Consider the following 245,815-nt stretch of genomic DNA (forward strand, 5'->3'; position numbering starts at 1 on the left):
TTGATAAATTTATCTGTGCTCTTTTCAGTTAACTTTTAAAAGCTGCCTTCTTTGTGATGCAAAGCTGAACCAAAAGAAGTATCAGTTAATGAGAGGCTTTTTCAAGCCTACAAAATCATGTAGCAGCTTTCTACTGCAACCAATAAAAGTAAAATGAGCAGCAATGGAAGTTTGGACTAGGGAAGTGGACTGGGGAGATGATTTGGAGGAAATAACAGATTCACAGATAGCGCATCTGACAGTTGAGTTTAGAGGATGTGATAGGGTGATGAGTAACTGGTTTGAGTGACTGACTTGTTGCATGAAAACTCAGTTAACCAAAATCAAGATTAAGGGGAGATGTGTAGCCTTCGTACATTTTATGAAGCTTTCAAGAGAAATTCTGGCTCTTACCAGGATTATTCTTTTACTTATCCACTAAAAGGCAACTATCAGAAAACAATTAAGTTTTCAGTAATTTTTTTTAGTAGTGCATTTTAGCAGAATTGCAAGAGCTAAGCAAATGACATTTGGGTGTCTCTCAAGGAAACTGTATCTTTTAAGTAATGTAAAGACTCTTCATGATTATTTTCCATATGAGGTATCAGAGTACAAACATCAGGAATCTTAACTGCTATTATCACCCTTAGTTATAAGTTACAAGGTGAGGAAGAAAAGTAAACTCAACTGAGTATTAATTTTCAGTAAGATGCGGAGAAGTTAAGGACAAAACAAAAACATTGTTGAAGTAGCATAGATAACAAATACATTCAATGTTATTTATTTTTAAGCCTATCTTGTAACACTTAATATATCATTAAGGTACTTAATTATAGGCAGGAGAAACCAACTGCTTACTTAGGGCAGAGAATAAAATTATTGAAATGATATCAGAGTATAGGGCTATATTAGTTCATTTTCACACTGCTATAAAGAACTACCCAAAACTGGGTAATTTATAAAGGAAAGAGGTTTAATTGACTACAGTTCAGCATTGCTGGGGAAGTCTCAGGAAACTTACAATCATGGCAGAAGGTGAAGGAGAAGAAAGGCACCCTCCTCACAAGGCAGCAGGGAGAAGAATGAATGCAGAAGGAACTACCAAACACTTATAAAACCATCAGCTCTCATGAGAATTCACTATCGCAAGAATGGGATAGGAGAAACCCACCCCTATGACTCAATTACCTCCACCTGGTCTCTCCCTTGACACGTGGGAATTATGGGGATTATGGGGATTACAATTCAAGATGAGATTTTGGGTGGGGACACAGCCAAACCATATCAAGGGCATAGAACAGAGAGCTCTGCAAGAGCCTCCAGATTGTAACAACAGCAACCACTCCTGAGGGAATGGGGAGTGAAAACAGGTGAGTCTGAGTGTTGCAGCTTGTCATGAGAAGCAGCCCCTAAGGCAGAAGACAGCAGAACCATTCCATTGTTCCTGCTCTTCCTTGTTCTCCGTGACAGCAATGGTCTCTGTTAGCAGAGATCTACAACACAGGCTGTAAAACAAAATATGTAGACACTTGAAAGAGAATGCCATTTATATCCTAACAACAAAAAGAAGTGAGATTACATATAAGATCATAGATCTTTAATGGCCATAAGTGCGCTGCCGATGAAAAGAAGCCAAATGAGTTACGGTCTAGAAAGCATTGACTCCCCTTTAGTGGCTTGAGTCTTTGGAGGAGAGGTGGGACTAGGATAAAGTCACTTTAGACATAGGTAAGAAGAAAATAGCTAAAATTTTAACTAAGTTTTAAACACCAATTTGCGGATGGCATGAGACTTTAGAATCCCCAGCGGGACTTAACAAAAGGTGAGTCTGCACATCTGTTACCTGTTCCACAGGCCTTTATCAAGTGTTAGGGAGGAATATAAAGGAAGAGCAGAAGAGGTGAGAGAGATCCACCTCACTCTGAAGCACAGGTGTGCTGGGCCTGCAGAAGGTTGGGGGCAGGGCAGGGAAAATAACTAGAGAAATGCTCTAGGCCCTCTGGGCCCTACATTCATTAACATTGGAATTGAAGCAGAGATATAGATCGTAGTGACAGTAAAAGGATAATAATGAGATATGAACAATTTTATGCAAATAAATGTGATAACTTACATAAAATGAATAAATTCTTTGAAAGAAAACTTACATGACACAAGAAATAGAAAATCTGAATAGCATTATATCTATTTTAAAAAATGAATTCATCATTCAAAAGTGTTCTATAAGATTTCCATTTCAAACCATCGTAGAATAACAAGGACTATTCCCCACCCTATCCCCAGAAGAGTAGGTGGAATAATTCTCACAGATTGCACAAGGCTGTGAATTGTTCATGTTCCAACCAGCCAAAGTGGAAAGACCTCATAATTCATAGCGTATTGAGTAGCTGCTCAGAATCCTCCTAGAAATAGAACTAAATCAGCCCTCGACTGAAAGGTACTCTGGATCCTCAATAACTATACATAAAAGCAACCCTCGAAAAGATTTAACTGATCCCAAAGAACATGGCTGCATTCCAGAAATTAAAAAAAAAAAAAAAAAAAAAAAAAGCTATTTAAAGGAATGTAACAAAATTCCACAACCTACAACATAAAAGTCATAATGTCTGGCATTCACAACTGTATTCCAGAAATTTTTGAAAAATGCTATTTAAAGGAATATAACTAAATTTCATACCCTACAACATTAAATTCATAATGCCTGGCATTCAGTCAAAAATTATTAGTTATATATAAAGAAGATGGAAAATATAACCCAGAACCAAGAGAAACAGATCAATAGAAACAGATCACAGAATACCAGAGATAATAGAATTGGCAAATAAAGACCTTAAAATGGCTATTGTAAATATCCTCAACCTGTTAAAAAAATATAGAGAAAAATCTGAGCATGATGAAGAGGGACACAAAAGATACTATCTAACCAAAAAGAAAACAAAACAAACAAAAAGCAAATGGAACTCCTAGAGATTAAAACTAGAATGTCTGAAATTTTAGAAAATATACAAGATGGGGCTAATAACAGATTGTACACTTCAGAATAAAAAAAAATAAGTTAACTTGAAAACACAGCAATAGAAACTATCACATATACAGCACACTATAAAAGCAAACTAAATATGGCCTGGAAATGGCTTCATACTTCTATATTTGAGTCCTTGTGGGTGAACTGCAACCTAACTTAATAGGCAAGGATGAAAACTTAACTTAGCAGTGTGCACCTATAATAGCTGAGTCTTGGCCTTTCCAGCAGCCATACTTCAACCAGCATTACAATGCCGAATGTTTGAACCATGGTCAAATAAGGCAAAGGCCAAGCTATAACCAATCCAGTTGTTTTTGTACCTCACTTCTGATTTATGTAGGTCATTTCCCTTTTTTTTTGTCTATAAATCTTCTTCCACCACGTGGTTGTGAGGGACTCTCTCTTAATCTGTTGTGATTCTGGGGGTTGCCTGATTTGTGAATCGTTCATTGCTCAATTAAACTCCTTTAAATTTAATTCAGCTGGAGTTTTTCTTCAACAAATGGTGTCAGAAGTGGGACCCAAACTAGCGCTCCTAACGAGCCCCAGGAGCACTGAGTGAACAATCAAGGAACCTGAGGGAACCACTTGGGTCCTTTGATTTCTCAGAGTAACTGGGGATTGTGGATAAGTTTTCTATTGGATTTCAGAGCTCCACGGATTTGTGTTGTGCGCTCTCTGAGTTTCTTCGAGCAAATTTCTGATCCAAACTGGGTTTGGAAGTCATGACAAAAACTGGATTGGATCCGGGATCAGATTTGATCTGGTAATTAACTGGCTTGGATCCAGTTAGAGGCCTCTTATATCTGACTGGGTCGGAAAGAAACTAGTAGTAAATGGTAATATTGCAGGGTTGTAAAATTTGGCTTTTAAAAATTCACAGGGATTTTTTGTGTTCTGTGCCTTTGTTTCATTTTTCTTGCATGCTTAGGTAGGAAAAATCACTGGCTAAGTTCAAGGGAACCTAAGAGCAAAGCCAATATTTCAGGTAAAAATGGGAACCTTAATTTCTGGAAAACTGAGTTCCTTCAGCTTATACATTAGGCCCGGGAAGTAGTAAAGTCTTAAGGAAATGACAAAATATTACTGAAGATAAATTACAGTGGAACATTCTGAATGAACAATGCACTGAAGTGCATTTAGACTCATCTAGGGATGCCTATTAATATGCAGACGCTTCTAAAAAGATTTCAATATTTTTACTTAAAGACTTTATGAAAGGCAAATAAAAACCTTAAGTGACTGATTAAAAAAAATAAATCTTCTATTTTTAGCTTAGTTACTATCCCAATCCAAAGGAAATAGACTGCAGCACCAATTGGCTGACTTTGGATAAGTAATGGGGTACATTTTACCTGAGTAAAGGATGGGATTGGGTTAGAGGCCCTTTCCTCAGTAAAGTCCCTTTTGGTTAGAAATGGATTAAAGATGACAGGGCCCCAAGTTTAAGCCTTGCTGGTTTGATATTGGGTGCTAAGCAGAGTGGCTCATGTCTTTTTTGTCACACATATTTTGTTCTGGCCAGAATGGAAATGTTAATTTGGTTACCACATGCAAACCCTTATTCAGCATCTTGCAAAATTGAGAGGATTTTGCCTGTGGTTCCATGATTTTCCTTAGTAATGTAGCTTGGGCTCTGGAGCTATGGTGTGGTGAGCAGGGTCACCAGTGCCACTCAGGAAAAGGGAACACAGAAATCTAACATGCCAGCAAAAGGATAAAAAATTCTTACCAGTCAGATTTCTAGCCTGTGTGTGTGTGTGTGTGTGTGTGTGTGTGTGTGTGTGTGTGTAAACCGGTTGAATGAATGGTAAAAATCACTGTTTATCTCCTCTGTAAAGTTGTAACTAATGGGGAAAAAGGATTTGTGAGGCTAATCTTAAGCTATAGTGACTCTGATGGGTTTTGTGTTGTCATAAAGAGGGGTACCTTAGGATATAATGTAGGCCTAGTACCCCTGTAAGCCCATTGTTCAAGATGGCCCAGCAAACTGGTCAGTAACAAAGTTTGCTGCAGGTCTCTGAAACAACAACAAAAACTGCATAATGTTTCCTTCTCATCTTGTTTCATGTCCTTGGGAGCTTGACCTTGTGGCAGTACTTTCTCTTGGTCTCTCTCAACACAATGGCAGCCCTTGTTCGGGTTCAATTCCTGGCTTAGGGAATGAGTCCTTCCTGGTTTGACATCTGTGTGACCTTTACCTTTTGTTGATTATCTTCCCCTCCATGAACCATCTTACATTTTCCTTTCTCTGAGCACAGAAATATGGGCTGTTTGGCCTGGCTTAAGTCAGATAATAAAAGATTTAAAAGAACTATTTTTTTCTTTAAAGAGTGCTGTGGTTAGGCCGGGCACGGTGGCTCAAGCCTGTAATCCCAGCACTTTGGGAGACCAAGACAGGCGGATCACAAGGTCAGGAGATCGAGAGCATCCTGGCTAACACGGTGAAACCCCACCTCTACTAAAAAATACAAAAACAAAAACCAGCCGGGTGAGGTGGCAGGCGCCTGTAGTCCCAGCTACTAGGGAGGCTGAGGCAGGAGAATGGCGTAAACCTGGGAGGCAGAGCTTTCAGTGAGCTGAGATCTGGCCACTGCACTCTAGCCTGGGCCACAGAGCGAGACTCCGTCTCAAAAAAAAAAAAAAAAGAGTGCTGTGGTTAAAAGTCAGCTTAATTAAAAGTGGGTATTCAAGCTCTAAAAGATTGGGACTCCTTGGGAAAAACAGGAGGTGCCACAAATCCTGTTTTGGGAAAAACCTTTGTTTCGTTCATGAAACCCCAGGAATTGCAAGTGAATACATCCCTCTCAAAATCTAAGGCTCTGTTCTGTTTTCCATTGTATTATCTGATGTTTTTTACTTTGAGGTATCAGAGACTACTTCACATTATAAGAGAGCTTTAGTGTGTAATAACTAGGGAGAAAATATACTTTTAGGGATGGGTTAATTGCAAAATGGGCTCATTGGCTTTGGGTTGCCATGCAATAAAATGTACAGTAAAAGCATTGCACTATCTTCTCTTGTAGCACTTCTCTTTTTTTGGAGATCTAAGATCTGATATAAAAATGGGATCCTTTCTTTTACTTTTTTTTTTTTTTTCCAGATGGGGTCTCGCTCTGTCACCCAGACTGGAATGCAGTGGCATGATCTTGGCTCACTGCAACCTGCACCTCCTGGGCTCAAGCAATTCTTGTGCCTCAGCCTCCCAAGTAGCTAGGATAACAGGTGTGTACTACCACACCCAGGTATTTTTTGTATTTTTAGTAGAGACAGGGTTTTGCCATGTTAACCAGGAAAAATGAGACCCTTAATTTTGGGGATCTGTTTTTGTCTTCCAACTGTGCTTGCTTATTAGGCCCTAGAAACAGGGTGCTAGCCCTGTTCCTTGAAGGGGTCCACAATGAGGCCAGTAATCCAATTAAGAAACTAGCAAATAAAAAATCTTACAACTACTGGATCTTCTTCTCTCCGTCTGTGTAGTCATATATGTGTTGTGTATGTGTGATGTTTATATAAAAGAGCTCTAATTAATGGGTTTAAAGAAAAACAAGTACTAATAAAATATTTTGAAAGAAAAATTAAAACTTTAACACCTTTTAGCTCATGTAATTTTAGTAATCTTTGGGAAATAAAAAGTTTTAAAGATTATTGGTAAAATAAAGACATTTGGTCTAAATTGGAAGATCAGATATAAGGCTTACTAAATACGGTCATAAACTGCTTTGACTTTTGAAAAGTGTTCAATTTATCTACCTTGGGGATATTAGACTCTCAAAAAGGCCTGCGGACATGTCGAATAAGCCATTCCCCTAGCTATGCAAGGTTATAGAGAAAAGAGATTTTATACAAGAAAGGATCGTATATGTTGAATTCTTGTCCTGAAGTAAAATAACTGGCTGTTTAAAAAGAAGGATGTTTAGAAGTCAGAAAGACCAAGCATGTCATAGATGGTCTGTGTAAGTCATGAAAGGATTTGTGAAAGGAAATGTATGCACCAAAAGTAGAAGCTGCTCAGAGGTAGTATTATAACATGTAATTGAGACTACTGAAAAAAATAGTTTTATATGCAAGGTGTGTAAGGAGAGTGGAATGTGTTTTTGGTAAGAGGTTATAAGAAGGCATGGCAATGTAAATTTTTGCCTTGTTTAGAGGGTTAAAGGATTGTTTTAAATTAGATAAGATAAAGCTAAAGGCTTGAATAAGTTGTGGAAGGGTTGTAAAAATTAATCTTGTAAAAGAAATTATGTGTGTGAATATTTTGATTAAATTTAAATGGGCATTATTTGGTTTTTCCACAAGTTGAACATCAAAATGAAAGCACAACAAGGTTTTGTTAAAGCACTGACCTGCTCTTTAACAAAAATATGTAAAGGGTTATAAAAGGTTTATGAGAATCTCACCATATGATCAAGCTGATTAAAATAGGATAAATTTGTCTATATGGTTTTATTAAAATTTTGGGTTGACATTAACAGTATTTTAATGCAAGGGTGAAATTTGGCTTTCTCTATTGAACAAGATTTTCAGGTAATATTAAAAGATAATGAAAGATTTTTGTTTGCCTTTTGAATAAACTACCCCAAAAAAGAAGGGAAAGACAAGAGACAGTTTGGAAAGCTAACTTTCTGCTATCAGTGGGTAGAGGTTTCTGCCTTTTTAAAAAATGTTTGAGACATTATTTTGGCTAAATGAATGACTTATTGTAACCTGGAATTCTATTTCATAATATCAAGTTAAATATCAATATGTTAAACCTTTAACATATTGTTAAAACGTAACAATATGTTTTAACAATATGTTAAACCTCTAACTTTGAGATGCTACAGAGGGCCCCTGAAGCATACAAAAAAGAGGTAAACAGGCTTATTTGACATGTTAAGTTACATGGAAAACATTGTCAAAATAAAATAATGTTTAATTTTCTTCAGGTTTTATTTTAGTGAATGATAATATATGTTCCAAAATTGTATGGGATTTCTAAAATTCTAATATGTCTGAGTATATGCTATCAATTATAATTATGGTTACTATGTTAAGTTATTGTAGATCACAGAAATAACTGATTTCCTTTTCAGTTGTTTCTTTAACTGTGGCTATTTAAAGTCATTTCCACAGTTAATTGCTTAATGCTGATGCAGTTTCTGAAAACTTCACATGCATGCAAAATCCTAGAATATAGTTTCTTTTAGGAGATTCATGAAAGGATGGAAAGGACCCTGAAAAGCACTCTTGAATACAGGTTTCTAATAACTTTAAAATCATATTATGGAAAAGAATTCCCCATGGACTCCCCAATTCCCCAAAAATTGGACTGGTTAAGAATTCCTGAAGCTTTAATGAAAAGACTGACTGATTTATAAAACTTCTAAACCACGTAGAACAAAATTTAATTGAATACCAAGGAAATACTTTGCCAGATTTTCCTGCTAAATCAGCCAATACTGTAACTGTTTAGATATACAATTTGAATGAACTCCATGGTCTATGTCAAATTACCTATGATAACCCATCAGTTATCAGTGCTATCACCTAATTTGGAGAAACAACTTGTATTTAAGAGGATATAAGTCTAATGTTAATAAAGCATGGACTCATGGAGAACCAGGAAAGCCACCTTGTCCTTTCTGAGTTCTTAAAAATTTTATTATTAAAAATTCTGCATTCTGTGACTCATCATGGAAAATATAAAATGATCCAAATTAAACATATTGGTATGGTTACTTATAAATTGCTAAAATAGTTTATAACAAATGTTTGGTTTGTCAAATCCATATCTCTGGGAAGAGAGTCAAAGCTTCAAGTATATTTGGCTACCTGATGGACCATTTAAACTTTTATAAAGGGATTTCGTTCAATTGTCATTTTTTCAATGCATGTTATCTGGTTGTATAAAAGCTCTCCCATGCAAGATGGCTGATGTTATAACAATAGATTATTATGCCCCAGTATATTTTCACCAGGTAAATAAAGCTTTTTATAATTCATGGAGGACAATCAACCCCTTCACAATCTAGAACCCAAAGACTGGATCTTCTGAGAAAATCAGAGAAAGACTACCCTTGCCATTCACACTGCAACAAAACTTTGAAACCTTGAACTTTGAGTTCTTTATCTCACAGCTGAAAAGAGTCCCTCAAATCTCTTGGAACTGTACATCCATTGAAACCCCTAAGGTAAAGTTAACCAGGAAAGTTTCTCCCCAAAGAAGATGGCATCCTTGATATGAACAGCTTTCCCAAGATCAAGGATGAAGACTTCTCTACTATCATGAGACTTTTATCTTTGAATATTTGTTCCTTGTTTATGCCTTTATGAAAAATAGAAATGAAAATGTTATGTGCACTTATGGGGTGTATTTTATTTGTGAAGGGTTTTGCAGCCAGCCTTATACATGAATAACCTTATACCTTGATATATAAAAATGAAGGCCCAATGTAAGGGAGAAACTTTAATGGTGCATATGTTGCCTCATAATCAGTCAGAAACAGAACATTGGTTCACTCCTGTTAACCCACATCATGAGTTAAAGGGAACATTGCCAGGAGGCATTCATTCTTCTAAAAGAGCATCATTTGCTAGGTTCTTTTTCCATGGTTTGGAGTAAAAGAGGTAATAATTAGAAATGTATCCCACATGAAAAGCTCTATAGCAGATTCTACTGTAAAGACTATAGTTATACAACAGACTTTAAATTCCTTTGTCAAAGTTATGCTAAATAGTAGAATTGGCTAAACAGTATCTGTGCATCTGCTGGCACCTGTGGCCTATGGAGAAATACATCAAATGTAGATTATAGAGATTTAGTTGCAGAGGATTAATGAAGAAACTTCTTAATCAAGTGAGTAGACTTTTTATCTAGCTCATTCTTTAATCTATTTAATTTTAGGTGGCTTGGTTTATGCAGACCCTAGGTAAGGGGCATACTCCAAACTCTTGGTATTATCCTCCCAATAGTCATAGTAGTAGTCTCCCTGGTGCACCATGAGGACACCATAACCTACGAATGACATTCTGAGACTGGATACCCAAAGTTATGGTAACTGAGAGTGGCACTAATGCCTTAAGTTTTGGTCATACTCTCACCTAGGTGAGAACCTGACCAAAATGGGGGAGACTTTTTTAAACAAAATTATGAGATGCTATTGTTTTGGACTGAGCTCATGCACTAGGCCCCAACAGACCAAACCAAACAAAAATGGAGTCACTCATGCTAAATATGACATGCTAATTAAGACTTTAAGGAAACACATAGGTCCTAGAACAGACCAGGATTTGTTTTTCTACTGTAAACAGGACTACTTAGTTCTTGTTTCTACCTTTGTGAAACTCACTGTTCTACTTCTTCCCAGTGGGTTTCAAAACCAAATAAGTACATTTATGATGGCGAAAGTGACATCAATGACTAACATTTTGGTCAGTCTCTCAAAATTGAAAAAAATGACCAAAAGGGGCAAATTACTAAAGCAATCTATATATGGCCTGAGAATGACTTTGTACTTTTATATTTGAGTCCTTGTGGACAAACTGCAACCTAATTTAATAGGTAGAAAAGGTTGAAAATCTAACTTAGGAGCCTGTACCTGTAACAATAGCTGAGTCTTGGTGAATCCCAGCAGCCACACTTCAACAACTCAGACTGCCAAGTGTTAAACTGTGTTCAAATAAGGCAAACACTGAGCTATAACCAATCTAGTTGTTTCGGTACCTAACTTCTGATTTCTGTATATTATTTCCCTTTTTTGTCTATAAAAGGGAAATTTACCTTTTTTGTCTATCATGTGGCTGGGATGGAGTTTCTCTGAATCTGCTGACTCTGAGGGCTGCCCAATTCATGAACTGTTCATTTCTCAATTAAACTCCTTTAAATTTAATTCAGCTGAAGTTTTTCTTTTAACAACACAAAGGAAAAAGAGCAAAGAAATAACAATAGATCAGTGAGTTATGCAACAATATCAAATGGCCAGATATACTTGTAACTGAAGTCTCACAAAGAAAAGGCAGAAAAGAGAGAAATATATTTAAAGAATGGCTACACCTTTTCCAAATTTGAGGAAAATTATTAGATAACAGGTCCAAAAACATCAATCAACCCTAAAATAATAAACATAAAGAAATACATAATTAGGCATGTCATAATTGAATCGGTAAAAACCATTGATAAAGAGATGATCTTAAAAGCACTCAGAAAAGGGAAATATTATGTTCAGAATAACTAAAATAATCAAGATATACTTCTCAATAGTAACTATTCAAGCCATAAGAAAATATTATAACAGGCTCGGTGTGGTAGCTCATGCCTGCAATCCCAGTGCTTTGGAAAGCCGAGGTAGGAGGATCACTGGAGGCCAGGAATTCAAGACTGGCCTGGGCAACATAGAGAGACCCCATATCTATTAAAAAAAAAAATCAGCTGGGTGTGGTGTGTGCACCTGCAGTCCTAGCTACTGTGGAGGCTGAGGTGGGAGGATCACTTCAGACCGGGAGTTCAAGGCTGCAGTAAACTATGATCACACTATGACGCTCCAGCCTTGATGACATAGTGAGACCCTGCCTCTAAAAAAATTAAATAAATTTTAAAAAATGTTTAAAGAAAAGAATGTAACATCTTTAAAATACTGAAAGAAAAATGTCAGGCTAGAATTCTATGCGTGGTAACACTATCTTTCAAAAAAGGAAGGTAAAATAAAGATTTTTTTGAACAAACAAAAGTTGAGACAATTCATTGCCATTAGACTTGCTCTACAAGAATTCTTAAAGGAAGTTCTTCAGGCACAAGAAAAATAACATGAAAATTTCAAAACACTAAAAAATGAAGAGCACTATAATAGGAAATACATAGGCAAATATAAAAGCCATTTTTCTAGTTTAATCTTGTTTATTTCTTGTCTTTAAAACTTATTCCTTATAGAAGAAAAGAATAACAACATACGGTAAGGTTTGTAAATTATGTTACCATAAAATATATGACCAATATTACATAAAAGAAGAAATGAAAGCATACTTCTATAAAGTTCTTGTACTATATATGAAAAGGTATAATATTATTTGAAGATATACTGTCATACATTAAAGATTTATATTATAAACTGTAGAGCAGCCATTAAAGCAAAACAGAGTTGTATAGGTTATAATTCAATAGCTACATAAAAATAATAAATACTTAATCCAAAAGAAGTTAGAAAACAATGGAATGAAGAAAAAATAAAATAAATAATAAACAAATGGCCTTTTATATCCTTCACAAAAAAACACTCAAAATGGATCATAAACTTAAATATGAATCATAAAACTACTGGAGGACAACAGGTAAAAATCAAGATGACCTTGGCTATAGTGATGACTTTTTAGATACAACACTGAAGGCATGATTTATGAAAGGAATAATAAGTTAGAATTCATTAAAAGTAAAAACTTCCACTCTGCAAAAGACACTATCAAGAGAAAGAGTTGACAATCCACATACTAGGAGGAAATATCTTTAAAAGACATTTCTGACAAAGCACCGTTATGCAAAGTATTCAAAGAACTCTTAAAATGAAACAATAGGAAAATTAGTAAACTTGCCAGGCACAATGGCTCACACTTGTAATCGCAGCACTGTGGGAGGCCAAGACAGGCAGATCACCTAAGGGCAGGAATTCAAGACCAGCCCGGACAACATGGTGAAACTCTGTCTCTCCTAAAAATACAAAAATGCCCAGCGCATGGTGGTGCACATCTGTAGTCCCAGCTACTCATCTCGTGAGGCTGAGGCAGGAGAATCTCTTGAACCCAGGAAGCGGAGGTTTCAGTGAGCAAGGCCACGTCACTGCACTGCACTCCAGCCTGGGCAACAGAGCTAGACCATCTCAAGAAAAAAAAAAAAAAAAAAAAAGAAAATTAGTAACATGACTAAAAACTGGGCAAAATACCTGAACAGACACCTCACCAAAGAAGATACACAGATGACAAACACGTGAAAAGGTACGTCACATCATATGTTATCAGAGAAATTTAAGTTAAAAGAATAATAGCCAGGTGCAGTGCCTCACTCCTGTAATCCCAGCACTTTGGGAGGTTGAGGTGGGAGGACCTCTTGAGCCCAGGAGTTCAAGACCATTCTAGGCAACATGGCAAAACCCTGTCTCTACAAAAAATTAGCTGGGCACAGTGGCACGTGTTTATAGTCCTAGCAACTCAGGAGACTGAGGTAGGAGGATAATCTAAGCCTGGGAGGCAGAGGTTACAGTAAGCCTAGATAGCACCAGTGCACTCCAACGTGAGTGACAGAGTGAGACCCTATGTCAAAAAAAAAAAAAAGAAAAAAAAAAAAAAAAGAAAAAGAAAGAAAGAAGGAAAAAGAAAAAAAAAAAAGAAAAAGAAAGAAAGAAAGAAAAAGAAAGAAAGAAAGAAAAAGAAAAAAAAAAAAGGGTAGCACAACATACCCATTAGAATGACCAAAATTCAGAATACTGACAACACCAAATGCTGACAAGGTTTGAAGCCATTAGAACTCGTTCATAGAGGATTTTTAGGACAGTGAAAGTATTCTATATGGTACTATATTGGTGGATACATGTCAGTGAACATAGAATGTACACGTCAAAGCCTATAGAACATAGAGCACCAGGAATGAGCCCTGGTGTAAACCATAGCTTTGGATGATAATGATGTGTCAACAGAAGTTTATCAGTTGTAACAGATGTACCATTTGAGTACAGGATGTTGATGGTTGGGGAGGATGAGGTGGGGAATGGATGGGTGAGAAAGGGGTGATCAGGAGATATGTGAGAACTCTCTGTACTTTCTCCTCAATCGTGTGGTGAATCTAAAACTGCTCTAAAAATAAAGTGTATTTAATGAAATAGAAAGATAGTAAACTTAAACCTGGTTATATAGGTAATTCTATTAAATGCAAATTGTCTAAAATCCTAAATTAAAAGTCAGAGTTGTCAGATTAAAAAGCAAGACCCTACTATATACTCTATACAGGATACCCACTTTAAATATAATGGTACAGATAGGATAAAGGAATGAAAACAAATCATAAGAAAACTAGAGTGGCTACATTCATGTTAGACAAAGCAGTTTCCAGAACAAGAGATATTGCCAGGTATAAAGAAGAATATTTTGTAATGAAAAAAATTCCAGCACTTTGTAAACCCAGCACTTTGGAAGGTTGAGGCAGGTGGATCACTTGAGCCCAGGAGTTCAAGACAAGTCTGGACAACATGACAAAGCCTGTCATTACAAAAAAAAAAAAAAAGAAGAAGAAGAAAATTAGCCAGGTATGGTGGCACACACCTGTAGTCCAAGCTACTTAGGAGGCTGAGGTGGGAGGATCATCTGAGCCTGGGGATGTTGAGGCTGTAGTGAGCTATGATTACACCACTGTATTCCAGCCTGGGCTACAGAATGAGACCCTATCTGAAAACAAAAAAAAAGGACATGAGATGAGGAAACTAAATGCATATGGAACTAATTACACAGCTTCAAAATAGATGAAGCAAAAATTTATAGAATTGAAAAGAGAAATAGAAAACTCTCAATTATAGTTGGAAATTTCAACACTTCTCTCTCAGTAACCGATAAAACAAACACAACGATCAAAAAGGATATAACCTACTTGACCTAATTTACACTTACTCAAACATTCCACCTCAAGACAGAAGAAAACTTTATTTCCTAGTGCACATGTAGCACCCAGTAAGATTGACTACATTCCTGGCTGTAAAACAATTCTCAGACATTTAAAAAGATTGAATCATACAAAGTATGTATGTTCTCTGAGTGTGTATGTGGAATGATAAACACCCAAATATGCCCATGCTCTAATCGCTGGAACCTGTGCATTAGGTTACATGGGAAATAGGAATTAATGTTGCAGACAAAATCAAGGTTGCTAATCATTTTACCTTAAAATACAGAGATCATCCTGGATTGTCTGGGTAGACCCAATGTAATCCACAAGGTCCTTAAAAGTGGAAGAACTTAAAAGGTCTTCAGGGACCAAGGTTAGGTAGTTACCAGGTGTATAAAATGGTCAAAAATGAACAAATTAAACACATAAGGTGTGTGTAATTTAATGTATATAAAGTATATGTGAATTTTAGATACACACAGAACATTTGCAAGGGCTAAACTCTACAGTTAAAACAAATGTTCACCACTGCTACTTCCACTGAGTACAAGATGCCACAAGTTAGGCAATACAGCTATCAGTGGGCTGTGGATGCTGCCACTGGATCCACACGTAGCTTTCTTCTGTAAACTAGATACGATCACACAGAGGTAATCATCATCTCTTGAGTGGATTCTACAAGGTCCATCCTTCCTCCTTTCACCGGATTTTTGCCAAGGACCCTGGTGAGGCAATTTGATTGGCAGCACCTAGGTCATGTGTCCATAGACGGGATGCTCAGGACGTGAATATCTGACATTTTCAGGGAGCAAGCTCTACTTCTTACTAGGCATTTTTCACACGTAAGTCAAAACTTTAGACATTGAGAAGTCAAGAAGTCTAACAAATATCCCCAAACTCACTTGTAACTTAGTCATAGTGAAAACACTGACCACTTAAAATTTTAAATTGAATTTCCAAATAAGAACTTTTTTAGAAATACAATGGTACATGTAAACACTGTTACTGAGAATTTTTGTATCAGACTTGCCCATTACCCTGACTCCTGCCTGTGGTGCACTTTGAGCTATTCAGGAGCTGAGGATATGGTTAAACTATTTTTTCTTTGTTTACTTTCATTTTACCCCATTCAAATCTACCTCAGGCTACAAAACCACTTCAGTCAGAGAGAGCAAATTGCTCAGTCTGTCTTTTCATCCTCATTGTTTACAGGTTTTACCTTATTTCTAGCCTCTTGAATATACTGTGCTGCCCAGTCCCTATAACCAATCCTCACCTAAGATGGTGTAGAATTTTACCACACCCACTCTCTGGTGCACAGCAATGGATCACACTCTCTGCTAGATACTGTTTCGACTTCATATCCCATATCCAACAGCTGTGCTAAAGACTTTAAAGGGAACTAAGGACACTCTACCTTGTACATGGTTCTGGTAACTCCATTCATTCTATATCCCTAGGCTAACTTTTCTAGGAACTGGAGTTTTGCTTCGGGTTTGGAACTATCTGCAAAAACTCTTCTGCTTTTAACTACAACCATGAAACACCCATAGCTGCCGATACTACGTTGAGGACACCATGTAGCTTTTTATAAAGGTAGTCGGGCCTTTCAAATATGAAGCCATTTCCACCTTTTGGTTCCCTTTATGCCACTTCTACTAAGGAGGCCTCAGTCAAACCTAGTTAGGTTCACAATCATGATGATTATATGAACTAATCCTGCAATGGCTTTCTCTTAAACTTTTCATTCTTTGAGCATGTTATGGTTCAAATGTGTCTCCCAAAAGGCATGTGTTCAAAACTTAATCCCCAAGCACAGGAGTTAGAAGGTGGAGCATAATGTGAGGTGTTTAGATAATGAAGGCTCCAATCAAATGAAGAGAATAATGCTGATTATAAAAGGGCTTGAGGCTCTGAGTTCAACCTCTTGTTCGCTTTTGCTCTCTCTTGCCCTTCCACCTTCTGCCATGGGATGATACAGCAAGAAGGCTCTGGCCAGATATGGACTTCTTAACATTGGATTTCCCAGGCTCCAGAACTGTAAGAAATAAGCCTGTATAAATTACCCAGTCTCTGGTATTCTTTATAGAAGCACAAAGTGGACTAAGACAGACCACTTAATGATTTTCATTGTTTCACCACAGCAATAATTTTCCAACAGGGTTGTTGTGGGACCACCTCCCCCAAAGGATGTTTGAAAATGTGTGGAGGTATTTACTGATAACACATTGATGGAAGGTGTTCCTATCACTCAGAGAGTAGAACCAGAGATCCTAACTGTCCTGCAGTGCTCAATAAAGAGTTACACAATAAAGAATTGTCCTACCACAGATGCCAAGAATCACAATTTTTAGTCAGAAAAATCCCAAGTCAAGTCTAGCTTCCATCAACTTGAGTCTTGGGAAAGATACTAAATCTCTCTCTGAGTCTTAGTTGTTTTTATAAAACTCTGCTTAAGAATAAAATAATAGTATTTATCTCAGATTTTTTAAGGAAAAGTGAACAATTATATGTGCCTTGTTTAGCAGAATGTCCACAATATAGTAAACAGTAAGTATTGGTATATTAATCGTAATACTAGGAATATCAGTAGAAGGGAGATAATTAATTTTAGAGAGTAGACATGAAAAGTATCAAAAGAGTGTTGCATCTAAAATTCAGTTTGGAAAGACAGAGGGATTCTGGATGACAAGCATCATATGTATGCTATTCCCATTTGAGAAAAATACAATATAGAGTTTTTTCTTAATCCAGAGTAAACAATAATGTAATCTGAATATTTTCCTTTAGGCTTCAAAAATATTCTTTTTTATATTACTTGTAATAATTATAAAAGAGTTTTTTTTTTTTTTGTCTTTCACAAAACGTCCAATATTCATTAGAGCATCTCTGGAAAAAAAGAGCTGTAGCTTCTATCATACTCACCACCTTGTCTATCCAGATTAAGAAAGCAACCAAAATGGTTCAAAACTAGATGAACATCAAATCACTGTCATATGCACATACAGAGCTAAGAAAATGCTATACATACTGATTTTTTTAAGTTGACAGTGTATAGGAAATAGCAATAATGAGAGAGGCTGTGCATGTGGAAAACAGGAATCTCTATTGTTTCCTGTCAATTTCTCTGTGAATCTAAAACTGTTCTAAATAATAAAATATTTTTAAATAAATCTGTTGTGTAAAAAATAAAGCTCAATAAAGTTGCTATATTTAAACATTGAATGGTGCCTTGATGGCATGGGAAACAACTGGAATAAAAAGTGTCTTTTACTAATATAGACACTAACTAATGGAGTATGCTCTTTTTATGTTCTTTTTTTTTTTTTTTTTTTTTTTTTTTTTGAGACAGAGTCTCACTGTGTCGCCCAGGCTGGAGTGCAGTGGCATGATCTCCGCTCACTGCAAGCTCCGCCGCCTCCTGAGTTCATGCCATTCTCCTGCCTCAGCCTACCGAGAAGCTGGGACTACAGGCGTCTGCCACCACGCCTGGCTAATTTTTTTTGTATTTTTAGTAGAGACGGGGTTTCACCGTGTTAGTCAGGATGGTCTCAATCTCTTGACCTCGTGATCCGCCCGCCTCGGCCTCCCAAAGTGCTGGGATTACAGGCGGGAGCCACCGCGCCCGGCCCTTATGTTCTTAAAATAAAGAAGCACATTACTTGATCTTTCTGTAAAACTTGCATATACTACATTAAAAAGAACTTGAACCGGGCACGACTAACTCATTATGAATGGCACACTGAGCCCGATTTAGAGTAATAAGCATAATGTCATAGGCATAACTCATTGCCAGACATACATAAAATTTCCTTTCCTGTAATTATTAAAATATATGCTCCAATTTCCAAGCAAACATGGTTTCAAGCATCAAGAATCTTTCCAAATTTCACCATCAAATATTTCACAATTAAAACATTAAATACATTTACTAAAAGAGGTCAAGTAATAGTATAATCCATCCTTTTTTTTTTTTTTTTTTTTTTTTTTTGAGACAGAGTCTCGCTCTTTCACCCAGGCTGGAGTGCTGTAGCATGGCCTCAGTTCATTGCAACCTCTGCCTCCCATGGTCAAGCAATTCTCCTGCCTCAGCCTCCCCAGTAGCTAGGATGATAGGCATGCACCACCTCACCCAGCTAATTTTGTATTTTTAGTGGAGACAGGGTTTCACCATGTTTGCCAGGCTGATCTTGAATTCCTGACCTCAAGTGATCCTCCCACCTCAGCCTCTGAAAGTGCTGGGATTATAGGCATGAGCCACCTGGCCTGGCCCATTCTAATTTATTTTTTATTTTATTTTTATTTTTATTTTTGAGACAGAGTTTCACTCTTGTTGCCTAGGCTGGAGTGCAGTGGTGCCATCTCTGCTCACTGCAACCTCTGCCTCCCAGGCTCAAGCCATTCTCCTGCCTCAGTGTCCCAAGTAGCTGGGACCACAGGCACCCACCCCCATGTCTGCTTGAACTCCTGGGCTCAAGCAATCAGGTGCTTTGTCCTCCCAAAACACTGAGATTATAGGCCTGAGACACTTGCACCCGACCGTCTTTCTATTTTTAGAAGGCAGTGTGAAACAGATTCACCGTACACCAGTATCAGTCCCAGGGGAGGACTCTGCACACCTTACCAATACCATGCACTACTATTAGTCCCCTTGTGTGAGACTGGTGCGATAGAACTCACACAACGAATTAAGCAAAGCAACTTTATTACTTACAGGTAGGCTTCAAGGGACAATAAAAGCCTAGGATTCATGGCAAGCTGGTCCTTTAAGGCTCAGGAAAGTTGCCCAGGACTGATGGAGTCTCAACTGCACATGCCACATGTCATACTGCAGCTGAAGTGCCCCCTAAAGGCACTTCGTTCTGGGTTTTATACTGAGGATCAACTTAACACACTGGGTAAAAAGTGTTGCCCGATGTTCTACTCTAGGAAGGACAAGAACAGAGCCCCGCCTTCTCTGGCCAGTTCCTCTTTATCTCCCGATGTTACATGCCTTGCACATTCTACAGTTATTCTTCAGAATTAAAAGAAAGAAAGGTGAGGAAGAACTGGGTGACCAAGGCCAACTGGGGTTTTGTCCTGCAGGCATATAATTTCAGAAAGTACTACTATTAATATAAGCACCGACGTTAAAATGTAACCTCGGCATAATGCTGTACCTGCCAATCCTAAATGAACAGTCACAGAGGCAGCAGGGACAGAGGGCATAGCATAATTTAAGGCAAAAAAATACATATATATCAAACTTAAACCTGTGAAATATCTATCTGCATTTATAGAATAAAAAATAGATTAATATTTTTCATGTCAAACATGATGTCTATTTAAAATGAAATAAACTTAGCATCCAGAATATTTAAACATTATTATGATATGAAACACATTTAAATTATCTGCTTTTTTTCTTATTTTCAGTAAGATTTTCATTATAAAAGACAAGAGTCTCATGATATACATTGATCTTCATAAATCAGTAGTTTTCTAGGATCTTCTCCCTTTACTGTGTACTTTCCACCTGACACAAATCTTTTAACACCATTGGCTTGTTCTTAATAAGTTTGTAAAATAATATTATTAATAGGGAGTAAGTTGATTTTTCATTATATAGTATAAAAACACATATATAAAATATGCACATCCTTGTGTATTTTTATCATGTGCTTCATAGAAATATGCAGCTTTAAAATTTCTTTTACCAGAATTTCATTCCCTTTTAGATATTCTTATTCTGGCAATTTGACACTAATCTTGTACCTTAGAAAGTACAACATAAGCCTGAAAAGATTTAATATGATCTAAAGGAATCAAAGCTAAACTCCACACTCCAAAAACTAGTGGTAAAAAGAGAAAGGTAATAACATATCATGTACTAGAATTTTAAGATAGCTGACAGACCCCATGCAAAAACACAAGCAATACAATTTTTTCCTACAGAACATCTGAATAGCAGGCTCAAAAAAAAAATAAGTTTTGTTTCTTCTCTACTTCTTTTTATATTCCATTAAATTAAGTTACTATTTTTTAACAATTATTATACATTGCCCTGCACACACCACTATGGTTGCCACAGAGGCTGTTCAAGAGAGAAACTGATTATCACAACATATACAACAACATGAAAAAACTGATGCTCAGAAATGATGCCAAGCTAGTAGATAAACCTGAGAACTGAGCACACTGAGTAACTACAAAATGAACCATTTATTTTAATATTGCTAAAAGATATATAGACTAATGTGAAAAATTATTGCTAGTTTCATTATTATCTTTGTTATTTGTATGGAAATATAACAATGCATTATAGCCGAATTTAACACATAGTATATGGAAGAAAAGAGGAAAAGAAATCAAAGGGCAAGGAAGGAAAGGGGATGAAAGAAGGCAAAGAAGAGAAGAAAGGCTGGAAGAAGCTGAGCATTCTGCAGACATAACCTCCATCCATTCTTATAGGATAAGAATCCTACAATTGAGAGATATTATTGTCCATATTTTATATATAAGAAAACTAGTTAGGACATACTATCTTTCCCAAAGTAAATATATTACAAAACTGGCATTTAAATCTAGTTTTTTGCTGAATCCAAAGTCCATGCTCTTTTCTCATCCCCCGGATACTTCCTCCGGCCACCTACTTTTTGACTTAGGAGTAATGTCAATGCATGCGAAAAACCAAGGTCTATCCAGTGGGGAAAGTTGAGCTCCTTCCGATAAATTCTGCATTAGACAGTCAGTTGACTGTTGGATGAGTGTCTAACCATTCCACAAAGATTTCTTCTTTCTCTGACCACAGCAAGTGACAGAGAGATTTCTCACCTTCCAGTTAGTATCCATTAGCAAGCAACACTCTGGAAGTCTAGTCCTCATAAAACCACAATGCAACAAATGTGTTGAAGATAATGCACAGCCAAGCTTAGAATGCTTCACCGCCTGTCATTTTCTCCCTCTGGGTTCGTCACCCATTGTTATCTATTATTTATATTACATCACAAAGTGTAACTTTATTGACGAGGTAAAGCCTGTGTCAGAAAGGTCACAGACTTAGTTCACTTCCTGTGCCTTCAGCAATTCTTCAATTCATTCGCTTTTTTAAAAATTAATAAGTTTTTGAGTGCCTGAATGGAAAACCCATCAACTTTTAATGAAATTTTTGAACCATTTTTATACACATAAGAAATATATAAACCTAATTAATATTTGGCTAGAGTAATAAACTTTAACTTCTAAAGAACTTTGTCCATTGTAGAGGTAGTCTCCACATTGAAAGATGAGCCAAAGTGTCACCAAGGTGTCACAGACCTCAATAGCAGAAGCAAAAGTCAATGATCTGTTCAACATTTTGAGTTCAGTTCAGGTGAAACAACACACATTACTAAAAAATAATGCCATTCCCTAATCCTAATATTGAGCCCATAACTCAGGGTGGAACTGTCTCCCTAGAAGGCATCCTAAAACGTAGAGGGAATGTGCTATACACAACTAGTGACCAGGGCATCAGTGAGGGCTGGGAGTGAGGAACAATGAAAATTATTTGGCAATGTGCAGGGACAGTCCTTTACAAGGAAGAATTGCCCACCCAATGTCAATAGCACCCAGTGAAAAATACCACATTGGCCCATTAAAAAAAAATAACATCATTAGCCCAATCTACATTATATTTGGCTTTCATGATGCCTTAAAATAAAGTTAAATGGAGTGTGTGCATTTCAGGATGACAGGTACTTGTCACTCTATTTTCTTAAACCTATGTTTGTAGCTCAATTAAGTTATCTATCAGTCCCGTAAAGGCATTTAAAGATGACAACTCCTAAATCCTGATTATTATACCACTATGTAAATGGATGACTCCATCCGGATTGGGCAAATAATACATTCTTTAAAACTCTCTTAGTTCTGTACATGTAGATCAATCACAGGTCCCAAAATCTTGAGCAGTTCATTTTGCCTCATTAGAACTCAGGAAAGAGAATAAAAAATCAATAAAATTATTGAATTATATGCAGATTTAAGAAAGTTTTAAAAATTGAGTTTTTCCAAAGTCTTCAAAAAGGGTTCTACAACTGTTCTACAGCCCCTGAAAGCTCTCTTATAGAGAGAACGAAAATGTATTAATTTTCCTCTTTGTCAAGTCAGACAAAATTAAATTTAAATTTTGTTTAAATTTAAATATTAAATTCGCTTTTTTAAAAATTAATAAGTTTTTGAGTGCCTGAATGGAAAAAAATTTAAAATAAATTTTAAATATCTACAAATTAAAAAGTATTTATTTTTTATGTGAACTTCAAATACGAGAATTGTTTTGTTAGTGTGAAGTTTTATTGCAAGTTCTCAATTATGTGTTGTAATTTATTGATCTGGATTATAAAATGATTTCTCAAATATGTGATAATTGCTAAATTCTTTGGTTTAACCTTATTTTATTTTTTTAATTTTAAATTTCAATTGTAACAGAGGTTCTTTGAGCAAATGAAATGATAAAATACAAACATTTAAAATGTTTGTATTATAAAATCCCTTGACAAAGCTAAACCATACCTTTTTTCTGTGACTTTATAATCACAGTTCCTTACCAACAGTAATCTCTGACTTTTGACAGAATGCAGATCAACTCTGTTCATTTTCATAACTTAGAAAGGCATTATACACTATATACTATTTGGGGTCTGGATTCTTTTGGTCAATATTATGATAATAAGATTTATCCAAATTGCCAGGAAATTAACTTTTAATACATACTAGAGCTATCCTGTGACCACCTGCATCGTAATTATCTGGGAATGCTTCACTTTTAAAAAGGCAGGGACCAGGTCCCAGCCTAGGCCTAGAAAATCTAAAACTCTGGGAGGAGGAAGGAGATTAAGTCCAAATTTCTACCTTGTATAAGCTCCTCTACTAATAAATTTAGCCTATCAAAGCTTTAGATTCTACACTAAAAACTTAACGTTTCTATTTACTTTCTTAATTCAACGATAATTTTTTACCAGGCATTTTTCAGAGAGGCTGTACTTTTTATGACATCATGCCAATTACAGAGATACTTCAGACCCAAAACTGATTAGTTGTACTTTTAATAGTTTTAATAACCTGCAAAATCCATTAACAATTTTTTCCAAATTCAGTATCTTAGCACACGTATTTCTTAAGAGAATCATTCTGTAGTCTTAAACATTTTAGTATCACAAAAAATTAGATAGATTTAGTCATTCCACAACATATATATACTTCAAAACTTCAGGTATATGATAAATGCCTACAATTTTATGTGTCAATTAAAAAAAACAAAATTTTATAGTATCTGTGATGTGTTTTTAATTTTTTCTAAAATTTCTTCTGCCTTTCATTATGCAGTCACTAAGTGCTTGAAATCAAATAGAACCAAGTTAATTGTGATGGTTGTCTTAAACCTACAAGTAATATAATGACAGTTTTACTATTGAAGCACCATGCTTTCTAGTAATATTAGGATGAAAAACCAGCAGAGAAACATGCAATGAACTTAACAGTGATGAAACTTATCTAGGGCTCATTGCTATAGGATGTATTGTCTTTCTCCTAAAAAGAGAGTGGAAAGAGAAATTGTATTTCAAATAACCCTTGACAATTCAAAAGATGTAAGAACTTGCTGAAATGTCATGGTCATTCGCTTGCGGCTAACATTAGAAGTGTTAAATCACAATTAGATTTAACACATATAATCAGGCTGGAGGTGTCTCTAGTAGCCTCCAGTAAACACTCTCTCTCTCTCTCTCAGCAAGATCTTGTACAGATATCTCTCTGATGACACCATCATCGTTATAAGTATGAATGAATTTCAGAAGCTCATTGATGCCTCTTCAAACAAACTAGTACTTGCTGAATGGTATGAGCTTTTCAAAGATGGCCTTAATCTGCTTCTTTTTCAAGACATGTCAATTTTGTTCTTAAGGGAGACTCTTCAATATGACAGAACCTAAATATGGTTCTTTTTATTCCCAGATACTTCATTTATTTATTTGTCTATTTATCTATTTACTTATTTATATTTCAATAGCTTTAGGGGTACAACTGACTTCATTCCAGTTACTGTGAAAGATATTCTTCATTTTTTATGACTGAGTAGTATTTCATAGTATTTATATACCACATCTTATTTATCCACTCATCAACTGATGGGTACCGAGGTTGATTCCATATATTTGCAATTATGAATTGTGCTGTGATAAACATATGAGTGCAGGTATATTTTTGATATAATTACTTCTTTTTCTTTGGGTAGGTACCCAGTAGTTTATTTGCTGGAAGGCCCCAAAAGCAATTGCAACAAAAATGAAAATAAATAAATGAGACTTAATTAAACTAAAAAAAGCTTCTGCACAACAAAAGAAATAATCAATAAAGTACATAGACAACCCTATGGAGTGGGAGAAAATATTCACAAACTCTATATACAATAAAAGACTAATATTCAGCATCTACAAGTAATTCAAACAAATCAGCAAGAAAAAAATGAATAACCCCATCAAAAAGTGGGCAAATGACATGAAGAGACATTTTTCAAAAGAAACTATACAAATGGCCATCAAAGATATGAAAAAGATGCTCAATATCACTAATCATCAGGAAAATGCATATTAAAGTCACAATGAGATACCACCTTACCCCAGCGGGATGGCCATTTTTTTTTTTTTTACTTTTATTTTACTTCAGGGGTACACGTGCAGGTTTGTTATATAGGTGAACTTGTGTCTGCAGGGTTGCTGTGCAGACTACCTCATCTCCCAGGTATTAAGCCTAGTACCCATTAGATATTTTTTCTGATCCTCTTCCTCCTCCCAACCTCGACCATCTGGTAGCCCCCAGTGTGTGTTGTTCCCCTCTATGTGTCCATGTGTTCTCATCATTTAGTTCCCACTTATAAGTGAAAACATGCAGTATTTGGTCTTCTGTTCCTGTGTTAGTTTGCTAAGGATAACGGCCTCCAGCTCCATCCATTTTCCAGCAAAGAACACGTTCTCACTCTTTTTTAAGGCTACATAGTATTCCATGGTGTATACGTGCCACATTTTCTTTATTCAGTTTATCACTGATGGGCATTTAGGTCAATTCCTGTCTTCGCTATTGTGAATAGTGCTGCAAAACACATACTCGTGCAAGTGTCTTCATAATAGAAGGATTTATATCCCTTGAGGTATATGCCCAGTAACGGATTGGTGGGTGGTCAAATGGTATTTCTGTTTTTAGGTCTCTGAGGAATTGCCACACTGTCTTCCATAATGGTTGAACATTATAAATTGAACAATTTACACTTCCACCAACAGTGGATAAGCATTCCTTTCTCACTGCAACTTCGCCAGCATCTATTATTTTCTGACTTTTTAATAATAGCCATTCTGACTGGAGTGAGATGGTAGCTCACCATGGTTTTTATTTGCATTTTTCTAGTGATCAGTGATACTAAGCTTTTTTTAAAATGATTGTTTGGCCACATGTATGTCTTCTTTTGAATAGTGTTGATATCCTTTGCCCATTTTTAATGGAGTTGGAAAAGTCATTATTAAAATGTCAAAAAACAATAGATGGCACAGATGCAGTGAAAAGGGAACACTTATACGCTGTTGGTAGGAATGTAAATTAGTACAACTTCTATGGAAAACAGTATGATTCTTTAAGACTGTAAATCTCAGTGTTAGTATTATGTAAAATGGATCCTAGTTTACACTCTAAGGCCAATGATATCTTTTTTTATTTATTTATTTTTTGAGATGGAGTCTCACTCTGCCACCCAGGCTGGAGTGCAATGGCACGATCTCAGCTCACTGCAACCTCCACCTCCCGGGTTGAACTGATTCTCATGCCTCAGCCTCCTGAGTAGCTGGAATTACAGGCATGTGCCACCACACTCGGGTAATTTTTGTATTTTTGGTAGAGACGGGGTTTCTCTATGTTGGCCAGGCTGGTCTCAAACTCCTGGCTTCAAGTGATCCACCTGCCTCAGCCTCCCAAAGTGCTGGGATTACAGGTATGAGCCACCATGTCCAGCCAGGCCAATGATTCTTGATAGCATAAGTTCATGAGATTTAGTTTTAAATACTGAAATAGGGTTGCTAAAGTTCAAAGAAAATTTTTAAATATTTTAGAAATGCCAGATTATTCAGACAGTACAAAAATTTTTTTACATGGAAAGCCACTTAAAATAGCTTAAGATAATAAGCTTAAGTAAGCAAATAGAGTGTTTACATTTGGGAATCTCAAAAAAATATTGTGCAGTCTTAGCATCACTGGGCAGAAACAATTTTCAAGGGATTCCCTAACTCATTTTCTTGCTTTCATGCAGCAGGATGATTTTCCTAGTTTTCAAGGTATTCATAAAGAAAGAACCCACATAATAATTTTTTTAAAGAGATATTTCTTTCCCTCTAATGTTTATATCTAAAGACATACCATTCACGAACCTGGGAGGTGGAGGTTATAGTGAGCTGAGATCGCACCTCTGCAGTCCAGCTGGGCGACAGAGCAAGACTCTGTCTTAAAAAAAATTAATTAATTGTTTTAAAAATAAAGACATACCATTCATTACTCCATTTTTTAAGACTTAAATTCTATAACTTAGAGTTATTGTTATATAGACAAAATTCTTCTCTCCCTCATGTCTTCATCTTGGACCACAGAGAAGATAATGCCATTCTCTTGGAGGAGGAAGCTTCTCTACTTCTCTCCAGTCCTTACTCTAGTTATCAATGGAAAAGTAGCTATGAGGGCTAGACTCCCTGTGAGGCATGTCCCATGAATTGGGGGTGAAGTTACTTTGTTTCAAAAGCAGGTTAACAAGTCTCATCATTGTGTCCTTGTTTTATTCAGTAATTTTACTCAGGCTTCATGACAAGCAGGCTCTTCAGGATCAAACAATTCTTTGTCCCTGTTCTTGCAGTGTCTTTATCTGTCACTAAAAGGATAAGTCACTTTAACCTTTTGCAGATGAGCTCATTATCTTCAAGAGAGTGGGAAGCCTCAAAAATGTGGACCTCAAGTCTTAGTCTTCTCAATTATAAATATGGAGATAACAGTTCCTCATATGATGAACTGTAGAAAATAAATGAAACAACATAAAGTGTGGTGCAAACAATAAAGCACTATACAAATGCATGTTCCTTAAGAATAACTTCTATCATCTAGAAAATAATGGAGTTAGATTAAATTATTTTTAAGGAGCCATTACTTTCTAACATTATCTCTAGTCCAGACCTATCTATTGAGTCTCAGACCCTTAATCCAATTGCCTAATTATATTTTTACCTAATGAATACACATTAGGTAACCACATAAATACTTTAAAAAGCCACTTGGCTAATTCACAGGTCCAAATTCAACATGTCCAAAAATAAACTCGCATCTTTCTTTTTGGTTTTCGGTCAGTGTTCCCTATTTTCATAAAATGTCATGTCATCTACTTGATGACCCAAGTCAGAAACCAGAAAATTATTCTTGACTCCTTTCTTACACTCAAATCCAATTAATCACCAACTGTTCTTAATTCTTCCTCCTAAACATCTTTCAAATTGGTCCTCAGGTCTCCATGTACACTGCCATCACCCTAGTTCAAGTCACCATTTTCTCTCACCTGGACTATCGCCATCAATTCTGAAAGAGACTCCACAAGTAATTATTTTCCCTTCTCTCTAAATTTCATCTCACTCGAGACAGAGTGAGGCGAAGTTTAGAATACAAATCTGGCCATGCCATTCTTCTTAAAACACACACAGTATCCTGTTGTTGTTAAGATAAAGTCCAAGTCCTTAACGTATCTAAAAATGTCCTGGCCTGATCCAATACCTGTTTCTTTCTGCAGCCTCTCCTTATACCTTGCCAATGCATGATTTCCATTCTCCAATCATTCTGTCTTTCTAATCCTTTGAGAGTCCTCTGTCCATCTCCCTCACTTATGTGCCTTGACAGCTCACACCCATTCTTTAGTTGTTCACTTCAGTGTTACTCTCTCATAGGAGACTTCCCTAATTCCCTCTCACCGCATTTTCAAGTGAAATTTTTATTATATGCTCACTGAATATGATGTAGTTCTCCTGTGCAGCATATGTCAGATGTAGTGAGTTATGGGGTTTAATGATAAATGGATTATTATTAATAATAATATGAATATATATTATTATGAGGTTTACTGATAAACTCAGACTTTGTAGGGAGAAAATATGTTTATCTCAAAATGACTGTATCTCAGCCATCCTGTGCTTGCCTGGCACACTTATAGATAGAAAGAATTAAAGGATGGAGCGGGGGATGGAGGGATAGAGGAAGGGAAATCTCATACATCACATTGAATATAAATTAAACATAAATAATCCAAACATAGTATCATCATGTTTCTCGTGGTTTTTGCTTTTTTTTTAGAAATAAGTGTGTACAATACAAATAAAGATCTATGACTTCTGTTTCTACCAAATTTTAAAGTCCCCTTATCTGTAAACTCAAGGATTTCCTGATTTTTATTGTTACCTACTAATAATAGATCTTTACTAACAATAATTGTGTGTCAGTAAAATAAAGCCCTTCAAGAATAAATTTTAAAGCCATGATGGTATTTTTAAGGCCATGTACAGTTTTGATGGATTAGGAATAGCATACTAAAATTAAGAAGGTCTTATCAAGAAATTGTTTGTATTAGTTAGGGTAATACTAGCTGCAGTAACAAACCCAAAAATATATGATGCCTCAAACACAATAGAAATTTATTTCTTGTTTGTCTAAAGTCCAGCTTTTTTTTCCTGAATACCAAAGGACCCTCATCTAAGCAGCAATTCAGGGAGTAAGGGTCTTTTTTTCTGTGACTCCATATTTCCAATATGTGCTTTCCAAGGCCACTGGGCCCAGCTGAGCCAAGCTGGTGAAAGAAGAAAAAGGTTTGAAGGTTGCCTCAGAGTTCCGTAAGCCAAACCTGGAAATGGAGCCTGTCACTTTTGCTCACATTGCAATGGATAGATCTCCAGTACATAGCTGCAACTGAGTGCAAGGGAGGCTGGAAAGTACAGGTTAACTCTATGACTAAGAAGAGGAATTATGGTTTGAACAGCTGGCCAGTCTCCACCATACCATTGCTTCTCCACTAAGATTTCCCATTGGTCTTCTCTCAACACATTCACCTCAATTTATTTTTCCTCAAAGTTTATTCTTCAAAGTTGACAATTCTGACCAATAACAGAATATTTAAAGTATAATAACATAATTATTATGTACAGCATACAATCTCAACATTACAATACTTGTATAATAATTTTCTCTTGAACAATAATTTCATGCAAATGAATCAGATACTTCCCATTGTTAACTTTCTACTTATAATTCTCCTTTTCTAAAAAATAGGAAAAGGAAATAATCTTCATAGGTATATTTATAAAGAAGTATAAAAACAAAGTTAGTAAGAGAATGACTTTAGCTTAGAAACTATTCATTTTATAACAATTGTATAAAGAAACTTGAATGACACAACTTAATTTATGCACATGCTAATATGAATAATAAAATTAGCACTTAGTGAATGTCAGCTACACTTATCTGTATAGTAATATTCATTTGCATGAATTGAGAATTCTCCATTATTGATACAAGAAAAAAGTGAAACAAAAAGAGGAAGCTACAGTGACTAATAAGTCTGTCAGAGTAACTACAATGGAGGAAACACAGATATTCAACAAAGGCTCGATGTAGCCATCTCACTCTTAAGCCAAACTTGATTGCACCATAACATTGAAACCTGCTTCAATGAAACTGCCAAACAAATGTTTCTGACACTTCTCAATCTCCTTGAATTTTCTTATATGTCCTACTCAAATTCCAAAAACCTTTTAAGAACCTGAAGTATCTAGAGGCACTCTGTAATGTGATGTCTTATGATAGTACATGAAAGCAATAATGAAATGTCTACCCATCTAAAACTTAGGTCATGATCTAAAAAATAAACAATTAAAATATTAAATATTTAAATAAATTCAAAGCTTTAAATCTACACAGTCACACACACAGAGCAGAAGGTTTTATCTAAGTGCAGCGGTTAATCAAAGTAATGTCTGTGATATGACTGCAAAGTTTAGATACATAAAAACACCAATTAAGAGAGGCATACAATGACAACTGAGTCAATTCGAAACATAAACAATTACTCAGTAGCCTAAGAAAGACTGAGAAAACAGATTGTTTATAGGTGGTCAACTTTGGAGCACAGATAACACCAGAGGTTAGTTTTTGAGCAAGTATGACATGGAGAGAAGGTGTCCTGAACCATTGACTTATGCATTCTGTTTTCTTGTTTATCACACAATTACTTGTGATAATTCTATCCCCACCAAATTGTCTTCTGATTATAATTTAGTTTCCCACATAGCTCTGCCTAAAATGAGATAATGCGTTAGTCATGCTAACATGAATAGGTCAGTCCATTTAACAGTCATATTTCTCATTGTTCATAGATGATTTGGTTCTATGCACTTGATTAACATAACTCTGCTCCTGAGAAATGGATCTACTCTCAGTTTCCGAGAAAAGCAAGTTTCTGATCCTAAAAATCAAGTCAAAAGACCCTAGACTGTTATTATTGCAACATAATACATTCCATTTTGAAATCCCCTGGACAGCCTGCCAGGCACATAATCAATATCACTTCATTCCAATTACAATAGTGTGGTGGTACTTGCCAGCCAACAAACAAGTACATGAAAATTAGCAGCACTACCAAACACAACAAATTAAAAATAAATAATTGCTAATGTATACCTCTAATTTGACAAGGTGGCTCCAAATAAAACTTCCAATAAGATGTCTTTTATATGCTCCCCTTAACTCCTTTTAAAAAATTTTTTATTTCCATAGGTTTTGGGGAACAGGAGGTATTTGGTTGCATAAGTAAGTTCTTTCATGGTGATCTGTGAGATTTTGGTGCACCCATCACCCGAGCAGTATACACTGAACCCAATTTGCAGTTTTTATCCCTCACCCCCCTCCCACCCTTTCCCCTGAGTCCACAAAATCCATTGTATCATTCTTATGCCTTTGCATCCTCATAGCTTAACTCCCACTTAGGAGTGAGAACATACAATTTTTGGTTTTTCATTCCTGAGTTACTTCACTTAGAATGATAGTCTCCAGTTTCAACCAGGTTGCTGTGAATGCCATTAATTTATTCCTTTGTATTGTTGAATAGTATACCATTGTATGTATGTACCAAAATTTCTTTATCCAGTCATTGACTGATGAGCATTTGGCTGGTTCCATATTTTTGCAATTGCAAGTTGTGCTGCTGCAAACATGTGTGTGCAAGTATCCCTTCTGTATATTAACTTCTTTTCCTCTAGGTAGATACCCAGTAGTGGGATCGCTGGAACAAATGGTAGTTTCACTTTTAGTTCTTTAAGGAATCTCCACACAGTTTTTCATGAAGATTGTACTAGTTTACATTCCCACCAGCATGTAGAAGTGTTCCCTTTTCACCCCATCCACACTAACATCTAATTTGTTTTTTATATTTTGATTATGGTCATGCTTGCAGGGGTAAGGTGGTATCACATGGTGGTTTTGATTTGCATTTTCCTGGTAATGAGTGATGTTGAGCATTTTTTCATATATTTATTGGCCATTTGTACATCTTCATTTAAGAATTGTCTATTCATGTCATTAGTGCACTTTTAGATGCAATCATTTGTTTGTTTGTTTTCTGGTTAATTTGTTTGAGTTCCTTGTAGATTCTGGATATTAGTCCTATGTCAGAAGTATAGATTATGAATATTTTCTCCCACTTTGTGGATTTTCTGTTTACTCTGCTGACTGTTCCTTTTTACCGTGCAGAAGCTCTTTAGTTTAATTAAGTTTCACTTACTTATCTTTGTTTTTGTCGCATTTGCTTTTGGGTTCTTGGTCATGAAGTCTTTGCCTAAGCCAATGTCTATAAGGGTTTTTTCAATGTTATCTTCCAGATTTTTTATAGTTTCAGGTCTTAAATTTAAGTCCTTCATCCATCTTGAGTTGATTTTTGTATAAGGTGCGAGATGAGGATACAGTTAATTCTCCTACATGTGGCTTGCCAATTATCCCAGCACCATTTGTTGAATAGGGTGTCCTTTCCCCACCTTATGTTTTTGTTTGCTTTGTCGAAGATCAGTTGGCTGTAAGCATTTGGGTTTTATTTCTGGGTTCTCCATTCTGGTCCATTGGTCTAGGTGCCTATTTTTCATGCCAGTGGCATGCTGTTTTGGTGACTATGGCCTTATAGTATAGTTTGAAATCAGGTAATGTGGTGCCTCCAGATTTGTTCTTTTTGCTTAGTCTTGCTTTGGCTATGCAGGCTCTTTTTGGGGTCCATATGAATTTTAGGATTGTTTTCTCTAGTTCTATGAAGAATGATGATGATATTTTGATGGGATGGAAATTGCACTGAATTTGTAGATTGCTTTTGGCAGTATGGTTATTTTCACAATATTGATTCTACCCATCCATGAGCATGCGATGTGTTTCCATTTTTTTGTGTCATCTATGATTTCTTTCAGCAATGTTTTGTAGTTTTCCTTGTAGAGTCACCCCCTGGTCAGATATATTCCTAAATATTTTTTTGCAGCTATTGTAAAAGGGGTTGAGTAGTTGATTTTATTCTCAGCTTAGTCACTGTTGGCGTAAAGAAGAGCTACCAATTTTCACACATTAATCTTGTATCCAGAAACTTTGCTGAGTTCTTTTATTAGTTCTAGGAGCTTTCTGGAGTAGTCTTTAGAGTTTTTGAGGTAAACTATCATATCATCAGCAAACAGTGACAATTTGACTTCCTCTTTACTGATTTGGATGCCCTTTATTTATCTCTTGTCTGATTGCTCTGGCTAGGACTTCCAGTACTATATTGAAGAGGAATGGCAAGAGTGGGCATCCTTGTCCTGTTCCAGTTCTCAGAGGGAATGCTTTCAACTTTTCCCCATTCAGTATTATGTTGGCTGTGGGTTTGTCATAGATGGCTTTTATTACCTTGAGGTATGTCCCTTGTATGCTGATTTTGCTGAGGGTTTTAATATAAAGGAATGCTGGATTTTGTCAAATGCTTTTTCTGCATCTATTCAGATGATTACGTGAATTTTTTTAAATTCTGTTCATGTGGTGCATCACATTTCTTGACTTGCATATGTTAAACCATCCCTGCATCCCTGGTATGAAACCCACTTGATCATGGTGTATTATCTTTTTCATATGCTATTAGATTTGTTTAGCTAGTATTTTATTAAGGATATTTGCATCTATGTTGTTCAGAGATACTGGTCTGTAGGTTTTTTTCTTTTGTTATGTCCTTTCCTGGTTTTGGTATTAGGGTGATACTGGCTTCACAGAATGATTTACTGAGAATTCCTTCTTTCTCTATCTTGTAGAATAATGTCAGTAGGATTGGTATCAATTCTTCTTTGAATGTCTGATAGAATTCAGCTGTAAATCCATCTGGTCCTAGAGGGTTTTTTGTTGGTAACTTTTTTATTACCATTTCAATCTTGCAGGTTGTTATTGGTCTATTCAGGGTTTCTAATTCTTCCTGATTTAAGCTAGGAGGGTTGTATATTTCCAGAAAGTTATCCATCTCCTCTAGATTTTCTGGTTTATGTGCATAAAGGTGTTCATAGTAGCCTGGAATAATCTTTTGTACTTCTGCAGTGTAGGTTGTAATATCTCCCATTTCATTTCTAACTGAGCTCATTCGAATCTTCTCTTTTCTTTTATTGGTTAATCTTGCTAATGGTTTATCAATTTTATTTATCTTTTCAAAGAACCAGCTTTTTTCAATTTCTCTTTTGTGCTTTTCTGTTTCAATTTCATTTAGTTCTGCTCTAATCTTGGTTATTACTTTTCTTCTGCTGGGTTTGGGTTTGGTTTGTTCTAGTTCCTCTAGTTCCACACCTCTAGTTCCTTGAGGTGTGAACTTAGATTGTCTATTTGTGCTCTTTCAGACTTTTTGAGGTAGGCATTTATGACTATAAACTTTCCTCTTAGCACTGCCTTTGCAGTATTCCAGAGGTTTTTATAGATTATGTCCCTATTATTATTCAGTTCAAATAATTTTTAAATTTCCATCTTGATTTCATTGTTGACCCAATGATTATTCAGGAGCAGATTATTTAATTTACATGTATTTACATGGTTTTGAATGTTCCTTTTGGAGTTGATTTCCAATTTTATTCTACTGTGGTCTGAGAGAATACTTGATAGGATTTGAAATTTCTTAAATTTATTGAGATTTGTCTTGTGGTGTATCATACGGTCTGTCTTACAGAAAGTTCCATGCACTGATGAATAGAATGTATATTCTGTGGTTGTTGGGTAGAATGTTCTTTAAATATCCATTAAGTGCATTCGTTCTAGGGTATACTTTAAATCCATTGTTTCTTTGCTGACTTTCTGTCTTAATCACCTGTCGACTGCTGTAAGTGGAGTATTGAAGTCCTCCACTATATTATGTTGCTGTCTACTTCTTTTCTTAGATCTAGTAGTAATTGTTTTATAAATTTGGGAGTTCTAGTGTTAGGTGCATATATATTTAAAATCACAATATTTTCCTATGGACAAGGCCTTTTATCATTATACAATGTCCCTTTTGTCTTTTTTAACTGCTGTTGCTTTAAAGTTTATATTGGCTGATATAAGAATAACTACTGCTGCTTGCTTTTGGTGTCCATTTGCATGGAACATCATTTTTCACCCTTTACCTTCAGTTCATGTGAGTCCTTATGTATAAGATGAGTCTCTTGAAGGCAGCAGATATTTGACTGATGAATTCTTATCCATTCTTCAATTCTGTATGCTTTACATGGAGCATTTAGGTCACTTACATTCAACATTACTACTGAGATGTGTACTATTCAATGCATTGTGCTATTTGTTGCCTGAATACCTTGTTTTTTAAAATTTATTGTATTTTTGTTTTATAGGTTGATATGGTTTGCTGTGTCCCCACCCAAATCACACCTTGAATTGTAATAATCTCCACATGCCAAGGGCAGGGCCAGGTGGAGATAACTGAATCATGGGGATGGTTTCCCCCATACTGTTCTCATGGTAGTGAATAACTCTCATGAGTTCTGATGGTTTTATAAAGAGGAATTCCCTGGCACAAGCTTTCTCTTGCCTGCTCCCATGTAAGACATGACTTTGCTCCTCTTTGGCTTCCACCATGATTGTGAGGCCTCCCTAGCCATGTGGAACTGTGAGTCAATTAAACCTCTTTCCTTTATAAATTACCTAATCTTGGGTATGTCTTTATTAGCAGCATGAGAACAGACTAATACAGTAAATTGGTACCAGGAGTGGGGTGCAGATATAAAGCTACCCAAAGCTACCCAAAAATGTGGAAGCGACTTTGAAATTGGATAACAGGCAGAGACTGGAAGTTTCGAGGGCTCAGAAGGAGACAGGAAAATGTGGGAAAGTTTGGAACTTCCTAGAGACTTAGAGGGCTCCAAAGATGACAGAAATATGTGGGAAAGTTTGGAGCTTCTTAGAGACTTGTTGAATGGCTTTGACCAAAATGCTGATGGTAATATGGACAATAAGGTCCAAGCTGAGGTGGTCTCAGATGGAGATGAGGGACTTGTTGGGAACTGGAGTAAAGGTCACTCTTGCTATGAAAAGAGACTGACATTTTGCCCCGCCCTAGAGATTTGTGGAACTTTGAACTTGAAAGAGGTGATTTAGGGTATCTGGTAGAAGAACTTTCTAAGCAGCAAAGTGTTCAAGAGTAAGCAGAGAATAAAGTTTGGAAAATTTGCACCTGACAATGTGATAGAAAAGAAAAAAACATTTTTCTGGAGAGAAATTCAATCTAGCTGCAGAAATTTACAAAAGTAATGAGTAGCTGAATGTTAATCCCCAAAATAATGGGGAAAATGTCTCCAGGGCATGTTACAGACCTTCACAGAAGCCCCTCATATCACAGACATGGAGGCCTACTGCAGAAAAATGGTTTTGTGGGCCAGGCACAGGACTCTCCTGCTCTATGCAGCCTTGGAACATGGTGCCCTATGTCCCAGTTGCTTTAGCTACAGCTATGGCTAAAAGGGGCCAACATACTGCTCAGGTCATTGCTTCAGAGGGTGCAAACCCCAAGTCTTGGCAGCTTCCACATGTGTTGGTCCTGTAGGTGCACAGAAGTCAAGAATTAAGGTTTAGGAACCTCAGCCTAGATTTCAGAGGATGTAGGAAATGCCTGGATGTCCAGGCAGAAGTTGGCTGCATGGGCAGGGCTCTTATGCAGAACCTCTGCTAGGGCAGTGCAGAAAGGAAATGTGGGGTCAGAGATCCCACACAGAGTCCCCATGGGAGCACTGCCTCATGGAGTTGTGACAGGAGGGCCACCATCCTTCAGACCCCAGAATGGTAAATCCACTGACAGCTTGCACTGTGTGCCTGGAAAAGCTGCAGATGCTCAACACCAGCCCGTGAAAGCAGCCAGAAGGGAGGCTGTGTCCTGCAGAGTCACAGGGGTGGATCTGCCCAAGGCCATGGGAGCCCACCTCTTACATCAGTGTGACCTGGATGTGAGATGTGGAGTCAAAGGAGATCATTTCGGAGCTTTAATATTTGACTACCCCATTGGACTTTGGACTTGCATGGGGCCTGTAGCTCTTTCATTTTAGCCAATTTCTCCCATTTAGAATGGGTTTATTTACCCAATGCTCATACCTTCATTTTATCTAGTAAGTAACTGACTTGCTTTTGATTTTACAGGCTCAGAGGCAGAAGGGACTTGCCTTTTCTCAGATGAGACTTTAGACTGTGAACTTTGGAGTAAATGCTGAAATGAGTTAAGACTTTGGGGGACTGTTGGGAAGGCATGATTGGTTTTGAAATATGAGGACATGAGATTTGGGAATGGTCAGGGATGGAATGATATGGTCTGGCTGTGTCCCCACCCAACTCTCACCTTGAACTGTAATAATCCACACACATCAAGGGCAGGGCCAGGTGGAGATAACTGAATCACGGGGGCGGTTTCCTCCATACTCTTCTCATGGTAGTGAATGAGTCTCATGAGATCTGATGGTTTTATAAAGGGAAGTTCCCATGCACAAACTCTCTCTTGTCTGCAGTCATGTAACATGTGACTTTGCTCCTCCTTGCCTTCCACCATGATTGTGAGGCCTCCCCAGCCATGTGGAACTGAGTTAATTAAACCTCTTTCCTTTATAAATTACCCAGTCTTGAGTATGTCTGTATTAGCAGCATGAGAACAGATGAATACGTAGGTCCTGTGAGATTTATGCTTTAAAGTGGTTCTGTTTTGACATGTTTCCAGAATTTGTTCCAAGATTTAGAGCTCCTTTTAGCAGTTCTTGTAGTGCTGGCTTGGTAATGGTGAATTCTCTTAGCAATTTCTTTGTCTGAAAAAGGCTGTATCTTTCCTTCATTTATGAAGCTTAGTTTCATTGGATACAAAATTCTCGGCTAATTGTTTTGTTTAAGGAGGGTGAAGATAGGGCCCCAATCCCTTTTAGCTTGGAGGGTATATGTTGTTAATCTGAAAGGTTTTCCTTTATAGGTTACCTGGTGCTTTTGCCTCACATTTCTCAAAGTGTATGCTTTATTTCCCGAAGCTGTGTTTGTGTGTGTGTGTGTGTGTTTTATTTTTTTTATTTACGCCATCTATTTCACTGAAGATTTCTCACATGTTACATCTTTTTTTATTTCCTTAAGTTCGACTTCACCTTTCTCTGGTGCCTCCTTGATTAGTGTAATAACTGACCTTCTGAATTCTTTTTCTGACAATTCAGTGATTTCTTCTTGTTTTGGATCCATTGATGGTGAGGCTAGTGTGATTTTGGTGGGCTACTAAAGAACCTTATTTTGTCATATTATCAGAATTGTTTTTCTGGTTCCTTCTTATTTGGGTAGGCTGTGTCAGAGGGAAGATCTGGCACTCAAGGCTACTATTCAGATTCTTTTGTCCTACGGGGTGCTCTCTTGATTCTCCCCCTTTTTCTAGGGATGGGGCTTCCTGAGAGCCAAACTGTAGTGAATGTTATTTCTCTTCTGGATCTAGCCACCGAGCAGGACTACCAGGCTATGTGTTGGCACTGAGGGGTGTCTGTACAGAGTCCTTGGTATGAACCATCTTCAGGTCTCCCAGCCAGGGATACCAGTGCCTTCTCTGGTGGAGGTGGCGGGGCAGTGAAATGGACTCTTTGAAAGTCCTGAGTTGTATTATTGTTGTTTATTGCACTATTTTTGTGCTGGCTGGCCTCCTGCAAGGAGGTGATCTTTTCAAAAGAGTATTGGCTGTGGTAGTATAGGGAGGACCAGGCAGTAGGAGGGACCCTAGAACTCCCAAGAGAATATAACCTTTGTCTTCAGCTACCAGGGTGGGTAGGGAAGGGCCATCAGATGGTGGCAAACTTACACATGTCTGAGCTCAGACTCTCCTTGGGCAGGGCTTGCTGCTGCTTCTGGAGGGGATGGGGGTGTGGTTTCAGGTCGGGAGTTATGTTTCCAGGAGGATTTTGGCTGCATCTGCTATGTCATACAGGCTATTAGGAAAGTGGGGGAAAACCGGTAGTTACAGGCCTCACCCAGCTCCCACACGACCCAAAAGGCCAGTCTCATTCCCTCCTTGCCCCATTCCCAAACAGCACCGAGTTTTTTTTTTCCAGGCAGTGGATGAGCAGGGGCAAGAACTTGCCCCAGACTACCAGCCTCATGGCTGAGAAAGCAGCAGGGCTCTCACACCTCCCCCTGCCTGTTGAGTCTGCACACCAGATTCATGCCCTCTCCCAAGTTCTGGCCAGGAAACTTCACATTCAGTTGGAATTGTTACAAAGTTCAGCTGCAGGGTGCCTTCTCCCTGTGGTCTTTTCCAAGTTTTCTGGCAGTCCTTCCCAAGGACCCCTGTGAGAAAAGGCATAAATGGCTTTCCTGGGGAACAAGAGAACCCACAGAACTTGTCCCACTGCTTTCTCTACCCATGTATTTTGCTTGACTCTAAATTGACTCAGCTCCAGGTAAGGTCAGAATCTTCTCATGCAATTTGGACCTTCAGGTTCCCCAGTGAGGGTGTGTGCTCTGAGGCAGATGATCCTCCTTTGTCACTTTCACAGTTTGGGCACTCGCAGTATTTGGGCTGGTCTCCTGGGTCCTGCAGGAGCAATTCACTTCCTTCAAAGGGTCTGTGGATTCTTTCAGTTTTCTTGGTATATTCCTGCAGTAGCTCTTGGAGCAAAAGTTTACAGTGTGAGCTTCCACACGCTGCTCTGTCCATCACAGGGGGAGCTGCAATTTATTCCTGCCTCCTATCCACCATTTTTTCCCTCCTCTTAACTCTGTTTGACTAGTCCTTCATTTTGGTCCCACTTACTTTGTCTATTTTTGGTGGGGCCCTGAAATATGTCCTTCTTTAAAAATATAATGATGTAGAATATTTTAATTTCTCTTTGGAGAGAGAAACATGTCTTAGGCATATCAAGTCATGTTAGCATCAAGTGGTTCCATTATTTTCCTGTGTTTTTCTAACTGACTGGCAGCAACTCCCAGGAAACTGGCCAAGAATACTGGATCAAGCACAGCTGAGGAAGGAACTAAAAACTTACAGAAAATATGGACATTCTGTCTCTGATCTCTTAACTTCAGAGAAGTAGATGTTATAGAATATAAGATAAAAATTGATATTGACTCACTATTACTTTATATACTAATGAAAAGAAAAATACTGACCAAACTATGACACACTATTAATTGTAAGGTGTATCTTCATTTCAGAGAGTTAAAATGTATACAAAAAATGTACAACTCAGAATTAGTAAACTACAGTATTGGCTTTTACTCCTTCTTACTGAGCTCCACATTCACTAAAGTTGACATAACACTCAAGGCACCATTTCTTAAATAGATGTGGTACAGGAAGAGGATTTCAACAGGCCAGAATTAGTCTTAGCCAGCTAGTTCAATGTCCCAACTAGTACTTTTAATCCGGCTGCTTCAAATTATTTAAATGTCCACTCATCCACTGACATTTCTGTACAGAATTCTTTAAGTTCCTTTTGCTTTTTATGCCCTAAGTTCTAGGGTACATGGGCGCAACCTGCAGGTTTGTTACATATGTATACATGTGCCATGTTAGTGTGCTGCACCCATTAACTCCTCATTTGCATTAGGTATATCTCCCACCTCCCCCAAACCCACAACAGGCCCCGATGTGTGATGTTCCCCTCCCTGTGTCCAAGTGTTCTCATTGTTCAATTCCCATCTATGAGTGAGAACATGAGGTGTTTGGTTTTCTGTCCTCGCAATAGTTTGTTCATAATGATGATTTCCAGCTTCAGCCATGTCCCTACAAAGGACATGAACTCATCCTTTTTTATGGCTGCATAGTATTCCATGGTGTATATGTGCCAAATTTTCTTAATCCAGTCTACCATTAATGGACATTTGGGTTGGTTCCAAGTCTTTGCAATTGTGAATAGTGCCACAAAAAACATAAGTGTATGCATGTATCTTTATAGTAGCATGATTTATAAACCTTTGGATATATACCCAGTAATGGGATGGCTGGGTCAAATATTTCTAGTTCTAGATCCTTGAGGAATTGCCACACTGTCTTCCACAATGGTTGAACTAGTTTACAGTCCCACCAACAGTGTAAAAGTGTGCCTATTTCTCCATATCCTCTCCAGCACCTGTTGTTTCCTGACTTTTTAATGATCGCCATTCTAATTGGTGTGAGATGGCATCTCATTGTGGTTTTGATTGGCATTTCTCTGATGGCCAGTGATGATGAGCATTTTTTCAGGTGTCTGTTGACTGCATAAATGTCTTCTTTCGCGAAGTGTCTGTTCATAACCTTTCCCCACTTTTTGAGGGGTTGTTTGATTTTTTCTTGTAAATTTGTTTAAGTTCTTTGTAGGTTCTGGATACTAGCCCTTTGTCAGATGGGTAGATTGTAAAAATTTTCTCCCATTCTTTAGGTTGCCTGTTCACTCTGATGGTAGTTTCTTATGGTGTGCAGAAGCTCTTTAGTTTAATTAGATCCCATTTGTCTATTTTGGCTTTTGTTGCCATTGCTTTTGGTGTTTTAGTCATGAAGTCCTTGCCCATGCCTATGTCCTGAATGGTACTGCCTAGATTTTCTTCTAGGGTTTTTATGGTTTTAGGTCTAATGTTTAAGTCTTTAATCCATCTTGAACTAATTTTTGTATAAGGTGTAAGGGAGGGATCCAATTTCGGCTTTCTACAAATGGCTAGTCAGTTTTTCCAGCACCATTTATTAAATAGGGAATCCTTTCCCCATTGCTTGTTTTTGTCAGGTTTGCCAAAGATCAGATGAAGCATTGATGGTTGTAGATGTGTGGTATGACTTCTGCAGGCTCTGTTCTGTTCCAATGGTCTGTATCTCTGTTTTGGTACCTGTACCATGCTGTTTTCGTTACTGTAGCTTTGTAGTACAGTTTGAAGTCAGGTAGAGTGATGCCTCCAGCTTTGTTCTTTTGGCTTAGGATTGTCTTGGAGATGCAGGCTCTTTTTTGGTTCCATATGAACTTTAAAGCAGTTTTTTCCAATTCTGTGAAGAAAGTCATTGGTAGTTTGATGGGGATGGCACTGAATCCATAAATTATCTTGGGCACTGTAGCCATTTTCATGATATTGAGTCTTCCTATCCATGAGCATGGTATGTTCTTCCATTTGTTTGTGTCCTCTTTTATTTCACTGAGCAGTGGTTTGTAGTTCTCCTTGAAGAGGTACTTCACATCCCTCATAAGTTGGATTCCTAGGTATTTTATTCTCTTTGAAGCAATTGTGAATGGAAGTTCATTCATGATTTGGCTCTCTGTTTGTCTGTTACTGGTGTATAAGAATGCTTGTGATTTTTGCACATTAATTTTGTATCCTGAGACTTTGCTGAAGTTTCTTATCAGTTTAAGGAGATTTGGGGCTGAGACAATGGGGTTTTCTAAATATACAATCATGTCATCTGCAAACAGGGACAATTTGACTTCTTCTTTTCCTAACTGAATCCCCTTGATTTCTTTCTCTTGCCTGATTGCCCTAGCCAGAGCTTCCAACACTATGTTGAATAGGAGTGGTGAGAGAGGGCATCCCTGTCTTGTGCCAGTTTTCAAAGGGAATTTTTCCAGTTTTTGCCCATTCAGTATGATATTGGCTGTGGGTTTGTCATAAATAGCTCTTATGATTTTGAGATACGTTCCATCAATACCGAATTTATTGAGAGTTTTTAGCATGAAGGTCTGTTGAATTTTGTCAAAGGCCTTTTCTGCATCTATTGAGATAATCATGTGGTTTTTTTCTTTGGTTCTGTTTATATGCTAGATTACGTTTATTGATTTGCGTATGTTGAACCAGCCTTCCATCCCACGGATGAAGCCCACTTGATCATGGTGGATAAGCTTTTTGATGTGCTGCTGGATCCGGTTTGCCAGTATTTTATTGAGGATTTTTGCATCGATGTTCATCAGGGGTATTGGTCTAAAATTCTCTTTTTTTGTTGTGTCTCTGCCAGGCTTTGGTATCAGGATGATGTTGGCCTCATAAAATGAGTTAGGGAGGATTTCCCCTTTTTCTATTGATTGGAATAGTTTCAGAAGGAATGTTACCATCTCCTCATTGTACCTCTGGTAGAATTCGGCTATGAATCCATCTGGTCCTGGGCTTTTTTTGGCTGGTAGGCTATTAATTATTGCCTCAATTTCAAAGCCTATTATAGGTCTATTCAGGTATTCAACTTCTTCCTGGTTTAGTCATGGGAGGGTGTCTGTGTCCAGGAATTTATCAATTTCTTCTAGATTTTCTAGTTTATTTGCATAGAGGTGTTTATAGTATTCTCTGATGGTAGTTTGTATTTCTGTGGGATCAGTGGTCATACCCCCTTTATCATTTTTATTGCATCTGATTCTTCTCTCTTTTCTTCTTTATTAGTCTTGCTAGCAGTCTATCAATTTTGTTGATCTTTTAAAAAAACCAGCTCCTGGATTCATTGACTTTTTGAAGGGTTTTTTGTGTCTTTATCTCCTTCAGTTCTGCTCTGGTCTTGAGTATTTCTTACCTTCAGCTAGCTTTTGAATGTATTTGCTCTTGCTTCTCTAGTTCTTTTAATTGTGATGTTAGGGTGTCAATTTTAGATCGTTCCTGCTTTCTCTTGTGGGCATTGAGTGCTATAAATTTCCCTCTACACACTGCTTTAAATGTGTCCCAGAGATTCTGGTATGTTGTATCTTTGTTCTCATTGGTTTCAAAGAACATCTTTATTTCTGCCTTCATTTCGTCATGTACCCAGTAGTCATTCAGGAGCAGGTTGTTCAGTTTCCAGTAGTGGAGCGGTTTTGAGTGAGTTTCTTAATCCGGAGTTCTAGTTTGATTGCACTGTGGTCTGAGAGACAGTTTGTTATAATTTCTGTTCTTTTACACTTGCTGAGGAGTGCTTCACTTCCAACTATGTGGCTGATTTTGGAATAAGTGTGATGTGGTGCTGAGAAGGATGTATATTCTGTTGATCTGGGGTGGAGAGTTCTGCAGATGTCTATTAGGTCCACTTGGTGCAAAGCTGTGTTCAATTCCTGGATATCCTTATTAACTTTCTGTCTCGTTGATCTGTCTAATGTTGACAGTGGGGTGTGAAAGTCTCCCATTGTTATTGTGTGGGAGTCTAAGTCTCTTTGTAGGTCTCTAAGGACTTGCTTTATGAATCTGGGTGCTCCTGTATTGGGTGCATATATATTTAGCACAGTTAGCTCTTCCTGTTGAATTGATCCCTTTACCATTATGTAATGGCCTTGTCTCTTTTCATCTTTGATGGTTTAAAGTCTGTTTTACCAGAGACTAGGATTACAACCTCCGATTTTTTGTTTTCCCTTTTTTTGGTAGATCTTCCTCCATCCCTTTATTTTGAGCCTATGTGTGTCTCTGCATGTGAGATGTGTCTCCTGAGTATAGCACACTGATGGGTTTCGACTCTATCCAATTTGCCAGTCTGTGTCTTTCAACTGGAGTATTTAGCCCATTTACATATGAGGTTAATATTGTTATGTGTGAATTTGATCACATCATTATGATGTTAGCTGGTTATTTTGCTCATTAGTTGATGCAGTTTCTTCCTAGCATTGATGGTCTTTACAATTTGGCATGTTTTTGCAGTGGCTGGTAGTGGTTGTTCCTTCCATGTTTAGTGCTTCCTTCAGGAGCTCTTGTAAGGCAGGCCTGGTGGTGACAAAATCACTCAGCATTTGCTTGTCTGTAAAGGATTTTATTTCTCCTTCACTTATGAAACTTAGTTTGGCTGGATATGAAATTCTGGGTTAAAAATTATTTTCTTTAAGAATGTTGATTATTGGCGCCCACTCTCTTCTGGCTTATAGAGTTTGTGCTGAGAGATGTGCTGTTAGTCTGATGGACTTCCCTTTGTGGGTAACCCAACCTTTCTCTCTGGCTGCCCTTAACGTTTTTTCCTCCATTTCAACTTTGGTGAATCTGATAATTATGTGTCTTGGAGTTGCTCTTCTCAAGGAGTATCTTTGTGGTGCTCTCTGTATTTCCTGAATTTGAATGTTGGCCTGCCTTGCTAGGTTGGGGAAGTTCTCCCAGATAATACCCTAAAGAGTGTTTTCCAACTTGGTTCCATTCTCCCCATCACTTTCTGGTACACCAATCAGACATAGATTTGGTCTTTTCACATAGTCCCATATTTCTTGGAGGGTTTGTTCGTTTCTTTTTACTCTTTTTTCTCTAAACTTCTCTTCTCATTTCCTTTCATTCATTTGATATTCCATCACTGATAACCTTTCTTCCACTTGAGCGAATCAACAACTGAAGCTTGTGCATGCATCACATAGTTCTTGTGCCATGGTTTTCAGCTCCATCAGGTCATTTAAGGTCTTCTCTGTGCTGTTTGTTCTAGTTAGCCATTCATCTAATCTTTTCTCAAGGTTTTTAGCTTCTTTGCGATGGGTTCAAACATCCTCCTTTAGCTTGGAGAAGTTTGTTATTACTGATCATCTAAAGCCTTCTTCTCGCAACTCGTCAAAGTCATTCTCCATCCAGTTTTTTTCCATTGCTGGCGAGGAGCTGCATTCTTTTGGAGAAGAAGAGGTGCTCTGATTTTTAGAATTTTCAGTTTTTCTGCTCTGTTTTCTCCCCATCTTTGTAGTTTTATCTACTTTTCGTCTTTGATCATGGTGACATACAGATGGGGTTTTGGTGTGGATGTCCTTTCTGTTTGTTAGTTTTCCTTCTAACAGTCAGGACCCTCAGCTGCAAGTCTGTTGGAGTTTGCTGGAGGTCCACTCCAGACCCTGTTTGCCTGGGTATCACCAGCGGAGGCTGCAGAACAGCAAATGCTGCAGAACGGTAAATGTTGCTGCCTGATTCTTCCTCTGGAAGCTTCATCTCAGAGGGGCACGCAGCTGTATGAGGTGTCAGTCGGCCTCTACTGGGAGGTGTCTCCCGGTTTGGCTACTCAGGGGTCAGGGACCCACTTGAGAAGGCAGTCTGTCTGTTCTCAGATATCACACTCTGTGCTGGGAGAAGCACTATGCTCTTCAAAGCTGTCAGACAGGGAAGTTTAAGTCTGCAGAAGTTTCTGCTGCCTTTTGTTCAGCTTTGCCCTGCCCCCAGAGGTGGAATCTACAGAGGCAGGTTGGCCTCCTTGAGCTGCGGTGGGCTCCACCCAATTCTAGCTTCCCAGTCACTTTGTTTACCTACTCAAGCCTCAGCAATGGTGGACGCCCCACCCCCAGCCTTGCTGCCGCCTTGCAGTTAGATCTCAGACTGCTGTGCTAGCAGTGAGAGAGGCTCTATGGGTGTGGGACCCTCTGAGCTAGGCACCGGATATTGTCTCCTGGTGTGCCGTTTGCTAAGACCATTGGAAAAGCTCAGTATTAGTGTGGGAGTGTTCCGATTTTCCAGGTACCATCTGTCATGGCTTCCCTTGGCTAGGAAAGGGAATTCCCTGACCCCTTGCACTTCCCAGGTGAGGTGATGCCCCACCCTGCTTTGGCTCACACTCTCTGGGCTGCAGCCACTCTCTGACAAGCCCCAGTGAGATGAACCTGGTACCTCAGTTGGAAATGCAGAAATCACCCATCTTCTGTGTCGCTCATGCTGGGAGCTGTTCCTATTCGGCCATCTTGGAACCTTCGCCCCAGGACTTCAGAATTCTTTAAGTTCTAAAGAATCAACCTCTTTGCTAAAACTTCACTTAAATTCAGCCCATCTACATGGAGGAAAGTTTTGGGACTGTTGATGGATATATTAAATCTCCTGCTGTGGTGATGGTCCATACCAATGGGTGTACATATATATCAAAGCTCATCAGTTTGTACAGTTAAAATATAAGCAATTTATTTTATGTCAGCTATATTGTTAAAGTTGTTTTTAAAAAGCAATAATATTCGAAACCGGAAGGAAAAAGCAGCCCATATATTTCAATGAACCTCTTTAAGGGATGATAGTCAAGTGTAGAAGACAATCACATAAACAAATATTTACACTGCAATGGAAAGTTTGAAAGAGCACTGGGGAATCAGTCACTAGCTGGAAGATAATTATCTGCATGTGGAATTTGAGGAAGTCATCCTAGAAGAAATGATGTCTCTGATACGACTTGAAGTTAGATGGCAATAGAGTTAAATCACCAAGCAGAAAAGAGGAAGGATGAGCCTCCAAAAATTCGTTTTTGTTGGTTGGCTAGCTCACTGCACTTTAAAAAGAAATTTTTAATCATGCCTACTCCACAGTAGTTTCTGCTTTTATAAGAGATGGTCAATGACACATGGCCTTTTCCTATGTGTGTGTGTGTGTATATATATGTGTGTGTGTATTTATATATATTTGTATTATACATATAAATACAAATCATAGTGTATATATGGTATATATGTGGTATACATATATATGTCTATATATATATATATATATATATATCTCCCCCCTATATGGCATATATCCCCTTTTCTTTTTCCAGGTTTTATTGTTAATTATTTTTTGCTTTATAGATAAAGTGTACATGACGATGAACTACATAAATGCATGAAAGCTAGATGGCAACATAACAGAAAATTATTAGTATCTAGTGAATTTTGCAGTGGAAAATTGAGTACGTACATTTGGGCATGTTTCAAGGAGATACCAGATGTTAATTTTAAAGGTTACTTTATGACTATGTACTTAGAAGAGAACCTTGGGAAATTTCGTTTGAACTGGGTCCTGGGTCCCTTAAAAAGTACTATGTCATCATAACATATTTCTTAAATACTTGCAAGCATATAGTATTTATATGTAAACCTAGCAACTTGCTAGCAATACTACAGTATGGATTTAGTCGCCAATGCTGTATTTAACATGTAAATGTATGATTTCCCTGTAGCTATTCCCTTCCTGTTCTCAAAGTACTTCCGAGCTCCAACTTCTGTTTACCTCGTTACTGCTGACAGGTCTGAGCATCAATACTGCCTTAGATTCCAAGGGCTGCAGTCACAAAGTATCACAAACTGGGTGGTTTAAAATAATAGAAATGTATTCTTTCACAGTTATGAAGGCTAAAAGTTTGAAATTAAGGTGTCAGAGGGTTATGTTTCCTCTGAAGTCTCTAGGGAAGAATTCTCCCTTATCCTTTCCAGCTTCCGGTTGTTGTCAGTGATCCCTGACATTCCTTGGCTTGTAAATGCATCCCTCTAGTCTCTCCTTCCAGCTTCACGTGGACTTCTCCCCTGTGTGTGTATGTCTCTGCTTCTTCACATGGCCTTCATATAAGGACACGAGTCAGGGGATTTAGGGTCTACCCTAACTCAGTATGACCTCATCTTAACTAATTACATCTGCCAGGACCCCATTTCCAAGAAAGATCATTCCGAGGTTCCAGGTGGAAATGAATTTTAGAGGAACACTATTCAATTCAGTTAAGTCTAACTCTGCCCCCCTGCCCCCACCTTGACATTCATCCCACATATAAAATACATCCACCGCTTCTCAAAAGTCTTCAGCCATTCTAGCATTAACCCTAAATCCAAAATTATATCTAAATACAAGCATAAAAAGTTCCAAATTAGGTCATCTGAATAATTTAAATCAGGTATGGGTGAGACTTTGGATATGGCTCCTCCTGGGCAAAATTCCTCTTCCTCTGTGAACATGTGAAACTAGAAAATAAATTATCCACTTCCAAAATACAATGGTGTGACAGGCAGAGGATAGATTTTCCATTCCAAAAGAGAAACTGGAAGGAATATAGGGGTCACAGATCTCAAGCAAGCCCAAAATCCAGCATTCCATTAGGTTTCAAGGCCCATGCTTTCAAGGCCCAAGAGTAACACTGTGGTTTGATATTCTGTCCTCTGGGCCCTATATTATAGGGCAGTCCCACCCTCTTGATCATTTATTTGGAAGTCATTTTCTCAGTCACAGTTTAAAATTACCAGTTTGGCAAGGCACCGTGGCTCACGCCTGTAATCTCAGCACTTTGAGAGTCTGAGGTGGGTGAATCACTTGAGCTCAGAAGTTCAAGACCAACCTGGGCAACATAATTAAACTCCATCTCTACCAAAAAAAAAACAAAAAGTAGCCAGTCATGGTGGCATGCACCTGTGGTTCCAGCTTCTCGTGGGGCAGAAGCGGGAGGATCACTTGAGCCTGGGAGGTGGAGGCTGCAGTGAGCCAAGACTGTGCCACTTAACTCTAGCCTGGGTGACAGAGTGAGACTCCGTCTCAAAACCAATAAATAAATAAAAATAAAAATACCAATTAGACAAATAATAATTTAATATTCTTTAAAAAGTAGTTCATTTGTGTAGTGTTAAATATGATTCACTTGATAGAATCTACATCAATGAAATATAGCCTATATCTTTGTAAATATGTTATAATTAAAAAAGAAAATTATAGCAATACTTGGAAAGTTTAATCTTCTATACTAATAGATTTCTATTATTTTTCAGCACTATTAGGAAACTTGTAAAAGCCCAAATCTTTCTAATTTAAGCATTTCATATCTTTTTTTAAAAAAAAAATCTAAATAATTTCAAAACTTGCTGTCACCTTCTAATATTCTGAGAATATAGGTCTAATTCTGTCACATAAGTCTAAAATAAAAGTAACAATTGTTAAAGGCAAATTTAATGAACATCAGTATTAATATAAAATAGCACTTAAAATTGTGATGTCCAATGAAATCGAAAATAACTTACTCATAGCTCTGCTTAGAGGAACCTTCTGTCATAAACTATAAACATTGGTACACTATATACATTCCCTATAAAGCACACCTTAATAATAAATTACAGTATATACAGTTGAGTTTACGTAGACATTAAATATAGTATATATGTTAGTCATAGTCAAATATTTTATATTACTTTTCTTAGAATTTATTTCTCTATCTTTACATCTACAAATGAGGTGTCTTAATCAAAACAGAATAATTTCATGTTTCGTTCTCTTCCAATGTGTTATGTAACTTTTAAAATGTCATTTAAGCTTAGCTGAGTACTTTAGTTCTTTTCCTATCTATGGAAGTTGATTAGCTAATGCCTAAAATTTCTTAACAATATGCTACATTGTTACGTAAAGCAATAATTAACTAGTTTGTGTCAAATTGTCATTATTGCTGGACCAGAATACTAGTTAAGTATCATAGTGTGATGGTTGATTTTGTACGTCAACTTCACTAGGCCAAGGGGAACCCAGATATTGGTTCAAACATTATTCTAGGTGTTTCTCTAAGGTTGTTTTGGATGAGATTAACACTGATAGACTGAGTAAAGAAATCCAAAGGTGGTAGCACTCAACCAATCAGTTGAAGGTCTGAATAGAATAAAAAGCCATACTCTCCCCTGAGTAAGGGAGAATTCTTCCTAGCCTAACAAACTTTGAACTGGGACAAGAAAAAGTTTTTTTTGTATAAATCTATGAGGTAAAAGTGCAATTTTGTTACATGCATAGATCATTAGGGTCAAGTCAAGGGTTTTAGGGTATCCATCACTCAAAAAAAAAATGCACATTGTACCAGTAATTTCTCACCATCCATCCCTCTCCCACTCCCCTACTCTTCCAAGTCTCCACTGTTCATCATTCCACTCTCTACATCCATGTGTGCCCATTGTTTAGCACTCCTTTATCAGTGAGAACATGCAATATTTGACTTCCTGTGTCTGCCTTGATTCACTTAAGATGATGATCTCCAATTCCATCCATGTTGCTGCAAAAAAAAGACATGACTTTATTCTTTTTTATGGCTGAATTGTATTCCATTCTGTATGCATACCACATTTTCTTTCTCCGGTCATCCACTGATGGATACCAAGGCGTATTCCACATCTTTGCTATTGGGTATAGTGTCGGTAAACATACAAGTGCAGGTATATTTTTGATATATTGATTTCTTTACCTTTGGGTAGATACCCAGTAGTGGGATTGCTATATCAAATGGTAGTTCTATTTTTAATTCTTTAAGAAATATCTACATTGTTTTCCACAGAGGCTGTACTAATTTACATTCCCACCAACAGTGTATAAGAGTTCTCTTTTCTCTGTATCCTCACTGATATCTGTTTGTTTTGTTTTGTTTTTGTCTTTTTAATAATAGTCATTCTTACTGGGGTAAGATAAGATGTTATTGTTTTTTCTGATGATTACTGATGTTGAGCATTTTTTCATATACCTTATGGCCACTTCTACATCTCTTTTTGAAAAATGTCTGTTAATGTCTGATATGGTTTGAATGTTTGTTCCCTCCAAATTTCATGTTGAAATGTGATTCCCAGTGTTGGAAGTGGGCCCTAGTGGGAAGTAATTGAATCATGGGGGTGGATCCCTCATGAATGGTTTAGCACCATACCCTTAGTGATAACTTGATTTCTCGCTCTGAATCCACACAAGAAAGATCTGATTGTTTAAAAGTACGTGGCACCTCCCCACCACCTTGCTTTTGCTCTCACCATATGAGACACCTGCTCCTCCTTTGCCTTCTGCCAAGACTGTAAGTTTCCTGAGGTCCTTAACAGAAGCAAAGCAGATGTTGATGCCATGTTTGTGCAGCCTGCAGAAGCATGAGCTAATTAAATCTCCTTTATTTATAAATTACCGAACCAGGTGCTGGTATCCACAGTTGGGAGACCTAAAGACAGATCACATCACAGGACTGTTTGTAGGTGTTCCTCAGCACCATCCCAGAGCCTGGTAGCCCCACTGGGTGGCTGGACCGAGAAGGGCAATAACAATCACTGCAGTCTACCTCTCAAGAAGCCCCATCCATAGGAGAAGAGGGAAGAGCACCACATCAAGCCATCACTCCACAGGATATAAGTATCTGAATAGGAGCCCTTGAGTTCCAGATCTTTGCACTGAAATGGTCTACCCAAATAAGAAGCAACTAAAAAAGTAATTCTGGTAATATGACAAAACAAGATTCTATAACAACCCCAAAAGATAACACTGGTTCTCCAGCAATGAATCCAAACCAGTAAGACCTCTGAATTGCCAGATAAAGAAATCAGAAAGTTGATTGCTAAGCCATTCAAATGCTTTTCCTGTGTTTATTGAGATGCTCATATAATTATATCCTTAATTCTATTTATGTGATGTATCACATTTATTGATTTACATAACATTTATTGATTTGCATATGTTGAACCATCCTTGCATTCTTGGTATAGTACTCACTTGATCACAGTGTATTACCTTTTTGATGTGCTGTTGGATATGGTTGCTAGTATTTGTTGAGTATTTTTGCATCTATGTTCATAAGGAATACTGGTCTGCAGTTTTCTTTTTTTGTTGTGCCTTTGCCTGGTTTTGGCATCAGGGTAATACTGGCTTCAAAGAATGAGAGAGATTTTTTTCTCTTCAATGTTTTGGAACAGTTTCAGGACGATTTTTGTAAATTGTGAGAGATAAGAATCCACCTTCAATTTTCCCAACACCATTTATTGACAAGCATGTCCGTACCTCAGGGTATGTTCTCATTGGCTCTGTCAAAGATCAGTTCATTTTAAATATGTGGCTATATTATAGGCACTCTATTCTGTTCCACTAACCTATGTGTCAGTTTTTATACCAGTACCATGCTATTTTGCTTACTATAACCTTATAGTATAATTTAAACTCAGGATATATAATGGCTCCAGCTATGTCCTTTTTGCTTAGGATTGCTTTGGCTATTCAGGTTCCTTTTGGCTTCCATATGAATTCAAAAATTGTTTTTGCTAATTCCATGAAAAAAATGACATTTCTTGAAATATTTGAAGTATTTTGATAGTAACTGCATTGAATCTGTAAATTGCTTTGGGCAGTAGGGTCATTTTAATGGTATTAATATGCTGGTCCATGAGCATGGGATGTTTTTCCATTTGTTTGTGTCATCTATGATATTTTTCATCAAGTTTTATAGTTTTCTTTATAAAGACTATCACCTCCTTGGTTAAATATATTTCTAGAAATTTTAAATTTACTTGTAGCTATTGCACATGAGATTGCATCTTGATTTGATTTTCAGCTTGATCATCATCATCATCACTGTATAGAAATAGAACTGATTTTTGAATGCTGATTTTGTAGCCTACAACTTTATTAAATTCATTTATCAAATAAGGGTTCTTTAGTGGAGTCTTTAAATTTTTCCAGGTATAAGATTATATCATCAGCAAACAGGGATAATTTGAATTCCTATTTTCCAATTTGGATGCCTTTTATTTTTATTTACAGAATTCACTAAGAAAAGTCATTAAAAAAAATAAGTAACAACAACAACAATAAATCCTGGGGAGAATCTGATTTTTGAGTCACTATACTGTATTATTTTAGATGTCTAGTTTTCAACAGAAAATTATGTGGCATGCAAAGCAGCAAGAGAGTATACTACATCTATCATGGGGGATGCGCGGGGAGAAGTGACCAATTGAAACTCTCCCTGAAAACGCCAAAATGCTGGACTAACTAGAAAAATATATTATATCAGCTATTTTAAATACTACTCAGCACCAGCTCTGAACACACAGAAGAAAGAATCTGTGAATTTGAAGACAAATCAATTAGTATTATTCAATCCATGACCAGAATTTTTTTAAATGAAGAAAAATGAACAGAGTCTCAGAGATCTGTGGGACATGATCAAGCATACTAATATACACTTAATGGGAATCTTTGAAGGAAAGGAGAAAGAACAGGCAGAAAAATATTTTAAAAATTGATAAAAATTCCCAAATTTGATGAAAAACATAAATCTTAACATTTATCCAAGAACCTCCACAAAATCCAAGCAGGATCAATTCAGAGAGATTCACATTTTAGACACACATTGAAAGTCAAAGCCAAAATAAAACCTTGAAATCACCAATAGAGAAGTTAATCTTCACATACAGGGATCTTCAAAAAGTTAACAGTCAATTTCTCATCAGAAATCATGGAGGCAAAAAAGCGGTAGGATGATATGTTTGAAGTTCAGAAAGAAAGACTATCAACCAAGAATTCTACATCCACTAAAACTAATTGAAAAATAAAGGAGAAATTAAGACTTTCGCAGATAGACAATATCTGACAGAAGGCTGAAATAAAAGGACACTGTTGAACCTGTAAGAAACACAAAAGAGAGTTCAGGTTGAAATGAAAGGACACTCTATAGTTAACAAATTTGCATAAAGAAATAAAAAGCACTGGTAAAGGTAACAACATAAGTAAATATAAAAGTATGATTCTATTTCTGTCTGTAACTATTTTTACCTCATACGATTTAAAAGTTTACAGCATAAAGCAATGATTATTAATCTGAATCCGGGGGCATACAATTTATTAAGATGAAATTTGTTTGACAGTAACAGTACAAAGGAAGGAGAGAGAAAGCAGCCACATAGAAATGATTTTTGTACATATTTTGATTAAATTGGTATTAATATGGACCAGATTATAGTAAATTAAGATATTAATTGTAATTCCCAGTTATTGCTAAGAAAATAAAAAGTATAGTAAAATAAACAAAAATTAAAATGGTTCAGTAAAGAACAACTTTGGACACAAAAAGAGGCAGAAATGGAGGAATAGAGTAACAAAGATATAAGACATATTCTTAAAAAGTAGCAAAATGGCAAATGTAAATCCTACCTTATCAGTAACTATATTAAAAATGAATGGATTAAATTTTCCAATTAAAAGAAAGAAACTGGCAGAATAAATTGCTTTTAAAAATCATGATCCCCCTAGATATTTTCTACAAGAGATACACTTTATAATTTATAGATTCAATGCTATCCCCATCAAGCTAACACTGACTTTCTTCAAAGAACTGGAAAAAAATACTTTAAATTTCATATGGAGCCAAAAAAGAGGTCATATAGCCAAGACAATCCTAAGCAAAAAGAACAAAGCTGGAGGCATCATGCTACCTGACTTCAAACTATACTATAAGGCTACAGTAACCAAAACAGCATGATCCTGATACCAAAAGAGAGACATAGACCAATGGAACAGAACAGAGCCCTCAAAAATAACACCACACATCTACAACTATCTGATCTTTGACAAACCTGACAAAAACAAGCAATGGGGAAAGGATTCCCTATTTAATAAATGGTGTTGGGAAAACTGGCTAGCCATATGCAGAAAGCTGAAACTGGATCCCTTCCTTACACCTTATACAAAAATTAACTCAAGATGGATTAAATACTTAAACATTAAACCTAAAACCATAAAAACCAGAAATACCTAGAAGAAAACCTAGGCAATACCATTCAGGACATAGGCACGGGTAAAGACGTCATGACTAAAACACCAAAAGCAATGGCAACAAAACCCAAAATAGACAAATGGGATCTAATTAAACTAAAGAGCTTCTGCATAGCAAAAGAAATTATCAGCAGAGTGAACAGGCAACCTACAGAATGGGAGAAAATTTTTGCAATCTACTCATCTGGCAAAGGGCTAATATCCAGAATCTACAAATAAACAAATTTACAAGAACAAAACAAACAAACAACCCCATCAAAAACTGGGTGAAGGATATGCACAGACACTTCTCAAAAGAAGACATGTATGCAGCCAACAAACTTATGAAAAAATGCTCATCATCACTGGTCATCAGAAAAATGCAAATCAAAACCACAATGAGATACCATCTCGTGCCAGTTAGAAAGGTGACCATTAAAAGGTCAGGAAATAACAGAAGCTGGAGAGGATGTGGAGAAATAGGAATGTTTTTACACTGTTGATGGGACTGTAAATTAGTTCAACCATTGTGGAAAACAGTGTGGCAACACCTCAAGGATCTAGAACTAGAAATACCATTTGACCCAGCAATCCCATTACTGGGTATATACCCAAAGGATTATAAATCCTGCTACTATAAAGACACAAGCACACATATGTTTCTTGCAGCACTGTTCACAACGGTAAAGACTTGGAACCAACCCAAATGCCCATCAATGATAGACTGGATAAAGAAAATGTGGCACATATACACCATGGAACACTATACAGCCATAAAAAAAGAATGAGTTCATGTCCTTTGCAGGGATATGGATGAAACTGAAAACCATCATTCTCAGCAAAGTAACACAAGAAGAGAAAACCAAACACTGCATGTTCTCGCTCATAAGTGGGAGTTGAACAATGAGAACACATGGACACAGGGAGGGGAACATCAAACACTGGGGTCTGTCGGGAGGTGGGGAGCTGGGGGAGGGATAGCATTAGGAGAAATGCTTAATATAAATGATGAATTGATGAGTGCAGCAAACCAACATGGCACATGTATACCTATGTAACAAACCTGCATGTTGTGCACATGTACCCCAGAATTTAAAGTATAATAATAATAAAAAAGAGATACACTTTAAATTCATAGACACAAATATATTGAAAGTAAGGAGACAGAAGAAAATATACCATGCAAACAATAATTGAAGAAGGTTAGAGAGCTATAGTGGCTATATTAATATCATACAAAATAGATTTTTAATACAAAATTGTTGCCTGAGACAAAAAGAGACATGTTATAATGATAAATGCATCAATAAATCAAGAAAATATATATTATAAACATATATGCATGCTATTGTTTGAATGTTTCTTCTATCCAAATCTCATATTGAAATTTGATCTCCAGTGTTGAAGGTGGTGTCCAATGGGAGGTGTTTGGATTGTGAGGGCAGATCCCTCATGAATAGATAAATATCCTCCCTCAGAAGTGAGCAGGTTCTCACTCTACCATTCCTCCCAGATCTGGTTGTTAAAAAAAGCCTGGCATCTTCCACCTCTCTCCTGCATCCTCTCACCATGTGATCCCTGCACACACCAACTCATCTTTGTCTTTGTTTTCTCACATTTGTGGAAGCAGCCTGAGGTTTTCACCAGATGCCCAATCTTATAGCCAGCAGAATCATGAACCAAATAAACCTTTTTTTTTTTTTTTTTTTTGGTAAATTACCCAGTCTCAGGCCTTCCGTTATAGCAACACAAAATGGACTCAGACAGTGCACTTAACAACAGAGCTCCAAATACATGAAGAAAAAAATGACAGAGTCGAAGCAAGAGATAGATAATTCAATAACAGTTGGAGACTTCCATATACTACCTTCAACAATGGATAGAACAACTAGACATAAGATTAACCAAAACATAAGAGACCTGAACAAAACTTACACTAACCAGACTTAACAGAAGTTATAGAACATTCCACACGAAAATAGAAGAATCAAGTGCCCAAAAGACATTGTCCAGAATACACAATACAGCAGGTCATAGACAAGCTTCAATAAATTTAAAATGATTAAAGTTATACAACGTATGTTCTCTGACAGCATAAAATGAGGCATCAATAACTGAAGGAAATTTAGGAAATCCACAAATTTGAGGAAATTAAACAATACACTCCTAAATAACCAATGAGTCAAAGAGGTCACAAGAGAAACTGAAAATGAAATGTTCAAAATGAGAATACCATATAATATATGTATGGTGTGCAGATAAAGCAGTGAATATAGGGAAATGTATAGCTCCAAACACCTACATTAATAAAAAAAGTAATCAATAGTCAAACCTTCCACTGTAAGAAACTATAAAAAGAAAGGCAAACTAAGTGCAAATAAAGAACAAGTAATAAAGATTAAAGAGGAAATCAGTAGAGAATAGAGAAACAATAAGAAAGCCAAGATTTGGTTTTTGGAAAAGATTTTTTAAAATTTACAACCCTCTAGAATGATTGACCAAGAAATAAGAAAAGTTTCAAATTACTAAAGTCAGGAACAAAAAAAGGAATCATCATTACTGACCTTAAAGGAATAAAAAGATTTATTAAGGGATAATTTGAATAATTGCCTACCAACAAATTAGATAACCTAGATGAAATGGATAAATACCTAAAATGATATAAACTACGAAAACTTACTCAAGAAGCAATGGAAGCCTGGGCAACATAGTGAGATCCTGTCTCTACAAAAAAAAATAGGTAAAAAAATTACCAGGTGACATGTGCCTGTAGAACCAGCTATTTGGAGGCAGAAGGCTCAGTTGAAAAGATTGTATGAGGCCGGTAGAGCTTGCAATGAGCTATGATGTTGCCACTGTACTCCAGCCTGGTGACAGAGTGAGAACGTGAGACTATATCTAAAAAAAAAAAAAGAAAAAAAAAATAGAAGAAGGAGGAAGAGGAGGAGGAAAGAAGAAAGAAGAAGAAGAAAATGAATTAGTAATCACAAAACTTTCCACAAAGAAAATCCTAGGACCTGATGTCATTAGTGGTATTTCTTCCAAATGTTTAAAAACAATTAACCAATAGCCAATCCTTTACAAATTCTTTCCCCTCCCCAAAAAAATACAGAAAAGGGGTTAACACATTGCAATTCACTCTACAAGGTCAAAATCACACTGATATGAAAAGCAAAGTTATTATAAGAAAACTACTCAACATACTTCATGAATATAGGAATAAAAATCTTCAACAAAATGCAAGCAAACCAAACCCAGCGGCTCATGAAAATAATTATACACTATGACCAAGTAGTATTTATTCAAGGAAAGCAAAGATGTGTTCAACATGTGAAAATCAATCAGTGTAATATACCATGTTGATAAGTAAAGGGCAAAAAAAGATAATCTCTGAAAAGGCACTTGACAAAATCCAACACTCTTTCATGATAAAAACACTCAGCAACCTGGGAGCAGAAGAGAAATTCCTTCCTCAACTGTAAGTGATAAAGGACAGGGTCCTTCTTATTTTCACTCAGCACCTAGAAGTGTGCCTACCATATAAAAGCTTTTAAAGAAGTATTTGCTGAATGAATGACTTAAAACCTGTCTCAACACAATCTTGAAAATTATTCTTATCACCAATCCATTAGTATATTAAGAATTCTTTAGATGGACTTTCTCATGCCTCTGAAAAGCCATAAAACTAATTAGTTTTAGTCCTCACTTCTTTTAACTCCACCTCTTCCTTCCTTTAAATGAAGTACTTGGGAGTTTTGCCTCTCTAACAAAAACATTCTTAATCAAATGGTTAAGTGGAAAAAACTTACAATAAAATAACATCCGGATTTCCAGTTTTATAATTTCCCTTAAGTATGTTTATTGAAAAAGCACCAAACATACACACAAAGCTTAATAACACAGAGTATTTCCTTGGAGAAAATATTATTTTCAATAGTAGTTTTAAACATATGTGTAAAAGATTAATAAAGCAAACCACTTCACCAGCCACATGACATTATTCCTAAAGTGCATCTCCAGAAAAAGAGAGATGATCTTTTCCAACAGAAGCATAAGCATTTTATACTGGTATTTTGAACATGACATCTCTCTCTGTAAAATGATTTTCCAGTTTATTAGGGAATTGGATGCAAACACATACATTAAGTGACGCAGAATAAAATGCATCACTGTATATATAGATTTCCAATCAGAACGAGCAGTGTCTTATCTCTCAGCAGGAAATGTGTGAGATGAATTTCTCACTTACCCAATTAATTTATACTTTAGTCACCAGTGCTGGAAGGTAACTTGGCCTACTTAGTGGTCTAAGGCTAGAATGAGTAATAATAATTCACATTTATGAACGGCTTCAGAATATTAATTATTTAATCCACACTATATCACTGCATGATAATTCAGAATTATTGTATGTGCTTTTTAGGCTAGAGAAACTGATCTAAATCAATTAAAATCCATGCTAAAAGCAGAGTTCCCGGCCTTCAAGTTGGCGCTCAGTCTATTTTTGCATTGCCACTTCAGCCCTTTAGACTCTACGATGGGTTAATTAACCTCTCTTGCTTTGAATTTGTCCATAAAGTGGTGATAATAAGACTAACCTTACAGTAGTATATTGTGCAAATTAATTGATTTTTGGAAAGCACTTTCAGATCTATGGAAGAAAAAAATTAATTGTAAATATCTCAATTGATTTAAATGACAAACGATCATTTTTCATATCATTTATCATCAGAAATAGTGATAGAGATATTGAATAATATATAAAATGATGAAAAATTCTTTCCATCACTCAAAGAAAGAGCACTTGAAACTCCCACCTCCAGTCAGCCAACCATGACTCATTCATTGGAAGAGAAGCCATGATTCATTCCTTTCCACAAGTACCAAGCCTAACATACATTCCCAGTACAATGAGAATACTGGCTATTCCTAACAATATAGTCTCTCATTATGGGTTGTACTTTAGACAATATTCCAAATTCTTTGCAGCTGGGAATATAAGTTAGGACAAAATTTATTTTATTTGTATTTTGCAGTGCCCTGAATAGAGGTGTAGAACTTCTTTCTGGAAATAATATCTTATCAAGTATTATTGTTAATGCATTTACTTTTAACTAAACATTGTATGGCCTCTATGAAGATGCTATCAACATTGTAGATCTTAAAGAAGAATTATTTCATTTTATGTATACTTTTTAAAGTGGGTTTTTCTACATAATAGTTCTATAAAGCATGCTGAACTTGATTCTAAAAAAATACAACTAAGTTATTTCACCTTAAAACTGCAAATAAATAATTTAAGGACTTTTATTTCAGACATGAACCCAAAGTTGAAGCTCCAAAGCCATATAAACCTAGAATTATATGGTGATAAAATGTTGGTGCTTAGTGCAAGAAATGAAATACTGAACCTTAAAATGTGTCTAAAGGATTGTTTGTAGCCATCTTCAATCAAAACTCAATACTCATTGATTTTTTTCCCAAAATGGGAGGCCCCGTTCTACTCTGAGTGGAGCTCTCCCTTCAATACTCAGTCTCCACATTTCCACCAACTGGAAGTATACACTTAACACAGAATAATCTTTTAAAAGACACAAACTAATCAAATCAAGAGGCACATTTAGGTCCTGGTTTGGAAAGGATATAACCATAATTAGAATGTGCAAGTAGACCTACTTCTGTCTGTTAACGCAGTCCAGAATGTCAGTGGATCCTTAGTAAAAAACAAATCCTGAAATCCAGAGTCAACCAAAGTATCCCAGATCTTGATACCGATCAGGATCTCATTTAAACTGCCCATATTAAATGTAATAGCCTCTCAGTATAAAGATGTATGTGTACATGAAATGCATATGTCGTGTGTGTGTGTGTATATATATAGGATAAACATTCCAACATCTATATAAAATCCTATTTCAACCTACTTAGCAGACACACAACATCATAAATGAGAAACAACAGAAATGCCCTGAATTAAAACCTTATTTCACCTTTCTTCATGTAGTTATGAATTTATTGCTACCTTTATTTTATGTATTAAGACAACACTGCTTTTCCATGTAAGCTGTCACAAAGGGTTAAACATCATTTATATGTGCCTTTGGTATCATTTTTAAGTAAACAAACTTTCCTATTCAGAGTCAAGGAGATTACCCAAACAAATAAAAATAATGGGACAATTCAAATTAAGATCATTCAAAGTTGCAACTTTGTGACAATTTACATAAAATTAGCAAATAAAAAAATTGTATGTGATTACTTAAAGTATCTATTTGGTTTAACAAAAGCTCAAGGTTAACATCCACTAAGAGGGTTATTATCAAAAAATAGGAAATATCAAGTGTTGGCAAAGATATTGAGAAATTGGAGCCCTCACACACTGCTGGTAAAAATGTAAAATGGCTACCATGAAAAACAGTTTGTCAGTGCCTCAAAAGGTTAAAATTAGAATTACTATATGATCCAGAAAGTCCACATTTCTGTATATGCCCATAAGCAGGGGCTAAAACAAATACATGTATATCAATGTTCATATCAAAACTATTAACAATATCTATAAGGTACTGTGTTAGCCTGTTCTCATGCCGCTAATAAAGACATACCCGAGACTGGGTAATTTATAAAGGAAAGACGTTTAATTGACTCACAGTTCCACAGGGCTGGGGAGACCTCAGGAAACTTACAATCATGGCAAAAGAGGAAGCAAACACGTCCCTCTTCACATGGCAGCAGCAAGTAGAATGAGAGCCGAGCTAAGGGTAAAGCCCCTTATAAAACCATTGGATCTTGTGAGAACTTACTCACTATCACAAGAATAGCATGAGGGAAACTGCCCCCATGATTCAGTTACTTCCTGCCAGGTCACTCCCACAACACATGGGGATCATGGGAACTATAATTCAAGATGAGACTTGGGTGGGGACACACCCAAAGCATATCAGGTACCAATGCCTATCCCAATGTCGATTCCAATATCCATCCATAGAAGAATGAAGAAACAATGTGTGGTATTTGCCTACAATGGAATATTAGCCATAAAAAGGAATGAAATTCTAATACATGGATAAACCCCGAAAACATTTTGCTAAGTGCAATAATTACACTAAATGAAATAAGCCAGACACAAAGGGACAAATATTGCATGATTCCACTTACATGAGTGTCTTAGTTTGTTCCTGCTGCTATAATGAAATACTTTAGACTGGATTATTGATAGATAACATAAATTTATTCCTCACAGAGGCTGAAAAGTTGAAGATGAAGGGACTAGGAAACCTGGTGTCTGGCGAGGGCTTGGTCTCTGCTTCAAAGAAGGCAACTTCTTACTGCACCCCCACATGGAGAAAAGGCAAAAAGAGATGAAATTCTTCCCTCAAGCCCTTTTATAAGGCCACTAATCCCCTTTATGAGAGAAGAGCTTTTTTGATCTAATCAAAGGTTCCAATTTGTAATACTATTGCATTGAGGATTAAATTTCAACATGAACTTTGGAGGGATACAAACAGACAAACCATAGCAATAAGACACTGAGAAGAGGCAAATTCATAGATACAGAAAACGGATGTTACCAGGGGATGAGATGGAGAGGAAAATGGGAGTTACTGTTTAACAGGTACAGGGTTTCTGTTTGAGAAAATGAAAGTGTCCTGGAAGACGACTCTCAGTCCATAACTTCAGGACTACACTAAACTCCTGTCAGCCTAAATGAGTTACAAAAACATCTGCCCTCCCTGCATTTCCTTCAAAGCAAGGAAAAATAGTCATGATGGCTGCACAAGATTATGAGATTAATGCCACTGCACTGTACATTTAAAACAGTTAAAATGATAAATATTATGTAATATCATATATATTTTATCACAAGAAAGAGCTCAAGACTAACAGGAATTATTTTAGTATATTTGCTCAGCATTATTTGGTATCACTTGGCCCATTATATTTTCACAGTAACTAGGGGTCTTTAATGTGTTCCCAATAGCAGTATGCAGGCACATACACTAGCATACATACCTGTCTGTAAGTTACAGTTTCTATGGAAAAAGGTATATTCAGTGTTCTAATTTATTAGATGAGGAAATAAACATAAAATTTCTCTTTGAAATTTGCTGACGTTTACAGCAAAATATCCTTCTTGAGATTTATTAAACTCTAATCATTTTCCTGAAAGATTAGCAACAATTATCATTAAGGTTTAAGCATTTAACTGTGACTACTGCAATAAATCTTATTAAAATAACTGAAACATACTTTTTTCGCATGTGGCAACCTGTCTCTGAATCACAACCATCTGTAAGTGGTGATTGCCTGGTGCACACAGATGGGAGTAAAACAACTATAAAGCTATACCATTCTTTAATCATCAGTTGGTACCAAACAAACTGAAATCTGAGTCAGATTATTTGCATTTGAAAGATTATATGATCGCTGTAATTAACAAATGCTCATCAGATTTCTGATATAAAATGTGTTATAGGTACCTGATTGAAAATAACGCTTGAACTCTGCAGCTCCTCTTTCTAATCTCTGACAGCCTATAAAAAAAATCGTATGTTAACAATAGAAGAGCAAGTTTCAAGTTTTTATAGCACACAATTCCTTTACAGATTTAAAAATGACAGAAAAGGGGAACAGAATAATTTATTCTTTCTGGCTTGCAACACACAATCATGAAGACTCTCGGTCCATAACTTCAGGGCTACACTAAACTCCTGTCAGCCTAAATCAGCTACAAAGGTGAGTATCTGCCCTGCCTGCATTTCCTTCAAAGCAAGGAAAAAACAGACCCAAGTTACTCACAAAGCCCAAATCATTAAATAATAAAGAAAGCCAAAAATCAAGGAGATTAGTATCTTTCCACGTGTCACCACATGTTAGCCATTAAGATCTACCTCTATTGTGTTAGTAATCAAAAAATAGAGAAAGGTTTTATCACTGTATCATTACAAAGAGCACTGAGTTTGGAGTTGGACAAGCTTTACTATCAATTGTGCATGCTAATCGCAGGACAGGTTAACTGGGCCAAATTACTTAACTTTTTTTTTTTTTTTTTTGAGTCTCGCTCTGTCCCCCAGGCTGGAGTGCAGTGGTGTGATCTCGGGTTACTGCAACCTCTGCCTCCCGAGTTCAAGTGATTCTCCTGCCTCAGCCTCCTGAGTAGCTGCGACTACAGGCGCGTGCCACCATGCCCAGATAACTTTTGTATTTTTAGTAGAGATGAGTTTTCACCATGTTGGCCAGGATGGTCTCGAATTTCTGACCTAAAGTAATCCACCCACCTCAGGCTCCTGCAGTGCTGGGATTACAGGCATGAGCCACTGTGCCCAGCCTACTTAATCTTTTGAAGCCTCAGTTTCCTCATCTGTAAAACAGAGTAAGATTCACACACACACACACACACACACACACACACACACATAAAGAGGATTCCTGTAAGATAATCTAAGAAAGTACTTAATACAACTGCACATAAGACGTACTCAATGCAGTTTTGTTAAACAAATAAGTACTATGACAAGAGGTAATGGCTGCCTTAACATCTAAGTGAGTAATTTTCTCTATAGGTCTTTTCCAATCTTGATTAATTTCAGAGAATTTATTACTTTGACAAGAGTTCATTTAGTGATTAAAAACATCTATTGAGATAAAGTCAGACTGCCTAGGTTTAAATCCTGCTTCTGCTATCTACTAGCTGTGTGACTTTCGCAAGTTACCTAACTTTTCTGTGCTTCTTTTTACTCATGTATAAAGTGGGGATAATACTAATGCACTTATAATACTGTTGGGAGTATTAAGTGAGTCAATATATCTAAGTTGTTTAGAACAGTGCCAGGCATACATTAACTGATTAATAAATATCAATTCACTGCTATTCATATATGAGCTGACCACTGGGTATATAACAGAGGACGGGCATAATCTTTGACCTCATGGAGCTTACAGACTGCTGGGGACATAGACATTAAAAAACAATTGCAAATTGAAATAAAAGGGAATAAAAGAGAAACCTGGATACAATCAGGGCTAACCTAATTTAAACTTATTATTTCATGCCAGGTTTTTCATCCATAAAATCTCAAAATGTTATCTATATGATAGTTATCTATATGAGAGTTGCAGGAAATATGTAAGTATTATAATGTAATGCCCCCTAGTAAAAGAAAAACCTCTATACGTTAGTTTCTTTCTTCCCGTCTTTCCATGGTGTCTGACTGTTTTGATAAGAACTTGCGTTTTTCACTGTTTGTCTGAAGATTATTATTATTATTATTATTATTTCCAGGGAAAAGTTTCTTAACCTCAAATGACCCCATTCTTTGAGACGCCAGATGCTGAAGAATATTAAAATTATATTTAAAGCAGTGTTACATTCAAATTAAGATGTATTTTCTGCTAGATTACATTTTTAAAAGACAGTCATCACATATTATATACACTTAGATATGAAATGACTGCATTTACATTTGAACCAAAATAAAAGATGAAAGTGGTTAATGAAGTTCTAATTCATTGCCTTGAATGTTTTTAGCCTACTACATCCAAATTATTTTTTTAAAATAACTATCACTAGAAAGGCTAATGCAGAGCAGATGACACCCCAAATATTTGCAATAGGTCACATGAACACCGCTGTGACATCTCAACAATTGACTATAATAGATTTAAGGAGGAATGATAGGCTGTCTTGACATTTAAATAGATAATATTTTCTATTAAATCTTTTTTTAAAAAAAACCTTGATTAACACCAGAAATATTTCTCACTTTACCAAAAGAAACCCTCATTAAGGAAATTTTCACTGAGTTACATACAATATGCTCATCTGTGCACCATGAACTTGTTTTTACTCTATATTCAAAGCTGTATGTTTATTTCTCTGTTCTAGTTCAGTTCTAAAAGCCAAAAATATGAAACAGATGTGGTGACTTTCTGTGTACTGTGAAGCACAATTATGCTTCTTTGAATTGCTTAGGCTAAACAGTTGCCCTCCCTAGAGCATATCGAAACTGCTTGAGATTCTTTACAGCCAAGAATACAGCTTGCTACCTGTCAGGAACTAGAATTGGCAGGCCACAGCTGGTTGATTGCCGTGGAGGCTCTGTACTGTCCTCCTAACTGTAGCCTATGAAACATAAAAAACATAGATATACAGGAAAAAGTTCAGCTACATGCCTATGTTGTCTTATACTTAAGTAGTTGAGCTTTTTAATAGTGCGTTTCAAGGTCCCCCTTGTGCACCAATTTAACTACACACACACACACACACACACACACAAAGTTCAATTTGTCCTGCTTCTGAGTTCACAGACAATATGGGCTAAGAGCATACAATGAAAATCTTCCAAGTCACTTGTTTCAGCCATGACTCCTTCAAACTGATGTCTACCAGATTAGCCTATGTTTCAAAAGCACATAATGTTGATTTTTCTTTTGCTGAGAATAGTTTTAAAACATGTGGAAATTGCTATAATTGAAGAGAAAGCTTTAAACAAATGGTAATTTTGTTCTCAAAAAGGAAACTTTCTTCAGGCTGTGGGAGGTGAGGAAAGGAAGTTTCCTTTTCTTCTAAAATGAGTGAATGCTGAAAATAATGGCATTCATAGACTCCATTGATTTGTCAGTTTACAACTTCAAAAGGATTTTGAACAAAAGTTTGAGGTGGACACATTCATATAGGAACATTTCCAGAGTGGCATGCTCATGGAGGTTATAAATTTAATACAAATAAGCAGACCAGCAGTCCCATAGATGCATGTTTTTCATCAAAGGAAACAATGCACCACCATTCAATCATTCGCGTGCATTTATTTAACACAGACCTAGGCATTATGCTCTAAGGGACGCTGAGGACACTGAAATGAAAATACTAAGTATATGCATCAAAATGTTCATAAGGAAAGGGGGAAAAGACATCTAAAAGACATGTAACACACAAATATAATATTCTTACCACTAATGAGGACTCATTTCCCTCTGTAGTCAGGCCTCTGGGTCTTGGGATAATAGAAATGAAGATAGGGAAGGCAGAGACATGTGGCCTACATAATCTTAGGAGATTTTATTATCATTTATAACTAAGAGTCAGGCCACGTTTTCAGACCAATTCCCAAATTGCAGTGACTTCTCTAGTCTCCTCCCACCAATTTCATCATTCTCTCAACATACCATTCATGCAAAACTGAGAGGGTGAGAGGAAATATAATCAGGAGGGCTTGCTACTTTTGCTCTTTATCCCATGACATGTCTGATCCTATCTGGTCATTTCCAGTTTTATTGACATATTATGATACTTTTTAACCAGCTAGCAATGTTGAAGAGATAATCTGGTGTTTTTCCCCCTCAACATCACTGCTGGATATTGTACAGGCTATTGTTCCTGTATCCCAGACCCACCCTCTATTCTGGAGGATTTCTAGTGTCCTGGGCCCTTAAAGAGAGGTCTCTTGTCCATGTGGTTTGACTCAGATGAGGTTGTGCATGCTCAGAGCATAGGAGACACCAATACACAATGTGGTAGCTGTATCCTGTGGCCAGTCGCAGCCTACATCAAGGAAAAGGACAGTAGCCATAATTCAGGTTTGAGACTGTTGCATCCCAAGCAGAAAATGGAATCATTTCAGTACTGACTCTGCACTAACTCAGCTCTTATCTTCAGCAGGGGCAGATACTTTGCAGAAGAATAGAGAAAGATTGATTCCAGCGTCCCTCCAATCACATCACCTCAAATTTTTCTGTCTTATACCTACACCAAGTCCTTGAACTTAGATACAAATAATTAATGCATCCGTCCTGTGGTTGCATATTATGGGTTAAAGTAGAATATTATTTGATAGAAAGTCCTTGAAGTACAAGTGAGTGAATCACAGAAGTCAATGGATCCCAATCAATAAAACTGTAAAACTATGCTTGTTTAAAGTAAGCTCTGTAAAAGAGTTCTCAATTTGGAAGCATATTCATTGCACAATGTATTCTACTTCTACCAGTTGAGGAAAAAAATAATGACTCTTTAATCAAAGCCATCTTGCCTTAAGATTCAGCAAAGTAAGAATGGAGAAAATTTGCCTCTGTTCATAGACTACCATATTAATATTGCATTTCAATGAATACGAATACTGTACTATAATTACTATGATAATCATACACTAAAAGTATGCCAGTAACAAAGAGGAAAAGAGCACCTAAGAAGAATTTATTTAAAGCCTTACACTGTTTCTAACAAGAAATAGTTTCTACTTAGGGCAGTTGATAAAGGTTCCAGCTAAGATTATGCTACACTTAATCTGAGACAAGTTTGCCAGAGACAAAAGCAGGCAGAGAGAACACCGCAGGCTGAGACAACAGCCTGTGCAAAAGCCCAGCAGCCTGAAACTACCTGAAAGCCTGGGATATGTCACTGGGATTTGAGTCAAGGAATACAAGAGGTAAGGCATATCAGCATGTATGGGGTTTGAACTTTTTCAGACAACGCAGTGTCATTCATGGTTTTAAGCAGTGGTGTAATGTGATCAGATAGGAAGCAGATAGGAAGCAGATGATAGGAAGAATCATTTTCATACACAAGTGCCACTACAAATAATTCTCTATGTGTATAAATATATAATCCTGTATATGCATAATTTGCATCACAAGCTGTTAGGTGCATTTCTCTTGGAGAAGTTTGGAAACAGTAACTTACCACTTGAATAGACAAGGTAGAGAGACTATGGAAATATGCTGAATAGCTTCTACAGAAATCTCCAATTACAATGAACTTTAATTATTCAAGAATAAAAAATGTTATTTGAATTTCAGGATTCTGAACTGTAGAACTTTCAATGTCACTGCTACATAAGCTGAAAAGGGTAGTGTTTTTAAAATAGAAAAGGAAAAAATTCTTTCAAATTGTAAAAATGATAATTATTTAGCATAATGTTTCCCACCCCCATAATAGTTTCTCCTAAAATGTGCAATTGCATAGAATAATTTATATACAAATATGTAGATGTATACAAACTGAAATGCCAAACATTGAAAAGAAACTCAAATGAGTGGGCATTTACATATGGAATAGAGCTTATAAGAAACTGTATTTTTGTGATAATGAGATGTTTTCCAAGCTCTCCTTCATTCTGGAAATTTACTCAGAGACAAGTCCATATTTCCATAAGACAACAGAGAAATGCAAAAAGCAGATTTACAAATCTGAAAAGACAAGAGCTCACTTAAGAAATGGCCCTTGTGCAACCTCAAGTTCAGTGATGGGCCAAAGAGTGGAATGAAAATTCTCACGAAACAGAAAGCAGAAAATCCTTCAGTAAAGATTTAGCTGATTTAGGTTATACATTATATCAAGCCCCGAAACTTTAAATGGATTTAGACAAGTTTCCTGTTTGGGAACATTCTAAGAAAATCATTAACTATCTACCGCAATCACAAAAAATAAACAGAAAGAAAAAAGTTATTTCTCCATAATATTTAGGAAATAAGTGCCTATGATCTACAGAGCCTGAGTAACAACAAGGTAATTAATGTATTTTCCAATTTTTCTAGGTACTACCATATTTTTAAAAATCAAGATGTAGCCAGCAGCACTGTTAGAAAGATGATGTTTTCGCTTTTTTTTTTTTAGATGGAGTCTCGCTGTGTCACCAGGCTGGAGTACAGTGGCACAATCTTGGCACACTGCAACCTCTGCCTCCTGGGTTCAAGCAACTCTCCTGCCTCAGCCCTCCGAGTAGCAGGACTACAGGTGCACGCCACCATGCCCAGCTAATTTTTGTGTTTTTAGTAGAGACAAGGTTTCACCATGTTGGCCAGGATGGCCTTGATCTCTTGACCTCATGATCCACCTGCCTCAGCCTCCCAAAGTGCTGGGATTACAAGTGTAAGCCACCACACCTGAGTCTCCCTCTGTTGCCCAGGAGTACCATAATGCAATCTCGGCTCACTGCAACCTCTGCCTCCTGGGCTCAACCAATTCTCCTGCCTCAACCTCCCGAGCAGCTGGGATTACAGGTGCCCACTACCACACCTGGCTAATTTTTGTATTTTTAGTAGAGACAGAGTTTTGCCAAGTTGGCCAGACTGGTCTCAAACTCCTGACCTTAAGTGATCTTCCCGTCTCGGCCTCCCATAGTGCTAGGATTACAGGAGTGAGCCACCACGCCAGGCAAAAGATAATGTCGTCTTAGGAAGACTTCACATTATATAAAGAAAACAAGAAAAATTGACGTAAAGCCTTACATTATTTCCAACAAGAAAAGTAAGCATATCAATTACAAAACTATTTATTTATAATCTAAAAGCTATATGCAAATTCCTGACTTAATTAGCCAAGCTCCTTTCAGTTACAGGGGACAAAAACCTAACTCAAACCAGCATAAAACAAAAAAAAACTTTATTACCTCACATGACTAAATTGGGTGTTGAATCAAGTTGCTCTAATAAAAACAGAACACTGTTTCTCCGCATCTTAACTCTGTTTTCTTCTGTGTCAGCTTTATTGTCAAATATGCCTTCCTGATGCAGAGGGTAGGAATGGCCATTAATAACTCAAAGAGTTTATCAGTTACTTTCTATCAGTTCAGTAACTCAAATGGAAAGAAAATGTCTCTTTCCCAGTAATTTTTGCTAAATTCTCAAAACTGACTTAGATTTGGCAAGCTTGAGTAATATGCTCACCTCTGAATCATGTGATCCCTCCAAGGATGTCTAATAATAATTAGCAAAATTTGGATCACATGCCCAACCCTGAAGCCATGATTAGTTTAGTGCTTTTGGGCATATTGACCAAGAATGAAGGATAGATAGTTCCCCCAAAGAAGTAATGAGCAGACAAATAAATGTTTGTACTCCACAGACAAAATAGGATCATGTATTTCTGAGTTATTTTGTATATTCACTTTTAACAAAATAACATTTCATAGTCTAAATAAATTGCCTTATCTGTAGGGGCAGGTACTCTATTTATGTTCTAGCCAATGCCCTAATGCCAAGGGAACTATAGCAACTCTTACTTTACTGGCAAAAATTATCAAGTGATTCTTGGCCCCAGACAATTTCATGTATTTCCGCCTTTCTTTATATTTGGATCTTATCAGGTTAAAATATCCTTTTGAGACACTCTATTGTAGAGGGGTGAAGAGCAGAGTTATATACAGGTAACTACAGGTATGTTACTACAGGTGTTTTGAAAATCTGCATAATAGCAGGGAAATAAGAGGCCTGGGATAAAACCCAGTAAGCAAAAAACTAGATAGGTAATATAAATCTAAAAATCCTAGGAAGTCAATACAGTCAGGAAAGTAAAACTAGAAAGATAGCGCCCAGGATCCAGGAATTCAGAGGTTTAACAAGGACCAGTATAGGAAGCAGAAAACTGTAGCTCTTAGGAAGAGGATATTCTCTGCAGTCTTTTAAAATTGCTGTTGAATAGTGAATATTCAAAGACAAAGTCTCACCAACTAGAAGTATGTTTCATTCAGAAGTATGAATAGAGTCTCCATGTGCCTTTTGATCCTATTTGAAGAAAAAGAACTAGGGCTTTTCAAGCTTCAAATAGCTGAGACAAGGTGGCCTAAACAAGTCAATCCTAATCATCATGCCTCAAATTTTTTAAAAATTCCCCTTTTAACACATTTCTATTTCTGGCACATAGAAAGATATGGCTGGAGGCTACAGTGATTGGTACTGCCCTAAATCACAGGGAATGTGTAGCATGGCCAAGGTTACTGGCAGACCCCCAATAGGCTCAACCACAGGTCTTCTCAGTAATCACCCTTTTTAGGAGGTCATGTGATTGTGAGTGGGTCACAGTTAAACTTGAACACTAAATATTGTTGCCTCTGATATCAGAAATTGAGTGTGGGGGAAGTGAGTAAAGAAGTAGAATTAAAAAGTAAGAATTCTATTTAAACCTCTAACTGTCTTAAATAAAGGCCTAGGATAGCTGTACAAGTACTACTAATGAAGACGAGTTAATGACAATACCAATTGATATGGTTTGGCTGTGTCCCCACCCAAATCTCATCTTGAATTATAGCTCCCATAATTCCCATGTGTTGTGGGAAGGACCCAGTGGGAGATAACTGAATCATGGGGACAGTTTCTCCCATGCTGTTCTGATGGCAATGAATTAGTCTCATGAGATCTGATGGTTTTATAAGGGCTTTCCCCTTTCACTTGGTTTTCATTCTCTCTTGCCTGCCACCATGTAAGATATGTCTTTCACCTTCCACCATGATTGTGAGGCCTCCTCAGCCACGTAGAACTGTGTGAGTCCATTAAACCTCTTTTTCTTTATAAATTACCCAGTCTTGGGTATGTCTTTATCAGCAGTGTGAGAACAGAGTAATACACCAAATGTAAGGTCATTTATTAATTTTATAAACTTTTGCTGAGCATCTATAATGTTCCAGGTACTGTGCTAAGTGCTAACATAATGCACATACACACAAACTGGCAAATGATATCATCAGTGTTATTCATAAAAGCATGAAAAATATAAAACTACAAAGGAACATAGGAGAATCCTTGCCAACATTTGAGCTAAGTATAAGGACAAGTAGGTATTTGTCCACTTGGAAGAAATAAGTACTGCTGGTGGAAGAAACAGCACTCATAAAGGCACACAGGACATAATATATTTGGTAAATAAACAGAGTTCAGTGTTACTAGAGCACAAGTGGGAGGTGGCAGGTGAGCTGTAGAAGCTGATAAATGCCAGATTGGAAGCAGCAGTGTATATTAAATTAAGGTTGTTTGAATTTTGCACTTGCAGTGAGCCAGGAGGTTTTTTTCTTAATACAAGTGAAGTAAGATTATATTTTGGGGTAATATAACAGTTTCAACAGTGTGGAGAAAGACCAGGGTGGATAGAGGGTAGGAATGAGGCAATCAACCACACAAGAAATAATGAAATGGTGGAACAGAGAGAAATTCAATTAGAAAGATAGAATCAGTGGGATTTGGTAATCAATTGAGAATAATTGTAGAAAGAGAAGAGATAATTGATAATTTATCCAAGGCTTCTGACTTTGAAAAGTAAGAAAACAAAGGGAAATGATTAACCAGGCTTAAGGTCATAGAAGGTAGAGCTCTCTGTCTAAGGCAGGTCCCTGTCCACCGAATCCATGCGCCCCTTCTGCCTCAGCATGCCAGAAGACTGCATTTCCCAAATACCTCTAGTTAGCTGAGTCCTAAAACAAGTAGAATTTTGAACTTTCTCTCCGATTTTAAGACAGTTGAATAGGCATTTTGATTTAGAAATGTGAAGCTCAGAAGAAATGTCAGGTCTGCAGATGGGATTGAGGACAAAACATATGATTGGAACTGTGAAAATGAGTAGAGAACTCCCGCTAGCCCACCACACCAGACCAATCCATTGTAAGGCACCAAATGTTTATTTGATGATATTATCCCCATAAGATTTATACATATAAGGAACATTGAAAATATAACTGGATACATGACACTGAAAAAACAACAGGCCGGGTGTCGTGGCACATGCCTGTAATCCAAGAACTTTGGGAGGTGAAGGTGGGCGGATTGCTTGACCCCAGTAGTTCAAGATCATCTGGGCAGTATGAGGAGATCCCATCTCTACAAAATAATAATAATAATTATTCAAAAAGTAGCCAGGTGTGGTCATGTGCACCTGTACTCCCAGTTACTCAGGAAGCTGAGGTGGAAGGATAGATTGAACCCAGCAGGTCAAGGCTGCAGTGAGCTATGACAGTGAGATGCTGTCTCAAAAAAAAAAAAAAAAAAAAAAAAGGAAAAAAAAAACAGCAAGAAAAATGAAACACTGTCATTTCTCTATCATCTGTGATCAGATGCAGGCAACGTGAAATGCAAGATGGGAAGTAGTTAATGTTGCTTTATTCCAACCTATGATCACATAGCACATATGTACAGCTTATTTGCTTTATTATAATGACCTACTAAATAAAAGCTCAGATGCTATCGTATTTATTTCTTTACACTCAACAACTCTGCAAAAAGAGTTTGAAGCATCCTAAACACTATATTCTGCAACTTATGAAAATCTTATCCAACTGTTGAAGAACTATATTTGTACCTATATAAAAACATGTAAGTAAACAGTGCATACAAATAGTATTTTTATGTTTTAAATGTTTGGAATATGCATTAATCTACTTTCTTACTCCTCTGAGACTTGTGAACAGAATAAGAGAAAATGAAAAATATATATGCTGAAATGGAATTTCTGGGAAAAAATGTGACATTCTACTAACATTTAGAAATGTTTCCTTAATTCCTAGCAGGTTATTTTAGTCAAACTTTAAAGGTTAAATAAGTTTGTGCCCAAACAGCTTTATTTTGCATTATTACTTTATGAACTAAAAATGCCCCTGCCTAAAAACGTCCTCTTAACAGCAGAATACTACTAACCCCACACCAGAAATTATTCCATGAACATCACAAAAATATAGGGAGAAAAGAAATTACTGATACTTTAGCCATCCTTTGCTTCATTCTTTATTTGACTATTTCCCATTTAAGTACTGACCAAAGTTGCCTTTACTTTCAGAGCGCCTGCAGGCAAAAAATTATAAAGGTGTCTGAATTATTTATTTTAAAACTTTAAAGGCATGCAAGGCATCTCCTATATTTTATAGACTTTGAATGGATCAGTGTCAACTACTAGAAATGTAGACTCAATGATCCTATAAGCCCAAATGACCATTCTGTACCCAAATGAAAAACGTCACGTGAGCTCTTTGGCCTTGAAGAATCTAACCCAGAACTGGCTTATTTATGGAGATTACATGCTTTAGTCACTAATAAATCTTACAACCATAATCTATGAAGAAACTGATTTTATTTATATTAAGTTATGGAAGTCAGTGATGGCTGTGAGGTGAGCTGCTTAGAAAGTAGTCTGTAAATCCAAGTCTATTAGGTAAGCCTTTTAAGAACATTTTTCTCTTAGCAACAGAAGGAATGGTACTTCAGTTTAGATTTTATTTCCTTATGGAACATATTCTAGTGGTAAAAATCACTTTGAATATTTTGTGACTCTGAAATGCAATAATTAAAACATAATCTGTTCCTTAGGAACTCTAAATTTTTCTAAATTTGAGATACACAACTGGGATGTCTCAAACTAAATTTAGATTACCTAAAGAGTAAATCCAAATCTTTTTGGAAAATTGATGCATGCACCCACTATATCTGTATGACATGAGAGCATAACCTAAATATAATACCTAGCTGCAGATTCAACAAACCATTTATATCATAAAATTTAAGGCACGTCTAAATCATACATTTAAAAAGTCTTAATTTCTTTGAAAGTACAATTTGATTCATCTTTTTCAATCTTGGAGTTTTCTAGTTCAAGATGGCAGACTGCACATATTCACTGTCCCTTTTTCCTAAAATCTCATTAAAAGAATAGAAATATGAACAGGAGGGACTAGATGTTAAATAGCACTGAGACTGGGAAGGGGAGCCATCAGTAGACCAGAGAATTTTAGCAATTTTGCAGCAAAAACTAGATGAGATAAAACATGCTGAAAAGCCATAGGAAAAGACTGCAAGAGAGGCAGAAGCTATTTTAATGGCAGACTACCAGGGAGGCACCAAATTTGGAGTGAAAAAGAATAGGGAACAGCACAACACTGTGGGGCTGTAATTAGGGAAATAAATTTAAAGGACTTTGCATGGACCAGCCAATCAACGATCTCTTCCCTCAAGCCCTTGTCCTTCTTCTCAGTTGGAGTACCAGGCAGTAGCATTTACCACTGGATAAGGCTATAAAAATCCTATTTTTTTTTTTTAATTCCTAGGGTTTCAGTAATTTTTAAACCCAAAAGTATAAAAATACCAATTTATTCAAGTCAAAGTTGTAGACCTAGGTTTTCAACAGTTAACACTTGGGGGGAACATAATACTTGATTCCACAATTTAAGCATTCATACTGAAGTTATTGATCACTTAGTTGAACTCCTTTTCCTCACAATGTTGGATGTTTTCCATCCCAAAACCTTTACACATAGTCATTCATATTAATTTTAGTTAGGAGACATTTTTCCTTTCTCAGAAATACAGTGTTCTTTATGAATCAAATAGCCAGCTATATCTGACCAATTTTCCTATAATTATGATCTATTGACTTGGCCTATTGGTGTGATTAAAAATAACTATTTCTTATTAGTATTTCATTATAAATAGTAGGGGTTATAAAATTAGGAGTTTTGTCTTTCAGAGATAAAAAATAAATTCTACTTATATCATCATTTCTAAGACACTCCATTTTATTTTTCACAGTAACATGCTTGAAATCCAGGTACATCTTACGATAAATGGTATCATGTAGTCTCAGTCAGTCAGGAGCTGATGGGACATAGCGTTTGCCACTGCTTGCTCATGAACTGACTTGGTTGTTATCCAAGGGGCATGACTAGACACAGCAAGCTCTCAACATTTCAGACAGCAAACTATTCAAGAATAGTTCCAGGAAGGATTATGAGACCTTGTGGTTGATTGAAAACTTCTTATTGATACCTGCTGTCCAGAACACAAAAGCAAAGTGTCATTATCAAAACCTGCTAAAGAGATGTCACTGGCTTAGAAGCAAAACTCGGAGATAATTAGTGCAGCACACTCCTGGAAAGCCTGCATCACCAATGTTCTTAATAGTAAAAAGGGCCAAATTGTATAGAAAATCATAGATGCTGACGACTTTGAGTCAAATGGTTCAGAAGACTCAGAATGGGAAGAAGTTTTAATTATATCTTAATTTATTTTGCTTACATTTTCCTTTTTATGTGTGCACAAAAACAATGTTTTGTGTCTAACCGAATCTAAATATTCTAAGCTATAAAAAATGTGCTAGGGTATAACTGGCAGTGAATTTTTTTCTTGATGGTATGAAAAATAATAATACATCTTATTTATTTATTTTTGAGACAGAGTCTTGCACTGTCATCCAGGCTGGAGTGCAGTGGTGTGATCTTGGCTCACTGCAAACTCCACCTCCCAGGTTCAAGCAATTCTTTTGCCTCAGCCTCCCCAGTAGCTGGGACTACAGGCATGCACCGCATGCCCGGCTATTTTTTTTTTTGTATTTTTAGTAGAGATGGGGTTTCACCATATTGGCCAGGCTAGTCTCAAATTCCTGACCTCATGATCCCCCAACGTCAGCCTCCCAAAGGGCTGGGATTATAGGCCTGAGCCACCACACCCGGCCAAAAAATAACAGTACATCTTATACTCAAATGTATCCTAGATTTCATGAGGTACAGTTGCTATTTTTTCAAAAAAATTTAGTGGATTTATCATTCTTGGAATGAAATGTTGGACCTTCTTTTAATTGTGTTAATGTTTACTGGAGATCTGTAGCTACTGAACTGAGTTCCTTGTCTACCTACTTAGTTATTCTAATCTCTCCCAAATTCTTCATTATATTCCTGCTGCAGTTACATTTTTTTCCCCAGAATTGTATGGTTCACTCACTAGTTTTTATTCCCTCTTTCCTGATTACAGATCAAAACAAGTACCTATAATGTTGTATAAACAGGCATATGCTTAACAGAAGAAACAAAACATTCATAATTTCATACCTATTAAAATCAGTCAAATTAAGCATAATCTTACTAGGTTTACTCTTCTGTTATATTACAACTGATTTTACATTAATTTAGCTAATCTTTTATTCTTAAATATGAATGAACAACCTAAAACTCTGCTATTTCAGGAAAACCAACACCATAAAAGAGAAGGATAAAGTTGAACAGGGAAAAATGATCCCAGGAGAACAGCAGTAACTCTAGAAAAGAGGATACATAATAAAAATTGTAAATTGATATTATCAGAGGATTTGAGGTGGCTATTGTACCCATAAAGGAATAATAAGCTACTGTGGAGAAAAGAAGCAATCCAAGAATAAATTTTTAAAAAATCCTTGTAAGTTAAAAAATAAAATTAATTTGATTTTGAAAAGAACAAAAAAATTAATCAAAAAAGAAATTGAATAAAAAAGTTAAGTAATCAATAACATTGATAAATGAATGGAGTTAAGTAATAGATAACACTGATAAATAAATGAATGATCTGGAAGAAAAACTCAAAGAAAGTTCTTAAATATAGAACAAAAAAGCAAAAATTAAAAATGTGTGCAAAAAGTTGAGATATAGAGAAGAAAAGCATAAATTCCTACATCTATCATATAAGAACCCAAAAGAAAAAAGCAGAAACTCATAAGATAAAAGAACTCAAAAGAGAGAACACCAATCAAACAAACAGACAAAATAAGATAAAGATAATCTCAAGAAAATATATGAGCTGAAGAAAGAAAAGAATCTTCAGTCTGATAAACCCTGGCAGACTGAATTTTTAAATGTTTAAATAAATAAATAAATAAAATGTAAAAACCTTATTCAAGAATATGTCAAAGTACAAAACTTTAAGAAAAACACTTATAGTCTTTCAGAGAAAAAGAGAAAAAAAATACCTAAAATAAAACCAATATTGGAGCTTCATTGTATTACTTTTTGATTCTGAATGCTTTTAAGATTCTGAGGGGGAACTAAATGAACAACTATTTTAAGATTCTGATGGGAAAAATGTTTTGAACCTAAAATTCTTTTTTTATCTTTTATTTTAAGTTCAGGGGTACATGTGCAGGTTTCTTATATAGGTAAGCTTGTGTCATGGGGGTTTGTTGTACAGGTAATTTCATACCCAGGTATTAAGCCTAGTACCCATTAGTTATTTTTCCTGATCCTTACCCTCCTCCCATCCTCCGCCCTCCAATACGCCCCATTGTATGTTGTTCCCCTATATATGTCCATGTATTCTCATCATTTAGCTCCCACTTATAAGTGAGAATATGCAGTATTTGGTTTTCCATTCCTGTGTTAGTTTGCTAAAGATAATGGCCTCCAGCTCCATCCATGTTCCTGCAGAGAACATGATCTCTGAACCTAAAGTTCTTTACATCACTAATTAAGCAACTATAAAAATAAAGTGAAGGAATTTTCAGACATGCAAAGAGTCAAAAAGTTAACTTCACATGAACCTCTTTAAAGAAACTACTTAAGAGATTGTGGCAAACACCACAAGATACTGATCCATTATCTATTCTCTTTCTTTTTATTTTTATTTTTTTTTTAACAGAGTCTCGCTCTGTCCCCCAGGCTGGAGTGCAGTGGCGTAATTTTGGCTCACTGCAACCTCTGCCTCCTGGGTTCAAGTGATTGTCCTGCCTCAGCCTCCCGAGTAGCTGGGATTAGAGGCACGCACCATTATGCCCAGCTAATTTTTGTATTTTTAGTAGAGACGGGGTTTCACCATGTTGGCCAGGCTTATCTCAAACCTATGTGTCTTGTCAATGTTTCTATTTGATAATATTTTTCTTTTTGATTCTCATATATTCTGAAAACTAGTGATCCGCCCGCCTCGGCCTCCCAAAGTGCTGGGATTACAGGCATGAGCCACCACACCTGGCCTTATTCCTTTCTATCTAAAAACTAGTTTTTGTCTGTGGGGTGATGTTGGAATAAAAGGGTTTTTTTCCTGTATTGATAACCGATTCTACAATTTATTAAAGAGCCTATCTTTTCCAACTAATAGGCAATGACTATCCTGTTATTAATCAAACTTCCATTTAAGCATGCATCTTTCTGTCATTGCTACTCTGTTCCTGTTGATCTGCTTATAACTCTGCCCTTATTACATTTTAATTACTACGCATTTATAATAAGTTTTGGAATGTGGCAAAAACAAAAACAAGTCTCCATTCTACTACCTCACTGTAGCTATTCTTCTGGCATGTTTGGCTGATTTTATCCTCTTGCTCTTTTGTAAACATATTATAATACATTGTTTTAAGTTCCTAAAAGAAAAAAAAATCGGAAATTTTATTGGAACTGATTGAATCTGAAAATTATTTTGAGGAGAACTGACAATTTCACAACTGTTTTCTATGTATAACTATAAGATCACGCTGTGTTTGTTTAGTTATTCTCATATCTGTCAATAAAATGTGTAATTTTTTCCCCAAAGAGCTTATAAATCTTTTGTAATATTTTTCTAGATACTTTATATTTTTACTGCTGTTGTAAATGGTCTTTTAAAAATTATATTTTCCAAATGGTTATTGTGCAAAATCAATACATCTACCAACTTAATTTAAATAATGCATAGCATCTTACAACAAAGTTCTAGTTATTCTGTTCCAAGGGTAAGAAGTCAGTATATACTAAAGGGACTTGCTGAACTGAATAATATTCAGATAAAGAACCTTTAATGGCCAGGCAACGGTGGCTCATGCCTGTAATCCCAGCACTTTGGGAGGCCAAGGCAGGCAGATCACCTGAGGTCAAGAGTTCGAGATCAGCCTGGCCAACATGGTGAAACCTTGTCTCTACTAAAAATACAAAAATAAATTAGCTGGGCATGGTGGTGCACACCTGTAGTCCCAGCTGCTCGGGGAGGCCAAGGCAGGAGAATCACTTGAACCCATGAGGCAGAGGTTGCAGTGAGCCAAGATCATGCCACCGCACTCCAGCCTGGGTGACAGAAGGAGACTCCATCTCAAAAAAAAAAAAAAAAAGCCGGGCGCTGTGGCTCACACCTGTAATCCCAGCACTTTGGGAGCCCGAGGCAGGTGGATCACCTGAGGTCGGGAATTCAAGACCAGCCTGACCAACATGGAGAAACCCCATCTCTATTAAAAATACAAAATTAGCCGGGGTGGTAGTGCATGCCTGTAATCCCAGCTACTCAGGAGGCTGAAGCAGGAGAATCGCTTGAACCCGGGAGGCAGAGGTTGCGGTGAGCCGAGATGGCGCCATTGCACTCCAGCCTGGGCAAAAAGAGCAAAACGCTGTCTCAAAAAAAAAAAAAAAAAGAACCTTTAACTGGATGAAGTAACTTAAAATTTTTTTTTCACATTTAATTTAACAACAACAAAAAAAACCTCTTTGCTATTTAGAAGACAAACATAACAAAATATACCTCAGAATCGTTCTAAAACACTGTACCTGCCCATTCATCATATAATATTTCCCAGAATGGGGGCCTTGCGGTAGTCACAGAGAAACACCATTTTATCTCTTAACTGGTTTCCATAGCACATAGTACAGCACATTTACAAGCTCTGACCCCTCAGTCAAATTTTGAGGCCTTTGGAGGTGGGGCTACTTTATCTGATCAAGAGCTTTTACTGTTCATCTTTATCCTCTGTCAGTTCACAACTGGCTCATTATGGCTTTCACCACTCTTCCCTTAACTGCAATTAGAGAGACTTATCCTGGATCTAAAATGGTCTGTCAGAGTTGTCTCATGCTGGGCTCAAATGTCTGGCCTTTTAAACACCTGCCTCTAAAAGTCCTTACATGTGCATTGTCTGTAAGGGTATGACTTAAGCAAGGCAACTCTCTGAAGCTAAAGTATCTCCAAAAGGGATAATCTGAAGGTCGTATGCCAACAACACTCCTAGCACTGAGATCACAGTCCTTCTTGAAGGACTACTGAGTAGTGCACTTTCATAAACAGTACACTGCACCTGCCATGTGCATACCCTTGCTTGAGTGGTCACCAAGGAACAGGTGTCTGTAGAGGGTATGGATGGAGCTTGAACACAGAGAAAGATGGTCCACACATATGCATTTCAGGCATTCGGCCATTGGTAGTAAAAGAAAAGAGACAGACCTTGGGCCAGGGACAGGGTAAGAGCTGGCTCTTCCTATACAGCTATGTTTGTTCACAGAACTTCAACAAGTTTGAGAATCCTAAATTTACACTTTATCTTCCAGGTGTAATTGTCAAGGCATAAGTACAGAATGCATTTTTAACTTGATTAATAACTTTTAAATATTTAGAAATGTTGTGTATGGTCCTTCGTTTAAACTCTTGCCTCTGGCCCTGTAAATGTTAAGAGTGTGCTTGCATGCTAGGGTGTGCTTTTGCTGTTCTCCCAGCCTGCCCTTTGTGTCCCCTCCTCCTCCTCCTCCTCCTCCTCCTCCTTGATGAACTTTAGAAGTAGCTGAAAACAGCATCTTAAGCCTGAAGACACTTACAAAGAAGGGTTTCACATAGAATAGCTCCAGCATGAGAGTGGTATTTGTCTACATTTCTAAAGTCTGTATTTATCCTCTGTAGTGTGCATCCTATACTAAAATGTCCAACCACAGTCCATAAACAGACACACTGCAGCTAGACCAATTACTTTTACATTTTTACATGTAAAATTCATGATGCCAATCTCCTGCCCAAAACCCTCCAATGGCTCCCCCTTATACAGAATAAATCAAAAGTCCTTCTTCCCATGGTCTCTAAACCCTACTTGATGTATTCCCTGGCCACACTTCTAGTCTCTTACTTGAAGTCTTATTACTCTCCCTTATAGTCTGTGCATTCTAGGAGGTTTGCCTTTTTGCAGTTCTCCAAAATCATTGTTTCTGCCACAGGACCTTTGCGCCTGTCATTCCCTCTGCCTGGAGTGCTTTTCCTTCTGATGCCTCACTTTGTGGTTTCATTCTAGTTTCTATTGAAATGTGTCTTTCTCTTAAAGGCCTTCCCTGACATCCTATCCAAAGTACATCCTTTTATGCATTATGTATTTATAGAACTTATCACTACCTCACCTTATATTACATATTTGTTCTTGTTGATTGCCAATATGCGCTATTAAAATGTAAGCTCTATGAGGACAAGTACCTTGTTTAGCTTATGTTTGCATCCCCAAAACCTAGAACATGCCTTCATATAGTAAATACTCAATGAATAATTATTGAATGTACATTTCGCCCCTCCTTCTTAATCACAGACATTGCCAGAGGGACAGAGGAACTGCAAGATGTGGATAACCCTTTCTTGTCTGCATAAATTATCATGGGAATATCCCCAGCTTTGGGAATCAGAACCCCAGAAGCATTCAGACAATCCCAACCTATGACGGAGCTCAAATATCTTGATATCACAAGTTCCTCTTGCTGGAGAATTGAAAATCTATTTCTGTTGGTTTTCATAAAATTCAGTTTGTATAAGATAAAAATAATTAGCTTCTGGACTCTTGGGGTTGAGAGGATAAAGAAATACTTTAAAAAGTACTTCTCGGAGTGGAATTGAAAATGGGCCTAGGACTAGGGTCAGAAAATTAGTTGATATTTGGCAATATTCTATATTTTCTTAATTATTTTATCTATGTGCATAAGTCATTTTTAAATTTTAAAAGAAGAGATGGTTTACAATAAGATGAAATATTTCAAATATATTCTGAAAAATAATACATATTAAACTTGTTAAAATCTACTTTTTCCCTCCATTTCCCCTTACAAGTAAGGTAGCATCTTCATATTTTTAACAAAAGGTCTCTAACTCTTTTAAAACACCAAGATTCATTTTTGTTCACTAAATTTCCCAAGGAAGTCAGAGACTCCTTCTTACATATCCTTCTTTCTTCTCATTACAAGATCAAATACTATATATTTACGTAGTTATTCTACTTTTAGACTCTCCCTTTGCAGATTATCTAATCAGAAAATGCAAATATAATCTTCAGGGTTAATTAGAAAGAAAAAATTTAAATGAGTAACGTATTCCAAGCACTTTGCATTTGATACCATGGAACAAAGACTACAATATTTACCATTAATGAAAGACCTCCACAAATTTATGCCAGGTAATTGAACCCAAAATAAAACAGAGTGAGTTAATGATTATAAAAATAATTATTTCTTCATGTGTGAGATTACTTATCCTAATATGTCTAATAAATTTAATTCTTAAAAACACATTATCCCATTTTTGCAAAAAATAAGAAATATGTATGTATGTATATACATGTGTACGTGTGTATATATGTGTTCATGTGTATGTATGCATGTATTTGTATGTACATGAAGAGAAAATGGATGGAAGAGATATTCATAAAATTGCTGTTACCTCTCAAGAGGGAAATGGAGGTGGTAGGAAGAAATAATAAAGGGAGATTTCCATAATTTGCTGACCATAGTTCTCTGTGGTTTGAATTTTTAACAATGAGATATATTTATGCTTTGTGTAACATATATATGTATTATGTATATTTGTACATAATACATATAAAATCGATGACTATGTTTTAGAGTAGTTAAAATTAAATTTATCCACAAAAATTAAAATAAAAGAAATCATTTTAGGACATTGAGAACTTAGTATTTAAACAAACACCATGGAAAACAATCCGAAACATTTAAAAAATGAAGCATTTTTAAATGAATTAACAAATTTTTAATTCTTTTGCCTTTATGCCTAGATTTCTACATTCATATAGCTATCCATCAAGCGTCACATACATTTATCCCATTAAAGCAGTAAAAAGAGTAAAACCAAATCTAATTTCTATAATCTTATGATACTGCAATTCTTAGTCTATACTAAGGAAATGTGGGAGGGAGGGTTAAATAAGATATAACTTTATGCACTTCCGACATATTTGTAACATGTTGACTTTTCAGGGGGAAAAAAAGTATCTTTCCTAATTATCTTATTTTATCTTTCTAAATGGTAGAGAACTTTAAGGGAAATGATAAAAGTACCCGATTTGTTCCTACCTTCCAAATCCATGAACTATTTCCTGAAACCTTACTGATGGGCTCTCATGTGGAACATTTCCCATCAGTAGCTAGAAATTACCTTTCAGAACCTCCAACGTGCTTCAGAATCTTAGGATGAATAATTAATGCAACTGCACTCACAGACCTTTGTAATGAGCACATATTTTATAAGTAAATAACTAATGTCCAATACCAAATGAATACCAACGGAATAGAGATTTCTGGGAAGTAGACTTGGTGTTTTGTGTGAAGCCTGAAACTGACACCGATAGGCTAATATCCACAAACTTCCACTTTTATTAGTTGGTTTTTAGACCCATTTACTGAGTGGGTCAGCTTAGTTCTCGTATGGGCAAATGAATGTTCTTTGTGGCTCATGAAAGAGAACGGAATTGGCTATACCACATAACCACAGGAAGTCACAAATAATGTTAACTGATCAGCTGGCCATAAATTTATTTTTTTAACCGTTGAATTATGCATTTAATATTCTGCACCTGAAAGCAGTTTTCCTTTCCTTTCCTGCATTTGTGTATTTGTGTCAGTTTTTTCTACTTTGTGGATCATTTTTACATTCACAGCGGATACTACATGAATCACAAGCTTACGCATATATACACACATATGTATATAAAAAATTGTACAGCCTCACATGCCTGCATGACTGTTAAACATTTTTTCACTTAATTTAATATTTTTTAAAAGTCAGACTTCGTAGATTCTAATTTAAAGGTCTTGTGTTGCATAAAAGTACATAGCTAAGGAAGTACTTACAGAATTGACCACTTTCTCTGGTAACTACCAAGGCAACCATACTTTCTGCATTACTCTGTTCTCACAAGATTAGTTTTGCTGATCAGCTCTAGATTGTTTTCAAGTGAAACTATTTCAGGTCCTCATGGGTGTTAATTTTTTCCCTTAGGAAATCCAAATTATGTCTCATTTTCTATTTGCTTTGAGAGTCTCAAGTGAAGAGAAGGAACTCTGACTTTGTTATGATATTCTGTAACCGTTCTGCAGAAAATATCCGTGAAGTGTGTTGGCCTAAGGCAAAGGAAGGCTATTAGTGAATGTAAAGAGTGTAGCAGAAGGGCTAAAGAAACCGGAAGCAGTGAGGTCAGAGGGGTCTGAGCTCAGCTCCGCACAGCTGCTGAGAGAGCAGGGAGAGCTAACCTGACTTCCCTGCACCACAGGTTTTTCGTGTGTAAATGGGAATAAGGATGTCTCTTGAAGCTTTTATTCAAACTAAATTAGAGTATTTAAAGTGCATGACACATAGTAAAGAATCAATAAACATTAGTTCCCTTCGCATCCTCTCCCCTTCCCTTGTCCAGTTACAAGTATCACATCTGAAACTCTGGAATTTTGAAAAAAATAGACAAATGAAACTGCATCAAATTAAAAAGCTTCTGCATGGCAAAAGAAGTGACCAACAGAGTGAAGAGACAATCTGCAGAATGTGACAAAATATTTGCAAATCATGCATCTGATAAGGAGCTAATATTCAAAAAATATAATGAACTTAAACAACTCAATAGCAAGAAAACAAATAACCTGATTTTTAGAACGGGGGGAAAAAAACAAAACCTGAGCAGTCATTTCTCTAAAGACATCCAAACAGTGAACAAGTACATGAAAACATTCAACACATCACTAATCATCAGGGAAATGTAAATAAAAACTACAATGAGCTATCACCTTACACCAGGATGGTTATTATAAAAAAGACAAAAGGTAAGTGTTGGCAAGTATGTAGAGAAAAGGGAATATTTGTACACTTTGTGGGAATGTAAATTAGTATATCCATTATGGAAAACAGTATGGGGTTTCCATAAAAATAAAAAAATAATTAGCATGTGCTCAAACACGTCCACTTCTGGGTATTTATCCAAAAGAATTGAAATCAGGATCTGGAATAAACATTTGCAGTCCTGTGCTCGTTGCAGCATTATTCACAATGATCAAGATATAGAATCAACTTAATCAACAGATGAATGGATAACAAAAATGTGGTAAATGTACACAAGGGACTACTATTCTGCCTTAAAAAAGAAAAAACCTGTCATTTGTAACAACATGGATGAACCTAGAGGCCATTAAGCTAAGTGAAATAAGACAGACACAGAAAGAAAAAGATCACATGATCTCACTTATATGTGGAATCTAAAAGAGTTGAACTCATAGAAGCAAATAGTAGAATGATGATTGCTAGGGGATGGGGACTGTAGCAGGGAGACATTGGCCAAAGGACACAAAATTTCAGTTAGAAAGGAGGAATAAGTTCAAGACATCTACTGTAAAATGTGGTGATATGTTAATAACAGTGAATTCTGTCGTGCAAGATCTGAATATTAAGGCAATCATGTAGTGTCTCCCTGATTTTCCTTCTGTCTGTATTTTCCCTTAATGGCATTTACCACAACCGTAATTAATTACTCTTATAACTATCTGTCTAACGCATGGTGCCTCCACTAAGCTGTGATTTCACAAGGACAATGATCATTTCTGTCTTCCATAATTGCATCCCCAGAACCTGGCACAGGAACTATCGCACAGGAAGTGCTTAAAGAATGCTCATTGAATGGATGAAGATGCAAGCCTTTTTTGCTAAATGCTCTAAGATCAACTGCCTTTTATTTGAATCATGGATAGTCATTACCGGTACATTTCACCATGAAATACACAATTAAATGTAATAATAAAACTTCAAGAAGAAAACAACACAAGTTTTTACCAATACATAATCAAAATAAAGTTCAACATTTCCATGTGTTCCAGATAGGATGCCTTCAAATGGTTTATCGCATCAAATAACATTGCTGGTCACTTTCAAAAAGTATACTGATTCTACTGCAATTATTCTACAGCTACTTGTGTGTGTAGGTTTTGCTGAAAAGATCAATTGGTAACGATCTTTCTATGGAAGAACATAAACATCATTCTTTGATTTGTTGCTAGAGAGAGCTGTTATTTGCAGAGCCTAAGGCTGCTTAAGTCTTTACTTTAAACTCAAGGTTTACCTGAAACCTTTACGAAAGGAGAGGGAAAACATTTATGATTGTTCCATTCAGTGAGTTGTCCACTACTGACATTACTTATATTAAACCAATTTTAATCCATTAAAAATTGTTTCAAAGACTATGACTGGGATTCTCTCAAAAAACTCAAATAAGTAAAATACTGATTACCACAGAGACCACAGCACATGTGCATTTTATTTTTAGTGCAATTTAAGTGAAAATGCTAAAATTGTAAGGGAAACCTGTTCATTTTGCAAAGTTGGAAAAAGAATAAACTGCTTGAAAAACTTTGATACATGTAAAGAAATTACATGCAGAGATGTTTGTTAGAATAGCAATGGTGAAAACTGCTAAATAAAGGGAAATCACAGTAGTTAGACATACCAGAACCAGAAAATTAATTTAATATTAATGTTCACTTACAGGTTTAACTTTAAAATTCTTTTAAAGGTCTCTTATATGGTAGTTCTTTACAACATGTCAGACATTCTGCTAAGTGTCTTAGATAACTTTTTAAAATTTAACTCCCAATTTTAAAAATGATCCTACAATGTAAGAATAATGATGTTTATTCTATAAAGAAATTAGGCCCTGTTAACAAGCAAAATCACTAGGATCTTAAATTTCTTTCTTTTCAAAATTCTAATTATTAATTGCTATGCTATATTGGCTGTACAACTTTATTAGTTAGACAATTCCAAAGTGAGAAGCATTTCATCAAGAAACAATTTTGAAAGCCCAAGTTCAAAAACTTCTGCTTATGAGTCAGGTAAATCTGTAATTTAAAATCTGAACACAGAGAATCTAAGTAGTGCCAGCAAATATTTTTGTCACACTTGCCTTCTACAGTCCCTCTAGAGTGATTCAACAACCACTGCAAGCATACTGGCAGAGACTAGGGGAGGTCTCTGAGGTCCCTATTTCTATCCACATCTCCAAGGAGACCATGATTGAAAATCCCTTCTCCTAAAAGGCAGATGACAGCCAAGGGAAAAATTACAAAGAAAAGAAACAGCTTCTACTCCAAGGCAGAGATCTCAAATTTGTTGGCTTTTCTACAGAATACAGTTAGCAAAAGTCAACAGAATCCATTCATCCACTGAACAGTGAGAGAAAATTCCTCCTAGGCACTTGCTATGTGGAGTCCTTGGGCCAGCAGCACAGTCCCACCGGCCCCAGCTGTCCTAGAAGACAGCTAGCTGCTTGACAAAACTAAATTGCTCCCAGTCTCTGTGACAAGAGAACTAACTTTGGACCCTAAAAATCTCAGACCAGAGAATCTTCTTCCCAGCAAGTGTGAGAAGAATGAGAGTTAGCCAAGTCTTATTACTTACCTGAGAGAGTAGGAAGTGGTCGTACAAACTGATAAATGAAAAAGAGCCAATACAAAAGTGGGCAATTTTAGGAAGCACATATTCCAACTATAAACAAACAAATGAAATGGTGTATGATCTCACTAATAGTCAGGGAAATTAAAATTTAAAAAACATGAGATGCCACTTGTCAAAATGCCAAGTTAAAAATATTAATGCGTGCTGCCAAGAATGTAGAAAAACTACTACTTTCTATGCAATGGAGACCATATAAAATGCTAAGAGTTCTTAGAAAATAATCTAGTAGTATCTATTAGAAGTGAAATTTCAAATATTCTTAAAAGCAGAAATTCCACTTTAGGAAACATATTGGACAATAATACAAGCATCAGAACCTAGGAATATAGGTACCAGGATACTTTTGTGTTAAAAGAAAACTGAAATCACCTTGAATATCATCTATAGAGATATGATTAAACATGCTATAGTACGTCCATTTCATGCAATATAAACCAGCCACTAAAAGGAATGTTTTAAGTTTATTAATCTGCAAGTCTATGAAAAAAGCAAAGTGATGATAACATGTACAGTAATATTTTCTTATTTAAAAACCCAGGTAAGTGTATACATGTTTGATACATTGGCACAGATATGAAGAAAGATGCAGAATATCACACATTGTACTATTAATGTAGTTGATTTCAGGGGAGATAGCAATAGACACATACGTGGAAATCATTGTCTTTTCCTTTATATATCTCTAGATTTTTTTAACTGGCACCAATGGGATATTATTTTGGAAATTTTTAATTCAAAGAAAAAAGTATTAGATGAAATAACTGACAATATAACACTGATCTGACTTTATATGAATTTAAGTAATATTTAATTTCCAATGTTTCATATTTAAAATAACTAGACCAAAATATATTAAATGGATTGCTATATTTCTATGATGAAAATGAAATATATCAATCATGTCCATATATGCATAATTTCTAGCCACATACTTTTTTGAATAAATGCTAAGGTTTATGCTATATTCTTTCAGAGTCATTTTCATCATCTCCACTTTTTAAAAAAGTTAGTTAAATGGCAATAAAACAAAATAAATCAATTCTGAATCTAGAATTTGTGTTTGTACTCTCTAAAATCTATTGCTTTAACTTAATTTTGATGACCTGTAGGAGAAATAGCATTAAACATTAAAATGAATTATTACTTTCATTTCATTTTGTTCCAAAAGGTTTATTTTCTCCTCAACACTCTAAGTAGAGGGTTTCAATTGTTACAAAGAATTGTTGGATCATTTTTAAGCTTTTGGAGATAATATTATTTCTAGTTATTTTTAAGAAGGCTGAAATAGGAGAGCAGTCCTGGAGTATCAGGCCAGACACTAATTTGAATACACTAATTAGAGAGAAACAATAAGCCCTCAATGAAATGTTTCCTCTGTGCTTTGAAGTGTTCAGGTTTCCTGGGTTAAGGACACTTGACATATCTGCAAACAAATGTATGGGAATCATATCCAGACACCTATTGTAAGTCTAGAAAAAAAAGAAAAAAATATTCAACATATCAGGGTCTTCATTCATTCTAGCCTTCAACCATTTTCAATTTACTTGAAACCATTTTAAATGAAACCTACCTATTTCATTCCCAGGAAATTAGTTTCAAAAAAAATTGATAGATTCTCTATAGAACAAATTATTTAATGTTTCACTTGTTTCCACTCCTGATTGTTTCTCATTCCATATTAACTAAATTTCTGCTTCTTAAATTTTTTTTTTCTGATGATACCTTCCCCCATTCAATTGCCTCAGCACCTGTTTGGCCTGCTCTAACATTCTGATTCAAAAGCTGTACTCTCAAGTTAAAATGCTGTCTACCCTATGCTCTCTATTTTAATTACCAGGATTTCCACATACTCCATGAGCTAGAAACTTTTGGATCATCATTGTCTTTCTTTCTTCCCTATCACCCACATTAAAACCCATTTATGCCTAGTATTCCATTATTGGAACGCTAAGCATGTGGGAGTTACTGCTCAAGGTCATCACCAAGGCCTGATTTCAAAATTCAAAAAATTGCAACCTCAGGCACAAATGGGTTAATGGATTACCATGTCCTGTGTATCATTTGAATTGGTCTCTTTTATTTCCCTGTCCACCAATATTACCTTGGTTTAGGTCATTATCACACTTCACCTAAGTTAATGATGACTTTACCATTCTCCCTATTTGAGTTGCTTTTTATTATTGTTTATTTTCAGTTCTGCCAAGTTTGCCATCTAAAATATTAATCTGATTACATCTAAATGATATTTCAACACGTTTAAGATTCAATGGTCAGCCAGGCATGGTGGCTCACTCCTGTAATCCCAGCATTTTGGGAAGCCAAGGTGGGCGGATCAACTGAGGTCAGGAGTTCGAGACCAGCATGGCCAACATGGTAAAACCCCGTCTCTACAAAAAATACAAAAATTAGCCAGGTGTGGTGGTGGGCACCTGTACTCCTAACTACTCGGGAGACTGAGGCAAGAGAACTGCTTGAACCTGGTGGGCGGAGGTTGCAGTGAGTGGAGATCGTACCATTCCACTCCAGCTTGGGCAACAAGAGCAAAACTCCGCCTCAGAAAAAAAAAAAAAAAAGGAATTCAGTGTTCATGTATATTCATTCGTTGATTCATTCATCAGTATTTTTAAGCATCAACTAGTTGCTGACTACCAAAGTACATAAAGGTAAGACACCATCTCTTTGCTAGTTCACATGGCTCCCTGAGTTTTTTCATTAGCATCTCAGGCATACAAAGCAATAATAGTCTTCCTTCCCAAGGCTGAAACTTAAAAACATTAAATTCAGTTATCTGCTTTTCTATTTTAAACCAAATTTTACTATGTTCTTTCTTATCCCTGCAAAATCATTTTAATATAGGACCTTCAGGTTAATGCCTAATGAGCATATATTCTGTTTTAACTTAACAATTATTACTAGAAATTGAAATGTGTGTTTCTGTGTGTGTTTTATATATTGGTATACAGACATATATATACACATCTACATTATAATGTGTGAGATGGGGATACATATTTACATGTATGTTTGACATAAAATACTTCATTTGGCTGGGTGCAGTGGCTCATGCCTGTAACCCCAGCACTTTGGGAGGACAAAGCAGGTGGATCACTTGAGCTCAGGAGTTTGAGACCAACCTAGACAACATGGCAAAACCCCATCTCCACCAAAAATACAAAAAATTTGCCAGGCCTGGTGGCATGCGCCTGTGGTCCCAGCTACTTGGGAGGTTAAGATGGAAGTATCATTTCAGCCTGGGAGGCGGAGGTTACAGTGAACTGAGATCTTCCCACTGCACTTCAGTGTGGGTGACGAAGTGAGACTCCGTCTCAAAACAAACAAACAAACAAAAAGTAAAATACTCTATTTGAATAGGAGACAGGGACAGAGTTTATATTGTTTCTGAAATTAATGAGCCTGACTGGTGTTCTCAGCTGGGCAGAAGGGCTTAAAGATTTTTATAAAGGCGGGACTAAAGAATAACTATAAGAAGAGTCAAATAATCATCAGAGAAAATCTTCAAATGTCTTTAAGTGCCACACTCTAAAGCACAAAAGAAAAAAATTTGATCCAGAAAAAACACCTGTAAGCAGAATGACCTTATTCCTTTGGTTCTACCAGAATAAGTTGCGTTGACTTGCTGGATTGAGTCGTGTTATTGGATATGTAAGCACTGTAGAATATCTAGAACTATGTTTGTTCCCTTAGTTTAATAGGTAGAGTACAATTTCTTAAGTAAGATGCCTTTGTCCACATCCGAGCCCCATCATTGTCCAGCAGTAAGACCTTGGCCAGGTCAGTAAGACCTCTTAATCCGGTGCTCTCTCATCTGCAAAATGGGAATATTGACTGTGCCTACTGCACAGAATCGTATTAGAATGAGTGGTAGGCAGAATAACAAACTCTCTCCCAAAGATGTCCACATCTTAATCTCTGGAACATGTGACTCTGTTACCCCATATGGCAAAGGGACTTTGCAGATGTGATTACGTTAAGGACCTTGAGATGGAGAGGGTATTTTGAATGAGAAACTAAATGCAAAATGCATAGACAACATCCCTGATACAATGAAGTACTCAATAACTGTTCACATGGTCATGATGGATGATGATGATGCATGTCTATTTTGGTTCCGATAATTTCCAAAAATTTTGACTCTCGAAATTAAGTTGTACAAAAATTCCAATATTTAATCATTTTACCTATAAAAATGATCGTATCATACAGCTCAACCTAATATTTCTAAGTCTACTACTGGTTCGTAGGAATAAAAACACCAGAGGAAGATGTCTGTGCCCTCAAAGCTCATCTTAGCAGTACCTCTTCAATTCTAACACCTCATGAAACCATTGTAAGGATTAAATGAAATAACATACGTAAAGTAGTGACAGGAGTATTTATAGTAGGCCTGAATACAAGTTAGCCATTATTATCCTCTTCAACTTGAGTTCCAGAAGAGCAGGAACTTCCTGTTTAATTCACTGCTGAAACTTTTGCTCCCTCAACAGCACATGGCACATTTTCAAATAAATTACTTGCAAAAAGGATTTGGACCAAAAAAAAGTCTTCCAAGTTTCTCGTAGCACCGATCCAATATGCCTTTTTCTTAGAATTGTCATGTATTAAAAACAAAAATTTTTGTTGGATTAAAAACTATCACTTGGGTCTTCTTTTGTCAAATATTCTGTTTCTCTTCTGTTGCATGATTGTTCTCCATCTGTAGCTTACTCGTTATCGGTATTTTTTGTAGCACCTAACTTTGGGGGCTTAAGAGAAAGTTGTTTTCAGACTACCTGATACAAGTAACGACATCTTTTAACAAAGGTGTCTTCTTTCTGCCTCCCTCCTGGGTGAATGAAATACAGTAATCCACATCTGCTGTGTTCATAGCAAGCAGTGTGAGACTGAAGTAAAAATTCAAAGTTACCAAAAATAATGGCAAGTGTTACTGCCTACCAAATATACCTGTGCTTCCCCACATTTTCCTGTCTCCTTTTTATTAGGTAAAGACCCGTGACCAATTAGTATGGTTTAAGAGAAACAATGGTATGTGCTCCTTCCTGCCCAAAACATTTAAAAGCCTATGTGTGAGCCTCCAACTCCCTGCCCTAGTCAAAGAGGCCATGTGCTTCAGACAGTTCATTCATAGGAAGCAGAGCCTCCTATAGCCTATATTCCTTCAAGGATATGAAAAGCAAAGCCCCAGACACCCATGTTAGACTTGTAGCACAAAGGAGAAATAAACTCTGTGTATGTCTTAAGCCACTGAAATATTGGAATTGTTACTGAAGTTCAGCTTCTTTTACCTTGACCAATAAAAAGAAAAAAAATATGTATCTAATAATTTAGTGATCCTGGTCTGATCATAGACATAACATATTTACTTATCCTTACCTTTCTAAAAAACAATTATTTTCAAAATAACTTTTAAAAGTTAGTTTGGAGAGAATATCAGGGACGTAATAAAATAGCAGGAAGCAAAGGAACTAAAGCATTGAATATGATAAATGGAAGAACAGCCATCGGAAATACAGTTAGACAAAAATTGAGATTTATGCTACTAGTTCATAACACACATAGAAAGACAAGCAATATTCTAGGTTTCATAATGCCAGGGAACAGACACCCTGTTCAACATTAATGGATATTGTATGTTATTATGCACTATTATTGCTTGTATTAGAATTCTAGACAGATGTTCACCAGCTGACAACATAACTCTTCAAGAATTTCAAATAGAGAGAGACCATCTGAGATATGAGACTGTGAAATAACATTCTACATCCGTGGGTCTCAAACTTTAGTGTGATTAAGAATCACCTAGGGATTTGGTGGGAAATGCAGATTCTCGAGAGCTGCCTCTGGTCATTCTGGTACCCTGTGCTTAGGGAGATGCCCATAAACTGGCAATTTTAGCAAGCATCCCTGCTGATTCTGATGCAAATTGTGCATGTACCCATACTTAAAAGTATCCTTTACTACGAACAAGTTAGTAACTGGCTCTAACATAAATGTAAAACACCATCCCACACATACTCCAATGATTGCTTTTCCCTACACATTTGTTTTATCAGGGTTAATTTCAATATTATATTGGAGGTTTTTCTCCCTCTTCAGAGAGAGAGAGAGAGAGAGTGAGTGAGATATCTAAATAACTCAGTAGTTTAAATGTGTACTTGGTTGAAAATAATCAAAAATATTTCTGTATAACTATGTATTCTGTAAGAATGTGTTCTTTTCATTTTTACCATCAGTGATGTCATATCTGAAACACAGGTTTCTTATTACTGTTTTAATTAGAACAATCTACAAGGATTGTTAAAAGAATTAAATGAGACATTATATCTAGTTAGAAGAGTGCTTAGAATATAGTGAGCCTCAATAATGTCAGATATTATTAACCACTAGAACATAAGTTCCATGAGAACAGAAACTTCGTATGTTTTACTCATTGCTGTAACTTTTGCTCCAACACATAGAAGATACTTGATAAATGTTTGCTGAATAATGGATGGATGATGCACAGATGAGCAGAAAATGGTTTTATTACTGTCATCTTCTAAGGTTCAACCATTCAACAGCCCAAGGGTTTACCCTCACACCTGGTCAAATTAAGTTTCACTGTCTATCTTTCCTTCCTTGCCCTCATCCCCATATCCTCAACAGCCTTAGCTCAGGCATTTAGTCCTACTCATCCATAATTCTAAAAGGTCTATGTTTCAGAGTGGCCTCCATTCAGAGTTCCCTGAAGTGAACTCCGTTATTGCTTGACCCCAAGATGTTGCTCAGTGGTATAGGATCTGTGCACACGAGGCTGAGAACCAGTGAGTCCATCCCTATGCCAGGAATCCAGGAGGTCATATAATCACTGTATTCCAGCTACTGAGTGGAATCCAACAGTCTCCAGTGGAAAACATAAAATTCATAAACTTGTATTTGGGCAGCACACAAGATGCTCCTTAGACCATGAGAGAACAGCAACCTGGCCACGTAAGAGGCTGCCACACCCCAATCTGACATCAGAGTATATCAACAAATATTTCTGTGCTGATAAGTGAATAATAACGTTGCGAGGAAAAGAAAATATCAGCCTAATCTCTTTCAATCTCCTAAGGATGCCAGGCAGCTGGATATTTTAAAAAATGGTAAAAAAAAAAAAAATATGTAAAGCCTTCAAAAATCATATCAACTGCATACTATCAAATATTACACCACATTGTTCTGACAAACTTTGACTTGCAATACAAGTTACAACACATCTGCTAGTAATTATTATGATGATTTTATTCCCTAATTTTGAATAATGGTTGTGTTCCTACCTCTTAAACCACACAGACATACATTGTACATGACATTACTGTTACATTTGTTTCTCATTATACACGTTTCTCATTAACAACTAATTAGTCTTGATTTTTCTCCTTAAATTATGTACTATTAAAAGAAATAGACCTTAAAAAATGTCAACAGCAGTCAAAGTCAATATTAAAGAAACAAACAGTTCTGGCCTATAGTTAACCTTACAAGCAAGAGGAAAAATTGACCACTCGAATTCCATGTTTAAATTAACCAAAAAAAAAGTGTGAAAAAAGTATGCTTTATACAGCATATATTTTTGTGAAGGAATAAAAAGAGATTAGCTGCACTGCAGTTGGAATAAAACTGGATTATATTAGATTTGCGCCACCAATATGTTTTATCCCTGCTTCCTCTCTTTATAGTTAGAGACCTGAATGATGTATGTTTCTCGAACAAAAAAAAAATGGTTTCAATAAATCACACTGCATTTAAAAGAAAAAAAAAATGCTTAAAATGATATTTTTAAAATCTGAAAAATCAACTGCCAAACTAAAGCATCCTAATGATGTCAAACAATATGCTAGTATGATAAAACTGGAGGAAAATGTTTCATTTTCTTTTCTCTGTTATAAACTCAAAAATGTTTGACACCTGTTAGAAATAAAGGATGTAAAATGTATCCAGTCTTTAACGCCTATATTTGGCTGCACTGAATTTTAAAATATAAAAGAAACCTAATGATGCCATGTCTACTTCACTAATAATTTTAAATAAGTCTTAAAATTCCCCCCTCATTATTTGGCTAGAAGCAGAATACTTCTAATTGTTTACACGGCCTGCAGCAACACTGCACCATGGGAAGAGATGCCTACAGTTGTAAGGCTTCCTGCAGTGTGAGAAGGTAGAAGTTCGACATGTCCCCAGTTTTACCCTGCCCATCAAGGGTTCAAAGTAAAACAGTCCTGACATTGACCTCTCAAAGACCCAACAGCTAAAATAGCCTTAACAAGGTATTAACACTGCAACATGCTTCATAAACTGTTACCAGCTGGAACATGGGCCAGGGAGGTGAGGCATGAGAGACAGAGACTGATGAAAAGAAAAATAAGAAACCATTTCACAGCTGAAAGAGACAGGGCGACAATAGAAAATTAAAGAATACAAAGTTAGTGGAGTTTTTCTGTATAATTGTTTCACTGGGGACAAAGTCTAATATAGAACAGAGATGAAGTAATACATTGCTACTCAAACCATTGGAACTATTTTATACCTTCTCTTTCATTGCATTCATTGTGTTTCAATTTGGATTTGGAAAAATGTAAAGCAGGGTTCTTACTGTTTTCTGTTGGCTAAAAAAAAAATAAATAAAATAAAATGAGACTTCTTGCTTTAAGAATATTATTCCCCAAAGGTTTTAAGAGAGGGAGGAAGAGGAGAAGAAAAAAACCACCATTTGAACCCCTAAGAAAATAAAGTAGTCCTAATTCTAACAATGACCTAAATCTGTGTTTCTCAAGCTGTAATGTGCATAAAAATCACCTGGAGATCTTGCTAAACTGCAGTTCTGATTCAGTGGGTCTGAGATGGTGCCTGAGATTCTATATTTCTAAAAAGGCCCCTGGTGATGCTGACACTACTGGTCCACAAAACCACACTTTGAGTAGCAATGACCTAGATTCCACTGCAAATCAGCAGAAGATCCTAGCAGATGGAGCCTTTCAAAAAGAAATTGTTAATTGGTCTGTTTTATTCTTAGGTGTTTAAGGTGGCTTAACTTTGTAATTTCTCAGTTTCTCTTTTGCATACTCTGGGCCATGTTATCTTCATGTTTCTTAGCCACATTCCATGGGAACCATGGAGTATTTCATAATTGGTATTTGATTATTGTTTCCCTTCTGTCCTATATATCATATATAGGTTATTTGACTATTGATGAAGCATTAGAAACTTATCTCCTCCTAACAAACTGGAAGAAGACAATTTCAGGCTGACTGATCAGATCACTCCCGTAACGGTACCAGAAAATAATTGGATGAAACTGGGTAGTTACAGTAAAAAATTGAGGAACTGTGAGAAATGGGATGGGACAAAGGCTATGTCCATATGAATCCAAACATCCAGTCTTTTCACCAGGAATAAACACCAACCCAAATAAGTATTTGATAGGAAGTAGTAAAAACTAGTAACTGGTCAACTAAACTGGTTTCTCAACCAGTTACTTGGTGCCATGTGGTCACAAAAATTATGAGAAAGAGAGGTTGGGGGAAATAAGCTATTATTATTTTCATGTTCTTTATTGTTATCAAAGATAAAGAGCTAATAGAGGCTATTCTGGAAAAAAGCTGGTAAGAAAAGTATAGGACTTCATTAGAAACTAAATTTAGAAGAGCTAAAAAGGTAAGGAAAAGCAAAAAGTAAGGCATGCAAGCAATAGATAAAATGGAAAGGCTCCTTGCAATGGAAAGGCTTTATCAGAGAGCCAGGGCTGTAGAGAGCAGAGAGGATCTGGGAAAAGGAAGGAGGCGAAGAAGTCACAGGTCAGGACAGAGACACAACATGACAAAACCATTGGAATGAAGGAAATCGTTGTAAAGTTACATTAACATTCTAAAATATCAAAAAGTGAAACCAGAATTCCAAAATTCAGAATATTTTATCCACAGTAAAATCTACATAGTAATGCAAGGACTATAATAGGAAGGAAAAAGATTTTTTCCTTTTGAGAACTCTTCATCACATAATTTAGGCAATAAAATTCTGTGGATTTTAACAAAGCAAGGTATCTTTGAATGAAATGGCATTCATAAAGATAGCTGAGCTTCCTTCTATTAAACTCAGTGAGACCATAAAATAAAAAGAATATCTCACCAACACCTTATCACCATGAAGATATACTGTTCTCATAAATGTGGACAGCAGTAGTCACAGGACACTGTCTTATGTCTGCTTTCTTTTTATTAAAACTACAATTTAAAATACTATCACAAATGGACAACTAAAGTCTACATCTAAAGCTGTGGCTACTTTTGAGTGAATTAGTACATTGTCAATCCAAAACTAAAAATATTAACTCTAAATAGATTTACTGGAAGTTACCTTATTTTTCTACAAGTGATACAATCTGCAAAAGGAAACACGGTAGAATAAGAGATCTATTTAGGATAAAAGGACTCCATTTTTTAACTCCCCCCAACCACCACCATCATCATGTATCTCTTCATCTTTTCCTCTTAATCCACTTTTTCACTGAAAAAAAAAAAAAAAAAAGATTCTGAAAAGAGAGGACAGGGAAGGAGGTGCGGCAACGGTAATTTAACTTTAGTCTTACAGTGACATCTAGTGGTGATAAACGGTTATACTAGCGAATGTGTTCCTATTTAGCATAAAAATAGAAATTGCTCCATTAAAAATGATAAGTTATTTCAATGAGGATCCTCCATCTCTGTGTAAGCATGGGAAGATCTTTCCTGATTGCTTCTACCACTCTGTGTGTTCCTTAGGTGATTTGCTTTTATACTGTTTAACACCCATTTGCTGGCTTGTTTGTCTTGCCTGTATAAGGTGAAAAGATACAAGATCAAGGCTTGTATTTGCTGTACTCAGGTTGTTTACCTATTCCTTATGCTATAAGTTAATACAGGTGATTCAAAATAATCATTCAGGCCGACCGCGGTGGCTTATGCCTATAATCCCAACAGTTTAGGAAGCTGAGGCGGGCAGATAACCTGGGGTCAGGAGTTGAAGATCAGCCTGCCCACATGGCAAAACCCCATCTCTACTAAAAACACAAAAATTAGCTAGGCGTGGTGGGGTGCACCTGTAGTCCCAGCTACCTGGGAGGCTGAGGCAGGAGAATCGCTTGAACCCAGGAGGCAGAGTTTGCTGTGAGCCGAGGTCGTGCCACTGCACTCCAGCCTAGACAATGGAGCCAGACTCTGTCTCAAAAAAACTAAAAAATGTTTTTTTAAAAAATATTGTTCAGCACATGAGCAAATATTTTAACACACACAAAACCAGCTTAATAGCAACCTCATTTTGCTTTTTCCCTCCTCCAGAGCAACTGAACGAACCTGGGGACAGATCCCCAAGCCTCTTCCCGCCCAGCCTTTTTTTCCTTGGCTTCACAATATTACAGATGCTAAGATCATGAAATTTGAATTTAAATAGAACTGGATTTTAATCTTATCTCCTAAATGTGATCTATGTGACCAGGAAACATTGTTTAACCTCTATAAATTTTAGCTATCTTACTGATGAAATGGAGCTAATCCCTACCTCATAGAGTTCTGGGGGGGATTAAATTGGATGATGCATGAAAAGCACCACAGAGCTTGTTTGGAGAGACTGTTTAATGTGTTTGGTATTTGCTTTGGTAATTTTCTTCCACTGAATTCACAAGCAGACAAATATCCTACCAGTTCCCAAATATTCAACGTATATTCCAAGCTGTGTAACTTTACTCACGCTGCTCCCTTTGGTTGGAATACCCTTTCTTCTGGGCCCAACTCAAGTACATCCTCTCCCAGAAAGAAAGGCTGCCTAAATAATAATGTCTCTTACATTTCTCCTTTCTCCAGTTCCTAGAGAAGCGATTTGGTTCTTGACATGATCTGCTTTGTTTCACTAATACCCCTTCCAACTAGATTTTAAGCTACTTTAGGGCAGGACCCAGGGTCCAACACTGAGCAGTTTCGTATAATAGGTACTCAGCTGTTGATAATTTTGAAGTTTGGACGTTGAGAAGTTCAGGCGTATGGCATTTCCTTAGGCAAGGGTATAAATACAGCTTCTCAGTCCACCCTCAACCCACAGATTGATTTTCTCTGATGGAACCATGGTTTTCAAATAGTTGACAGTAAATGAATAGACATAGACATTGTCCAGTCATTATTAATGGAAACTCTTCGCCCTGACCCTTTGTTTCCACACAAAGATGCCTTCAGGTAGCATCCCTGACCTCTTGCCTCATTTTCTTTACATGAATTAGGAGTGATTAATTTGGTTAGTAGGTGGTGTTCACTTATTAAAAACTATAAGGAATGAACATCAAGGGTTTTTCTTTCCTGTCTGCCCTGAACCAGTGCCAAGCAGGGATCTGGGTAAATGGAACTCATGGGATCACCTGAGACACTCTCCCAAGTGATAGCCAGCAGTAGGAGAGACGGGGCAGGTGTGGAGGAGGAAGGATAAAGGACTATTACCAAACCACCTTCTCCAAAAGCTTTCTCACGAAGAAAGTTTTTATCCGCCTAACCCTTGCATCTATCTCTCAACTCAGGCAGAAGCAGCATATCCAGTTAGCCTTTCTAAACCCTGGCAAGTCACATCAGCACCGCCACTCTTCCATCTTATACTTTCTGCTTGCCTAAAGACTCTTGAACCAAGTATCAAATTTTAAACAAAGACAGGCTCTGACCCTACCTTGCATGATCCTGACTTACTCACCAGGGACTCATCTCAGCTCTCATCTCAATAAAAACTATTTACCAAAACCGGCAGTCAATCCATAAGGCACAGGAGACCAACTTGACTTTTTAAAATATTGCGTTAAAATTTATCTTGATTTCTGAATTGTTCAATGTCCCCTTATATTTTGCATCTGAAGTGAACACCTCACTCTCCTCCCCTAGTCCCAGCTCCCCTGAATTATAACCTTCTTCTCAGGGACCTTTCCAGCAAGAGGTAAAGTAACAAGCTTGAGGAAAATGAAGCCAGGGCCTTTAACTCATAGTACCCCCATGGCGAGAGAAATTTTTTCTTTCTCCAAGCATTTGGGCATAGGGTACAAGGAAGGCCAGAGTTCTTCCTTAGAACGGGACTGGCAGAAAGGAGTTCTCACTCCTCAGGGATTGCTGAGTCTGGAGCTAGGTCTCTGGTGCTACCAGCAGGCATCTTCTGCATCATTTGAAAAAAGCTTGTGTGCAGAATAAAGCCAATCAGAGACCAGCATGATAAAAGCTAGATAGAAAGAGACAGTCCAGAGGTACTGAGACCCTTTCAGCATCCTAGTTTCCCCAACAATTCCTTCAGGCATGTGAACTAGTGGAGCTGCAAGAGCCACCATGTTTCCTTTCTGCTCAAAGTAATTTGAATTAGGTTTCCGTCACATGTTTCCAAAAGAGTGTTGATCAATTTCAGGATCCCATCACTAAAAGTTATTTGATGTCTATTATTATCACCCAAAAAAAAAACTTTTTCCTCAATTCTGTTGGCTGGTCTAACCTGAAGACCTTAACCTTCAGGATGGCAAATATTCCTACACAGAGAGCTAAGTATTGTCCCCTGACAAATGGAGAAATGTTTAATAACATGACACGTTTCGTGTGACCCAAGATGCCTGTGGAATTACAGCCATGAGCTTGCACAATGGCACTTCAGTTAATGACAGACAAGATATGACAGTAGTCCCATAAGATTATAATACTGTATTTTTCCTATACCTTTTCTATGTTTAGATCCACAAATAGTTACCATTGTGTTACAATTGTCTACAGCATTCAGTGCAGTAACATGCTGTACAGGTTTGTAGCCTAGGAGCAATAGGCTATCCCACATAGCCTAGGTGTGTAGTAGGCTACACCATCTAGGTTTGTGTAAGTACACTGTATAAAGTTCGTGTGATGAAATCATCTAATGACACATTTCTCAAAACATATTCCCATCAGTAAGCAGTGCATGACTGTACTAGAAATCCATCACAACTTTTCCTTCAAAAACAGCCCCCAAAAAGATAGGAACTAGTTGAAGTTTGTAATTTGTGTCCTAAAACTTATTTCTAAATTCCTCTATGTATTTTCAATATTCCCTCTTAGACATATTGTGCTTCCAACTGTTCCTTGATATGTTGGGTCTCAGCAGAGCTTGCAGAATGAGAAAATGACTGCAAGAGATCTAGAATTCCTTCCCCAAATATCTAGGAAACTTAATAAAGCTAATAGCATAGAAGTTCTACTTTGAGTAAACCCTATTCCAGAAAATTCATCTCAATAAAATGTCAGACACCTCACCCTACTTTTTCCAGGAAAACTAGGACTCGAAGCTAATGGGGTCACAGAGAGACTGCTTTTCCAAGAGCTCCTGGCCATTTCTGGGTTCTCTGAGTAGCTGATTCCTTGAGCCTACACAGATGGCAGGACACTCAGATTCTAACTGTGAGCAGAAATATATAGAAGATGAATCCTGATTTTTTTAACTTATCATAAATAAGATTGCTTTTAATGACTCAAGAAATCATCTTACATAGCTAGAAATCTATAAACCATTCTTTTAAATTCCTAAATTTGTCTAAAAAGAGGGTGTGGTTCTGTATTGTCACTCGCAGATCACAGCAGGACAAGATCCAGAGGGTTTACCCCGTGCTCAGCACTAAGCTAAGCCCTAAAGTGACTTTATAAGACACAGGTTACCCTTTAAAAGCTTAAAGCAAATAAATGTTTAAGGCAGAGGCTGAAAGCATGGGGCACAGTCTATAGAAACTATAAGTGAGGTAGGAGGGCTGCTGTGTATAGGTTGTACCCTGCTGGGGTGGTGCTGAAATCTATCCTTTAACTTCTGACCAAACCGTGAGTCCTGGAACCACTTTCTAATTGCTCTACCCAGTGGGGGCTCCCTTTTGCAACTCCTCCAGGAAGAAGCAGAATGAATTAGAGGACTCCCTAGAGGACAACAGACCCTAGACTTGAAGTTCTTCCTCTCAACAGTACAACCAAAGCAAGTGGATAGAACCATGGGCCAATGAAGTAGCAAAGAATAGCAAATAACTTTGATAACAAAATGAGTCGATTTCTGATAATCAAATGAAACTGATAACTAAGTCATTTGCAATTGGTGCAAAAATACCTTTCCACCACATCCTAATTCCTAGAACCTATGTTAAATTACATAGCAAAGGAGAATTAAAGTTGGAGATGAAATTAAGTTTGTTAATTAACTGACCTTAAAATAGGGAGATCATTCTGGGTTATCCAGGTGAATCCAATGTAATTACAAGGGTCCTTACAAGTGGAAAAGGTACACAAAAGAAGAGAGTGCAGTGAGGAGGACTGAGCCCGCTCTTGCTCACTTTGAAGATAGGAGAATAGAGGCCAGGGCATCCCGTAGTGGAAGACAGGACACAGTATATCTTCCCCATCGCTTGAAAGGGGAGAAAGGCACACAGACATCCTCTAGAATCTGAAAAACAGAAAGTAAATGGATTATCCCATAAAGCCTTCAGAAAGGAATGCAGATCTACTAACATTTTTGTTTTAGCCTGGATTTTTGACCTACAGAACTATAAAGTAATAATCTTGTACTGTTTAAGCAACTAAGTTTGTGGTTATTTGTTATAGCAGCAATATAAAACTAATACATTCTTTTTAACAAGTTTGCACCACTAATATAATGCTAAATTAATTAAAATCACAAAAAAATTATAAATGATTTACTTAGGATCTTAGGAAGTGATACTGGAGGAATAATTTCAGGCATGGGAAAAGCCACAGAATAGGAAATCCCTTTGAAATTCTCTGTGAATAGTGATTGACTATCCTGCCTAAGGTGAGATGCCACCCCTGCTAAGACAGCTCACAAACACAAACTGGCATGTTGAGTCTCTAAGTCTAAGTAAATCTGTAATATCAGGACTGGCTAAAATCTCAGAAAGACAGCTTCTTGTTTCCTGAAAATAAATCATAACATTTAAGATTAGTGAAGTTCAAACTTTTTTTTTAGCTGTGAAACCATTTTTTCAAGTGAATGGCTCTTCAGATGATTAGGCAAAAAAGCAGATTAAACTAGGTCGATGCTGATTGAGTGGTGTTGGGAGTCAAGCTTCCCCTCATGGCCTCCCTGATTTTCATCCTCACCAGCGGTCCCATGAAAACTTCACTGTGTATAAACTGTACCTCAAAAAATCAAATACTGAATTCTAGTGTTCATTATGTTGAAGTGCTTTCAGGTGAAGTGTACTGACTGGCATCTGCAAGTTATTTTGAAGTATATAAAAAGATATGTGGTTGGATGATGGATGGATAGAAAGAATAGATATGTGATAACACAAATATAATAAATTAGGCTACAAAGCAATCTCAATTTCAAAAAGCAACAATTAATTGATATCAAGCATTCACAATTAAGTAGGCAATTACAAGACCAGTTTTAGTTAAAATTTCAATATTCAACAATCTTATTTGTCCCTGCCCTGTAGTTTAATGGACCTGTAGCATATCTACAATGTTAGCCCACATCTTGTGTGGATACCAGCACCCACTCAAGGAGCTTTATTTATCTGTTTGTTTGTTTATTTATTTATTTATTTATTTATTTATTTATTTTTGAAACAGGGTCTTGATCTGTTGCCCAGGCTGGTGTGCAGTGGTGTGATCATAGCCTTGAACTCCTGGGCTCAAGCAATCCTCCCACCTCAGCCTCTCAAGTAGCTAGGACTACAGGTGTGCACCACCATGCCCAGCCAGTATTTTTTTTTTTTTAACATTTTTTTGTAGAAACAGGGTCTTGCTATGTTACCCAGGCTGGTCTTGAACTCTTAACCTCAGGCTATCCTCCTGCCTTTATAGGTATGAGCCACCACATCATCAAGGAACTTTATATAGCATTTTATTTGTTCTAAAGATTATCTTACAGTTCCTCTTCCAAGGTTCATGAGCAACTGCAGGTGAAGCAGAGTGAAAACTTACTTAGCTAATGCAGAATGAAAATTTATCAAGCTAGAAAGAACCATTTTCTAAATTCCAACTTCTATACAATTAAGATAGTCAAAGTCCCTCGAGTTCTTTAGAACTACTTTTAAAACAAAAGTGTGGCTCATAAACAATTATGAAGATATTAAGACAATCTTATTTATCTTCTCAGCAGTGCATAAACTTCCCTTACACATGATAGCAATCCTGAGCTGCTGGGAGGACAATTTTGAAAACCTCTTTAGCACAGAAATCTTGACATTTGAAATGATTTTTTGCATTCAGCACATGATATAAAGTTTACCTATTTATAAGGTCGACATCAAACCTTTATTAATTTTTCTTTCATTTCACAAGAATAAGGACACCAAATTTTTCTGGACTGTCCCTTCTTTAAGACTTTTTTTTCCATAATTTACAGGAAAAAAAATAAAAATAAAAAAAAAGCTGTGTCATACAGAATGCAAACCACCCCATCTGACACAATGAGTAATTTTGTGAATGGTCAGAATTCACCTTGGCATGCGCCCCTTACCTTAAATACTACTTCCACTCTTCCAAGGGAGAACAGTATGGAAGTTGCTAGCTTTTCTCTCTTTCCTAAGCCCTATCCTTTAGTAATGTCTAATAAATCATCACACTTCTCAGAAGTCCTTTTTTAGGAAATTGAGACTGGGGAACTTTCTTAGCAAAAGGAACCCAGGCCTCCAATATAGTTCATAATTCAGAATTAGTCCAAGCTAAAGATTTGTCCTTATACCTCCTAAGACAAAATCTAGATAAAGATTAGAACCAGCATTCTCTATTTGTGTGTACTATCTGGGAGAATTATTTATTCTGGCTTTGAAGGATTTCTCTCAGGGGAAAATAAAACTGAAAGTTAAAACAAAATTGAGTGGCAGATGTGACTTTGATAGCTCTTACTGTTTGTTCTTTCGCAGAGGTGACTAAAATTGAAGAAATACCCCTAAATTCAACTAATTGTTCTCTTCTACAAAACAATCTGCTGAACAGACATATGTTATTTCCCAGAGACTTCTTTTAAGTTTTGATTTATTCAGAAAAACTCTTTAGCCTTTGACATTCAAGGAAATGAGACTGATGCTGAAAGCTTCATGTAAATTATTAGAGTCAGAGAACTTAGCTCCATACTAACCTTCCCTACACTTGAATCAGAAAATGTTCCAGAACACACCACTTTTTTCATTTTTAATCCACGAACCTAAGTAAGTGTGGAGACCTAACTGTAACTTAGTTGGATATTGTCATTGCCCCACTGCCCATGCAATTTGTGAACCTCAAATGCCAGCCTTGTGCAATGAATTTTCCAAGACCAATTTTGATGGACATAAAACCTCTTCAATCAGTTTATATTCCTAATGAGATTAATAACTCCTTTATTTGAGTATGTATATGAGTATGTGTATGTATCATGTGCAGAAGAGAAAGAGTTAACAAAATAGATTGGGGTGGGGGGGGATAAACAAGAGTCATTTCGGCCCAGTGTGGTGGTTCGCGCCTGTAATCCCAGCACTTTGGGAGGCTGAGGCAGGTGGATTGCTCAAGCCCAGGCGTTTGAGAACAGCCCTGGAAACATAGTGAGACCTCATCTCTACAAATTAAAAAAAGAAAAAAAACTTAACTAGGCATGGTGGCACACACCTGTAGTCCCAGCTGCTCAGGAGGCCGAGGTGGGAGGATCACATGAGCCTGGGAGGTCACGCCACTGCACTCCAGCCTGAGCCGCAGAGTGTGACCCAGTCTCAAAAAAAGAAAGAGTCATTTCATTTTTTACCATATATCTGCTTTCAACTATTTAGAACTAACCAGCCCTGCAGACAAATCTAAACTGTGTAATGCCATAAGATTTTACTACAACTCACTATTCAAAAAGCATTTATTGAGCTCCTACTTTATACTGGGGTAGAAGAAACAGATACCGAAAACATGTTTGTAGCCTTGAGAAGCTGATGATCACAGTACACGCTCAGCTAGTAGAGCAAAGTAAGGGCTTGACTCTCTTGTTTTTCCTCCCTGGCACTGAAATTTCCCATAATAAAAACAAGTAGGAAATGTTTTGGCAAGATGTCTCTAAGCACTCTTGTAGAGTTGAAATTCTGTGATCTTATGAATTCATTATATTTTCTTAGATGTGTTAGACTTTTTGAAGTTGGAGGAAGAGTAAGAAGCCCAGTTTAAAGTAGTTAAAGCTAGTTTGCTGTAAGGATACCCAGGGAATTGAGGAATAACAGAAAATAACCTCCACAGCTTTATGATTGCAACCTAGCCCACTTTTAGTGTGACGTTTCAGTTTTCTGATGGTCCAGCCTACTCTCTATTTCAGTTTTTATAATATCTACTTCTCTTGCTGTTTCTTAATGACTTTGACTTTCTACCTGCAACTTTTGGCTTTTGCATTTGGTAGCTTTGGCAACGTTGTGGAGTCTGTTAATTGCTTTCTTTCTGTGATTCTCTGTGCTTTGGAGTTGTTATACCATTTATATGTCTCACATTTGAATGCGTTAATAAGAAGATGTAGCCAGGTCCAGTCTCCTGTCTCCTATATAAAACATTGCTACGTCCCAGGGTTCTCATGCCATAACCTGCCACCCCAGGATTAGTGATCAGCACATAGTTGCCTTTCTTTACCTCATGTGTTGATCCCTGGTCCGACTGGCTACGCTACCAAGCAAAGGCTGCGTGCACCCATGGATAAGGAACGATTCCAGAAGTTTCACACTTAAAGTGAGAAGTTACAAGGAGTCAAATTTTAAAACTCATATATTATCCTTTCAAATTATGAATTCAGTGTTATTAACATAATAAAAATACAGATTTGGTTTCTGATGAAAAATCTAAATGTAAAAAAAAAAAAAAAAAATAGCCACAAAGATCCAAAACATTTATCAGAGGGGCTTATGTTTCTGATAAATATTTAAGTGTGTAAGGCAGAACCACTGAGAACAATAAATACTTTATAGCTGGCACTTTGTCAAACCTATAAGTGGCTCTGCCTTAGAATTTTACATCATCACTAAATTTACAGTCATTTGATAAGTGGAACAGGACAAGAATTACTTCTTTCTAAATCTAAACCCGGTAATAAATCCAACATCAGGATTCTTCTTATTGTCTGTTATCATCTGATGACAATGCCTCTTACCTTCATTGTCTTGGCAGAAATATGATATGTAAAATTATAATGTCATATTACTCACGGTGATTTAACACTATCCAGCCCATACCATTTTAATCAATCAAAATTGTCTCTTTTTAGTGTAATGATTTTGTGGTGAATTCCCCGTGTTTAATATGATATATGGTCCTATCCACCGGTTGATTTACTATTCTCTTCCAAAGTCTAACAGCTCAGGAGGCTGTTCTTGCTTTCGGACATCTTTGGAATTAGCAAACAAGAATAATTTGTGGTAATAAAAATGCTAATTTCTATGGCAAAAATGAAAGCTGAGAAATATCTTAAGTGCTAGTAGCTGAAGCTAATTTAAGAAAAAATAAAAAGATGATTTTGTGAATTAAAACCACAGAAGTCCTAGAGCTTTTTCCTCTGTGTTCACATATTCTTCAATGCTATCAAGAAAAATCAGGAACACACAAAGTACTCTCCTCATTAAATTCAGACACACATGGTAGAAATTTCTTCTTTAAAAAAGTAATTTGAAAGGCAGTTTAAAGTCATTATCAAATATTTACAAATCTTTTCTACTAGAAAAAAGCTAATAAAAATCAACCTCAGATCTCATTCTTGAACTATGTTATACATTTAGAATTGACTACGGTGCAGTAACACCCAACTACCAAACCTCAACGGCCAATGCCGTAATTTCTCACTCATACTGTGCACCCCAAGGAGGTCCACAGTCACTTAGGGATGCAGTGCCTGAGGGACTCATGCTACAGACTCCACATAGGCCACCAGGGAGTCACTTAGGGAACCCGGTTTGTGAAGATTCTGCTCTCCTATGGCTGCACTTCTGGAATCGGCAGCCTCCTGAGACATCCTAGAGAGCTGGGTAGTAATAATTTCCACATCACAAAAGGAGGAAGCAGGGTCTCATGCTAGTGATTAAATGATGAAATTACACACCTGAGCACATGTCTCTTCTGCTCAGAGCCCATTGGCCAGAACTAGTTTTAAGGCTCCTCTCCAATTGGAAGTTGGGGAAGAAACATAATCCCCCCATTTGCCTGGAAGGGAAAAACAGGATATGGATGAACACTAAACATCTTAAACTTGCAGGTTTTCAAAGAAAAAAAAATGTACAAGTTTATTCCAGGCAACTCTCTTTGTAGAATCTTGAAAATCATATATTAGCTCTGGAATCTGTCATCTTACACAGTGAGAGAGAAAATTCCCTATATGACACTAGATGAGATGAGCAACTGATTCCATTATTTAAGTGACTGTGTATATTTAAGTGAGAGGAAGGCAAATATTCTGCCCATCGTTTAATAAAAGCACTGATCTTTAAAATTGAACCTTTTGCCAATTGGCAGAGTAATAAAAATAATTTAAAATAAAAATGTTTGTTTTGGCACAGTCATCCCAGTCTGGCTTGTTGAAGCATAAAGACAGATTTTTCAGAACAAAAATATTAATAAGAAATTTAAGATTCTAATATTTCTTATTTAACCTTAACAGAATGGGTTGAGTGAGGTTCTTTCAAACTTATCAAAACCCACTGTTACTGGTGCCCCTGGCCCATCCCATTGAGAAGCTGCCATTGTAGTTCCCAGAGTGCAGAATCAACTGCTCCTAGCTTCAGCTGGTTTCCCAAGGCCCACCCTATGCTGGTGGCAAGAGGAATATGGGAGTTCAATCATTCATCTAATGAATATTTGCTGAATACCTACAATTGCCTACTAGTATGGCACTCTGCCATTCTTTTGAAAATGTGACAATAAATGAAATAAACAATAACAAAAGTTTTTTTTTTCTTGAACTTCACATATTAGTGAGAGGACAAACAATAGTAAGGGGAGTTAGGGAGTAAACAACCACAAAATCCCAGTGGCCAAACACCAAAATTTCTTACTTATACTATGTATCTCAAACAGGTCTATAGTCAACAACAACAAAAAAACATAATTACATAGATCATTCCATGTAACTATGAATGTTATGAAAAAAATAAAGGCAAGTAATAAGAGAGTGACAGGCATGGAATTTGGAGCTACTTTGGAGTAGATGGCCAGAAAAGGGCTTGAAGGATGTGACATTTGAGTTGAGAGCAGGTGGATATGAGAGAGCCTGGGAAAAGAATCTGGGGTTGAAGGAACCCAAAGGCAAAGTTTTAAAGCCAGAAATAATTTGGGCACACTGGAAAAAACTACCAGGGCCACAGGGCTGAGGTGTAATAGGCCAAGTCAAGACAGCATCAGGGAAAACTAAGAAAACAGGTCAATAGCAACTCAAGATAAACAGCCCCCAGACTTTCAAACCATTAATGTGGTATAGAACAGAAAGTTTCATGTGGTGATCAATAGTTGATGTTAAACAAGTTCAGTATGGTGGCTAGACCATCAAATAGTGTAAAACTTATCCTCCAAGTCCAAGAAGCACTCTAGAAGAGGTTTAGTTAGTTAAAATTTTGAAGTGATGAATATAAATTTGGAGTTGTGGTTGGGGGTGGAGGGAATATAAGAAATTTAATCTGTGTTTTAAAAATTTTACAATTATATGGAAAAAAACAGAGCATATACCCTAGAGAATGAATCAAAAACTTTTAGAACACAATGTCACTAAGTAAAAATTAACATGAGACAAATTAAATTCTAAGTATTGAGGGAAGAGTCAAAAACAAGGAAAGTAACTCAAGAGAGGGTGAATTCTATTTGGAATTTTGAAATAGAGGCCAGATGAAAGACTTGCTAGCGGAATGCTAGAAAAGTATCAAAGCAAGGTATTCCATGTAGAGAGAAAGAAGGGTGCAAAGCGGGAATAAATGGTTATTGTTTTGGTTATCTACGCATTACAAAACATCGCAAATTCTAGTAGCTTAAAGTCTCTCATGGCTCTATGGCTAATTACTGGGCTCTGCTGGGTAATTCTTACTTGAAGTGTCTCATACAATTGAAGACAATGGCTGAGGCTTAACTGAGTCACTCATCCAAGATGGTAATTAATGCTGGCTCCTGGTAGGGAGCCCAGTTGCAGCATTCAACTGGAATACCTTCAAGTGGCCTCTCTTTGTGGCTGGGGCCTCTCACAGCAACAGCAAGTTTCCAAAAGGAAATGTCTCATAAGTAAGCATTGCAATAGAACAAGACAGGATCTGTGTAGCTTCTTATCACCTATCCTCAAATATTCCATAACATAATTTTCACATTTTATTGGTCAAGCAAGTCACTGAGTTCAGCCCGGATTCAAGAAGAGGGAAATTAAAATCCTCTTCTTGACATAAGTAGAAGCATGTCTATATAAAGACGAACAGAATCCATAGGGATATTCTTTTACTATCATGCCTTCTGGCCACCAAAATTTGTGCCTGTTCCGCTCACTCTTTCAAGACTCTCAATATTCTCATCCCGCTATGGCATCAGGCTCAGGTTTGAGGTTCAAGATCTTGTTATTTAAATTGGGTCCAAGTGCAGATGTGCCATGTTTCCTCAGGCTCAAATTTTGCAAGTACAGTTTCTATAAATCTGAAGAATTGTTAACTTAAAAGACAAGTTATCTGGCACATATGCATATCATACAATAGTGAAAAGGCATAGGATGACTGAAATAGATACTCTCTTTCACAAAGAGACAAAATGGTAGGTACATAGCAGGTCCACAGACATTCTGAAATCTATTTGGGCATGTGTCACTGGTTCCCTGATTATGACACAGTCCTATTTCCTGGGTGTGATTCTCTGTAGCTTTTGATTGCTCCTCCTAGGATCCTGATTCATCCTTCTCTCTTCATCCTTCTCTCTTCATAAGAATAGTCATCTTTGTAAATAAGCAGGGTTTTTTTTTTTTTTCAACTTGTCTCCTGCAAGTTAGGAACACAAAGAATTTCCTTTTCACTTTGTGTCATCTCATCCCTTTAAGTTAAAACTTGTATAACTCCTTTAAAAGCTTTATGGGCCTCCTGTGTGTCAAATTATAATCCACTCTACTCAACAAAATTCACATCCCAATTTCTTTCTAAAAATACTTGGTCCAAGCATGGAAGTCCATGGACTTTAGGATACTTAGAAGCCTTTTTTCTAGTTTAAAATATCTAAGAGTCACACTCTTAAGATTTTTAGGGGACCTATTTTCTATAAGACAGGGCATGCATTAATATTTTTAGAAGCCCTAAGCACGCCCTTAAACTTTTCTTAGGTCACAGCAAATGTCTTACAGGCAAACCCTTGAGGTTTTAATCTGAGATTATGCCTTATTGATACCATGCTGGATTTAATCATTGTTCATTGTTCTGGTGTCATCACTGATTTTGAAAATCTTTTGTGGGGAGAGGTTAAAGATGAGAAACATTTTTTTTAAACACAGAAAGTCCCATCTTCTTCATATTTCCTCTAACTTTGCTTAATAACTGTTCCTTAAATTTATCTAAAGTTTTTTTAAACATGGTTTTTAAATTTCATTCTGAAAGCTCAAAATGCAAACATTTTCATTTGGAAAATTCTATAATCAAGAACTAATGTTAATATTTTGGGAGACAGTACAAACAAGTAGGAGAACAGTACATGAATTTCACTGCCTCTTCTTTCTGGTAATTGGTCTATAGCTATAACCATTGTGTCCTAATTTCAAGACACACAAGAAGACAGATCAATTAGTTATTGGAATAGTTTCAATCAAGATGTTATTATTAATATATATACCCAAATACCAAATTATCCTTTTATTTTCTATAATAGTAGTTCAGGGTTGGGATGAACTTGATTCCTGGATCCCACACATTTAAACTTCCCTTGATTTTATTATGTACCTTTCCAATAAATAGGCCACTCAATCAAAGTTGAAGTAAAATGCAGGTAAGCCAGACAGTTGCCCAGGATGCCAGGCCATCATGGACACCAAAAATCTCCTAAGTAAATTAAAAATAAAATGCCAGTCAACTGATGTTTTACATATGACTTTTCACATGGTTGTCAAATTATAAATGAATCCTGCTCCCATTTCGTTCCTAGTTTTGATATAAATATGTCTTGAAAAATATATATGTTATTCATAATCCCTACTGCCTTTGATGGAGAATGGATCTTTCAAATGGCAGGTCTTCTGCTAGCTCTGTTTTTATTTATTTGTTTGTTTGTTTGTTTGTTTTTAATGTCATTACAATGGTCTTTGACATACTTGAGGATAATATGAAGTAGTAAACAAAGACTGTGATGAAATTTGAAGTATTTTCTAACCAGTAGACCAAGGGACACTGGCTAATAAATACTTTTCTCAAAAAAAAAAAAAAAAAAAAAAAGTTTATCTATGTCTTTGTCTCTCTAGAAGAAACATCCCCATGGCTGTCAGGTCTGGCTGCGCTATCATGGTTGTAAAGATTCTCCCAATGCTGGTTCTGCTCCCCTCTCACAAGGCGCATTCCTCACTGATGAAGACAACATGTCACATTTGCCCCTACAAATATGAAGTACAGCAGCACTCTCACCTCTCTGTGATGCATTTTTAAATCAGTTAAAAATTATACCAGCATTTTTTGCAGCTGCCTCATCATGTTGACTTATGAGTTATCTTTCTGTAAACAATCTTTTAATATTACCTTATTACATTCAAAGTTTATGTCAAAATACTTAATTAGAAGAACAGACACCTACCTGATGACTCTAAGAGGGAACCTGCCAAAGTCATTTTTCCTCAATCCCAAAATATATGAATCAGAACATCCTGATGTGTAACATATTTATTCTAACTGCTTAAATTAAAAGTTCTCAAAAGAAGTGTTTTTATACTTACCAATTTAATTAACATTTACATGACTGTGAGAAGCATCTTTTATACCAATGTTTAATTCACACATCAGTAAGCACTAATGATAAGTGTATTACCATATCATCTTCTAGCAGTTAGGTGTATCAGTGACATGCATCATAAAATTAAATAGATAACCAATATTCAAAAGTGCTGCAATAAGAAATTATTGTTGTAATTACCAATGTTGAAAGTAAAGAATTTTAATCAAATCACTTTCTTGGGTTCCCATATTTTCAATTAAAAATTACTTTAAGAAATCACAGAGAAGCTTGTTGTTCTCAGTGTCAAATGCATGTCTAATTAATGTCTCTTTACTAAAATTAATAACTATTACACTCAGCATTTTATTTTATTTATTTATTTATTTATTTATTTATTTATTTATTTATTATTATTATACTTTAAGTTCTAGGGTACATGTGCATAACGTGCAGGTTTGTTACATATGTATACTTGTGCCATGTTGGTGTGCTGCACCCATCAACTCGTCAGCACCCATCAACTCGTCATTTACATCAGGTATAACTCCCAATGCAATCCCTCCCCCCTCCCCCCTCCCCATGATAGGCCCCGGTGTGTGATGTTCTCCTTCCTGAGTCCAAGTGATCTCATTGTTCAGTTTCCACCTATGAGTGAGAACATGCGGTGTTTGGTTTTCTGTTCTTGTGATAGTTTGCTAAGAATGATGGTTTCCAGCTGCATCCATGTCCCTACAAAGGACACAAACTCATCCTTTTTTATGGCTGCATAGTATTCCATGGTGTATATGTGCCACATTTTCTTAATCCCGTCTGTCACTGATGGACATTTGGGTTGATTCCAAGTCTTTGCTATTGTGAATAGTGCTGCAATAAACATACGTGTGCATGTGTCTTTATAGCAGCATGATTTATATACACTCAGCATTTTAAAAATCAGTATAAATATATTCTCTCTTGCTTTTTTCTCTTCACCTCACTCTTTGCCAGCTATGTTTGTTACTGATGTTTGGTAACAGGGAAGAGTGTTTACTTTGCTTGGATAAAATAATTATCATTCCTAGTGTCCAGGAAATATCCTCATGACGGGACACAGTAGATATTTGAAGAGACTTCCAATTCCCTCTTCTTCTTATGTTTGTGGCTTTTAACCAATTCCGAAAGATGCCATCAGTTTTTTATGATAGTATCTCATAGTACAAGCTCATACAAATTCTGCTTTCTTTCGGTCCCTTATTTATTTGATAATATAAATTTCCTTTTGGCCTTCTGTTGAAATTGGATTTTCAGAAGAAATTGTTCTCTTTCAATGGTACTTTATAATTTTCGGGCTGCATTTATATCCTCTGGTATTTGCTAAAGGTGATTATTCAATTATTACATGAATGTTAAAACAACATGCACTTAACTAACCAAGATGATAAAGAACCCTTACTCATGCAATGTTACCTCAAAATAGTATAATGGCAAAATAGAAAGAGAAAAAACAGAAAGATAACTGGACTAGAAATCAGAAGAACTGAGCTTGAATTCTGATGCTCCGACTATTTTATTAGCTGTGGAATTTTGCACACATTACTTAAAACAGTCTCAGCCTTTTTTTTTTTTTTTTTTTTTCTTTTTTTCTGAGATGGAGTCTCGCTTTGTCACCCAGGCTGGAGTGCAATGGCGCCCTCTTGGCTCACTGCAAACTCCACCTCCCCGGCTCAAGCGATTCTCCTGCCTCAGCCTCCTGAGTAGCTATGATTTTAGGCACATGCCACCACATCCAGCTAATTTTTATATTTTTAGTAGAGATGGGGTTTCATTATGTTGGCCAGGCTGGTCTCGAGCTCCTGACCTCAGGTGATTCACCCGCCTTGGCCTCCCAAAGTGCTGGTATTACAGGTGTGAGCCACTGCACCCAGCCCAGCCTCAGTTTCTTTATTTACAAAATGATGGTGAGTATTTATAATAGAGTGATTTGAGGATGTGAAGAAATAATATATTTAAATGAACCTTTAAAATAGCTCACTCTAAGATCTTAATAATGCTATCTTGATGGTAGATGGTATAATTACTATGAAATCAAAAAATAACACCTAGAGAATTCTATAATACCTCTTTTAAAGTATGTGATTTTTTGCTTATACGCCTAAGTCTTTGCAAATATAATTGGTTTTTTAAAAGTCATATTATTTCTGAGGTTTTCTTTTATGAAAACTTATCTCCTTCTGATATATCTCAAACAAATGTAGGCTACACTTACAAATTCTCTCATAATCTTTCTTACACAAATTTTTGGAAAAACCAGAAGAGTGGGAAGAGCTGATAGCCCTAGTATTATAAGGAGAGAAAAATGAATCGTTGTTACAAGCTCTTTGCTTTATGGTACGAGAAGCTTCCTGCATGCAGAGGCAAAGTCTGACCTATACAGACAAAATCTTAGTGATGCTGAATTTTTGCAATGTTCTCTGGTGACTGCAAAAACTCATAGTATCTAGCCCACCAAAAAAGTATGACTAAAGAAATGTTTTTACAACATAAGGAAGATATCCAGTAAGAGAGCTCAGAAAAAGCAACAGATTATAGAAACTGATATACACTCTATAACTTGTCACATCGGCCAAGTGAGCTCCACAATATAGTATTAAATGGTGTGTTATTAGTTGGAACTTGCCATCAAAGTAGACCATAAGTAGTCCAGGACTATAGTATTTCAAGGCCTCTTTTGTAAAGCGGAAATTCCATGAAAATCCTGGCCTGAAACCATCTGGTCAGCCTAGCACAAAGGACTCTTTCTCTGACTTGTTTCAAAATAGACATATAGAAAGTCCTTCAGAAAAGTTCTCCAACTTTGGGCTGCAAAGTGAGGGTGAATGAAGCTGCCACCGTTACCTCTAAGATGTTAAGACAGACCATTAAATCACTTATACAACAAATACACTATGTGTCTGGTGCATTCTAGATCCTATAGTTGAATCAATGAACAGAACAAAACCTGTTACCTAATAGAGTGGCAGTTCTACTAGAAAGGACAGGTAGTAAGCAAGTAAAAATATAAATGCAAATTACATTATCAGGTAATGAGAAGTGCCATCACAAAAACTTAAGCAAGTGGGGTAAAGCAACAGGGAAAAGCAAGAGGGGTGACTCCCTTGAGGTAACATTTGCATAGCCAAGAAATGAAGTGAAAAGATAAACAAAAATCTGGGGGAAGAGGGTTCAGGGCAAAAGAAATAAGCAGAAAAACTCTTTGGCCAGATAAGCTTGGCATGGTCTTGAACATAGCAAAGTCAGGGTATCTAGAGCAACATGAACAAAGAGGAGGGTTAGAGAAGACAAGCTCAATGAGAGAGGACCTCATGGCCACTGTGAGAGCTCTGGCTTTTACCATGAGTGGAGGAGGAATCACTGGGTTGTGTTGGGGTAGGAGTGGCATGGTTGACTCTGCCTGTTACTCAGGAAAAAGACAAAAGCAGCTGCTCAACTTTTTAATCTCACAGGCACTTTACACCTAAAACTTACTGAGGACTCCAAAGAGCTTTTCTTTAACAGGGTTATATGTATAAATATTTACTATATCTCAGTCTATTTAGTAAGAATGTTTTTAAATATCTGTGTATTCATTTTAAAGTAATAATGACCCATTACAAAATAAGATAAATAACATATTTTTAAAATAAGCTTATTTTCAAGCCAAAAAAACTTGATGGAAGAGTAGCATTGCTTTACACCTTTGCAAATTTCATTAATGCCTGGCCTCATAGAAGACAGTTGGAGTTTCAAATCTTCTGCATTAAATGTATGCTATATGATGTTTTGGTTAAAGCATATTAAGAAAATCCAACCTTACACAAGAATGTAATCAAAAAAGGAATGAGTGTTTCAATAAACTTTTCAGATAATTTTGCATATTCTTCTTTGATATTATACCAAAACTTAACAAGTGCTAATTTCTTAAAGGTTATTTTCAAACCACGTTAATAAACCTCGCCTACTCTGTTTGAAAAAGATCCATTGGTCTATTCTGTGCTGTTTGCTTGTATGTTTGTTTGTTTGTTTGTCTTTAGATGGGTTCCCACTGTGTTGCCCAGGCTGATGATCTCAAACTCCTGGGCTCAAGCTATCCTCCCATCTCAGCCTCCCAAGTAGCTGGGACTATCCAGCTATTCTGCTCTTTGAATGGATATTTTTTCCATACGTGATCTCTTAACATTATGCATTAGTCATTTGAAAAAATTCTTGATTCATTGAGTTATGCAGATTCTCCAAACTTGCAAATATTTCTTTACATAATATCAAAAATCATATTCATTAATAGCACTTCTAATATCAATTAAAAAGTTCTTAGGTACTGAAAATCTCTCAAGCACATACAAGTTTTCCAAAATTTGAATTTTCACTTAAAAACTTTATCATCAGCAACAGATGCTGTTAATTGCTTTCCATGAACTGTTAGGCTTATTTTATTCATTTTTAAGAAAATGTCTGCCAAATGTCCAAATCTGAATAACTATTGTTTTTTGTCAGTTTTTCATTCAGGTAAATAGGTGTTTCATGAAAAAAAGTAGATAGTTTAGTTTTTGTCTAAAGCAACTGCACATTGTGTTCCTTCCAGACAGCCACCATATGTCAGTAGGCAACAGAAATGCTTTCTGCATACTTCCCACATCATCATATAGAATATTAAAAACTTGTATTATCAAAAGAGAACAAATCACAGTTTTTGCTGCTTTACCAAGGACATCCTTAAGTGAAATTGCATTTTTTTGGTGGATTGTTAATGAAGTACATTTTGACTGCTAGTAGACTTTGGTGCCACTGGCTTGATTTGTGGTAATGCACTAGCAATTTACTCACCAATACCTTTGAACCAACAACACAAATGTCAGTAAGAGTGAAAAACAGCAGATCCTCATATAATTAAGAAATTTGATTTGACCTCATGTACCCCAAGAAAGGGTCCTGGGGACCCCCAGGGATCTATGGGACACATTATGAGAGCTTGAACTATAAGGAACTTAGATGGACTGTAGAGAGACAGTCCATCTGCCATAATCCAGACAAGGAATGTGGGTCAACAAAGCCTGGGTGATAGCAGTGAAGTGAGTAAGAAGTGGTCAGATTCTGGAACCAATAGGAATTTCAGCTACATTAGATATAGCCTGTGAGAGTCAAGGGTCAAGAATGATTAAGAGATTTAAGGCCTAAGCAAATTAAAGGATGATTCTGCTATTTACTGAGATAAAGGAAATACTTAAAGAAAAAATTGAAGATTTGTTTTTCGGATATGTTAAATTTTAAATATCTATAATATATCCAAGATGAGATTTTTAAAAATGGGCAGTTAGATTGCAAGTCTAGAGTTCAAAAAAAAAAGTCTGAACAGAAGATATGAAGATATTAGTTGCATAAGTTGACCACACAAAACATTCTAACCTAAAGATAACTACATAAACTGATCACAGAAAATCTTCTATAGGCCTTTATGAAGATTGGTTCTGCAGCCTTAGTAGGCACCACAGTCATCAAGCAGACTTCAAAAACTGTTATCATGCATAATGTGGCATGGTAATCTGTTGAGATGATTCACGCATTCTTGCTTTTTTTTTGAGACGGAGTCTCGCTGTATCACCCAGGCTTGAGTGCAGTGGCACGATCTCGGCTCACTGCAAGCTCCACCTCCCAGATTCACACCATTCTCCTGCCTCAGCCTCCCGAGTAGCCAGGATTACAGGCACCTGCCACCACACCCGGCTATTTTTTTTGTATTTTTAGTAGAGATGGGTTTTCACCATGTTAGCCAGGATGGTCTCGATCTCCTGACCTCATGATCTGCCCGCCTCCGCCTCCTAAAGTGCTGGGATTACAGGTGTGAGTCACCACACCTGGCCTCTTGCTTCTTTAATGACACAAAAAAATGAACAATGTTGCCCTCTTCCTCCAACAAGAGAGCAAACTATCCTGAAAATCTTGGAGGCCTGGAGGCTCTCTTGTCAAAGTTAACAGGCCTTGATTTGGAAAAGCCTCTGCTTACAAAAGCAATAGAGTCTGGAGAGAGGTGTGGAGTTGATGGATGGGAAGTGGCCCTGAGTGGGAGAAAGAGGATGACTTCCCTGAGACACAACGAAGGAGATGGTTCTGGAGTGAGCTTTGGGAGATGAGTTGGCAGGCTCTTCACTTGCCAGAATGCTCTTTTCCCAAATATACACAGGGCTGGTTCTACTCTTCATTTAATCCTCTGCTCACTCTCCTGGAGGCTTTTCCTGACCTCTGTCTAAAATAGCCACCTCTAACACCCCATCATCACCTTATATCTCCTTTGGTTTTTATTATTTTGGGGTTTTTTTTGTTTGTTTGTTTGTTTTGTTTTGTTTTTGGTGCTTGTTTTATTTGTTTGTTTTTGAGACAGAGTCTTGCTCTGTCAACTAGGCTGGAGTTGCGGTGGCGTGATCACAGGTCACCTCCCAGGTTCAAGTGATTCTTCTGCCTCAGCCTCCCAAGTAGCTGAGACTACAGGTGTGTGCCACCACGCCTGGCTAATTTTTGTATTTTTGGTAGAGACGGGATTTTGCCATGTTGGCCGGGCTGGTCTCAAACTCCTGACCTCAAGTTATCTGCCCACTTCAGCCTCCCAAAGTGCTGTGATTACAAGCATAAGCCACCATGCCAGGGCTGGTTTTTGTTATTTTCTAATGATAATCTCAAACTGAATTTTATCACAGATATATTGTACCTACTTACTTACATACTTATTTATATAGAGACTTATTGTTATTCTCCCTCACTAGAATGTATGCCTTTCAAGGGAGGCATTTTTATTTTTTTAATCTTTCTGTACCTAGTGCACAGCAATGAATCAATAAATATTTGTTAAATGATTGGTTTTCTATTTGCTTTTGAAGGATATGAAAGATGTAAACATTGACAGGGCCCCCCAAAAATTTAACTTTTGAGATTTAAAATTTGTTATTAAATATTGTAAACATATTAAACAATTTATAAAGCATGCATTAGGTGAAAAGAATAAAGAGAACAACCACATATCACTAGTTAGCTTAAAAATGGAACATTGCAAGAACTTTGAAGCCTTTTGTGAGCCCCTTCCTGTATCCCACAGGTAATCACCACCAGAAATTTTTGTATTTATTAGCTACTTGCTATTCTTTATAATTTTATGTTTGTATCTCTTTAAAATATTACTTACTTTTGCCTGATTCTAACTTCATATAAATCAACCATATCCTCTGTATTTTCGACTTGTTTCTTTGGCTCAATATCATTTGTGAGATGAGTTCATGCTGGTCCCTTCAGTGCTACTGCTTCATAGTATTCCATTGTATGAAAAGCACAATACAGTCATCTAATGTCTCGTTGCAGGATGTTTGTTTCCAACTTTTTTTGTTATTACATACAATGCCGCCATAAAATTCTCGTACACATTTCCTAACAAACATGCTCAAGAGTTGCTCTGATCTATATGCCACTGAGAGGAACTTGGGAGTCACAGAGCAAGTGTATATTGAAGTTCACAGAACGCCAAATGCCGAAATGTTTTCCAAAGTGCATGTATCCAGGCTGCTACACACCAGGATGACTTGACCTGTTTGTAAAATATTGAAATAATTCCACACTTGATAAACAACTGCTGCCTTAAGTCTCTGGAGGATCCCCTTGCAATTGCTATGTCCACAGGGTAACCTACACTATCCCAGCGTTCTTGGGACTGAGAGGGCTTCTAGGACAGGACATTCCAGTTTTAAGCCAGAAAAGTTAAACCAGGACAAGTTGGTCATCATACCTAGCCAGCCTCTTAGCCAACAGAGACTTTCTCACAATTCAGTAACTAAAGCATTAATGCCTGACACAGTGGTTAAGTGTTGTGAGCATTGCATGTGGTTGCACCTGCTTATATTCCCACTGACAGCTTACGTGTTTCATTACTCCCTTTCTTTATCATCACTTGTTATAGCCCTAATTTTTATTTTTTGTTATGTAGTGAGTATAAACTATTACCTCATTGTCATATTAATTTTTTATCTGACTATATTGAAATTTTTGAATAGTCTGGAATCACTTTCACTACCTGGTCATATCACCCCCTTTTGAATGTGGTGAAGAATTTTCATGAAGCCACATGAGTAGCCAATTATCCTATGAAAATATGATCAACCACATTTTGACTATATTGACAAGATACTGATTGGTTACATTTTGAAGAAAACATACAATACAAAATACAAGAAGAAGTTGGTTCTGTCCCCTCCCACTATCCCCCCTACCCAGCCACCTCCAAATACTCATCATGATTTGGTCAGAACTGGGCTCAGAGCCAGAGGTCAGGGTGACCGAGGGTGGAGGAGTTGTAGGCAACGGGTTTGTGGCTGTCACAATAATGCTGTGATAATGCTGTGGTTTCCCAGAGGGGAGCATGTGGCTACAACCAGCAAAAGAAAAGTGGGAAAGCAGTAGGAAGAGGAGGAAGTGGGAAAGCAGAAGATCATATATATTTAAAAAGTGACTTCAGACTTAAAGTCGAATTAGCATTTGTACAGAAAGGTACAGGTGAAATAACTCACTATGGCCTATGACCAAAATTATACGGAGAAATCATGGTGGACTCCTACTCCTACCCCCCTACCCAAGAGGTGGCCCAAGTCGTTAAGTACGATTGGTAAGAGTGGATTTCAGGTCATTAAGGTGGAGAAGGTGGGGGCAGTGGCAGGCAAGGGGGACTCCACTGCTGCAACACTGGCTGGAGCTGGCCGGCTGGTTCTCCTGGAGGTCCCACACCTTGGTTTCTGTCTGGAGCACCAGCTGCATTCTGGGGCTTGTTCTTGGGAAGCTTCTCAGCTATTGCCATGAAAATTTTATTCACATTCATTGCAGCCTTTGCTGATGTCTCCATGAACAGCCAACTGTTGTTGTCTCCATAGGCTTGTGCTTCCTGGAATTCCAGGGCTTTCTTGCTGGCCAGGTCTGCCTTGTTACCTGTGAGTGCAAGGACCATGTTGGGGCTGGCCTGCCTCGGTAGCTCCTTCACCCAGTTCTTATCTCCAGCAAATGTATCTGTATTGGTGACGTCATACCCATGATGGCAGCCTGGGCTCCCCAAGAATACATGGCGGCCAGGCTGTGATACCACTCCTGTCCAACCATGTCCCAGATCTCAAACCTGACTGTTGTATTGTCCAAGCAGACATTCTGTGTGAGGAAGGCTGCTCCGATTGTGCTCTCCTGGTACTCATGAAATTGTCCCTTCACAAGGCAGAGGACAGGTTGGATTTGCCCACTGCAGACCCAGCAGAACAAGCTTAAATAGACAGATCTTATTGGGTCACGCTGTGCCTCCCCAACTCACCACTGCTCATCCAGGTGCAGTGGTCCAGAGAGGTGGGAGCAGGGACCAGTGCCCAGTGCTGTGCAAAAAGGCATCTAGTGGGGAGAGGGACCTCCAAGGTGGCTCCGGGGCAATGGCTTTACTTGGGGCCAGGGCTTGGACCAGCTCTGCTTCTCTCCCCAAAGGCAGTGTTCCAGACTTCAGCCTCCTATCATGTTATTTTTCATTTTTATGATGTGGCTGATCAATTTTCATAGGATAATTGGCTACTCATGCGGCTTCATGGAAATTCTTCACCACACCCTAGAAGAGGTGATATGACCAGGTAGGGAAAGTGATTCCAGGCTATTCAAAAATTTCACTTCCTAGTAGCCTTTAAGCTTTGACAAAGTTTCCTATCCTCTCCTAGCTTGGCTTGGAGTAAGTAGAGCACCTAAAATTAGACCATCAAGGCTTATAACTATGAGCGTCTATCACAATGCAAAAAAAAAAGTAAACTGAGGACCAAAAGTCTTTCCCTGCCTTTTTCCTAGTGTGTAGACCACACAAGTTTCCTGCATCGTACCAAAACAGAGGGTAGGAACAAACCAATTACAGCCATTACTGAATATCTAGCCAAACTAAGGTGGATAATGTATATATCAATTTTATTCGATTTAGAAATATAGCAGTATGCTACTCTTGTACCTTTTCATACTGAGCCATATTTATATTCCCTACACTAGACTCATCTGACCACCAAACCAAACATGTATAATCTGCTCTAAATATGTAATCCATGCAAATGGTCATATTATCCAAAACCTGGATGTTAGTGCAGACTTGAAAGGTAAAGCAAATCCAGAGGCAGTTAGAGACTGAAAAATGAAGTGTTACAGCTGGCCCTCTTCTCTTGTGAAAATGTTTTAATGACATCTTGGAAAAAGGGTTGGGCTCAGTGAAGGTAACTGAGAAAGGCTCCATGTAACTGAGAAAGGTTCCATGAAATTGCGCATCAGAAAACAAAGCTTTTACCTAATTTCTGTGGCTGACAGGAAGAAGGCATAATTTTAACATTGATTAACATTTCTTTGGCTTTTACACTCTATAAAATTGTTCATTCATGAGCTTTCTATGGTGCCTTGTTTATAAGAAGAATTTCTGCAGAAATGTTTGCAGTGCATTATTCATAAATATTTTGGTCAATAAGTAGTGATGGTGGAGGCAGTAGAAGGGCTGGAGAATAAGAGGAACTTGGCGATTAGATCTGTCATTTTTTAATCATAGAATCTCTCCATTCAATATGATTTAGAAAATGTGAAAAATGATATTTAAGCTATTGGCTGAAACATAAAAACAGTTTTGTAGCTATCTTTTTTAAGACTTGTTGAGCAACTAAGTATAATAACTATAAATATGATAAATATGCTAGGTCTAAATAGCTTAGTAACTAAGAGCCCAGTAGCGAAGAGCAGTTCCTGAAACTAGAAACTTTGAAATGCAAGCCTGTCACGGGCTTATGTTGTACATGAACCTTTACAGTCAGAGGTTCTGGAGACATTTATGTCAAAATGTTTCCAAGAGACTCTCAGCATTGACTACTATAACTAGGCTTCCACAATACCACTCAGAATTAGCTTCCTCTTGGGTAATATAATTTAAGAGATTTGGGGAAGAACCATCCAATTCCAAAATATCTTCTCCCTCATTGTTACAATGTGGGGAATTATATCATTAGACCCTACACAGAACTTGAAAGTATTCGACAAGAGGACCCTACATATTTATTTTTCAAAAGCAACTGTTTTCAGAATATATGACTCAAAAATAATGTAACAGATGAGAAGCGATTATGGGGTGAAAGCTGCATCATCTAACATAAGAGTAAGTTCTCTTAAGTGTTCCTTTATACTCCCGTGAAATCGACTGAAGAATTATTAATGAATCAAAGATAAGACTTACCTTCTTAGTAGCACATTCTGCTTATTCCTACTAGTGCATCACTACTCCACCAGCCCTTCTTCCACTTGCCATAGCCAAGTGATTTCCCTTTACTGCTACATCTTAAGACCCTCAGTGGAGCCCAGGCAACATCTGACCACTCATTCCCCAAGTCACAAAGATGGACTATTCGGCCTGTGTGTTTTGTGCAGGAAATCTTAGGCTGCTTCATTTACTAAAGGCAACAAATTTTTTTGCCCAGTATTATTGCTGTTTTTAAAATGTAGATAATATGTCAACAGTAAATGAAACCTGAACAACTAATTAAGAATTAGAAAACCACTTTTGTGATTAAAACCTGAATTACTATTAATGCTGAAAATCTTGGGAATTTTAATGACTAATGTGTCATGTTTTTATGTAGCAGGAAATTTTTGTCATGTTTTTATGTAGCAGGAAACTTTTAATTTGAAGAAACTAAAAACTCAGGAAAGCAGCAAATCTCTGTGAACATAGAATCATAAAAACCTAGGCTTGGCAAGGAAACTCCTTTTCTATTTAGATGTGCTTCATACAAATCAGTGCCCAATAATATTGTGTGGAAGAAATATTTGAGCTATACAAGGCAGGAGGATTGTGAAGCTACCGTTATCTGCGGTTATACACACAGAGAGATGTGCACACATAGACACATAGAAAAATAAATGTCCCTCTATGAAGGGAAGAAATAAATCAAGAAATTTGTATTTTAAAAAACTGAAAGAATCAACAAAATAACATACGTAGAATGAACACTGAGGAAAACAAAGGATTTGGCAAGAATCTAATTAGCCATATCAACCGAGAGAGGTTTGGGTTAGTTTTAGTAAACACAGAGTGGTTTCTGAGTAGAAAGCAAATAACTGCACTGAGGTACTGTTCTAATCACATTTGTTCTAACATTGACCTTATAATAATTAAAAATTGATGCTTGCAACATAATACAGCTGTGCAATCATATTTAAACCTAATCATTTCATAGACAGAGGAAAGTTGTACAAAAAGGTCAAAAACACTTTAATTTCATGACAGTAAATTTACTCTTTATTCCCAAAGTGAAAATGTCTAATTTCTAAAAGAGCAAACCAATAATTACTTATTATAAAGCTATTTTAGTCAATACTTAATTTTGCTATATTGATTAGTGTTTAGACATTTAAAATGTACCCTACAGCAAGAATATGTGTTTACAATATGATTCTCCCTACTGATGTTTGTAAGTATTACAGATATTGATTTAAGACATGTCTCAAAAATGCCAAACTTAATAGTAATCATATAAAAAAACTGACTCTTAAAATTGGAATTTAACTTTAAAAATTTGAATACCAGTGTCCTTAAAGATCTCTTTGTATCGTGATCACCAATTCTGCCATTAAATACTCTAACCATGAGTACTCAATTAAACTACATTATAAACTCTACCCCATCCCAAAAGTAACAGAGAGAAAAAAAACAAATGATCAATTTTACCGTTCACAACTGGAACAAAATGTTTTCTCTCTATTTTATGTACTTCTGATTGTAAAATAAAGACTGGGATATTATTTCCCCCTTAACTTGTATTCTGTGTAACTTAGAGCTCCTTGCAATAAAACAAAATGATGCTTCATCAGGATGTTACTGGGAGTACCAAGGCAATTTACAAACATTAAGTCTGAGAACATCACTGTGAGGGAGGTATTAATATAACACTTCTCTCTTGAGGAGTTCAATGCACTTTACATAACGTTATTTTATTAACTCTTCCTTGAGCTGGGCAAAAAGGCTAAGAATTGTCTAACCATTTACCTCACTCACATGCAAGCGTAAAAAGAACAGAAGAGACGGTTCAACACAACCACGTCATTTAAATTCACTTTCACTTCTAATCTGAAATTATGACTAAAGATAAGGCCAAGTAAGTCACTCAATATATTTGGTTTCTACTAATATTGATTTTGAACAGGTATCAATTTTATAAATATAAATTCAGAATTATATATTTGAAAGATAATTAATCCCAGTAATTCTTAAGCAATTGCTTTTGAAAGTGGAAAAATGGACAGTAATAACTTTTCCCTCTATTGTAATATACTAAAGACTCCAAAACCACATTATAATTCTGTGGAAAAGCTTCACAACATCCTTAAGTAAATCTATGCATTTCTTAGCAAGAGTGCAACTATGCACACATGAAGACAGCCAGAAGAGATATATAAAGTGAAAGATATAGAAATGCTGGTGATATCTAATGGTGCTTGCCAAGTGTCAGTCACTATTCTAAGGAATCTACATGTATTCACTCATTTAATCCTCATAACTCTGAGATGGGCAGCATTTTCATCATTTTATAGACAAAAAAATTGAGGCTCAGGAAGTTGTTAGTCCTAGGTCACAGAGCTACAAAGTGGCAGAGCTGAGATGCAAACACAGAAAATATGGGTCCAGAGTCCATGCTCCCAACCCACGTTCTAGAAAAGAAGTTGTCCCCAGACATCCCTGATCATGGAATTCCGAATCCACAATCATAATTTTTTACACTCCAAATGTAACATTTCCCACCTCACAGTCTACCTCACAGTAATCACAGAACAACTGCTCAATTTTATGTATCTCACTTTCAAAATATGATACTTGTAATTAGAAAATGGTCACATGGAGGTAGTATAATATAGTTTGGAGTACAGACCTCAGGATCAGACAGATCTAACAGGCTATCCCTAGACAAGTTATTTCTATCCAAGCTAAACAATATAGGTGGTAGAACCTACCTCCTGATGCTGTAGAGAGAATTAAATTAATACAAAGTATTTAACATACACCTTACTATGCCTTCTACATAGTAAGCATTCAACAACTGTTGCTACTATAAGTTAGTATAAACTTATTCAAGCCATTCTCAGAATTCTGAAACTCTAAATTAGCATTGAATTTAGCGTATCTCAATGCTGGTGTCAATAGAACTGAATTGATTTTTTCATCAAATATATGTTCTAGCCACTGGCCATGATCTCATTTAATCCTCAAAACAAACCTATGATTTGTGTTTTTATGCCCACTTACAGGAAAATAAGCCTTGAAATTCTAAGTAACATCCATAACCATGCCAGTAATAATTAGATGATTAATCAATTAACTGCATGGATCCCACAAAGCAGGTTAAAAAGTAACCAATAAGCAAGGAAATTATTTGAAAAAGCCTTCTCTCCATAAAATTATAGAACTAAAATTTCCTAGACTGAAGTTCACCTTGTTTAGCCTTTGCTATAATTAGAGCAAAGCTGTGCCCAGAGAAAGTAGTTAGAACAGAGATGATAAAAAGGAAAAATACTACCCAAAAATACACACACCACCCCCCGCCCCGACCCTATTTCCAGTATACACAAGGCGCTTCTGATTCTTCCATCATCAGAACCACTGAAGAAAATAGCAAGGGCCAAGGTCAGGGTAGGAGGCTTCAGAGTTGGATAGTATTATACGGGAAACAGGCAAGAAGTCTGTACTTGGGGACTGGTGCTTCAGCCAGAGTGAGGTACGAGATTGTAGATCTGTAAAGCACATTTGACTCAAATCAGCCTCACCTGCACCCAAACATCCTGTAAAGGTCAGCTTCTGGTCTAGTCACAGAAATCTGCAGAAAAAGAGAAAATGCATTACATTAGTCTTTTGCTGACCAAGCTTCCTTGACCCTTGACCTACCAGCATTCCCTAAAATGGAAATGTCTTAGTTACGCAAAACAAAAATAGTTCCTGCTGAATTAGGACATTATTTCCTCATTCCCTCTATTTAATGTAAAAGAAATATTTTTGCCATTTGCATAATGACCTGCTGCATATAGAAAGACATTTATGATTTTCACTTTAAAAAAGTGATTCTGAACTGATTATGATACATAATAATCATGTGAAAACATGATTGCAAATAAGATTTAAGTGAAAGAATGGAATTTCCACTTTCATCAGCCAACGTATAAACCAATATGGAGGAGGTGGCAGATACAAAATAATCATATATAAAGAGAGACATAAGCTCAATGATAAGGGTCTGCTTACACAGGCACGGAAAGTAGTGGGAAACAATCTTCAGCCCATATGTTACAAGAAACAGAATTTTTAAAAATTCACATTATCCCAAGAATATGTAAGATCTTCTGTTCCATTATCAACTAGCAGGTAGTACCCAACCTAGTCATTGCTTCTATACTTAGAATCAGTGACCTCTTTCAATAACTCATTCCAGCTTTTAGTAATTGTCATGTAAAGGTAAGCTTTTCTTTTATCTAACTTCAGTTCTTTACATAATATGATTGAAAAACCTGGAATGATGCTCCACACATGCAGAATACTTCATATACCCTTGTGGATGGGATGTTCATTTCAGTCTATTTCCCTTTTTTCTGACCTCAGTGGAGACAGAAGTGCTTAGACAGAAACATTGACAAAACAGTTAGAGATAAGAGGAAGTTGATTAGGGACAAATGCAGAGTCGAACCGGGGAAGAAAACAACGTGGAATGACTCACTGTGCCCCAGAACAGTTGATCTGTTTTAGAAGACACAGCCAGCCACCAACAAAATGTGAGTTGTAAAGCAGAACATGCTCAAGCATGCGCTCAGAAGCTCTACCGCTGCCTTTCCACTCACTTCCACGCAGATAAATCGATCAATCCATCCCTCTCTCTAACCCTGGCCTCTGTGCAGAGTTCCAGTTCTACCTACACGATTGTAAAATTGAACTGGGTGGATAGGATATTCTTTCCCGTGACTCACTCTGTCCTTCCTCCACAGCTTTACTGCTGGTATGAAGGCATCTTTGGTAAGCTCTAGTGAAGAGAACCACAAAAGTAACCAGCGTCACTTTAATATGAAAAATAATCCGTACTAACAAGGAAAAATGTTGTCTTATCTTGCAGATTCACCAACATCTTAAACCCAAAAATGTACAGAAAAGACCTCATCCTGCCCGTCCAAAAAAAAAACAGAGAACCCTGGGCAACAGGGTCAGAAGCTCACTGGGAAAATTAAGGTAGGCGACTGGTAAACAGCAGGACACTTTCTGAAAGAATGGACTTGCCTTTTATCCCCTACAATAAAAGACCCAAGAAAGGGGTTAAATTTGGATGCCCTGGCAGCACCTCAAACTTAACATTTCTAAAATTAAACTTCTCCAAGAACTAGTTTCTGCTGACTTCCTGTTCGTTAAGGGTACACTTGTTCTCTCCGGCTCCAAACATGAGTCATCTTGCTTTATTCCTCTCCCACCCCCACCATATCTAATTAAACACCAAGTTGCATCTATTTTTTTCTTCAGCACTTTTTTGCAACTCTCTGTTGCTCTCTTTTCACATGCTTTATCTCTTACTTGGTTTTGACCCCATATTAGGCCCACTATTCTTCCAAACAATGTGACTGGCTGGTAATTTCCATTTTGAGTTTAAGCTCTGCCTTGATTAGGTCTGCTCCTTAGCAAAAAGATTCTGTGATACCTGCTTGTCTATTGAACAAAGATGTTGCAAGCTATTTCCAAATGCACCCCAAACTGCCTTTCAGTCTTACCTTCTCCTATTTTCCTGGGCATCAGGCAAGCTAGCTATCATCCTACTCCCCACCATACTCTATTGCCTTAACTCCTACCACTTCCTTTTTCTGAAATACAATCTCTGCACCCTCAGAAACTCCAAGCACGCTGCCCACACAAACGTTAATGCCACAAATTCACCTGTGAATGTTTGTTCAGATATTTTTATTCAAAAAGTCATGTCTAAGACCGAAAAATAAGTATTTTAAGTGTTTTTTAAACTAAAACTCCATGAGTTTCCATGGAAAAAGGTGTTATTGAGAGGTGACAATGTGCTAGCAGCCCTCACCCTTCTCGGCCTCGAGGAGCACTTCAGCCCTCCATGGCACCGTGGGAGTCCCTCTCAGGGCTGGCTGAGGCCGGAGCTGCCTCCCTCTGCTTGCTGGGAAGTGTGGAGGGAGAGGTACGGGAGGCAACCGGGACCGCCTGCGGCACTCGCGGGCCAGTGCCAGTTCTGGCAGGCGCCGCGCAGGCTGGGTGTGCCCCGCACACGGAGCAGGCAGCCGGCGCTGCCGGCCTAGGGCAGTGAGGGGCTTAGCACCCGCGCCAGCAGCTGTGGAGGTTGCGCTGGGTTCCCCAGCAGTGCCGGCCCGCCGGCGCTGCACTCAAATTCTGGCCCGGACTTAGCTGCTTCCGCGCGGGGAAGGACTTGGGACCTGCAGCCCGCCATATCTGAGCTCCTGCCCTAGGATAGGCTCTCGCGTGGCCAGAGCCTCCCGGAAGGGCGCAGCCCCCTGCTCCATGGACCAAGGGCTGAGGCGTGCAGGCCCCGCTCGTGACTGGCGGGCAGCTCAGCCTGCAGCCCCAATGCAGGATCCACTGGGTGAAGCCAGCTGGGCTCCTGAACCGCATGGGGACTTGGAGAACTTTTATATCTAGCGGGAGGATGGTATGTGCACCAATCAGTACTCTGTATCTAGCTAACCTAGTGGAGACTTGGAGGACTAGCACTCTGTGACTCTGTGTCTAGCTCAAGGATTGTAAATGCACCAATCAGCACTCTGTGCCTAGCTCAAGGTTTGTGAATACACCAATTGGTACTCTGTATCTAGCTAACTCTGTATCTAGCTAACTAGCACTCTGTGACTCTGTGTAGCTCAAGGAATGTAAATGCACCAATCAGCATTCTGTCAAAACGGACCAATCAGCTCTCTGTGAAATGGACCAATCAGTGGGATGTGGGTGGGGCCACATAAAGGAATAAAAGCAGGCTGCCGAGGCAAGCACCTGCGACCTGCTGGAGTCGCCTTCCACATGGTGGAAGCTTTGTTCTTTTGCTCTTTGCAATAAATGTTATTGCTGCTCACTCTTTGGGTTCACACTGCCCTTAAGAGCTGTAACACTCACCTCGAAGGTCTGCAGCTTCACTCCTGAAGCCAGCGAGCCCAGGAACTCACCGGGAAGAATGACCTTCACTCCTGAAGCCAGTGAGACCAGGAACCCACCGGGAAGAATGAACAACTCCAGACACGCTGCCTTTAAGAGCTATAACACTCACCACGAAGGTCTGCAGCTTCACTCCTGACAGTGAGACCTCCAATCTGCCAAAAGGAAGAAGCTCCAGACACACCATCTTTAAGAACTGTAACACTCCCGGCGAGAGTCTGCGGCTTCATTCTTGAAGTCAGGGAGACCAAGAACCCACCAATTCCGGACAGCTTACCAGCTCAACTGGTAGTTCAAGATGTTGAGATAGAGCCCATACAAAACAGTCTTCCTTAAAAAAAAAGAAGAAAATACTTTTACTACAAGTGCATGATTCAACCCAGCAAAGCAATTAATAATAGATTGATGTTAAATAAATTCATGCTTAATAGTAAATTTATGTTCAATAATACTAATAAATGGATATCATTTGGAGTTTAATTTTACATTTTAAATTAGGCACAGGGGCTCACACCTATAATCCCAGCACTTTGGGAGGCCGATGCGAGAGGATTGCTTGGAGCCAAGAGACTAGCCTGGGCAACATGGTGAGACCGCCATCTCTACAAAAGCAATTTTTTTTAATTAAAACAAAATGTTATGCTTTGGAGGACTTTTAGATCAAATAAATCGAGCAAAGTAATATTTTAGTTGACAGTGTCTGTTTAAAATTATTTGCATTCCTAGCAAAAGAGAATTCTACAATATTTACTATAATGCACTATCAAAAAACGCACAAAAGTCTATTTTCTTACAGAAATGGTTTTGGTTTGCTATACAGCTTTTCTTATTGTTCCTAAAAGTTCAAATAACTTATACTTTACTATTGTACAACAGCGAGTAGTAGAAGGTTAAAAAAAAAAAAGACTTTTTTTAAGTTATGTTAGAATGGAGTCTTTTCTTTGTCTATTTGCGCTCTGGTCTCACCATGCTTTTTTGCAAGTATTTCCTATCTGTGTAAAGGTCACCTTTCCTTGGAAGCCCTACCACTGAGTCAGTCTACTTTAGCCTCCTTATTAGTTCTTAGGAAAGCCACTGTCCATATAAGGAACTTCGAATACAGATTAAGTAAACACAGATAAAATTGCAATTTTACCTCATTCTAATCCCAGATCTATACTTGACCTATTAGGTGGCGCACATCATGAACGTTTAAAAGTGAAAAAGACACAGTCTTTAAATAGAGAGTCAAGGGGAGAGCCAGATACCAAGTTCAGTTGGAAGAAAAGCAAGGTCATTTGCAGGAGAATGTAGAAAGTCATTTAAAAACCCCTCAGGAAAAAGAAAGAAAGAAAGAAAGAAAATATTAGCAGTGGTAATAAAGTGCATCTCCATAATCATCTCTCTGCTTTGAAAAAAAAAATTGGGGAAATTTTTCCATGACCCTAATGGGGCACTCAGAACATATTTGTCGTGGTCTATTATAGACTATTTACTTGTATTTCTCACTCACCTGAATCTTGTCAGCAATATAAAATGCTGGATTCGGCCAGGCGCGTTGCCTCACATCTGTAATCCCAGTACTCTGGGAGGCCGAGGCAGGCAGATCACCTGAGGTCAGGAGTTCAAGACCAGCCTGGCCAACATGGTGAAACCCCATCTCTTCTAAAAATACAAAAACTAGCCAGGCATGGTGGCACGAGTCTGTAATCCCAGCTACTGAGGAGGCTAAAGCAGGAGAATCACTGGAACCCAGGAGGCGAAGGTTGCAGTGAGCCAAGATCGAAACCATTGCACTCCAGCCTGGGTGACAAGAGCAAGACTCCATCTGAAAAAAAAAAAAAACAAAAACAAACAAACAAAAAATTGCTGGATTCATAGGATGGCCTATAAGTATTAGAGGAATTCAAAAAGACCTGTGCAGGTGAATTAGTCAAGGGTGGCTTCAGGAAGAAATCACCATCAGTTTTTTTCTTATCCAGACCCATCTTTTCTAAACAACTGGTTTTCCCATAGAGCCAGAATCTAATCAGGCTCTCTCTGTTTCCTTATAAAGTCAACTTTGATATTTATCTAAACATTTTATAGCTCCTTCTGCTAATTTACATGCTCTTTGTATTACACAGATGAAGTCAAACATTTTTCAACGAATTTCATAATAGTAAAGTGGTTCTGGCTTACAACATTGTTTCTGTGTTCCACTTAATATTCATAGGTCCAAAATTTTAATAACTTGGTTATAGTAAACTAAACAATGGACTATCTAGTACACAGGAATCCTTTTCTGAAAGCCATCTACGGGGTCCCATTCCTTACAGAGAAAGACCATGATAATGTGTTGGTACATTGCAATGAAGGGAGAGAAGGAAGGGAGGGAAGAAGAAAGAAAGAGGAAATGAAAGAGGGAAGAAAGGGAGGAAGGAGGGAAGGAAGGAATAAAGAGAGGGAGGGAGGGAGAATTGAATTGAACTGAGATGTTTAAACTTTCTATTTTGTCATCTCATAGCATCTTTACCTCTCTTCACACTTTTCTACATCAAACAATACCTAAACAAAACTATCATGAGTTCCCAAATGGCCTTTAGAAGAATATTCTAATATTCTAACAGATACAGAGGCAAGAAATTCATATATTCTGAAGAGAGTTAATTTTCTCTTCAGAATTTATACATGAGCAATGTGAATTGTAGAAATTTTAACAATTTGTATTTTATTACAAAATTTCATTCCAACTAAGAGGAAAAAATAATTTTGCACCCTTAAAGAATTAACTCACCAGGTGCAGTGGCTCACACCTGTAATCCCAGCACTTAGGGAGGCCAAGGAGGGTGGATCACCTGAGGTCAGGAGTTCGAGGCCAGCCTCACCAACATGGTGAAACCCCACTTCTACTAAAAATACAAACTTAGCCGGGCATGGTGGTGCATGCCTGAAATCCCAGCTACTTTGGAGGCTGAGGCAGGAGAATCACTTGAACCAGGGAGGCGGAAGTTGTAGTGAGCTGAGATCGTGCCATTGCACTCGAGCCTGGGCAACGAGTGAAACTCCATCTCAAAAAATAATAATAATAATAATTAACTCTAGTTCAACAAACACAGTCAAAATAAATAGTCATGGATACGTAAAAGATAATAAAGATCTAGTCACATAATTTTTTTTACTTAAAAAAAATGTTTAACTTTTATTTTAGGTTTAGAGGTACATGTGAAGGTTTATGACATAGGTAAATGTGTCATGGGGATTGTTGTACAGATTATTTCATCACCCAGGTATTTAGCCCAGTACCCAATAGTTATCTTTTCTGCTCCTCTCTCTCCTCCCACCCTCCTGGTTCAAGTAGGCCCAAGGGTCTGTTATTTTCTTCTTTGTGTTCATAAGTTCTCATCATTTAGCTCCCACTTATAAGTGAGAATATGTGGTATTTGGTTTTCTGTCCCTGTGTTAATTTGCTCAGGATGATAGCATCCAGCTCCATCTATGTTCCTGCAAAAGACATGATCCCATTCTTTTTTACAGCTGCATAATATTCCATGGTGTATATGTACCACATTTTTTTTATCCTATCTGTCATTGATGGGCATTTAGGTTGATTTCATGTCTTCGTTATTGTGAATAGTGCTGCAGTGAAAATTCACATGCATGTGTCTTTACGGTAGAATGTTTTATATTCCTTTGGGTATATACCCAGTAAAGGGATTGCTGGGTCAAATGTAGTTCTGCTTTTAGCTCTCTGAGGAATCACCATACTGCTCTCCACAATGGTTGAACTAATTTACAGTCCCACCAATAGTGTATAAGCGTTCCCTTTTCTCCACAGCCTTGCCAGCATCTGTTATTCTTTGACATTTTAATAGTAGCCATTCTGACTACTCATTGGGATCTCATTGTGATATTGATTTGCCTTTCTCTAATGATTCATAATATTGAACTTTTCTTTCTTTCTTTCTTTCTTTTTTTTTTTTCTTTTTTTTTTTTTGACACCAAGTCTCACTCTGTTGCCCAGGCTGGAGTACAGTGGCGTGATCTTGGCTCACTGCAACATCTGCCTCCTGGGTTCAAGCAGTTATCCTGCCTCAACCTCCCAAGTACCTAGGACTACAGGCGTGTGCCACCATGCCAGCTAATTTTTGTATTTTTAGTAGATACAGGGTTTCACCATGTTGACCAGGCTGGTCTCAAACTCCTGACCTCAGGTGATCCACCCGCCTCGGCCTCCTAAAGTGCTGGGATTATAGGCGTGAGCCACCACACCCGACCAGCTTTTATTCATATGCTTGTTAGCCACATGCATGTCTTCTTTTGAGATGTGTCTGTTCATGTAGTCTGACCAGTTTTTAATGGAGTTGTTTTTCTCTTGTAAATTTAAGTTCCTTATAGATTTTGGATATTAGACCTTTGTGGGATGCATAGTTTGCAGCCTGCAGAATATCTCCGATTCTGTAGGTTATCTGTTTACTCCGTTGTTAGTTTCTTTTGCTGTGCAGAAGCTCTTAAGTTCAATTAGATCCCAATTGTCAATTTTTGCTTTTGTTGCCATTACTTTTAGTGACTTTGTCACGAAATTTTTGCTCATTCCTATGTCCAAGATGGTACTGCCTAGGTAGTCTTCCAGGATTTTTACAGTTCTGGGTTTTATATTTACATCTTTAATCCATCTTGAGTTGATATTTGTATATAGTGTCAGGACGGGGTACAGCTTCAATCTCCTGTAGGTGGCTAGCCAGTTATCCCAGCACCATTTATTGAATAGGGAGTCTTTTCCCTATTGTTTATTTTTGTCAGCTTTGTCAAAGATCAGATGGTTGTAGATGTTAGGCCTTATTTCTGGGCTCTCTATTCTGTTCCATTGGTCTATGTACCCGTTTAGGTACCAGTACCATGCTGTCTTGGTTACTGTAACCTTGTAATTTTCAAGGTAGGTAATGTGATGCCTCCAGCTTTGTTCTTTTTGGTTAGGATTGCCTTGGCTATTCAGGCTCTTTTTTGGTTCCATATGAATTTTAAAATAGTTTTTCCTAGTTTTGTGAAGAATGTTGTCAGTAGTCTGATAGGAATAGCACTGAATCTGTAAATTGCTTTGGGCAGTATAGCCATTTTAATTATATTAATTCTTCCCATCCATGAGCATGGGATTTTTTTGTTATTTGTTTGTGTCTTCTCTGATTTCTTTGAGCAGTGTTTTGTATTCTCATTGTAGAGATCTTTGGCTTCCTAGTTAGCTATATTTCTAGGTATTTGTGTGTGTGTGTGTGTGTGTGTGTGTGTGTGTGTGTGTGTGTTAGTTGTGAATGTGATTGCCTTTCTGATTTGGCTCTCGGTTTGGCTGTTGGTGGTGTATAGGAATGCTCATGATTTTTGTACATTGATTTTGTATCCTAAAACTTTGCTGAAGTTATTTATCAGCTGAAGGAGCTTTTGGGCCTAGGCTATGGTGCTTTCTAGATATAGAATTATGTCCTCTGCAAACAGAAATAGTTTGACTTCCTCTCCTCCAATTCAGATGCCCATTATTTCTTTCTCTTGCCTGATTGCTCTGGTTAGGACTTCCAATTCTGTGTTGAACAGAAGTAGTAAGAGAGGGCATCCTTATCTTGTGCCAGTTTTTTGAGGGAAGCTTCCAGCTTTTGCCCATTTAATATAACATTGGCTATGGGTTTGTCATAGATGGCTTTTGTTATTTTGAGTTATGTTCCTTCAATACCTAGTTTACTGAGAGTTTTTAACATGAAGTGGTGTTGAATTTTATGAAAAGCCTTTTCTGCATCTATTGAGATAATAATGTGGTTTTTGTCTTTAGTTCTGATTATGTGATGAATCACATTTATTGATTTGTGTATGTTGAACCAACCTTGCATCCCAGGGATGAAGCCTACTTGATCATTGTGGATTAGTTTTTTGATGTGCCAGGTTTGCCAGTATTTTGTTGAGGGTTTTTGCATTGATATTCATCAAGGATATTAGCCTGAAGTTTTCTTTATTTGTTGTTTCTCTGCCAGGTTTTGGTATTAAAATGATGCTGGCCTCATAGAATGAGTTGGGGAGGAGGGAATTTTGGAATCGTTTCTGCAGGAATGGTACCAGCTCTTATTTGTACATCTGATAGAATTGAGCTGTAAATCCATCAGGCCCTGTGCTTTTTTTTTATTGGTAGACTATTTATTACTGATTCAATTTTGGAGCTCATTATTGGCCTGTTCAAGGAATAACTTTCTTCCTGGCTCAGTCTTAGGAGGGTATATGTGTCCAGAAATTTATTCATCTCTTCTAGGTTTTCTAGTTTGTGTGCACAGAGGTGTTCACAGTAGTTTATGATGGTTGTTTTTATTTCTGTGGGGTTACTAGTAACATTTCCTTCATCATTTTTAATGCATTTATTTGGATATTCTCTCTTTGCTTATTTATTAGTCTAGCTAGTGGCCTATATATTTTATTGCTTTAAAAAAAAAAAAAAAAACTCTTGCATTCATTAATCTTTTGAATGGTTTTTTTGTGTCTCGATTTCCTGCAGTTCAGCACTGATATTTGTTATTTGTCATCTTCTACTGACTTTGGGGTTGATTTGTTCTTGTTTCTTTTTTCTCTTCTTCTTCTTTTTTTTAAAGACAGAGTCTCACTCTGTCGCCCAGGCTAGAGTGCAATGGCATGATCTCAACCCACTGCAACCTCCACCTCCTGGGTTCAAGCAATTCTCCTGCCTCAGCCTCCCGAGTAGCTGGGATTACAGGTGTGCACCACCGCACCTGGGTAATTTTTGTATTTTTAGTAGAGACAGTTTCATCATGTTGGCCAGGCTGGTCTTGAACTCCTGACCTCAAATGATCCTCCTACCTCGGGCTCCCAAAGTGCTGGGACAGGCATGAGCCACTTCACTGACCTTGTTCTTGTCTCTCTTATTCATTCTGTTGTGAAGTTAGGTTGTTAATTTGAAATCTTTCTTTTTGATGTGGGCATTTAGTGCTGTGAATTTAACACCACCTTAGCTGTGTCCCAGAGAATCTGGTATGTCATATCTTTGTTCTCATTATTTTCAAAGAACTTCTTGATTTCTGCCTTAATTTCATTATTTACCCAAAAGTCATTCAGGGGCATGTTGTTTAATTTCCATGTAATAGCATGGTTTTGAGAGATTTTCATTGCCTTGACTTCTGTTTTTATTGCGCCGTGGTCCAAGAGTGTATTTGGTATGATTTCGGTTATTTTATGTTTGTTGAGGATTGTTTTATGTCCAAATATGTGATCAATTTTAGAGTATGTGCCATGTGATGATGAGGAGAATGTATATTCTGTTGTTTGGGGGTGAAGATTTCTGTAAATGTCTCTCAGATCTATTTCGTCCAATGCTGAAGTTAGGTCCCAAATATCTTTGTTAATTTTCTGCCTCAGTGATCTGTCTAACACTGCCAGTGGAGTGTTGAAGTCTCCCACTATTATTGTGTGGGAATCTATGTCTCTTTGTAGGTCTCTAAGAACTTGCTTTATAAATCCGGGTGTTCCTGTGTTGGGTGCACTTATATTTAGGATAGTTAGGTTTCTTGGATTGAACCTTTCACCATTATGTAATGCCCTTCTTTGTCTTTTTTGATCTTTGTTGGTTTGAAATCTGTTTTATGTAAAATTAGCATTGTAACTCCTACTTTTTTTTGTTTTCCATTTTCTTGGTAGATTTTTCTCCATCACTTTATTTTGAGTCTGAGTGTCATTATGTATAGTCACATAATTTTTAATAGCAAAGTAACTACAAACTGAATGTATAAATTAAACAGTATTAATTTAATAAATCAGAATAGTGTATCATCACTAAAAGTGATTCTGTAGAAGTATATTAACTAAAATAAAATTCAAATTTTTAAGAAGCAGATTGCAAAATACTACAAAGTCATGTGCTGCTTTCCTATGGGAATATGTTCTGAGAAATGTGTGGTTAGGTGATTTTGTTATGCAAACATCACAGTGTATACTTACAGAAACCTAGATGGTATAGCTTACTACACACCTAGCTATATGGTCTAGCCTATTGCTCCTAGGCTACAAACCTGTACAGCATGTTACTGTACTGAATAATGGAGGCAGTTGTAACACAATGGTATTTGTGTATCTAAACATAGAAAAGGTACAGTAAAAATATGGTATTATAATCTTATGGGACCGCCATTGTATATGCAGTCATTGACCAAAACATCATTAATGCGGTGCCTGACTGTACATGGTGTACTTGTAACATTTTGTGACACATATAATCATGGAAAATAAACACTAGTAAGACAGTCACCAAAATGTTAATTATATGCATCTCTGACTTGGAGATTATAGTTGATATTTTATTTTGTTTGTAAAACTTTGTCTACTTTATACATTATCTATAATAACCATGTAATATTTTGATAACCAGAACAAAAATAAGAAAATGCCTGGATTCTAATGATAGCTGGGTCATGTTGAGCAAGTTGCTTAAGCTCATTCAGCCAAAGATACTTCATCTAAAAATCTGGAGCAATAATTGTACCAACCTTTTAGGGTTGGATAATAATTATATAATATAATTCATGTAAAATTCTTAGCACTGGTACATGAGTAAATGGAAGTTTGAAAAGATAAGCTACAAGAGCTGTAGAGGAATTTCAAGTTTCCCCTCATCTTTTATTCTTAATTATTTTAGCCATCAACAATTTAGTTAGTTTACCCTTGAGTTCAAACTCTCCTAAATCAAATCATTGTTTCACTAACTTGTGGAGGTTTGTTGAGCCAAAGAACGTAACTACAGCTGTGGCCCAAGTTAATATTTCCCATCAGCTGCATTACACATTGGTAGTTTCAGTAAATGACCATCATGGCCAACAGAGGAAAGAAAAGAATTATCTTCCTAATTCATACTCTTTGGGAATTCTAAGAAGGAAACACGTAATTACTAGAATTTGGCTGGCATATTGAATCTGGAGCATGAAAAAAAGTCATGGGACTTTTAATGATAGAAAACAGTCCAGACCTCAGATTTTTATGTCATCAAATAAAAAAAATCCTTAAAGTAAGATACTCTAATGAATCAATTTTTTTTCTGGGTATATTTGAGTCATGTTAACTGGAAATATAAATTGTTATTCTGTATAATTATTTTATTTTTATTTTTTCTGGAATATATATGTCAGCATTAATCAGGTAAAAATCTAATTGAAGACAGTCACAAGTTCAGAGATCCACTCATTCCTTCCTTCATACATTCACCCAAGAAATATTTATTGATCACTCAGTATGTGACATTCACTGTGTAGATAGGAGGATACAAGGAAGGTCTCTTCTTGTGAGGACACATAATGGGGGAAAATATTCAAATAAGAACACAAATAGTTATGTAATTATAACATAATTAAAGTTGCAAAGGTGAGGTAGCATGGTTCTAAGTGAGGAGTGGAGGATGTGGAATTAGAAGCAGCAAGCTTTAGCCAGTGGCTCATACCTGTAATCCCAGCACTTTGGGAGACTGAGGTGGGTGGATCACCTGAAGTCAGGGGTTCGTGACCAGCCTGGCCAACATGTTGAAACCCTGTCTCTACTAAAAATACAAAAATTAGCTGGGTGTGGTGGCGCACGCCTGTAATCCCAGCTACTCGGGAGACTAAGGCAGGAGAATTGCTTGAACCCAGGAAGCAGAGGTTGCAGTGAGCTGAGATAGCACCACTGCACTCCAGCCTGGGTGACAGAGTGAGACTCTGTCTCAAAATAAATTAATTAATTAGTTAAATTAAAATAAATTTTAAAAAAAGAAGCAGCAAGCTTTTACAACGCTGAGTTCCCTCTCACGGGATAGTGGTCTCTCTCCCTCTCTCTCTTTTGCTCTCTCTTCCCCACCTTCCCTTCCTCTCCCCCCACCACCTGTGTGTGTATGTGTACATGCGTATGTGTAAGAGACAGAGAGTATGTGTGAGTGTGTGTGTGTGTTCTCTTATAAATGCCCATCATGGTCTATCCACACCCATGCTTTAACCCAATCAGTTGAAACTGTTAGGGGTGTGTACTAGTTTGCTAAGGCTACCATAACAAAATACGAAAGACTGGGTGGCTTAAACAATGGAAGTTTATTTCCTCACAGTTCCATATGCTGGAAGTCCAAAATCAAGATGACAGCTGGGTTGACTTCCTGGAAGGCCTCTCCTTGGCTTGCAGATGGCGGTCCCTGCTCCCACTTCACATGACACATGGTCATCCTTCTGTGAACATGCTCCCCCAGTGTCTCTCCCTTTTCTTAAGAGGGCACCAATCATATTGGATTAGAGTCCTACCCTAATGACCTCATTTTAACTTCATTACCCTTTAAAAATGTTATCTCAAAGCATGGTTACATTCTGAGATACTGATGGTTGGGATTTTGACATATAAATTTGTAGGGGACACAATTCAGCCCATGACAGGATATTAAAGGCTTAGGGTGTTGGGGGGCATAGTTGCCACACATGGTTGTGCCACTTATGCATTGCACAGGCTATAGATGTGCCATTCACATAGCAGTTATCATAAGCTTTTATATTTTTTAATAAAAATTTTCCTACAGAAAGTGTCTGGAGAAAGATTTGCCTTTTTTCCCGCCACTATGAAAGGTTTGCCTTTTTCTGATTTTCACAAAGGACCATTTGGGCTAACAGTGTTGCTTTATGGCAGGAAACACTTTTCCCTAATCTGGTATTTCCTTCCATATGGAAAGGACTCTCCTACAGTAACACTACAGGCCCCTCTTTGCCCCTCCTCACTCTCAATCAATACTCCCTTGAAGAGTGATTTATCTTTGATGACTAATTTGGAAGCAGCTCCATAAACGTCCTGTGTCCACACTCACACATTGACACAACAAAGGCCATGTGGGGTAGGATTAAACATGGAGCTTCTGGAATCAAATGACCTGGGCTTAACTCCAGTTCTGCCACTACATGACCATAGGTCTTATTTAACACCTGTGTGCTTAAGACTCCTCACCTGTAAAATAGAGATTATAAATATAGCCTCCTTTTAGGGTCATTGTAAGAATTCTATTTATAGTGAAGTCAATAAATAAATATTCAAGTAAAAGTTGCTCTTATGACTTCTACAAAGATTTCAGGATTGCCTTTCTGATGTTCTTCCTTCAAGGCAGGGAAGAGCAGACAAGCCACACTGATAATTATGTGAATGCAGCCTCAAGAGGGCTATGACTCCTCTGCATATATACCAAACACCTGGCAGAGCTCTGGGCGTGGAGAAGGCATTCTTGACTTGTGGAATGAATTTATTTACTAAAAGAATCAAGGTCAGACTGCAGAATTCCAGTCTATACTTGAGAGTATGGTTTTTATCTCATGAGTCTGTATATCCTCTGAACTGCCTAGTATGATAAACTTGCTTCTGGTAGGTACCAAAATATGTACTGAGTTGCTATTAGTTGCTTTAAACATGAAACATTATACTGTAATTTTACTATTGTTCCTTCCTGTATGATTTTTCCTTGAGAGACAAAGAGCTTTTGAGAAGTTTTGCATTATTTTCAGTGTCCCTGTAGAGTTCTGGAGAAGGCTAATGGTGATGGTTGCATAACAATGTGAGTGCACTTAATGCCACTAAACTGTACACTTAAAAATAGTCAAAATGGCTAATTTTGTGTTATGTATATTTTTTAAAATATGTCTGCCAAGGATCTATGGTGAGAAGAAAGTAAAGTCGTGCTGCTCAAAGATGTTTTTGAAAATCAAGTAAGGTACCCAAGTGCCTAGCACATGGCAGAAGCTCAACAAAAGTTAGTTCCCTTTCCACAAGTTCTGAATCACAACTGCCCCGATGGTGACAGGTCATGAAGGATGACCCCTGTAGTTTCTATTGCCAGATGAAAACATTTTTCTGGGGATGGGGAGGGGGGGAATCAACATTTGTAATGCTTCATGTCCTGACACTGTGGATGGTGGCAATAATCCCCCCGCCCCCCCGGCCCCCCGCCAGAAGAAACATTAAAGCTTGGTCTCTATTATAATCAATTCTAATATCATGAGTTACAAAGTGTCAAAGGAAATGCTTGAGATATTAAAAGAAGACATGCCATCTACTTTCCATTTTGGATAGGCATCTGTAACATTTGTTTCAAAATAACATAGTTGTTTTTTTTTTTTTTTCAATTACAGCTCTAGTGAATTTATGTGCCTCATTATAAAGTAATTCTGGAGGAGTTAAGGGATTAGAAAGTAGAGCCATTTACTCTCTTCAGAGGAAAACCGCAATAACATACAAAGAAAGAAAGGAGGATACAAATAATCTTGCATTTAATACAGTCAGTATTTTAGACAAGATACGTTCTATCCACCTACTCATCAGCCTCCTTGTATTTGACTATTTTTTACAAAAACCAACCTATTCTTGATTGTCTTAAATAAATCATGACATGATCCTGAGAACTTGGCAAGAACATCAATGATTTTACATCTGGCATCACACACCAGCTGCATATTGAGGGAATGAAAAGCTTTTCTATTTCTTTACCTTGCTTCATTAGTGAGTATGTGGTGATGCATGCATGACCGCATGTGTGCAGGCTCAGCTCCCCATATGGAGAGGCACCCAGCAATGTCACAAATCCCATGCACCATTTACTGTGAAGCAAAACTTTCAAAAAATAATAAAAATTGTATTTTTACTAAAATATTTTTATCTAAAAATGGATATATTGGGTTTTTGTGAATAGAATTCTATGCTTAGTGTATATAGGTGGAACCTGTTGCAAAAGTCTCTAATGGAGAAATAACTTTAGCTGTCACAGTTGAACATATGTACGGTATGGTACCCATCTTCAAGTCATCATACAGTAAAAAACAATAATTTCCATGCCAAATCTATGTCCAACACATTTTCTACTCAGTTCTTGACAACTATACTACTTACTGGGAAAATATGTGCTGTGAGCTTTATGGTTATCTAAGAACTCTTTACAATGTCCTCAGTCTCAGCAAGTTACCTTGTATTTGAATTTTGTAAAGTTAGCAAACATCTCTTTGTACTAGTTATCTATGCTGTGTAACAAACTACCCCAAAATTTAGTGGCCTAAAATAACAATTTATTATCTTATGGTTTCTGGGAATCAGGAAATCAGGAGTGGCTTAGCTGGGCAGTTATGGCTCTGGATTTCTTATGAGATCTTGCCAGGACCACAGGCATCTTAAGATTTTACTGTGGCTGCAAGATCAGCTTCCGAGATGACTCATTCATGTTATTAGTTTGCTGTTTATGGCTGTTTTTGCAAGAGGTCTCAGTACTTTTCATGTGGAACTCTCTAGACAGCTCCTTGAATATCCAGATGACATGGCAGCTGGATTCTCCCAGAGTGGCCAATCTAAGGGAGCAGAGTAGAAGAGGCACTGCACTGCCTTTCATGACCTAGCCATAGAAGACCCACGCCATCACTTGCATGGTCACGCAGACCAAACCGGGTACAGTGTGGAAGGGGACTGCACAAGGAAAGTAGGAGATGAGGATCATCAGAGCCATCTTGGAAGTTGAAAGTTGGAGATGAGGATCATTAGAGTCATCCTGAAGGCTGGCTACCACACTCTTAAATAAATTTTATTTTCAAATGTATAGGCTTCCATTGCATATACACTTTTATTTGGTTGAAATCTGATTTTGCATATGTTCATTTTTCTGTCTTGGATGAGAATTAAAAAGTTCTCAACTTTAATAATTTAATCAATCTAAAAATTATAGACATATCCATACTCAGCAAAAGAAAAACGTATCTGATCTAAAAGCAACAGCTATTTGTAACCCACTGGAAGCACTTACCCAATGATGAAAGCTAAAATCATTTTAAGTAGTTGGTTAAAATTACAGATCAGGAAACTAATTATTTAGAGAGATTTTATTGTTTCATCTCATTCAATATTCTGAGGTAATATCAATCATTAATCTGGAACTATTTTTTAATAAACAAATAAAAGCTTTTTATTAATGACATGTGAAAGGAAAAGAATGATCTTTATTGGATTTTACATAAATGAAAAGGAAATATTCATTCAGAATTTATCACTAAACTATTTGTAGAATCTGTAACTTGGTATTTATTCAACAAATATATCTGAACACCTGTTGCTTTGAGATATTCTAGGGAAATAAAACTAAGCCAAGGAATTTGCCTTCAAGGAACTTACACCTGGTTGGGTTGATAAGGCAGGTTAACACAGACTTAAATACTAACCATTGTGCAATAAATTTTATAAGAGAAGGGAAAAGTGTAATATGAATAGTGGAGAAATAAAGCAATTTTAACAACAAACCCCGCAAAGCATTAGAGAGTATTGGCATTTTAGCTGACTCTTTAAAGATTAATAGATTTTAACAATAGTGGATATTACAATAAAAGAGGCAGCAAAATAAAAGTCTAAATTCAGTACAGCACAAGGTTACCAACACATATCAAGCCCTCCTCAGTGTATGTACATCCTCCCACCACTTCCATATTTTCAGGTAAGAAGCCAGGTAGATTCTGCCTCACTGAAGATTACATCTTTCTCCTCATGCATCCTCCAGCCAGTCCAACATTGTCTTTCCCTTCTACTGGCTTTTTGGTTTGCATTTTCTGAGGCTGGTTTTCTGCCATTCCATCAGTTCTATAATTTAAACAATTTGATTCCAGTAAGTTCCCTCTTTTTGTTGTTCCTGCTTCAATGAACCAGTGAAAGTCTCTACATAGGATCTAAAATGTATTTTTATTTATTTTTAACTAATACATAATAATTGTACATATTCATGAGGTACATAGTGATGTTTTGATGCATACAATGCCCAGTGATCAGAGAGTGGTAATTAGCATATCCATCATCTCACACATTTATCATTTCTTTGTTTTGGGAACATCTAATATTCTCTCTTCTAGCTATTTGAAAATATGTATTATTGTTAACTGTAGTCATCCTACAGTGCCATAGTTTAAACTATTCTGATACAGCTATTGTGTCAGATTGTATTTCTAACATGGCCACAAAAAGATCTCCCATTCAACATTTTCTTTTTATAATATGACCCTTCCTCCATCCAGACGTGGCATCTACATTCCCTTTTCTTGAAGTGGGCCTGTGACTAAGCCAGAAGTGGTAGTATGTGGCTTCAGAGGCTGGCTTCCTCCTAGGACCATTGAGATGCTCATTCTTGGAACCCAATAATCATGCCATGAGACGGCAAAAAAGCCACACAGAGACAGGGAGGCCATGAGTAGCAGGAGTTACCACAAATAGTTGGAGCTAAGGTCCCAGCCCCAGCCACCATCTGACTGCCACCACAAGACCAGTCTCAAATGAGAACTGCCTAGCTGGGCCTAATCAATGCCAGAACCATAAGAGGTAATCATGAGCTGACTGTTGTTTTAAGTCATAATACCTTTGAATGATTTATTTCATAACAGTAGTTAAGAAAGATTCTGGCACCTGGAAGTGGGGCACTGCCATGACAAAATCCTGAGACATGTAGTATTATCTTTAGGACCAGGTAGTGAGCAGAGAGTGGCAGAACATTGAAGAGACTATTAGTAGAAACTTAGCTTTCAGCAAAGTGTTAGTGGAAGCCCAGAGGGCTGAAGGAGGCTGTCAATCAGAGCTCAAGCAAAGTACAGGGAACTCAATTGGCAACACTGTCATCCCTAGTAATGTGAAAAAATGAAAATGTACCTAATGAATGTGAAGATCTAGTTAAGAAGATTTTAGGCAGAATATTGAAATTGCCACCTGGCTTCTCACTGCCTATGATAAAAGGCAGGAGGAAAAAGATGGGCTAAAGAATATACTGTTAAATATAGAAGATCCAAGACTTGTTGGATTTGAAAATAAAACTATTTCTTGTTCTCAATCTCTTACAATGCAAAGGATTCCAAAATTAAAAGTAGCTTCTGGGCATAGATGAAATCCAGTGCACTGTCGGGAAAACGTGGTCTACAAGGGAAACATAGGGCATGACCGTAAAACTCTTCAACATTTTAAAAAGATTTAAAGTGATGGCTCATAGAACCTTTCAGTCAGACCAAAAGCCATTTAAGGATCTTAAGAATGTGCTTTGCAGATCTTCTCAGTTAAATGATTGGGCTTTAAGAATCTCAAGGATGTTGTGTCCTGCAGTCTCATATGAGCCTGAGGGAGAAAGGGGTTTATCTGGAATAATAGGAGGGTGTGCCTCAGGATTATAAAGTGATATATTTAAACACACAATGCTTTCAAAAGAAGTATTCTGGAGGAATCACTGTCAGCTTGGACTGTAAAGGACAGATAAATACTAAATATTTAATAACAAGATGACTTTAAACCTCTACCCTTCTACAGGCAGAAAGCAGACTAAGAAGACTACTAAATTGCAAACTTAGGTTTTCTTATTGAAAACAAAGGATGATTCTGAGGGCACCTAGAGCCCAGAGGGTAGAGCCAAGAGCCATGATGAACATCTCCCAGGCAAGTGGACTGAGCCCTCATCAAGGATATAGAAACATGCTAGCAATCAGTGGCTGCTCTGTGCCCTTGTCCTACCCTTTGTGAACTATTCTATCATTATATGTTGGGGATGTAGAAGAGAGACATCCTGTTTCTTTAAACTGAGAGCAATGTCTTCGAACTGAGAGCAATGGTCCTCCAGGAGATGTACCCAGGAACCACAATGAAAGAGCCTCACCTGCACCTGGGCCTGATTGCAATTCCTACACCTCAAGCAAATGCCATAATGAAATGAGATTTGGCAGAAGAGAAAAAGACAAGCATATTTTGCCTAGAGGAGGGATGTAAATTATTATGGCCAAAGGGGGGACTGTGACAGATACTGCTTTCCGACATGACCACAAGATCTTCCATTCCAGATCTGTTCTTGGGATGTGACTTGACACTTCTCCCACAGAGAGATCATATGCCTCCTCCTTGAGCCTAGACAGGTCTATGATTATAGCAGAAATGGAGTGACCTCACTTCAGAGGATAGGTTGTAAAAGGGAATACAGTTTCTACCTGGACCTCATGGGACACTCCTTCTTGAAACCAGTCACGTGTCATGAAGAAGAGGAAAGACTTCATTGAGACTACAGAAAGTGTTCTTGCCAATAGTCCCAAATAAGGTCTTAACCAAAAGCCAGTATCAACCTCCAGGCATGGGGGAGAAGTGAGCCTGGAGACAATTCAGCCCCAGCCACCATCTGGCCACATGGAGATCCCAAGTAAGAACCACCTAGTGGAGCCCAGTTTGTCCCCAGAATCATGACTAGAAAGAAATAAAATGATTCTTCTTGTTTTAAGCCACTAAATTTGGAGGTAATTTGTTACACAACAATAGATAACTAGAACAGTTTTCTACTAAAATAATTAATGATTTTTAATCCTTAAAAATGCCAAGAGAATTAAGTTAATACTGGAAACTAGGGGTTTTTTTCCCATAGCAGCTTTTATAAATTGATGTCTTTCTTTCATATAAAAGTTTCACTAAGGTGCTATCTTCTTCTTCTTTTTAAATTGGGGGTATCTGCTTCAGAGCTTTTTTTTTAATATAAAAATTTATAAAATCTTTTGCAGTAGATATTTCTTGCTTTTTGTCTCCCACCCTATCCCCCAGTTCAGGTTGGTCAATAGGAAGTTCTCGTGATTTGAGAAATGCCATGTGACCCCCCATACTGAGGCAGTCTATCTGTAGAAGGAACTGCTACTTGTCAGGTATAAGTTAAGTTTCTGTAATGAAGAGGCTTTGAAATACTGTTAGGGAAATAAAGCATAAGTTTAGTACACACTAGTAACCATCCAAAAAGGGAGCATTTCAGGGCTGGCAAACTTTGCTATACAAAGTTATCCGGGGACACAGAGATGATTACTCATTAATCCCATGATAACCCATTAACCCATTAATCCATTAATCCACAAGAACAGGGCCCTCATAACCCAGTAACTTCTTAAAGACCCCACCTCTCAATACTGCCACATTGCAGGTTAAATTTTTACATGAGTTTTGGAGGGGACACATATTTTAAAAATAACAAAAACATTGGCACCAGAAGGCAAAATGAAGGCATTTAAATGGGATAGAATAAACACACAGAGCAGGTGACTTAGCCTAGTCAGCTCAAGTCATGGAGGTCAAACTACAGCTAGCAGGTGAGTAAGCAGCCAATGTAAAGGAGTTATCGCATGATTCAGATGCTAAGCAGAACTAGGGTAAGTTAGTTTGATGTGACCATCAAACTATGGGGACAGACAGACCTGCAAATCCAACTCTTCCAGAACAATGACGGCATGGACAATGTTAATGTTTTCCCCAGGTACTCTCTTTCTTGTGTTTCCTAGGTAAGGTGACCAAATTTTTTGGATTGACATGTTCTTTTCGGGATATTCTTGCAATCCAAATTTGCCAGGTAAGGTCACCATGAACAGTAATACAGATTGAATGAACTGTACAGTGTACAATGGACACATATAAGGCAACAATACCTCCATTCACATGGATTTCATATATTTGTATATTTGTTATGGCATTTATCTAACCAGATGGAAGTCAAATATCTCAAGTAAGGGGTTTCTTTTGTAGTAAATTATATAAAACTATATGGACTAGTGGCTGGCAGTACTCATTCTTCTTGCCCCTTAGGAGTGGATGGAAATTGAATTCCTCATTATTCTATGGGAAGAAGCCTGAGAAACAGCCTAAGTGCCTTCTACTTAAAAGTTCTCTGCTAGTCTAGATCCCACTCCAACTAGTAGTGTGTGACAGAGTACCTATGTCCATTCTGCCTAGTCTCCTTCTTAAGTTCAGCCATGCTTGTCTCTTCCAGACTCATATGAACTCTAGGAGAGGTGTGATAGCTTGAGCAGTTCTTTTACTTATGAAAACTACTTCCAAATTCCATCCAAAATGTATGAAGTAAACATACTCTAACTAAAGAGTGCACTTACACTATAAAAGAAGAAGGGGTGAAGAAGTATATTTTTGAAAGGCAGTCTTGTTTCCTCTCAACCACCCTTATGCTTTCTAATCATCAAGTCTCAGGCCTTCTTTAGGTCCCTCCCTGGTCCAGAAACTCCAATTCCCTTCTGAAGAATTTCTGCCTCTCCTCAAATGAGATAAGTCCCACACCACTGTCCTTTTTTGTGTCTTCTGAACATTGATGCCTCTGGTCTCAGTCTGATTTTTAATTTTTTTAAATTTAGTCTTGATTTTAATGTTCATTTTTCTGCTCTAATTGCTGCCTTCCCCAAAAGAAAAAGAGTGAACTTTAATCCTGTGAACACAAGGAAGAAAGTATGTGCCAAGATTCCATATCAATCTTTCTACCAGTAATAGTTGCAACACATTTCCTTTTAAATTATCTAAAGGCAAACACACCACCCCCAACACCAAGTGAACTAGTTTCCTGCAGTTTTCATTTCAAACTACCACAAACTTGGGATGGTTTAAAACAACAGAAATGTATTATTTCACTATACTGAGGCTAACAGTCTGAAATTACGGCATTGGTAGTGCCATGCTTTCTGAAAGCTCTAAGGAAGAATCTTTCTGTGGTTCTTAGGTTCTGGTGGTTGCAATCCTTGGGGTTCCTTGGCTTGTGGATGAATCACTCCAATTTCTGTTTCCATAGTTACATGGCATTCTCCTTCTGTCTGTCCATGTTCTGATTTCCTTCTTATAATCCATGTCACTGGATTAGGTCCCACCCTAATCCAGTATGACCTCATTGTAACTTGACTAGATTCGCAAAGACCCTAGTTCCAAATAAGGTCACATTCATTTGTACTAAGGGTTAGGACTTGAACATATCTTTTGCGGGGGCACAATTCAAGCCACAACACCACCAAGTATTAATTTTCTGACATCAACAATATAATCTAGTTCATCTGAGGCAAGTATATTCCTACTATCAATATGACTTTGAACCAACACTCAACAAAATAATAACTCTGATTAATGGTGTTTAAGAAAAATTACCCCTTTTATAGGCCTTGAAGTATTTCTCTTTTTAATTTTTTTAATTTATTTTTTATTTCCGTAGGTTTTGGGGGAGCAGGTGGTATTTGGCGACATGAGCCAGTTCTTTAGCGGTGATTTGTGAGCTTTTGGTGCACCCATCACCCAAGTAGTATACACTGTTTATCCCTCATCCCCTTCCCTCCCTTTCCCTCTGAGTCCCCAAAGTCCATTGTATCATTCTTTTGCCTTTGCATCTTCATAGCTTAGCTCCCAATTATGAGTGAGAACATATGATGTTTGGTTTTCCATTCCTGAGTTACTTCACTTAGAATAATAGTCCCCAATACCATCCAGGTTGCTGCGAATGCTATTAATTCATTCTGTTTTATGGCTGAGTGGTATTCCATTATATATACATAGCACAGTTTATTTTAATCCACTCATTGATTGATGGGCATTTGGGCTTGTTCCACATTTTTGCAATTGCAAATTGTGCTGCTATATGCATATAGGCCTTGAAGTATTTCTCTATGTGTTTGTAACTATCTAGCTGTCTGGAGCATATGAGTTTGCAACCTCTTGAATACAGTCCAATTTTGCAGGCCTGGAACCGCTTACAAGGGGAGTATGTACATATCTATAATGTCATCTATTATACTATTTTTAAAATTTAACTCTCAGACAATACATTTATTTCCAAGTTTTTAGAGGAAGTTGCTTATAATAACTGACACATCCTGACAACGTTAGCTGTCTAAGGGGACCAGAGCATTGGGGTTGGGGGAAGAGAGGATTAAGCCTATCTCCTACTTCCCCCTCCCCAAAACTCTCCAGCAACTAAGAGGATTTGGGGGTATTACAGGATTCTGTAGGCTATGGATACCTGGGTATGATGAAATAGCCCGTCTGTTATATAACTTCATAAAAGAAACTCAGGGAGCTAAAACTCATCTTTTAACCTGGGAACCTGAAGCTCAAAAGGCCTTTAACCAGCTAAAGCAAGCCTTGCTCAAGGCACCAGCTCTCAGCCTTCCTGTAAGGAAGGCCTTCAATCTGTATGTATCAGAAAGGAAAGGAATAGCCCTGGCAGTTTTAACACAGGCTAGAGGACCAGCTCAACAGCCAGTGGGTTACCTAAGTAAGGAACTTGATTTGGTGGCTAACGGGTGGCCAGCATGCCTCCAAGCCATTGCCTCGGTGGCTCTGCTGGTCCCAGAGGCCTCCAAATTAACCCTGCGGAATGATTTAACTGTTTATACCCTATATAATGTGGTAGAACTACTGTACTCTAGAGGAAGCCTTTGGCTAACAGATAGCCAACTCCTTAAATATCAGGTCCTACGGTTAGAGGGTTCCAACATCCAATTAAAAACTTGTTCTAGCCTAAATCCAGCCACCTTCCTCCCTGAAGAAACTAGGGAACCTGAGTATAACTGTGAACAAGTCATAGTACAGACCTATGCAGCCAGGGAGGATTTCAAGGAAACTCCCCTAGAGAATCCAGACTGGACCCTCTTCACAGATGGGAGCTCTTTTGTAGAACAGGGATCCGCTGCCTGGCGCGGTAGCTCACGCCTATAATCCCAGCACTTTGGGAGGCCAAGGCAGGCAGATCACAAGGTCAAGAGATTGAGACGACCATGGCTAACACAGTGAAACCCCATCTCTACTAAAACTATAAAAAATTAGCCAGGCGTGGTGGCGGGCACCTGTAGTCCCAGCTACTTGGGAAGCTGAGGCAGGAGAATGGCGTGAACCCAGGAGGCGGAGCTTGCAGTGAGCCTAGATCACATCACTGCACTCCAGCCTGGGTGACAGAGCAAGACTCCATCTCGAAAAAGAAAAAGAAAAAGAACAAGGATCCACAAGGCAGGATACGCAATAGTCACTGTAAATGATGTCATTAAAAGTGTGTCTCTCCCTTCAGGCACAAGCGCTCAATTAGCTGAGCTAATAGCTCTTACAAGAGCAATTGAATTAAGCAAAGGAAAGGTAGCTAATATTTACACGGACTCCCAGTATGCTTTCCTAGTTCTCCATGCTCATGCAGCCATTTGGAAGGAAAGGCATTTTCTTACCACCAGTGGATCTCCTGTAAAATATAACCAGGAAATTAACAGGTTATTATCCTCAGTTTTCCTTCCATGAGAAATCACAATAATGCATTGTAGGGGACATCAAAAGGGAACAGATGAGGTAGCCAAAGGAAATAGATTCACCGATCAGGTAGCTAGTTCAGCAGCAAGAAACCCTCAAGTCATCAACACACTTCAAACCCCTCTAATCTGGGAAGGCTCCATAAGAGAAATGAAACCTCAGTACTCCCATACAGAAGTAGAATGGGCCACTTCTTAAGGGTATACATTTCAGCCCTCAGGATAGCTACAGTCAGAGGTTGGCAAGCTCCACTTCAGCCTCTAGCCAATGGAAAGTCACTTGGGAAAGGATAAGATGTATCAATGTGCCCAGAGATTGTTTTCAGGAGAGAACTTGCTAAAAACAATTAAGCAAGTGGTTAATGCTTGTGAAGTCTATCTTAAAAATAATCTCCTTCCTCCTCAAACCCAAAGAATAGGAGGGCATCCAGGGGATAGACTTCGCCCACATGCCAAAGACAAAGAGTATCCAATACCTGCTGGTATGAGTAGATACCTTCACTAACTGGGTAGAGGCATTCCCATGCCATACAGAAAAAAGCCTCTGAGGTAATAAAAGTGTTAGTTAATGAAATAACTCCTCACTTTGGTCTACGTAGGTATCTTCAAAGTGACAATGGATCCTCGTTTAAGGCAGCTGTCACACAAGGGGTCTCAAAAGGACTAGGGATAGAATACCATCTCCACTGTGCTTGGAGACTCCAATCCTCAGGAAAGGTAAAGAAAATTAATGATATTATCAAGAGACACCTCAGAAAATTATCCCAAGAAACTCACCTTCCTTGGGTCACTCTTCTTCCTATAGCCTTACTATGAATAAGAAATAGCCTTTCAAAACTAGGTCAAAAGCCAAGAGCAAAACCCACTGTGACTTCCAGTTACCATCTGAAAGGGAGTTCAGAAGGATGAACCAGAGATCTCTGCTGGAAGAATTTGCAAACCTTGGAATTTTCTTAAATGTATCTATCTTGTGTATCTTCTCCTTTTCCTAAAATGATTAGTTGAAACCCCATAAAGAGAAAAGGGCCTGGGTGCTTTGGGCACAGTAAAGAAAAAGAAAGTTACTCTTGATAACAAGCAGGCCTAATGAGGAGAATAAAGAGGACTTTTAACTGCAGTGGTTAAGTGGCCAAGCCCTGCGGGGGGGTGGGGGGGGAAGGAAAGAACGAACTTTGAGCACTGGGAGCTATATGGGATCTTTCTCAATAAGCAGGAGACCGATTCACTCTCTCCCCTGGGACACAGAGATAACTGATTATTGTCCACAGGACAGGCACTCAGAGTTACACTAAAAGAGTGACTCTTGTGAGCCCCAAATATCTGAGACAGGTCTCAGTCAATTTAGGAAGTTTATTTTGCCAAGGGTAAGAATGCACTCATGACACAGCCTCAAGAGATTCCGACAACATGTGCCCAAGTTGGTCGGGGCACAGCCTGGTTTTATACAATTTAGGGAGACATGAGACATCAATCAATATATGTAAGCCGTATACAGTTGTCCGGAAAAGTGGGACAACTCGAAGCGGGAAGGGGCTTCCATGTCATAGGTAGATAAGAGACAAATAGTTACAGACTTTTGAGTTTCTGATTAGCCTTTTCAAATGAAGCAATTCCGCAAGGAAATTCCTTGTATATAAATTGTGAGGGAGGTATGTACCTTTTTATCTTTTGTAGGAATGGAATGGGAGGCTGGTTTGCCCTAAGCAGTTCCCAGCTTGACTTTTTCCTTTGGCTTAGTGATTTTGGGGGTCCCAAGATTTATTTTCCTTTCATATTCTTATAATAAAATGTGGTTTCCAGGCTGGATGCAGTGGCTTATGCCTGTAATCCGAGGAATTTAGGGGGCCTAGGCAAGCAAATCACTTAAGCCCAGGAGTTCAAGACCAGCATGGACAACATGGTGAAACCTCATCTCTACAAAAACATCCAAAAAAAATTAGCCAGGTGTGATGGTGCATGCCTGTATGTGCCTGTAGTCTCACTTACTCAGGAGGCTGAGATGGGAGGATCACCTAAGCCTGGGAGGTTGAGGCTGCAGTAAGTTGTTATTACCCACTGCACTCCAGCCTGGGCAACAGAGTGAGACCCTGACCGTTTTTATTAAAAAAAAAAAAAAAGTCTGGGTGCAGTGACTCACACCTGTAATCCCCACACTTTGGGAGGCCGAGGCAGGCAGATCACGAGGTCAGAAGATCGAGACCATTCTGGCTAACATGGTGAAACCCCACCTCTACTAAAAACACAAAAAATCAGCCGGGCATGGTGGCAGGCGCCTGTAGTCCCAGCTACTCTGGAGGGTAAGGTAGGAGAGTGGCTTGAACCCGGGAGGCGGAGCTTGCAGTGAGCCGAGATCATACCATTGTACTCCAGCCTGGGTGACAGAGCGAGACTCCTCTGTCTCAAAAAAAAAAAAAAAAAAAAAAAAGTGATTTCCAGGCCAGTAACACCATCATCACCTGACAACTCATTTGATATGCAAATTATCCAGCCCCATTCCTGACCTACTCAATCCAAAACTCTGGGAATTAGGGCTAGCAATCTGTATTTTAACAAGGTTCTGGGTGATTATGATTCACAGGAAAGTTTGCAAACCATTGCACTAGGGGATAGGATTTGGATCATTATAGCATTTCACTGCAGGAGGTACTATTCCCCTGGAAAAAAGGTAAAAACAAAAGTAAGTTGATTAGAAGGTAACTGTGCCGGAAAAAGCTAGAGAAAATGATTCATTTATTCAATATATTTGCCAGCAGAAAATGTCACAAGAAAGACAAGGCAAATAATCCATTGAATGATCATGAGTCATCATTCTCAATAGTATCTATCTTCTATATATACTGCTGTAAATCCACATTTGTTTGCCGACAGTTGTACTTGTTAACCAAAACCAAGAATACTCACTTTGACATAAAAATAGGACTTAAGATTAGTGCAACTTACCATATCAGATAGCAATGAAGTTGGCTGAAAACAACATATGCCTAAGATCAATATATATTATTCATTCCAGTCAGACACTTTAAAGAAAAATAAAATAAAATCCAGACTACGGCTATCAACATAAGACACTGATGTTATAAAATGAAAGGTTTATTATTCAAATATACCCATGAACTTATTTAAAATGTAAGAAGTCCTTAATACACTGTTAAATGTTTATACATTCTAATTAGTTGAATAAATGAAGAAAAAAATTGTATACAATATCATGACCAAACCTCTCTGCTTCCCAGATTTCAATACGTTAATTTTTAGATTTATATTTCTCATAATAAATAATCAGTCTTTGTCATCACTCCAAATAGAATCTACAGTTTTTTCTTTTCCTCAAAGATTGAGTACATCAGAACAGGAAGAAATGTTGGAAACAAACCCTTTTATTGGAGAAGAAGAATCTCAAGGCCTCTCACCATTAGTAGAAGACAATCCCATGGCGTGGAAGCAAGGTGGCTAAGCCACATATGAAAGTAGACTCCCTGCTATGGAGCATTACACAAATGTCAACAGTGATTAATTGAGAGCAAAAGTTCTCAGTGCCAGAGTCTGGGAACGTGAGTCAAGTAGGCTTACGCAGTCAAAGGAAAAGCAGTCCTGGAATTCTACCCACCATGGCTATGGTAGGTGACAACAGATGTTTCTAATCTTCAAGTGGTTAGATTTTCTTTATTAAAACAATAACAACCCAGAGATGATACTGATGTATGGACACTAGAGCAGCAAATAATTTCCATTTATTTCAGATTGTCTCATTTCAACCTTGCTATATTCAAAGACACCTAATAATATCACCATATGCTTTGAAAAGAACATATTTATCACTGCATTTAAACAAGCATATGGTGAAATATTTTTCAGTGTTATCTTTTAAATGAAGTGAAGAAGAATGGATGTAGTATATAATACTTCTAATATATGAGGAGCTTGAAGACCTTTGAGATATAACATTGAAACAGGTGGATTAATAATTTTCTTGACATATTTTTGCATGTTTGATTAATTAATCAGTGTCTTGAGACTATGTCATTTTATATCAAGATTTGAGTGTACATGGGTTAATTTAGTAATGGATATCATTTTAATTGGATTTGAAATTGGGGTATATGTCTCCAAGGATCTTTAACTGGTCAGGGTAGTCAAAAGTATTAATTAATGTGCTTCAGAATATTAACTTATTTTCTCAAAGCCTTATGGTCCTGTTGAATTCATAGAGTTGTGAAAGTTTTCCTCTCAGCACTAACTTAATGCCCACACATTCATATGTTATAAAAGATTAGTCAAACGTGAAATTATGAAAAAAAGTTAAAAATATTTTATCACAGGGCTCTGTTACTGATTTTTAAATTTGTTTACTGAAAATACACGTGTAGTATCTAGGGAAAATTCAGTTTTGTGTTTCTTGGATGTCTAAAGTTTCTTCCTATCAAATAGCAATGCACTGGCTGGTGTTAATGTTAAATCATTTAAACAAAAATGTTTGTCAATCTGTTTTAGAAACATGTGTGTCAAAATACTCATCAAGTAGTTTGGGGGTCAGAAAATATAAGAATTAGTTGTATTCTTTCCATTAATCATTTGTGCAACCTTGGTCACGTTAACCTGTACCTTTGTGTTTGGTGCCCTTATTTGTAAAATTATGCTGCACTTTTAAATTGCCATGGTTCATTGATGTCTTGGTCTATGAAGCCTACAGAGAGAAAAGATGGTATCTATTTATTAATTTTATTGTGTTTATTGAGATACTCACCAATCACTCAAGGACACCAAATACAAGGTATTGTACTCCTTGCAGCTTACAGATGCAAAGTGTCGAAATTCTTAAACGACTTCACACCCCATAGCGCTCTGGTGCATATCACACGGATCCCATTACATTCCCTGAAACCTCTGGAGGTATGGCATGTGGTCTAGGAATACCTTCCAGGAATCATCTATACAAAAGATCCTACACTTATTACCTTCCCAGTATGAGTCCGGGCCCATGAGAAAACAAAACCAAGGACTATGCACATTGTCCTCCGTTTTATTTTCTTGCCTTGTGTAGGTGAGTAGAGCCAGAGAGAGGCAAAGCCTCATGAGTACTTGATGTGTCCTTTCAAGGCCCTGCATGAGTTTGTCACCTGCTTAACTCCCTAGCTTCATCTACTTCAGCTAGCAGTGGGGCTCCTCCTCACCATCCATGCTCCAATTAGAGTGGGCATCTTGCCTCCTGTCTCACGGACCTGGTACCCATGGATTCCTCCAGAAGACTCCAATTGCATGTGCCATAGATCTACACTCTTGACCTAGTTCATTCATTCACATCACTGTCAAAGTATCACTTTTTCAGAAAAGCTTTCAATAACCCCTAGTCTAGGTCAAGTTCCTTTCTGATGAACACTAAAGATTATGATCCTTTCCTTCACTTACCTACATTTGAAATTATATTCACTGATAAGATTATTTCAATAATATCTGTCTCCTCAACTCAATTATACTATCCGTGAGTGTGGACTTTGAGTCTTTTTGCTTACTAATTCTTTTTTGCTTACTTTTTTAGTCTTTTTGCTTACTGATCTTCTCATTCAACACTATCACTTTTTGCTTACTGATCTTCTCATTCAACACTATCATTTAATCCTATCATTCACAATTGCAAGCAACAAAAACCAATTAAGCTGATTTATAAGCTGGTATAGATAGTGGTTAAAATCCTACATCTGGCATCAAGCTGCCTGGGTCTTGACTGCCACTTATTAGCTTGTGACTTTGGATGGGTTCCTTAACCCTTCATGTGCCATGGCATTCTAATATATAAGAAGGGAATAATTAGAGGATCCACCTATTAGAACTCTAGTGAGGGTAAAGTAAGTTTATTCATGTAAAGCACTTAGTAAGAACAAAATAGCGTAAAACATTCAATAAATCTTAGCTATCATTAAGCAGAAAAGAAATGTATTAATATTTATTTAAAATGTTAATATTACAATAACATCTTATTAAGAAATTATTAGGTAATATTCTATGACTCTGGAAAATGTAAAACCATAGGGATAGAAAACAGATCAGGGATTGGGGTGGATGAGAGTTGGCTACAAAGGTTCAGCATGAGAGAATTTGAGACATAATAGAACTGTTCTATAACATGACAGTGATGGGTACATGACTTTAGACATTGTTAAAGTTCATAGAACTGCATATCTCAAAGAGTGCATTTATTGTATGTATATTTTTAAAATAAAAGGCTACTAAAGAGCTCACATAATCACTGTGATATTTGGATAATTAGGCCTAGAAATTGAGCAGAAATAAAGAAAGCAAGGCTGTTGGACACTGGGTGCCAGGGACTGCACCACAACCACCACCATCCAGGGCACAGAATGTAAGAAGCTGCCCTTGCGGTTCGTTACCCCCATTTCCCTATTTCCCCTAGAGACCAGATATTGATACTTTCATGGCAACCACCTGCCACCAGAGAGCTTTTCCACCCCTACTTCTTAGGTCACTAGCTACCAAGTCGAACTCTAAGGTGAGTGCAAAAGATTAGCAGAGCCTAGATCATGTACACCCATCTTAGCTACAAGGGAGGCTGGAAAGATGAGTGTCTGTTTTGACTTTATGATGACAAGCAAATGCTACCCCAACAACATTAATAAAGAGGGAATTATCTCCAACATAGGAATAGGTTCAGATACTGGGAATCAAAATGAATAAAAAATAAACATGTCAATGGTAGTTTTCAATAAATACTTGAATCAGATTTACTCAGACAGCTGAAATCAGAACTTTCAGAAAAGCAGTTCTTATGAACTTTAACAGTAGCTATTTCTATCTCATTTAAGTATAAACTGCATTTAACAAAAAACTGTTATGTTATTATGGAAAGAAAACTGAACCAAGCATCCATAGATCCTGAATTCATAGACAAATCCCTTGTCCATGTAAAGGTTTTACTCCTATATCTATAAAACAAGACCTATTGCAGAGTTGTTGTGAGAGTGAAATGAAGGGAAAATTATGAAAGTCTGTAAAACTCTAAAATCCTACATAAATGTAAGTTATAAAATAATAAGACACTTTAAATGATTTAGATCTCTATGTGTTGAGATGGTAAAATCTCCAAGATATGTTTGCTGGAAAAGAAATTTCTATCCTCTGCCTTGTATTTCTATATCAGCCCCTGGGAGAGGATTTAATACCACCTATGCTTCCCAGCCATGTGTCCACCCACGTTCTAGCTACTCTTCTGCCTGCTATGGGAGGAAGAATTGCTAATGTCAGCCTCATTCTTGAATGAAATCTTACTGGTGGCAGAAGTACTTTTTTTTTTTTTTTTTTTTTTTTTGAGACAAAACCTCACTCTGTCACTAAGCTCACTGCAACCTCTGCCTCTCGAGTTCAATTGATTCTCATGCCTCAGCCTCCCAAGTAACTGGGATTACAGGCACACACCACCACACCTGACTAATTTTTGTTTTCTTTTTTTAGTAGAGACAGGGTTTGCCATGTTGGCTAGGCTGGTCTCAAACTCCTGGCCTCAAGCAATCCACCCACCTAAGCCTCCCCAAATGCTAGGATTAAAGGTATGAGCAACTGTGCCTGACCAGAGTTACTATTTCTTAAAGGCAAGAGTAGGTTTCATCTACTCTATTGCTGCCTATTCCTACACTGTCAGTTCACAGAGCAAAGTCTGGCCTCTGAGGCAGGTTGCCATGCTCACCCATAGGTGGGGTAAGTACCTGGACTTAAACAGGAAGCAGGGAGCTAGAAGCCCTGCTTAGATTTCCAGGCCTCTTCCTCATGGACTATCACCACTTCATAGGGACATCTTCCTTTTATACAGGTGTCTTCTGAGGTAAATCTGATTTAAAGATATGGGACACTTGCTTTGTGATTCTGTTTTAGAAATTATTACTTGTACTTTGCCCTCTATTGGGCTGTTGTTTCCTATTCAAGAGTCCTGGAGAAAAGGCAGGTCAGCAGTAGAATTTAGTATTAAATTTCCAACCAACAACAAATATTTTTAATAGAGGAAAGAGAAGTCTTAGAACAATGTTCTAAGAATAACATTAAAGAATTACATTATAAGTCTATTTCTACCTAAATAAATATGTTCCCAAATTCTGAGTATATGCTTCAGTGATTTTGAAAATAATTTTTTGAAGACACAAACCACACTCTTGAATTATGCCTGTCACTAGAGAGGAGAATGGGACAAAAGGAGTTAAAGAGAGAAAATGTGAAGAGAAGTGTTGACTTTCTCCTCTGTGTTTCTTCTGTGACTTTTTCCTCTACATTGTTTGAATTTTTACAATGAGCATGTTTTCATGTATTTTGTGCAAGTGTTTATAAATATAAAGTTTGTTTCTTTGTTTCTTGGTGGAGATAGGGGTCTCACTATATTGTCCAGGCTGGTCTCACACTGTTAGCGTCAAATGATCCTTCTGCTCAGCCTCCCAAAGCCCCAGGATTAGAGGTATGAGCCACCACACCTGACTGATAAAGTTTTTAATACACAGAAAAATAACTTGCTGAATGTCAAAAATCTAAGAAACAAAATCTTACACACCAGAGGTTGTAAGCAAATATGTGGCCTTATTTAAACCAAACTCTCCCTCCCCTAAAAAAATTCAACAAGAAATATGAGAATCTATGAAAAACATCCTTAAAAGAAGACAATGAAAGATAAAACACAAAATAATTCCTACTTTAAGTTTCATTCTTGGTTCGCTTGAGTTGCTGTCACCTCTGGGCCATTTGTAGAAATAGACTTAAACAGTAAGTATTGTGGAAGATGGATACAAGATTATAAATTCTCTGAGAACAAAAGAGAGGCTGCAGTTTGCCAAAGCCGGAACTGATGTTTGTCTTCTGAGGTTAGCTAATGTTATTATCAAGTGCTATAAATGTAAATATACATAGCTAGACATAGGCACACATACATACACATGTTTATGTTATATATTAGTAAGCTTCCTAAAAGGACAAACCATACTTAGCCATCTTTGGATCAGAGTACCCTGTGCAGTATCAGGTACCTAGTTCTCAACACAAATGCCTGAGCTATGTAACAATATTTATTAACTATCTTTGGCTAAAGACTTACCAGGCTAGCCACTTAAAGACATTGTAATTGAACCTACAACTTACTAGGTAGTTGTTATGACCTGAATTGTATCCCCACCCAAAATTTGTATTTTAAAATCCCAACCCCCACTACCTCAGAATGTGACTATTTGGATATAGAGTCTTTAAAGTGGTAATTAAGGTAAAATAAGGCCATATGGGTGAGCCTTCATCCAGTATGACTGGTATTCTTAAAAGGAGAGATTAAGACACAGACGCATAGAGGAAAGACATGTGAAGACACCAGAGAACCATGACCCTCTACAAGGTAAGGACAGAGGCCTTAGAAGAAACCAACCCTACTCACACCTTGATCTTGGACTTCTAGCCTCCAGAATCGTAAAGAAAATAAATTCCAATTGTTTAAGCCACCAGTCTGTGGTACCTGTTATGGCAACAGTAGAAAACTGTCATTATCAAGTAGATAAATTATTTTATCCTACTTCCAGATTCTTTTGAGGTTTAAGAACTGGTAGTGTGCTTCAGTGGACTTGTAATGGATATGTGTTATTTGTCTGGCCCTACACCCTCTTCACTGTAATCTGTTAACAGTACCCTGCTCTTCCCATGAGCTTCTATTTAAGTCAGGATGGGTCTTCCAAACAAAAGGTGAGCATGTTGGCCCTGGAGAAGACTCGCAGCCCAAGCTTGCAATCAGCCTCTCTCCTAGAATCTGAAATCTGAGTAGAGTCACATAGGACAGAAGGAACTTGGAGCTGAGGCATTTGAAGGCTAGTGCCCTACAGAGATTCTCTGTGAGTGATCATCATACAGGTCCCTTGAGGCCCTGTTTGCTGACCTTCCCAAGGCCTTGAATTTTCAACTCTCCTTCTGCTTTTAAGCCTGTGGAGCATACTTCTAATTCATTCCCTTTTTTGGCCTAAACTCACTAGAGAGAGTGTTGGTTCTGCAGCCAAAAACACCTCAGTAGTACACATATTATTTTGTACAGCCAGGTTCCTCCCATAATAGTCTCTTCATAAATGAATTAATAGTATACTCTTCAGCTCCATAAGAAAAAAATATTTGAAAATATCTTGCAAAATAAAATTCTCCATTATACCTCTCCAATGTAGGTATGTAACAACACTGTTTCACAGATGAGGAAGGTCAAAGAACAGATGCTAATGTATGAACAAACTTCTGCAACACATCCACCAGAACCTACAAGGAAAATTAAGGGCAAGAGAAAACAGGACGTGGAAAATTTGAAATGCAAGTCGGAGTTTGTACCTGTGTGCACTATGGCACACAGCTAACATGGAGATGGAGAGTGACTGAGTGCAGGGGTTTTGCAATGATACCTTTGCCCTACTGAACTATCACAACCCAAAACCAGATGGTTGCTACAGAGAGAAGCTACCTCACCACCAATGTGACTTAACATCATAACTTGGTAAAAGAATTTTAAAAATCATTTTTAATAGTAATGTTTCTCTATCCCTGGGCAAGTAATATGCAAAGAAGTTCTATCTGTGCCAAAACAGTGATTTCCCACTATGGAAATCACTTATTCTGCATTTATTATTTATATCACTGTCACATTGTTAGCATCGAGTTTATAATAAATGTATTCTCTCAGTCACTAATCATTCACAATTTTAAAAATCATCTACAGCCAGATAATAGAATTAAATCACTGAGTTAACATAACCCTTTTTCTGCTTAAATTTTAAAACATCAATACAGTTTTTATTTACTTTTCCATTCTCCTTCAATATGAACAATTAAATTTCATTACTTTTTTCCCTAATATCTGGAAGATTTTTACTTGTGGTTTCTGCTTTTTTTCCCCCATTGATGAACTGCTACAATAGTTTTCCAAAGCTTTATCAGCCACAATCCAAACTGATTTGATCATTCATAAAACTGGCATCATTCATGCTGCCAGGTTGCTGCCTTAATTAGCAAGTATTAGGAATGACCTTTTACACTCCAATAAAGTAAATCACCTCCCAAAGTAAGTTAACTAGTGGGGTTAGCAAGGAAGCCTTATTATAATGTCCTATACCTAAGGAAGTATGCAGGTATCTCCACTACCAGCTACAGAGCTAATATTTATTTCACCCAACTACATATCTACAAATCAAAATCTCCCTTTTTCATTCCCCTTACCCCCCTCCTTCCTCATCTCTATTTATGAATATTTCCACTTCAGTGTTCTGGATCAATCAATTTCAGTTCAACACATTAGTTCCCAAATAGAAATGTACAGGAAGATAAAATAGTTATGACTCAGGAGATGCTAAAAACCTCTATGGTGCTTTTTCCATTTATATAACCGTTAACACTGCCCCCAAATTCCCATTACTAATAACCGTAAGAGAAGGTTAAGGGCTAGTGTCTCTAGAACAACTCTTAAAATACGGCAGCTCTGGAAAATTAGAACATAAATAGCCATTCACATGTTAGGAGCTCATATGCTAGGAATGAAAAACTCAGCAGCAAATAGCATAGACCTTGACATTTAGCTGTGATGTGATCAGTTATCAGCAGAATCACAGATTGAAAGACAGAAATGAAGAAATTAGATGGCATAAGAAGTTATAATCTGGGAGGAGATTTTTTAAAAGTCGGTGCAATAAGATGAACTGCTTCCATGAGAATGGTGGGAGAAGGTCCACATTTGTGTGGAATGTAAAGTTACAAATAAAATTGGGGATAAAAGTGAATATTGATTTAGTGTGAAAAAAGAAATAATGAATTGCTTATTTTTAAAAGCTGACATACATGACATACCTTTTTAATACATTTTTCCACCTTTCTTATTTACATATTCTTTGATCACCTTTTCAAATGGCAATAATTTGGTCTGTCTAGAAAGAGAATAGAAAAGTAATCCAATCTTCCTTTAGCCTGGTTGACAGACTTTTTTTTTTTTATTACCGATAGATTCTAAACGTTTCTTTCAGTTTCATTACCTAATTTGTAACATCAAGCAAATTTTTAGGGTTGTTTGCCAATTGGAGAAAACCTCCCCTTAAGTTTCTTTTATACGTAACTAGTTTTGGGTTCTATACAATTCCAACCTGTTTATCTGTGCTGCCTACATATTTTCAGAGCCAAGGACAGGTTTACATCACAATATGTTCTCTGGTCTTACGCCTTCAAAACAAGCTGGCTGGTGAGTGGGCACACTACAGGAAGCCATTCCTACACACCCTTTAGTTTTGAAACCACATTTTAAATGTAGAACATACATCAGTAGCTATTTTATTTTTATAACATTTCTCTCTGAACCAAGTCACAAAATACAGAAGCATTTACAGTAACACACAGATGTACACCTACTTTTAATTATATTCTATATAGAGTAAATCACATGACTATGCCAATAACTTCCTCCTCACCAGAGCCATTGGTTTTTCTGATTCTGCTTTCTTCCAGGCCTTTTTAGGTAACAGTGCTAACCAAATTACCCAATTATTCATAAAGCTCAATGAAACATTAGATCATATTTATTTTCACTAATTAAATTCATACCCAGGTGCTGAACAAGAAAAGCACTCCTTCTTACATAAACCAAAACCAGTTTTACAAAGACGTTTCTCAGAAAGAGTGAATGTAATTGTATTAGTCCATTTTTACACTGCTATAAAAAACTACCCAAGACTGTGTAAATTATAAAGGCAAGAGGTTTAATTGACTCATGGTTCAGCATGGCTGGGATGGCCTCAGGAAACTTACAATCATGCCGGAAGGCCAAGGGGAAGCAAGGCACCTTCTTCACAAGGCAGCAGGAAGAAGAAATAATGCAGGAGGAACTACCAAACACTTATAAAACCATCAGATCTTGTGAGAACTCACTCACTATCACAAGAATAGCATGGGGGAAACTGCCCCCATGATTCAATTACCTCTACCTGGTCTCTCCCTTGACACGTGGGGATTTGGGGATTATGCAGATTACAATTCAAGATGAGATTTTAGGTGGGGGGGACACAGTAATGAATCAGAATATTCTACATATAAATTTACATGTAGCAATGCAGGCAGTTGCACACGTGTTCATTTGCAGACTATAGGGAAAGTTGTACCCTTCATGTTATTTTTTTCTTATAAAATTGTATGTTCTATCATAAACTACACAGTTTATGAAAGAATTGATAATAGTTCCCAAAGTGCATAATATTGAAGCTAGATTATAAAACCACAAAATAGCCAGGTGTCGTGGCTCATGCCTGTAATCCCAGCACTTTGGGAGGCCGAGGTGGGTGGATCACAAGGTCAGGAGTTTGAGACCAGCCTGACCAACATGGCGAAACCCCATCTCTACTAAAAATACAAAAATTAGCCAGGTCTGGTGGCACGCACCTGTAATCCCAGCTACTCGGGAGGCTGAGACAGGAGAATTGCTTGAACCCGGGAGGCGGAGGTTGCACGAGCCGAGATCACACCATTGCACTCCAGCCTGGGCATCAGAGTAAGATTCCATCTCAAACTAAAATAAAATAAATAAATAAATATAAAACCACAAAATAAAAACAATATTTCCACAGAGCTAATTGAAAGCATCCATTCACACTATTCTTATGATGGCTATGAAGTTTCTGATTTGTATCCTTTGATTTTATAAAATTAAAAAGCTCTATAGGCATTTCTTACTCTAAATTTCATAGTTTACTGAAATACAGAGACCTAAAAATGTTTCTTTATCATGCATTTAGTCCTTTACAAAATTCCTTTTGGGAAAAAAAAAAGAAAGAAAAAAAAAAAAACATGTTTAGGAGTTCAGGACAAGACAAATGTTTTGAAACTCTCTTTGATTATAGACAATAGTAAAATGTTACTTAAAGTCAGCTATTCACAATCTTGGATGCATATTAAAATCACCGGGAGCTTTTAAAAGTCCTACTGTCCAGATCACACCTCAAACAAATTAATAAGAATTTCTGTTTAAGTCCCAGGCATCATTGCTTTCAAAGGTCCCAAGTAATTCCAAAGTGTGTTCAAAGCTAAGAACAGTTGTTTTACAGTGTGTTTATAATCAGCTGGCAGACACAAATACATTTTAGAAAGGGCAAAAGAAAGTACTTTAATTTGCTATGATTTAATTCAAAGGGGGAAACTGTACAAAGTATCCAAGCTGGGAAAAGTAGTCATTCCAGAAATAATGAACCATCTGATTTGACTATAATAATGAAGCTCATAGGTAGGCTAGGCCCAAATGCTATTAGGAGTGTCCCAAAGTGGGATCCATCATATGATGGTACATGTGGGGCTAGTGAGGAAGAAATCCCTCTTCAATTCTCTTTCTCTTCTAGTTACAAGGAGATGACAGTGCCAATGTTCCTGCAGAATGTCTTCATGACTTACTAATACTGCTTTTGAATGAGAGAGCCAGCCTTGGGCTCAGAGTATCAAATGAGAATTTAATAATTGTCTCATTATATATTTAGTAGGTATTTTACAATTATGGCAAGTGTTGCTTTTCCATTTACAGAAAGGAAACACGTTTTTCTTCTAAAATAAAGTTGTTTAAAGTTTTTTTAGCTGAGTCTTTTTAAATATTAGAAGTAAAAGTAGAATACTCATAGAATTTTTAAAGTCACAAAATGAGAAATAATTGTTTTAAAATTAAGGTCCAAGTTGACTGAAAGCTATGGCCACAAAGTCATGTTTATTAATCTTTAGACTCAGTCTCAGCATTACTTATTTATGAATGGCCTTACATAAAGATGCAATGGATCCAAGTAATCAACATTGAAAACTCATTTATATAAATTTCTAACAAACTGCAATTATGACCTATTGGTCAGTTGGGAAAACAAGGTAGTGTGGGTCTTACCAACATAAATTTTAAAAATAGAATATATTAGAAAATATCAAAGAGTATATCATTATCATACTTAGCAAGCATAAGGGTTATTTTGTGATACTTTTGTTTCATTTAGCATATATATATATATACTGTAAAATATGTTTCTTACTGCAAGTCTCGGCTGAATACTAAAAACACTGCTTCTTGTATATTAACTGAACTGTTCAGGCAATCCTATAAGGGCTTTATTATTTTTATTGTTACTATTATTATCTGTAGACAAGAGTAAACTTAGGCTAAAACTTAAAAACATCATTCATTTGCTCCAGGTCACACAGAGAAAATGGAATAGCCAGATAGGGACTTAAGCAAGGAGACTAATAGTTCATGCTCTTAAAATGGTTCTCTAATTCCATGAGTATCTTTCTTTCCCTTCCATAACTGCTAATTCATAGGTCCATGGCAGGAGGCCTGCCCTCAGCCATCTATGGATGAATCTCCAAAAGAATTTGCTCTGTTTTGCTTGCTGAGATGACACAAATTAATCTAGTTCTCAGTAAGAGGCTCAAGGATTTCTTAGCAATGCAATAATATCTGAAAAACATTGAAAAGTATGTCTGTGGTAGATAAAAGATGGCTATACATTCTTTGATGCTCTGTCTGAGAGGAAGAGTTGATGTCCCTCAATTTGAATCTGAGAATACTATGACTGTTTAATCAATAATGTATGGCATAAGTGATGCTACATGGCATTGGAGGGTAGGTCACAAAAGGCCACGCAGCCTCCTTAATAACTGGAACACTTGCTCTTCAAGCCCTGAACCTTCATGTAGGAAGTTCAGCTACCCTGGGGCTTCCACACAGAACAGGTGAGGTACACTCACTTAGGTAGACTATACAAGCTATGTACTGCCTCCTAGCCAACCCAGCTAAGGCCTCAGACATGTTGTGAAGTAAATGTGGGCCTCAGAGACCAGACCATTTTTAGAGTAGCATTGAGAGACTTCTGTAATGTTATATAAAACAGAATAATCACCCAGCTGAGCCCTGTCCAAGATTTCAATCCTCAAAATGCAAGCTATAATATAAGGGTCATTGTTTCAAGCCACCGAGGTTTGGGTTAGTTCGTCAGGCAGCAATAGTTAACTGAACCAGAACTTGGTTGTGGGGGTGCTTTCACAACAAAACCGAAAACATACGACATTGACTTTAGGACCAGATGGGGTCAAAATCATATAGGCCCTTAAAGTGACCATTAGCAAAAGCTGGAAAGCCCTTAAGGAGGGTGTTAGTAAACTCTGGACAGGCCTCAAAGAGTTTAGCCAAAACTGGAAATGAGGAAATCGTTATTGGAGGTTGGAAAAAGGTGACATGTTACGCAGAAGAAGCAAGTTTGCAACGCTGTCACCTATGAAAACATGGAAAATAGAAAATATTCCGAATGAAGTGGTAGATTTGGCCAAGATTTGTTAGGCAAAATGTTAAAAGTGCTAACTAGTTTATTTTAGCTGTGTATGATAAGATATGAATACAGAAAGATGAACTGAGAAAGGAACTATTCTGTTTTTAAGCAAAATTCAGGGGAACGATAAAGGAACCAGCACAAGTTAGGTTTCAATATAAAACTCTTATCATTCCCAGCCTCTCCAGATGACAAAAGGCTCTCAAAATAAGAAGCAGTTTCAGGATAGAGATTACTTACTTTAAGGATGTGGCTATAAGACTTTCTGTTGACCCTCTCCATTAGACAAACAGACTTCTATGTCTAATAGGGGCTTTGTCTCACAGTATCTTGACTGTCAACCCAAGCTGAAGAGGAACTGCTCTTGAACAGATTTGAGGGTGTGGTGTTATCTAACAGAGTAAACCTCAACAAAATTTATAGAAAACCCACAAAACTTTTAAGAAAATTGTACTAACAAAACACCATTGACTTAGACTAAAGGAGACAAGGAAGTTAAAAAGAAGAGCCCATAGGCCACCCATGTTCTACAGAGGTTAGAAAGCAAGTTGAGAAATCTGTGCAACTATCTACATGGAGCATGGTAAACCAAAGGAAGGATGATCCAGGGGATAGAACCAAGGAGCCCAGAGGATAGAGCCCAAAGCACAAAAACATACTCAGGGGCCAGAACTGGGACCCGATCATGGAATTGGCAACCTGTGCCCAGCTAGCGTTCAACTGCTGCCATACCAAATTACCACAAACTTAGTGGAGTAAGACATCATATATTCTTTATCTTACCATTCTCTAGATTAGAAGCTATATACATTTTTTACCAGACTAAAACCAAGGTGTTGGCAGGGCTGCCTTTCTGGAGACTCTAAGAGAGAAGTTGTTTCCTGCTCATTCTGAATATCGGCAGAATTCAGTATCTTGAGATTATAGTATTGGGTTCCCCACGTCCTTGCTAGCTGTAAAATGAGGGTCATTTCCATCCTCTAGATGTCATGATATTCCTTAACTCACAGCCTCCTTTTTCCATCAGCCTCTGTCTGACTCACCGTGCTGTCTTCCCCTTGTACTTTCACAGAGTCGGGTGATTAGATTTGGACCACAGACAAACCAGAATACTCTTTCCATCTCAAGTCCTTAAACTGAATCACATCTGCAAAGCCCCTTTTGCTGTGTAAGGTAACATATTCACAGGTTCTGTGGGTTAGGACTGGACATTTTTGAAGAGGCTTTTTCTTCCTGTCATAATAACTAACTGCTATAAGCCTTCTGTTGTCCTCCTTTTAAATGGAAATTCCTTTCTAAATTTTTTTAAGAGGAGGGAGCTCCCTACATTGCCCAGGCTGGAGGGCAGTGGCTATTCACACGTGCAAACATAGCACACTATATCCTCAAATTCCTGGCTTCAGTTGATCCTCCCACATCAGCCTCCTAAGAAGCTGGAACTACAGATCCATGCCACCATGCCAAACTTCAAATGGGAACATCTGTTGTGGCTCTGTCCTAGCAGACTATGTGCAGGGAGTGGGCATGAGGAGGAGTGGGAGAGGGACAGATAATCTGCTCTTTAATGTACACATGTTCAGAACAACTAGAACTGAATTTAGGAGCTGTATCCAAGGAACAACACATGAGAAGCCTCATCCACATCTGGATCTGATTCAAATGAGGAGGTCCTGTATTTCGAGCTGATGCTATAATAAATTGGCATTTCAAAGGATCTTAGAAGGGAAGTGAGTATATTTTGCATGTGGGAGAGATGTAAATAATTTGCAGGCAGAAGGAAGGCTGTGGTAGATTAAAGATGAATGCAAATTTTTTGCTAGTCTCCTCAATGAGAGGTGGAGGCTACTTCACCTCCCCTTGAATCTTGTGACTGTTTTGACCAACTACGTATGACAAAAGTGAAGCAGTGTGACTTCCTGGACCAATTATTGTGCCTATCGGTGCTATAATACTGGAAAACACTTGTGGAACAGATCAACAAATGAAGAACCTACCCTCTGTAGAAGTCAGAGCAGAGGATTACTTTAATTATTAATCATTTCATATGGTCACATAACCATTTACTGAAGACTTACTATGTGCCAAGCAGTATGCTAAGTGTTTTTACATGTGTATACAATTTTATTTGATAACTATTATATGAAATAAATATAACTATCTCTACTTTATAGGTGAGAGCAGAGAGATTAAGTAATGTGACTATAATCATACAGTTAGTAAGTAGCATAATTGGTGTTCAACCCTGAGTCCCTCTAATGCCCGTCATCTTCTTGCTTGCTGGCTTTCTTCTTTTCTTTACTTATTTTTAACATCCTTCATACAGCCAGAAGAAAAATACAAATATCGCAAAAGAGTATACTCTGTGAAAAAGATAGCTCCTTCCTACCTCTGACCCTAGTCTCCCAGTTCCCATTCTCAAAGAAAAGCACTGCTATTAGTTTCCTGTGTATCATTCTAAATATATCCTATATGTATATACAAGTATATGTGTGTATCCTTTTTCACACAAATGATAGTATTTTAAATACAGTTATTCAACGTTTTTCATATTACAAGATGTCTCCAAAGTTGTTATTATTTTTGTGGGTACATAAAAACTGTATATATGTATGGGGTACATGAGATACTTTGATATAGGTGATATGGTTTCGGTATGTCCTCACTCAAATCTCACCTTACACTGTAATAATCCTCACATGTCAAAGGTGGGGCCAGGTGGAGATAATTGAATCATGGGGTGGTTTCCCCCATAGTGTTCTCATGGTAGTGAATAAGTGTCACGGGATCTGACGGTTTTATAAAAGGGAATTCCCCTGCACAAGCTCTCTTGCCTGCAACCATGTAAGACATGACTTTGCTCCTCATTCACCTTCTGCCATGATTGTGAGGCATCCCCAGCCATATGGAACTGTGAGCCAATTAAACCTCTTTCCTTTATAAGTTACCCAGGCTTGGGTACGCCTTCATTAGCAATGTGAGAACAGACTAATAGGCATGCAAAAAGTAATAATCATATCATGGAAAGTGGGGTATTCATCCCATTAAGTATTTATTCTTTGTGTTACAATCCAACTATACTATTTTATTTTTTTGAGACAGAATCTCACTCTGTTGCCCTAGCTGGAGTGCAGTGGCACAATCAAGGCTCACTGAAGCCTCAATCTCCCAGGCACAAGTGATCCTCTCATCCCAGCCTCCTGAGTAGCTGGGACTACAGGCATGCACCACCACACCCGGCTAAGTTTTTGTGTGTGTGGTTTTTTTCTTTGTTTGTTTGTTTTTTTTGTAAAGATGGGAGTCTCACTATATTTCTCAGGCTGGTCTCGAACTCCTGGGCTCAAGTGATCCTCCCACTTTGGCCTCCCAAAGTGTTGGAATTACAAGTGTGAGGCACTGAACCTGTCCTCCAAAGTTTTTAAACAATATACTACATCCTCATACACCAAAAAAAGGTAAAAACTTAGAAATCTGATAGTAATTTGAGGCAGTCTGTTTATTAGTTTAAACAATAAAACATTAATGTGGTCAAAATAAATCAAATATTTTATTCCTCAGGGTTTTTTCAATGAAATCTCTTAAATTATCTGTTCTACTCCTTGTAATGGTCAAGGGACATAAAGTATTAGGTTCACTAAGCAAATGGATAAAATATGTGATGTAACTTAAGTAATAATATCAAAGTTATATTCAAAGTATGGACACCTATGCAGTCTCAAACAAAGGATAAATGGCAGAGGTGTAGTATGATGCTATTGAACTGATTTTAACCACTATGCAGGGGAAATGAGGAATATAAAAAGAAAAAATATAAACATTTCCACAGATTCTGAAATACTTCTTTTTAAACATTCTGAACCTATTGCTAATCATCATATGAAAAAAATTACCTTGACTGCCTCTTAGATAGGTTTGCTTCCATCTATTATTGATGCAAAATAAAATTTGAACAGAAGTTTTCTGCGGAGGTAGCAGAAAATTTTATTACTATAAAACAAGAAAATATAAATTTTACAAAAGATGAAAGAAAGACTTTGCAATATGAAAGATTAATTCAATACTTCAAGAATCACTCTCCTGGAATAGGCATTTATGTTCAAAATATGAGAAAATTATCAAACTGCATCTTTCAGGATAAATTTGGCCAATAAATGTCATACAAAATAAAACTATCAATTAATAAAATCTCTCTTTCCTTTAGTAGTAAGAAAAAAATGGCCCAAATGTTTGGTTATAAATTTTTCATCACACCTGAGTAACTTATACATCAAAGTGACACCATAAATAATATACATGAGAATAATCCACATTTGTCTTAGTTTGAATTTCCCCTAGCAGCACACTCTGCAACCAAGATTCCCCTGCAAGTTGTTGATTTGGGAGGAGATCTCAGGAGACACTGGTAAAGTGGGAAGTCAGTGAAGTGTGTTTTATCAAAGCAGTTACCACTGTGGGAGACTCGGAGTTGGTGTAGAACATGCCCAACCTAGGGGCAAGAGAGCTGGGGTATTTATCCATTGGCTCTCATTGTTTGAGGGCTACTCCCTAGAAGTGTTGATTCATGGACCCTTCCCACCTGCTGGGAACACAGGCAGGGTGCTAAGACGGGAAGAAAGCCCTAAGGCAGTAGCAAAACCACTGCACTACAGGGGTAGGACCTGAGGACATATGGACAGTCTCTGATATGAGATATTTCAGAGAAGGGGTCAGCAAACATTTTCTAAAAAGGACAAGAGAGTAAATATGTTAGGCTTTGCAGGCCATTACAATCGCTGTCACAGCTATGCAACTGTGGAGTTACAGCACGAAAGCAGCCACAGACGATACATAAATGAGTACGGCTGTGTCTCAACAACACTTTATTTACAGATACAAATTTGAATTTCATAGAATTTTCATGTGTTATGAAATGTTATTCTTCTTTTGATTTTTTTCAACCATTTAAAAATGCAAACACTATTCTTAGTTTGCAGCCACGCAAAAACAGACTGTATTTAGCCTTCAGGCCACAGTTTGCCAATCCCTGTTTTAGACTATGAAGATATTTACCAAGCACTTATAAAATCTCAAGGGAGATGACATTCAATTTGCAAGAATATCACATGAGAACATTTAATAACCAATTGAACACAAAATAGTCCTAGCGTTTCAAAAAGTAATTTATTTTCATGTTGGTTCACTGCTGTATGCTGGAGTTACTAATGAATTATTAAATGAAATGAACATGTATATGAAAATCCAACTGGTACAAATTATCTCAGACTGATTTAAAAGCTGATAGAGTTCATCTCATTAACTTGTTCTTTTAAGGTAGAGTAATCTTATATCTGATGACTACTAAAACAAAAATGAGGCCGGGCATGGTGGCTCACGCCTGTAATCTCAACACTTTGGGAGGCAGGCAGATCACTTGAGGTCAGGAGTTCAAGACAAGCCTGGCCAACATGGTGAAACCCCATCTCTACTAAAAATACAAAAAATTAGCTGGGCATGGTGGTAGGTGCCTGTGATCTACTACTCAGGAGGCTGAGGCACAAGAATTGCTTGAATCCCCGAGACGGAGGTTGCAATGAGCCAAGATCATGCTACTGCACTCCAGCCTAGGTGATAGAGCGAGATTCAGTCTCAAAAAAAAAAAAAAAAACAAAACGGAATGACTACATCACAAAGTTTTTCAAGTGCACTGTGTTAATTTGCATACTTAAATTAACTATGAAGTTTAAGTAATGCAATCTTAAAAGGCAACTGCAGACTACACTGGGCACACTGCCTATACGGTAGCCCTGCTCTGCAATGAACAGTAAAAAAAAGGCAACTACAGAATGTCATTTTATAAAGGGATATCAGTGAACTGGTTGGAAGCTGGGGCTTCTTTGTCTTGGGCTGTTTGCATAACAAACACATTTTTTTCCTTATTCTATTTATTTATTTATTTTTGAGATGGGGATCTTGCTATGTTGCCCAGGCTGGCCCCTAACTCCTGGCTTCAAGCCATCCTCCTATCTCAGCCTCCCAGATTACTAGGAGCCATTGCACCCAGACTACTTTTCTTTAAATTGTAAATTTACTTGGGTCAGGCGGGGTGGACCATGCCAGTAATCCCAACACTTTGAGGAGCCAAGGCGGGAAGATTACTTGAAGGCAGGTATTCGAGACCAGCCTGGGGAACATAGTGAGTCCCCATCTCTACAAAAAACAAAACAAAACAAAAAATTAGCTGGGTATGAAGCCACATACCTGTAGTCCTAGCTACTCAGGAGGCTGAGGCAGGAGGATTGCTTGCACTCAGGAGTTTGAGGCTACAGTGAGCTATGATCATGCCACTGCACTCCAGCCTAGAAAACAGAGTGGGACCCTGTCTCTAAAAAAAAAAAAAGGTATAGATTGTGATTGGAATTTACTTGGAATTGGCTTCCAGGGTGAAAGGAAGAAATGCTGTAGATTACAAAAGAACTCAAAGCTTCCCTTTATGCCCGCACTATAGCAGGTAAAAGGGTCAGAGTACCAAAGACTCTAAGCTCAGTATTGTAGGGGACCAACCTAACCTCTCTGATCATCATTCATTTATAGAATAGTCATTGAACACCAACTATGCAAAAAGCTCCTTGCTAGATGCTGGAGATAGACACAAAAACTTTCCTGTTTGTAAAATGGATATAATTATGTGCCTTAGAGCAAGCATTCTGAATACACAGATAGGCTTCAAGACAGTCTGCTGAAAAATATTTGTTGATTAAACCAATATTTCTCAAATATTTCCTATGTACCAAGCCCAGTGCCAAGCCACAGGCTTACCACAAAAAACAAACAAACACTAGATAAATTTGATGAATTCATAGGACCTACAGTATATAAAGGATACAGACACTTAATGAGTAAACAAAGAAGTAAAACAATTATAGACGTTTCTAAGTACTAAGAAGAAAATGAGTACAATGCTATGATAAAGACAGTAACAAAGGTCTTAGAAATTTTTTATTTTTCTTTTGAGTTATAGTTTGCCAGGAACAAATTTTTCTGAGGAGGTTTCATTTCAGCTGAGACCTGAGAGGAAAGATAGAGAAAGCATTAAAAAAGATGATAGCAAGTGCAAAATCCTTTTGTGAGAAAGAACTTGATCTGCTTTCAAAACTGCCAGCATGACCAACAGATACAAGGCAGAATGGAAATGGGGTCAGAGATGGAAGCGGGTGCAAGTCATGTAAAGCCCTGAGAACAAGAAGATACAATTAGAGAGTTAAAAAAATAAGAGTTGGAGCTGACTCCCAATTTTCTGATTATAAAGGATTGATGGTTACGTGTAATTTGCAGAGAAAATGGAGACTGAGGAAAAAACAAGTTTGGGTCTATAATCTAAAATTTGACTGGTATTAGCTTGAGGTATGTACAAAAGCCCAAGTGGGAATGTCAAAAAGACATGTAGGTATATGAATCTGGAGTTCAGAGGAGAGGTTTTGACTGAAGAAATGCTTTGGGAGAGTACTTAGCCTATAGGAATACTTTAGGGGAATATTTAGCCTATAGGATTGCAGGGTCTGACATTACCGGAGAAGAGTGCTACATTGTTCAATGAATATTTGCTGAATGAATAAATGAAACCTCATTTAAAATGTAAGTCATAAGTCAGAGAGACAAAAGTTTAAATCTTGACTGTGCCACTTGTGAGCTGTATGACCTTCGGTAGATCACTTAAGAACAGTGAGCTCAATTTTCTCATCTGTGAAAAGGGAAACAATAATAACCAACTCCTTGGTTGGTTCTGGGATTAATGAAATTACAGTTATAAAGTGTTTAACAGTGAATGACACACAACAGCCTCCAGTAGATACTAACTTTCCTCCCTTTGACTTCCACAATACCCAGTGCTGTAGGTGAAACTTCCTACTGCACCTTTACCAAGCAGCCCCTCTCCCTTCTGCCTTTCTCCCTTCTTTCCTTTGCTTCCTTCCCTGTTGCTGTCTTGTGCGCTCTCTCTTTCTCTCTTTGTGTGTGTGTGTGTGTGTGTGTGTGTGTGTGTGTATGTGTCTTTCTGTTGCCACCCATTGAGTGCCTGCTACCTATATGTATAATGCTTCTTTTGGACACTGAAGATACAGCAATGAACAAAAGTGTAGTGGCACCGAACACAAGCAATCTTATGGTTTACATTACCCTAAAAATAGAATTAAACCAAAGACCCACTTAATCTAATTAACAATGATAAAAGTGAGTCACTACAAAAGAAAAAAAAATGACTTAAAAGCAGCCATAAAGAATGAAATTTTGTCCTTTGCAGCAACATAAATGGAGCTGGAGGCCATTCTCCTAAGTGAATTATCTCAGAAAACAGAAAACCAAACACTACATGTTCTGACTTATAAGTAAGAGCTAAACAATGGGTACACATGGACAAAAAGATGGAAATAATAGACACTGGGGACTCCAAAAGGAAGGAGGGTGGGAGGGGAGCAAGGATTGAAAAGTTACCTATCAAGTACAATGTTCGCTATTTGGATAATGGATACACTAGAAACCCAATCCCCACCACTACAAAATATGCCGATATAACAAACACACACATGTACCCCCGAATGTAAAATAAAACAATTTATTTTTTAAACTCGTCAGTAAAAAGAAGAGAAGGAAAGAAGTTTCCACTAGTTTCTAGAGAGGTAACTAAAAAATTCCACCAACATGAACTCTTCCCTCCCTTGGCATTTTGTTTACCCCATGCTGTGCCCCACCGAGTTGCTTTCTGGATTGTGAAAGGAAGCTCTAAGGAAAGAACGAGGCAGTATACAACTTAATGCAGAGCAACAATCACAGAAGCACTTTAATCAGGAGACACAGGAAACTTTTATCTTGAAAAGCTGAAAAAAAAAAAGACTAAAAGAAGTGTTAATCCAGTTTTTCTGTCGTAGCTTAATATGAGCAATTGCAATCATTCTGCTAAAATAAACAGCTTTCTCACGAAACTTGAGCATTTATGTCCTTAACCTCTTAGACACTGGTCCAGCAGTAAAGCCGGGACAACACTTCCCATTGGAAAGATGGTTGTGGAAATTCATTGAGACCATCCACTGAAAGCATCCAACCCAGCCCTGGGTACAAAGCAGACCATTTTTTTTTATTGTTATTATACTGTAAGTTCTAGGGTACATGTGCACAACGTTCAGGTTTGTTACATATGTATACATGTGCCATGTTGGTGTGCTGCACCCATTAACTCGTCATTTACATTAGGTATATCTCCTAATGCTATCCCTCCCCCTTCCCCACACCCCACGAGAAGCCCCGGTGTGTGATGTTCCCCTCCCTGTGTTCAAGTGTTCTCATTGTTCAATTCCCACTTATGAGTGAGAGCATGCAGTGTTTGGTTTTCTGTCCTTGTGATAGTTTGCTCAGAATGATGGTTTCCAGCTTCATCCATGTCCCTACAAAGGACATGAACTCATCCTTTTTTATGGCTGCATAGTATTCCATGGTGTATATGTACCACATTTTCCTAATCCAGTCTATTATTGATAGCTATGTGGGTTGGTTCCAAGTCTTTGCTATTGCAAAGCAGACAATTAACAATGTCACTACCAGCTCCTTCCCCCTCTCCCTCTTGCATTTTTAAAATAAATTCTGATATTCATACACTCACATACCCCTAGCTCAATCTTTTATAGAATTGTGAAAAAATAAATTTAGACTTTATTGAACTAGTCTGATTTCTTTTGGTGAAAGAATCTTCTCTTGTATTAAGAAAAAGATAGCAGATTTATGTGTATAATGCTTTCATAAATAAATCAAATACAAGTATAAAAGAACCCACTCAAGACTGAAATTCTGTCATATAACAATAGGTAACATAACAGAAATCTATCTTTGATTTTTGTTCTCAAGTTCTTGAAATTAACATTTTAAATAATTTTATCTATTAATAGTGTTTAGTGGAAAGTGCAGAATAATTCATTTAAGCCTTAAAAGAGAATCTGAAAAGTTGATATTTGGCCACCAGATGGCGCCAAACCTCCAACTATTTTTGTGCCAGGCATTCAAAGCGCTCAAAAGTTAATTTAGAGCTAAAGGTTAGGCACTTGTTTATTGACTTTTATGCTTATATGTACAGTCATCTTGAAGAATCACATAAAATAATTTCCCACAGATCACGACTCCTTTATGTGACCCTACCAGATTCTTGCTTTGCTGTTCTCATTCTAATATATCCAGTTGAAAAAGTACTTTTTACCACCAGACCCTCACCACATAAGTTTAGTGAAGAACTTATTCATTAAACATTAAACCATGAATGACAAAAAAGTGTTAAATATAATTTCTCCCAGCTCTCAAATTTTAGTTATTTTAAATCCAAAACAACTCTGTAAAAACAGATTCAAACCAGCTTTCTAGGATCATTAAAATTTGGGATAGAAAGTAAAACTGTTTCAGAGGTATTAATGAAACATGGAAATTTCATTCTTAAGTACTGTGCATAGCTGTTTCTTTCCAAAGAAGTTACCTTTCATATGTGTCTTCTTTTCAACCTGCCAATTTCAGTACCGTGTATTTTTAAATCTGTTCTACATGTTTCTGGATGATACTATAAGATTTTGAGTTGTCATCTCATTGAAATGATTTAGTTTTCAACATTCTATTTTTTATTTTTAAACGTAGGATATAGAATATACTGAAAGTATAGATATCTGACATTTTAAATTAATAAGTTAGAAATAATCAAAAAAGGAATATTCAAAATTTTCATTAAGAATTGAAACTTATATCAATATTGATAGGTTATGCAGTTATAATCTATAATTTCCAAAACCTCAGAAAATTAAAAAACAAAGGTTTATTTCTTGCTCACACTCCAACTTCACTGAAGGTCATTTTGGGCTCCTCCACATCAAACTCACTCTAGGGACCCAACTAAGGTGTCAGTCACCGACTGGAATATTCCTAGTTTCTATAGCACAGAAGAAAAGAGCTAGAAAATTGACACTTGCCCAAAAAGCTTCCATCTAGAAGTGACACATCACTTTCACTCACATCTCTTTGGACAAACTAGTCACATGGGTGCACCAAACACCAGTGGGCCTGGAAAGTAGAAAGCTGGAAATAGATGATGAAGATTCGCTATAATTCATAAATATTAAATCATTATGCCCATATATAACAATGTTTTGGGGATACTATGGTACAAAACATTTTATAAGAGTTTCTATGTCCTTACCAAATCTTCTTTGTATTTTCAATCTATGTAGGGTAAAAGATTAAAGAAAATGAAAAAAGTTCTTCTTTTTACAGATATTTAAACTGGAGAGAAAAGACATATATGAAAAACAAAAATTCTGGCGACAACCAATGCCAGAAATTTTGGCAAATATTCTCATAAGTGCTAAAGCAGATGAGTGAGGAAGCACAAGGTGTTAGTTAAAGACTAACTGAAAGCAAGGAGATTTTATCTGGGTGTCACCAGAAGTGCAGCATTTGTATTTAAGTAGCTGGAGGACATTAGAAAAAACAGAGAGATAGGAATAAATGAGGCTGTTAAGGAAGAATTTTACAAAATCTTCACTAAATTTCCCAGACCAGCAAACACTTTCAGAGAGAGAGAGAGAGTCAACTCACTTTTCCCAAGGAAGATTTTTTTAAAATTCTTTCATCGACTATCAACTCAATTTTATGAAGAATATTTTATCACAAAAAGCTAAAATATTATTGAAATTTTAATTATGAATAATTTTAGCTTTATACAACCCTAACTTTATCATGTTACTGTGGACCAGTAAAAACTTTGTCACAAGTCAGCTTCTGTGAATAGCTGACCTGAAATGGAAAGTCCAAATTGAGATTAATAATTTCATCCAGTTGGCAATGAATAACTACTGTACATCTTTAAGTAGAGAGCTGCCTAGAATTGGGGGATGGAGCTGGAAGAAGGAATCTAGAAACAGTGAGAACATTGAAAATGACCCCGATGTAACCCTGAAAGTTATGGGGACCTAGATTAGGGTGCAGACAGAGAAAAAGGAGAGGGGCATTTTAGAAGGAAAACCAAAAAGAAATCTTGAAAATAAACCTATTTTCACACTGGAGGAAAGGTTTGTTTTGGTTTGGTTTGGTTTGATTTTAATGGTTTGTATAATGAACAGAGTTCTTAAATGTCTAACACATCAAAATGTTCCATAGATCTTGAAAAAATGCTATATAAACAAAGCTATAATCCAGCAATGAGAAAGAAAAGTATTTCAACATCTTCCGCAGGTTGGGGGCTATTACTTAAACCTTCATCTGGTAGACTTGACCCCAGGGTAAGGCAGCAAACTGATCTTGTTTATGTAACTCTAATCTCACTTTGGTTTTTACTTTTATCGTGACCCATTCAACCACGCAGCTATATGAAAACAATGCTTAGGAACAGCCATGCACTAAAGTATGAGATGATGAGTTATTTCTACCTGTGCAACTCTGAAGAAGGAAAGCTTTACTTAGCTTAGGCTACAAGTACTTATCAAGAATTGTTGAAACTGGCCAGGCGTAGTGGCTTATGCCTGTAATCCCAGCACTTTGGGAGGCCGAGGTGGGCAGATTACCTGAGGTCAGGAGTTCGGGACCAGCCTGGCCAACATGGTGAAACCCCGGTCGCTACTTAAAATACGAAAACTAGTCAGGGGTGGTGGCGGGAACCTGTAATCCCAGCTACTCGGGAGGCTGTGGCACGAGAATTGCTTGAACCCAGGAGGCAGGGGTTGTAGTGAGCCGAGATCATGCCACTGCACTCCAGCCTGGGTGACAGAGTGAGACTCCATCTCAAAAAAAAAAAAAAAGAAGAAGAAGAAGAAGAATTTATTAAACGAAGATCTGCAAGTAGTTTTAACCTAAGTAAATCACAGTACTTTTCTTTGTAGTAAAATAATACTTTATTTTTCTGGGGAAAAAAACCTTTTTTGCATTAATTAACTTTTAAAACATATTTCTTTATACAGGGCATTCTTCTCCACTGCAAATAAATCAACAGATGGCATCATTTTTTTAAGATGAATAAAAATCCAACATCCAATCAAATTCATTATAATGTTATGCATCATTTTGGAAAATGCCTACTGCCATATGTTTTGAAACAATAACAATAGTAAATTTTCCCCTCTGTTTTAAATGTAAAATATTTCAAGCTCACCAAAACATTCAGGGAATAATAGAAATATCCAGGCCAGGAGCAGTGGCTCACGCCTGTAATCCCAGCACTTTGGGAGGCTGAGGTAGACAGATCACCTGAGGTCAGGAGTTCAAGACCAGCCTGGCTAACATGGCAAAATCCTGTCTCTACTAAAAATACAAAAATTATCTGGGCATGGTGGCAGGTGTCTGTAATCCCAGCTACTCGGGAGGCTGGGGCAGGAGAATCACTTGAACCCAGGAGGTGGAGGTTGCAGTGAGCCGAGTTCGCGCCATTGCACTCTAGCCTGCGTGGCAAGAGCAAAACTCCAGAGAAGGGAAGGGGAGGGAAGGGGAGGGAAGGGGAGGGGAGGGGAGGGGAGGGAAGGGGAGGGGAGGGGAGGGGAGGGAAGGGGAGGGGAGGGGAGGGGAGGGGAGGGGAGGGGAGGGGAGGAAGAAAGAGAAAGAAAGAAAATCTAAGTGCCTCCCATAAGCTGTAAACATAAAACAGAAAATAAAATAATCTGGGCACCTCCACATACACACTAATCAGATTTTTTTCCCATCCCAGAGATAAATACTACCTCAATTTGATGTGTGTGTCATTATTATCACACATGCTGTTGTGACTTTGCTACATGGGTAAGCATCCATAAGCAATATACAATACTGTCTGGCACATTTTAAAACTTTATATACAGCCTTTCCCATATTCGTTTTTTCACTCAACATAACATTGAGATTTAGCCACAGGTTGATACATATAACTATGGTTCATTCACATTTTCCATCACGTAAAATTTACTTAATCACTCCCCATTTAACAATTAGATATTTTTCCATAGTTGTATTATGAACAACGCTGCCTGCCATCACTGTCTTGTCCCAATCTTCTCATATGCACATGCAAGACTTTCTCTAAATTCCACATCATCACCCTGTACAGCCTCTCACCAGCGGTATAAGTTCTTTCTTCTCCTCCACACCAACACGTCCTTTTATGAAATTTTCTGATTTCATGCAGTCTGATGTGTGTGAAATGATGTTGCATAAAGATTTTAATTTCCTTTTTCCTGATTACCAGGGAGGTTAAGCATCTTTGCCTCTTCATCTCTTTACCTGTTTCTCTATTGAGTTGATGATTAAGTTTTTTTGTTTGTTTGTTTTTGGAGACAGCGTTTCACTCGGTTGTGCAGGCTGGAGTGCAGTGGCGCAATCATAGCTCACTGCAGCCTTGATTTCCCGGGCTCAAGCGGTCCTCCCACCTAAGTCTTTCGAGTAGCTGGGACCACAGGTGCAAGCCACTGCCCAGCTAATTTTTTACTTTTTTATAGAGGTAAAGTCTCACTGTGTTGCCCAGACTGGTCTCAAACTCCTAGGCTCAAGCGATCCTCCAGTCGGCCTCCCAAAGTGCTGGGATTACAAGCATAAGCCACCACGCTGGGCTTTTTATTTCTAATTTTGTAGGTATCTCTATATATTTGCAATATCATTTCTTTGAAAGCCAATAATAAGTGCTATAAATCTCTCTCTCAATCTATGGCACATATATTTACTTCTTAATGCTTGTCCTTAAAGCACATGAAGTAATATTAAAGGAATACCCATGTGTATACTCACTATGCAGATTGCTTTCTTTTGCTTTATGGTGTTTTTTATGTCTTGTGTCTTTTTTTTTTTCTGAATCACTATTCTGAGGGCATAAAGAATTTTCTTCTAGAATTTTTAAAGCTGTTCTTTCACACTAAAGTCTTTTATTCACCTAAAATATATTTTTTTAGTATGATGTTAGGTAAGAATCTAATTTTATTTGTTTCTATGTGGGTGAAGAATTGCCCTGGCATCATTTATTGAATAATGCTCGTTGTTTCCTTGAATTTTATAGCATCTCTGTCATTTATCACATTTCTAATATGTAAGTGTCTGTTTCCGAGCTCTCTATTCTTTTCCAGCCAGCAGGGAACTTAAAAGGAGCAAAGCTTTATCTCACTCTTATTACTCATTATCTGAATTTTTCTGTAAGTTAAATATAAATTACAAGAAACTTTACATCTTCAAAAAGTATGAGAAATGAGCTTGATAAAATAGGTCTCTGCTTTATTTTCACCAATTTATCAGTATAAATTTTAATACAAAACTCTGATTCCCTAAGAAATGTTCCACATTCTTATGATCATTTGAGGTTAAAACAATCAATTTGAGATTTTTTTCCTTTTCCTTTTCCGCCTGGGGTGTCAGTCAATGAAATGAACACTTTTCCACAATGGTAAAATCTGCCGAGGAAGAGTAGGGGACAAGCAAGGAAAGAACACACACCACAGTTTGGGTTCATTGCTCACTTTATTTCTTCTGTCTTCTGGTTCTTCTGTTGTTTGCTAGACTTTTTTCCAACGTGTCTTCCTCAAATGTGATACCCCATTTAAGAGGCTGAGTGATGATGTAGTATGGAATCTCCAGAGCCAGATCAGTTTCACTGAGTCCTGGCTCTGTCATTTTCTAGCTGTGAGACCTCGGACATATTACATAACATCTCTGTGCCTCAGTCTCCTCACTGGTCAAGTGTAGATAAAAATGAACCTACCTCACAGGATTATTGTGAGGAACAAATGAATTGGTACAATTAATATATCTAAGGCACTGAAGAAGTAACATAAGTATCAATAGATGCTACTCCACTGTCTTCTGGCTGCCTGGGTGGTACTAGAGAACTGATAACCAAGTCTGAAATGTTTTCCTATCTAGGACTTGTTCTTTCCACCTGAAGTCTTATAACATTTTCTATTAATAATTGGCAATATGAATTTTATCATTATATACTAAGTATGTTTTTCTTCATGTCTCCAGTCTGGAACTTGGTGAGATATTACCATCTACAAGCACTGTTTTTTTTTTTTTTTTTTTTTTTTGAGACAAGGTCTCTCTCTGTGTCACCCAAGCAATGGGTGACAATGCAATGGCTCTCTGGCCCAATGCAATGGCCAAATCTCAGCTCACTGCAACCTCCACCTCCAGGACTCAAGCAATCCTCCTGCCTCAGCCTCCTGAATAGCTGGGACTACAGGTGTGCACCACCATGCCTGGTTAATTTTTGTATGTTTTGTAGAGATAGCGTCTCACTATGTCGCCTAGGCTGGTCTTGAACTCCTGAGCTCAAGCCATATGCCTGCCTTGGCCTCCCAATATGCTGGGATTATAGGCATAAGCCACCACTCCAAGCCTTTTTCTTCATCTTATGGAAACTGTCTTGCCTATTTATTACTGGCTTCCTTTTTTCTTCTTCTGGAACTACTATTACATGTTAGGCCTCCTAGACATATTTCCTAAGTATCTCCCCCAGATTTCCATCTTTTTATATTTTTACTCTGTACTTCAAGAAATGTCTTTGTCCTGATTTCTAGACAACTATTTCAGATTTCAACAGTGAGCATAGCATCTCCTCCCCCAGTTCCTCTACTAAATTATTTATTTGGAATTTTTTCTTAGCTCCAGAGAGCCTCTTTTGTGCAACACTTTTATTTCCTTGGGTGCTCTTATTATTTTTGAATTCAAGATTTCCTTTTTCTTCTCCCAGAAGCTCTATTTCGGTGATTGTTCTGCTGGGTCAGCCCCTCTGGCTCCTGACCCCATTTAAATAGGATGTTATTTTTCCTTTTAGCTCAGTTGGTTCGCTTCTGTTTGCTAGAGAACTCTGTATGGCAGTGGTCTTGCAGGACGCAAGGCAAAGATGGTGTCAAAGTGGCAAGTGGAGGAGCAGGCAGAAAGCCATTGCCCTATTGCAGCAACGGAAGGAAGCCACCCTCTTATCTGGCCTCTCAAGGATCTCCCAGCCTCGATAGCAGGGAAGACTCAGCGAACCTATTAAACTCCGTCTTGATTTTTTGGAGGCCAAGGAGACTGAGTATACTTGTGCTGAGACTGTACTTTCTCCCTGAGACGGCCAAAGTCTCCCCTGGATCCGTGGCTTCCTGGTTCTCCTCTGCCCTCCCAGCCCCAGGGCTTTACAGCTTACCTGTACTCTGTTTTCTGAATTGGGCTTAAGAAAAGCACACAGACCGGAACTGGGTGTGGAAGTGTACCAAAAAATATTCCAGTCACCATCTTCCCAGTATCCCCTTATGTAATTTATAAAAAAAAAAAAAAAAATGCTTTAAAAAAAAAAATTCACAGAAGTGTATACAAGGTAGGATTCTTATAGGGAGGCCAATTTTGTTATTTCTATCATTTCCAAATATTATAAAACAAATATATATAATTTTAATAAATAAGAAAGTGTGGGGCTGGGTGTGGTGGCTCATGCCTATAATGCCAGCACTTTGGGAGGCCAAGATAGGTAAATGGCTTTGAGCCCAAGAGTTTGAGACCAGCCTAGGCAACATGGCAAAACCCCATCTCCACTAAAAATACAAAAATTAGCTGGGTGTGGTGGCAAGTCTCAGCTTCTCAGGAGGCTGAAGTGGGAGGATCACCTGAGCCCAGGGAGGTCAAGGCTGCAGTGAGCTGAAATCGCGCCACTGCACTCCAGCCTGGGTGACAGCCAGACCGTGTCTCAAAAAAAAAAAGAAAGAAAAGAAAGTTTTGTGCTACTATTCATGTTAAAGCCACCAGAAGCTTTTGGTGGCTTAGATCATTTTAAAAATCTAAGCTTATTATTGGCCAAAACATGTCACATGCTTCAAATGAAAAATGTTACTATTATGATATATTTCAGTGAATCTGAATACATTTATAATCCGAATTACTGAATTAAACATTAGGATTAAAATGAGATCCAACAAATATTTCACCATAATATGATACCTTAAATTGTTACATGTGATGATTGACTACAGATGACTGTATGCAGATTTCATGGAATTGTTACAGGTCATGCTGTTAGCAATAGCTCACTTCTACAAATGGCTAATGAAAATTTTCTATTTCAATAGGTGAAACACTATATTGGAAAAATGCCTAACCTGAGGGATAATAATTTCTATGTATTATTAACTTTGAATTTGTTCTTGTCAATTAAAAAAAATATGTGCATGACTTAAAAATTCAACCAGTACAAAAAGGTACACAATGAGAAATAGGCTTATCTCCTGCCCAGACTTCCCAGTCTCCTCAGATCATAACAGTTTCTTGAGTACCACTCCATATATGCATTTAAATATCCTTCTAAAAAATGCAAACATACAGTACACAGAGTTCTGCACCTTGGGTTCTTTTAAGCAACAATATTTCTTGGATATCATTTCATATTTTTGAATGGCTATGTGTAGTCATCCATTTCTGTATAATCAGTAAATATGTTTCACATGTCCCTGACCACCCACAGAGGTCATTTTTTTTTTTAATAATGAAAGCTAACACTTGCATAGCACTTACTATGTACCAGACACCTTCTATGAGGTAAGGATTATTATCATCTCCGGTTTACTGATAAGGAACTGCAGTTCAAGGTTTTACAAACAGGAGAGCCAGAATTCAGAAAAGATTTGATATAATATTCAAGTTTTCATATTTTTACACTTTAGAGATGTGTTTAGTCATTATTATTCTCCTGTATTGAAAAAGATACCCCAAAGTGACTATTTGTCTTGTACCAACTGCTGCTATTTCTGACATGATTTATTACAGTTTCCCTAAGCAGGATTCCTTTCCACTTTCATATATCCTCTTTTGCCTGGTTTGTAATAGGCCAGCGCCCTCATTCTGCCCTGCAAAAGGCCCAACTCCTGAAGACCCTAGCAGTGCTTCTATTTGTCAGGCCATTTCCTTTTCTATAGCTTCAGAGACTACATCATATACATGATGTGTATATAACAGGTCCTCAGAAAACATCGTTTTGTCCACGTCGTTTTGTTGTAATGTTGGTAGGGGGAAAAAAATAAATTCCCAGAAGGGCCACTGTCCATGTAGAGTTTGCACATTCTCCCCATGTCTGCATGAGTTTTCTCCGGGTAGCTTGGTTTCCTTCCACATTCCAAAGATGTGCATGTTAGGTGAATTGGAATGTCTACATGGTCCCAGCTTGGGATGGCGGCCTGGACAGGGCTGGTTTCTGCCATGAGCCCTGAGCTACCTGGATAGGATCGGGCCACCTGTGACCCTGAACTAGAATAAGTGGGCTGGAAAAGCAATGGATGAATGAATGAATGCAAATGGTTGTAAAATAAACATGCTTAAAGTCTACTGTAATCATACAAATGCATGACAATAAATGATGCCATCTGAAGGTGCTCATTGAGCCTGCCATATTGGTTGTTTTTGAACTGCCTGGTGGTAGGAGGTGCTCCTAACAATTTTCACTTTGTAAACTTTTATTCCTTGATTTAACCCCCCACCACTATATCAATATCATTCATTGATTCACCAAAAGTTGGGTAAATAATTATCTTACTTGTTTTTATTGATCTTTCTTAAATATATATATAGAGAGAGAGCTCACATTTATTTCAGTGTTTAATATTAGAAGTGTCTTGGGTCTTTGTTTAGAAGTTTGGTGATATTTTTGTGATAAAAATATGTGTTGTAGGAACTTAACTCTTGTTTATATCAATTAGCCTATGGTAAAATTGGGGTTTTTTGGTGGTTTTTTTGAGACAGAGTCTTACTCTGTCACCCAGGCTGGAGCGCAGTGGCATAATCTCAACTCACTGCAACTTCCGCCTCCCAGGTTCAAGCAATTCTCCTGCCTCAGCCTCCCGAGTAGCTGGGATTACAGGTGCGCACCTCCACGCTGGGCTAATTTTTTATTTTTAGTAAGACAGGGTTTCACCATGTTGGCTAGGTTGGTCTCAAACTCCTGACCTCAAGTGATCTGCCTGCCTCGGCCTCCCAAAGTGTTGCGATTATGGGTGTGAGGCCACAGCGCCTAGCCTAACTGTGTTTTATTACATGTTGTTTTGCTTAAAGTCGAAGTTTCCAGGAAGCTATCCACATTAAGTGAGAACTTACTGTACGTAGACGCTCTTCTCATAGGCTAGTGGGTGTTAGACTAACTATAAGTCAAAGTAAATTTGAATAGCCATTATCTCTCAGTCAGGGGCTTGTTTTCATCGTGTTTTGCAGCCTCCTTGAGTGAAGAACAGCTGAGCTGGTTTCAGTGTCAAATGGAGCCTTGATGGTGACTCCAAGGTTAGAGTAAGATGAAAGTCATCACTCTTTCCTGCCCTGCTCCCAAGACAGACATCACTAATCAATCCCTGCACTCTATACTGCTGAGATCTGATTAGGTTTCACTGTATTCTCAATACAGTGTTCTAGGAAACCACTCCCAAGTGACCCTCTATATCTACATAGTCTAAGATTATGCTATACCAGTTTTAGGCCAAATCACAAATGAAGCAAATTGCATTCTTATATATTGGCATTTCCTTTTCATTATACATAAAATGATTCAAATACTTTGCTTTTATTACCTCTCCTATTTTTCAAACTTTATTTTTGATGGGTGTAATATTATTACTTTATTTTATTTAGTCTCTAAACATGGACAATTTGTCTTTTCAATTATAGAATGCTTCTAAGTGTATTAACAACGACTACTATTCAAAACAGGGATCTCTGAAGAACTAAAAATTAAGACAAAATAACCACTACTACAGTTTAGTCACTGAGTTCTCTTATTTAATCCAAATACATCTATTTAAGTGACTTGTCTGTCTGTAATCAGGGCTTTGCTGAGTTCACTGACTGAAATTATCTGTGAAGTCTCAGAAATGCAGTTACAAGAGTATCAAGTGGTAGCTGCACTTGCTGTGAAATAATATTGTGCAATTTTATATCTTACAAAGATGTAAAAACTTTTGTTTACTCTAAGTATATGACTAACCATCTATACCCTAGATTCTGGACACTAGAAGATAATGTGTCAGCCTAAAAAGGTAAATAAATATTAGTTTATATTTTATTGTGATTGAAGTGGAAACAAATCTATGTTACAGGAGTATATTTATTTAACTTTTAACAAGAGGCCCATGGTCTAGGGAATGCTGGCTCATGAGACCCTAGTTTGCCTTACAGAGGCGCTTCCTCTAGAATGCACTTTGCCAAAATAAAAAGTTGAAGATTGACCATGGGCAACAGAGAAAGAGCTGGGCTTTGGAATCAGTCAATCACTGCTCAGTCTTTACAGGAGTATATTTATTTAAGTTTTAACAAGAGGCCCATGGTCTAGGGAATGCTGGCTCAGGAGGCCCTACTTTGCCTTATAGTGGAACTTCCTCTGGAAGGCACTTTGCCAAAATAAAAAGTTGAAGATTGACCATGGGCAACAGTAGAAAGAGCTGGGCTGTGGAATCAATCTATCACTGCTCAGTGTCTTACTAGTTATATGATGCTGAGCAAGTTATTATTATTCTAGAGCCTCCATTCCTTTATCTGTGAGATGGAACTAATATCCCCTAACTTAAAATGATGATGTCATAAAGATTAAAAGTAGGTATATTTTTTAAAAGACAGGGCTTTATTGGTTGCTCATGAAGTTTTATTACTGCTGTTTTTGTTAGAATTGAAGCTGAGAAGACAGTGCTGCACAGGCCGGGGTCTGAGAAGTGACCTTCCAGGGTTAATTACCAAAAAGTCTACAAAGCTAAATTGAGTGATAGGCCTCCTATCCAGTTCAGATCTCTGACTCAGGATTTCAGACCCCCACATTGGCTTGTTCCTTCCAAGTAGCCATGATTCCCCAAATGCTGATACTTGGGATACATGTACAAACATTTATTTCCATTCTGTCACCCAGCTGTCTACTGATACTTCTCTGCTACTCCAGCAACTGCAATTGCTCACACTGTCTTTGCGCTTTATTCTCTTTGTAGCTTCTCCACTACCTGAAATTACATTCTAAGCTTACAGGTTAGCTTGCTCATTATTTAACTCCACCATTAAAAGTATAAATTTCAAGAGGGAAGGCAATTTGTGTCTGTTTTGTACCACTTGATCCTCAGTGCCTAGAAAAGTGACTGGAACATACAGTGAATTCAATAAATACTTGTTAAATGAATAAATAGCTTAAATAATGTATTCACTCTGTGAAGCTAAACACAAAACTCAGTGTTCATTCAAGAACTATTAAACAATTCACTTACACAAAAATATTTTTGGGCAATGTTGATTTTACTAAAGATTTTGTATAGAAAATGGAGAAAGGATTTATACTGGCACTCTTCATTAAAAATTGCTCAACTTTATAGGTAACAAAAAGAATGCAAATTAAAAGTGCACCAAGAATCCTGAGGTATTGGAGGCTATGAGGAGTGAACAGAACTTCTGCTACAGATTAGAGTGTGGAGGAGGGAGATGCCAGGCACAAAACCCAAGTGCCTGACATGAAATATCAAAGTGAGAAAGGTATTTATGTGGGAGGAGGCCAACAGTGTGGGACTTGTTACCTACAGGGATGTTGATGAAATATGTAAGTACATTAAGAATAACATGAGCCAGGACTTCCACTGTGAGAAAAGAGTGTTAAAAATATGGAATGGGAGAAAATTAGAATGGATCTGGTGATGTTGGCTAGGAGTTGACAGAATACACATCAACTAGTAGTTGTTTATATATGGAGATAAGTAATTACCAATGTAAACATGTATCTGTTTACTAAGAGGGCCTTGGAAAAGACACACCCCAATAGCCAGCAACACACATAGCACTCAGGCTTCTTTTTTTTTCTTTTTCCTTTTTTTCTTTTTTTGAGACAGAGTCTCACTTTGTTGCCCAGGCTGGAGTGCCATGGCACGATCTCGGCTCACTGCCAACTCCATCTCCCGGGTCCAAGGGATTCTCCCACCTCAGCCTCCTGAGTAGCTGGGATTACAGGCACCCATCATCATGCCTGGCTAATTTTTGTATTTTTGTAGAGACAGGGTTTCACCCTGTTGGTCAGGCTGGTCTCAAACTCCTGACCTCAGGCGATCCACTCTCCTCAGCCTCCCGAAGTGCTGGGATTACAAGTGTAAACCACCGCACCCAGCCACACTCAGGTTTCTAAATGTCATTCTCCATTAAAACATTCCTTGAAGAAATTGCTGATTCCAGGTCTAGTGCAGGACAAGTATAAGATGAGCGTAGAATCTCCCTTTAGTCAAGAAAGCAAGGAAGTTCTGACAGAATGATAGAGATAAATCAAAAGAGCGCAGGAGCCAGTTTGAAGGAGCTCCCACCAAACAAATCTGGGACAGTTTGAACATCAAGATAAACAATGACAGGAACGGATTATGACTATTGATTATTATAGAAACCTATTAGTACATAGTGATGTAACCAAAAGAACCAATTTATCAACTTAATTTTTAATGCCAAAGTATGTATTACATAACTTCAAAGTACCCTACCACAAACACTTATTAATTACAAAGGAAAAAAAGACTAAGTTAGAGTGGAGAATCCTGGCACTCACCACCCTAGTCAAATGATCAGAGTGAACTATCATCAGTAGTAGGATAAAGCAAAATCATGAACCACCTGATAGGTTGCCAGAAGAACAAGGCATCTCTTCTGTCATATTTTTGCCAAAGATATGCAATCTGAATTGAGTTCAAGGAAATGTCAGGTAAACTCAAATTAAGGGACATTTTACAAATGTCTGGTCTATCATCTTTAAATGTAGCAAGGTCATAAAAATGAAGGAAAGCAGAAGGAACTGTTTCAGATTAAAGGAGATTGAAGAGATAGGGCAACAGCTAAGCACAACTTATGATTCTTGACTGGATACTTTAGCTATAAAGGACATGTTAGGGACAACAAGCAAACTGTGAATGGAGTCTGAACTTCATTTGATGTCAGTAACATATCAAAGCTAATGTCCTGATATTGATGGTTTCACAGTTGATCCTCCATATCTACAAGTTCCACATCTGTAGAATTAACCAACTGTGGATTGAAAAATATTTGAAGAAAAAAATAAAAATAACATAAAAACAATACAGTATAACAACTATTTACATAGCATTTACATTGTATTATATATCTTAAGTAATCTAGAGATGATTTAAAGCAAGCTTGTCCAACCCATAGCCTATGGGCCACATGTAGCCCAGGATGGCCTTGAATGCAGCCCAACACAAATTCGTAAACTTTCTTAAAATATTATGAGTTTTTTTGCAATTATTTTTTAGCTCATCAGCTATCATTAGTGTATTCTGTGTGTGGCCCAGGACAATTCTTCTTCCAATGTGGCCTAGGGAAGCCAAAAGATTGGACACCTCTGGTTTAAAGTATACAGGAGGATGTCCATAGGTTTTATGCAAACATGACACCATTTTATATACGGGACTTGAGCATCTGAGGGAGGATCCTGGAACCAATCCCCCATAGATACCAAGGGAAGACTGTAGTTTGAATATGTAGGAGAATGTGCTTGTTTATAACATATATAACTTAAGGTATTCCGGGGTACAAGGATACCATGTTGGCAACTTACTCTTAAACAGTTCCACAGGGGAAATGTTCTTTGTACTTGCAACTTTTGGATACCTTTGAAGTAGCTTCAACATTTTTTGATATTAAACTTAAAAAACTAAAAATTAAGATATCATTTGTTACCTATCAGATTTGTGGAAATGTAAAAGTTTAACAATACACTGTATTGGCAAGGCCGTGGGCAAATAGACCCTTTTTTTTTTTTTAGATATGGTAGCTCTCTGTCAACCAGGCTGGAGTGCAGTGGCGCTCCAGTGATCATAGCTCACTGAAGCCTCAAACTCCTGAGTTTAAGGGCTCCTCCCACCTCAGCCTTCCAAAGAAATGGAATTCCAGGTGTGTACCCCCATGTCTGGCTAATTTTTTAAAATTATTTAAAACCTTGCTGTGTTGCCCAGTCTGGTCTCAAACTCCTGGGCTGAAGAAATCCTCCTGCCAAAGTGCTGGGATCATAGACATGAGTTCCAGCACCCAACCCAACACTCATTTATTTATTTTGAGGATATAAATCAGCAGAACTCCTTAGGAGGGAAATGTTTATTAATATTACAATAGCATATGTCCTTGATCAACAACACCACTACTGGGAATTTACCCTATGGGTATGCATGCACTAATGAAAAATAAGATCTGTATAACATTACCCATTTTAATATTGTTGCAAATGCAAATAATCAGGAAAAAAAGTTCATAAATAGGTTAAATTATGATACATTGATAAAATGGAATAGAAGGGGGTGATGAAAAAGAATTAGAAAACTCTAGTCATAGGAAAGGTGTCCAAAATATATAGCATAGTGAAAAAATTTAAGGTACAGAACAGTATATACAATATGCTAAATTAAGTGTCAAAAAGGCAGAGAAAAATAAAAAGCAATATGCATGTTTGCTTATATTTGCATAAAGAAATTCTAGAAAAGTGTATAAGAAAACAGTATCAGTGGTTACTTGGTGGATGGACAAGTGAGAGCAGTGAGGCCCCAGGATGGTAAGGAGACTTTTTGGCCCACATTTTTATACTTCTGTTAAAATACGGATCTGTATCATCTATTCACAATATTAATTTTGCAAATCTCTCATTAGACATTTTTGTTTCCCAAATTCTTTCCTTTAACCAAGCAGCTACTTACCGTTCCTCCCCACATAAATGATCCAGCAAGCTGGCCCTCATTTCTTTTCTCAGTATTCCCCCAGAATCTCACCCTCCATTCTCCTCACAAATATCCAGCAACACAGCCCTGTGCCAAATGCTACCTCCAAACCTATTTATCAATCTTTAAGGAAATGAACAAAACACAGGCTCCTAATTGAAAGGCAATCTGTCCTGATTGGTTGGGGATAGGTTGAGGGGTAAAGGAGAACTACCCACAAGCAGTTTATTAATGCTTTTTTTCTAAATACAATACATACAATCTTTGCCAAAGAGAAACTCTGATGAATGAGATTTGTTCCACCTCAATGAAGCACTCATTTACTCATGAGTGGTGCCCCTCTATCCACACACAAAGTTTTATCCACCCTAGGACCCTCTCCTGCTTTTCATTTTGGTGGGTCCTGATCTGCATGTACCACCATCCTTCTTAACTAATGCTAAGCTAAGCTGCATCTGTCTCTAAATAGGCCAAAGGCACTGCCCAAATTTGGAGAAACATTTAAGAACTAGACAAAGCTGAGAATTTTTGGCTCAAATTCAAGATGAGAAGGATAAACAAACCCTGCCCAAATGGAATCCAGTTTGATGTATTTTCCTGCCTTTCTATGTTTTTATATTTCCCAAATTACCTCTGATGAAATCTACTGTATCATTTCATCTTATAAAAGCAAACAAGTTTATATTTACAGTTAATAATTTTATTTCAATGCATGCTAGTTTTTAATTTTATTTGCCATGAGGTGTCATAAATCTCCACTATGGGTTGACTAATCTGCTCCATGGACCACACATGTACCAAAGAACTGTGGGAACCAGAGATGGTCAGAATACAATCTCACACAATTTTATACCTTTATTTTACTCACTGTCAAGAATACAGAAGAGGCCAAGCACAGTGGCTCACACCTGTAATCCTGGCACTTTGGGAAGCCAAGGAGGATCATTTCAGCCCAGGAGTTCGAGACCAGTGTGGGCAACATAGTGAGACTTCATCTCTGTTTTTTAATAATTTAATTTAATTTTAAAATAATACAAAAGAGCCCGGGGAAAGGATTGCAGTATATTAGGGATCAGTGGACATCAACAGTAGAAAGTGAAGTCTTCTGACTTGATATTTCAAAACAATGCTAATAATAATGATCCTAAACATTTTAGCAATGCATTTCAGAACCTTCTATAGGCTATGTCCCATTTGATTTCCATAATTTGAAGTGGATATAATTATCCCCATTCTATCAGTCAAGAAATGAGGACTCAGATGATAACGAATTTTTCCAAATCACACAATGAAGAAGCAGCAAGTCTGCAAGGTGCCTAAATTAGGCTTATCTTCAATGATCTGAGTAAATCTGTATGATTATTAAGTTTAATGATTCTATTAGTAATGGGTATTTCCAAGTTCAAATGAGTTTAAAATTTTATAAGGCTATCTAATGCCTCGAGAACATTGTCTGTGGAGGCTGGGAATTCTACAAAATAGGAGCTAAAAAGGTTAATTTATTCCGACAGAAGGATGATTAACACTAGGTAAGATTACCTATCTCTAATTAACCCAGTCCATTATTGAGTTCTTAAGAAGGATATGGATAGCAAAAATGTCACTCAGAAAAAATTCAGCTGAGAAAGTTTGAAGACAGTACTGCACTGGGAACGATAATCGTTATATTTGTTAGCCATTGGGTATGCTTAAAGTCATTTTCATATTTAAGCCAGAACCTAAAATACTTCTTTACTCAAACCTCTTTAAGGGAACTATGAGGCTTAAGATTAACAAATACATTTTAGCATTAACTTAAATTTAAAAACTGCCTATCAAAAGTTTTAAAAGGAAATCTGTTTTTTTTTAATTAATCCCAAATCTGCTTATATATAAAGGCCTTCTAATAAAAATCGTTAAACATTTTACTGAGTTATGTTCTTGACCAATGATTTCAAGATAGGCTTAACCTCTCTCCCTCACTCTGACACCTATGTTATACCTACTGTGTTCTGACAGAATGTAAAACAAAACAACTATAATATTATTCATTAATAGTACTTTTGGGGATCTTGAAAAGTTAACGCTAGTTTAAAGTTTCCTAACTTAAAAATCTTAAGCATTGAAAGGATCTGGTTTACCATATCCTGTTGGTTAGAGTTTGTTTTTTGCTTTTCATTATAGACCACAGTATCAAATAAGAATGTATATCATTTAATTTAGTTTTACCAGGCATGGTGGCTCACGCCTGTAATCCCAGCACTTCAGGAGGCCAAGGCGAGCAGATCACTTGAGGTCAGGAGTTTAAGACTAGCCTGGCCAATATGGTGAAACCCTATCTCTACTAAATATACAAAAATTAGTCTGGTGTGGTAGCAAGTGCCTGTAATCCTAGCTACTGGGGAGGCTGAGGCACGAGAATCACTTGAATCTGGGAAGCAGAGGTTGCAGTAAGAAGAGATTGCACCACTGCACTCCAGCATGGGCAACAGAGCAAGACTTCATCTCGAAAAATTAAATTAAATAAATAATAAACTGTTAAAAGGGATTTTTTTCTGTTGTCTTGGAATTGTTATTTTGACTGAAAAAATGACGATAAAAAGTCACAAAGATTCTAGGCTATTAAAGGCCTCTCTAACCACTGGGCCGGAAACCTCTCTGAGGGCTTACTCAGATGCAAAGGAACTACCTCTGCTATTCCCAATCAACATTTCAGCCCTGAGTGAGTGAGCAGGAAAATATTTTCCCTCAACCCACTAGAAGCCAAGTGAAGAGGGAGTTTCAAAGGAATACAGAGTGGGAGTGCTTGCACAGAGGAAAGACTGACAGCTACTACCTAGATGAATACTTACAGAGTTGGGAACCTAGACTCACCCCAAGCCTGCCTTCAAAGTTCACTAAGCCAAGTGAGCGAGTCTGTGGGAGAAACTGACATGTGTCTTTTGGAATTTGGAAGCATATCTAAACATCAAGAATTGCGCCTGATTCTTTCCTGAAGATTTTGAAGAAGGAAGACTTGCAGACAAATCCCAGAAAAGTGGAATTTTTAAAAAAGACCATATCGTGAGGCGCTTTAAAAGAAGGTGGAGAAAACATCCATCTCATTCTAGGTTTCCTTATTTTTATGGACTGAACGTTTCTGTCCCCCAATCCCCAAAAATTGACATGCTGAAATCCTAATCCCCAATATGATGGTACTAGTAGGTAGAGCTATGGGGAGGTAATTAAGTCATGAGAGTAGAGTCCTCATGAATGGGATTAGTACCCTTATTAGAAGAGACATGAGCTTGCCCTCTCTGATGTCCAACATCTAAAGACACAGCAAAAAGATGACCATCTACAAACCACAAAAAGTACTCCCACCAGACATGGGATCTGCAGACACCCTGATCTTAGAATGCCAGCCTTCACAACTGTGAGAATAAACATTTGTTGTTTAAGCCACTCAGTCTATGGTTTTCTGTTATAGCAGTCCAAACTGACTAAAACATTCATTTACCAACAGGTGCAGAGGAGGACTTTCAAGTTTGACTCAATTTGAAGGAATATAAAGAAGGTAAGAGAAGACCAGGCGCTGAGGATCATGCCTATAATCCCAGCATTTTGGGAGGCGAAGGTGGGCAGATCATGAGGTCAGGAGTTCGAGACCAGCCTGGCCAACATGATGAAACCCCATCTCTACCAAAAATACAAAAAAAAAAAAAAAAAAGAAAATTAGCTGGGCATGGTAGGGTGCACCTGGAATCCCAGCTACTCCAGAGGCTGAGGCAGGAGAATCTTTTGAACCTGGGAGGCGGAGGTTGCAGTGAGCCAAGAATGTGCCACTGCACTCCAGCCTGGGCAGCAGGGCGAGACTCCATCTCAAAAAAAAAAAAAAAAAAAAAGAAAGGAGGAGAAAAGCTCAAGCCCTGGGGTAAACTACGCACACCAAAGGCAAAACTAAAGGGCGACATGGGCCTCTCTCTCTGCAGGCATCCTCAGTGATACAGTGAATCAAGATGAAGCTAAACAATCCTAAAAATTGCACCAAGTTATAAGGAGACCACCAACAGCAATAAAATCATGCGAAGTCTTGAGGGGAAGGACACTGCCTCATCTCCAAAAAGCAACCCCACCATCTCTAATATTCCTCCTCCCTGACAAAGGGAGAGGTACTAGTCAGATACTAATAAATGGAGCTGAGGAGATTATATTTGAATCAGACTTAAGATTGAATTTTTACACTGGAGTGAAATTAGTTTGGCTTTGCTTTGTGTTTTTAAAAACTAAAAACGATGAGAAAGTTGTGGAATGTGACCAAGAAACTGTCTTGGGAGACTCTCTACAAAGTGCTGTTGGGAATTGTGATTGGAGGAAAAACAAACATTATTGTATTACTATCTACTAAGCAGAATGCACTCAATAATACTGGTTATACTAACATGTTGACTTTCTAAAGCAGGCTGGGAGGGGTGTGTTTTCGGGGAAAAGTTATATACAGTCTTCATAATAGTAGACAATGGGAAAAAAACAACAACAAAACCAAAGTGAAATATGGGGCTTATGGAAGCATATTTCAAAATAAGTTTAAAACTATATTCATATTTGATTGTATTACATAAGTTGAAGACACAAACTTATCTATATCTTTCCCAAAAGGAGACATTTTTAGTACTATAAACCTTGGCTGTGTATATGATCTTAGTTTTCAAAGCACCGTTTCATACTTTTACTTATGAGCAAGAGAACAAACTCGCATTTCATATCCACCGTGTACACGACATAATCTAGACCATAGAAAATGTTCAGACAGTGATTTTCAAATTAATCTATCACTTCCTACCTACTTCTGCCCTTTGCTATTATATATAGCAATATTTTGGTCATTAATTCATATTAATTGAAGATCAGAGAAGGTGGATAAATTACTTTTACAACATTCATGTATTATTTTGTAATTCAGAAAAATTAAACTTTAAAAAGAATTTGCATTTTATTCAATGTCTCCCTCTTCATACCAACTCATGCTTTAATTTGCATAAGCTCAGTACCCACACACAAAATCTACAAATGCTGAGCATCTGTTGGTTTTGCCAGCGGTGCTTCCATTCTCCTTCTTCTGTAAACAGCATCTCTGTTTTCCTTTGAGGAACTTCCCAAACTCCATTTCGTATACTCTTTTTTGGGTTTGTTTTGTTTTTGCTTTTGTTTTTGAGATGCAACCTCACCCTGTCACCCAGGCTGGAATGCAGTGGCATGATCTCAGCTCACTGCCACCTCCACCTCCCAGATTCAAGTGATTCTCATGCCTCAGCCTCCGAGTAGCTGGGATTACAGGTGTGCACCACTAAGACCAGCTAGTTTTTGGATTTTTTTAGTAGAGATGGGGTTTCACCATGTTGGCCAAGCTGGTCTCGAACTCCTGACCCCAGTGATCCACCCACCTCAGCCTCCCAAAGTGCTGAGATAACAGGCGTAAGCCACCGCACCTAGCCAATTTCATATAGTCTTGATGGAATAGTCAATCTCCTGCCCACGAGGGTGGGCACAAAATCTAAGCAAGACCACTTAAACCGTAACCTTTCTTCTCAGTATTTGAACCCTAAGCAGTAACAAGAATGTACAAATAGTAGAACTAATTTTTCCCAGTAGTGATACTGAAGGTGTCCATTACTTTCAAAACCTTGGACGCCAAAGCTGCAATAGTTTCTATATCTCTGAAGCATGATTTTTTCTTCAGACTGAGTTTTAAATCTGTGAGCTACCTGATATATTTATAACAAATTCCACTTTCCAACCTCCACTTCACTCTTAAGTTAGAGTTGGTTTCTGATTGTTCAAGACCAAACCACACAAAAACCTTTGGGATAGGACATGACCCATCATCTACTGTCCTTCTTCCAGATTCTATCTCTTTACTTTCCTAATAGTTTACAGAACTGTTCAACATTTCAACATCCATTTCCTTCCATTTAAGCTCTCTCTAGTCAATATCCTCAACTCACTTGTCCTTGGTCTTTCTACTTAATTGTTTGCCTAATAAAAAAACTGACATATCCACTCCCAGCCCTGGGGGCTGCTGGAGAAAACCTGACAGTCATTAGGGTTGGTGTCTCAATTCATTTTCAGTTTCTATTCTCAGTTAGGTTTTCCATAGTGATCAGAAGCCTTTCTGGTTTCCTGCTCATTTCACTTCTCATTCTCCACAGGATTTTCAGAATTCTCTTCAATCTCCTTAATCTCCAACTAGATCACTCCTTTTCAGAAATGTTTGCACAAAGTAAGTAAAAGCCATGGGATGGAAATTCACTCTTCTTGCGGCCAGAAGACTCTCAAACCAAGTTGTATTCAAGCCATTCTTCTCTCCCACTCTGAATTTAAGTGGGAATGCAGTCTAAGACTAATCCTCAGAATTGTGCTCCAGACCCTATCCCTTTCTTCCTTCTGAGAGAAGTGGTTTTATCAATTATTCTATCTCTTCTGTATCTTTAACCTCACTGTCTAGTTTGGCTCCAAGGCAATTACAGGTAAATATGATGAATGCCATCCTTTTTCATCAAAAACTCTTGAAGGAGTCTCCTTTTAGCTACTGCTTTATTATTCTTTTCTCATTCTCTACTAAATTACAGTGGTATCTACTCAGTATGTAAAGGATGGTGATAGAGACAAGGAGGCAGCCAAGGGTCCCCCGGCAAAATCTCACCTTCAAGACTAAAACAGTCTGAGGTTGAAAAACTGGACTGCCAGTCCCAGTGAGAGACAGGACTAGCTGGATTTCCTAGGCTGACTAAGAATCACTAAGCCTAGCTGAGAAGGTAACTGCATCCACCTTTAAACACGGGGGCTTGCAGCATAGCCCATACCCAACCAGTCAGAGAGCTCACTAAAATGCTAATTAGGCAAAACAGGAAGTAAATAAATAGCCAATCATCTATTGCCTAAGAGCACAGGGCAGGGACAGGATCAGGATATAAATCCAGGCATTCGAGCCGGCTAGGGCAACCCCCTTTGGGTCCCCTCCCTTATATGGGAGCTCTGTTTTCACTCTATTTCACTCCATTAAATCTTGCAACTACACTCTTCTGGTCCATGTTTTGTTATAGCTCGAGCTGAGCTTTCACTCACCGTCCACCACTGCTGTTTGCCTCCATCACAGACCCGCCGCTGACTTCCATCCCTCCAGATCCAGCAGGGTGTCCGCTGTGCTCCTGATCCAGCGCAGCGCCCACTGCCACTCCCCATCAGGCTAAAGGCTTGCCATTGTTCCTGCACAGCTAAGTGCCTGAGTTCATCCTAATCGAGCTGAACACTAGTCACTGTGTTCCATGGTTCTCTTAAGTGACCCATGGCTTCTAATAGAGCTATAACACTCACCGCATAGACCAAAATTCCATTCCTTGGAATCCGTGAGGTCAAGAACCCCAGGTCAGAGAACATGAGGCTTGCCACCATCTTGGAAGTGGCCTGCCACCACCTTGGCCCCCCACCACCCCATAACACCAGAGACTCTCTGACTGGCCTATGCACTGGGAGGATGGAGTGGATCCTTAGGACAAGGAGTCTGGTCTCTCCTGTTCCTGGGTGGTAACCTGGGATTCAATCAGTGAGGTGGAGAGCCTGTTGGCAGGACCCAGTGAATTCCATTCCTCACCCTTCTGTGTGTCTGTGAGCCTAATCTTTCCTCGTTATGTGACAAGAACCAATACTTTTCCTACAACACTGGGGCACAGGAAAAGGGGGAGTGGGAGCAGTGTGTAAGCAAAGCCCACCTGATACAGGGTTCAGAAGGCACCACACAAAGGCCAGTCCGGCATGGAGAGGTCCAGCCTGCATAGGGTGAGGATGCATCCACTAGAGGGGCAGTCTGAAACAGGGTGGCAGAGCCTAGGTAGGGAAAGAGGGCATCCACATTCAAGGGAGGATGACAGTGGAAACAGGAGATTGATCACATGCAGGGGGGTCGATCTAATAAGTCAATATGACAAGGCCAGTGGAAGCCTGGTTTCTCAGTGTCAGAAAGGTTACCTATATGGAAAGGGAGAAAATTGGAACAAACCCTGAGGTGTCAGATTAGAATTTATGGTATCACTATACACTCATGGTTTTACAGATAGAGATAGAGATAGAGAGAGAGACAGACAGAAATATAGATGCAATTTTCAACTGTGTGTCTATATATCCATATGTGTGTGTGTGTGTATATATATATGATAGCTCTCTCCACTGGGGACAGCCTGAAAGTACCACACTCTCAAAGCAAGGTGTATACCTAGTGCTCCTTCAAAGACTCAGGGCTAACTTGGAGAAATGGCTGATTCCAGGGCTAGGCAGGAGAATTACAAGATGAGCTTGTTAAGTACAAGAAGTACAGGAGAAGTATAAGAAGAGCTTGTTTCATGTGCCAGAAAAAAAGAAGATAGTTGAAATATGATGGAGATATGTCATAAGCCACTTTAAAGGGATTTCTACTAGCTAACTTGGGCACAATTTGAAGATCAAGATAAATAATAAATTAAGGCTCATATTACTCAATGGTCATATAAATAAACAAACAAATAGAAAGTTTGATAAGAAATGGGATACTTGCAAAGTTTCAAAAAACTACCATACAAAATACTTAAAAATTCCCTAAGGTCAGGGTGGGGAACCAAGTAGTTGAGAATTCGGACAGACACATCCTTATTCAAATGATCATTAGTAATGGGACAAACCAAAATTGTACATTATCTGATAGGAATCAGTGAGGAGAAAATAGCATCACTTTTGAAGCGTTCCTATCAAAATCGAATCATTCAGCCTTTTTCAGCTGAACCCCAGCACATAGTGACCATTTGCTCAACTCTCTCAAGAATGGCATATAATTAATGCCATTCTAAATGTATTTTTAAAACTTAATTATTTCATCCAATACATGCTATGGTAGTTAACCGTGTCTGGCAACTTGACTGGGCCCCAGGATGCCCAGATATCTAGCTAAAGGTTATCTGGTTATGTCTGTGAGGGTGTTTCTGGAAGAGACTGGCATTTGGATTGGTGGACTGAGTAAAGCAGATGGGCCTCCCCAGTGTAGGTGGGCATTATGTAATCCCCTGAGGGCCTGAAGAGAACAAAAAGATGGAGGATGTTTCAATCTGCTTTCTGATTGTTCGCACTGGTATGTGGATCTATTTCTCTCCTTAGCACTCCTGAATCTTAAGACTTGTTCTGAACTCAGACTTGTATTAGGTTGGTGCAAAACTAATTTCGATTTTTGCTATTACTTTTAATTAAAAGTAAATTAGTTTTACTAGTTTTGCACCAACCTAATACTAAATTACACCACAAGCTTCCTGGATTTCCAGTTTGCAGACAGCAGATCATGGGACTTCTCAGCCTCCATAACGTCATGAGCCATTTATTTGTTATTTTTTAATAAATAAATTAATTCCGTTTTTTCTAGAGAACTCACTAATACAGATTTTTAAGGGTGTTAAGGCTTAATTCTCACCCAGAACCATGGCTGAAAAAAAAAAACAAAAACAGGTTGAATTGTACACAGAGGTACAATCTACAAAATATCTGGTCTTCAAAAGGGTCAAGATCATCAAAGACCAGGAAAGGTTATATTGCTGCTCCCAACAGAGGGAGACTAAAAAGGCCTGAAAACTATATGTAACAGGTGATTCTAACCTGGATCCTTTTGCTCTAAAAGAGAGTATTGAGACAACAGACAAAACTTGATTGGGATTTGAGTATTACATGGTAGTAATGTCTAACGTTAATGACTTGATTTCCATGGTTGTACTATGGCTGTGAAAGCACAGTCTTTACTGGCAGTGAAGCATCATACTGGCAACTTACTTTCAAATGGTCCAGGAAAAAAAGTCTTCTGTACTGTACCTGCAAATTTTCTGTACATTTTGTATTGTTTCAAAATCTTAAAAATATAAAACTGAAATTCATCATCATCCTCCTTCCCCATGTTCCACATCTCAGTGAGGAACTCCACCATTTAGCAAGTTGCCTAGGCCAACCAGTATCATCTTTGATTCCTCTTACCTCTAACATTCAATTAACACCCTTCCTCCAAACCCATATTCAATTACACACCAAGATCTGATTATTTTACCTAATTATTTCATTATTTAAAAAAATAATTTTAGGTCAGGCATGGTGGTTCATGCCCGTAATCCCAGCACTTTGGGAGACCAAGGAGGGCAGATGACAAGGTCAGGAGTTCGAGACCAGCCTGTCCAACATGGAGAAACCCTGTCTCTACTAAAAATTCAAAATTAGCCAGGCACAGTAGTGTGTGCCTGTAATCCCAGCTATTCGGAAGGCTGAGGCAGGAGAATCACCTAAACCCAGAAGGCAGAGGTCACAGTGAGCCAAGAAAACACCACTGCACTCCAGCCTGGGCAACAGAGCAAGACTCCATCTTGGAAAAAAAATAAAAATTAAAAAATTGAAATAATAATAATTTTAAAAATTAAAAAATATATATAAGATTGTTTTGAAATCATATATATTTTAGTGACCAGGGTTTTGCATACCTCACTACTGAATTTACCAAACCTATGAATAAAGAAGTGCCTCTACACAGAAATGTTTTTAGATATTTTAATTTCTAAGAAGGACATCGTGTGTGTGTGTGTGCGCACGCGTGCATATATATATATATAAAATATATATTTATATATAACAAAATATTCAGTAATCAAGACCTTTGAAATAAACCTTTCTATTATCTAGATGCAAATTGTTCAGAATACTTTAAATGTCAGCTATATAAGCTATATACTATGTTAAAAACACAGATAAACAACATTACAAATTTCAATTAGCTTCCTCTCAGGTATTTTGCTTTTTGCTGTGGTACACAATTGCACTTTTCCTTAGGTCCAATTAAAAGCAGGCTGAAAGATTCCTTGTTCATCAGTTTTAAATAATGTATCAAGTGTAATATAAGCAGAAAAATGCTAAAAGATAATATATGTTTTTTGTGTGTTTGTTTTTTGAGACAGAGTTTTGCTCTTGTTGCTCAGGCTGGAGTGCAATGGCGCGATCTCGGCTCACCACAACCTCTGAGTCCTTGGCTCAAGCGATCCTCCTGCCTTAGCCTCCTGAGTAGCTGGGATTACAGGCATGTGCCACCATGCCCAGCTAATTTTGTATTTTTAGTAGAGACAGAGTTTCTCCATGTTGGTCAGGCTGGTCTCAAACTCCCAACCTCAGGTGATCTGGCCGCCTCGGCCTCCCAAAGTGCTGGGATTACAGGCATGAGCCACTGCAGCTAGCCCAATATATGTATTTTTAATATTGCTTTTTAACCATAAAACTTTACTTTAGCCTAAGCTAGTAATCCTTATTTACTTTAACTGAAATCAGATACTTACTTCACGATACTGACCCTGTGGCAATCAGCATACATTTATAAAAATGATAGTTTGAATCTAAGTATTATCTAATTCATCAGTCTCATGGTTTTCATGTGGTTATCCAGAAAAACTACTCATCAGTGTCTACAATGATACAATGAAAAATTTCTTAAAGATAACATTCCACTATCAATCTATCGCATATCAATAAACATTTATTGAGTGCATATGTGACAGGCACTATGCTACAAGCTGGAGATATGAAAATGTTTGACATTTGGGCACTAGGTAAGACAAGGAAAGTGCCCTTGAGAGGCTTGGAATATTATGGAAGAGATAATATGTACAAACTATGCATAAAATTGTTAAGGAATAGGATTTTAAAAGGTGCTGTGAACACAAGAGAAACATATAATCCAAACTAAGGGATGGGAAGATAGTTACAGAAGCCTTCTCAGAAGAGGCCATATCTTATTGATAAATAGTGCTATAGTACTTGCTTGTACTATAGCCTAATGATCAAAAACAAAGGTTCAAATCCTACCACCACTATTTACTAGCTGTTTCAGTTTGGGCACATTACTTAATCACCTTAAGCCTGTTTTCTTCTCTATAAAATGGGTATAACAGTATTTACCTCATAGAACTCTTACAAGGACCAAACAGGATAATGAGTGAAAAGCACAGTGACTGCCATAAAATAGGCCATTATTGCAGCTGTTAACAGTATGATGTGATCTCTCTCTCACATGCACACACACCCCAGTCAACAAATAACCTCATGGATTTTGGACTTCTTAGCCAATGTATCCATGTCCTATATACCTATAAAGGAAAAAAAACTGCTTCACTCCACCACCACTTGCCGCTCCTCCCACTCCTCACATCATCTGTTATCAGCCAAGCTTCCCAATCCCCTGAAAAGTTTTCTTGACTTCCTGTTATTACCAGACATGCCTGTCTCATGTTCACTGTTTAATGCGAGCCTAACCACCTGAGGTGTCTCTGGACTATCTAATACGACTGTCTTCTCATCCCTCTCTGTTCCCACATCCACCAGGAGACATCATTGTCTGCCCTTCACTCTCATACTGCTCCCCTGATGGGACTTCCTTAATGATGTTTTGGTAATTTTTATTCAGTCCACTAAACTATCTTTGCAGTTATTCGCCACCACTATCTCCTAACTACTGGCCAATGTTTTATTTCATTTGGGGTGACCAGAAAATTTTAAATAACTCAAATTATGTGCAAATGAACATATGACAACAAAAACATTTACAAAGTAAAATCAAGAATCACTGCAGAGACAGATCAAAATAAAAAAGCAAAGTGTTTAGAACACAGAATCACTAGGGCTTGTGAAAATGAAAAAGGTTACGACTATAAACAGAATTAACAGTATCACCTTCTGTTTTTTCCCATATTATCCTCTTAAGCATCAAGAATCTATGTTACAATCGGCCAGACATGGTGGCTCGCGTCTGTAATCCCAGTACTTTGGGGACGCCTGGACAGGCAGGTCATTTGAAGTCAGGAGTTCAAGGGCAGCTTGGTCAACATAGTGAAACCCATCTCTATTAAAAATACAAAAAATTAGCTGGGCATGGTGGCAGGCGCCTGTAATCCCAGCTACTCGGGAGGCTGAGGCAGGAGAATCTCTTGAACCTGGGCTGCAGAGGTTGTGGTGAGTTGAGACCACCTGCACTCCAGCCTGGGCCACAGGGACAGAATGAGATGAGACTTTGTCTCAAAAAAAAAAAAAAAATCTATGTTACAGTCTTTCCCTGCAACAATCTCCCACTGGGCACTTGTCCATGAAGGGACTCAGTCTTAAAGGTTCTCTTCTTCTTCATTCATTGGCAGAAAGACCCAAAAGATGAGCAAGGCTCAGCCCACTATTCTTACACATTAACTTTCCTGAAGGCTTCTTCCAAGTTTTGCCAAAACAGACCCAAATAATAGCAAAGTAATAAATACAAAAATAAAGCTAAAAGACTTCTTTCTAATCAAATGGTCCACCGGTACAAATAAAGTATTCCTTATTTCTAACTGTAAAAGATGATTTGGACATTAGAACTATTAGATAAAATGGTATCTACTCTAGTTTTCAAATTTTGTTTTTAACCCATACCTTACCAAAAAAAGTATTAGTTTTTTATTATTTTAATAAGCCCTTCCTTTAGAACTTCCAAAAATATTTAGGCTTTACTAAACATTACTCCCTCTTTCTGAAGACCAGGACTGAATAAATTATTTTCATCTGTAAATTATTCATGATTTAATTACATTCATCACTTTGGATACTTTGTTATATGCATCTTTACAATAGCATGCATATCCCTATGCTCACAAATTCCTACATATGTGTTTCAAAGTCCAAACTAATAAAGCATTAAATTCCTTTCTATTGCATTGTCTTCAGCAAAATAATTTGACATTTATACATAGCTACAAAATATAATGTCAATTTTGAGCAAGAAATTTCAGTTGCCTCATGTTTCCACTAAAATGTATTGGTTTAAGTACTTTATACCTGAACCAAAAAGACATTTCTGTTACAAAAACAATAAATATAAAACCAATTGATGGGCCAGGCCCGGTGACTCACGCCTATAATCCCAGTTCTTTGAGAGGCTGAGGCAGTGATCACCTGAGGTCAGGAGTTCGAGACCAGCTTGGCCAACATGGCAAAACCCCGTCTCTCCTAAAAATACAAAAATTAGTCAGGCATGGTGGAGGGTGCCTGTAATCTCAGCTACTCGGGAGGCTGAGGCAGGAGAATCGCTTGGACCTGGGAGGTGGAGGTTGCAGTGAGCCAAGATCGCACCACTGCGCTCCAGCCTGACACAGCGAGACTCTGCCTCAAAAAAAAAAAAAAAGAAAAAGAAAAAAAATTGCTGATCATCAAGGAAATTTGCTAGGTCATAAATTAAATATGTGATTTTTAGGTTTAGCTGTCACCTAACCTATTTCCTGACCCTGAAACAAAATACTTAGAATTCTGAGGGTAGCGAGTTCTCAGCAAACAAACTAAAATTGTCCCTCCTCCTCACAGCTTTCCCTTGGCAAACACTTCCTTTATCACACCTACTTCTTTTTTTTTTCTTTTTTTTTTTTTTAATATGCAGTCTCACTCTGTCGCCCATGGTGCCATGTGGTGGCATGATCTCAGCTCATCGCAACCTCCTCCACCCACCAGGCTCAAGCAGTTCTCCTTGCCTCAGCCTCCCAAGTAACTGAGATTACAGGCACCTGCCACCACGCCCAGCTAATTTTGTATTTTAAGTAGAGACGGGGTTTCACCATGTTGCTTAGGCTGGTCTCAAACTCCTGACCGCAAGTGATCTGCCCACCTCAGCTTCCCAAAGTGCTGGGATTACAGTCACGAGCCACCTCACCCGGCCTTTTTTAAAACTTTAAGTTTAGGGGTACAAGTGCAGGTTTGTTACATAGGTAAACTTATATGTCATGGGGGTTTGTTGTACAGACTATTTCATCACCCAAGTATTAAGCTTAGTATCAATTAGTTGTTTTTCTTGATCCTCTCCTGTCTTCCACCCTCTGAAAGGCCCAGTGTGTGTTGTTCTCCTCTGTGTGTCCATGTGTTCTCATAATTTGGCTCCCACTTACAAGTGAGAACATGCAAGTATTTTGTTTTCTGTTTCTGTGTTGGTTTGCTAAGGATAATGGCCTCCAGCATCATCCATGTCCCTGCAAAGGACATGAACTCATTCCTTTTTATGGCTGCATAGTATTCCATGGTGTATTTGTACCACATTTTCTTTATCCAGTCTATCACTGATGGGCATTTGGGTTGATTCCATGTCTTTGTTATTGTGAATAGTGCTGCAATAGCTACTTCTTCAAGTAAAAGTCCCTAACACCAGGAAAGACAGTAACATAAAAACTGGGCTGATTAAGGATGGGCGAGAAGCAAAAATTCTCTCTTACAATTTTAAAATTATAACATAAAGATAATAATTAATAGTACATAAAACTAACTTTAGGTGGCAAACTGTTGGAAAAATATTTCATTAAGCAGTACTGAGAAGTTAATGGCAGTAAATAACAAGTTTTGGGGTTTAAAAAATCATTTATAATAGTGATCCCCTTCATTAACACAGAAAATGTGGATACCTAGAAGGGCAATATGTCCAGGTAAGGTATTGAATATGAAATTCCAGCTAGCTATATGTAAGTTTGATATTTAAAAACTGAGAACTGGTTCCCTTCTGTTGTACTTTACCACTAAAACTCAATATCTATCAAGAAAATTTTTTTTTTATAAAAGACAAAAATGGCCAGGTGTGGTGGCTCATACCTGTAATCTTAGCACTTTGGGAGGGCAAGGTGGGCGGATCACCTGAGGTCCAGAGTTTGATACCCCCCTGACCAACATGGTGAAACCCTGTCTCTACTAAAAATATGAAAATTAGCCAGGTGTGGTGACCTGTAGTCCCAGCTACTCAGGAGGCTGAGACAGGAGAATCGCTTGAACCCAGGAGGTGGAGGTTAGAGTGAACCAAGATCACGCCACTGCACTCCAGCCTGGGTGACAGAACACGACTCCATCTCAAAAAAAAAAAAAAGAAGGAAGAAGATAAGAAAATAATAGATGCTGGCAGGCTGTGGAGAAAAGGGAATACTTATATACTGTTGGTGGGAATGTAAATTAGTTCGGCCACTGTGGAAAGCAGTTTGGAGATTTCTCAATTAACTAAAAATTGAACTACCATTTGACCTGGTATATTCCCATTACTGGGTATATACCCAAAGGAAAAGAAATTGTTCTACCAAAAGACTCATGCACTTGTATATTCATTACAGCAGTATTCACAATAGCAAAGATATAGAATCAACCTAGATGCCTACCAATGGTGGACTGGATAAAGAAAATGTGGTACATATACACCATGGAATACTATGCAGCCATAAAAAAGAATGAAATCATGTCCTCTGTGGCAATATGGGTGCAGCTGGAATCCATTATCTTAAGTAAATTAACACAGAAACACAAAGCCAAATACTGCATGTTCTCACAAGTGGGAGCTAAACACCGGATACATATGGACATAAAGATAGGAACAACAGACACTAGGGACTACTGCAGCAGGAGTAGGAAGGGTTGAAAAACTACCCATTGGGTATTGTGCTCACTACCTGGGTTATCAGATCAATCATACCCCAAACCACAGTATCACACAGTATACACATGTAACAACCCTGCACATGTACCCCTGAATCTAAAATGAAAGTTAAAATTTAAATAAATAAGAAAATAAAAACAAAAATAGAATGAGTTCTCCGGTTGCTTAAAGGCAAGGGGTTGACTTAATGACTTTAATGGGTCTCTTCAGCCCTTTCATCCCTGGGAGAGTAAAATTTTTCAAAGTAGATATGCTATATAAGCTACATATGCTACATAAAATTATCAAAATGTTGTCCAGGAACAGTGGCCCACACCTGTAATCCCAGCACTTTTGGAGGCCAAGGCAGGCAGATCACTTGAGGCCAGGAGTTCAAGACCAGCCTGGCCAATGTGGCAAAACCCTGTCTCTACTAAAAACACAAAAATTAGCAGAGTGTGGTGACACAGGCCTATAATCCCAGGTTGAATCCAGGAGGCAGAGGTTTCAGTGAGCCAAGATTGTGCCACTGCACTCCAGCTGCACAACAGAGCTGTCTCAAAATAAAATAGTCAAATGTTTGAAAAACATTTTTTTTTTTATTTTTTTTGAGACAGGGTCTCACTCTGTCACCTAGACTGGAGTGAAACGGCACGAGCTCAGCTAACTGCAGACTCAACCTTCCAGGCTCAAGTGATCCTCCTACCTCAGCCTCCTGAATAGTTGGGACTACAGGCACATGCCACCATGCCTGGCTAATTTTTGTATTTTTTGTAGAGACAGGGTCTTGCTATGCTGCCCAGACTGGTCTCAAACCACCGGACTCAGGCAGTCCTCCCACCTTAGCCTCTCAAGTTCTGGGATTACAGGCATGAGCTACCACACTCAGCCAGAAAATATTTTATTATAGCAAGTAAAATTTTACCCTCATTATACAAAGTTGTGCATAGTCAAAATTTATAAAATAGTTCAGAAAAGAAATTTAGCATTCCTAATTCTTTCTGTAGACCAGATGCCATTTGAGCTTAGATGAATAAACCTTACCAACTCATCTTCTACATGATAATATGCACTGTCATAGCTTAACTGGCAATGCTTTTCTTTAGTTGTACATCTAGATGAAAATACACCAAAATGTTAACAGTGGTGTCTCTGAATGGACAGACAGTAGAATTATGGGTGATTTTCTTTTAATCAAGAAACAAAATATAACAGATTAAATGGTGTTCACATAACACAAATTACACTATTTATTAATGAAGGAGAACAGAATCCAAATTTGATAGTAATTTTCATCACAAAATCCATAACATATATAAAAGTCTATTAACTATGAAGAATATAACAAACATAATATACATTATGTTTGTAATAGCTCTCAAATCTAGAAAACAAATACTACTCATTTTGCTAATAATAGCAAATCTTCTCTCCAGTCTGCATGCCAAATTTGCTGCACCATGAGAATATTAAAGAGTTAAGTCAGAGTTACAAAATCTTGAAATACAGAGTTAAGACCAAAGGGGAAAAAAAAACCCTTAGTTTCATAGCACTCAGCCTATCAGCTGCTAGTTAAAATAGATTAAGCATAGATTTCATATTTTTCTTTACGAAACAGATTCTGACTACTGGTAGGGTTTTTTTTTTGTTTTTTTGTTGTTGTTGTTTTTTTACAACCAAACAACAAAACTTCCGGTTGAGATGGCTTCCTTTTTAAAATAAAAATAAAAATATTGAGCATGTTGATATAATATGCAAAAAATTCTAAACTTGGCAGTAATCTTGACATATCTCCTCAATATCATACACCTTGATAGCAATGATCATTTATCAGTCTTTGATAGAGTTCTTGAGATTGAGTTCAAACTTTAATATATTAAGGTGAAAGAGCCATTTAACTCAAAAGCCAAAAAGCAAATATGAAAAGAGATTCCTACTTAAGCTCTGAAGAAGCAATGAAAGGGGGATGGGAAGTTAGTTATTCAGTCTAGTTGGAATTTTACTCAGTTGTGCCAACTGCATCTAGTGGAGGGATTAGAAAAAAGCAAAGAAGATAACATAGTAGTGGGATGTTATTCTGGGCACCAAAAGCACATGTAAGTGCACACTGGCAACAGTGAGACAAGCTAACAAAGGGGACAGAAGATGTACTTGACAGGAATATAGAGAGTTAGCAGATGAGTAGGCGGAGATGGCATATGAGACGTAGGCTGGGGAGCAGTAGGAAAGAGCCTTGGTGGTAAAGACAAATAGTTTAAATATAATACAAAATACAATAAGGGCCCAGTGAAGAAAGCTGAGAAGCCCAAGATAATGTCTACAGTACAGCATTTCAAGCTGTCGAAGGAGTAGATATTTAGACAAAAAATCTGAAAGGCGGAAGTTATGAAAGCAACAAGAGAAAACATTCAAAATCTGGTCCAAGTGTTTTTGTTTTTCTTTTAAGAAATGAAAAGATAAAGAGAGACCAGGAGCGGGCAGCTCAGGTCTGTAATCCCAGCACTTTGGGAGGCCAAGGCGGGCGGATCTCTTGAGGCCAGGAGTTCAAGACCAGCCTGGCCAACATGGTGAAACCGTCTCTACTAAAAATACAAAAATTAGCCGGGGGTGGTGGTGCGTGCCTGTAATCCCAGCTGCTCTGGAGGCTAAGGCAGGAGAATCGCTTGAACCTGGGAGGCGGAGGCTGTAGAGAGCCAAGATTGTGCCACTGCACTCCAGCCCAGGTGACAGAGTTGAGACTCCATCTCAAAAAATCAAAATGAAAATGGCAGCTGGTAAGAATTTCTTGGAAATTTGCCAGTTACCTAAGTATTTAAGAAGACACAGTAAAAAGAAAATTTTAAAAATAGCAAAATAAATAATAAAGACAACTATTCAAAAGATCCTGAAAGCTTGAAACACAAAGAATAATGTACTATACAGTAACAGGAATGAAACATTTAATATTTTAAAACAATTTTCCAAACTACAGATAAATTTCTTAGAGTTCTGTTTTATTAAATGCAATTCTGGTGTATTTAATTCTTTTTTCTGAAATAAGTTATATTCTAATTAAATAAATTTTACTAAAAAAATCTGAATTCAGCTATTGTTCACTAACCCTAAATAATTTTTAACATAAATGTAGACACAAATGTGCAATGAATTTATGTATTCATTGTGGACTACACTTTTAAATCCATTCCTTGCTCAGTGGTTTTTGAATGCTTATTAAGTATCATTGACATTATGCTGAAGAAAAGCTGTCATTCTAGGAAATTCACCACTTTTACCACTAGGTGGAGAAAAAACACAAGTAGTATCTGTAATCAAAGCTAGTACAAGGCCCCAGGTACTTTACCTAGAATTTCCACCAGGTGTCAACCAAGGGGGGGGGGGAAGATAAGACTGTTTTTCCCACTTAAATATGCAAATTTATAATTTTACGTATAGCGATCTAAACTCTGAAATAAATGGCCTGCTCATTGTCTAGTTTGCATATTTATACTTTTTATATATTGCTGTTGAGTCCAAGATACTGCCTTGTCAACTAAAATCCAGCCCCCAAAAGCTCAGTTTCTTTTGAAATAAAGAAAACAGCAAGACCAATAAGTTTAGTTTATTGTGACTCATAGGCTCAACCTACCTAAATACACTACGCAAAAAAATCTAAAATGTTTAGACACGGACAGCCAAAAATCTTCCAAGGTATTTTTGGTCATACATATATAGAGAGAGAGAGATAGCACCAGATTCATATTTTTTCTTTCTACATTTCTCTTGTAAGGCAGTTCTGTTGATTGCCAGTAATCTAGACGAGTTTATGCTGTTATGCTCTGAATCCCAGTGTGATGTGACGAAAGCACTGCTATTTTTTACCAAACATTCACAATAAAAAGAGAAATGTACCTATATTTAAGATGTATCATGAGAATTACTACGTTAAATGGTCCAAGGCTCTTTCGGCCGAAAATTAAAGCTTCACAGTTAACCCCTATTTATATACCAAATCATGCTTTTTAAAAACAATTTTATGAGCTTCACTAATTTCTAACAAAGATTTTCCGATTCTGTTGCAAACAATATGTCAGCTAAACCACTATGTCATATGCCTTTTATAAGATGGTACTTTTTTAGGCCGAACTCTATTCTTATTCCTCTGGACACAGGAGTTGTAATCATGTCTTACTCTGCAAATCTAGCCGTAGGTGGTGTCTTAAAAAGGACTTTTTCTTCCTTCGAGGAAGTGGTCAAGCTTCCCCCCAGCCCCCACCCGTGTCATCCTGGAAACAACTTGGTTGTTTTTCGGTGCTATCTAATTAAGCGATGTAGGAGAAAGAAGTTGAGGAGACAAAAAAGCCTATTGATTACATTGTACTTGCTTCTCTACCTCGCTCTTCAAAGGACTAAGGTTCCTTTGACCTCGACTGAGTTCATTTCCACCCTGCCTACAAAGTACTGGTTTAAAAAAAAAAAAAATCCAAGCCAAGTATGCTCTTGTCTATGAACAATACTTCTTGTCCAGTTTTATTACGTTTTCTTTGAAAATTCGTTAGATTATGCTCAACAATCGGCCGCTTGCCCAACCGGTTTCTCCCTTCCCCCATCTCTCTTCACACATCACTTTTTCCTCCTCCCATCCAGGCAGTTGGTAAAACGCTGCAGTGCCAGTAACGCACGCTTTGAGGTGGTCACTGCAGTTTATCCTTACTTGGCTTTGCAAACTCCCCACCCAGGCCTTGTCCCCTCGCGCCCCACTCTGCCATTATCTTTCCAGTAGAGTGTGCTGGGTAAGGGGCTCCAGATAGCACGTCGAGGGTATCCGGCAGCCTGCCTACCAATAGGAGCCCACAATGAAGAGAAGTCAGGTTCAGCCGGCCGGCAGCTCCAGTATCTCCTTCCCCTAACTCTACACCTACTGTACCCGGGAGCGAGCGAGCAAGGGAGGGAGCGAGCGCGGCGCGGCGCGGCGCGGCGCGGGAGGGGGCGCGCAGGGAGGGCGGACAGCAGCCGCGGCCTGCGCCTGCGCATTGGGGTTGTTTTTCACAAAGCTGCTCTTAAAGTGAGCTGGCAGCCTTTAGCCGCCCGTCTTTGTAAGGAGACCACTGAGACGAGCGGGAGCGCGGAGCAGCAGCTTCTGCTGCCCTGACTTTTTAAGAAATCTCAATGAACTATTTGTAGAGAATCACTGATCCGGCCTGCAAGCATTTTGCACGGCAAAAATATCGATCAGTGTTAAGTGAAGATCACATTTTATATGCGATCTTGACTTTTTTGTCTTACATTATATTTTTATAGATTTTGTTATAAACATGGTGCTGGGAAAGGTGAAGAGTTTGACAATAAGCTTTGACTGTCTTAATGACAGCAATGTCCCTGTGTATTCTAGTGGGGATACTGTCTCAGGAAGGGTAAATTTAGAAGTTACTGGGGAAATCAGAGTAAAATCTCTTAAAATTCATGCAAGAGGACATGCGAAAGTACGCTGGACTGAATCTAGAAACGCCGGCTCCAATACTGCCTATACACAGAATTACACTGAAGAAGTAGAATATTTCAACCATAAAGACATCTTAATTGGGCACGAAAGAGGTAAGTTTTTCTGTTATTCAGAAGTCATTGGACTCATTTTCTTTGGAAACGTACCTTTTCAGTTTTCTGAATTAACGTGATTCTACTCATAGTATATCTAAGCAGTTTGATAAAGGTTAGCAAACTTGGAAGGTTTGGATTCTCCTTGACGTTCATCGTGTGTTAAGCCGTAATGCATGCAGGCATCTGCAAAGTGACTGCAAACTACACTTATTCAACTACCTCTATACCCGGCTTGGTCTGTGCCATACGCGCTTGTAGTCCATTTGCACCTTATAAATTCTGCTTGAATCCAATTCAATCGTTTTACTAACATATTTTCCAATGAATTGCTAAAAGCTGCAGTCTTAGATTTTTGCCCTTTTACTTGCAACCTGAGATGTAAAAACTGAACTTTAATCAAGAAATGTAACAACATTTTTAAGAGGCTTAATGGGCGTGTTTCATTTTTAATTTTGGAATGCAAAAGACTTTAAAGAATTGATCACTGTGCTTTCATAAAAGGTTTATGTGGCTTATTTTGACATATGGTATCAACACCCCACGTGTTTTTTCTCTATTCTTTCCCATTCCTTTAAAAATTTACACCAGCATTCCTTATTTTAAAGGGTACTGTCTGTCATTATGATAGGTATCGAGTCAGTTTTAGAAGCCATTTAGGATCAGTAATTTTCTTTTCCGAGCATCATGTCTAACTTTGGAACGTGCATTCAATGAAACCCATGCCAGTCAAATGGAATTGAAAAGTATAGGGCACACTGGATTTGATTTTTGGTTAGAAGAGGGAGATAAAGGGTTGTCAAAGGGAGAAGGAGTCCTGAGATTTCCAATCTATTGTTTAAATGGTTACATTGTGGAAATATAGGAGAGTCTAGGCTTGTTTTTCTAAGTTTCCACCCTTTGTTAGAAGCGGTTCAATCCTGTTTCGGACCAGTTCTGGGGGGTGGTGAGGAGGGGCGCTTGTTCTGCTCTCAGCAGATTGGTTACACGCGTCAGGTGGTGGCGATGACTTAATTCCTAGCCCAAGAAGAATATAATGTTAAAACTGGTTATGTAATTTTTGTGCCTCTCCTTTTTAATGCAGTATTTAGTTCAGATGTTGGCGATTTTTCAGAAAAAAATTAGAGACATATTTTACCTTCTTTTTTATATTAAAAACGTACATCCTGGAGAGGTGCTGATGACTGAACTAAGGCAAGTGAGAAATGAAGGATGCTTTGAGGGGCAGTATTAATGCACGATTTCTGAAACTATTAAGGTGAACTCAGTTCTTTAGTAGGATTTTCGTAGATACAGGTACTTTGCATCCTGAAATAACTAATTAATGTCTCCAAGCGTTAACACTGATAGGAGATGCAGATGCCTAATGACAGTCTCGGTATTTGTTGAAAAGCAGATAGATGAGTTTGTGTTTATCTTTCTGAATATTGCAGCCTTTTATGAAATGGGTGAAAGAAACAGATTTTTCTTCAAGAGGTTGAGACTTGCAATGGGGGAAAAGTAGAACAATGAGTTGTGAGGACAAATATAATTTCATTAGTTACACCATGATTTCATGGTAAAGAAAACTAAATGCCCTGCACCCCCAACAAAATGCCCCCCAAACCCTGCAACGCGTAGACGAGCTCAGTCTGGAATAGTTTCAATGACTTGAAACTGGGAGCTCTCAAACTAGCCTGGTAACTGAGACCCCGCCCCGGGCGCCCGGGATAGGCGGAGCCAGGTTTGTTAGCCTGTTGCTAAGGCGATGGCAGGCGCTGATTGGATTGGGCGCGGGCGGGTGGGGAGAGGGGGCTCGCGCCGCTGCTGGGGCGAGGCTAGGAAACCGGCGTGCGCCGGTAAAGGTCCCTCCAGAGCTACCCCCCACCCAGTCCATACTCACGTTTGTTCCCGGGCTTCTGGGGTCGCCCCTCTTTTGGGCCTGCTAAGGACCACCGAAAGGAAACGACTTCAGGCTTTAGCTGAGTTGAGGGCAGACGCTCCTGCCGGCCTTACAGGTGCCGGATGGCCCTGGACCCAACTTTAGTAGAAAATCCTTTTCAGATGGAATTTGGATGGGAAGGGTTGGCAGGACCCCCGTTAGCTATCTTCCGGGTAGGAGGTGTCGGGGACTCCTGTGAACGCTTCTGAAACAAAGCGTGTTCCCCGACTTCTCCAGTCGCCACACTGGCTACCTTGAGTTGACCTGAGGGGACAGAGCAGAGGCTGCCCGGGGAAGAAAGAGAATGATTCCAATATCGAAATCTGGGTGGGGGCTTCGAAGGGTATCCTCTGCCCCCTCCCCCATTGTTTTCCGAAAGCTTCAGGCCCCCGCCTCCCCTCGGCCGCCCCAGTTTCCCTCGCCGAAACTGAAGGTGTCAGAGTGGCCCGAGCCAGATCGAACCGGTCGCCGGCTGGGGCGTGTAAAGCGGAAGCGCCGCGGCTCGCTCGCCCCGCCCCTCGTCCAGCAGGCTAGGTTGTGCGGGCACGGGCGCGAGCGCCGCGCGACGTATGCCGTATGTATAGCGGGGCGCGCGGGCGGCGGCGGCGGCGCGCGGGCAGGCCGGCTGGGATCTGCTCGCGCCGGTTTAGGCCGGTCCTCTCCTGCTCCGGTCTAGTTCTTGATTGACAGCCCGGCACTTGTTTACCACGGCGCGGCCGCCGCCGCTCGCCTCAATGAGACTGCTGAGCTGGCACAAAAAGGGAGCGAAGAGGAAAGAAAGGGAGAGGAAGGCGAACTTTGGGCGCCTTCGAGGGGAGCGAATTTAAATGGCCCCCAGCTCATCAGCTAGTTTTTGGTTCTGGAATCTGTTCAGGGAATTTGCACAGGGGACGAGGAAAATTGTATGGAGACATAAGCGAATTACCGTGATTTTTGAATAAAAGTATCGACGTATACATGCTTTTCCCCTCTTTTCTCGTTTAATATCAGGGAGGCATCACGTTTTTTGTGTATATTCAATACTTTACTGAAGGAAAGTTAAATAATATGCCAGTTTTTTCTACTCTGGGGGCTAATCGTAAAGGTTTCTACACCGAGAAAACTAAAAGATATTTCTGTAATTATTTAGAAAGCTAAATAAGCATTTTAATGATCTAGAACCCCCTCCCATATTTTCGATTATATTTCTTTATTTTCATGCCACTCGAGAAACAAATTTGACCAAAAAAAATGGTTGTAAAATGAAAGGTCATCCCTTTTTTATAGAAACTGGAAACTGTTAATAATTAGACTTCATCTTCTTCAAGAATGTCCGACAATATTGTTTCCTTATAAGCAGGCACCTCCTAAATGCGGTTCTTGGTAATGATCTAAGGTATAGTTTATGCAAATTTTAATCGTTGCTAGGACTGAGTGTTGTGATCACTTTAGGTCAGTAAATAATTATTTTTAATTACAAAACTGACATTAAAATCAATGTGTGTGCTTTTTTTTTTTTTTTTTTTTTTTTACTCCATCTATTTGACAAAGTTTTCTAGTGGTTTTGGAGTATCTATTCTATTCACATCTTTGGCATTATTCCCCCTAAACTGACATATTTTTAAAAGGGTTGCATGAACAGTTTTTATTTGATACATTGTAGTCTTCATGCGATAAATTTAAGCAAACAGCTGGAGACAAAGATAACATTATCTTACCATGATGTGAGACCCGAGCCTTTTGAGTATATATACTATTTTATCAACAGATGCTTTACAGTTTGGGTCATTTTCCATTTAAAAAATAAAAGTCTGTGGGATGTGAGTATTCATTATCCCCATTTTACAGATAAGGCAGCTGAAAACGGGATTTTTATTTTGTCCAGAGGAAATGATGAAGTTAGAATTAGAACTCGGATCTCTCAGACTCCAAAGCTTGTTTTGTGGTCTTAATTATTATGTAAGCATCTTTAAAGTTATGCCACCCTGCGGAGTATGTAAGTGTCAAATAATAAATTCTTTGTTTTCTTTTTATGTTTCTTTTAGATGATGATAATTCCGAAGAAGGCTTCCACACTATTCATTCAGGAAGGCATGAATATGCATTCAGCTTCGAGCTTCCACAGACGTAAGTATTATAAATAATAGACATTTTTATACATACCCATGATCAGAGCATTACTTTAAAATTAAGTATTCTAAATTTAAACACTTTTAGTTGAAAAAAAAAAAAAAAAACCCTTTTCATGACTGGAACTTGCTAGAGGAAAACAATATATTAAACATAAGAAGCTATTTTTTAATCTACCGTGGCAAAATTATAGAAAGCATACTCAAATTTCAGTCTTCTATCCCAATGTTCATGAGGTTTTTAAAATAGGAATAGTGTTTCCTTTAACATGAGTGAATTGGAAGGTGCTAGTCAAATAATAACCACTTTATACTTAGTTTATTATCAATTATCATTATGAGAAAAGACCCTATCAAGTCTCAGTAGCTTCAATTTATAAAAAATTCTGTGTTCCACCTTTTCTGCTAATACTAACCAATAACAGTAAGCTTCAAAAGTAAAAATAATTAGGAATATCCTAACTTTAGAAATGTTGTTCTCCTGATATGAACTTAATAACTTCTGTACAAAGAACTATTGGGAAGGTCACACAAGAGATATGACCCAAGCTTAAAAGGAAAAATACATCAAGGATACGTTGATACAAAACTTGGAATCTAGTAAGAAAGGAAAAAGGAAAGTGGTGTATTCTTGAATTAATGACAGATCGTTGGAAGAGACTATACAAACTTTTTTTAAAAAAATAATGCCTTTTAGCAAATACTAAAACCTGCAAAATGGCACTTGTGCCAATTATTCTGGAGAATAAACAGATTACATAAGGTTTTATCAGGTGACAAATGTACATAGTTCTACATTTGTTAATTCTAGTGCTTGAGACGTTATATAAAGAGAGAAGTCATAAATGGTATTTTTTAGAAAATTCTATTTACCATATTATTTGAGAATTTTATTTGCAATATAATGCCCTCATCTAATTTCTGAGAAAAATATTAAAGTCTGTCGATAGAATAACGCTAATATGGGGCCTGAGTATTTTCAGGGTCATTTAATGTTAAAGTTCTGTCTGTAAACCAAAGTCATTTAATATAAACTTTGGATAACTATTAGCATACAGTTTAAGATTTTATTTCTCTGCTATATACAAGTTAATATGGGAGTCTAAAATGCAAAAAAACATGTGAAAACACCAGTGTTCCTTATACTAATCTAAGCTAGCACTCTTCCTTGTAACTAACTGAACACTGAGTATTTTACTAATGAAATTATGAAAAAGAGACTGAACTCGCTAAAATAAAACCTTTCACAATTAAGATCTGACAGTTAAAAAAAAAATTTGATTGTCTTGACATAGATCAAGAGGACTATTTCTTTTTCTTTTGAAGCCTGTAAAGTTAGAGAACAACCAAACAAGTATTAGAAAATGAGTAAACTGAGAGATAAAAAAGTAGTTTTTCAGTAAACTTATGAAATGTGAAATTTTTGAAACTATAATGACTATTCCAGGCCTTTTCTAGACCTTAATTAGTTGCTATAAAAAGATGATAATCTGGCTAATGAGAAGTGGAGTACTATAGGGAATTTGGTCTGAATGTTTAACCAGTGTCTAGAATTTATCAGTAGAAACAGTTAAACCATTCTCAACTTTGTTTTTGAATTCTTGGCCTTTTCAAAAAATGTCCATTAAACTTTCATAATTTTGCCACCATCATTAAAAGTAGCCTCCTCTTAGTTTAAATGGATTGTATTCTTCTGGCTTTTTAAAGCAAAATTTTAAAGATATTTATTGTTTATTGTTACTTGGAAATAGAAAGTTTTTTCCCCAATGACTTATCCCTTTGGAAATTTTTTAAATTACATGTTTGATACCTCATTGGTACATAAACAATACAATATATTAACACTTCTATTCTGACCGACTGTGTAATTGTTAGAAAGAGGTATAAAATTAATATATTGACCTTTATATTCTGCACAGACCACTTGCTACCTCATTCGAAGGCCGACATGGCAGTGTGCGCTATTGGGTGAAAGCCGAATTGCACAGGCCTTGGCTACTACCAGTAAAATTAAAGAAGGAATTTACAGTCTTTGAGCATATAGATATCAACACTCCTTCATTACTGGTAAGAATTGACTGAATTATTCATTCTTTGTTTTTGGCATATAAATATTAAAGAATAATCAATCACCTAAACTATGCAGTTGTCATAATTTAAAAATACTGGTTTTCTTTTAAAATTTCATAAATATACGTTTTCTTAAATACAGTCAAGAACACTGAAATTAATGAAAAATATGCTCATATTTTTGATATTGTAGTACCTTTAAGTAAATATGAAACTAAGACCAGTATATGATATGAAGTATCTCTTACTCATAATATGAGAAACAAAAGCCATAACAAAAAACAGATCTGGTCCTTGGATGATTTGAGTGGAAGAAGGACAGTAGTATCTTTTATTGTAATACAATATCACTTAACTTGACCATATCATAATCTAAAATTTGTACTATACTTTGTTATTCCAATAGAGGGATAGTTGTCAAATAATGGGGAATCATTCGTTTCATAAAAAAACTTAACTCCTTTTTTAAAAGAATCTATTTTTAATTGCATTTGAGAATAAATCAAATTTGACTTAAAACTGTATTTGGTTTAAACAAATAACATCTTTAAAGCAAATAAGAAATGGGCATTTTCCTTTTTTACATTTTTTTTTTTAATTCTCAGAAAAGATGTTAACATTTGGAATTATGGTCAGATTGCTTTCTGTGCTGCCTTTTTAAGGCAGTTTAAATGGAATGTGGAAAGGGTTTTTTTTATTTGGTTGGTTTTTAATTACTTTAAAATATTTTAAAATGTATTTGTAAATAGTGTGAACTAAAAAACTATTTATGGGAAAGGCTGTATACCCTTTACCCTTTTTTTCTAATTGAATGGAAATTTATATAAAAATAAAAGTAATAGTATAATTCAAAACCATCGGTTAAAAAATAAGAAGTATATCTGGATCCCAAAAAAAAAGCAAAACCAGTTTTAATTTTTATTTTTCCACAAATTTAGGATTATATTTTAAAATATTCTGGTATTGATTGTACCAGTCCATACACTGACCTTTTTCTCTAAATTGTTTTCTTACAGTCACCCCAAGCAGGCACAAAAGAAAAGACACTCTGTTGCTGGTTCTGTACCTCAGGCCCAATATCCTTAAGTGCCAAAATTGAAAGGAAGGGCTATACCCCAGGTATGTATGAGGTAGATTCCCACAAAAAACTTTCTTCACTTAGCTTTTGTGTATAAATTGATAATATAACTATTAAATATCAACATAATGTCGTATTCTTTTGTGAAATCACAAATTGTGCTTTTCCATTTGTTTTTTCACAAAATAGAATGTAGTTTCCTTTTTCAAATAGCTACTGATGAGTTCATTTCTGTGACTCTTAAGTTATTTGCAGTTCCTAGGACACCTTTTCGTGCATGTTAATTGCTCTTTCTTACTTTAGCTTTAAGAATCTTGATTTCTTGGCCGGGCGCGGTGGCTCAAGCCTGTAATCCCAGCACTTTGGGAGGCCAAGATGGGCGGATCACGAGGTCAGGAGATCGAGACCATCCTGGCTAACCTGGTGAAACCCCGTATCTACTGAAAAATACAAAAAAAAAAAAAAAAACTAGCCGGGCAAACTGGCGGGCGCCTGTAGTCCCAGCTACTCGGGAGGCTGAGGCAGGAGAATGGCGTAAACCCGGGAGGCGGAGCTTGCAGTGAGCTGAGATCTGGCCACTGCACTCCAGCCTGGGCGACAGAGCGAGACTCCGTCTCAAAAAAAAAGGATTCTTGATTTCTTTTGTTATTTTTTTCTAACAGTAGATATGTATATATTTTTCCCTCTCTAGGTGAATCAATTCAGATATTTGCTGAGATTGAGAACTGCTCTTCCCGAATGGTGGTGCCAAAGGCAGCCATTTACCAAACACAGGCCTTCTATGCCAAAGGGAAAATGAAGGAAGTAAAACAGCTTGTGGCTAACTTGCGTGGGGAATCCTTATCATCTGGAAAGACAGAGACGTGGAATGGCAAGTTGCTGAAAATTCCACCAGTTTCTCCCTCTATCCTCGACTGTAGTATAATCCGTGTGGAATATTCACTAATGGTATGTACACATTTAAGAGGTTTTTTTCCTTTCTTTTTTCTTTTTTGAAACACCTGTCACCCAGGCTGGAGTGCCGTGGCACAGTCTCAGCTCTGCTGCAGCCTCTGCTTTCTGGGCTCCAGTGGTCCTCCCACCTCAGCCTCCCAAGTAGCTGGGACTACAAGTGTGCCTGTAGCCAGGCCTGGATAATTTTTGTATTTTTTGTCGTGATGGAGCTTCACCATGTCGCCCAGGTTGGTCTTGAACTCCTGGGCTCAAGTGATCCACCCACCATGGCCTCCCAAAGTGTTGGAATTAGAGGCTGAGCCACAGTGCCTGACCCAAGAAGTCTTTGGTGTTTTGTTTTGTTTTGTTTTTAATCTTAAAGTTATGGAGACATAATTTTGTCTTACATCCAGGTTTTTTAATTCCATATATAGTGACATATGAAATACATAACTCTTTATATAGTTTGACTTATCATTATACCTTATATGTAAATATACTATATAGAATTATACATAAAAGAGAAACTTCATGTATGTAAGATAAAAAATGAAGTAAATGGGGGTTTCAAATAACATTAAAATTGGTTATTAGTTTTTGAAAAGGAAATCATACTTGGCATTCTAAACGTAATATTTCTTTGCAATGTTTAGGTATATGTGGATATTCCTGGAGCTATGGATTTATTTCTTAATTTGCCACTTGTCATCGGTACCATTCCTCTACATCCATTTGGTAGCAGAACCTCAAGTGTAAGCAGTCAGTGTAGCATGAATATGAACTGGCTCAGTTTATCACTTCCTGAAAGACCTGAAGGTAATTTGATAATACATATCTAAGCTTAATCTCTTACTATTATTATCAAGAAAATTATTTTGCTTCTGATACTTTATGACCCTAGATGAATGTAATCTTCCCCCTAGATGAATGTATGACCCTAGATGAATGACCCTAGATGAATCTTCTGATACTTTATGACCCTAGATGAATGTAGGGTAGATGTACCCCTAATATTCAGTTTTGATTATATGTCTTCATAGTTTTAATCACCAAACAAATAATTATTATTTTACCTTGACATTGCTTTTTAATACCTACTATTTTGTGTATTTTGACATGCATAAGAACATGCTGTTCGAATTGCGTGTATCTTTTTCCTTCAGCACCACCCAGCTATGCAGAAGTGGTAACAGAGGAACAAAGGCGGAACAATCTTGCACCAGTGAATGCTTGTGATGACTTTGAGAGAGCGCTTCAAGGACCACTGTTTGCATATATCCAGGAGTTTCGGTTCTTGCCTCCGCCTCTTTATTCAGAGGTAAGTACCTACTCCTTAAGTGTGAAATGAACTGGCTGTCTTGGGAAATAGCATTGCAGGCATTTTTTTTTTAATGTAATTAGATCTTGATTATCATGATAATAACAGAACAAATAATTTAAAACGACAGAATAAAAGTTAAGATTAAGGTTGTCAATATTTACTAAGTTTGAGACAGAGGTAGGACTGTTCACTTGTTAGGGAATTAAGACAATGATCTAACCTCATGTTGAATTACTAATTTTTTTTTCTCTTAAACTTGTATCTTGAGACACATTTTTTGAAGGAAGAATTTTGTATATCCAAGCATCAATAGGAAGAACTGGCATTTTGCAAACAGTGATTAAATAGCTAGAATTTATCTTATTCATGATTCTTTTCCAATTCTTGCATATTTTGACATTCTCAGTCATAAGAAATAATGTATTTGTGATAACATCTTAAAACAACATTCCCACATGGTTAGACTATTTTCATTTATCTCATTGATGGCAGCTAAGCACTTAAATGTAAATAAACATAGCCCTTAGGAAAAGCCCACAGACTACTGAGGAAAACAAGCTAAGAAGCAAAATATTACATCATAATGTGATAAAATGCACAGCTCATTTGAGGAGCAGCTTTTTGGGTCTTGGGAATAAGGTGGGGCTTCTTGAAAAGGTGACTGTTAAGCTGAATTGTGAAGAATGAGTAGTCCTCAAAAGGCAGAAAGAACAGTATATGTAAAGACAAGGAGTAAGTAGGTAGGGTATCTAGCAATTTCACGATATTTCAGAGTGACTTTAGCCACTAGTACACATTTTTAAGGGGTTTTGGAGTTGGTTTTGATACCAAAATAATTCTGTAAATTACTAGAATCAGCTTTTTCTTTTGGTTACTGTAATTTACATAGCTGTTTTACACTGAAATATTACTCCCAAATTAAACATCAGGGGGATTGTTCATCAAATTTCTCTCTTTTTTTTTTTTTTTAACACCATAACTGGAAGGGTCAGTTTTCCTTGGGATGCAATAATATGAGATCTTCTTCATTCATTGATTATAGAATATTCAGAATTCTTCATGAGACATAATTTTTTTCTATCTTCTAATACATAAAATTTCTGTTGGATGCTAAAAGTGTTCTATCACTTGCTACAGATTTTGCCATTACATTTTTACTTGGACATTTCTTTCTTGCTTATTATAAGTCAGTCATTTCTGGCTTGATTTGAGGCTCCCTGGCTATCCAAGGAGGCATTTTAAAAAGAATGGCAATCTAAGTATAGTTCACTTTTAAGCAATTGGTGGGAAAATTCTGCCACCTTTTAAAAAGCACCAAAGATAATTTGCAACTTTTAAAACTCTAAAATATGTTCAGGGTGTGATTTAACTAAGAGTTATTTGACTTTTTTCCTTCAAAAATGTGTTTTACCTAAAGCTTCTGAGGCAATTTGGGTTGTTCCACATTTAAATGCAAGTGGATGGGTCTCATCCAAAAGCTCTTTCAGTAAAAAATATATTAAACCCAACAATTTGCTTTTCTGTGACCATTCTGTTATCTTTGTACCTGAGAAGCAACTTTTCATTAAAAATATGTACATATGAAAGTCACTCCAAAGATAAAGAAGGTGAGAGAAAATCTCTTGAGTATTTTGGGTTCAGTAGTTTTACTTCCTGATACACACACTGCATTTTTGGCCATCTCTGGAGTTTTACACCCATGAGTTATTACCTCACATAAGCACATTGTTTATGTAAGTAAACAAATTGTTTGCACATTGTATAAACAAAGAGAATTGTTTACACAATTTCATTTTTCCAAAGTCAGAGGAAGCAATGGGTTAACTTTTTTGTAGAAGGATGAAAAGGGGTACTTTACAAAAGGAGATGACTGCTATGAAGATATTCTATATTGTGTATTTAGGTCTTAATTAAGTACTACTACAGTACTGAGTAAGTCTTCATTCAATGATAAAATTTTACTGTTAAGTTTTATGAAATAGGCGACTATTCAGACATACCTTAATCTTGTTAATCTAGTAATTAAATATCAGGTACTTTATAGGTACCAGCACCCTTTCCTCCCCACATAGCATTTCAGATATGAAAACAGAATAATTGGATACAATATGCTATAATTGGCTACAATATGCTAACAAGCTATGTATGGTCTCTCTAATTACATTTCTTGACTAGTATTCAGAATTGTAATCATTTGCTGCATTCTTCCTAGACCTCATGAAATAACTCTGTAAACTTTTCTTCTCATTTCTTTCTAGATTGATCCAAATCCTGATCAGTCAGCAGATGACAGACCATCCTGCCCCTCTCGTTGAAGGAACACTTGGTTGAATCAAGTTGATGTGGGTTCTGAACTGTATCTCTTCCGGCTGAGGACAGAGAAGTATCTTGGAGACACGTTTCAGAGGAAGTGGAATTGCTTTTGCCCAGAAAAATGGCGAATACATGAAACAACCAGTGATCATGCTTTAGAAGCCTACAGCAACATTCTGGGACTGCTCCAACATGCTTGAAGATCTAAGCTTTTCTCTTTTAAAACTGGCACATACTCAGAGCAGTCTTCTTAGCCTATGGTCGTACGTGTCAAGACACCACGTTGTAAAGAGGGATGATCTCCTTCTTTTGATTTGAAAATTTGCACATGCTCAATGCTTACATTGTGCGGTTCGATGTCACTACAGCTTTTTTTTTTTTTTTTTTTTTTTCCTATTTTTGCCAGACTCTTGATACTCTTAAAACTTGTTTGTGGTCAGCACAACAAGGAACAAAAGAAAGCTTTGAAAAAACTTTAACATGAAAAGACGCACTGACATTTTTTTTTTTAATTTAATATAGCCTGGACTTTACCTGCGTATGCACATGCTCAGAATTGTCCTACTAGGCTGACCATGTATCACCTCTTCAGCTTGGATCCAATTGTGGATTTATTTACAAACATCAAATGCCTTCAAGCCAATCCTTTTTGCTGTATGTTTTGCAGCCTACTGTAGTAGATACGCAACAGATAATGTGGGGAAAAAAGAGATGAGAGGAGGAAGCTAATAAGAGACTGTCAAGATTGTATACCTTCTTGGTTTCTTTTAAAAATTTGTTGCCTTTCTACTATTACAGCAAAGCAGCATTTTGTTACTGACTGCCTAAAATCACTTAATCTCAGGTGAACGCATCACTTGCCAAACTGTTGGAATGCTATTTGTGTTTTGTTGCACTGTTTTTTTTTTGTTTGTTCGTTGATTTGGTTGGCTTTTTGGAGAGGGAAATTTGGAAACGGGACATACACAAAAGTTATAACCCACCCACATTCCCTTTTTATCATGACATGCAAGAAGAAACTAGCTGAGCTAAGAATGGAGTGAAGAAAGGCAGTATGGCAGGCACCAGCAAAGAGTTGAGGGCTGTTGCTCTTAAAAATTATTTTTATTATTATTATTTTAGAAGTATGGAAGTTTTCCATTCACTGGGGAAAGGAGGGAGAAGTGCATTTATTTTTATACAGAGTTACTTAATTACCTCCAAAACACATATGTTGGAAATCGTTTTTGCTGGTGCAAAGTATATTAATGAGCAGGAATACATATATTAAGGTTATGATTAGAGAGCTCAATTTGTACCTTTGCTATCTTGCTCAAGCTTGATATAGCATGAAAACTCAACTTTATTCCAAAAGTGTATAACTTCAAAATTTAAAATACTAGAACGTTTGCTGCGATAAATCTTTTGTATTTTTGTGTTTTTCTAATGAGAATACTGTTTTTCATTACCTAAAGAACAATTTGCTAAACATGAGAAATCACTCACTTTGATCATGTATAGATTACATAGGAAGAACAATCACATCAGTAAATTATAGTTTATATTAAAGGTAATTTTCTGTTGGCTCATAACAAATATACCAGCATTCATGATAGCATTTCAGCATTTTCCAAGGTACCAAGTGTACTTATTTTGTTGTTGTTGTTGTTGTTGTTGTATTTTAGAAGGAATTCAGCTCTGATGTTTTTAAAGAAAACCAGCATCTCTGATGTTGCAACATACGTGTAAAATGGGTGTTACATCTATCCTGCCATTTAACCCCACAGTTAATAAAGTGGCTGAAAATAATAGTAGCTCTGGCTTGGTGCTTGACCTGGTTAAATACTGTCTTAAAGCTCATACAAAACAAATAGGCTTTTCCATAAGTGGCCTTTAAGAAAACATGGAAGACAATTCATGTTTGAAAAATGCTGACAGGGTGAAGAAAGCCCAGTGTAAAAATGAATCGCGTTTTAAGTGATTCGGTTAAAGGGTTTGGGCTCCCGTAGCAAACTAATACTAGATAATAAGGAAATGGGGGTGAAGTATTTTTTTATTATTAAATCATTTTGTGAATGTCCCCCTCAAAAAAAGCTAATGGAATATTTGGCATAAAGGGCATTTGGTGGTTTTATTTTTGTTTTGGGGGGATTGTCAGAAAATCCCTTTTCTCTCTTATGTCTGACTAGGGAACAATTGTTGATATGCATAGCATTGGAATACTTGTCATTATATACTCTTACAAATAACACATGAAGCAAGAATGACCAATATTCTGATAATTGGCACTGGATCACAAAATGTGATAAAACTTTAAAATGTATAAAACTTTATCAAATAAAGTTTTATTTTCCCCATTAAAAAGTATTTCTTTAGAGGCATTACTTTTTAAAAAATATTGGTCAATTCCTGACATAAGATGTGAGGTTCACAGTTGTATTCCAGTATTCAAGATAGATTCCTGATTTTTCAATTAGGAAAAGTAAAATCCAAAATGTTAGCAAAACAAAGTGCAATATTAAATGTTTGCTTTATAGATTATATTCTATGGCTGTTTGTAATTTCTCTTTTTTTTTCCTTTTTTATTTGGTGCTGAATATGTCCTTGTAGGCTCTGTTTTAAGAAAACAATATGTGGGAAATGATTTAATTTTTCCTATTGCTCTTCCTTGTGGAAAATAAAGTGTTTTGTTTTTTTTCTGTTTTGTATAATTGTTTGGAGATTTATTTGAATCTTGATCATATTAGTAACTCACCATAATGCAAATACATTAAACTGTTATAATTAAGCTCTATTTTAAGCCATTCTGGGTAAGAATTGTATCTAGGTCTGCACTAAAGAAAATTACTGACCAACTCTTAGGCTAAAGCAGTCCTCCTGTCTCAGCCTCCCAAGTAGCTAGGACTACAGGTGCACACCACCACACCCAGTTAATTTTCTAATTTTTTTGTAGTCATGGTCTCACTATGTTACCCCAGCTGATCTCAAACTCCTGGCCTCAAGCAATCCTCCCAACGTGGCTTCCCAAAGCACTGGGATTATAGGCGTGAGACACTATGTCCAGACTCTAAATTTCAATCTTAAATATGAAGCAAACTTAACCACGTGAAATAATTCACTTACAGGCACCAATTCCTTCTCACTGTGTGGTGTTGAAATTACCAGTGTTTCAAGAGTACATAAACATAACATAGTTACATTTTTTTTTTGTTTTTAAAGTGTGTCTCACTTCATCTCCCAGGCTGTAGTGCAGTCGCAGGATCTCGGCTCACTTCAGCCTTGACTTCCCAGGTTCAAGCAATCCTCCTGCCTCAGACCCCCAAGTAGCTGAGACTACAGGCATGCCCCACCATGCCCGGCTAATTTTTGTGTTTTTTGTAGAGATGAGATTTTACCATGTTGTCCAGGCTGGTCTCAAAGTCCTGGACTCAAGTGATCCACCCCACTTGGCCTCCAAAGTGCTAGGATTACAGGCGCAAACCACCATGCCTGGTGTGAAAGTTACATTAATTTCTAATTTTTGAAGAATATTTCTAAATTTCTTTAAATTTTAAAAACAGTGAATATTCTTTGTCTTAAAAGAATCAATTTTATAGTCTCTTATAACCTTAGAAGTACTTTTGGAGTCACATTTAGAATTTTTCTTTCAGTGTTTATACATTCATACATGAGTTATCAAGTTGTATATGGGCCTTACTATATGATTCTCCAATATTTCTTCCCAAATATATATTCACATGCAAAGTATGTTACAAAGAGGCATCTAGACATACACTTCAGATTTTTTTGTTTTGTTTTTTGAGACAGGATCTTGCTCTTTTGCCCAGTCTGGAATACAGTGATATGATCACAGCTCACTACCTCCCAGGCTCAAGAGACCTTCCCACTTCAACCTCCCCAGTAGCTGGCACTACAGGCACATGCCACTATGCCTGCTAATTTTTTTTTTTTTAATGTTTGTAGAGCTGGTATCTTGCTATGTTGCCCAGGCTGGTCTCAAATTCCTGGTCTCAAGCAATCCTGCTGGCCTCCCAAAGTGTTGGGATTACAGGCAAGAGCCACAGAGCCTGGCATAGACATACAAATGTATACATTTTGTACACATTTATAGCCACTTAATTTTAGGAAGTACTGTCATCCTTTTCAGTCAACCAGAAGCCAGCGATAGCATAATAAAGTCTTAATACATTAAGGAATAACAAGCCAGGCCCGTAATCCCAGCACCTCTGAAGACTGAGGTGTGAATCTGCTGAGGTCAGGAGTTCAAGACCAGCCTGGCCAACATGGGAAAACCCCATCTCTACTAAAAATACAAAAATTAGCCAGGCGTGCATGCGCCTGTAATCCCAGCTACTCAGAAGGCTGAGGCACAAGAATCACTTGAACCCGGGAGGCAGAGGCTGCAGTGAGCCAAGATCACACCACTGTACTCCAGCCTGGGTGACAGAGTGAGACTCTGTCTAGAAATAAATAAATAAATAATAAGGAATAACAATGACAGTGTGGAAGAGGGGACTTGTAGAACGAGAAGGGTAGACCTAGGTTCTGGGTTCAGTAACTTTAGATGGAGCATAGAACAAAATGCAAGTTGATCTCCTCATCTACAAAGTGGAAAAGTAGCTACCCAAGGTCATTTTCACCACTGGAGGTGTGAGCTTATACTTTTTTTTTTTTTTTCAAGACTAGGTGTCTATCTTCCTGCCTCAGCCTCCAGATTAGCTAGCACCACAGGCATGTGCCACCATGCCCAGCTAGTGTTTTATAGAGACAAGAGTCCTGCTTTGTTGCCCAGATTGGCCCCAAACTCCTGGTCTCAGGTGATCCTCCCCCTTCAGCCTCCCAAAGCGTTGTTACACATCTTTTAAGTAAGAAGATAATGCTGTAAATCAGCTATATTGGACAGTCACCACATTGCTTCTAGGACTGTATTAGAATACTTATAGATGTTGAGTTCAGCATATGTCCCTTAGGTTACATAAGAGCATGAATTATCTTCTGCTTTTGTATTAACTCAACTACACTTTGATGAAAGTCCTATTGCCGTTAGTTATAATTTGTTGAATGGCTGAACTTGGTATATTTAGCAGGACTTTTAGTTGTAGGATAGGGAGAAATTCAGACAAGCTTAAGAAAAAACTGAATATATTAACTTGTAATTCCAGGAATAAAATATATTAAACACATCTGAATCCAGGAATCCAAACAATGCCCCGGGGACATACTTTTTTATTGCTTCATCTTATCCCTTTTTATATTGGCCTTATTCTTTCATATTAGCCTTACTTTTTCATGTTAGATAGACCAGGAAAGATGACCCCTTTTATACCCAAAATCACTTTTTTTTTTCTTTTTGAGTCAAGGTCTGGCTCTACCTCCCAGGCTGGAGGGAAATGGTGCAATCTCCGCTCATTGCAACCTCCACCATCTCACAGGCTCAAACCATCCTCCCACCTCAGCCCCCCAAGTAGCTAGGACTACAGGCATGCACCACCACACCAGCTAATTTTTGTATATTTGGTCGAGATGGGGTTTTGCCATGTTTCCCGGACTGGTTCTGAACCCCTGACCTCAAGCAATCTTCCCTCCTGGCCTCCCAAAGTGTTAAGATTACAGGCATGAACCACCGCATCTGGCACCAAAATCACTTCTTAAGAGAGATTATGATTGGCCAATACCTGGGTCATATTTTATACCACATAAAATGGGTTTCTCAGTAGAAAGAGTTCTGTTTCCCGAAAGCACAGAGTGATTACTACATTCTTGCTATTTCGAGTGATGTCCAAACCAGCAGCAATGGCATCCCACAGAAGCTCATTAGAAAAATCAACTGTCAAGATCTACCCTAGAACACTGACCCACATGACCCAGATGACATTTTTGAGATAGAACTTTGTAACTACTGAGACAGTAGGCAGTTATACCTTCAGGATTTTTTTTTTTTTTTTTTTTGAGAAAGAGTCTCACTCTGTTGCCCAGGCTGAAGTGCAGTGGCACAATCTCGGCTCACCGCAACCTCTGCCTCCCGGGTTCAAGTGATTCCCCTGCCTCAGCCTCCCCAGTAGCTGGGATTAGAGGTGCACACCGCCATGCCTGGCTAATTTTTGTATTTTTAGTAGAGACGGAGTTTCGTCTTGTTGACCAGACTGGTTTCGAACTCCAGACCTCATGTGGTCTGCCCACCTCGGCCTCCCAAAGTGCTGGGATTACAAACGTGAGCCACCACGCCCAGTCTTACCTTGGAATTTTTATGTCAGCAATCAACATTTCTCTAAACTTCCATGACAAAATAATGACATAATTCTACCTTTTCATTTGTTGGTATCAAAGTCAATACAGAAGGGAGACAAACGTTTCCAACTAGACAAAAACTTTATTAATATAGTTTATTTTGACTTTTGAGAAATATAATCTGCAATATTTAACAAAAAACAACTGAGAAAAATAATGAGGAAATGAAATGAATGAATGAATGAATATGGAAGGATCACTACAAATCCAAGACAACCAGTAGTTTGAAAATCCAAAGGTATGTCTACCTGGACATGGAACCAGTATCACTGTATTTGACTGTTGGACAGCATAAAGTTAAACATGTAAGGAAAAAAAATTTTTTGAACCACCTTCGCAAATACCAACTTAAATGATGTCAAGATAGTATATCTTGACATAGCAAAAAAGCAATCAAGTTGCTTTGGAATAGTTTTTAGCATTTACATGTCAAAAATATATATCCTAACGTTATTCAAGAAAACAAATGTTTACGACGTTTATATTACAAATCTCTAACACAGCATAGCTAATTCTAACTGGAAATGGATTTTTGCTACTTCTGAATTCAAGACCTAGATAAGTTCTCACATCAATTTCCTGTCCAAATAATAATTATTACTCCTGGCATTGGTAGGTCTCTGGGGAAGTTAATAAGACAGTAAGTTAGGACATAACTTTGTATAATTTGGAAGTCTGTTTACTAGTTACATAGAACAGTCTTACCAGTGAATAGAAGGAAATGAGAGATTAAAATATACTCTCTTAATTTTTAACCTTAAAAAATGATGTTAATTTCACCAATTCATGGGTGCAGTGGCTCACACCTGTAATTCCAACACTTTAAGAGGCTGAGGAGAGAGGACTGCTTGAGCCCAGGAGTTCAAGACCAGCCTGGGCAACACGCAGAAACTCTGTCTCTACCAAAAATACAAAAATTAGCCAGACACTGTGGCTAATTTTACTTGTGGTCCCAGCTACCTGGGATTCTGAGGTAGGAGAATCACCTGAGCCCTGGGAGGTGGAGTCTGCAGTGAGCCATGATCATGCCACTGTACTCCAGCCTGGGCAATAGAGTGAGACCCTGTCTCAGAAAACAAACAAAGTTCACCAACTCATAGATCTAACAGTGATAATAAAACTAATGATAGTCAAAGTATTATGCAGTAATTATTTTAGATAATGTGAATTTTTGCCAAAGGAAAAGCTGTTCGATTCTTGTAGAATATAGGAATTTATACTTATTAGGTAATTTTTGTCAAATTAACTTACAACTTAATAAGAGAAAGGCAAATCATTAGAATAAGCAGTCAGGAGGATCTGGTTTATTTGCTTTTTATTTTGCTTTTTTTTTTAGGGAAATTCCACATTTCCACCTTCCAGTGCAAGGCACACTTTTATAATCCAGACAGCTTGACAAATCTGAATCCCAAAGAATAGTATTAAGATGGCTAGAATAAAAGGAAAATAGCAAGAAACTAAGATAACAGCACACACATCATGCAAACTAATAGTATGCTGGTAGCCTATAAATGCACATACAGAACCTACGGCAATAAAATCATATATGCTTTCTTCTCTAGTTTGTCAATTCCAAATACAAAAGCAGAGGAGAAAATGTTATGTTCCCTCTCTTTCACCATTCTTCCTCCCATTTGGAAAGCCAATTCTAGAAAACCTTTGTGAGGAAAAGCCATAGGAATCCATGCTGTGTAAGGGAAGCCATGGACAAATGCCCCAGGCTGGTGAGCTTTCATGAGTCTTGAGCAAACTGATCAGCAGACTGATGGGGAAAATCCCAATAAATTATCTCATTGACTTGCTCCCTAGGTGAGTTTCCTGTGGCTGCTATAACAAATCACCACAAAGCTTAGAAAAATAGAAATTTATTCTCCCACAGTTCTGGAGACTAGAGGTGGCAAAAACAAGGTATTGGCAGGACCATATTCCTCTGAATCCTGTAGGGAAAAAATATTTGCTTGCTTCTCCTAGCTTCTGGTGGTGCCTGATGTTACAGTTTGGATGTTTGTCCCCTGCAAATCTCATGCTGAAATGTGATTAGTGTGAGAAGCGGAACCCAACTGGAGGTGTTTGGGTCATGGAGGCAGATCCCTCAAGAATGGCTTGGTGCCTTCCCCAAGGTAATAAGTGAGTTTTCACTCTATTAGTCCATGGGAGATCTGGTTGATAAAAAGAGTCTGGCACCTCCCTCTCCCATCACTCTCTTGCTCCTTCTTTCACTATGCTTACCATTTGCCTTCCACCATGACTGAAAGCTTCCTAAGGCCCTCATCAGAAACAGATGCTGGTTGCATGCCTTTTGTACAGCCTGCAGAACAATGAGCCCAATAAACCTCTTTTCTTTGTAAATTACCCAGCCTCGGGTATTTCTTTTTTCTTTTTTTTCTTTCTTTACTTTATTTCTTTTTTAAAAATATGGAGTCTGGCTCTGTCACCCAGGGTGGAGTGCCCTGGCACAATCATAGCTCACTCACTGCAGCACTGCAGACTCAATCTCCTGGGCTCAACTGATCCTCCTGCCTCAGCCTTCCCAGTAGCTGGAACTCCAGGTGTGTGCCACCATACTCAGCTATTTTTTTTTAGAAACAGTGTCTCATTATGCTGTGCAGGCTGGCCTCGAACTCCTGCCCTCAAGCAATCCTCTCACCTCGGCCTCCTAAAGTGCTGGGATTACAGGCACAAGCTTCCATTCCCAGCCAATATTCCCTTATAGCAACACAAAGTGGACTAACAGCTGGCAATCCTTGGCATCTCTTGGTTTTTAACTGCATCACTCCAAAGTCCACCTCCATTGTTTTAGGGCCATCTTCTCCCTGTGTATCTCCATCTCTCCATATGGCTTCCTTCTCCCTGTGTCTCTTTCTTCATAAGGATACCAGTCATATTGGATTAAAGGCCTACCCTACTCTAGCATGACTTCATATCAACTAATCACATGTACAATGACTCTATTTCCAAATAAGGCCACATTCTGAGGTATTAGGGGTTAGGGCTTCAATATTTCTTTTTGGAGGATATATTCAGCCCATAACACTCTCCTTCTCTCCCCAAAATAGAACATGATAACAGTATAGTATCCATAAGGAAGAGCTTCCTGTTTAGAGTAAATATAGTTAGCTATTCCTAACTTTACAGAGCAGACTCAATCCTGAACTGTAAAATCAATAGAGATTAAAGGAAACTTTTTTCTTTTCTAGACACTGGTACTGTGGTGGGTGAGTACTCAAAATGGGAGATAACTAACCTGAGTTCTGTGTCACTAATCATCAGAGAAATGAAAATCAAAACCACAATGAGATTGAATGTGGTTTTTGTTGTGGGGGAAAAAAAGAAAAAAACCACAATGAGATATCATCTCATGTCAGGCAGAAAGGCTATTATTAGAAAGTCAAAAAATAACAGATGCTGGCGAGGTTGCAGAGCCAAGGAAAACACTTATACACTGTTGGTGGGAGTGTCAATTAGTCCAGCCACTATGGAAAGCAGATTGGAGATTTCTCAAATAACTGAAAATAGAATTGCCATTCAACCCAACAATCTATTGCTATATATATACCCAAAGGGAAAGAAATCATTCTACCAAAAAGACACCTGCACTCACATGTTTACTACAGCACTATTCGCAATAGCAAAGACATGGTACAAACTTAGGTGCCCACCAGTAGCAAATTGAATAAAGAAAATCTGGTTCATCTACACAGTGGAACACTGTGCAGTCATAAAAAATAATTAAATTATGTCCTTTGTAGCAACATGAATGCAGTTGGAGGCCTTTATCCTAAGTGAATTAACACAGAAAGAGAAAAGCAAACACTGCATGTTCTCACTTATAGGTAGGAGTTAAACACTGGGTACAAAGGACATAAAGATAGCAATAACAGACACTAGGGAGTCCAAAAGGTGGGTGCGGGAAGGGTTCAAAAACTACCTATTGGGTACTATGTTTTCTTTTGGGTAATGAGATCAATTGAAGCCCAAACCTCAGTTACATGCAATGTACTCCTGTAACAAACCTGCACATGTACCCGCTGGGTCTAAAATTTGAAAAAGAAAGAAAGAAATCTAAATTCTGGTCCACATCCACTAAGTGGCCCAAAGAACTTGAACAAGTGATTTAAGTTCTCTGGGGGCCCCATTTCCTGTTTCCTAATCTATAAAGCAAAGACCCTTCCAGCAATGTCTTTGTACTTCGAGTGCCTGATACAATGGAGTTAAAATACCATAGCCTTGTATCCAGGCCTTAAGATTTCATATTATTGTAACATTCATAATTTCCCTAGATTTTAACCAATATTGCAGCTTAAAACTTGCACAATTTAACCCCAGTCACCTAATGGATAAGGCACTAGCTTAAAATATTAATTAATTAATTAATTTAAAAATAAAAAATAAATGAATAGAATAAAAAATTAAAATATAAAAATTTTTAAAAGTTAAGATAAAAAATAATTTTAAAATTTTAATAAAATAAGTAATAAAAAAGTAAAAAAAATAAACACATAAAAATAAATTAAAAATTAAAATGAGAACTTATACAATTTCATTTTACTCTACGAAATAATTTGTACTACTATGTAGGCCACTACCTTATTTCAAAACAGTTGAAGCTCACCACATTCTTTCAAGGCTAGCCACAAAATTATCCAGTGACCACAGTGTTCTGGGAAGTGTACTGAATTAAGAATTAATAATCTTTAGCCAGGTTTGGTGATTCACGCCTGTAATCCCAGCACTCTGGGAGGCTGAGGCGGTAGGATCACGTGAGCTTAGGAGTCTGAGACCTGCCTGGGAAACATAGCAAGACCCCAACTCTATTTATTTTTTTTAAGTAATTTGTTTAATAAAATGTTTTTTTAAAATTCTAACTCCCAGTCTTCCTATAGCCAGCCAATCACAGTGCAATGTACCCATCAGTAAACTCCCTGGATGTTAGTTTCTTCATTCCTCTCAAGACAAGTGAAAGTTTTCCATGACTTCTGAAATTTCTTCTAGCCAAATATTGTACGTCTTTTCAATGGAAATGAAATTCAGGAGAGATCTTTCTTTTATAACGCCACATACTATGTAATTTGGGGTTAGTTTGGTTATCTAGTCATAATTCCACGTAAAGTAATTAAAATCTTCCTAATTCCAGCATGAAGATATGTATTTTCGCCAAGTGTTAAGTAATTTTAATGTATACTCTTTAAGCCAAGATATAAATTTAAAAATCTACAGGAAATTATCAGTAAATAATTATGTATTCATTACTACATATTTATGTATCAGGAAATGTATTTGATTTTTCTTTTTTCTGTTTTTTTTTTTTTTTTTTTTTTTTTGAGACAGGGTCTTACTGTGTCACCCAGACTGTAGTGCAGTGTCAGGATTTCAGCTCACTGCAACCTCAGCCTCCTGTGTTCAAGCAATTCTCCTGCCTCAGCCTCCCAAGTAGCCTACAGGCATGGGCCACCACACCAGGCTAATTTTCTGGGAGGTTTTTGTTTGTTTGTTTGTTTGTTTTGTTTTTTTGAGATAGAGTCTCACTCTCACCCAGGCAGGAGTGCAGTGGCACGATCTTGGCTCACTGCAACCTCCGCCTCCCAGATTCAAGCGATTCTCCTGCCTCAGCCTCCCGAGTAGCCGGGATTACAGGCGTGAGCCACTGCGCCTGACCAATTTTCTGTATTTTTAGTAGAGACAGGATTTCACCATGTTGGCCAGACTGGTCTCGAATTCCTGTCCTCAAGTGATCTGCCTATCTCTGCCTCCCAAAGTGCTGGGATTATTGGCATGAGCCACCACACCCGGCCAGAAATATATTTGATTATACATTATAACTTATGTATGTATGTGTGTGTGTGTGTGTGTGTGTGTGTGTGTCTACACACAAAAAAAAACTTAGGAAACTAATTTGTGGAAACAACATTTGAGTTGTAGTTGGTATAAGAGTTGGCTGGTACTCAGGAGCCACTGCGAAGCCACTTGCCTGCTTATTTATGGTAAAGGTACTGCTGACTCTGGCTTACATAATGAAGGGAGGGAAACAGGAAGACCATAAGGTAAGCAGAAACTTTCCTTCTGAGGGAGGTTGAATATTTCTCTGTTCACCTTAATGTCGTTTACTTCCACGGTAATCTCCAATTTAGTCTTAACATTAGAGTCTTTCAAGAGGAAAAAAGGACCCTGGGATATTTCTATTTGGGACAATGCTACTCAAGTACAGAATGGAAAAGCTTGGAGAAAATGGTAGCAAAAAGTCTCTGCTACCAATCCCTCTTATTACACAGCACGATTTCTTCCAAAATGCCTTTGGTTCAGCTCTAATGAAATACAACGTAATAGAGTTTTGTTACCTTAGAGTATAATCTATATGCCTCTTTGACACTTAGCTTTCTTGATTCAATAAAGGAGAAAAAAAGTTCCAGTTTAAGGAAAATCTATTAATGCATTAAGTTCTCTAAGGTACTATTCTTTAGCACTGTGAAGCACTAGCTTACAAAATAACATAGGAATCAAAAAGCTATGACCAGGTAGTACTCAGAGCGTATATTCTGAAATTAGGGAAAAGATCGTATGTTTGTCTTTCTTAATCTCCTTTCTAAACTCATGTAAAATGATTTGGGAAGTGGAAAATGGCACACATATTTTCTTGGCCTGTCATATAAATATTGTCCTATCAAGCTCTTACAATATGCCAGGTATTGTGCAAGGTCTCTTTATGTACATTATCTTATTAATCCTTACAACAACTTTCAAAGATTAGTATTTTGTCTATTTTTTTTAGTTGGGGAAATAATGTTCACAAAAAGATTGAGCAACTGTCCCAAATCACACACCTGTCAAATTAAAACTAATCCACATCCAGGACTATCTGAATTTAAAGTCCTTGCATTTTACTGTCACACTACACATATCAATTAACCTTTTATCTGACCCAAGGCTTTGTCTTCAGAAACACCCCCATTAGCATAAAACTCATGCATCCCACAAGACTCCACAAGAACTAGACATCAGAGTGGTAAATATTGCCAGTTGGAGAGAAGAGATTAGAAGACCCAGAATTTCAGGTTCAATTGTGAGCAGCGCTGAGCTCCTAAGGGAGGTCCAGATGGGAATAGGAAATTTAAAGGCAGACCGCTATACGCTGTTTTCACAGAGGTAAGTAAGGCTGGACTGTCAGCAGCAGCTGCTGGTACAGAGAGAAAGGTCAATGGGAGTGGACCTGCCAAGGGGTGGGAGAGGCCAAGGTAAACGCAGGAGAGAGGACCTGATTCCAAAGGGAAAACTAGGTCACAGCGCAGTGCTCTCCCAGGCTCCTTGCCCACTGGAAATGCCTCAGTGAATGTACCTGAATTGTCTGACAGTCAGATGACGCCTCGGAAAACTGAACTAATTAATCCTTTCACGTGATGGGAGAACCTCTTCAGCTTTTCATTTCTTCAGTGTTATGAATAATAAATAATGCTCAAAACACTTAATTAAATGGAAGTGGAAAAACTGGTTTGACTTCAAAACATCCCTGGAAAAAAAAAACAAAAATCAAACAAATGAAAAAGGAACCCAGCAGTTCACAGCCTGGGCAACATGGCAAAATCCCATCTCTAAATTTAAAATACATGCACACACACACTTATATATAACATATACATATATATTTTTTCTTTAAATCCCTAATGCACATTAGGCTTTTTGAATTTTAAACTTCTAACATTCGTTCAATTATCAAGTCAATCAACAAACATTTATTTTACTGAACACTAAATGCTATGTTTAAACTGAGAAAATTAGAACTGGATCCATTACATTTCCAATAGTTTCAAGTTATTACGCCATTAACTATTGCTGGATCCTTCCTGGTGATGGTGATGGCTTCTAAGGTCTTTTCTTACATACATCACCCTTCGTATTTTCTCAAAAAGATCATTCATTCCCTCAGCCTAAATTATCAACCCTTTGATGATTTAAATATCTATTATCATCAGCCCTACTTTCACTCATCTCTTTGCCCTTATTATTAATAACATGACAGATATTTTACTTGGTAAATTCTCCAGTTTCTCAAAACAAATATTTCTAAAATGAACTCCTCATCCTTCCTCATATATCTAACCACATCCCTATACCTTCCCTCTTGGAATTTCTGATTTCTGTTAAAGGAACCACTCTCTTCACCCATTCACTCCACTGCCTCAATTAGAAAGTCGGTTTTCTCTAAGGTGGTATTTGGCCCGCCATTGCCACTCTCTTGGTCTAGGTTTCTGTCCTGTCACACACTCCTCACTCCCTTCCAACCATTCTAAAAACCCAGATTAAGTGTCAACTCCTCCATGAAGTTTTTTTGATCAGTTGGCCACTGGTGATTCATCCCTATAATC

At 37.6% G+C, this 245,815-nt stretch overlaps 1 protein-coding gene, 2 long non-coding RNA genes and 1 pseudogene across 5 annotated transcripts; 1 reads left to right on the forward strand and 3 right to left on the reverse strand.

Annotated features, from left to right (window-relative positions):
• Positions 1-103,959: 103,959 nt before the first annotated feature.
• Positions 103,960-135,321, reverse strand: LOC140711560 (uncharacterized). Its single transcript, XR_012092834.1, has 4 exons — positions 134,875-135,321; positions 133,495-133,709; positions 130,001-130,050; positions 103,960-104,729 (listed from the first exon to the last, which is right to left on the reverse strand). It is a non-coding gene; the product is annotated as an uncharacterized lncRNA (long non-coding RNA).
• On the reverse strand, positions 123,800-125,183 carry LOC103225177 (ras-related protein Rab-5C pseudogene; annotated as a pseudogene).
• A 9,996-nt stretch (positions 135,322-145,317) lies between the features above and the next one.
• On the reverse strand, positions 145,318-221,795 carry LOC140711485 (uncharacterized). Its single transcript, XR_012092703.1, has 3 exons — positions 221,330-221,795; positions 168,848-168,974; positions 145,318-147,971 (listed from the first exon to the last, which is right to left on the reverse strand). It is a non-coding gene; the product is annotated as an uncharacterized lncRNA (long non-coding RNA).
• On the forward strand, positions 218,929-233,881 carry ARRDC3 (arrestin domain containing 3). 3 transcript variants are annotated; one of them, XR_005234645.2, is made up of 8 exons: positions 218,929-219,447; positions 223,393-223,474; positions 225,396-225,543; positions 226,563-226,665; positions 227,316-227,572; positions 228,211-228,373; positions 228,683-228,875; positions 231,137-233,881. XR_005234645.2 is itself a non-coding variant. In XM_007978263.3 (8 exons), exons 1-8 carry the CDS (start codon positions 219,168-219,170, stop codon positions 231,191-231,193), a joined length of 1,245 nt encoding a protein of 414 aa, XP_007976454.1. In that variant the 5' UTR covers positions 218,931-219,167; the 3' UTR covers positions 231,194-233,881. The 3 variants fall into 3 exon arrangements, 2 of the variants coding, with proteins under 2 accessions (XP_007976454.1, XP_037838141.1); XM_007978263.3 differs by having other exon boundaries at positions 218,931-219,447; positions 228,721-228,875; XM_037982213.2 differs by lacking the exon at positions 218,929-219,447 and adding an exon at positions 222,014-222,743 and having other exon boundaries at positions 228,721-228,875.
• Positions 233,882-245,815: the final 11,934 nt, after the last annotated feature.

The sequence above is a fragment of the Chlorocebus sabaeus genome, chromosome 4 (assembly GCF_047675955.1).
Source record: "Chlorocebus sabaeus isolate Y175 chromosome 4, mChlSab1.0.hap1, whole genome shotgun sequence".
NCBI lineage: Eukaryota > Metazoa > Chordata > Mammalia > Primates > Cercopithecidae > Chlorocebus > Chlorocebus sabaeus.

Excerpts from the sequence above, each read along its gene's own strand:
- ARRDC3 (XM_007978263.3), top strand. The coding sequence starts at position 219,168 with ATGGTGCTGGGAAAGGTGAAGAGTTTGACAATAAGCTTTGACTGTCTT. Across the intron at positions 223,475-225,395 it reads AGCTTCGAGCTTCCACAGAC|ACCACTTGCTACCTCATTCG; the intron begins GTAAGTATTATA and ends TATTCTGCACAG. Across the intron at positions 225,544-226,562 it reads TCAACACTCCTTCATTACTG|TCACCCCAAGCAGGCACAAA; the intron begins GTAAGAATTGAC and ends GTTTTCTTACAG.